Raw genomic sequence first — 246,044 nt, forward strand, 5'->3', positions numbered from 1 at the left:
GTCCATCTTTCCAGGCTTGAAGCTTTGTGCTTGTGCCCAGAACCACAGCGGTTCAGACCGATGGGAGGAGTGAGGAACTGTTCACAGCTCCAGGCGTGGTTTAGATGTGACGACTCATATTATACTCTACAAAAATAACATGTGGCAGGAATATTTCATTCACTGGACTTCCCCTCCAGAGACGGTTATGCAACATAAGTAAACGAGCTTATGAAAATGGCATCACTTGTGTGACTTTAGTTATTTAACCCCAAGTGTGATCTTTACCTAACCCTGACCAAACCACGACTGCTTTGAGCTAATAACAATCCAAAAGTCATAATCCTTCATACTTTGCGAGCTGCTTGTCAGCAAGATTCATTTTGAAAGATTAAACAGACTTGTCTATATCAAATAATGTTGCTAACTGGACCTCTGAGCCTTTATTTTGACAGTCTAACGTAAAATTGCGCATGTTCAGTGCTTACTTCACCGTGGAGACCAATGCTTTGTCCAATCACCAAGTATTTCTTGAAACAACTGTTCCTTTTCCAAATGGTTTTCAATGATGACCTCTCAGATGCATCCGGTGAGTCAGGTTAGAATTTAGTAGCATCTGGTGGTGAGGTCTGAGGTTTCGACCAACTGAATATCCCTCCGCTCACTTTCCCCTTCCCTTCTGAGGTAATGACAACACAAGGATTCTTATACTCGGGTGACTTTAGACTAAATCACATCTGGTCCACTTCTGAAAACAGATTTATATGGGTGTTGGATTTAATTTCTGCTCATTGATCCCCCTTATTCCTACACACTGGACCTTTTTAGTGCAAAGTTGCTTTTTGGTTTGATGGTGTGCCTTTTTACTGTATTTTTTTCTTGTAGACTTGGCAGAGAAAAGGGGGGGAAAAGAGAAAGTACACCGTGTTTGGTCTTGGATGGCCAGTGTAGTGCTTGTTCACTGAGTACAGGCCGATCTGGTGACAAAAGCACAGCCCTGTAGGGCAGAGTTTTTTTGTTTTTTTTTTTCTAGATAAGGAAACGGGAAGAATGAAACCGGCAGAGGAGAAATACTTGGAAAAATCTGGAGAACCTTCACCTGCAGAAAAGCGTCGACATCTCAAGAACTGAAAGCACTGCAGTGAAAGACTAAATCAACTGAAATCAACAGGCCAATCATACTTCAAGGAGATGTGTAATTAGCTGGGTAAAGATACAAGGACAAGAGGCTGGCATGAAGGTTTAGTCATGGCTGATTGGTTAGTGTACAGTATTAAGTGACCAGATGTAAAAAGGAGCACATGAATGAGGTTTTGAGGAAATTGCAGTAAGTATATGTAAGAAAGAAAGTAGTAATTAAGTGGCTGCGAAGGTCTTGAAGCAACAAGTTATTCATCTACTGGCATATTAACTTAAGGGACAATGCATGCTGATACAGTATGTTCCAGTGTGGAGAACATTAAGCAGCAATCAGCGACCATCAACTAAACCATGTAATAATGAAGAAATAAAGTCTTTTAAGCACACGTAGAACAAGGAATGCATTTAATGAATGAATGTTGACAACACGTGCAATTAGAGCAGCGGCAGAAACAGAAAGTGAAACACACAGATTGCACTGAGAACAGACAGGCCAGTGAGATACGATGAGCATGGACTGGAAAGATGGTAGATTAATTAAAACCCAGAGAACAGATTGGAGCCGCAAGGCAATTTAACAAGTAACAGCTCCAAGGACTGAGGGCAGTGTTGGTTTGATGTGATGGTGATTAAAAAAGGTTGATGCAACAGAAAGGAATCGAACCTCTGCCTCCCGATGGCCGGCAATAAATCTATAATTGTAATATATAAACCATATTTATATAAATATTTCATTTTTTTTCTTTGTGGTGCAGTGAAGCATGTTGGCTCTTTGAATCATTGATCAGATTCTATGTTTGGCCTACTTTGTGTTAGTGCCACCTGTATAGTAATATTGTGGCTGAACAGATGGTGCAATGCGCCCCCTAGAGGCCGGGAGGTCACAGTGCATTTGGACACTGCCCGATGAGTCACCTGTTGATTAGGAACAAATCTAACAAGGTCGTTGACATGGAGTGAACATTGGCAGGGCACCAAATCTGCCAGGTGTTCTGGGAGTCCCTGAACAGATGGGATAAACTTTAATAACTTTTTTTTTTTTTTGGATAATGTCTAATTGGATATTTTATTATGCTTTCTTCTGATTTCATCTCTCATTTCTGATCTGAATGGTGATGATTATTAGAGCAAGAGACGTTGACTCAACTATTTAACTACCACACACATTTTGAATCAACTTAATGGTAATTTAGCAATGTTATCATCCCTTGGAGGTTCCCCTGAGCTTGAAATAACTAAACTCCCATAATACCAGATCTGGATGTAACAATAATGGCAATTTGTTAAATTTAGGAATTACTCAGAAACAACTTCAGGCTAATTCCTGATTAACTGTGATTCAAGGCTATGAAGTAGATAATAGATGATATATAATGAACTATTAGGAACTCTTAACATCTGTCAATGGACATACTGACCAGTGTCTGATATGACTGAGCAATCGACCAGCTGCTGAGTGAGTAAAACCAGCAACAGCTTGGTAATTACTAATTATATAATCATCAGTTATTATTTTGTGCCCCATGAAGTTAAGAGACATCATACTGAGTAGTTACTGGGTAGTTACTAAGTAGTTACCGGGAAGTTACTGAGTAGTTACTAAGTAGTCCCTTGGCAATCCATGATCATGATGAATAGCTACTCTGTCTTTCCTTTATGTTATCTAACAAGCAGCGATGAAAGAGTAACTAATGATTAAGTAAGAAGTAATTAATGAGTCATCACTAGTTTGTGTCATTCAGCAGCTGGTTCATAATTTAATAAGGAATAACTCTTGAGAAAAGTCACAGACATTTATGAACTAATCATGCCTTAACTCATTAATTCATTAATAAACTGTAACATCCCTCCAGTCTGTCATCTAGTCTCTCAGCATTATCTGCTATATTGTCCATATATAGTTATATAGTCTATATAGTCCTTGAGCCGCAGCTATTTAGCAAATGTGAGTAGTTAGTAAGGAGTGAGTCATGATCATTAATACATTTTTAATCCCTAATGATTATTTTTTGGTGCTGTGCATTTTTTTCCTTTTATATTATATCCATATATTTGAGTGGGGATATTTGAGCATAATTAAATGTAATTACTACACTGAACTGTACTAACTGCAGCAATCCAGTGCATCGACAGCAATAGTAATTTCAGCCTAGACAAATGATCCATAAAGGTCACTCACAGAGATGAGATTCAGTGCAGCACTGTGTTATTGGGCTTCATTAGACTGTACATAGATTTGTCGCTCAATGTGGTGCCACAGATGTAACAAAATCGGTTAAAAATGATTTTACAACACATGTTCCTGTTGAGAATATGCAGTGCATCTAGTATAACATGATTTCTTCCCCCAGATTCATATGCCCATAGCAAAAATAATGGCTGTTTCCGACAAGCAAGGACACTGTAAATATAATGAATTTCAATTCAAGAAATTCCATGCAGCTATTTTGACCTGCAACATAACCTACAGACGGCAGCACGGCCAGTGAAATCTTTATCTCCCCTTTTACGTCAGAGTGATTGACGAGTGTGTGCTGAAGAGATTCTTACTGCTTTCCTTCAACAGCGACTGCGGAGCCGAGCGATGGGCTGCTGTCTAATGAGGACGGGGGTTTAGAAGCACAGAGACTTGACAACGGGTGCTAAAAAAAAAAAAAAAAAAAAGAGCTGCCTGCAGAGCAGCTGTTTGTGCATGTGCATACACGTGTGGATCTGTAAGTTCATGTTCAAGTTCACAAATGAAGCCACAACAGAGCACATGAAGTTCAGATTACGTCAACAATAATGCATGAACAGTGATGTGCTGATACTATTTTATGTTTTCTATGTTCAGGACGATAAGCTCCATCTTATCGCTGCTATCACGGCTGAACAAAGACTCTCTGAACAAAACAAGCTTCCCCTCCCCTGGGTCGCCACAGTGCGATGGCAGAGACTGGACCTGACTTTAACACACAGGGCACCACCTTCCCATCTCCCATGATGCACCTCGTTTCACGGATGGATTTCTTTCCTTTTACTATATCTGGATGTGTGGTTACAAATGGAAAAAAAAAAAAATATATATATATATATATATTTTTTTTTTTTTCAGCACAGGACTCTTTAAAGAGACAAACAGAATCCTCCAACATCTGCTGAGTCAAAGTGTCACATTTTTCACATCTGGAAGATTAAACTCGAGTGTAGAAATGGCCTCATCCAGGGACAGAAGCACTACTTCAGAACACTCGTTCAGATGTCTGCTAGATTGTTTTGCACTTTGAGGCAAACAAAAATATAATTTGGTTGCACACAGAATACAATCTGATATCTCTTTGTGAGATAAGGGGCGCCTGAGGACACAAGGTGCTATTTGCTTCCACTGAATTAGACCTTTTTATTATCCTGCATGAAATTGCTAGTTTATGGAAATTTTAATGATTGAGTGAGCCGTGTCCCGGCATCAAAATAAGATTAGAATAGGGTCTTATGAGGAAAATCCAACAACATAGAGTGTGATTGGCTGCAGCATGTCCCCGACTGTACCCATCTCTGCTCCTGTGTTCCCCGCCTCCCGGTCCCACTGGACTCTGCAGCGCATTCAGTCCGACTCAAATTCATACTCCTCCCAAACTCTCTGGATATGCCACATGGCCTAGTTTACTCCTTGAACTGACCTTATCCTTCTGAAAGTTTGTGTGCCCATATTTATAATACACACAGTAAATCCCTGGAGCCTGAAACAATTTGTATATACTGTACTTCACTCACCTTGATTGATTGATGGTCTCAAAGTGTTGTTCCATTTTATATATATATATATATGTATTGTGTTTATTTGCTTGAAATATCTGGAGAGTAGAGAGCCGAAACTGTGGAATCTTAATTTAATATCAGAAATCCAGCAGGAGCTCTGATGTGGAGTGAAATATTGCTCATAAAATGTTCCACTGAGATCAATAAAAATCGTGAACTTCAGTAAAGCTGCAGAAGAGTCTTTCATGAATGTTTCTTAGACTGTATTTGTTAAAGCGGCTACAATTAACATTTAATGTTGATTCTGGCGACCCCTGTGGACAAATGTGGCATGAGCACCCTGAGATCTGGACTTGTTTACCATGTGCTTTTGTTGTGGAGGGAAGTAAACATTCTCAAAACCATTTTTCTTTTTTGGTGCAATTTGGGCACATCACCTTTTTAATATCAGTAGTTTTTAATAAACACTTTACTCCAATCTGTTCAGCAGCAGCAGCAGGTGCACGGCTTCAGCGCTCTGGCTTCTTGGTTTTCTGCAGACTGTTGCTGATCCCTCTCACGTAATCTCATGGGGAAGCAGATGTAAACAAAGTGGAGATCAGTGTGGTGCAGCAACGTGCAGTAATAAAGCGTTGCAGTGAGGAAAATAAACAAAAGCAGAAGGTTAGTTGAGTTCGGATGAGTGGGGAGACGCGAGAACTGGAGGTGACATTAAAAAAGTTTGTCACTCGCTGTATGCTAGCCGAAGTTAGCCTCAAGGGCTAATGTGTTTACTGTAGCAGAGTGCTCCTGCATGCTTCTCATCGGTTGTTGTAGTCAACAAGTATTTACGTAATTATCCAGACTTTAAATGATGAATAAACTGGACATTTAAGCTCTCACATTACCAGACATGTTTTGAACAGGCACTGCACTAGTCGGTATCAATCTGAGACAACCAGTTGAAATCCCTTGTAGTACTTTTAACACAGTGTCTTCTTCTTGTCTGCAGTGTGGACTTAACAATCCAGTGACTCTTCTGTCTTTAAATACTTTGTCTCAGGGGGCTCGTCTTCAAAGATGTGTTCATTTACAGAACGTGGGTACACACCATGGTGTGACAGTGATTGAAAGTCAAGGCGAAGCCCCAAATGTCTCAGGTTCTACCTCAAGATTGTGCAGCTGGAAGAACAAAATTTAAGATCTTGTGAGGATTTTCTTCCCCACCTCTGCCGGCTTTCATCTTCCTCCCTGTTTCTTATCTCTTTGTGGCTGAGTGCATTTCTCTCACCTCGCTGGCTGTCTGTGTTCTCCTCACATGAATTGCCTTGCTTTTACTGAATGTCTGCTGGTTAGGTGTGGAGAAAGGCATTGTGAGCTGCTGTCAGTCAACTAGATTACAGCTCCAGAGGATCCTTATTACTCACCCTCCAAAAATAAGTAGATGGCTCCTAACTTCACCGGCCAGATATATCTGAAGATGTCTGTTTTTCTTCCCGTTTTGGGAGCTTGTGGTACAATAAAACTCAACATGAGAGACGGATTTGGAAGTCTAAATCTGAATTTGATTCAACAAAGCCGCTATCAATGCGTCCTCACACGCTCTGCAGCCCTGCGTGATCACCGTCATCTAAAAGGCAGAAGATAACGACACAGACACGCTACTCAAACACTCCATCCCTTTTTCATTTTATTTGTTTTTGCTGCCGTGCTCATATTGTTCTGTTTTGTTTTTTTCAACTCTGTTCACCTGTCAACACTCCCACTGAACTGTCAGCTCAGATAGACATGACATTTTATGGTTTACATTGTCTTCCCAGCAAAGAGAAACAAGCCCTATGGCAAAGAGACGGCTGTTACTGCTGGGAGAAGCCCGACGCTCACCACGTGGAAACTGACCCCAGCAGATGAAGACCTTTCTGCTCCTCATCTGTCCATAATCAACGCAAAGCTCGCAGTGAAATAGCAGCATGAGGTCCCTCGTAGGCCCCTTCCTCTTCTCGCTCCTAAAACTGCTGAGATCTTTAAAAGTCTGGACCTTCAACTTTGAGAATTAGAGATTCTTTGGAGCACAGCTTCGCTCGGTACACTCTGTCTATTATGATATGCTGCAAGTAAAAAAAAAAAGGGAAAAAAAGGGGGCAATGGTGTGTGTCCAATCTCAGTTGTGAGAGAGTAGAGGTGGGTTGGCGCATGGTCGCTCTCTTTCTGGCCTCCTGCTGCGTGTCGGGTTTTGAGATTCTGGAGATGTGACTGAGGTTCCCACTGCAGATGGGCAGGGAGAGCTAGCAGGGCTGACGTCGAGGCAGCGGCGGCGGTGGTGGGGAATTATTATTTTTTGTTGAAATTGGATTTTATTTTTGTCCACTCTGAGACCTCCATCTTATCCTGCAACCCAGTCCTCCCACTCAATTTCCATCTCCCCGTGCGAGAGAATTGGAGTGATATAAAGATGTGAGCTAGAGATGGAGAAGACAGTCACAGATGGTAAAAAAAAAAGGAGGGCAAGGGGAATGGGCAAAAAAGATGCAGACGGCAAGATATAGGGGGTGACGGAGGGCGGACAGGGTTGCAGCGCACAGATTTCGGCATTTCCAGCGCACAGCAGCAAAATGTCTTGACCAGATTTCTCATGATAGCTTTTTACTCACGCGGAGAAACAAACCATGTCACCCATCACACTCCAGTAAATTATTTACTTTCAACTGTTGCCATCTAGCAATCGAAAAATACACACTCCGGAAAAAAAATATCCACACATGAGAACACCAGCACTTTATAAAACCTGGTTGGCTGCTTGAGATGAAAAATATTTTTGCATCTTTTAAAAAAATCCCGTGTCTAATATTTCTTTTGGCCACTTAGTATTCAAAACGTGGGTGAAATGAAACAAAGCCGGCGCCCCTCGCTCTCCTCTCAGGTGGAAAAGACAGAGACACTCGTACATACATATAAATAGTGACAGGGACGTTGCTCATCTCGGATGCATTACACGTTGTGATTTGATAACCGGGCGGTCAAACAAAATCTCCGTACTTCAAATGCATTCCAAATCCTTTTTTTTTTTTTTTTTTAAGCCTACAATAGAAAGTGTTTAACAGATTCACCAGCGTGCATAAAGAGAGATGTGGAGGGGGAGGGAGGAAATCGTTAGATAAAAAAGTAAAGAGAGAAATCAATGAATAGAAAAAGGGGTCTAATAGCGATGGTGGAATGATTTGCGTTTGGTTGGTTTGCATTCATAATGTATAGGGTGACAGCCCATTAGACAGCGTTAAAAGGAAATCTGATTCTGGCCTCCCTCCAAAGCCATTAGCCGGCGGGGTCAGCCCGGAGACAAACTGGTAATCGACCAATAGATTCTGGTAAATTTCAGGTAAATTGTTGGTCTGTGAGGAAAGAACAATTATTTTGTTAATTGCATTTTGGGTGAAGGGATTTTTTTGGATTACAGGTTTGTAACACAGCAACAGGCAATCAGACAGCCGCTATCGCTTCCAGTTCTGTAAACACGTTGTCCTTCCCAGCCCAAATGCAAACATCACAGCCATGCAGAATCATTACGGCGCATACTAAAAAACGTTGCCCCGGGGGAAATCGAGAGTCTAAAAATATGCGAATAAAATACAGAGATGTGTGTTCGCAACGATTTGTAAGATAGACAGGGTGGGTGTAAGTTCTGCATGAGTGAAGGGTCAGAGTTTCCACTGAATACTAACAAAACCTCAGGGGCCAACTGTCAGTCACACTAATGGACACTAACAGTAGTAAGGTCACTGCTTTTGTAGGTATGTTTTTCTCCGTGTGTGTGTGAGGGAGCGTGAACAGTCAAGTGTATGTGTATATGTGTGTGTGTGTGTGTGTGTGTGTGTGCACATTTGGCAGTCAGGTCCACTGCGAGCCTGCTTAGTGTGAATTGATAAGCGTGTTTGACCATGATGCGGTTGATCAGGTGTCAAGTGCCTTTTAATCTGCTCACTGAGGCGCGTGGCTTAGTGATATTCATATTCTCAGTGTGGGTTTAAAGCTGCGATGTGTAAGAATGGGGCCACCTGTTGAATTCATACTCCAAACAGATGGGGGGGGGGGGCACAGTTGGAGGCAAGTATGAAGACAGGGAGTATAGTACAGAGGTGATTTACAGCAGGACTCTGGGTAAGACAAAGATACGGTGGGAGAGAAACAAGAGGGAGGACGGGTGTCAGTTAACTCCCACTTCAGGAGGTGAGTCCTGGGAATCCAGGCGCCAAACAAGGCAAGGAAACCACCTCAGTGTTGTAAGACTTCAGTAACTCAGCGTCACATATTGAGGTTCAGAGTGCTCGTACAAGAGAGGATTGGCCACCAGTAGTAGGTTAGCATGCTCGCTCCAGCAGATATATTGCAACACAGTACACAGTTGTCTTTTCTTTGTTCATGTTTGAATGTTTTAAACTGTAAACTGAAGCTTCTCTCTGAGTTCAGTGACTGTTTCGCCCTTTACTGACAGAAATAGAACATCTGAAATAATGCATCTAAGCAAGCGTATCAAGAATGTTCTACTGTGCCAGAGCTTCTATGGCAACAGATGTAAGGGTACCTCCTTCGCATACCTCGGAATAAAGTTCTTGTTATTGGTGACAAAAGACTTGCTCAGGCTCCATAGCAATCAGCGGCGATTGTGTCAGTTTTAATTGAAAACTGTAGCTTTCTTTCTTCTGTCTGTGAAGGACAGTTAGTATGCTGAACACATCCACTAACAGCTACAGTACAATGGCTGCTCACAACACGTGCCAGTCATGTTGCAAAGACTAAGTGAATTCCAGGCTCGGTGCCACAGGACTGAGTGGGAACTTGATCTCACAATAACGTGCAGGCTTGAATTTGATCAAGGCGAGAGAGGCCAGGCAGCGGCTAAATAATTACCGTGGGGAAATCTGATCTCCTTGTAAGCACCACGCTACACACAGCGTACCACCTCGCTGACCCTCTGTGGACGGACCCTCCCGGTCAAACATTGGGCCGGCAGCGTGGTTGATGGGGAGGAATAGGATGAGGAGGAGGCGTAGGCGGGGGATGTGGACGCGGACCCCTCGCCCTGCAGGTATGACTTTCGACAGTGGAAGAGACCTGCTGCTCAGTTACAGTGATGAATGACTTTGCCTACCCTCTGATAATTGCTCACTCAGGGGCAGAGAGAGGTCCATTAATCAAAATGAGCTGAGGTACTGCAGGACTCCTCCACCTATGGCAGACTCCAAGCATGCCTCAACAACCTCAGGGCAGACCGGGAGGCATCGGCTTCAAAGAATCTGGCCGGTCAGGATGCTGTCATTCTGCGATGACAGTCACAGCCTCCACCTGACGTCTGCAATCTAACCTGCTGAGTGGAGCAGACGCGGGTGGAAGAGGGGAGGGGTCTCCATCAACTGTCAAATGGAACAGCCTCTCAGCCTCAAGTTGAAGCGAGCTGCACTGTGCACCTATGGGATTGTCACACAGGAGAAAAGAAAAAAATACAGACAGGAGGAAGGAAAAAAAGGGGAGAGCAGCCTGCTATGACAAATTGAGGGAAATGCAGTGAGAGTAAAGGTCTGCGATTGATCCTCGCAGTAATGCAGCAGTATGGGCTTGTCTGTTCGGGGGTGGTGACAAAGCGTTTATGTTCTATACGAACAAAAAAGGAACAACAGATGCAGTCAGATCATATTGTCTCTAGAGCCAAATCCATTAGATCAAGGTAAAGTAATCTTGTTAAGGGACGATTGTGCTCCTTAAGCAAGAGTGACGGGAAATCACAATCAAGGTCACCGTCTCATCTGGTGCTTAAGTGCTGTGATTTAACTGTTTGTACAAGAGGAAAAACAATATGCACAGATGCACAGTCGAGCTTTATGTTCACGTCGCCGTCTGCTTGCAGTTAATGTGTATTTGCTTTGAGTGTCGGAGTGCATACTGTGCTTTAACATCCACTTTCATCTTCTGCTTTGACTGAACTTCTTGCTGTTTTAATGCCAAACATGTAATCCGAGTAATAGTTCCTGTTTCTGTAATACACTTCTTTGTAATGCTTAAGTCCCGACACGTTGACCGACGGCTGGCAGTTACGTTGCGTCTGGTATAAGGTCGTCGGATGTGCGAGCCTGTTTACAAATTTCCTGTGTTTTTTTTTTGTTTGTTTTTTTTTACATTTTTCATTCGTCTCAGAACACATCCTCTGGGAAACGTTTTTCACTTCTGACTCTGAGGCCGAATGTCTACTTAGAATATTGAAGATTGTCATGAGAGGCAACAGCTCAGAAAGTCTTTGTGCTCTGGCATATTTTATTATCTTATCAGCAGGTCGTGGCTCTGCAGGATTTTATTTATGCAATCCACAAAAAAAAAAAGAAAAAAAACAAAACACTATAACCCTCGACCTAGACCTTGAATTTCTATCACCAATACAACCATGATGCATCAGACAAAAAGATTCACATTTGTATTCAGTCTAGTGTAGGAACCATGTTAACTGTGAATTATATCACACAAGTTCAGTGGATTCAACAAAAAATAATACAACATCCTCTAGAAGGTCAAAATCATAATTACTGTCATTAAGCTGAATATGATGAAAGTAAAATGTGTTTTTAATGAAGAATCAGTTCATTGACTTCACTCAGAGTCGTTCTGACCCCGTCGACAGGAACTCTAGGGTGTTTGAGGTCACACAATAAGGTTAGAATAATTCATATTCAAAGAATAATTTAGAAGCAAATGAAGGAGCAAATAAAAAATGTGAAGCAGGGAACGAATCGTAGCACATTTGCACACACTGTCCTCACACTGTTTTCAGCTCATACACCGGTATTTAACATTTGCAAGATAAGTAAGTGAACGGTTTTACTTACCCAAGAAAACACTCAAAATTAAAGAAAATGCTGCTTCCTAACTGATGGATGTGTAACTGAGCAACTGTTTGCAAGCGTATATGTCGAGTTAACCACCAGAGAAGGGAACCACCCGGGAAGCTGTCACTGGAAAAGGGCAGGTAGCAGCTGATTGGACGAGCCGTCAGTCATCAAGTCGTTCTTGAGTGACAGCAAAGATGTCCTCTTAAAATATTACTTTGGTTAGAGTGAAAGTGTGATATGTAAACATTAGATTTAAATAAGAGAATGTAAATAAATGACAGGACAACGTTATTGTGTTGCAGAGAGATCTACTGATGTTAGCATGCTAACCTGCTAGCCCATCCCTTCTGATAACACCACTCTGAACTCCCAGTCCGGTCCAGTATTCCTGGTTCTGATCCTAGCTGAGCAGTTAGCAGTAAGTATGGTAAGATACCTCCCACCTATTTCATACAAAAAACACTTATGTATTAGTAAATACTCAACCCGGTCACCAGAATTAATGTTGGCAATGAATGTTTCTGCAAACCACAGAGAGGTTGAAATATTTCAGCTTTGTCTCGTCACCACACTGTGCTTGAGAGTGAATGAACAGTAATGAAAAAGCACTTTGTTGGGAAGAAAAGATCATGTTTTGGTTTGAAATACCTGTTTCGGTTGCCACAGTCGCGGCCGGAGGTGTCCCGACTCTCCTGTCAAAAACATCTGGTTTTTGTCGCCATGAACACGGTTATTGTTTTGTCTCCATGAAAACATACATTTATGTCACGCTTACAAATGTTGGAACGCAGTCTTGAACTGCAGTCACTGGCTGAGCAGCCTTCTCTCAAACTCTTACCATATCCAGCTGAGAGTTATCACTGTCGTTTTTTGCTCTTCTTTCGATGAAACATACTCTCCAGGTCTGATAGCATCACTAACGCTGTGGCAGCAGCTTATTTTGTTGTTTTTTCAAAATAAGAGTGACTTCGAGCGCTACGCTAGTTCTTTATTGGGATGTTGATCGGTTCAACCAGTGTGTGTTCGGTCATCTCAAGAATCCAGCTGCCTTGCGGGGTAAACGGTGACCGGTGGTGATCAACGCTGTGATCCAAACTTGTTTCTACTGCCCCCAAGAGGCCGACAGATCTCAGTGATTGCAAAGCTGATGAAACGTTGCGATGCTGAAATGACAAATAACAGCTCCTGTCTTTGAAAATGTAATGAGGGCTCTCACGCTCGCGGCGAGGTTGAGTGAAGGGAGGCAGATTTCAGACGCTCTATCATTGCAGTGACATCACTCCACCACCTCAAAGACTGCTCCCACCAATCTTCAGTGACAAAATCTTACCATTCATGTCAGTGGGAGCCAGATCTTATTATCCTTCCCAGCTGACTGGCGGGCACCCCCCACCCCCGCCCTCCTCAGTGTGTGAAAGCCAATGTTTTTAGATGGGTCTATATGAGTCCACATCACACAGCTGGTCATTAAATGAAAATCAGTTCCTCATATCTCATCCTCACTCAAAATAAACTACCTCCACCGTTCCTAGGCAATCTGCAGCCCCCCTCCGTCTATTTCACGGTCCAGTTTATGTACTGTGTGAGTGTGTGTGAGTGTGTGTGTGTGTGTGTGTGTGTGTGTGGTTGTGTAGCTCCTGTCCTGTCCTGTCCCTGTGTATACCGCACATCTGCTATAATGAGAGGCAGGAGAGGGAGCCTTGGCTTCAGGGACTCACATGGGAGCACACATTATTGTCCTCGCATTTTATCGCCTATAGTGGTTTATCTCTGCATTAGCACTGTCCGTCACATTAGATTGGACGTCTGCAGGGTGATTGAGACCCGCTGAGTAAATGAGCGGTAATGGGCGGCGCGTTGAGCGGTCAGAGATATGTATGGCGCTCGTGTCTCACTGCCATAGAGACAGATACATATTGTTTGTACCGGTTCTTTCACGAGGAGCGTTTACTCCCCAGCTGAGCTTTCAGTCCAGCCATTTGAGATGCAGCCGAAAAAGATGGAAATACTGTGTCCTTATACCGCAGCTCATCTTCCAGACAGTTGCAGGGATTAATGGCTCACAGTGCCCACAGTGCCTCCCCGCTCCGCGAGTACAGTTACTCCCACATGAAAAAAAAGGACTGACGTAAAACAGAACACAAGCTCATGAGAAACAAACTGATTCAAGGTGAAGGAGCAGCTGATTAATACATTACATTACCTGTTTGAGATTCTTTCATTTCAAATGAGTTGCCGCTATCAAACTGAAGGTGGGCTAATTGCTTTCAGTAAACACATATTTACAGCCCGACAGACGACTAGCAGGAGGTAAAATGCTGCCATTACCATAACTAGCTGCTGTTAGCACGTAGCTCAATTAGCTGTGTAGGACTCTCACCCAGGAGGATGGGATTAAAGCAACAAAAATGCTTGGCTGGGTTTAGGGAAATGTTTTTGGTTGAAATACACCCTTTCACTGCGTTAAATAATTGTTTGACAGGACAAACCTACGATGATGTTCCAGGAGCAAGTTGATATCAGATATGAATAACTTGAATTACTTGCCCACCCCGGCGTGGAGACACGTGCTGTGGAGCTGTCAGCGCTCCTGGTCGCAGCTGCCTCCTCCACCGACATCCAGCAGGACCAGTAACACCAGTCTGCAGCCTCTCCTGCGCTTTGAAGTCACCACATGAAGCGAGCAGCTGAGCTCTCAAAGACTCAAAGAGCAGGGAAATCAGTTCCTCATGAGAGAAGAATTACCTTTTTCACACTCCAGTTATCTTTTTTTATTTCTCTCCTGCCACACACACACACACACACACACACACACACACACACACACACACACACACAAGCAATGATAATTCCTAAAAACTCCACAGCGCTGTTGTTTGATGTTGGAATATAATTTACTGATTGATCTCTTTACTTGCATGCCATGTGCCTCCCTCTCTCTCTCTCTGTCTCTCTCTGCTTTGACCGCATGTTCCAGTCTGAACCTGAGAATTAGTCAAGAAGAGTGATGGTGTGTTCAAGGTGAAAACTAACACATTAGTGTACGCTCATCCGTCTTCCTTCCCTCATTCACTGGATCACGCCGCTCGCTTGGAAACCGTGTTCCGCACTCACAGCGCCTCGCCAAGGAGGAGAAAAAAAAAGAAAAAAAGTCGTGTTGTTTAAAACTAATGAAGACCCAGCTGGCTCAACTGTCCTCAAGCTGTAATAAAGTACTCAGCGAAACTTTCTGATAAGCCCCCTCTGAGCTGCACAAGGGCAAACGCTCGGGCTAACAAACGGCTCGTTATTCGGTGACGTACGGAGTCTGTTAGACAACACGGAGCTTTAACAGGTAGCTTTTTTTTTGTGATTGTTGGCAGTAGAAATTGCCTTTTTTGATAGCTTAAATTGGAAAAGTGAGAACCTGTAATTTCTCTGACTTGTGAAGAAGCAATCTGTGACAACGGTTAATTAAAAAAAAAAAAAAAAAAAAGATTTATTTATTTTTTATTTTTTTTGTCAGGTCTGAAGAAAAAAAAAAAAAACCTGCAGTGTGTAATAAAAATGGAGGACATGTGATGAAGAGCGCAGACAGCTTTCCTGTGTTCCAGCGATGACGGGAAGCGCTTATCATTACAGGCTCCTCTCATTCGCCACTGGCCCTGGATCTGTTCTCTGCAGCTGTGAGCACACACACACACACACACACACACACACACACACACACACAAGAAAAATTGATTACCACCTCTTCCTGATTGCAGCCCCTCTGTCTTCTAAATCTAAATTGCAACTCCAGACACAAAAGCAGCCCATGTAGCTGAAGCACACTAAATCAATCTCTCCCTGTCTGCCGCTCCTTCGCTGCCAAATAAAAAATAAAAAGTACAGCCCTTTAGCAGAGAGAGCGAAAGAGCCTCCGCGATGTAAGATGCGTCGCGTGAGACGACGACGTGCGACCTTGTGATTTGAAGGGCGTAACACCTTTATTTATTCCTGTTTTAGGCTAATGGATTTGCCCAGAAGAGCCGCACGTCGAGGCAGTAAACCAGACCAGACTTCAAGATGTGCCGGGAGATTAAAAAATTACAACTTTCGTCATCCTCCAGTAAAACGCTGCGGCATGCCCACATACAGTGTTTTTACCCCTTTCAAGCATGAATTATTAAAATCGCGTCGAAATATTTGGTTTTCGGTGTTGGCTTTTATTCCTGAACACGTAAAAAACACAAGAACGTTCCTTTCTAGTTTCATTTTGAAGCAGTAAATATCCATCAACACTATAAAAAGTGTTTAAAAATAACTTTCAAACCAGTTGCGGTTTCCAAAAACATTTTCGCTTCTCATTATAGCAGTGATGATCTCTAACCTGTGTCTTTCACTCCCGCTCAGTCAAACGGACCTCTGACTCACACACTCTGGTCCGAGGCCCTGAATGCAGCCTGTGGGCTCGTGAGTGTGCTGTTCAGGGCCCGCTTCCTCACCAGGCAGCAGAACCAAACAGTGTTATTTTCCAGTTGTCTTATTTATCTTCATGTTATTAATAGAGCCTCTTCATTTTGCTCTCAAAGTGCACCAGCTTGATGCATTTAACTTACAACATCTTCTTCCTCCCTGCAGGAGGTCAGAGGTCCGCCCACTGCCGTCTCACCAGAACCCGCGGGACTCTCTGGTGAAAAAAACAATGTTTGTTGAAAACTACATAAGAGATGTTGGAAATGGTTTCATCCAGATTTTGATAACATTCAGTTCAAAGTTAATCTTCTGCATCTGTCCACGCCAAGATTATTCATATTTAGTATTTCTATCAGCTTATTTAGATGAACATTTATTACTCCAGATCTCAAAACGACAGAGAGTTACAAGGACAACGATTACTGGCACTGATGATCAGGCTTTTCGGAGGTCGACCGCTTGGTGATCGGGACTTCCAAATATGTGTCCACTGCTGAGGGTTTCTGTCCCTCACTGGAGTTTCATGGCTTCCCTCAGCAGCTCTGTAAACAATTGGACATTATTCCACCACCATCTGACTAATTGCCCACTGATTTTACTCTCGGTTGATTTGCATTCTTGGCTATTCAAATAACACAATACGATGCATTTTTAATCACCGATGAAACTACTTAAAATTCAGTGTTTAAACTCGTAGAAGTATGTCAGCAGTTTTGCGAGGACGTGTTCGCCGCTCCCTCCATTCGTTTAGTTTTATTTGGCATCGACTCGGACTTCGCTCCTCGCTCTCTGGTTCCTTCCCTCCTCCTCCTGACGCTGTTTTGTCACATGTGTCACGACCCCGGTTATCTAATGCGTCCTCAGCAGTCACTCAGACCAGGCACTTAACATAAGAACAAATCTGAGACCTTGTCCTTAGCAGCGGGCCATTATGGTTAATGGTTTGTCAGCGGTTTGTAATGTATTAGCCATGTGCCACTGAAACACTATTATTTGTAACCCCCTCGTCTGGATTTCCATTCGAGTGCACACGCAAAGAGACGAGCGCTCCTTGTTTATTCAATCCTGGAAGAAGTTGTCTGACCTGCGGAGGGATCTCGATGTTTTCCTTCTCTTAAAAAAAAAAAAAAAAACATCTTTTGCATGAATTGAGCGAGGCTGAGAGGTGTCATTGACCGACGGAGAATGTGATTATCTGTGATAGCTCTCTCCAGTTGGCCTTGCATGCAGCTGGCTCGGTTCCTTCTTAGAGGAGGAGGAGGACTCATCCACAGCGTCAACAAGGACTCCGTCTCACAGTACTTTTCTCCATTTTGAGTGGCTGTTTTTTTTCTCCTTTCCCATTAGCACGGCTCTCTGCTTGAAACACCTTGAAAAGCTGTGGCTGAGAAAGTGCGCCCATACACCTCATCACACACGAGAGTCTCCTGAGTGCGGGGAAAGAATGATAGCAGTCAAAACGTGTGATTGTCGGCGTGGTACGAAGTTGCACGTGTTACAGTACGGTACAGAAACTCATGAGTTTGAGGAACTGTGTGTGATGAATTTCAGATCTCGCTCGCCTCACTTGATATGCAGCATCAGGCAGAGACACATCAGCTATGCAGCAGATAATTATTAACTTAAGCACATTACCGTCGCAAAAAATTCATAGCTGGGAGCGGATAATCTCTCTCTCTATGAAATGCTCTGTAGCATTGATAAGCAGCAGATGACCATCGGTTCATGGATAGCTTATGGTTTTGCGATGAGTGCGTCTGAGAGCAGCAGCGGCTTAAACTGTAGAACAGAAGCTCGTCGTTAAGATGAAATTATGATATGAGGAATTGTAAAGGGAGCTGTCATCTGTGGCTTTGAATTGAAATATTTTCGCTATATCAAAACGCTCGGCTGAAGATGAAGGTAAGAGAGTTAATTCAGACTGTCGGTCCTTAAAAACTGACATGAAGCCAGTGTAAAATATAAACTTCTACAAGAGACACGAGTTTGTTAAAATCCTCCTCAAACAGGAACATTCATATTCCGCTGATATATATAGAGGTTAACAATATAAAGGTAATATAGTGCAGCATGCCACAGAACAAGCATGTAAACTCAGCTACACTAGTTTCAGACGATACATCGATTCTTTGGACAACGATCATATATTTCCTGAGATTAGAACAAAAATTTAGGGGTCTGCGATCAATATGAGACAATACTGCAATACTGCTTTTGGCAATAAGAGAATAACATACGTAAAGAATTACAGATACTTGTGTAAAAAAGTAGATTCAACTTTTTTACTACAGCCATTTCTGCACAAAGCTAACTAAACTGCTTTTGGCTCTACACACCTTTTTGTCCCATTCCTGTCTGTTTATTATCGTTTATCATCTCAGTAAATAAACGGACATGTTGAAATCAGTCTGGAGACGTTTGGAAGTTGGCGTGTGATGGCGCAAAATAAAAATCAGCGATTGTTCCCAGAATAACGAGCCTGTTGTGAAAACTTAAGTGGTAGAAACGTACAGATATTTGTGTTCAGATGTCGGGAGGAAAAGTGAAAAGCTGGCAGAAGAATGAATACAGCACTCAAGTAAAAGTACAGCAATGAAGTATTTGTAGCATTACTGAAACAGAGAAGCTGCAGTGAGAGCGACACGTTAGCGGATGACCGAGTGAGAGTTTAACCATATACTCATTTTTATGTATTACATTTTTATAGACTTCTTCACATGTTCAAACTCAGAACCAAGCACTGCTACTTGAAAAAAATCATAAGCATTTATCTTAGATATTGCCATTATTATTATTACTGCAGCAGGATGCCCTCCTGAGTGTGGTTTGTCCAAGTGCCGTTCTTCAGCAGAAGCTTGATTGCTGTAGGTACGGCTAATCAATGTAAAACACTGTACTTTACCTCCATTTCATTACTTTCAGATGTATTAAGAAAGTGGGGAAAGTTGAATGTAATATGAGTGTTACTTACACTATAATTTCGTGAATGGCTAAGAGAGGAGAGCCGAGGAAACACAGAGGGGAAGAAATCACCGTATGGTAAAGAGCCGGGCAGAAGAGGCAGCGGGAGAGGAGAGCCGAGGAAATGACTCGGAGACGAGAGACTGGAAGACAAGAGGAGAGCCGAGGGAAAGTAGAAGAGCTGAGTGCAGAGCAGGGGAGATGAGTTGAGACCCGGAGAGGTGAGAAGAAGTCAGAGGAGAGGACAGGACGAGAGATGACTGGAGAGCAGAGGGGAAGGAAAACGATACCACTGGAGAGGAGAGGAGAGCAAACGCTCCCGCTGCCCACTCAAGTTCACTTTCATATATGTAAAGAAAAACAACAATTTGCTAATCGTTGGCCTCAGCTAACCCCTGATATCTCCAAGTCCATAAACTCGGTAGGCACTTGAGAGGCGTTAAGTGCTTTATAGACCGACAGCTGATGTGTTGGGCAGCCGAGCAGCAGCCGAGCAGCAGCAGGCGGCGGCTCTCCGTCAGACTAACACACAGTCAGACTGTCGATAGGTGAACCTGCTTGTGCAAAAGCTTGATGAGCAGCTCTCAGTACCACACAGACGCCGAAGAAGAACATCGAGCATCAGATACGAACTTCAACTTAAAGCTGTGAGGAACTTTGTATTTTGTGTTGATTCTGGCGGCTCCTGTGGACAGCAGCGGTAAGAGTAACACCACCTCCTGTCGTGAATCCAAATAAATGCCGAGTCTTATTTATTTTAAAAAAATCAAGGAAGAAGACGTGACCACTAACACTGCACGTTTTTCTTCTTCGCCTTTTTCACGTGTTGTACTTGCTTTCTGTCAGTCAGTATCACATTGATGATCTCCATGGGTCCAGTGCAGCAAAAAAATTAAAAGTATGACTTGAAATTCAAATTCTCTGTCGTAAAATATGCTGAGGAAAACTTGGGAGAAGCAGCCGCTAGATACTTCTCTGTCGACCCCAAGAGAGTGAGAGATTGGTGAAAATATAAAAGTGAGCTTCAGCGTCTGTCCGAGGAGGACAGCAACAGGGCCAGGCTGCCTGCTGGAGGCAGGAAGAAGGCTAGAGAGGAGCTTGAGATAAACATACGGGGATGAGTTACAGCAAACGGGCAGAGAGCGTCCCGCAAAATGATCAAGGCGATGGTGAAACAAATGAACGCCACCGTGAGTGACAGCAGAGATGAGGAGTTTGCCGCGAGTGCTGGTTGGGTAAATTGTTTCCTCCGCCGCAACAACTTCACTTGCAGAAGATTTACAACTATTGCCCAGAAGGATGCCAGAGAGTTCATAGAGAAGCTGGAGATGTTTGTGACATTTTCATCCCGGATAACTGAAACAATCAGGAATTAACCTGTTCCAGATTTCTAACTGGTCCCAGATAAACACCTGGTCTGTTAGTGATTGAAACAAATAAACACCCCGGCTATTATTTGGTATTTTACGGTATATTTACACTACGTTTGATTAATAATTGCAGTGTGACGATGGAGCAGCTTCTTTCCTCAGGCAGACTGACTCTTCACCACGAGAGATACGTTTACATTTTTGGATTTATTATACCTGGATGGGTCGGAATCAGACCCGATGAAAGACATTAAGAAATGACCATGATGACTAAAAATGAAAATGCAAAACTTCAGCTATTATTAAATCATTAAGACATATTGATAATAATGTTAATATGTTTTTTTTATAACCGCCCATTGGAAGCGCCATATAAAAGCCTCCAGAGTGACTCATCAAAAAGTGGGAACCATGAAGCTGTTTAGTTTCTGATTTATTCCTTACTTGTTATCTCTTCATCACCGGCAACCGCTCGTTATTTTATCAGCGTGCATTTTTATAGGCAAATAATTGTGTAGTATCCACATGTTGTATGTGACTGTGCAGTAAAATCTGTAGCCTGGTCCTTTTGATTAAATAAAAAAAAAAGAAGGAAAGCACAGTAATCCCTCACCTTTACAACACTCAGGGATTGAATTAAAGAACTGGGGGCGTCAGCAGGGACATTTTATTCACTAGCAGCCGATAAAAGCTAAAGCCTGTACTTTATCTTAATACTTCACTATTAGATCTTCACAAAGGCCAGATAAACAAACCAAATATTACTGCACACAAGGAGCACCCTCTCCATTTCTCCCCGTGCTTTGTTTGTTTCCACTCCACGGACCCACTAGATCAATACGACGCTGTTGCAATTATTACCATCAGCAGCCATTTGGAATGATTGGATTTGCTCCAAAGGCTGAAAAATAGACTTAGGCTGTATCATATGGTCGACTTTGCACTGCTGTAAATCTGTAATTGGATAAATTGCAGACTAAGAAAGCCATTTTCCTGCAAGGGGAATAAAAAAAAAAAAGAAAGAAAGAAAAAAAAAAAAGGACAAATGTGCCAATGTCAGTTTAGTTTTTTCTCCTCACAAAAATCATTACTGCATGAAACAGCCCTTATTGCGCCGGGCAACTGTATAAAATAATAGTATAATCATGACATCAAAGCTGCTGTCTCACATCGCCTCGGCGTCTGAGCTCCTCATTTTAAATGCCGAACCACAAACAGAGTTGAAAAAACCAGCAGAATGGAGTCGACAGCCAGCGTTGGTGCATCGGTGGGGTTTGGATCCCTGGGGGGTCTGAGTGCTTTGCACACTAAAGGTTTCATTTGAGCCCAAAGCATTTGCACGCCACAACAAGACTTTTAACCCGCCAAGAAAAAACAAAAAACACCAGCGAGGTTCAAGGTGCTTTTACTGACGGAATGAAATTGAAAAACCTTTATTAAGTGTATAGTTTGGGATGGAACAATAATAAAAATAAAAAAAAAAAAATGTGTACATGTTTCATCCTCACCTACTCTTGAGAACATGACTCCCTCGGAGGATTTTTGCAAAGCTGCTCCACGATTGAAGATTTTCCTTCCTCCCACTGTTTTTAATGTTCTGAGTGCTTTCACCGAGCTTCAGCGGAGCGCCTGCTTTGTTATCTTGTCACTGTTTGCAGCTAATAATCTGCCCAGGTTTATGTGCGTTTCTGCAAATCATGAATACGTTAAAACTTTACATTTCTTTTTGTTGCAGCTTCGGTTCCGTCTGGTTCAGTTTTTATTCCTTTGTTGTGACAATGCTGTGCTTACGTTCAGGTGAGGTTCAGGAACAACTTGGTTAGGGGTTTGGAAAACATGACTTTTAGGCTAAAAATACTTCATTTGGTTCCCACAAACACAGCTGGAGGTGTCAGGAGTTCTCCTTAAACAGATACAGTGGAACACATTTACGTTAAAACGCAGTCTTGAACAGTGGTCACTGGCATATCAAACTTTTTCCGGTATCCCAGCAGATTTCGTCCAATCAGAACTCCATAACGAGGCGGTCCTGTCTGCTCCAGGATCAGGCGGAGAGCAGGATCCTCCTGTTCGCTGCTAAGTCTGCGGATTACCACTACAAAACAAACATTTCCATTTTACACAAGCTAATGAGGTACAAAAGAATATATTGAAATACAAAGTCTGAATGATTCATCTGCAATACCACAGAGGACGACTGCAGAACTCACACAGGTCAGCAGGAAGTGATCATAAAGAGAACAAAATGCATAAATAACCTCAAAATATGAGTATAATATGAATCTTAGAAGAAAGTAGAAAAGATAGAAAACACATGCAGCTCATTGTGAGGCTCAGAGGAGCATCTACACGGTTATTGTGTCACCGCTTGCATCTAATAATCGCTGCAATTTTGCGAGCAATTGGGACAATAAAAGACATTCAGGAAGTCCTGAGGTGATACATTCAAATAAATAAAAGGAGGCTCCTCTTTAGTCAACAGAGGCTCCATTTAATCCACCATGCAGAGGCAGATTGTCCTGCATTTATTTGTTCAGTTTGAGGTCACGTTTTTTTTCCACCCCATCCAATCGTTGACAAAAAAATAAATTAAACGTGGTCGTCAGCGTTTCATTAATTTAGCCAGAGCAGTGTCTCCGACATGAAACATTACCTAAGCAGACAAATCCTCCTTGATCATAACACGCGGCTATAGCATCAGAGGGACTCTGGGTGTTTTCAAAGTGGCAATATCGCCGGGATTGCTGCATTGATATTACACTTTAATGCAATCTCAGGAGCCACTGAGCAGCCCAGTCTGATTGGATAATACCGCCACATCGAGGCTCTCGGGCGTAAATCTTCATTCATATGTATAAATCACTCAAAAATAGAGCAAGGGGGATTTGAGTCACAAATCCGAAAAAAAAGCAATAACCATGAAGTAGGAAAAGTCCACTACAACACATTTCCACATTCCACTGAGCAGGAACTGTTACAGGAAGTGTACGACACCAGGCTCTTCAAAACACCTTCAAATGAACCAATCATCCCGTGATTGTTACGGAAGGCGGTCAATCAGGAGGTAAATCCTGCGCTTGTTGAGGACTCTTGAGCCCATGATGAGGACGAGGCAACAACTGTATAACTAGAAGGGCTCCGAGGAATGTGTGGGTTTTTTTTTTTTTTTTTTATGCTGTGAATGTAGACGAGTCGTGTCTGGCTGCAGCGAGACACCTCATACATTTCTTATTCTACACAGCCGGTATCGTGGACGGCTTTATGAGGGAACAAAATATTAAAAAATCCGATTTAATTTCCAGTCGAGGTGTGTGACAGTATTCTCAAGGCGGCTCCAGGTGAAATGCGGCTGCCCACAGAAGTCAAGGTTGGACTCTCACCTGCTCCTAAAGGAATATTTCGCCCACGATTAGAAATTCAGCAGATTTTTTATTTTTTAACCTTCTGTGAGACATTAAAATAGAGTCGTTTGAATACCAGCTGACCTTGAGACTAGTCACCCGCCATAGTCATCCTCCACACTCCACTTTTTTTTTTTTGGGGGGGGGGGGGATTTACTGTGCGGTCTAAGTTCCTCAACTTCAAAGTCCTCTTTGATATGTATTTCCTGTATCGTCAGAGCCCAAATGGCTGACCCCAGAGACTCCTTCTGATGAAAGGCTCCAGAGAGCAATGGATCTATAAGCCACACTTCATTAAGATTAGATCTCACTTTATGGACAGTATTATGCACAAAGGAGCTTCGGTGCCGTGATGGGTTTTTGTTCTTCACAGATACACAACCAGAGGACACCAGCGTGACGTCCTCCGCTGTGCATTAAAGTGCTGCGCTGCCACCTAATGGTTCGGCTTCATTGTCGGTGTGTGGCATGAAAAGTGTTACACTGTAAAAAAATACATCTGTAATTTTGATTTTTTTTTTACAGATGTTTTTTTTTAAATAAATGAAAATAACGTTAAATAACGCAGTTTTACTGTGAATTTAAATGCCGAACAGCGAAGTACGTGAAAAATCTGTAAATGTGAATAAACGTAAAACTTTATTTTTTTGCACATTTTTTTCCAAACTTTCCACAAAGTTGTTTTTTTGAATAGAAAATGTTACACACAGGTTGACCACTGTAATTAAATGGCGTAAAATTAAAGACAGTTAACAGTTCTGTACTTTTACATAGATTTGCACATTGACAATTATCTTTTATAATTACAGGAAGTCTCTGAAGCCAAAACTTTGAACAATTTTCATTTGATCAGCTTTCTTTCTCACAAGCTGGTGAGCAGCTTCCTGTGAAGACACCACTTGACTTTAATGCGTGAGATAGAGCTGTGATTATCGGAGTCAAAGACTTCCCACTGTTCCCATCATGCATTCTGCTCAACAGCTTGTCGAGTTTGTTCAGAGAGTCGTGGTTTTCACAGGTGATTGTCAATTTGTGTTGGTTTGTAGTTCACCAAAAGTGAAGTAGGTGTCACATCAGCTGTAAATCAGTGTTGACAATTGTTCCACGGTTGAAAACTGTTCTCGGTGACAGCAGAGTGCATTAGTGGTGAGTTAAGGCGAATAGTTTGGTCAAGTGTTACAGCAACTTTGTTAATACACATCATTAACAGACATGCAGCAGTATTTTGGTGCTTTATACAAGAAAACCGGAAAACAGGACCTATGCATTGGCAGTTTGGGGTCTGGTGCCTTGCTCAAGGGCACACTGGCAGTATCCATCCTGCCCGCAAGCCAAGTCCCTGCAAACTAAGTTACTGTCGCCCCGTTATAACAGAACTCTTCCACAATTTGAGCTCAATTATTTGTTTTCGACTATATCTGAAGTTATTTTCATTGTTTTCTGTGTGTAAATATCATCAATCAAATATTAAGAGGCCGAAACATAAACAAGACCTCATGTAAAATTAAAGCTAAACACTGGATTTTAATTACGGTAAATTGCTGTTATCTTGCAATATTTCTTCGTCCCCCTGCTGCCAGAATATTTTGCACCATTTCAGAATCTGTGTTGGACAAAGTGCAACTGCAGACATTTATAGTAAATCCAGTGCAGGAACTAAACCCCAGCAGTGTTGTTACATTATTTTACACACTGCGTTACAAAGCTATGCTCACAAAGTTGAGTTTAATTAGACTCGGAACAAAAAAACACATTGGACTTTAGGGGTCTTTGTGGCCTGACTACCTACATCCTCGGGGGTTACAGACCACACCAGCATCAGTTTGATTTGTGGGTGTGACACGTTTTGTCGGCGCCGAGATAACAAGAATAAATGAGCGGCAGGCGAGGAGGCTCCAAGACACAAAGTCTTGAATTAAAGAGTTCGCAGACGGAGGTGTTTTTATTCACGTCGGTCCCGCTTCTTTCTTCTTCACATGGGTCGCCTCGGTTCAAACACCGGGAGTGATTGGCACCGCAATCACCGGAGAGTTTCCTGGCACCAAATCCAACTGTTTGTAAATGCAGAGCACAGTCAGAGATTCATATTCATACGCTGAATTTCAAGTGTCACCGACTCAGAGCGCACTCCTCTTTGGCACTCTGGCCATGGAGGTGCATCAAAGCATCCAAATAATTACACCAGTAGCCGTATGACATCAGGATGGTTAAGCTTTTTGCGACGAGCCGCTCTGTGCTCAGTGCGGATAAAAACAACTGTTCCTCAGGGTGAAACGCATATAAGTCGTGTTTTCATCTCCCCGTTTATCTGCCAGTGGAAGCTTTTCTGCCAAATGACTTTCATTTCATTTTATTTTGGTTTATTCCCCCCCAAGGCTTTTTCTATTTACATTACTGAGAGATGTATTGTAGCACTCTGTCCTGTCTGTGACTGTATGTTGAGTCTGCTATTTGGTCTCCGTTGTAAATAATATGTGGTTACACAAAAAGATAGGAAGCATTCCCAGATTTAATTCAGATAATAGTGTCAGCAGCTCGGGGAGGCATCCAACTTTTCTTTCTGTTTTTAAAACAAAAAAAACCCACTAAAACAGACTTTCGGGACATTACAGGAAATACGCTGTATGAGTCAGAGACAGATGTAACTTCATCCCACAGAGGCTGTGATTTCTCAGTTACAGTAGGCGACAGAACAACAAGACAAAACACAGACATTACGAATCAATACGGATGGGCACAATGGTGTTTTAACACCAGAGCCACTCAGAGAGAGAGAGAGCCGGCAAAATATTATCAAAACAACTCATCATCTGCACAGACGACTTATTCTAAAGAGACGCGTCCTCGCGACAAGCGACTTAATACGTCGATTCCCAAAACAACATGACGGTTTCGTGCTCCAGACTGCAGCAGGATGATCACACACATGATACCAGCACATCAGCGCTGGTGTCATCTTCCCCCCCTCGCTTCCCAGGAGTCCTCCCTTTTGCTCATCATACAGTATAAGTAACCCCACACTCACGCTGCTGATTGCACTCTCATGGCCGCGTGTCTCCAGATGTAAAAGCCTCAGTAACCAGAGCCAGTTACGCTCCAGCTCCTCTGCACTGTTCTGTGTGTTTGAAGAGCCTCCACAGCTCTGACCTGGATGCACCGCTGCACCGGTTCACACTGTCGTAATTACTTTTACTTGTGTGCCTCATCATGCCTTAAGAAAAAAAAAAAAGAAAAATTATTCAAGTGCCACACGTTCCTGCACTTATGGTAACAAATCATCACCATCAGGCTCCCTCAGCTGATTTCTTACCTTCAGACAATCATTTTTTTGTTTCAACAGTTTTCAGAAATTGTACTTTTAAATATAATTTGGAATCATCAAATAAAAAATGCTCTAACTTGTGTCCTGAATCTGAATCTGAGCACTGCTCGGTTCAGACACATTCATTTCCTTATAACTTTCTCATTACCAGCCAGACAAGAACAATTCATCATGTTTTAGGGACAATAAATAAAATAAACTCTGGCAGGTTTTGGTGACTGTCAGTGCTGCTAAAGTGGAAGTTTCTCGCTCATTCATGCATAACCCTTATTTATTGATCCGGAAGCGAACTCCAGGTGGTGGGTAATAAGCAGCCTACAGAGAGCCTCCGTTCACTTTCCTTCAGCTTTCTTTAATCAACACCAAAAAACAGCATGACAGTAAACAGCCATCACGCTCCTGCACCTGCTACACCTAAACCCGTCCCTCTGCAACACAGCAGGTAGGAACCAATCAAAAAAGAAAAGAAAAAAAAGAAAAGAAAAAAAATTGTTTTTGGGTCAAACTTATTCTCAGTGGGAGCGCTACGGGCACTTTTACGATAGCATCAAAATCTCTATTTTTAAAACACTAAAAAGACTTGACACAACATGAAACATGCTGGTAGTATCATCAGGGTCTCTACACATGAACACCAGCATTGAGAACATTGTTTGTGTAAAACGAAAATACAGTCATATTTATTTTTTAATATGAGGGTCTGACTCGGGTACATTCACAAAAAAAAGAGTGAGAGTTTTGCTTTAAGTGGAAAATAATTCAGTGTGAATAATTCCTGCCTAAAAAATAAGTATTTTGTTTACATATGCAAATTATGACATCTAATTAAATATGCACTCATTTGCATAATTATCCCAAACACAAATCTGAACTTAATTAATCACCTACATGTGTATGGTGGACAACTTCCTTCCACTAGTCTGAAGCAGACATGCTGTGGAAGCCACAGCTCAAAAGATGTTCACTCTCCCAAAAAGAAAAAAAAGCCCTGCACGTTTACTACAGTCAGTGCGGTAATTCTGATGCAGGTGTAAAGATTCCTCCTCCGCTGCAAGACGATAAAAAAGCTCCACGCTGTAAATAAAAAGCAGAAGCAAACATCCTGTAGCAGCATCTCATTACTGCGCTCATTACTGTTCACCTCAGTGCGCCTCATTGTCCACAAGAGGTCAGACATTAACAGCACAAGTCATAAATAGCGCACTAAATACCCCTGCGTCCTTACTCCACACACAGCAGCTGTGAGCAGAGGCCAGGCAGGGCGCACTCGATTTCTCCCGTTTTTCTCTCTTTATTTATTTATTTTTTAAAATGTGAATCAGTTTTTTTTTTTATCGTGGAGTAAACATTTACTGTTCCCTCGGAGTGAAACAGTCAGATTTGAAGAAGTGGGTCGAGGTCACGCACATCCAGGCTCTCATCTGCACGATCTCCCCCCGCGTCTGATCTGTGTAATCGCTCAGTTTTCCAGTTGAGTCCACACATTCTGCTCATAGTTTGTTTTCCCAGTGCGGCAGGTCGACTTGTCCTGGTGTAGTTCTCACAAGTCAGACTCCTCTGTGGCTCCACTTAACTGAGAAGTGGTTGTCACGCCTTCTCTGCTGGAGGAGGCAGGTTCATACCGACACACGGTCTCGCGTCTCGGATACAAACGCGTGGCCCGCACTCACAGAAGCTGTATGTTGTTGAGTAGTTGCGCAACCAAACAGTTCACACAGGCTTTGAGGTGCAATGGCAAAAGAGAACTTCCTCTTCTTCTGTGGTGATTTTAACCTCAACTGAACTCGCGCTGATTTATTGTTCTTCTTCTTTCTTTCTTTTTTTTTTTTTTTTTAAATTGTACTTTTCTCAAAACCTTGGAATATCTGAGTGCCAAGGGGGAAGCGCGCGGTCAGTGGCGCCGGCGGACTGACTTGACTTCTCCTCCACGCAGGAATGGCCACTGCAAGGCTTGATTACGTCGCTCCGTGGTGGACATACTGGCTGCACAATTTCCCCCACTTCAATTTCTTCTTCCAGCCGATCGACAACACTTTCAAGCCGGAGGAGGCGAGCTACCAGCAGGTCGGTAACTGCGTCCGTGCGTAAAGGCGCACGTAGTTTTCACAAGAATCTCAGCGGAGAGGGAGTGATTCTTGGGGGCCACTGGCTTTCAAAAGCAAAGGATTCAAAAGCAAAATTAAACTATAAGTATTTTTTTTTCAGTAGTGATAAAACCTGCATTGTGCTTTGGCTGGTTCTGAGGTGTATCCATCAGCGTCAGGAAGCAGGACCCTGCGTACTGCAGCGCTCACATGATAACACATGACCTGTATTAACTGAGCTATGAAATATTTCAGCTCCCAAACAAGTGTGTTACTCTCTGTATACAGCATGTCTGTGTGTGTGCACACTGCTTAGACACACACAGCACATCCTTTGTTTTCCTCCCATCAGCCTCATCATCACTCCAGCTCTACTTTGAATGCAGCCTTCAGTATTCATAACAGCAGTAAGTTTAAAAAAAGAAAAGAGAACAAAAAGAAAGGTAAAACAGGCTCCCTCTGGATGACTGCTCACTCTGACACTGTAAACAACACATTTCCTGCAGGAGACGACGGTGTGTGTTCTGTTCTCTTCTGTGGACGAGGAAACTTTTTTTTTTTTCTTGGTGCTCTTTTACCCAAATTGTGTGTTTTAGTTTCAGCGCATTTTTACGGTCAGCCGAGGCCGTGTTCTGCACAGGAAGTGTCCCAAACTGTCATGTTTATTGATGGAGGCTGACTGTCTGCAGCAGGACCAAAGTCATTATAGATAAAATAGACTGTGTGATGGGGGGAAAAAATATATATTGGAAGCTCATGCTCGCTTGTTGCCAGCGGTTTTTCAATCTGCACTCCATCACTCCATTATAACACCTTCATGTGATGGACTTCATTTTCTCCTCCTTAACGTCTGACTCTCCAATCTGGACTTGATTCATGATGATGATTTGTAATTTGTCTACAGAACAGCTGGAGTTTTTTTTCCCCCCCTCACGCAGGACATCACAGCACATTGAAACTCACATGATATCACAGCAACATGTTTTGACAGGCATAAACTGAACAAAAAAGTCTCTAATGAGGTTCATATGAGCAAATTAGCGACTCCGCTTTATTGAATCTACTCTGACGACACAGTTTTATGTGTTTGCAGGACAGAAAAAAAAAAACTGTTTCCAAATCCAATTCTTAAAAAAAAAAAAGGTTCACTGTAAAACTGCTAACTTAATATGCTGATTTTATTTTGGGCTTGGAGAGACTTCTGGGCCACCTGTCAGAATAAGACAACCACCTTCTCTCTGACCGTGTTCCTGTTTCCTGTGTCATTCATGTGGCGCCGAACGCTCCGGGACGTTTATGAACACAGAGGCTTTTTACCAGGGAGGCTCCCAGATGTGACCCGCGTCCTTCAGAGCTCCTCGGTGTATCGAGGTCCATCTGTGCCGTTGAGTCCCTTCAGCTGAGCCCCACTCAGAGTGCCATGCTGGCTTCACAGAGACTTTATGGCTGCTCCTGTTCTCCCTTTTGATTTCCAGAGGCTTGTTGTTTACCGTGTAATTAGATTAGGCAGGCACCATTCTTAAAGCCAACATCCTTTTTGTTTGTAAGACCAATGACCTTCCGCTCGCTGACCTCGGACAGCGTTACTTGTTTTGTGTCCCTCTGTCTTCCTCCCTTCTCTCTCACATCCCCCTTCGCCTTGTTATGGAGCTGCAGCCGGTGGGAAAATTGAAGTGCCTGCATGTCTAATTACAAAACAATGGAGTGGAAAATTAGGAGGAGAGAGTGGAACTAGCAGCGCTGAGTGTATGAAAGGCCTGAGCTGCGGTGACAGAGAATCTAACCCGGAAAACTCTGCACGCCGCCACTCTTGGCTCATCAACAGTCTCCTCAGAAACCAATGATTAGCAAATCATTGGATTAAGGTTTTGGCCTGGTTGACTGTTGAAGGAAGTGCAGCTCAGCGGGAGGTGTCACTGTGTTGACCTATATGTTGAAACTGGATAGAACGCTGGCTGTATGTTACGCTGAGCAGTCACGTTTAAAGGCACAGTTCACCCCCAAAATTAACAAATACAGATGTATCTTCTTACCTTTGATTATCGTCGATGTGAGCTTCTGAGTGCTGGAGACATCAGGTGCAGAGATAACTGCCGTGTCTTGGATATATTGGATCTAGGTGGCATAAAAAAAAAAACTCAACAGTGATGTCTCATTCCACAAGTCATGACCCGCTTACCTGGTGACCGGATTGCTCAGCAACTGGATCAAGGAAGCGTGCGTGTCCTAATGTGCTGGAGGAGAACAGAGGAAACTAACGTCTCGGCTGGACCGAGGAGGACGCCGTTAATCGTCACATCCGGCCGCGTCACGGGCACGAGCGTCTCGTTTGTGAGTCGATGCACACTATCTTCTGCGAGGCGATGCAGTTGGCAGGTGTAGTTTGGCACAAAGAAAATACTCAGTATATACTTCTGTCTTGGCCCTGGTCCTACATGAAGCTGCTCACAGCACAATCTGTGGATCATCTTCTGTAACCGGGTCATGATTTCTGAGACGTTGCTGTCGTTGTTTCAGATGTATTTCTTTCGGCACTTTGAGCAGCACAAGCCGAGAGCCATCTAGTTTCAATTATATATGAGAGGAGACAGACATCTCTACAGCTGATATCCTCCGATCTCTGCTGCTCACACGAGAAAACAATCTTGATTTTAGCACTGCAGGTGAAAAGATGCATATTTATTCTTCATTGCTGGATGAACTGTCTCTTTCCTGGTGTTCATTTGGACGTGATTGGTGTTTTTATGACACAACTGATTGTGTTTTATAAAGCAACAGACCTGTGATGTAGTGTTTTTAAAGGCATGCGTGTCAGTCCGCCTCAGCCTGACTGATGAACACACACAGAATATATACAGAAACATTTAACAGCTCGCTGATACAATAAACCTCTCTGGGAGTTGAAGACAGCGCTCCTATCAAACTTCATCAGCATCTATTCTGGCAAAATCACAAAAAATCCAGTTTAACAAGAGTCTTTTCCTGCATCATGTTCTGTAAAACTAGTTTTCTCTTGCACATATCAGAAGATATACTCTGATATTGATATCTGGGTGACTGATGTCCGGGTCGTCGGGCCTCTGAGGAACACCAAGAGTTAAACGGGAGACCCGACGTTGCATAACTTGAAACAAAGTTCGAACACTGTGTTAGAATATGCAAACGAATAAGATTTAAATTCAGCCACAGTGTCAATGTCGTCCAAATGGAATAATTAGTCACAGACACTGTAGTCGCTCTGCTTACTCAGCCAGACCCAGACTCTCTGAACTTCTGGGCATTAAAACTGAAGTGGAGATTATTTGCAAGTAAAATCGAGGTCATACGTTTTTTCTTTTCTTTTTGATTGTCTTTAAACTCCTTTAAACTGGGAACTCGATGTATTTCGTGGATGCGGATGTTTGTGCAGCAGTGTAAACGCTTCTAACCAGTCGGGGGTTGGTGCTTTTTTTTTTTTTTATGACACTGCCGAGAAGACAAACAGATCGATTGATATGTCTGCTGACAGCTTACGCAGTGCGAAAATAAGCTACACAAGACTGCGTTTGCTTGGTGAAACGGGCAGGCTGTAAGAAAATAAACAGGATTTTAAGCTGATTGTTGTTTAACGGAAGAAATGTCCCCCCAACTGTAATCTGATGTAAATAAACTAATTCCATATTTGTCTGCCTCGGAGCATGTAGGCCGCTGCCAGCTCTGTATTTCTTTACGATGCAGAGATAAGGGCTTGTGGGAGAATATGAAACATATTCTGAGGATTTCTGGTGAAACAGTCCACATGCAAGTGTTTTTCAGTCGTCACAAACAGGCTCGGCTTCAACACAGCGTTTTCTCTGTATCGCTGTTTCTTCTCTCTTCACCCTTCAGGCTTTAAATATTTCTCTACGCTCAGAAATCACAAGACTGAATGAAAGCCAGCGTGTCACATGATGCTCCCCTCCCACAGCTTCAGATCATTTCTGTTTTTTCCCCTCTGAGCCTCTTGCAGTCCTACTCCTGCAGAAACCAGGATTCTCTGCGGGGGGGCGCTCCTCGTCACCCAGAACCACCCACTGCTTTGTTTTCTGTCTCCTTTGCAGCAGGCAGCAGTCAGCGGTGATAATGCTGATCAATGGCCGGCTGCACATATCTTTACTCACGAGTGTGGTTTGATGCTGGTGGGTTGTTTTCACTCAGTGCTGTCAAGCTTTCGGGCGGCGGGGTCAGCCAGCCTGACAGCTTCAGACCACACAGCAGCAGCAGCAGCAGCCTCTTTGTAAAGATATCTGTGGATGTGATGTGCTGCAACGCTGATTCAAGTGAACTTCAAAATAAAATGGTTTCTTGACTTTAACTGCATTTTCTTTGCCTCCTTTTCTCTCTCCTGCCTCAGTCGCTGATCTTTCTGGCATGCGTCGGAGCCGTGGGTCTGGGTCTGAGCCTGCTGGTTCTGACCGTGTACCTGATCTGCCTGTGCTGCTGCTGCAAGGACATGGACGAAGACAGCAAAAGGCCCGAGACCTGCTGCGTCACCTGGGTCGCCATCATCACAGGTCTCATCATGTGGTGAGTCTGAAAGGTTCAACGGCCAAATGATGCCGCTGCGTGTTTCCTCTTGTGCCACAGAACACGTTGATTATTTTCTCACTTAATCGTTAAGAATTCAGAGATATTATCGGCTCAACAGTCCGAGATGTGATCCAAATATGATGTGAGAGCGACAGATTCTGTGTTTGAAGCGTATCCAACCCCCAGTATGGGACCAGTTCTGTGCAGCTAGAATCACGAGCTCATGCCATCCGAGATACTGTGGAAATGAGACAAAGATAAGATGTGTTTGGTGTCTTAGATGACGCGTATTGAGACACGACGCATCTCAACAGAACTCAGAATATGCAGCAGAAATGGTTCAATTATCCTGAGGAGCTTCAGAGGTAACCGATCAACACATTTCTGGATTCAGACCCTTTTCACACAGTGTTCTAATCGTTACAGTGTCTGAAAAATGGTGGAAGTGGCAATTAGTGTTTCCAAAAGCCTGAGATGAAATCCTCAAATGTCTTGTTTTGTCCGTAGTCCAAATATATTGCGTTTACTGTCACTGAAGAGGAGGGAAACCAGAACATTTAACACACTCAAATCAAAGAAATCAGACTTTTGTTTTTTTTATCAGTATCAGATGATGATACACGAGTGCATCATCTGTATATGTGCAGATGTTCGAGTGTGTCGTTCTTTATCTCCTCTTCTTAATCCCACTTTTTAATGAACATATCTGTTTTTTTTTCCCTGTAACACCACCAGAATACAGTTACTTTGTTTGGTATCATGCTTAGATAAGAGTTACTCCCCAGGCCTCACAAGAAAGTGACAAAATCTGCGTCCACGCCAGGCCCTCCTGGCTGATCGGGTGAAGTATTGACATTATTTTCTCTCAAATCAAACCTGATTAGTTCTAAGAAAACATGATTTGCGTTAAAACAAACTCTTGCGCAACGTCGACCACGTGTTTGACGGGATAACTTCTCCCATGTGTGTAATTTTCCGGTCTCGTCCCCTCGAGTCGCTGATTTATGACATAAAAAAAGTAATTTGTCAGCTTTTTTTTTACAGGAAATCTCGGCCTCCTTGAATAAAACACGGGGCTGCCAAATTAAATTATGCTTAAATTCTAAAATATGAGTCAAGTGACTTGGCTCTTAGCTGCTGGGTTTTCCTTTCAAAGATTCCTAAACAGGGTTGGATTTGTTTGTTTTTGTGCAGCTCTATAACCTGCTCTTTAAAACCAGGTTGGACTCTCCAGAGAACACAATTAAGGTTCGTTAAGCTGGCATGTTTTCTCTGACGGGCCACATCGTCTTCAGCGGGGCGTCGCTCAGCTGACCGGGACCCTCAGCTGACGGCGACCCGCCAAAACTTTGACCGCTGATTTCTCAGCTCGGTCCGTTTAAACACTGAGCCTCGCATTTTTGTCCTTGTGATTATTGTAGTTGGAGTCATATTTTTGGTGTAACTTGCTGATGTTTTCAGGGGCAGAGGAATGAGGCGTGGGCCGCAGGAACGCGTCTTTAACTTGTCATAATTCAGGTTGATGAATAATAACGCGTCACATGATCAGTGTGTTCCCAACAGGCACTGCACTAGACTTGACTTTCATCTAAGACTATGACATTCGGTGCAGGCTTCAGATTTTACAGTGTGTCTTTCTGTGACCGCAAACAAATATAATGTAATTTATATTGTCCTGAACAGAAACAATCCCAACAGAAACAAATAGTAACAAATAAATCTCCTAAAAAAAAAAAAAAAAAAAATAGAAAGAAAGGCGTGATTGAATTTGCCGACAAACTTGTGACATTTATCTAAGTGTTGGGCTTTAACCTGGTTAGCTCTCTGTGTCCAAACCGAGCCGCGGCCGCAGCACACTGGGCCTGTTGTAGAAGCTAAGTGACTGAGCATGATGCTGTTTAGCGGAGGAAGCTCTGCTCGCTGGACTCTGCCCAGAGCGCTCGTCTCTCTCTCTCTCTCTCTCTCTGTAGGAGCTTGTTCCAGCTGACGTTAATACTGTATGTTCAGCTCGACAAATAAACTCCCACGTACAGCATCCAATAATATAATCTAGCGTGACGCTGAGCGGATGGTCGTTACATCACAGGTTACGTTTAGAACATTTTCACTTGTGTTCAGTACTAACAGCAGAAGTTGTTCCTTTTGATGTTCAAAGCAACAGTATGTAACTTTTACCATGAAACAACAGCTTCAAAATCCCTTTGATGCTTCGGTGTCTTGGAATGCGTGATCAGTGTCTCAGTCACATGTTTCTGACTTCGGTGAAGGTCACGTCACAGCGTTACGTACATGTTTACTTCAACATAAGTCCTCAACACAAAATCGTTATAACGTAATGAGTTTGTTTGGAGTTAGCGCCGACATGAGGGCTGACAAACTGTTACAGACCTGGGATTTGTATTTACGACGGTGATGTTGCACTCAAAATTACAAAAAAACGACCAAACAGTGCTGACGATATGTCAAATATATCAACACCCTGTGTTGCAGGTCTGTCTCCTGAAGTTGGCATGCAGATAAACAGTGAGATGTGAAAATATTCTGGCTCTACATCTTCCTCTCGTTCCCACCTGCCATGTCCTGTCGTCCCTGAAGTCATAGTCCTGCTCAGAGCTGCTGTAAATCACCTCTGTACCTTGCGATCCAAATGATCTCAGGCTGCGTTCAGTCTCAGTTCGGTGTTCATCCGTGTTAACGCTCACCTCAGACTGCAACATCCAGTTGAGCTGGGCCTTGGTGCCAGTTGAGTCTCCTCTTGTGATCTGAGCTCCTGGTCCAGACAAACTGTAGCACCACTGGCTCCAGCTGTCTGAACTACGAGCTCACTAGCTAACAGTATCTAGCTACAGCCCAGGGTAGCTAGTCCCTACGTATTCGGACCTTTAGTCACCTTAAAGAATATTACATATCAGATACTTTCAGATTTTTACCACTGTCAGTATTTTAACATCATTACTTTTATGTAACTATGATGAAAAAATGTGCTTGTGACATAATTCAGATGTTGTTTACGCGAGGCTGGAACAAAGACCGGCTTGTGCACGAGCACAAAGAGACGCACATAACATGAAAACTCCCTTGAATAAAAGAGACGGTACATGGAGCTTTTATTGGCTAGAATGAGATGAGATGTACTTTCATCTCAATAGGAAAAAAAGAGAGATCTAATTATTTATCATGATCACCCCATTCACTTTATTTCCGGCTTTAATTCAGCTAGTTTTCGAAAAGAATTACATTACTCTGCAGAAACTCCAAAGAGAAAAGGAGGGATTTAAGAGCGGCTGCACCTCACCAAATGATTATTTCTGACCTCAGGAGAATGAGCGGCGTAAATTGAGGTTAAAGATAGAAAACAAATCTAATATTCTAAAAGTCCTTGCTGCCTGTGTCGCTCTCTATTAACCCTGACACAATTTATTAAAGCAGCTATGCACCGAATCTCCACAGAATCAAGGCATTTATCTGCTGTTACTTGTTCATCCTGGCCATTTATTCAGCTCATAACATGTTCTGAATACTAAGCTACATCCGCCCGGTGATGGAGGGAAAAGGAGACTAATTGTCCCGGTGTGCATATATGTTTGAGTCCTGTTTGTTTTGTTGGTTCTCACACCTCGGGCTGCCGCAAACGGCCTAATTCGCCGCCACAGCAACGCACTTAAAATGCTTCCCTGGAGGATAATAACGTCCTGTGTCATTACTGTTTCATTACTGTATCATTAGTGGGTCTTTTTCCTGTCGCTGACATATCGCCACGTTGGCCACAGGGTAATGAGGAGCTCATTATCCAAGGCCGCCACGTATGAACTGGAACACAAATATCTCGAGTAAGTGTCGAGTAAAATGGTTCACTTTTCTTCAAGCGGCCAGATCGAGACGTTTTTGTTTTTTTGTTTTTTTTTTTTTTTATGAAGGCTTCCGTGCTGTTTGGGTTGTCAGGTTGACTGTAATTGTGTATTTTTTTCAGAGCGCCCTCGGTGCCTTTCATCGTAACCAGGGGGAAGTAGTTCAGTGAAGGAGACACAGGCGGCGGTTTTCATTATGCTTACAAGGTTACAGTGAAAGGATGACAGCGGTCACAAAAAGAAACAGGCACGAGTGCTGTGACATGAAACACACACACACACACACACACACACACACACACTCTAACAGGCTGTATTAAAGGGTGATTACTGTGTTTTGTTATCCAGTAGTTCACCTCAGCTGGCAGCCTGACCGATGGCAGTGACGCAATCCTCTGGGCAACTTCAACCGTCTCAGGAGTTCCAGTAAAATATATAATTTTTTTGAAGTGTCTAACCACATTACAGAAAGGATCCCTGCGGAGACAGAACCGTTTTGTTTTACCAAAAAACAAAACAAAAAAAAACAGCTGCTTCTTCCTTCCTGCCAGATCCACATAACACATTAATTTTATCATCGAAAATTCAAAATCAAAAGAAATGAAATGAAAAAAGAAACCACATCAAAGCGGTCATGGTTTGGTCCAACAATCACTGGTCCAACAAATATTCTGTTTGCTAGACTTTCTGTCTTTCCTCTCCCTCCTCACTGCTTCCCCTTTTAATGATAAAACGAAGTCAAACTCCACATCCTGTCTTTGCACTTAACAAACTGTCCTCTCCCTCGTCTCGCTGTTGGAGGATGACAGTGTTTACCTGTGACTACCTGCTCGGCTGTGTGTGATTTCAGCAGCGCAGATGGTGTTAAAAGTCCTCTTCAGACGAGTTGCCGTGAGAGCAAACTAGGACTCAGTTTGCTTTTCCTGTGTGCAGACGCGGCGTCCCAGAAATCAGCAGTCCTGCTCCGACTCTCCGCTATCTGAGGAGTGATGGATGAGCTCCCTGCTCTGTCTCTGGAATCTGTCCCTAACCGGGGTTCAAAGTGTCACTAACCTGCCTCCTTCGTGCAGAGCGACCTTAATGCAATCAAGTCTGATGAGACGGCGTCGTTGCTCATGTCTCGCAGACTGTTAGCAGCGGCGGGATACAGACTCGGGGGGGGGTTAGGACACCAATCCTTCCTATTACAGAGGCTCAGACGCAGGTCTCAGGCTCCAGGCGGGGTTTTGGAAAGACGGATCCTGTGTATTCTGCTCGGATACATTTTCAGACGTCGGGCAGAATTCTGATGCGGTGTTAGCCGAGAATGGGATGAGAAATTCAAAGATACCGCTGGCGATGGAAGTGATGTGTGTAAACTCAGGAATCTGTGTGTCAAGGGAAAGGGTAACAAAACTGATGGAGGGAATAAATGGTGGAGGATCTTAAATGAAGAAATATGACAAATATGATAAAAACAAGTTTTGTCTTCTTGACGTATCAGCCTCATATCGTGTCACAGCAGCCCAGCCCATGTGGCAGCGAGGAGAAAGATATGAGCGGCACCGAGGATGATAATTATTATTATTATTGTTATTATTATTTTGACCAGACTTCATTGAGACGTCTGACACACACGATGAAAAGGATGAAAAGGATGAAAAGGATGAAAATGATGAAAATAACTCTGAACAGCCGTCATGTATTCATGAATTTATCAGAGATGTTTCAGCTGCCAGTCACATTATTTGCTCTATTAATTTCATAATTCTAAAAAAATTAGTCAGGGTTGATTTGCCAACACCTGCTGATTACCGGCTACTAACAGCAGGTGCAGCTTAACACTACAGGGTTTTTTCTTTTCTTTTTTTTTTTTTTTTGTCAGAGGTAAATCCAACATTAGGAGAGATGACTGACTTTTTTTTCAATCATTCTCGGAGCAACTGCGACGTGATTTCATGCTGCTCAGTCTGTGAACAGCAGGCCACAGTGAGAAAGGAGCTGGAGGTGTGAAGCCTGTTGATGCAGCTGCTTCCTCCTCCATCACAACCTGCAGCTCATCTGCTGGCAACAAATGCAGAAAAATCACCACTGTCCCGACAATAGTTGCAATGAGCGCTAACCAGATTGACTGAAGATGCTGCACTTCCTGTGACAGCTTCAAAATAAAAGTGAACTGACGCCGTCATGTGAAGCTGCAGCAGGAGGGAACAGTTTGACTTGCATGAAACGTGACGTAAAGGTCCGGCGTGTAATATTTGCAGAGTGCGACCAACTAAACATCCCTCTGTAGAGCCAGCGCTTGGTTTGTCCATTCTGGGCTACCGTAGAAACACGGCAGGAAGAGAACCCTCTGCCTCTGTTGATATAAACGACCCATTCGAAGGCAAACAAAGCACAATTTTTCTTCGTTTGAATGATCATATTATTATGATTATTATACTGCCACGGGCGCCCAGCTCCTAATACTGAAAATACATAAATACATGTTCTCATCAGTTTCATCAGTTCAGGGTTCCAGTAAAACAAGCAAACAAAGCAGGAGAACAATACAAATACAGTGAAGCGTTTTCTTTATCTGCTCGGTCCTCTAATAACACAAACTCACCATGTACAATAATTAAAGAAAAAAACAAACAGACAAACAAGGGAATTAATTATCATTTATTTATGTATTTCATTAATCTGATTTCTTCTCTCTCGCCCTCTTTTTTCCACAGTTCGGCCGTAGGAGTGGGTTTCTATGGAAACAGTGAGACCAACGACGGCGTGTACCAGCTGACCTACTCGCTCTACAACGCCAATCACACATTGGGCGGCATCAACAACCTGGTGAGAGAGAAGCAGCCGAGCTTCCTCTGGTTTTAATCTGCGCTCACATCGGCATTACGTGTATCGTGTCAGATTTTGGCAACCTGAGCTTCTTAGATTAAAAGTCCCAAACATTTTTTTTTCTATGATTCATGATGTCACAAAGCTTGGCTCTTAATGGTGCACCCCACTTGGAAACATGATTTGGAGCCCCCCACCTCCCGCCTCCACTAATGCATCTGTCTCAAAGCAGCACCTCCCCGCAGGGGGTCTGTATCCAGCTTTTGTCACAGTGAAGGAATTGAGGCGACTTCTGCCTCGGGATTTGTAAATCGGGGATCCTCTTCCGTGCGACTCCTGACCTGCATTCAGGAAGAGTTATTCGGGAGGCTTAGGAGGGAAGGGAGGAGGGAATAGGAAAAAGAGGAAGGAGAGGAAGGGAGTGAGAACAAGGCAAGAAGCAATAATCACAATGAGGAAGAAGAGGATTAACTCCCATCTGCGGTGCATTAATGGATGTTAAGCCTCTCCTCCTCTCTCCATCTCTCAGTCTCGCCATCTCTCGCCGCGTGTTTGTGTGCACGTCGCCCGTCACACACACACTTAAAGGCCTCACATTTACACACACACACACGTATTGTGTTAATGTGCGGACACACACAGATTTTGCAGGGGGGGCTCTCTGCTGAATACGACTGTGTGTGAGGAGGAGAGCAGATTTTTTTTGTGGTTTTAATCCGTTTGCAGCTCGCACACATCGATTTGGGTCACGATGGATAAAAGGATACTTATGAAATGTACACTTGCGATAAATCCGCCGATCACGAAGCTTATGATGTTCAGTTTTTTTGTTGAATGGGATTTTAGAAAAGGTGTTGATCCAACTTTATTTTTAACCAATGTGGTGGGCAAAACTTCAGAAACGTCTCTCACTGTAATGCAAAGTTCATCCTGCAGAGCGACCGGGAAGTTGAAGTAGAGGCCATCGTGTTGACGTTGTCGTCGTTTCATTACATTGTTGTCAAGGTTTTGCGACTCAGTTTTAGCTCAGTATCGTGGATGAAAAGGCAACACAAATCACAAATGGCAAGGTGTCTTTTCATTTATTTGCAACTGACTGGTGCGAGTTACAGTTTGTTCCACCTATGGTTCCGCCCGTGATGGCAGGTACAGCCTAGTAAATGCCATTTCCTTCAGAAAATGTCTTCGTATTCTGCCTGCTAGCAAATCTCGAAGCTGCTCAAAGGAGAAGTTGACTGTGATTGACACATCTGGGTCACGCTGTCTATCAGCGTTAGCATGTTCGCTGTGTTTCCACTCGTATATAACCACGGTGACACTGTGTCTTGTATGCAATCTGTCACTAGAACCCAAAGAAATCTTTCAAAACAGCGTTCGGTGTCATCTCTGCCCGTGTTTACGGTTACGAAAGAACGATAGTTTTGACGGGAGGTCAGGACAAAACCAAAACCGCGTGTTTTAAGGAGACATTGGCACATTTCCTATCCGAGTTAGTGGTGATGGGAAGTTGGGACACCTCCAGCCGTGTTCGTGCCAATAAAACTGGGTGTTTTTTAATGAGACCTCCAGATGTCTCCAGCTGTGTTTTGGCGACAAGAACAGGTGTTTAAAAGCCAAAACATGATGTTTTCCGAACCCTAAACAAGTGATTTTGGTTCCTAAACTTCACCAAATTGTGAACCAGGTGGTGTCACAACATTAAATTGACAATTGAACCCAAGCTGCAACACATCCGTGGGTTTGCACAAACATCCGGCCCACATTTGGATCTCAGCGGCACACCTGTAAAGTTTCCCTACTGCATCTTGCACGATGGTATCGACATGATCCGTCAGACAGACAGCCGGCTCTGTTGTAGTCACACATGTAAGCATTTATTTATGTCAGCACACAGAAGATAACAGCACACGGACACAAATATCGGAGGTGTTGTGGAATACATTCACAGCATCATCGACTGGTGGCACATTTCTTCACAGCACCAGACACACACTGCACACAGCTGACTCACAGGGTGAAAACAGCGCCGGGCCACACCGTCGCTGCTGGTAATCAACACCTTTTCCAAAGCAGTTTCAACTAAACAACTGAAGATTATAACCTTCATAAAGGCGGTGCACATCTCGGCGCTGTCGCACCGGACCGCATTAGTTTCAACTCAGTGTGTAACAAATAACCTGGAGGCCGGCTGCAGTCTGCAGTTCAGCAGTTTCTTTTTGTGCTGGAGGAAGTAAATGGATTCAACATTGATGATTTCACATCCTCGCTGCCGACTCTCTCTGCAGCATCTCGGTATTGATTTGATGCCGTGGCATGATGTATGCTGTTAGCTGCATGAGAAACATAGATGTTCCCCCGGGGGAGACTAAAAGGCTTTCTCACTTTCGCGATCATGGCTTGATGTAATGTACTCAACTTACAGAGCTGATGAGTTTGGCCGGCTGTCCGTCCCATAAAGGCTAAAGCTGCCTTAGCCTGGCTTTAGTCTGATTGAGAGAGTGATTTCTCTGCTGATCTTTATTAGTTTAGCAAATCCTTTTTCTCAGCCCCTTCATGTGTCTTTCTATTAACTTGCTCCAAAAGTAATCGCTTTGGTCGTTTGCTTTGCCTTAAATACTTTTTTCTTTGTTGTATTTCACACACTGGGTTCATTTGTCCGGTAAAGTAGGAACGAGAGCAGCCAAATATCTCCTGCGAGGGTTGGTGATTCACACCAGCAGCTGTTTGGCTCAGCTGATGGCCTGTTAGGGCTGTTTCCTCGTCCTCGCTCTGGCGAGGGATCGCCATGTGTCATCGAGGGAGAGGTTTGATGACGGGGCGGCGGCAGCGGCGGCGGCGGGGGGGTGGGAGGGGTCATTCTGTCCTGCTGCCGTTGAAGGATTTCGATTGTTCACGAGCGTTTCTTTACTTCAGCTTTATTTTCAGCGTTCAGCTCGCGATATTAAGAGCTCGTCGGCGCCGCCTGGATATAATGGATGAGAAAACATGGCAATCACACTTTATCAGAATGTCTGCTTCCAATTCACAACTGCGGCTACACTTTTATATATAGCTCTGCCTCTCTGGGAGAAGAAGCAGTCTTGTGATGCTCGGAACAAAATGATTACTACTTTCTGCGCCGTACATCAGTTCCCCTGAACGTCTCTCCTCAGTGTCCTATTTCTCAATGTACTTCCTCGCTCGGCTTTAAACCCCAGTCATCATATATATTGTTTTATCGCCACGGATAATACAGTAAATCTCAGAGATATAGAATCACTGAAGGCTTGCACACCGGAGCTGCGGGCCTCGAATCAGTCTCGTCTAACAGGCACGTCCAATATGGAGAAGCCTCCTTGTGACCCGCTTTCAGTAAAAAAAAAAAAAGAAGTGAGCTTAAATCCATTTTAAGGGAGGACGGGATGGTCCAGATTAGGGAAATGTGGATCACCCACAGCAGCCTGCTGATGGATCCCATTTCTCACACTCAGGCGTTACAGGCTCGCAGATAAGATTGGGGGCGTTTATGGAGGGAGCTGTGAGGGATGATGAACACAGAGGTGGGGAGTGAGAGCAGTTTACTGGCAATCGCATCCTCCCCCCCCGGGAGAGTCGGAGTGGAGGATGGGCCCATATCTTCAACCTCATCTCCACTTCATGGATACTCTTTCTTGGGGGTCTTGCTGGGAAACCATCCGAAGGATCCACTCAGTAGAATTTAATCAAGACTGTTTGAAATGTTACAGAGTGGAAGAGATAAGTTTGATTTTTTTCTGTCTTTATCGTGGTGAGTTTTCATGGCGTGGGACCAAACAGTCTCACTCAGAGCAGGTTCTGCTCGTTCGTCTTATAGAAAAGCGGAGCTGCTGCAAACTGCTTCTGATTGCAAATACAGACAGCTACGTCTGTTCACAGTTAGACTCCTACTCACTTTAATGGTGAATATACTGTTCCAGCAAAGTCATGGTGGTGCAGGTGTGTCGCTAAAGAGGTAACAGTTACATCAAAATTCTAGATTAAAAGAAAATCAAATTTAAAATTAAAAGAAAACTTCTGAAACTTCTCAACTTGCATGAAGGGACAGTTCACCCTCAAGTCAAGAGTTTTGATCTCATCTTAAAAACTCATCAACAAAGTCCTTTTTCTTTAAATCATGACCTGGTTAGTCAAGATAATCCACACATCTTTGTTTTGAGCGAGATGGGGTCTAGGTTGCCCATAGACAGGAGGCTGGCTAACGTAGCTAACTAACGTTGCTAAGGTCACAGCTCAGCAGAGGACAAAACCTCGTGAGTACACGACTTAGACGAGCAGGTCAACGACACTCATATATCTGTTTATCTGCAATTTTTTGAACTGTCCCTTTAAAAAGAGAGAAAACTGATTGTTTTGCTGACATGCTCGTGTTGCCATAATCGTTGAACTCGGTCAGAAAGCGAGGATACATTGTTCAGCATTGGTTCACGTGTTAAGAGACCTCAAGAGTCAATATGGCAGCAGGTTTCACAACGTTTACCATTTTGATGGCAGAGTTCCCCTTTTCCTCTGTGTTTTCAGAGTGGAATGCGCCTTTAATGCCTCATTTTTTTTTTCTAAATATCTGTTTAAGTGGGTCAAGCTATCGAGCATGTGATTCTCAATGAAATGTGGCTCCGGCAGGGAGAAACAATTTCCACCGCCGTCAGCGCTCGCCGGAGCCGGAATTGACCCGTCGGCGGCTCCGCTGATGCTGTAAAAGTGCAGCCGTTTACTGCACGCGTTGTTTCTCTTCAAGCAGAAAAAGTCAAATGTATTTACTCAGCTCCGCCGAGCCTCCTCCTACTCTGTTCTCTCTATCAAACACCCCTGTGATAGCAGGTCTCCCCGGTATTGTTATCAGTATTCTACACTAACACTGTTTACCTGAATATAACACATGGTTGAGGAGGAAAGTTAATCTTTTCTCGAGGGAGCGCTCCTTTGCTTCTTTCACCTCTCTCTGTATTTTCAATCTTCGTTTTATGAATATCTGTATTTTTATGAATTTATTAATGCTGCTGTTCCTCCTGACCCTGTTTTCTCATTGACTCCTCTTCACCCCCTCTTTCATCCTCAAACCTACTATTTCCTATATTTCTTTCCATCTCCAACATTATTCCAATCTTTATTTGACTTTTCTATTTTTTATTTTTTTGTTTACAGGTCGCTGGATCTCTGGGCGACACAGAAACTGGACTCAAGCAGCACCTGGAGCGTCTGGACGAAATCTTCTCCACGAGCGCCGACTACCTCAAAACTCTGCGCTTCATGCAGCTGATGGTCGGCAACATCATCCGCGAGCTGACGGCTCTGCCCGACATCAGCAAAGCCAACGTGGACCTGGCGGCCATCGCCGACCAAACAGCCTTCATCGAGTATTACAGGTGGGTGGAGTCTCAGTTACTCCCCCCGGGGGTTGATTGACGTTACTGCATCAGCGTGTGTGTGTGTGTGTGTGTGTGTGTGTGTGTGTGTGTGTGTGTGTGTGTGTTTGAAGTAAACATGGCGCTCAGAATGGGGCTATAAGTGATCCGGACCAGACGCACAGCAGATGGGATTTTATTGATCTCCCCTGCGGAACACCGACCGGAAAAGCCATTTTTCCTGATTGCTAAATAAATGAAAGCTGAAATTGAGCTTATTGCCCACTGTGCAGTTTGAGCCGTAATGGCCGCCGCTCACACAGAATGTTAAGCATGGCAGAGTGGCTATTAGACCATAAATGAGCCTTCATACCCTGCACACCACTGCTCACATTGATTGCAATAATTACTTTGATGCGGTTCTCTCTTCCAGAAGTGTGTTCTCTTTTCAAAACATAGGGGAAAAAAAGTATTGAAAGCTGGAATCCAATAAACAGAGAAGAAAAAAAAAAAGAATCGTATCCTATCGACAGAGAAAAACAGTCGGACTGAATAAAATATCCCGCATTAATTCAGAAGCAGGGTGCTAATTTATGAGGCTCCAGCGGCTGGCTGCTCCAAACTGTGAGTGTAATTTGATAGCTTCTGTAGTTTTTATTTTTATTTTCCAGGCACATAAAACTTCACAGTGCTGTTATGCGAATGTGAATTTCACGTTTGCAACCTGTTCACTTTTTTTTTTCCGTAAGAGTAAAGAGCAATTTGTGACTAAATTGGAAGGAGAGACTAACAGAAGATAGATTCAGGGTCGTCTGGTGCCTTTTTTTTTTTAAAAAAAAAGAAAGATTGGTTTTATATCCGTCATGGAAGTGAAGTTAAATCAGCGAGGCGAGGGGCTCGTCTGGATGTATGAAAATATTCTGTACATCTGAAGTCGATGTCGTCTCGTCACTCTGATCCCATAACTCCGCTCCGTCCCGGGAGCTGGCTGCTTAATTGCAGAGTGTAAAAACTCCTTCTGCAACATGTTAAATGCTCAAATTTGGTTAATTCCTCAGCCGCCCCTCGTTCTCGCGACACTTCTTGTCACCTTTCACTGCATGTGACGTGTGAGTTGTGACCCTCACATGGTTCAATTCATGGTTCAAAAGTTTAAAAATGACACACGCATGCCTGTTTAACACTTTGTTTACTCGTTCTGAGGCTCATCTCCCCCTGTGGGTCTGTGGAGAAGTTGTGTTAGTCACCCAACACGTTCTGAACACGACAGGCAGTCGAACAGATAACCTCCAGTCTGCTCGCCGTGTTCACGGAGGATTTTGGTTTTTCCTTTTAGAGAAATGATTCAAAACTTCTGCAGTAAAAGCGTTTAATAGATGTTCTGCAATATTCAAACTGTCCATGGTTGGTTTCTTATAAATCTTGCTCTCACAGTGTTATTTTTCTGTAATCTTCTTCCACATCTCCGTTTTAGACTAAATGAACCATAATTGCCCTCAGTAGAGCGCATACCTCTCCCCACCACCTCATTTGTACCAGCCACATAAATATGCCTGATTGTTTTCATCCATACCCATGAATTATTCTCCGAGAAATTAATGCAGAATGTTTTGTTTTTTTTGTTGTTTTTTTTTTTTACAAAAAACGCCCTATATATCCAGCAGCAGCGTCCCGGATCCCGTCCCTTTTTATCGGGATCCGTCCCAAAAGTTAATGGGGTCTCTTCCAGGCTGAGACACGTCCTCCATCCAAGTTTCATTGAAATTCATTGAGCAGTTATTCTGTGTAACCCCGCTGACAAACCAACAAACAGAAAACACAGCCAAAAAATATAACCTCCTTTCGCCGGAGGAAATGAATAAACTTATGTTTTGTCCTGCTCTGTTGATAATTGCCTCTCAGAGGAGAACGGAAAGCAAAGCGGTTGTTTCTTGTGACGGTGCAGCCGACAGTAAAACCTCTCTGGAACCCTGGAGGATAATAACGCTCATAACGCTGACATTTGTGACTCCTGCTCTTCCTTTATTAAGGGAACGTAACGGATTCCCAGTCATGTATATGTGAGCGCGGGAGTCGGTGTCAGGAGCCATCACGGTGTACGAGAGCAGAGGATTCATGATTTATGACCTCAGGTCTGATTGATTTCTACGTAAACCTGTCTGCAGTAGTGTGAGGCTGCACCGCTCACTAGTCAAGGTCTGAAACAGGTCCATGTGTCTGTAATATAGACTCTCAAACCCAACTGAAAGGACAAAATCAATATATAAACATGTTAAGTATCAATTATTTTACTAAATTCAGGCATATTGCATAATTTCCTCTGAACCTGCGTTTGAACGTGCCGTGCTGATAGCAAAGTGTCCCTGACTGCCGGCATGACAGAGCACAAACAGCCGCAGTCGTACCGCTGCCAGTGACTCACCGGCCTATTCCTATCTTTAATTTCATGCATATATTTTCCCCACATGGCGTGTTGTTCCTTCCCCGACACCAGATATTCTTCAGGAGTTGCCACTTTGTGCATTCTGACACTATTCTCCCGGGTGTTGATTGGATTTCATGCAGCCACTGGGCTATGACCGGGAGCCTCGTGTGGCAGGGCTTTATTGACGAGCAGCAAATGTTATGGCCAAAAACCCCGGCAGTGTTACTCGAACAAGAGGGAACCTTATATCTCCCCGCGCCTCATTCTGCTTCTGAATTCATCCCCGTGCCTGTGTTCACAGAGACGCATCTCTGCTTCTGTTTATGCAGATAAAGAGAAGTGAAGTCTCTTTTAGTGTTTCTCTCTCTCCATCCGTACGCCTTTTTTTTTTTTCTTCTTCTTCTTCCTGGCCAGCCTGCAGTCTATTTTCAAAGTCTATTAAGGTACCTTCAGACTTCTTCACACGGCGCAAGTGAATCATGTTCTCTGGTGACCTTGGTGTACAGATTTACTACAGCGCAGCGGCGAGTTCACAACAAGAACAAGACCGTCGCTTGTATACGGCGTCTTTAGAGAAATTCACCTGTTCGCGTGACATCCTGAATGTTTTTGTCAATGCTGAAAGATTTACAGCGCTACCAGGGCCTCTGGAGTTTAAAAAAAAAAGGAAAAAAATGAGTCATGAGCACTCCCACGTGTTTAGTTGGTCAGACACACACACACACACACACACACACACACACACACACACACAGCTCGACGAGAGGCTGACTGTAGGCCACTCCTGTGAAGGACATTTTCAGAGCTTGAAAAATTAATGTCTATGGATTTGTGGTGTTGAATTATTAAGCCAACAGGCTGGAAATTACCTGAAACAGATGGGCTCTAACTAGGAGACAAGGATGCTGATATACACAGACCTCACACATTCAGTCCCAGACATATGTCGGACCGGCGCTTCCCGAGGCGTGTACATGTCCAGGAAGTGTGCCGTCTGCAAGCGGGAAAAAAAAAATGTCATCAATCAGGGTTGTTATGAACTGACGCTTTCGTGCTCCTGTGTCTCGTAGATGGCTGAACTATCTGCTGCTGCTGATCCTGGATCTGGTCATCTGCTTGGCCATGTGCCTGGGGATGGCCAAGCAGTCTCGGTGGCTGCTCATCACGTAGGTAGCCCTCGAGTGAACTCGCAGGTGTTTGCTTTTCATGTCCAGCTGTGTTTTCACTGGCCGCCGACCAACAGGGCTGCGCTCCGCCTCCCTGGCACCAACAGGGTCACTGCATTAACATCAACATCGACCGCATTACATCTTCAAATAGCCCTGATGCTGACTCTGCCTTTATTCCTCCCCCCAGTGCCTTTCACTTCCACGTGCTATTAAAGGTCCAGTGTGGAAAATGATATTAATAACTCTGATTTGATTAGTGCGTAATCACCTGAAGCTAAGAATGTTTTCGTTGCGTTATGTACGTGAGGGAGCGAATCCTCCTTCACATGGTCTGCCGTGTTTCTACAGTTGCCCAGAGCAGACAAACCAAACAAACACTGTGCTTTTGTGCTTTCAGCCGCCCTGTATGGAGGAGGGTAAGGTTAACGGGTGATCGGATCAGGTCACCACAAGATGCCACTTAATCCTACACACTGGACCTGTAAAGTTCCCATGAAGTCAAATCAAAATCACAAACGTCCTGCTCTTTACCTCACAGATATGACATGACTCATCCTGCACTCTGGGGCCTTTCTAATGTTAATGACTCCGCCTCCCACATAGAACGCATCATAATTTATTGAGGAAGTGTTTCCTGGTTTTCCCCTTTGCTATCTCCTGGCTGCTCTGCAACAAGTAAAGCCATCCGTCCAGATTTGAGGCAAGGGTAACTGCTAATTACAGCTTAACCAGTAATTAACGAACACCTCCAGACCGGGGCTGTAGGCAGCCTCCGAGAACTACAGAGGCGAGTAACAGAACTGAGGTGATTTATGGTGTTTCCTGATGGATAGTTACTGCTAGCTTAGTTGCAGCTAAATGTTTGGCAAAGTTGATTAGCCTTTCATCTGGACTCAAATCCTGTAAGTAAACCATCTCAGCCCCGAGTCATTAAACTGGCCTTTGTCCTCTTGGAGTCCGTGTTGTCCCGTCCTTGCTGGTCAGGTTCACTGTGAGACACCAAATCTAGGGAGAGTCAGCAGACCACCAGCTCCGGGGCTGTAACGCACATTTAGCGCTATCGACTGCTGTAAATACCGATCAATATCCACAACAATCCCTCAGCCGTAGCAAATAGCGCTTTGCTAGCCATTTCATGGGAAACTTTATGATAACATACATGTATTCAGGCACACAGCACTGTAGCTTCATTGTCTTTTTAGTATTTCATTTAAACAGGATTGATAACTGTATACTTATGTGCAAGTAAACGACAGTGGAAAATGAGGAAACACAACGATTAAGATGAGGAACGTCTGACTTAGTAAATTATAACCAGTAATTTAAACCGACAGGCGATCCACAGTCCAGACTTCCTTTCCCATTTGCCCAATTTAGTGCAGCCTACGTGTCAGTGTGAGCAGCCGATGCTCCGGATCGCTCTCCACATCCCCCCTCTGATGGCTCTCACTAATGCCTATTGATCGCCCGAGCAGGATGAGTCCTCTCCCTTAACTAATTATTAAGTGCTCTCAGGCTACTTTATTGGTGCTTTCAAGAGGGTCCGATGAACGAGCGGAGGGCAGAAGCGCTCTGCAGCCATTTTTAAAACCATCAGGAGGGCTGTTCAGAACTCACAGCACTTTCTCTGGCTCCTGGCTGTGGTCACTAAGAAAATGCTGGTTGATAGTGGGGATTTTTTTTTTTTGGGGGGGGGAATGTCCGTACAGTCCACCTCCCCAATGTTAAGAGCCTGTTGAACTCCTCTCAGACGAAAAGGGGGGCTGATGAAACAAGAGGTCAACAAACTACAGCTGGTGTCAGCGTTTGATTGGCAGCGAACCTACTCTGTGATTGACAGCTAATACGTCCGTGAGTGACAGAAAGTGCAGCCAATTAAAATGTTGCCAGCGGAACCCAGCAGAGCAGAAAGGAGATGGAAAGTCCCCAGACTTCTTTAGTCGTGGTCTTGTGAGACTGAACCGCTTCGCTCAAACGTAATGCTGACTCCATCTGATTCTATAGACTATCTTTTCTATTCTTGAGCTAACAAGTGAATCCAGCAGGAGTTATTTTACCTTTACATCACTCCATGATAAATTGAATTTCTAATCTACGATTGCAGCGCTGCAGAGCTTGTCTTGACTCTGTCTTCGGGCAGAAGGAGGAGAATTCCCAGACAAATGCTGCAAAGATAAATCAAATTACCTGTGGGTGAAAAAAAAAAAAAGTACTGAAGATCATTGTTACAAACGGTTTCATCTGCCTCTCTCTACGTGTCTTTGTCTGCAACTCCCTGTCATCCCCTCCCTCCTTCCCTCCCTCCCTCTCTCAATCTCTCCCCCATTTGTTGTTCTTCCCATCAGGATCATGACTTTTGTGGCGCTGTCCCTGATCCTGAGCTGGGCCTCACTGGGAGCGAGCACCGCTACAGCTGTGGTGAGAGAAAAGATCTTAATTCAAAGATGCCTTCCATGCGTGTGTCGATTCACACAAAGTCATTCTCTGACATGGTTAAAGCCCTTAAAGGTGCATTATGTAAGAATTGGGTGCCTTGAATTCATACGACCAACAAAATAGTGGGAGTGTATCACAGGAGTTAGAAAACCTGGTCCAAACTGTAGATGAGTCTCGATGCGAGTCTCATTTAGCATCTTTTTAAAGACACATTAAGGTTTAACTCTAATTAAAAGGTTTTTAATATCTTATTTTTTGTTGTAGAACAACACTTGGAGTCACTGGTTCAAACATGTTAACTGATTCACAGATTTTAGGGCTCTTTTATCATTTTAAACTGCATTATAATGACTTTGTAAGTGACTTGAAATGGTAATTGGGTGCTTTACATAAAGTAATGATATTCTTGGGGTATATTAGGCAGATATGATCATCACAAGAGGGTTTTAAGTCACTACAAGTCGCTGTTGTTTGCTCTGTTTCTATGCAACACCAACACTCAAACATTCAGCTGTAGGAAGAAGGAGACGGACACGTCTGACTGGAGCTGGACTTCAAAGTCTTGTCACACTTGCATTATTATTTATGTATGTGTGTTTGTGTGTGATTGGACCCTCTGACGGTCTACGCTCTGACGCCACAGACCAGTTGGTGAGTTTTTTCTTTTAACCCTCAGCGTTGATCCCGTTGAAATGTCAGTGGACGCTGATGGTCTTTGTGTTTAGCCCCTCCAGGCTCATTCAATTACCTCCCGGGAGCATTACTGTCAATAAGCATGAGCTTGTGGACACGTCTCCCTGGTAAGACGTGTCTGCACATGTTTGTTTACGTTTGCAGCCGGTGCTTTTCTGCGGTCAGTCATGCAGTAAAGCTGATTACAGCTCCCCGGCCTCTGAGGTCAATCAACCCTCAGCCCCTCCGCTGCAAACGAAGCTGTTTTCTAGCATTAATTGCTAGATCCGCTTTCTTCGAAATCTCTTCTTAAGATGCGCTTCGGCTTTGTTCCTCTTCCTTATGTCCTCCGTGCTGATGACAGATTGTTGTCTCTGCCTGTCTGTACAACATGTGTTCAGAACATCTGGGCTTAATGGAGCTCACATTAGGGACGCTGCCTGGGGTGCAAAGAGTAACCCCTTGCTTCCAGCTTTCCTCCGTCCCTTATGTCCACTGTCTCCATCTCCTCGCATCCTGTAGATTAAAGCATCTGTGGATTATCTCACAGGATTTCACATCTGCACAGTTGTTGTAATTGAGACGGGGAGGGGGGCGATTTTAACTTGGAATTAACCGTCCGGGTGTGAAATGTAGACATCTCTTGTGGTTCTTGGAGAATGCTGAGCTTCTCCCGCAGTTTTAAAGCCAGATTATCTTCTGCCGATGAGCATAGCTCATTACAGCCGAGCACAAGACCTGCGTTACAACCTCTGACCTCTCCGGCCCACTTATCCAGAATAGTTGAGGACAGCGTGTCTTCGGCGTGCACGTATGTCTATAGACTATTACGTCACTTGTGAGCTGAGGTGAATTTGCTCAATAACATCAAACCTGCCTGGTTATTAATAACAGTGAGGCCGGTCCTGTGTGGAGGAGACGCGGTCTCCGGTGATAGAATATGAATGTGGGACAGTATGTGAAAGCAAGTGAAGACATTATTCAAAAAAAAAAAAAAACTGCAACATCCAAAACATGTTGCATCTTGAAAGGGAAGGTGGATGATGGTGGTGTCCTAGAAAAATGCTCATAAATTTATACATATTTGATGAGACGGAGCATAAACAAAAATGTCCCCGCTAGTATAATGAGATGGAGATGAAGGGTAACACCATAACAGAGCTTTGCAGTTTATTGCTGGAAAAAAAAAATGAAAAAGAAAATAAATAAAAAAGGAAATGTAATGAGGGAGAGTGTGTGTGAATCTAACTATAGAAAGTGGAGATGAAGCGTAGGTAGGCCCTTTGTGTGTCAGGTCGCGCTTTTGCAGCTCCGTTTCCGTGTGTTTTACTTTTCTTGCATCCTGTGTTGCGTCATGGTTTTCTTTTTTTGGTTTTTTTCACTGATGACTGTTTTGTTAGATGGCTCGCTGTGCTGCACTCCACAACGAGAGGCTGCAGAAAAACACACTGATTGGGGGGGCCGACCTCATACCAGCCTGTATGAGGAATAAACTTTGACTTCTCTGACCCTGCGTCACAACACGTCTTTGACGTCAGCGCGTTTCTTCCCCCCAGCTGTGAATTATTCTTTTAAAGCTTTTTTTTATTGTTGTTGTTGTTATTTTCCTCCTTTTCTCCAAGTTCTCAGTAGACGACGTGCACAGAGAGCGTGACCTTGACCCTCTAATTGTTTATGCATGCACATTAGCAGCTTTTCACGGACGAACTAAAGAGCACGAAAATATGAATCATGCCCGGTCAGCAAAGCACGACACGCTCCACAGTGTCGATGCAGCACTCTCCGGTTTGATGCTGCGTAACACATGTTTTGGTTTTTTCTTTTATCTGTGGGCTTGTTTATTGTGTGTGTCTATATGTGAGCGCATGTTTCTGTGTCGCACATGTTTGAGGGCATTCATGAAAGCTTTTACTTCACATGCTCAGTCGCTCTGGAGTTAAAAACGTTGTAACACGAGTAAGTTTGAGAGATTTTCTGATAACCGGCCGTCACAAAATCAGATTTACTCTGCGGCAGGGTGAGAAATTGGAGTCTGGTTCAAGTCTTTTTGGCCTCGAATACTCGCAGAATTAAAGCACGCTGTCTGTTTTCCCACAGGGCACCAGCGACTTCTGTGTGTCTCCTGACAAGTTTATTGTCAACCAGACCAAGGATTTCCTCAGCGCAGGTAATTCATCTCCACAAACACAATCTCACACATCTTCTCTGTTACCCTGCTAATCTCTCTCCTCCTCCTCCTCCTCCAGATGTTGCACACTATTATTTGTTCTGCAGTCCAAATCTACAGAACCCCTTCCAGCAGGTATTGACTTCAGCTATCTTCTCACTCACACACACATGTAGTTGTTGACTCTGAGTCACACGCTGGAAAATGTATTGCTATTTTTAAAACAAGGTTTTTCCTTGCAGGATGCCAGGCGGCCAGATCTTAATCGGGCCCTAATCGGCTGTTATGAAAAATGAGCCTCCAACAACTAATTCAATTACTTAAAGTGATAAAGTTTGATCAAAGAAGATTCCTTTTTTTTTCTTCCCATATTTGGGTCTCCAAAAATGAGGCATATCTTTTACCCCGAGTGTAATCTGTGCCACGGGGTGTTTCTCAAGAGCGATGTATTTGTAGTCATTTATTCAGTTTACTGTAAATCATGCAGAAAGGTAGCGACTGCACATGAGCTTGAATAACTGGAAATGACAGAGCTATCACACATCCTCAATAAATCCCATTTAAAAACACTTCCCGTCGAGCAGATTTAGACGTATAACTTCTATAATGAGCACAAAACTCACAACTGTTTTACGTCTGGATGTGGAGTGTAAATGAAGCACCGGAGCTGTAAAAAAAAAAAAAGCTCAGACATTTTGCTTCAAGCTGACAGTGGAAGTCGTCCTTGTGCACATGACCGGTCGAACCGTATGATAGTCTGAGTGGCAAACAGATTCGTGACGATGAAGTTTGCCTTCACGATCACTTAGCGGAGGGTCAAGTGTCGGCGCATGGAGTGTGAATTCGATGCCCACTTACTGACGAGGAGGAGTTTTATTTATTTTCTTGAGTGACACTTCACCTTCCCCCCACACACACTTCAACGCTCTCCTGGCATCGTGCAACTTTAAAATCTCAAGTGTATTATTTACTATCCACACTTAGCGAGGATCGTTTTAATCCCTGAATGGATCTGCTGACGGTAACTAAACATGGATTTTAATTATTACTGCTGTGGATTCCCTCAGAACACGCGGCAGGAATACATCCCAGCTCATCAAGAAAACACCTGACTATTGAAAATATTAAAATACATTAGACCAAGTGGGATTAAAGGGACAGTTCACCTCAAAATGAACAGTCTACTTCTTTCCTTCAACCTACTCCAGAGTAAAAATATGTGTTTATTTGATTTTTGGGTGAACTGCCCCTTTAAGCTCATGTGACCCCACTTCTCTGTACAGTGTCGGGCTCTTTTTTTTTTTTCCTTCTCGTGAGCTGCAACTGTATCTGCGTGACACGTATCGAGGGAATTGGTGGCGGATTAATCCGTGACCGGTAATAATTAAAACCCAAATGTTTAGTTACCGTCACCAGATCCATTTAGGGATTAAGACGATGCTTGTTAAGTGAGGATAATGTTTTTATCTGATGGCCTAGTTGATATAAATATTGCTCTTTTGTTTTGTGTGTGAGTGCGGGTGGTGTGAAGGGGGGAGGAGGGTGGAGGGTGACTGGTGGGCGAGACAGTTGGTGGTGGAGGATAATCTGGGCCCGCCAGTCTGGAAAAGAAGTGTGTCCTCTTGTTAAGCGCATTAGAAAACCTTCTTTAACACCAAATTACTTGTTGACGTGCCGCTCCCAAACAATGCTCTCCTTAATGGGATCCTCTGATTGTTTGTGTTGGGTGTGTGTGTGTGTGTGTGTGTGTGTGTGTGTGTGTGTGTGTGTGATGATGACGGCTGATTATGTCTTCACAGTCTTTGACAATCTGCCAGCGTTCCCTGACCACCATGCAGCTCCAGATCCAGGGCCTGCTGCAGTTCTCCGTGCCTTTCTTCCCCACCGCCGAGGTAAGTGACTGACCGACACACCATCACGGCGGGCTGTGGAAAAAGTGTGTATCATTCTCTCCTCTCGTTTATACCTTGTTATACAGAGAGACCTTTTGGGGATCCAGCGACTGTTGAACTCCACTGAGTTCAGTGTACACCAGCTAACAGCCTTGCTCGACTGCCGCGGGCTCCATAAGGTGAGGTCACTTTTTAATAGGGCTGCTTTTGGAGCGTAGCTCAGAGCCTCATAGAGGAGCGACTTGACTGATTCTCAACCTTTTCCCTTTTACTTTTTAGACTTCTGACATGTTTAGAGACACCACTGTGATTGTCAGTACACTGTATCTAGTAGACAGGCTCTGTTCACCTCCCCCACACATCCTCACTTTAAAGTCTGAGTTTACTTCTGCAGATTTCAGATTGTCAGAGTTTTATCTGTAAAGAGAAGACGTCCCCGCGCGGCGATGAGTCTTTGTCGTGCCGCAGATGTTTTGGATCAATAGAAGCTTCATACGTCGATTTTAATTGTGTTTGCTGCGTGTAGGTGTGTCAGACAAGGTGAGGTGGAGGGTGAGGAATCTATTCGCAGTGACGGCATGTTATTTACATTTAAAAGTGAGGAGTGCTGATGTCATTATAAAGGACAAACAGGAAGTTAGCATCCACCATCAGTCCTTTTTAGGCAAGTCTTTCCAAATGACAACAATAAAGTTTGCGAGAAAGCATTCAGGACGGAGCGTCTGCTTGAGCATCTGAAGTGGCATCATTTCCCCCCTCACAGCAGCTAGTCTGAGTTTAGAATAGTAATGTTGTTTATAGTCTGCCCTTTTAAACCAATCAAGTTTCAAACTTGAACAACACCTCATCACAAACTGATTATGATCATTTGAAAATCCTTTCAGACGTCTCCACTTTGTTTCTGTTGCAGTTGTTCGCCTCCAAGTTCTGAATGAAAGTCAGTTGAAAGTGCTGAATGTAGGAACTGGTCACCTCTTGAATTTACACTCCAATATCGTCTTACTGCTGTTAGCTAGTTAGCTCAGTTAGCCGTGCAGTTAGCGGTCCAGACAGGGAGCTCACAGGGGTTTCATTAGACAGTACGGGCCGTGGTTAGCATGCTAACTCCTGTACATTATATATAGACGTCTTCCACATCCTGTCAGAACTCCCTCTTGAGTGAATTCTTCCACATGGCACCTTTTAAATGTGCCGTAAACAAACGTGTTTTCATGATTGAACTCCATCAGTTCTACTTTAACATCAGCTAATGGATTGTATCTCAGTGGGCTGAGAGAAATACTGATTCAGTGACGTTCTCTTTGAAAAACGTATGAAAAGTAAAAACACGACTAGACAATGATGACAACCGACTGCACAATACATGCATTGTGTATGTGTGTCCATTCTTCTAGGACTACCTGGACTCACTAATGGGTGTGTGCTACGACGGGGTGGAAGGGCTCCTCTACCTCTCTTTGTTTTCTCTGCTGGCTGCCTGCGCGCTCTCCGCCATGCTGTGCGCCGTTTTCAGAGTGTGGACGCTAATGGCCAGCAGGTTAGCACCAAGCAGCATCTCCCTATCCCATTATCGTACTTCCTGCAAAGTGTTTACACGAGCACCTCTCTCCCGCGGGATCTTTCTCTGCTCGCGTGTCCCACTTTCACCCAGGGACAAAGAGTATGACGACATCGACGAGGAGGACCCGTTCAACCCGGACGCACGGCGGATGTCCTACAACCCCAGAAGGTCCAACGTCCACAGTTTCTGCAGCTACACGAGCAGCCTGGGCAGCGTGGCCAGCCTTCATCCACCTCCGAATCCTACCACAGCGCCTCCTGAATACATGTACGATCCACATGATTGACAGTATCGCAGCACATCTGGGTTATATCTCTCACCACCTTCCCTCTCTGTCACAGGAACCAGTCCATGCTGTTCGGAGGGAGTCCTCGATACGAGAACGTGCCGCTCATAGGGAGAGGCTCCCCACCTCCCTCGGTGCGTTGGCCCTGTGGGGCTCTGGTGTCCCTTGTGTGATGAGGATGAGGGCACCGGTGAACTCGACACTGCTGCTACACTCACAGACAGCATGCACAGAAGCTCCATGAGCATGACAACACATACACACCGCACACAGCCGCACACTGCCAACACACTTTGAAGGGGAGGGGGGGATGTTGCTTTGCATGTGATGGAAGACTGCCCTCTGCTGGCCACTGACTGAAGTGCATTCATCTCTGTATGCAAAGACACTCGCTGCTAAACCCCCCCGAGATGCCGTCCATCTCACCACCGCTTTGGATTTATATATTTCTCTGCAGTTTAGTTTAGGAGAAGAAATGCAGACTCAGAATTTTAATATCTACAGAATTAATGAGGTAATAATACAAACTTTTCTCCATGAGTGATCAAACAAGCTGTTCTCAGAGGAAAATAAGATGCCCAAGAACACTGTTTGAGGCTAGAAAGGTGGCGGGGTCCGCCACATGTAAACAAAGTAAAAACAGTATGAAGCTGTGTGTTCCTTTAAGGTCAGCTTGTTTATCCAGCCATGAGAAAGAAAGAAACAAAAAAAAATCAGTTTCTTAAAAATATCTTCCCACCAACCTTCACAGCGCAGCTTTTAGACTCGTGCACACATTCAAATATGGATGAAAATAACCATTCGATGGATAACACCCGTGCAGGCGTCTGGTTTTAGAGCTCATAGTGTGCGAGTGTGCGCTGTCTGCAGAGCTGCAGCCGGATAACAGATAGCACTTCTCACTTCTCACTCTCCACATTTAAGGTTTCTTCTTTTTCGGTGAAGTTTCTTTCCTTTTATTAAGTTTTCTGTTTGTGCTGCTGAGTCAGTGCTTCAGCTGCGCTCTTGAAACACTTTTTTTGAGGGAGATGGAGAATGTGGACCGCAGTTTAAATTTTTAGTTAGCCTCTGTGAGGAACCGGTGGCATTTTATTTTTTTTAATTTGCTAGTGTGACCGAGACGCTTTGGAAAAAGGCAGGGTGTTAACAATAGAGCAGTGGAGGGAAAGGTGTTTTTCTTCCTCTGCTGTTATTTTTTTGTGAATAAGCTCTGCAATGCATTTTCACTAATGCTTTTTTGTAAGCACTTTCTCAGTGAGGAGTCTCACCTTTCTGTTATTTTCATTTATTTTTTGTATTTTACTTTTAGAAGTCTTAAGTTTTGTTTTGTTTTTTTTTAACTAACTTCTTCCTCATATCTTTGATTTCATTCTCCTCCCGCTTCTTGAAAACGCGCTGTGGCTTACCGCCGTAAAGACGCATGCTATGCAGAAGGTTTTAACCTATAAGACCCCGTTAAAGCTCCATACAGCTGTGTGACCTGCTGACACTGACTTTCACATGTGAGTCTAACTGATTTTGTGACCCCTGACACTCTCGTGCCCCTCGCCACATTAAAGCTCCACCACCTCCTGATTCAACGATCCGCTCATCATCAACAGAAACACTCCCCAAAACCTCCTCATCACTCCTTATTTATTTTTAATTCTAAGAGGCTGTTGTTTGAATTTGGACGTGCTAACTTGTGTTTTTCCATCATTTCCTCCTGCAGTATTCACCCAGTATGAGGACCACCTATCTCTCTATGACTGACGCCCAGATCAGACACTTTGGGACAGACTTCCAGGTGTAGCCCGCCCACCTGCTGAATCCTTTTCAGAGAAGAAGCACCGACTGAGACTCTGAGTCCTTAACCGAGGAGGCTGCCTTCATGGAGTAATCCTGTTTACGGGGAGCCGCAGCCCGCCGTCCCAATCCGAGACATGAAAGCAGGCCATACGAGACAATTACCTCAGTCACACACCAGTGCGGCGCTCTGAAAGCCCTGCATGCAGATCCAAACAGAGGCGGTCTGAACGGGTTTCACCTCCAGACTGTTATTGATGTTGTGATGTGTGTAAGCATTCCTATGAGCTGAATCAAGAGCCTTTTGAATTGATTGGATCAAAAAATGTTGTTGTTTTTTTTTTTTTGCTATTTCCTCTGGTGGCCTGCATGTGTGATCATCCATTCGGTCAGTATTTTGATCTCGAGTGGGACGTCTGAGTACGACCCACAGTCCTTTCATCGTGGCATTTTGATTGTGTTTCAACCAAACAACAAAAGATGTTGACAGCAGCTGTAACGGATATTGCCGTTTTGTCGTGAGCAGCCAAAGATTTGATATTTGTGTTTCTCCTTTTGACTATGCAACTGCGCCACAGGTTTAAGCATCCCTCTGTTCTCGTTGTAAATAATTGCAAAGCGCATCCTGCTAATCAGGGATGAGTCTTTTGGTTTTATTGTTTTGGGTTTTTTTGCAACATTTTGGAACCGTATAGCAGTTGCATGCAGGAAAATTCCCCCCCTGAACTAAATAAGCACAAGAGGATGGGATTTAATTCGCCCTCCAGGCATGTGTGACTGCGCCACGGCACAGCTGGCAAACATGAAATGAATATGCAGAAATGTAAAGTCTGGTCTCGGATCCATCTGCCCGCAGTGTGTGTCCTGTGGAAGAGAAATTATTCTCTTCAGTGTCGGATCTGCTGTTTTGTTTTGTTTTTTCTTTCTTTATGGGATAATGTAAAAACTAATGTTTGAACATAAATGCTGTATTAAAAATGTGTGTTGTTCTTCTTCTGTCTTCATTTACTGATTGTTTGAAATCTTACTCACCTAGAATTATGGGAAAATATCCTCAATTAGCACCATCAGTCTGACAAAAATAATGCTAGAAAATGTGTCTATGCAGGATGATCAGGAAAGCAAAAAAAATGTGAGTGTCTCATTTAACACCTGGCTTAATAACACTTTCCTCTCTGGTAAAAAGCCCTGGTGCCCTCATTTTCGCAATAAACGCCACAAAAGTGCCCTCCTGGATGCCCCTGTGGTAGATAAAAACATGATTAAGTGCCCTTTACTGTTGCCCACCGTACAAGAAAACGTGATAAAGAGTCCTCTTGGGTGCTCTTCCTGTGGAGGGAATGTGATGCAGTGCCATATAGGCTGCACAACAAGCTCGAAAATGAGTTGCCCTCTTGGTAAATGGTTAAACAGTTAATAGGTCCCCGTGTGTTTTTTTTTATTACAGATGTGTGCAGTGGATTTTTTTTTTTTCAGACACCCTGAGCTCTCGGGTTTGTTTCTCTCTCTCTGTTGCACCTGACAGTGAAGCCACAGTGTCCACTAGTGGAAGAAATACTCAGAGCTACACAATTACTGTGCTCAAGTTCAGTTTTGAAGTATTTGTGTTTTGCTTGAGTTTTTCTATTTTGTGCTGTTTTTACTCCACTGCATGTATTTCATTACTTTAGTCACAACTTACTTCTCAGGTTGCAGCTGCATCAGAGCCAAAGTAGTGCAAATTTAAATGGATTTAATTACTTTGTTGGACAAAAATAAAATCAAAATAATAACAGAAAACAAATCTTATTACAATAACCACAAAAAATGTGTATATATATATACACATCTTATTATATATCAAATGTATTTTTGCTTGCACTTTTGATACTTAAGTACATTTACTATCAGTTTGTGAATTTTACTCAACTGCTATCCATGAAGGTGACTTTTTCCTTTACTGAAATAATATTTAACGTGATATCTTTAATTTCAAGTAGTAGCATTCTTATATATTAACAATGTAGTAGAGTAAAAACTACCACAAAGTTGAACTTGAACAAATGCACTTAGTTACATTCTCCCACTGACAGTGTCCAGGAGTAATGTACATCATTACAGCATTACAGTCCCTACCCAACAGCACACAATTATAAATATTTACAATTACTTTAAAGTGGGAACTTCACTAATGAAGACCAGTGTTGTGTTCGGCTTTGATAACTTTTGAATATACTCAGTAATTAAACCCACAGACTGTTGTATCCTCATCTCTACCCATTCAGCTCAGGTGAGTTAATTTCATGCGATTTTTGAATGGAGTGTCGTTAGCGCTGTCCATGGTGCTGACCCATGTTGTTATCCAGTCGCCGACAGCATGTCTCTAAATCAAACGTATATATCACGACAGTTGTGATTTGGATCATCGAACAAGATGCTGGCACCGAGACGGTCCTGTTTGTCGAAGTCAGAACGAGCCGACTGAATGTCCCGCCCCGCTTGCCGTAGGAAACACGGAAAAACTGTGGACATGGTGGTGTTCGGTTAGCTTGCTAGCCATCTCAGGCTGTTTACTAGCATGGCAAAATGTTCGGTAAACAGTGATATTTTGTCTGTTGACGAAGGGGGACGTGGAGGGGATGTGGCTAAATAATGGGCAACGTTTTTGGGAGAAAGAGCCGACCTTCGCGTGTAACGGAACAAGACAAAGCCATTTTGGTGAGCTGCTAGCGGCTGTAGCCGCAGATTAGTACCGTTACATTCACTGCACACAAGAGGAGGGTTAGCTAGCTAGCCGCTCTGTGCTGTGTGGATTATTGTTAGCCGATAACATTGTCTTCTCACTCGGTGTATTATGAAGTATATTGCAAATGAGTCAGCTCCATCTTTGTTAATTAATCTGTGTTTATGTGTTAATTTAAATGGTTTGTGAATGGTGTTTCGTGACTTGTTAAAAAAAAAAAATCTGTCTGTGTCGTTTGTCTCTCAGCAACTGAAGCAGCAGAGGGATAAACTGAAGCAATATCAGAAGAGAATCACCCTGCAGCTGGAGAAGGAAAGACATCTGGCAAAGCAGCTGCTAAAAGATGGCAGGAAAGAGTAAGTGCAGTTATAAACTAGTGTATAATAATATCAGTTACACATATTACCATGTAGTCACACAACAGTGAAGCAGACAATTATTATTAGCTACAGATGATTAAGCATTACAAACCTTTACTGTGACAGTGATCTACTTTAAATTCATGTGCTGCATCCTACAAATGAAGGGAAGAAGAAGAAGGGACACTTTCATGTAACTTCACACAAATATTAATTTTGACATTTGAGATGCAGACACCACAAAAGACTCAATCAGATCAACTGTGACGCATCCGTTTTATTCTGTATGAATATCTTAGACACTATGCAATATTATGCATACTGTTCACCCATTTCTGGGACTGAGCAACAAAATTAAATGGGCTTCCATATCTATAGCACTTTTCCAGACTACTGATTGCTTTAAGCGCTTCCAACTTGACATCAGGAGCAGTTTGGGGTTCAGTATACTTTGAAATGTAGCTGTGGCTTTGAACCAGCAACCCTCCCATTACTAGACAACTCGCTCTTCCTCCTGAACTACAGCCGCCCCAACATCACTATTTTTCTTTTTTTTTTGCAAATAACCAAGATAAGACGACAGTTATTCCATACAGCATCCTGATATAATGATGTCCAAAATCTAAGATCATACATCGTTTCACATCACAATCTAATATTATGATAATATTGATGTATCGCCCAGCCCTGCTTAGAAACAACATACTGTTCTGCTGTAATACATCTTGCCTTTTCATTTGTCATTGCAGAAAGGCGCTGCTGCTTCTCAAGAAGAAACGCTACCAGGATCAGCTTCTAGACAAGACTGAAAATCAGATTTCAAACCTAGAGCGCATGGTAAGTTTTCAAAGACTGCACGACTTCATCTCAAGTCTCCAAGACACAGCTCACGGGCTTCAATGTGATATGTAAAATAAGAAGTACTCTTGGAAAAAGAAAACATCTGAAAGCTACACTCTCAAACTGAAGAGAATCATGGCTGCTGTTTTTTTACAGTGTCTGGCTGTCTGAATTCAGTCTAGTTTTGTTACTGGAGTTGAATTTCCGTATACAACATGATAAACAACTTCAGTGTCGTATGAGAGAACTGAAGCAGCACAGCAGAGTGTTTTTCATCCTCCTGTTGTTTGTTTTCCAGTGTTTTTTTTTGACGTGCTAATATTTGTCAACAGGTTCAAGATATCGAATTCATGCAAATTGAGATGAAAGTCATCGAGGGGCTCAAAGTTGGCAACGACTGTCTGAAGAGCATGCACGAGGTCGGTTTGCTTTTATGTTTCATTTCCTGTCTTTTTGTGTGTAGAAATATTCCTCCCGCATTCATGTGATAATAATACCCAGTTAAGCTTTACATGTGTGAGTGTACACTTAGACAACGCCCGAGTTTCCACTGATAAGCACACTTTCTTTAATATGATCCTTGGGCGAGGATGGAGCGGCAGAGGAAGCTGGTGGTTTTGTGTTAGCGTAGCTGGTGCACATTGTTTGAAGATTAAAGGATTAAGAAGCAAAGCCTTGACTACAGCGGTGTGACTGCTGCACATCCTTGGATACAGTGCACAGATCTTACTCAGGGAAATTCACGAGGCAGCCAGAATGTGTGCAAAACACTTTTTCATCCCAGACACTTTTCCTCTTCTTGCTTTGACAGATCATGTCTATTGAAGATGTGGAGCGAATCCTGGATGAGACCCAGGAGTCAATTGAATATCAAAAGGTAAATGTCTGCTCGATGTCAGTCAAATCCACCTGCACAGTGTGCACAGTCTCCAATAATTGTTTATTAAAACCTGTTCTGTATGCATTTATAATAGGTACTTACTAGAGAATACTTAGCTGAGTGTTACATTAATATGTTACTTTATACTTCTGCTTCACTACATGTCAGATGCAAATAGTTTACTCTTTACACTTCATTTATTTCCATTTTCTTCTTTATTTGATAACTTTAATTACATGTTACTTTGCAGATTAAAGGCTAGAAAATGCTTTTACTTTTACTCAAGTGCTGTGTCAGTGACGTTCACTGTTACCAAAATAACATTTGAACACAGTTTCATTACTTTTACTTAAGAATGACACTTTAAACATGACGCATGAGTCATAATAATCTTCTACATTATGAGAACTTTTGCTTTCAGTACTTTAAGTTAGCTGATAACAATTCTGTAATTTCTGAATGCAGCACTGTATTATTTCTACTTTTAGTTAAAGACACCCCAAAATCAAAAAAATCTATTTTTCAAAGCACCGAAGGAACATATTTGGAAAAACTCGACAGTGACATCTCTTATCAGAAATCATGTTCCGGTCATTCAGGATAATCCACAGGCCTTGTTGTGAGCAGTTTCACGGAGGAACTATTTAGCTTCATTTCCGTATCACTTCGCAGAAAGAAGCACTGAGAGGCTCATGCTCATGACAGCCCAGGATGGAAACATTAATGGCGTCCTCTTCGGCTGAGCTAGCTTAGTTAACTACCTACTCGTCCATGAGTTGATGCCGGCTTCCTCTGTACGGTGACACGACAAGAAAATTGTCCCCACATCATATTGCTCATAACAAGTTCTGTGGATTATCTTGAGTCATGATTTCTGGGAAGAGACATTACTGTCGAGGTTTTCAAATATTTTTTCGGCATCTAGCTCTATTATATTTGAGAGAATGCAAACATCTCCACAGTTGATATCCAAAACTTCCTAACCCTCACACCAAAATATTAAAAGTGGATCAATAGCACTGTAAGAGGAAAAATATGTATTTTAGATTTTGGGTTGAACTGTCCCTTTATTTAAGAACCCGAATACTTCTCATTCCACCCCTGAGAACAAGTTTAACATCAGCTTAAATTGACAGTACTCACCGGTGATAGACGAGGTAGAAATGTCATTATTAAACCGTCACAGTGGCGTCAGCTCAGACAGTTTTTTGCTCTCACAGCAAATCGACGAGCTGCTGGCCGGAGCCCTGACGCAGGAGGACGAGGACGCTGTTTTAGCAGAGCTGGAAGCCATCACTCAGGTGGGTGTCGAGCTGCATGTGTGGTTTTTGTTGTAGTGCAGAGAACGGTCGCTGAGCGTGAATGCTCGTTTCTTTATTACACCCCACTTCACATTTATACGTCCACGCTGAGGCCTGGTGGAACGGCAGGCTGCAGCTGAGTCGAGTCACGATTTCACACCAAAAAAATTGCTTGTTTGTCTGTCGAGGAGAGGATTAATTCACGACAACTTAGAAGCATCTTGACGGAGGGAACGATATCATCATTCTTATCTAATCATAGGCTGCATAACTGAAACAATAATGCTAATTAAAATCCAAGCTGTTTTTTTTTCTTCTTCTTTTGTGATCCAATTATTATTCCGCCTGACGCACACGAGACCACACAAATTATTATGTTTCACGCTTGAACACAGACGCAGATTCTAATTTGTAATTCCCTCTCAATTTAACAAAAAAATAAGGGGGAGCGTGCAGTGCGATATTCTTTGTAAATGTTTATTTAAAAGGCCTGTACACTCTAAACACAAAATTAATAAATTACATTATTAGTGCCTGATGAGGTTGTGTAAAGATGCTGGGAACAGAGAGCTTTTAACTGGTTCTGAGTGGGATGATGGGTGGAAACGAATTTAAATCAATATATTTTCATGCGTAACTTAAGTGAGAATAATAAACAAAAGGTGCACAAATTAGATTCTGTTATTAATGCCTCCTCTGAGGATGTTAGGAGGGAATCTTTCCAGCCTTCATCAGGTTCAGGTTTCAAATTTATCTCACAGGTAAGTAAACTGAGTGGCTGCTTCCATACGATTCTGCCAGAGGCCCGGCCCACAGGTACGCAGGTGTCTTCTTAAAAAACAAGGCTTTTTCTATCTGCTTTAGTCTTTCGTACAAATGTAAGTGTTTAAGGTCACTGGTGGAAACATCTGTCCATGGTGAAGATACTCAGAAGCTGCGTAGGGAAACAGAAACACATGTTTGTTTCTTACTTGTCAGTGTTTGTAGCATCAGTGGCCAATGTGAACGCGGGGTATGTTTTAAGATCTGGAAATTTTAACACTGAAGAAATAAACGTTTTTGACACAAAAGGACATTTAAGAAACAGTGAAATACAAAATGATCTGTTGCCCTGGTTTCACCCCCTGGCACCTGTAACATATGCTAGAAACTCATCATCAAGGAAGTAAGAAAAGAGGAAGTAAAAGTTAAATAATTCATAGAGTTTTTGTGAATAAGCAACCAAACGCAGTTTTAAATCTGCCTCCTGTTAACACCGGCACACAATGCACACTGGATAGAAACTCTTTTTGTTTTTTTAATCCCTGTTTCCAAAAGTACCTGTGTACATGTGAACCATTCAGAGTCAGCACAGCAGAACAAGAAGTAACACTTCCAAAACACAAAACATCGTGTCGGATGTGGCAGCACCATGTGAGACTAAAGCGCTTGAACTGGACACACCCGGCCCTTACGTAACTCTCCGTTCTGTTAACTTCTTCCTTGTGTACTAACAGGTGAGTCACTCCAGCCACTCACCATCGAAAGCTCGAAATTCTTAGCTCTTAATTCTCTGTTCTTAGTTTCGTTTCGTGGTATCTTTAGCAACCTTTTTTCTGGCCCAGAACCAGGATCTGAACAGAGTCGCATACAGTCATACAGTTGGCTGAACCCCGGCCTACGTCACGGCCCACCTGTGCTCCGGCTGCAAGATCTGAACCACGTCTGTGGGCGGCTGTTTGGGCCCGTCGGTGACATGAGCCAACTTTTGCTTTCTCAGTGGTGGATAATTCCCTGAATCCTGAAGCTTGTGTCACAAGATGTGAACACGTTTGCAGCCTGCCAGCAAAATATTATTTGTGTATATTTTTCTCCCCATGATCAACACTTACTGTGACCCCGTGTCTTCTCCTGAAACAGGGAGACGATGTAGCACTGCCAGAGGTCCCCGCCGAGCCAATACCAGAGGTCCCAGAGGCAGCGAAAGCAGAACCAGGTACAGCTGATTTTTAATCTCGCACCACGAAGCATTCCTCACACACGTGATTCATTTGTACTTGATGCCAGACTGATCATATTTGCTTTTTACTTTTCTTTTTTTCTAGAGAGGAGAGAAGCAAAGAACAAGCCAGACAGAGAGATGTTGGCAGCCTGACACACTGAATTAAGAGTCTTTGTACTGATTCTGTTCATTTCAGCATTTCATTTTTAACTGTTAGTCAATGAAGGTGAGACCTGCAGACGTCAGAGCACCTTCACACATTTCACAGGATCGGCACTGCGTCTGTATCTACCGTGTCGGACTCGGTGTAACAGAACGAACGAGCTTTTTAGATGTTTTACACATGAACTTGGGTTGTTTTCCAGAGTAAACTGAGCTGTGGCAACAATATGTTTTTCTTGGCCTTTTTCTTTCATAAACCAGTTCCTGTGGCTCTGTTGTCATGGCATCACAATATTTGCGTTTGTGTGTCGTGCTTCCTCCAGGAGAGGGCGCTCTCTGCTAGCTCCTGTTAGCGACTCAACAGTCCAAAAAAAAAAAAAAAACCCAAAAAAACAGGTGTCTTCATTCACATCCCATCAGAGAAACCTGTGTGTTTGTGTTTTCTATGTGTGGTTACTGACAGGAAGAATTAAAGTTCATGTTGCTCGTGCGTGGGAAACATTTAGACAGGTTAGCTAATATAGTATTTTACAATCCCACACTAAAGTGGGCACTTGGGCTGTAATTAGCATGTTCAGTGAAGCGCACACAGAAACAAACACCTCTGGTATTAACAGTCAGAGTGTGACGAGCTGCCACTTTCACTCAGATTATATGTAAAATATCATCTTCTGTAGGCAGAAACTTCATGACATAACACACTTTACATGTCCATAATTGGATGCTGTGTCTTTGAACTCATCATGAGACGTCAGAGGTGTCAATAAAACCAGTCAGTCAGTCAACAGTCAGCAAACAGCGACAGTTTATTTTCACCTCAGGGCAAAAGCAGCATATAAATATCAGAATCAAACATGTCTCTGTGTATTAGAGGAATGCTGGACTTCAATTGGTACAGAAATAAAGTGGGCGGGCACTAAAAATCTGCGCTGTGAATAGATGGTGCTGCGTTAAAGTGCTGTAGGAAACGTTACGTTTGAGCGCATGTGGCGAACAAACGCTGTTAGGCCACCGACCAACATCATAATACAGCTTGTTTTAACACACCTGCTCCAGATCTCACATAAACTGTAGCATCAGGCACAACGATCACTGAAAAGTCGTTTGTTTTAAGAGTTAAATCAAGCCAATTATTGTTTTTTATCTCCTGGTAAATGACACAAAGTGTAGATGAACACATACAGTTGACACACCTTTTATACATAAATTGAAGCTCAAAGTGAAAACATAAAATAGAATAAAAGAAACTATGAAATATAATTATATATAATAATAATGGAGTAAAGGTACATGAAATATAACCAGAATATAAAATTATAATAAAATAGAGGAAAGTAAAATGAAAACACATGAACTACAATAAAATCATAATAAAATAGAAGACAGTAAAGTCAAAATTCATGGTTTGTAATAAAAGAAGTCCAAATACTTGAAATATGATATAATAAAATAATGATATGTAATAATGATAATGAAATAGAAAGAAAGACAAACACATGAAATATAATGAATATAGTTATAAAAATAAACGTCTAATAATATATATGATCAAAATAGAAATATGATTAATAAAACAAGTTGTTAATTGCAAAAAAAAAACAAAACAAAACAAAAAAACATTAAGGTAAAAGCACTAAATGTGACTATGAAGATTAATATCAAATAAAAACTGTTTCAAAAAATAAAGTTGTTAACAAAAAGTTAAAAATTGTGGTGGAGGTGTATATATATATATATATATATATATATATATATATATATATATATATATATATATATATATCTCGGGCGCGTCTGAGATCGCGAGAAATCCGATGTTCGGCTTCGTCCGTGAAGGCGGCAGCGGGCCGTCGGCTGTGTAGAGGGAAGGTGTGTTCAGTGTCAGAGCGGCTTCAGGAGCGCAGCATCGTCTCTCTCTCTCTCTCTCGCCTGAATTGTTTCACTAAACTCGCGCATTTGAACATTTTTATTATTTTTTATTTTTTTTTATTGTCCTTTCACGCGGATACACGTTTCACGGAAAAAAACCGTTTATGGTCCTGGCTGAAGATTTCACGATGTCTCGCACCGACGAGGTTCACCGCTTGACGGAAAATGTCTATAAGGTGAGGCTGAACTCATGAATAAAGTTTAGTGACACTGTGATTCCAGCTGTGGGGGATGTAAAGCACACTTTAGTGGGCACTGGTCAGGACGCGTTCAAAGACTTGTGGGCTTTAAAAAAAAAAAAAAAAAGTACTCGATAATCTGTGGAGGGAGAGGCGAGGCGACTCAGGTTCTGTTTTTAATCACTTGTTTATTGAGCAAAATGTTCACTTTTCCACCTACACGGTTATTTTCGATAATTTAGGTAACACCTCTCACATTAAAAAAAACCCTCCAGCGCTGACAGAAAAATCAAAGTCGCTCACTCAGTCTGTTCCTGCACGTAGGCCTAAATTACAGCCCACCTACACGCGCTGATAGTAGTGTGGAAATGTTTCTGCAGCCCGGTTTATTTGCTGAATTAGGGACATTCCTGAAGTGAGTGTGTGACGGGCCAGAGGAGGCTGAGCTTATCTGTTGCAACAGGTAAACATTTGCCCCAGAGGGATTTCAACATTCAAACCTGTTCTGCATAGAAAAAAAAACTGGGAGAACTTTGCAGGCAACTATTGAAGTCTGCAAAGAAAGAAAGAAAGAAAGAAAGAGATTCCTAGTAATGAAAGAGCTGCACCCAAGGGCTGTTCAACAGGCTGCATCTCTGGATTATAATGATTATTATTCTAATTTTATGCAAATGAGCTGATATTGGGTCGATGAAATGGCAGAACCAGAATTCCTGAAGAGAAGAGAAGCTGCTCAGGAGTCAGTGTTTAATGTTCACGCCCCCCCAAAAATTTGAATTCAGTTGTTAACTTCTCCCCCGGGTGCTGATGGGAAGTCGGTTGAAGTTTCCCAGTCGTGCAGAACAGAGAAATCACATGGCGGCGTTCTCCGTAACACCTGAAGAAGCTGCTTCTTGTTTTAAAATTTAAAAAACAACTGAAACAGAAGCATAAAATGGCCCCATACAGTCCCGAGATCCTAATTAGGTTTGAAAAGACGTTATTTTCTAGCTTGTATACTCGCGTATGACTAACATCTTTAGCTTAGCAGCTACAGCGACGATTTCATCTTAAAAAATGGTGTAAATATCATCTTTTCAGTTCAGTTTTTCATCGTGGGGCTCTCAGGATTAGGCTCTCTTGGATTACGCCAGATAAACTGTTTGAAGCCATTTTATGTTTCTTTATGGTCGTTTTATTAACTGCTGCAACACTGTTTAGCTGTGAAGCTCCAGAAATGTTTTGCGGACTATACGAAAGTTCCCCTGGAGGAGTGAACACAGATATTTGTGTGAACTTATCCTTTAACGTCCGGTGCTTGATGATTGATACGTGAACTGATGATGAAATGGTCTCTGGTTAACTTCCAGCGGAGCAACCAATCCATTAATCGACACGTCGTTCTGTGTAAATTGTTAAAACTCACTCTGGACTTTGGTTCAGGCTGCCAGCAGCACCGACTGAAGGAATGTTAACAACCCTCCATGTGATGAGGGCTCCACACCTGTCCTGAGGTAATCTCAGGTGTCTGTTTTGATTAGAGCTCACTGATACTCCAGGAGGTCTCTCGCAGTGTATTCCCCAAGTCATTATTTACACGTAATGACCCTTAAATGTTAACTTCTCCCTGAGCCAGTTGTAGTTTCCCCCCTGAACAGGAGTCTAAAAGCGGGCGGGGTGGTGGTGGGGGGGGTTTAGCTGCTGCTTCTCCTCCTGCAGGGAATAGACATCCATCAGAAAGGAGGTCAGATGAGCCGAGACTGACTGCTGCTTCTTTTAGAGCCAACAGGGGAAGAGCAAATGTTTCAGATGGGCTATTTCTGGGCCGGATTGGTCACACAGCCTACAGTGTATCCTGCTCATCGTGAATTGTGTTTTTGGGGGGGGGTGGCTTGTCCAAGTGTTTACACCTACTGATGTGGGTTAATCAACATAGACACACAGGAGGTGTCTGGATCCCGAACCCTTCTGGGAGGACTCTGGGTCCTGCTCATTCGAGTGCAGCGCTGCTCTGGGGGAGGTGGGGTGGTGGGTGGGGTTCTGTCTCCGGGGCTGAAGAGTCCTGACAGCCAGGAGGGCTGATGGGCGGTGGAGTGGAGAGCGAGAGTCGCACGTCCACGCTGTGGGAGCTGACCCCGTGGCAGAAGCGAGGGAAGGTCACAGAGAGTGTTTTTCTACAGTCGCTGCTTATTTTTCCACCCCTGCAGAGCGACAGCGAGTTTATCAGCGTGCTTTAATATTTAAAGAGATGGATTCAATTAGACTCACTGATGAAAGGCGTCAGTCGTTCGCAGCGCGCTGCTGCATGTTTTGAGGTGTTTATACCCTCAAAACCAGGGACTGTTTCTTTCAAGGCCGATATTAGAAATCAATGCGCAGATAACTGATGAAGAACTGAGCGCGTACCTCCGCCAAGGCCAAACAGACCCCTTCATTCAACCCAGCATCGAATAGAACGCATTTAAATCTGCTAGAACATCCACGCGTCATTCTCTGAGAGCTTGAAAAGTGGGTAAAAGTTTTTGGATCCGTCCTCTTTTATCAGCATCAGGACCAGAAGCTAACAGGGCCTGTTGTTCGTGGCCAAGACCCATCCTTCATCCAAGGTTTGTGAAAAATCTGTGCAGTAGTTTTTGTGTAATTCTGGATGCTGACGACAACATCAGCTCCTCGGCGGAGTTAACAAATAGAATAAATGACATTTTACTTGAGTGCTGTACAATTTTGTATTTCCATTTTCTGATTCTTCATACCTCCACTCAGCTACGAGTATTTGATCTGATCAGATAGTTTCGAGCTCAAGTTTCACATCTTAAAATCATCTAATTTTATCGCTGAATCGCAGATACGGATAATCTGGAAAAACATGCTGAATATCGGCTTAGATAAGTGGTCCCACTCAAGGATATCTCTACTCAGAACCGGACTCGGTTGTGCAGAATGAGTGCCTTCATATTACAGGGATCGGTCGTAACGAGCATGTTCGGTCACCGCAATCTGCCGCCATCACATCGGATACAAAATGACACATCGTCTGGGTTCGAATTGCAGACTGTCGGCTTTAATTTCCGTTAAAGCTGCGAGGCTCGTTGCATAAGTCATAAAATTAGATAAAAATTACATGACTTATGTAAGTAAGTGGGGTGTAAAGTGTAGCTGAAAATCCTGAAATAAACAGAAAACTGAACTGGAGTTCACCCCATCATTAGGAGCTCAGACTGCAGGGTGGAGAGATCAGCCCCCCCTTTTATTTTTTTAGACTGGATGTTGTTTTAAGGAAGATTCTCTGATTCCAGCTTCTTAAATATTCTACTTTCTCTCCTCCTCTGTGACAGTAAACTGAATATCTTCTGGCTGTTGACTGAACGAGACATTTGAGGACGTCATCTTGGTTTTTGGGGAAAATTAGTTGACGTGTGTCATCATTTTCTAAAGACCAAACCACTAATCGATCTACAGATTAATCGACAGTGACAATAGTTGTTAGTTGCAGCCCTGGTTTAATGAGTCCTGTAGCCTTTTCTGACTTTTTGCAGCTTCTCACCTTTTCATAAAGCAGCTGCTATTTGTTTGCACAGATGATTAAACATGCAGACACTTCATCCGACTGCGAGCGTTTGGAAAGCTCCAGCCTGACATTAACTTTGAGGGGGAAATGAATGAACTTTCGCGGCACCATCCCACCCCCCCTCCAATTTCTCTCATTTGAATGCCTCTGTAGACAGTAATTGTGTTTGTCTGCTGCTCTGTATGCAAGCAGAGGACGAGGAGATGTAACAAAAACATACGGCGGCTGCAGAGTCATTGCAGCCAGCAGTCGGGCAGATACTGAGTAATCGCAGGAGAGAAGGGGGGGTAACTGCGCCGCCGTGACTCATGTTAGCCCAGCTGAGTGTGTGTGTTTAACAGGGCTGGGACTGTCGGCACAGCGAGAGCGAGACCGGAGATTCGGCATCTCACTTTGAGGCTTGTTCCTCTGGTAAAAGGCCAGGCGCGCTCCTTAGTGTTCCTGACATGACTTTATCTTAACCAACAGGGGAGTCAACCCTGCAAACCCAGCAATCCCAGTGTGATCTGCCCGTGACTCACTTCCATTCTCCTCCTTCAGCTCCAGACGTGGTGATCTAGTCACTCCCGCGCTGACGAGGGTGAGGCGGAGGGGGGGTGAGACAGATACTTAAGACTGACACCCGGCGCTTTGCGTGTTCAGCGTGTGTCTCCACCAGCTGGCCTCCGTGTCGCTGGGTGTCTGTGCCCCGGGTCAAGCCTCTTAACATGGTGATGGATGAAGTCTGAACAGGCCGACCTGGCTCGCAAAACGAAGTGAGCAAACAGATTAATCAGATGGAGGAAGAAAGAGAAGGAGAAGAATGCACAATGAAACCTTTCAGCTGTGAAGTTCACGCTGCAGAGTGAAGGTGGTGGAAGGGTTTAAAACACACCCTTTTAGCAAGGCATGACTCTCGTGTTCTCGTGTTTATTCAGAGGCTTTGTCACAGGAAGTGCGTGTTTGTTGCCCAGTGCAGGTTTCTGAACACACCCTGGCAGGTAAGAGGAATAGAAGGGTGTGTCCCGTATCCACCAGCCCTCAGGTCTAAACACTCATTTTCCCATGCAGCACCACTCCCTGACTGTCAACACGACCTGGAAAACAGCAAGTGCCATTTTCTCAAATGGTCGTTATGAGGAAGGCGCAATAGTTGTTTGAGGTTAGCTGGATCAGGTGGTGATCGTCAGTGCTCTCCGGTTAGAGTGAGTGTGTCAGGATCCTGCTGCAGTCTGCTGTTAGATTTAAAAAAAAACACCTGAAAATGCAGTTTTTCTGCCTAAAAGAAAAAAGCTTGTTATATAATCACTTTCTCTCTCAGTTGCAGTATTGTCGTGACATTCACTACACTCAAATGAGTGATATTCTGATAATGCTAAGAGGACTACAGTTTCACCACAATCTCATGTGGGAGATCTGAACAGGTGGTCTCTTAGCAACAACGTGCCATTATTCTTATGTGTTTCTGTCATATCATTGTGCTAAAAAGACTCGCAGTCGGTGGAGGGGCTGGAGGAAGGCGAGCGGGAGGGAGGGAGAGAAGCGGCGGAGAGGGGAGGTAGTTTCAGACGGAGATGAAAGGAAGATGTTGAGCCCGTCGTAATTTGATGAAAAACGCTTTCTAACAGGCCCGTAAGGGGGTCCAGAGTGAACCGGCTCGGTCTGCTGTGTGTACAGCGGCAGTGTTTCGTCCCTGTGGTCCTGCATTACGAGGTGACTTTCAGCACGACGCCACCCTCTTTATTTACCCGTTCTCCGGCAGTACATCACATCAGGCGCCACTTGCCTTTCATAATATGCAATTTAATGGAGTTTAAAATGACTCCGGCTCTCGAACATCTGCCTCCAGAATATAGTGTTTCAACAAGTTTACGCCTGCCGGTGCCCAGGGCTTTGAAGAGATTGCATTATGCACTGCAGGAGATATCATAACATTCATTGCCTGTGGAACAGCAGATTTGTTCCCTGTGCCTTTGACTGCGATGCAGAGAGAAGGACTATTGCTCCACACACCCACCTTCTCTGCACGTCCGGGGGCGGATGGTTTAGAGACATTCTCTCTTTTCTTTTACTCATCACTGCTTTTTCAAGGACTGAGACTGGAGATGCTCGCTGCTAAATCCAAGGCTACACTGTATTGACTGCAAAGACAGATTCGTAGCCTTTGCCGACAGAAATAAAGGCTTTTTTTTTTTTCGAAGTCACCTTGCTCACGTGGATATCGTCCAAGGCGGTACTTATCTGTCACATTAAAAAAAAAAAAACTGCATACCCAGAAGGATGATCTTGGCTTTATAGAAAGCGTTTAAGAATGCTTTATTGTGGGGGTGGAAGAGAGAAGGAGATGAAGAAGAGAGGGAGAAGGAGATGAAGAAGAGAGGGAGAAGGAGATGAAGAAGAGAGGGAGAAGGAGATGAAGAAGAGAGGGAGAAGGAGATGAAGAAGAGAGGGAGAAGGAGATGGAGACATTCCACATCCTTGTTGAAATAGTCCCTAATTACTGTAGAGGGTGAAGCAGTAATTACACAGGCGCAGAGGCAGAGACAGAACATTTCAGTTAGTACTGTGGCAGTGGACAATGGCCTTACATTTATGGGTCACGGGCTACAGTTAACATGCCTGTGGCTTGTGTTACTGTACGTCGTTGTGGCAGATGCTGCTACTTTCAGCAGCGCCGGCCACACTACACCCACTGTAGGCGAGCTGAGCAGGCAACCACAGCGTCCCCGAGCCCCAGACCGGCCGAGTTATTGTACACAAAATAGGAAATTCGTCTTGCATTTACCCACAAGGTTCGGATGTTCCTTTTTTTTTTTTATTTCTATGTGGTGAACTTATTTTGCCACTGGGATATAAAGTGACTAATGCAGACACACACACACACTCCAGTGTTGTTATGGCACTCCGTGTACTTCCAGTTTATTTCATTAATTTTTTTCTCATATTCAAAGTGCATTTGCATCTCTCGTTTCCTGAATTAATGGACAGTGAAGCAGGATGAGCATTTTTTTTTTTTTTTTAAATAAAAGGCAGACAGACGGTGGAAAATAGTGCCTCCTCCACGTTGCATTCAAATTGACTGAGCACTCACAAAGACTGGCATTGTGGGAATTTGAAAGGCGATGTAGATGTATTTTGGTCAGGGATGGGCAGAGTGACTTCAAATTCATATCACGTTTTGAAAGGGATACTCCACTCGGACATGATTTCATCTCTTTTTTGCTCTGTTGGCAGCTTAAGGGAGCAAATATCAAGAAAGAAAAACAAAGGCAGCTTCAAACATACATAAAAAGTAGCCTGCTTGATGGAAGTGACAGGAGGGGGCCGAGCTCACAGCCCTGGGGGTCTCCGCTGTTGAGCACTAAAACCGGAGGAGGTGTAACTTCCAGTCTTTTGAAAGGAAGTCCGATAACTAATGGTAGTGTGCTGGTCGAGCCCAGGATGTTAAGCTGAGATAGCGACATTAGCTTAACGTGGCTAGGTTTGAGGATCCAACTAGCTTAATGTGGCTAGGGGCTAACACTAAGATCAACCTGCTAACCTGCAATATAAACTGTAACCTAGAAGCAAGTGGCAAAAGATACAGGTTCCAGATTTTAACTCAATAAACGTCATCCTTGAGATTGAAGTTTTGAAGCACATCCTGATGTTTATGTCGCTGCGCCTCATTCAGAAAGCAGCCCAAAGAAAAATCATTGGCACGCTCATGTAAGAGTCGTCCAGCTGGCGACACTTCCATCAGAAGTAAAGTAAATCCACCGGGATTTCACTTCCTGGGCTGGTGGAAGTAGATGACGATGTTTTTGTTGGTTCTGGTTTGTGTTACTGTGACGTTAGCAGTGACTGGATGGAACTTTATGTCTAGAAGCACATGTTTAGTCGTCACAGCCACAGTAAAGCACATTGATTTAAAGATAAAACATTAATGACGGTGTTGCAAAATCCATGTTGCAGCAGGACGTGACATGGTTACGGTGATGAAACCGATTAGTTAAGCATTAGATCTGTGGTTTTTGGGACTGTGCTGAGGTCAGCTGTGAGACCCTCGCACAAAACATCCATAATTCATAAACTTCCCGAAAGCTTCAACGCCGCCCTGCAAATTGTGAAACTGCTCTTCATCTTCATCTAACCCCGAGGCCTGAAGTGAAGTTCACTGCACAGTGTGTTGTTTTCTCACTCGACGGTCATTTTTTGGGAGAGTCTCTGTCTGCCGTCCGTTTTTATTACCTCCCGGCTTCCACAATTGATCCGAGTTAAAACAATATTTGGAGGGATTTTCAGAGCAATGCATTTTCTTCCCTCCACCGAAATGAAGAGGTCTTTCGCTGGTCAAAGAACCAAAGCTAGCAAATAAGTCTGGGTCTTGGTTGCTGTGGTAACCAGCGCCTGTGTTGGGTTAGTTGAGTGGCTGATGCCGGGCTGAGTGTGTGTGTGTGTGTGTGTGTGTGTGTGTGTGTGTGTGTGTGTGTGTGTATGGGGAGGGTGGTCACACTGGCTGCAGATGACAGCAAAGCAAACAAACACAGTAAATAGTTTGTCTCTGGCGAGGACATGATTTGTTGTGCTGTGTCAGTGGAGACTCTGCAGTTGGAAGCTGGGGGCCGGACAGAGATCCTGTTGGAGAGGTGGCTCCCTTTTTTTTTCTTAATCCACCTGGGACCTTGTGCAGACATCCAGGTGGGCAAACACTGACAAAACTGTGCCTTTTGGCTGTCTTTTTTTTTTTAATCGGCAAAGCTCGTAATAATATATCTGCTAGTGACAAACATTCAGTTAAGTGTAATGCTGTTCCTTGCACTGTGGGACAGTTGAATGATGGAGCATTTTTCACCTGCTGGGCATGGAATGACATGAAAATGTCTCAATAATCCCCAACATACGCTTGAAACACTTAAAGGTACAGTGTGTAGGGTTTGGGCGGGGTCGCCTTCCCATGGAGTCCTCCTTTTCTGTGCAGTAGAACAGACGAACCAAACACTGGATTTGAAAACGGCGCTCTGTGTTTTTCAGCAGCCACCGTAGGTTCTCCCACAGGGCTGCAGAGAAAGGGTGAGGGGTATTCAGTTGGTTGTAGTCTGGAACCTCACCACCAAATGTCACTTAATCCTACGAGTGGTCCTTTTTAAAATGGCATTAAAACAAACTAGAAAATGCTTTATCTTACGTTTTGCCAAGAAGAAAATGTTTTTTATTGCATCACAGACGGGATACAGATGTTTTCAATCTTAAATAAAGTTCTCCTACGTCATAAGGTCCCCTTGCATAAATAAATGATAAATACTGGGCACCCCATCTCTCTTTAGTTTGTAATCCATAGTAATTACCCACATCTGCTTTAACTGTGTTTGTGGGTATACATTGGGCAAGATGTTACAGAGACAGCACTTGAAAGATTATTACAAACGATGAGCAGTAGCTTGCAGGCCGATTCTCCTCTAAACAAAGCTGCGAGAGTCCCAGAAACAAAGTGCAATATCATGCATGTGTATGCTTGCAAGTGGACAAATCTTGGCAGGAGGTTTGATTCAGGATACACAGAGATAAAGATGCCTCCCTTTCGCAAGGCCTGAATCTCCTTGATTAGCATAGCTCTTGTCTGATAATGAGTCACGCTGGAACCATTACTGGACAAGCAGAATCATAATGAAAAATGATGAAATATAGCAGATATAAAACTCGCTGTCTTTTATGTTCACATTATGTAATCACAGAAGGTGCCGAAGCGCACAGTAGCTCGATGCACAGATTCACACTTCCACCGATGCTGACAGAGGAGTGCTGATGATCCTCTCACAGATTCTGCAGCGTCATGAGTTTTATTATGACACCTGTGGCTCCAGCCCATAATTGGATCCCTGCTGCTCGTTATAAGTCAGCTGTAATAACCAGCGTTTTAATGTTGCTTGCTCAAACTGGACGGAGAGATCACAAGAGGCCAAGTTTTTCTACTGTCAGTGTCTCTTGAGACTCCAGTAAACACGAAGCCAGAATCTGAAACTCGAACATGTTGTTTGAATCCGCAGCAAACGAGGCGACACAACATAGGAGACAGACTCGGAACACATACCAGCACATCCATATCTAGCTGGCATGTTGGCATCACCACTTTTATTCAGTTTGTGTTTGCATGATATAAGCAACAACCATGTGTGTATCATGAGAGCAAATGCTGAATCTGTCGGTTTTGCAGCGTCTTCAAACAAACCGCCGCCTGTCACTCTGTGAAGGTATAAGAACAATGTCTTTGATGCGCTCGCTACGGATCGCTGTCTGCGTTCGTCACGACTGATGCTCAGCAACACGCTCAGCACACTTCTGTAACAAAAGGGAACACGAGAGCTGCTCTCAAACCGTACAGCGTCTTCTCTCAGCTCACGATGTTTGAAAAGGTTCGACCTCCTCAGCACAACGTGGACAGGGCGCGCACACACACATTCACGTGGTGTTCTTGGATTGGACGCGCTCGCCTTGGCATTCGGAGCACACGCTGCATGTGCCTGCTGCAGAGCCAGCGAGGCTTAAAGTATGCACGCAGGACAAACTTCTTCATGGCGTCTGTTCAAAGAGTATACCTGAACTTTGCTCTGAAATAAGCATGTGACAGTCTGTGTGTTTTGGATATGTGTACTTTAGAAAGTTCTCTAAACCTTTCAGCTGTGTTGAGGTTGGCTGCGTTCCCTTCACTCGTACCGCATCTCTGCAGAGATCTTTTCAGATATCTCTTGCTGTTGTGTGGCCGCCTGGATGAATCATGAAATGGCACTAGTCTACATGGAACCGATGTTAATCTGAGTCGGATTTAACCAGAAATTTGGGAGAAGTCGAGACACTGACGAGTCTATTTTTGAGCGTGATGTTTAAATTGAATTGGCATTCTTCTGGTGAAATGAGATTAGTATGGAATGCGACCGCTCACAAGCAGCTGTTGTCTCTCCAACGGTCTGACATTCTCCGATATTACAGCAGCAGGAAAAGCTTCAGAATATAAAAATTTAGGGAGAGTTGTGAGCAGAGTTTGTATTAATTGTAGTCGGGATGACACAACTAAACTGAACATCTGTAAAGTCTGATCCAGACTGGCCTTTGACAGAACACCCACTCACACTCCGTCTGACACTTATTGTCTGTTTTGGCCTCATCCCATTTTTGTAAATATCACATCTCAAGAGCGCATCAAGTGAATTTCCTTCAAACTTGGCGCTCATGTCCTCTTGGACTCAAGGATGAACCGATAAGATTTTGATTGTGGTCGTTGTGTAGATGCGTAGAACCGGCTGTAATTCGAGTCTTATCGTGACATTCACGACGATGATGTAGTCCTGTTGTTTGGTTGGTCTTGTCTGCTATTGTCGGCTGAGAATGTGAATACAATGGCAGCAAACCAAAGTAAGAGTGGAAATGTTTGGACTTTAATTTATGACTCCAATCTAATGGAGTGCGCTGCAGACTCACCAGCGGAGACTCCTAACCTCCGTTTTCAAAGTAATGCAGCAATTACTTGAATAACTTCGTAGACTGTTCGGACTTCTTTACATAATTAGATTTCCTCAGATCCGGCCCTTTTTTTTTTTTTTGGGGGGAGTGTGTTTGTGTTTGTGTTGCGTTGAATCATTGCTAACGAGGACTGTGCACCCCTTCCTGTGGTGATGTCCTGTTTTGCAGAAACACAGTGCAGTAGATGAAGAGCAACAGATCTGCAGTCACATGCACACTCACAAGCTGAGGCAGCGTTGATCTTAATTTCATCTAATTGTAGCTAATGTTCTCGTGCATATGTTTACATATTGCAGAGTTTATTTTCAAACTGTGAACTGGACAAACATTAAGTGTCGGCTGAACTTTTGCCCCGGCTTGCTGCGCTTCCCTTCCTGTAAACACTCTACAACACAATTACTGCCACTGGCTCTGTCCTCCCGTATCACATGGCAGCAAAACCCGACACGACACAATCAGCAGTTTCTCTTCAGACGGTTCTGTTCGGGCCCGTCGTGGTGCAGTGACTTGGGTAACACGGAGTTTCTCCCCCAGGAAACCATCAAGCCGAGGTGCCGAGACACCCCGACGTGTCTCTTCTGGTCCGGCCTTGTTCTTCATCAGTCAGTCGAGTCAGGCAGACAGCAGATTACGCTGCAGTCTCATGTCACAGGAATTAGTTTATGCTGAAAGTCTGTCCTACAGCCAAATACAGACCCATCATAAACTGCACTGTTCCTTATTTCGAGAGGAAATACTCACTGTGGGATGTCCATCAAACTGCACATTATCCACATTCCTCTGAGAGATGGGCAATATATCGAGATGATGTCGTCGTCCTGACAAGATGTTTTGTTTTTCCCTCATTTTTAAGGCTGCTTTTCAGTAAAGTGATGTCATTTTCTGACTGTTTTACCATTCTAGTGCTCGTCTTAACTTACTTAGCTATTTTGTCCACATTACTGATGATTACTAACCAGAAATCTCATTGTGTTCATGTTTTGTGACGGTACCTTACGGGGATTTCGAAGTATTACAGTCAGGGCCGTCACGATATCAGATTTTATACTGCGGGATGATTGTGACCAAAAGAATCCACAACAATATTGTTATCGCAGTATCTACCGCCCCGCAGGTCGCGTGATGCTCTTGTTTGCTGTCTTGTTTTAGCAGCTGCAGGCTGAGAAAGATATTAACTGCTTTCTTCTTGTTGGGCTAGAAAGAGTGAAGAAGAACGGGGTTTGCATCCCGTTGACCGAGAGTTATTTGTTTTCAAGTTATATTTCATGATGTGTGTTAAGTCATTTGCACAATTTGCTTTACAACACTGAATGTAGTTACTTTTAACCCAAACTTTTCATCTTTTCGTAAACCCGACTGAGTAGATTTGGAGCCTAGACTCAACCGAACCGTGAACAAAACAGTCCGAATCTGTGGCAGTTTTATTCAGAAAGTCTAACCAGACGTTTTATATTATGTATTATTGCTCACTTGATCACAGAACCCTTCACATGTGTCATAGTCTGAAGCTTCCGGCTGCTGAACAAGTCGCTGTAATCAGGAGTAAGATCTTGAAGTGTGTTCCAACACAGCCTACAAATATCAGTTTTATTTTCAAGCTTTTCTCCGCCGAGTCCTTTTTTCCTCCTTGATTGTGTCATTAGGGCCTGGCTGCCTGTCATTACATGACATATTCTCACGGTCCTAAAAGAAAAAAAAGGCAGTAAATGGGGGCTTCAGGGCTCATCTTCAGGCCCGTGGCTGGTTGCTGTGTAGAAAAAGGAAATGAGGAGGAAGGAGCGAAGGGGAGAGCGAGAAAAGAACAGATGACGGCATCCTGGCTTCTGATTGCAGCGCGATTCCCCCCCCGGTTCTAATCAGCTGGTGTTACTTGGAAATTACCCTCTTTGCATGTCATTACTGTGTTTGGTGTGTGTGTGTGTGGTGAGGGAACAGAATGAGTGGAGAGGGATGAACATCCCATAGTTTGAATCAACAGTCTGTTTCATATCCGCTGACCTTGTTTCAATTGGCGAGGAGAAATTCATTTGGTTGGAGCGCAGGGAGAAATCATTTAAATCCACTTAATAATGTGTGTTTTTTTTTTGCTTATCTGCAGCCTGTGTGCTCCTCGACTTCTCCATATTCCTCCCGTCTCACCTCACAGCACAAATGGGCGGTTGGACAGATTTGATTCATTCTGGAGGAAGACGTTTCTCTGCCCTCATTTTTAATTGTCTGCATTAATTTTTTTTCATCCCCGAGTGCTGATAATGACTTCATTCAGTCCTCGTGGACGTGGCCACAAAAAACGGACAGCTCCGTCTCCAAAAGGGGAAAAAGATCACACTTCAGCCGTGACATGTTCCTCATTTTATTATTTCTTTAATTGAAAGATGATACGGAGCAGAGCCTGAACGGGGAGAGGGACACACAGCGTGTGATTATATTTCTTTGTCTGTAATTCACAAAATATTCCATCCTCGCAATTTTCTACTCAATCACTTGCTTAATCTCTCTCTCTCTCTCTCTCTCTTCCTCTCTCGCTCTCTCTTGTCACACTACTTGAAGTGCCTCCTGGCCCCATTTCCCAATTAGCTGCCACAATTAGGGTAACAATGTAGTACAAGAGAACTGGGATGGCAGATTTAGCAACAATGGGAAGAGATGAAGAAACTACCTCACTTCCACTTCCCTTTTAGCTGCATGTAATTGATGCCTCTTATATAATGTGGTACGTCTGCGGTGATTCTTTACGTACTCTTGTTCCTGTGTGTGTGTGTGTGTGTGTGTGTATTCGGTGGCAGTAGGTCAGCGTGTGTGTGTGCGCAGAAAGGCGGCCCGGCCCGGTGTCGGCTACCTTTTGGCCTCGTCAGTGGGAGAGTGTGTCGTAATGATGCTGCAGCGGGCTCCGTGCTGTTATGTAATCCTCCCACCAGTTTGAAACACCACCACTCTTTTATCATAAAGCCTTGTATTAATGTAGGCGTGTGCACGACGACTACACACACACACACACACACACACACAGCACACATGCATGAATGCGCGTGTGAACTCGTCCTCCTCAATGAGCTGCATCAGGATCAGGCAGAGCGGAGGAACATTAAGGAATAAACATTTCCTCAGCGAGGTCCTGGGGGAAGCGTTAGTCTTTTATCTTCCCCGAGGCAGAGCGAGGAGGGGGGATACCTTCTTATGCGAGCGCTGTGTGTGTGTGTGTGTGTGTGTGTGTGTGTGTGTGTGTGTGTGTTTGAAGATGGGATTCTCCCCCAATTATGCTCCGATCCTTGTCGTGCATTAGACTAACAGAGCAGGATGGTGAGCGAACGGGAGCTGATTTAAACACCAGTTGCAGCTGGAGTCGTTTACAGTGCTCATCACGCCGTCTCTCCCGGCTGAGTTGGCTTTTGGAATACGATTATGTAAAAGAATGAGCTGACACGATGACCTCTGTGGAGAAACAATCACTCTGTAGAGCATTAATGTGCTCTTCTTTACGTGAACTTCTTCTTCCTTCAGGACCAGCCGTTGTTTTTAGAGAGTGAGCTCTCTCTGCAGCAGCCTGATGTGATCTGAGCCTCACAATGTTTGAGTCCTTTCTTTTTTGCTCGAGGGGCCGAGCGAGTTAACGGCAGCAGGGGAATTTAACCGGGGGGATGGCGACCTCAGAGTTCAGCCAGCCAATCACCATGGGGACCTGAGTAACAGCTCACCTTTTTCTTTTGTGCTTGCTGCTGTTACTCATTTACATTTTTCTGCCACAACAGCAGAGGCCGATTAAGGTGAAGTTAAAATATGTTGCACTCAGTTTATACAGGTATTATCCTTCCTGGAGTTAAAAAGATTAGAAGATTAAGATAAAACATTTTTTTGTGGTATCGAGGCGAGCTCCGTCATCTTCTGGTGGACAATGGATCATTGTTTGATCCTGTTTGAAAGTCACAATCGTAACAAAACTGTTGACTTTTAAGATACATAATCGGAAAGATTACTCATCCAGCAGCCCTCGTGTGTGACTCATTTATCACTCTGAAAACCACAACTGAAACCTTTAGCCGGTCCCAGGCAGAACAATCCTTTAACGTAACAGCATCTGTCACCATGTCCAGACTTATTGTCATCATCTTTTTATTAGAAACTTTCTCTTGGCCAAGGTGGCGGCCATGATGGTGTCAGTAACGTACGTTCTGCAGATCGTGACGACTCAAACGGGGTCAAAGCATGAATCATCTCTTGCCGTTAACCACCGTACATATTTTTTTCTAAAATGTGGTGAAGGAAACCAGAAGGAGAGAGACTTCACCTCTCTATGTCCACACTTAATAGACAATGCAAGGTAACTGACAGTAGGAGTAGCTGCACATCTTAATGATTATTTTGGGTTGCGATCAACCTAGAAGGCATCCGAAATCTCCTTCTCCAGGTGAGCAGTAGGGTTTGTGATATTTAATGTCCTTGTACTTCATATTCCAAATTTAAGATAATCAACCCAACCTCAATGTACCAAGAAAGTATCTGTAGGTTTGCGCTGATTGGACGAAATGCTTCATGTGACTCTTCCTTTGGGTGGCATGTTGTAAAAAGTGAGTACCAAATTATTGTAATTTAGATGCTTTAGCACTTAAATAGATTAATTTATGGATTTAGAAATCTACAACAAGTCGAGCTGCAGTCTTTACAGCTGTAACTGATGGTGACTGACTCCACCTTCATTTCTACTGTCCGGGCCTTCAGTTGAAAGCACGCTCGCGGAGAGGCGTAGTAAAATAGTTACTGTCGGTAATGAGAGCATCAGTGGTTCGTGTCTGACTCATTGGTGTTTCTGCTGTAGGTGGGTTATGCTGTACTCGAGCCACTTGAACTCCGACTCATGACAGGATACACGCCACGGCAAGCACAACGCCGCCCCATCCAAATCCTGACTCTCATTAAACTGAACGACAGGCAGCGAGATGAAGGCAAAAAAAGGAAAGAAAAAAAAAAAAAAAAAACGCTGACACAAGACCGAAGATGAGGCGCACACGATATTCAGGTGGAGCTGCCGGGTTCGTCTCAGGCCGACACCGGTGGCACCTTGCCATGATATCCTGCCACGGTGTGGATCCAGGCAAGAAGTAGATTATTAAGTGCTCTCCTGCAGTATTGATGGCTTGTGTTTGGGAGTGCTGCTGCAGCAGTGTTGTGGTTGTCTCTCTGTCCCCTGGCTGTTCCTGACTCGCTGACTGGGGACCGGCTAATTGGAGGAAGCCCTGGAGGAGCACAGGAGGAGGAAGGAGGAGGAGGAGAGGGCGCAGAGAGCTAGAGGAAACGATGATGGTGGAGGATGTCAGGCAATCGTGCATTCTCCTGCATTTACACCGACTCCTCCTGCGGTGTAGTTGGACTCTGTACCTCCACAGTAACCCAGTGTACTGCTGATATAATTAAAATGAAATGTCACGGCGGTAATTTTAAGTCTCCCATCTGATGAATTGTGGCCAACAGCATCATATATCACGTCTATATGTTGAATATAAACTGCCCTGTCCTCCAGCAGCCTTAATTAGTCCTCCCTGTCCATCATCTAACACTCTCAGGCTATAGAGCGTACGCATCCCCTGCCAATGCAAATTTCACTTTGTCCGTGAGCTTGTTTTTAGTCCACGAGTACCTCTCCCACTCCCCCGCCGCCATCATCCACCCCCATCCTCTCCCGCAACCTCCCACCTGGACTACAGTATATTTCTCCCAGTGAGAGATGGGGTGGGGGGGCAGGAACGTAGGTGGAGGGAAACCGTTCCTGCCCTCATTAACATTCGACACAACCTCCAGTGTGTCCAGAGATGTCTGTCGATGGCTATTTACTCCACGCGAGAGAGAGAGAGACAGATTATGTGCAGCTGAAGGAGTGCATGTGTGCGTCACAGAGAGAGAAGGGGAAGAAGAAAGTGAATAGAGAGAATGAATAGAGCGACGGCCAAGTCTTTTCTCCTCTGTGGCCTTGACCCCCCCCCTCACCCGCTCTGTTGATAAGCAAAAAAAAAAAACCACAACCTCCCATCCTTCTCTTGTTTTCTCTTTCAGACCATCATGGAGCAGTTCAACCCCTGCTTACGGAACTTTGTTGCCATGGGGAAGAACTATGAGAAGGCCCTCGCCAGTAAGTCCTCTTTTCTCTCATTTATTTTCTCTGTGCTTTTTTTTTTCCTGCTGCAGGTTTAGGCACTCGGCCAAGCCGCCCCCCCGACTCCCTCCATCTCTCTCTCTTTCTTTCTCCTCGGCCATGTATAGATCTATCTACTTATCTTTCGTTTATGTCTTAGGATATTTATCTCCTTGCCCAAAGGGCCAGGCCTTATCATGTAATGCACAGCCTTTCTGGCTTGGCTTGTAAATTGTAGGGGTGTTGGGGGGATGTGTGTTCTAGAGAAAACACAAAGGGCCTCTAATCAGATGCAGAGGTGATGATGGCTCCCCGTCAACAGTCTAACTCACAAATGAAAACCTGCAGATATACAGTTTGTCGTCACCTTCACCGGTTGCTTCCTCTTAGGTGTTGTTATCTCCAGAATCCATCATGGTTGGCTACAAGCTGTGCACAGATGTCTGATCCACACTGACACGAGGAAACAGGAGTGTCGAGATTTCAATTCAGTCGAAATTCAATCAGAATCGGGCATTTTAGATTCGGTTGTTGAAGTCAAAAGCAGGATTTGGTGATTCTCTCAGTGGTTTGTTTCCCCCCCCATCCACCTCCCGCCTACTTTTACTCACCCGAAAGAGAAGAAAAAAAATCCACTTTAAACAATTCAAAGGCGACAGAGCTGACTTACCACCAGCCTGCAGCTCGAGCAGACATTTATTCTGACTCCAACAGTATCGGTGATGTTGGGTTTATTGTTTTCTTTCGAGGAGCGGGTTTACTTGTTGGGGGAGAACTGAACAGAATTGATAACAGTACCATAAATCCTTGGTAGATTTATTTGGGAGCAGAGTTCAGATTTAAGAAACTGATCTTTGTAACAAACTGAATTTCTATCTTTTGGTGAATGTTCTTCTTTCTCCCCAAGGATAAAGTCAAACTGCTGCTGTGAAATACCTTTTTTAAAGAAGTTGTCAGGACATAAAACCAGTGAATCGATCCGAGGGGGAGGGGAGTGTGCAGGCTTTTAAACTCTGCAATCTGTTGATACGATTGGTTCAAGTTTACGGTTATCGACAGATGGTTCATCCAATCACATGCCGAGTATTACTTGGAAAGTACCTGGCCCTTTCCAAACTGGTTTGGCAGACAATTTCCCAGAAACTTCACTGTAACAAACAATAGCCCGTCAAGTTATGGCAACAATGTGCCAAAACTTTCCCCCAAAACGCCCGTCCCCCCTCAACACAAGGCAGGAACCCCTTAATCCAGCTAATCCAGAAACGAGAGGGGCTTCTTCCCCCCTCCCCCTCCCCAAGCATGTGCGTATTTCCCCTGACACACACTGTAACTAATCCCAGCCTTGGTGTAGGTAGGAGACAGACTGGTGGGGCCTTGTTGAGCCATTAAAGACCCACTTTGCAGGATTGGCTCAACCGAAGGGACTAAGAAGCTCTGATGTGCAGGGGGGCAGAGGTTGGGATGAGAATACTTCCTCCCATATGGCTGAAATCACTGAAATTATTCAACACCAGCCACCATGAAAATGGCAAAAAATGTCTTCCTGGGTAGATCTGCTAGATCTGGATGAAGGGGCATGTTCCAGGTTCGCCAACACAGCAGTCAGTCGCTAAATCTCACAGCGTTCGGTAGGTGTCAAAGCAACAGATGCAGACAAGTGAGTGACTCCGACTGCCCACCAAACACGGCCCGGAGCTCGTTACACAAGCCCCCTGTCAGCACCACGAGGACGGTGTAGGTGCAGGAAATGATCGTCGTCCTGATTAAGAGATGTGTTGTTCTTCCTCCACTCCTCCGGAGCGAAGGATGAGTGATGGATCAGTAGCTCCGAGATGAGCCCCTCCCCCTGCCGACTGTCTGCCCGCCTCGCAATCAGAGATCCGGTAATCCTCTCCGTCTGTCTGTGTGAGCCCCTCGCCACACATTTCATTAGGCAGAAGTAAAGTATCCATACAGATCCAGCTTATCTACTCAGCCGCCCTTCAGCTGCACACACACATGAACACACACACACACATGCTACAGAAGCAGCAGCATCGGCAAGAAGAAAGTGTCCGTTGCTTAGAGATCACTTTGAAATATCTGGCTGTTGCCACCACAGTCGTACTCACGCAGCCCCCCCCCCACCACACATTCACACACTCACATCAAGGCAGGCGGGAGGTCTGCTCGGCTTAATGAAGAAGAAATCAGGCGTGATGCTCTGGAGGTTCTCTGTTCTCAGGTGTTCCCCCAGCAATAGAGGAAGGAGGAAACGCATGCCATCCTCTGCCTTTGACTCAGCTGTAATTGGGATTAGCATTAGCATATGTCGCTCATCCTCGGAGCGGAGCTGCGAGGGCTTCCAGCCCGGGAGACTCCCTCTATCGCCGCGCTGCATCTGTCTGCTGGAATTAGCCTGCCCCTGTCAGGCTATTGTTGTAAATGTGTCTCTCACCTGGCAGCTGTCTGCAGGCACAGGGCCCATCTGTCACCTGGGCCGCTGTCGGGTTCACCTCCAAAAGGCAGCGGCCATTATTCAGCGGAGATGGGCTGGACTGGCAGGCTGTGTGGCAGAAATCACCGGGAGACGACTCTGCCCTGCGTGACCGCTGTTGGCCGGCGCAGCTGCAGCTGGAATAATACGGTCTGAGGTGGATATTGATCTGGACAAACCATCCTTGGGAGAGAAGAGGAGATATGGCCGCTGATCAGGATTAACCTCGCTTGTTGTTTTTTTTGCGTGCACTCGATATGTAGAGCAGAGGTCGGGCGCTGTGTGTGTGTGTGTGACATCCTGTTTTAGTGACCCTGTGAACTCTCTTGTATTCAGCGAATTAAACAGGAGTTAGGCGACCTCGTTGGATCATGAAGGCAATTAGAGCTTAACTATTCATCAATGCTACAGAGAAGTCGAGTCGAGCGCTTCCCGCTGAAAAGCCACAATCTATACGTCACACCTGAAACTGTCGGACATCCATTGTTGCAAGAGGACCAACCCCAGCAGGGTGAAGTGATATCTGTACAAGAGTATGAGCTGTAATCCATCTTCCAATCAACGGGTGCCCCCCCGGGTCACTGTGTCACCCTGCTGTCTGGTGTTCAGACATATTGACAAAAGAGATTAAATGGAATGGAAGAAGGAAAAGGCCAGTGGTGTTTAACAGCATGCGGTTAACAGCGTGACATTGTTGTTTCTCTGGCAGGCAAATATTGAATTCCAGTGGTCCACCCGGTCGCAGATAAAAAAGAGTTTAGGAATGAAAAGTGGGTGGAAATTGACTCCAAACACCAAACAATTTTGACTCAAACACGCACAAGCACAAAGTCTGGTGGGCTCGCTGCAATGTCTGGAGCTGCAGCTAAATGTGGTTTAAAATGATCGATTAATTGTTAAAAATGATCATTTCCCTGAGCTCAAAGTTTCTAATTGCTCCTTTCATCCAACCAGCAGTCCAAAATCTGATACTTTAAAGTAGCTATCACAAAATACAAAGAAAGGCAGCAAATCCTCACGTTTTAAGAAGCTGGAAGCAGCAAATTGTTGGCGTAGTTACTTAAAAACAGTTGAAAAGCTTTCGATTTCATCTCTTTCATCCACTAATGAGTTAACAAAAACATGGCACTAAGTTTGGTGCAGGATTCACTGAATGACAGGAAATTTCAACTTAATTCCTTCTAAATATTAAACCTTGCTGCTCACATGAACCTCGGGGTGGTAATAAACCGACTGTCTTTCTCATTACAACACAAAGCATAATGGAAAACACCTTTACTGTGCATGTGTGGCTCTCCCATCAAGCACAAATTATCTGTCAGGAAATAATTTCCTCTTCTGCAATCAAGCACGCAGAAACTCCAGCAAGATGACGGCGACATCAGCGGAGCCGGTATTCTCTGCTGCGAGAAGCTGTGATTCACTACTTGAAAAGCATCTGAGAGAAAAAACAGACCGCAGTGGAAGGAAAGACTGCGAGTGTTTCAGCGTCGCCGGCCCGACTGCTGTTTACATGAAGCGACGATGAACGATGTGAAGGGTTCGTCTTTTTCCAAATGTGTTAAGACGGCGCATCGTAACCTCTGCCGGAATGTAAATAAATACATTTATTCCAGGACTACACTTGGAATATTAGTACAAAGCTGCATTAAATGAAAAACACTCTACATGTAAACAACAGATATTGTGGTTTCAGTTCACTACATCTGGCTGAGAACTCTGAATCTCCAGATGTGACGATGACTGTTCGTGATGAACTGAATGATGAAGCGTTTCCTTTAGACTTTGAGAAAATTCTCCCACTTCTTTCGATATATAAACTATTTAAAAATCCTCTTGGATTTGCCGGAAAATACAACTTCAAAGCTGCAAAACAGGCCTTTTTTCTTTGACTTTTGAAAGATGATTGCTGCAGATATAAATACCTCGCAGGGTTCCAAGTTAGCTTTTCCTCTGGTAGCACAGGTCCGATCAACTTTTTTCAAAACTTGGCTGCACCATTTTTTGAATGTATGCATGCGGCATCAGGTTTCGACCAGTTTTATTGAGCAGTTCCCTCCAAACAATCCATCTGTATCATCGTGATCTTTATGAACTAACAGATTTTGGCTCGCTAATTTCCGGCTAAAATGCTGCTAACATGATTGACGTTGTGAGTAGAGCTTCTCTGAGCTTAATAACATTAAGTTGGCTACCGTGTAGGGATATCGAGTCGTTAAAATTAACACTGAAATGAGCTGACGCCTTGTTAGGGTTAACCACCAAGTCTGAATGTGTTGTTGTGGAGCTGCTGGTGCTTCAGGCTCTGCAGGGCGAGGTTCCTTTTCCGATCAGATTGTCTGCAAAACCCACAACAATTTGAACTCCTTTCTAAAAATGGCCGCGTGTGTGACCTTTTTAGCCACTGCCGCTGTCTTAAAGTAGTGACAGAATGAGTTCAAACTTAAACATCAGCAGAAAAAAAACATCTAAAAACATCACACATGAGAGTTAAAAACGACTACTTTTACTGAAACTGAGCACTTCCTCCACCGCTGACTGTGACGTTTCATGTAATAACCTTTTTGTTCTTGCTTCTCTTTTATTTCCAGATGTGACATTTGCAGCCAAAGGCTACTTTGATGCTCTGGTCAGAATGGGTGAACTGGCCAGTGAGAGTCAAGGATCCAAAGATTTGGGTAAGTGACTGATCTCACCTGATGATCTCACCTGTTTTCTGTCCCTCTCTCTCTGTCTGTCTGTCTCTTCGTGTGGTGGCGTTTGGCCTCGGTCACATCGGTCTTTTTAACAAGCAGCATCGGTTCGTCATACATCGACGTCATCCAACATCAGCTTCCTGTGCAGGGGAAGCTTTCAGAGGGACACGTGTGGGTTGATGCAGGAGGTGTTTTTTTTAATTAGAACTCTTGACTGAATCATTTTCGTTCCTGAAGCATTTTTTTTTCTTTTTTAGATTGTGTCCTGGAGGAAATAAGAGATGTCATCAGAGATAGAAATAGGTAACAATAATGAATGCAGCTCAGCGAGGTGAGAGCTGATCATCATTTATTTACAGCAGTGCAGAAGATGGAAGATTGATTTTTTTGGAGGAGCCTCGTTTTTTTTTTTTTTTTTTTTTTATGTGACTTGTAGGAGTTTTACCAAGCTGATGCATTTCCATAGTCATGTTGAATCCGTGTTGAAAAATGTAGCCAGAAGTGTTAAAGTCATGTCAATTAGATGCGTCTGCCGGCCCGTGTGTGCGCTCAGGTTACAGCCACAGAGGTCAATTGGAGGACCAACACCTGGTCCTCTCATAACGAGTGGTTTCCTTGGTGATCGGTGTGTATTTGCTGTCACCTGCTCCTGGGAAATCAGCTCCTGTTTGAAGAGACTTTCGACGGCTTGATCTGCGTGGAAGTAGCTGTTGATTTGACGGGGCCTTTGTTGCTTGCGAAGCTGAGAATCCAGTTTGGGTTTCCTCCAGCCCAGCCAACAGGGACCGACATGAAAGTACTCCGCAGGATGTTTTATTCAGTACGCGGCCCTCGCTCCATCTCTGTCTCTCTCTCTCTCCCCTCGATCTCTCTATCTCACAAGCCTCAGCGAGGTTTTCTCCCATTGATTCAGAAGTTTACAGCGGTGTCTCCATGTTGAACTGAGCCTCACTTATAGTAGTAGGATCTTCCCAAGGCAAAGGCAACCTCAGCTGAACTGTCACGAACAGAAAGCAGCGCGTTTGTGATCCGACTGATGGCTTGAAGATCGCGTCACGGTGGCAGGGGGAGTTCCCACGAAGTGAAAATCCATGCTTATGTGTGGCTCTACATCGCACCTACACACCGCTATCAAAATGTTGTGTATCTGGGGACCGGGCCTCACAGATTAGTGTACGAAAACCCAACTCAGTTAACTTTATTCTGGTGAAACTGGATCACAGTTTATCAAGTGTTTTATGAAATCTTCTGGTTGCTAAGCCCTTAACTCTGGACGGATGGCTTGACTTGTTGCTAAGGTAACTGCTAATTGCTGCTAACCTGCCAATCAACGCCATCGGATCAGGGCTGTCTGCAGCCTCTGAGACTGACGGAGGCCTGTTACAGATCGATGGAGTTCCCTGATGGACGGATATTTGTAGCTTTGTTCCTCGAGTGCTAATGCAGCTGGTTGTTAGGTTGTTAGCTTGTAGCCGTGCAGCTAGCAGCCCTATTTGCCGACCCAGTAGAAACAAATTCCACGTCAAATCCCTGCTGTCGAACCTCCGTCTTCTCGCAGACTAAGTTCTTCAGCATCGATGTGGACTGTCAAGTGTTGGTGAACTGCTAGCTCCATGGCAGGGTGCATATTTGTGCTGCTGGCTACTGTAAAGGCTAATCAAACAGTACTCTACTAGCTGTTTAATGCCAACCAAACACTTACTGTCACACACTGTTAGATGTGTGTTTTGGTTTGTGTGTGTGCTGGTAGGTGAGTCGGCTCCACCTTGTTGCTGCATGTTTTCACTCAGGACAAAAAAATGCCAATTCTGGAAGTTGTGTGTGTGTGCGTGTGTGTGTGTATCAGTTTCTCCACCTCTTTTGTCACAAGTGTGTGTGACGGAACTGAAAACCGGATCCTTCTTGAAAACAGCCCTGCCTGCAGGAGGATCTGCGAGGGGACTGGATGTTTGCAGTGACTCATCCTCCTGGTCATCTTCTCTCTTTTATATGTGCTGTAGCTTGATGAACACAGACAAAAGCAAGACAAAGACTGAATCACTCTGTGCAGCAGTGAGGTTGCGATGTAGCTAAAGATATTCGCTGTATCACTGCTTGTCTCCAGTACAATGCAGCAGCTACACCCGACACTCCCCCCCGCATGCCACTGCGCCTCCCAGGGGGGAGGATCGGGGTTTGTTTTTCCAGCCACCTGCTCCGGGGTCCCCACCCATGAGGTCGGTGCCGGTGCCCTGACCTCCTGTCAGACCGCGCTCAGGGGTTAGCGCCGAGTTTCCTGTTTATCTGGTCGCAGAGCTCAGAAATATCCACAGATTCAGAGGAAAACTGGAGGTTAGCAGAACGGATCACCACTTGCGTGGTTGGCGACACAGAGAACATGGGTGGGAGATTTAAATCTGAACTCAATCAAGATCTTTTAAATCTCCCTTTTTTGTGATTAATCTTGAGATCTTAAAGAGATGTTTGCAATGTGAATAGTGACAGGAAGTGTGTTTTTTTCCCACACTGACTGTGTCTCAATAGATGTTTTCACCCACCCTCTAATCTGTGTGTGGAGATCTTAAGAATTAAAACCCCTCCGAGGTTTTATTTGGGGTGTCTCAAGTTTCTCATGCCATCACACTCAGTCGTGATGATTAAGGAACGAAGCCTCCAGGTCTGACAAGTGAAGCCATTTCAGAAAAAGTATTAGTTGTAATGATCAGGAGGAGGAGGAAGAAGGGGCTGTAATGGTTGTGGAAAGAAGCCCTTTGAGAAAATTACCCAATATCTCACTTGATTTATTACCTTTTTATCAAGTTGCACGAGTTGAAAATGTTCAACTCAAGCGAAATTGTTTTCATGACGCTGATGTGACGTTAACGCTGCTGATGTCCGGACAGTCATGAACAAGAATGGAGGAGAGGATAGTAATAGTTTATCATCTTCTTTCAGACTACTGAGCCTTTAACTATAACTTTATTATCTTCATCATCTCTTATAGAAGCAACGTACAACCCTCAGCTATGGAATTTATGAACACAAAAAGAGTTGATGACCCTAAAGAATCGTCCATGGTCTCTTTTTTTTTTTTTTTTTTTTATCGCGCATGCTCGCTCTCTTCCCTCGTACGTTCATGAGTTTGAGCTCTCGTTGCTGCTCTTTAAATCCTGTTAATTCCATCGAGGCTCGGTGAGAGACGGGCTGCAAATGGTCCCACCTACACACCTAAGAGTCGGCAGCTGCTCTCCATCTCTTTCCTCCTCCCTTCTCTCTCTCTTTTTTCTGTTTTTTTTTAAATTTTTCTCCTGTCTTTTACACACACACACACACACACACAAACAATATGCTTAAAACAGGGATTGCATTTACCTTGTGAAATAATGCCGTCTGTTGCTGTTTTTTGTTTTTCTTATTTATTTATTACCAACGAATCAGTGTGCTCTACGCCCCTCAGATCACACCGTGTTCCCACAGCGATGCCTCTTCTACTTATACGGTTGTGTGCAGGGTTTTTTTCATTTTTTTTATTTGTTCCATGCATAAATCTCCCGTCATCGCTGTGTGTTTATACAGTACGAGTGCTCTTTTAATCCACTTGTGTATATCTCCGCCTAAAGAGACAGAATCTCTCTCTCTCTCTCTTTCTCTTTCTCTCTCTCGTTCACTCGCCAGCCCCACTACTCCCACACACTCCCTCCCACAGATCCTCCTCTGGTTGGGCTAATCATCGCCTGTCACTTTGCCACCCACACACACACATGCATGCACACACACACACACACACACACACTAACGCACACACCTGCCCTCCCTGCCTCCCTCTGTTTTCTCCCATCCTCCTCTTCTTTTATCCCTCTCCATGAAGAAGGAGTGAGCCCTTATTACCTCAGTGACATCTGCGGCTTTTCCAACCCATCTAGGGAAATACAGGGAATGTGGAGTTTTCTGCGGTCGGGTGTATTTACGACGATCTTTAGCTGACCGGCTCGGCTCCGTCGTGTTTATGCTCGTCTGAACTTGGGAGGCTTGTTATTCACGACCCGACCCCGAAGCCAAATGGGCAATTTACAGGTTTTAACTCCCCCTGTAATTCCTAGTGTTTTGATTTGTCATCATTCTAAGAGCTCCTTTTAACTCAGTCCCAACCAATCAAATCTAGAAGTTTTATATTGCAGGGAGCACACATCATCTGTTTGATTTAATTCAAGCACAGCTCATGCAGCCGGCCCTAAACTACTTTGCAGACCAGTGTGTCGTGTCGTTTCTGCCACTCTGGATCTCTCAGTCGAAACAGAAGGATCCTGGAGTGATGGGAGCTGTTGTCTTCACCCATAAACAACCGCCAATCAGAAGTTTGTGCAACGTGACTCAGGTGGAAATGTTTACAGATCGACTTCCTTCCTCGCTCTCTTCCTGACTCTCTCCTCGCAACTTCTAGCACCAGGCGACCAGAATGAAATGTTGACTGTGTTTAAATCCACCCAGCATGAGATCAATAAAGCGCTGATACAATATTGGGTTAGAAAAGCGGGTCAGAAATCCCCCGTGGGTGTAAAATTTGCCCCAGTACTGTGTTCGTGCTAATTTGACCCAACACGAGTTAACTTTGACCCAGTGTGGGGTCTTTTAGCCTGACAGTTCCTGACGGAGCTTCTCAACTGGTTTGGTTTCATGATTATCGTTTGACCATAAGCTCAACAAGTTCCTCATTTCTGTGTAAGCAGAGAGAAGAACAGTATCTCAGTTAAAGGGCAACTTCACCACCTTTAAACAACTGCTACTGAAAAAAAGAAGTATAAAGCCTTTTGTGCCATGCAATCTGATCAATTCCCCTCCAGTGATATCAGCAAGTGGCTAAGTTGCATTGTGGGTAATGCAGGTGCTAGCTTTTGAAACCGAAGAAGAAGAACATGTGGATTGAAAGAGGTGAAATCTGCTTCTGCTGTATCAATCATGATCATTTGATCTATACAAAATGTGTCCAACAGTGTTATCGGAGTGGAGGATTAGAGGACTGCTTTTCAAAACACATGCTGACTACATTACCCACAATGCAACTTGGCTATCCCTGGATTTCATGCAGCTTCATCTGGAGCCACAAAAGTCTTTATACTTATTTTATTTTACACTTTACAGGCACAATATGTACGTTCTTACAATCAAAAACTACCAAACATGATCACCAAAGAGTGACGAAGTAACAGTTTTGACATTGTGACATCTGTGTATTTTCACTGCAGAGATATCTGCTGAGGTTAGCATGCTAGCCAGCTAGCTCTGGTTTATCCTGGTCCAAAGCTCCTGTGCTAGCAGTGTAAACGTCAACACATCCCCTGCGCGCCAATCTCACAGGCTGGACTGCTAGCTGCACGGCTAACTGAGCTAACTTGTTTCTTGATGTGTGGCCAGTTCTTACGTACTGCACCTTTTTCAGCTGTGTGGCATGTAATGGATCAGATGGACGGTGCATTTTAGGAACAATGTCCACTGCAGTCTGAGGCCAGGCTGGTTTGCTTCCTGTGCTTTTGAATTTGAATGCATTAATTTCCCCCGAAAGGATCATTTGCATAGAAAACAAGACCAGCAGACCTAAAGTTAGTTTATAAGACCCAATTTTATGCATAATTTACTTTCTGTCCCAGTTGAATCTAATGCAGTGACTGAACAGTAGAGAGGTTACGTGTTGGCAGAAGGGAAGAAGGTTTCTGGCAGCGGGCCTGTTACAACTCGCCGCTGTGGTCAGCCTGTGCTCTTCGTGTCCTCAGGTGAAGTGGAGTTGAGAGCTGCTGAGTGCTCGGCCGGGCGTGTTCCACTCTGCTGTCCTACATGGATAGTGTTTCACTCTTGGACATTTTTTAAAGGATTAGTGTGAAAGTCGGGCTACAAACTGAGAACTAGCCTGATTCCCGTGCCTGCATGTAATCTCTGCCGCGGCTCTCTCCTTTCGTCCTCAACAATTAAAAAAAAAAAAAAAAAAAAAAAAAAACAGGCTCCCTCTCGAGGCCTTTTGGCTGATTAGTCTGTTTTTCAAGCAACCTGAACGTGGAATGTAAAGTGCTTACAGTTCAGCCAGAGGAAATCAAATATCTTTCTCCCCTTTTATCGACTTCTGTAACCTCGCTAATTGCTACATTTTAATAACACACACGTATGATTCAGCACAAGGACGTATCCTTTGGGAAATTACATGCATTAGAGGTAAAAAGGGGGGCTTGTATTAAAGTCTAGTCAACCACTGATTTGCTTATGTTGCTGCAGGGTGGAGGGGCTGCAGGGGGGTGGAGAATAAAAAAAAAAAAAAACATAGCCCACTGAGTAATTACCTGAGGAGGAAAAAAAAAAAGGTTCACACACACAAATGAGGCTGAAAACTGATGTTGCATAATTGTCTTTTTTAGGTTAATGGATCGGGGACGTGAGCTTTAAATTTTCTGCCAGTAAATGAACGCCGTCAAAGGTTAAATGACACGAATGTTGACGGGACTCACCGACACGCCGTGTTTGAATGATCACCCACGAGAACACATGCTGTATACACACATCTCTCTGTCTTTACTCTGGCCTACCTCTCTCCTCTTCCTCCTCCTCCTCCTCCTCCTCCTCCTCCTCCAGCACCTGTCCCTGTTTAAATGAGAGCAGAGGAGCTCTTTTCTTAGCTCCGTGCCACCATCCCAGGGGTCCCTGCCTTCTCCTGCTCTATTTCTGAGGCGCGCACTGCATGATGGGAAGCCAGTGGCCCCCTACACTCTCCACCATCCCCACTCACTCACGGTGCCCTTCATCTGTTTCGTGGCGGTGACATGTAGCTGAAGGTGAGCTCGGATGCAGCTCAGGTGGACGCCGGAGGAAAACCGCACACACACACACCCAAAAAAACCCCTCTGTGCGTTTCCTTCCATCACACACTCGCCAGAATAATCGATGTATTTACAGTCTTCTCTCGCATGCGACGATGCAAAACACCAGAGCGCCGTCAGACCTGTACGTCCACCTTTCTACTGATACGTCGGTGTGATGTGTGTGCATCAACATTTCTCAGGTGTGTGTGTGTGTGTGTGTGTTTTAGATTGTTATCTGTCAGGATTACACAAGAAGCAGCGGACCTGAACTCAAACTGAACTCACGTGTGCTAGCATAGCTGCTAACAGCAGCAATATGTTTCAGTTTCAGTCCTGCACTCTCAGCGTCCTTGTTCCCAGTTTGAGCACAGCTGCAACTAACGATGTTTCATTATCGATTAATCCGCCGATGTCAAGGATGGACACAACATCACCCAATATATCGCACTGCTTCCTCTTGCGGTGCGATTATCTATACCCTGGTTTTAAATATAGATATTCCTAATTCAACATGCAGGTGCTCGAAGTAAAACTGACACGATGTGATTCACATGATGGATGAATGAATGAACAGGGACACGTTACAGTCAGTGTGTGTGATAAAGAGGCACTAAGCTGAATCAAACTGACATCACACAGTGAATAAAAACATAATTTGCCTTTTAGGGGTATTTCATGACGTATCTTTATTCTTGAAATACATTGATTGTTGAATAATCACTGACTCTGTGACTCCGAACGCCAGGGAAGTCTATAAACTGTCAAAGAAAAGGATGAAAAATGCTCATCATGATTCCCAGGAGCCCAAAGTGACGTCTTCGAGTCGATTCTTTTGTACAAGCAGCATTCGAAAAAACCCAAAGACTCTCCTTTCACTGTCATCAGTGACAAAGAAGAGCAGCAGATCCTCCCGTTTAAGAAGCTGGAAAAAGAAATCAATCATCAAAATAGTTGGAGATTAAAAAAATCTGTCAGTGTTCACGACCCGCTCCTCGTCTAGAAAGGACGATGGATGTTTGACGTTTTTGCTTGAAAAACAACTGAAATAATTGAGCCTTTGCTTTTTCCAGCTTCTTACTTGAAAGTATTTCCTGCTTTTCTTCTTTATTTATGATAGTAAATAAATAATCTTTGGGTTTTTACATCTGAGAAGTTGAGAACCAGTGAATATTTGACATTTTGCTTTGCACAAAAGGAAACGTTGAATCGATTATCAAAATAGTTTCATTAGTTTTATTTCTCCTCTGACTGATTAATCAGCTGACTGTTGCAGCTGTTGGAACTGCAACAATTGGGATTAATTGATCAAAAGAAAAATGATCTGACAACTATTTTATCAAGCAAAAATGTCAGAAGTTTCCAGGTCTTTTTTTTTGTCTTTGAGTTTGGGACAGTTTGTTGGACAAAAGAAGCAATTTTAACAGCTTTAAAAAAAATGTAATAATCATCAGATGAATCATTAGCTGCAGCCCAACTTCAGATGTGAATACCGTGTTTGACAACCTGTACTGACCCTGGTTTTCTTTGGGCGGGATCAAATAACACGCTGAAAGCCGAAGAGCTGAGCAGTTTGTTTTGTCGCCCCTCCTTGAGCCTCCATACCTCAACAGGTAGCTGCTTGACTTAATGCCTCCACTCGAGTGCAGAAGGCTCAGAGCGCCGAGCTGCACAGAAAACAGAGAAGGGCACGTCTTCTTCTCTGAAACACTGAGGTGTCGCTGGTTATGACCACACTCTCAAGGGACTTTATCCCGTCACTCCAGTTTTTGCTTCCCTCGCTGTCGCTTTCTCCGCCTAATTTGCCCCTAGAAAAAAACTCCTGTTCCCTTTCATGTTTCTTTACTTTGCACTTCAGTTAAAGACTTGGTTGCTAAAGAGCAGAGCGACAAAAACACCCAACGTCTCTAAAGGATTCCACACCCGGCTTGTCACCAACATGCACACCATAATCTGCGTGAAGCAGCCGGATAACTGCTCTTAGTCCTGACATCTTTTAAATGTTGTTTTTTTTTACTTGTCTTGCCATTATTTCGCTTTCTTCCTCTCTTCTGTGTTTCTCAAATCAATTGAAATACTTGGAATTCATCACTTAGTACTTTCAGCCACAAAGGAAAGCAGTGCCGCACAGAGGAGTTTTTGTGCTGCAGTAATCAAAAAAAAAAAACGTCCCCTGAGAAAACTTGAAGTCGTTTCCTGCTGCCGATTTTGCAGCGTTGTGCAGGTTTCTGTTAAATTGTCCTCCACTGTACCCTAAAATCTTCCCTCAGTCATGTATGACAAGTTTGTGTTTCTTCGTGCCAGCTATCACACCAATCAGGTTTTAGTTTAGTTTCGTCATGGAGGTATTTTTACAGGGTGATCGCCCCTCTAGACTCGTCTATCAGCTCCTCCGCGGATGACATGCAGCAGGTTAAGACACATCAGCTATGCAGCGCTGCATCATCAGCTTATGCAAAATAAGGGAGCAGGAATTCATGGATTGGAGAGCTGACATGTGCCAAAGTCCTGCTCCGCCTCTGAATCAGCTTCTTTTTTTAGGAGAACTCATAGACTAGAATATGGTAACGGATTGCATCCACCGAGAGGAAGTGTTCAAATTGAGTGTCAAGGTTTATTCGACAATAAGAGTTAAATGTGAGAGTTAACTCTCTGTGTTGCTTCTACTTCTGTTAGACTTTTTGCTGCCAGATGTGGTTGGGTGACACCGTCAGGGCAGCGCTACGCCTTCATCCTCTCACTCGGACTGAGGACAGACTAGATGCTTCACTGCCTCTTGTGGTACAAAGTGGTATGGATGTAGATCCTTCAGCTAAACAGGATTATTACATCTTTTTTTTGTCGTTGTTACACCTAAAACTTAAACACTGCAGCTCCCACGAGGCTCTGACAGCCATTCTGTGGCTCTGGGATATGTACTTTTTTAAGACTGCAGCAAACTATTTTAACTATAGTAATTATGATATCTATGTAAAATAGTTAAATATTAGATGTGTGAAAAAAATACTCATATCCAAGACAGGAGACAGCATTGTTACGCTCCAGCTTCTTGCTGTTATAAAACGTGTTGTGTGATTGAGGCGAGCGGAGCAGCGGCTTAAAACGAGAGGCCAGGATTTTGGCTTGTTGATGCCAGATGGTTTGGATTTGCTGCGTTACAGTCTTATCCAGCAGACAATGTACGACAGCCCTACCTGAGACCTCGTTAGAGTAAACATCCAGATTATTTTGCAACTGCGCCGTGGCCCACTTCTCCTCCGTTTCCCTCCCCGTCGAGCCTTCGTTATGGCCTCAATGCATGACACCATTGCTGGACAAACTTATACTAGGCTAGTAGGTTGAACAGCTGTGATGGCTCGAGCTTCCGATTTTAGCAGCGTGTCATGTAAGTATCAATAGTTTTCCTCCCACTGTGAGAGGTTTTCATCCGGTTTCAGTGTGCGATGGATGAACTGTGAGCGTGAGCTGCCCTCACTTCCAGATTAACCGTGTTGTGGTTTCACAGGGAGTGTACTCACACATGTGTACACAAACCTACACGCTCCCGCAGCCACACAGACTCTCAGTTATTATCTGCGTCTCGCACATTTATCCCGCTGCCCCATTATACTTGCCCACTTTGTTTGTTTCCCTTGTGACTTAGCGAGCAAAAGGTAGGTAGTTATTAACATCGCCGCACTATTCAGTCGCACACACACACTCCCCAGGTGGGACTCACTCCACTTTCCTCCCCAGGCGTGTGTACATGCTGTTGTAATGATGGCTGATAGTAAAGGGCGGAAGTCTTCTGAGCTGGGTTTTTTTATTTTTTAAACAACACTTTGCAGCCGCTGCAGCGACCCCGGCATTATCCTGCTTCCATGACAACCCGTAGTGAATCCAGCTTGACCTTCAGCAGTGATTCAGTGTCTCTCCATCCACCTCCATTCCTCTCTCCTCCCTCCCTCCATCGCTGTCTCTCTTGTTCTCTCTGTTCAACTTCCACTTTTTATATATATAAATATATATATATATATATATATTTTTAATTTTTTTTTGCCGTAGCCCACATTCTGTTTTTCTGTTTTTCTTTTTCTCTACCTGTGTGGGCGTATCATTGCTTCTGTTACACAAGCAGTCAATACAGCTACACAAGCTGATGTCATCCTTCAGGGGGGGACAGTCTGTTCGTATGCAATTTGAAAGTCCTGCGTCCGTGCTTCCTTCTCTGACTCAGTGGTTTTTAAGCTAGCAGGCATGTGTCTGCTTGTTGCAGAGCTGCAGGTGCAGATCAACCTGAGCTCACCTCCTCACAAAGGGACTATTGTTTTTTTTTCCTCTCAGGCGAGGTTGAGCCCAGCCTGGAAATCTTGATACATACACTCACTCAAGTCTTTCAGGGTTTATTTACCGTGCGTGTGCGTGTGGTTGTGTACGTTTCTGTCAGAGTGTGCACAGCTCATGAAGCCTGTCACTGTGAAGATCGACCAGTCTGTCATGTCCCTCTTAGCTGGTATGCGGATATCCTCGTCAGGCTGGCATCTCTTCCACTAAGTCTCACAGGTTGTGTCGCGCCTGCCAGATATTTTCTGTAGAAACAATAATGTTACACAACAGATTTGGATTTTCCACCTTCTGCCCCCTTTCATTGATTCTTGATTGAATTCTCTCCCGATAACGGCCCCTGAAGGTTGCAGTCCAATTTTCTGTTTCTGTTGTTGTGCGATATGATATCGGAAGTTGCCATGGCAACTATTTGCATCTCCGAAGTGTGAATATTTCCTCTCTCTCTCTCTCTCTCTCTCTCTCTCTCCTCCCTATGCTTTGGCACCGTACATTGTGCAGTAATAAAACTGCAGATGACAAGACGAGATCTCGCGCAGATTTCATTCATTCTTTACCTTTCTGGCTCCTCGTAAACACCCTGTCCTACTGCCAGTTCACTTGGTGTGTGTGTGTGTGTGTGTGTGTGGCACAGTGATGGCTGCTCATTTGTTAATTGATCCAGCTAGTTGAAGCCGCCAACAGAATGCCAGGGCTCCTAAGCCTTGAAGGGCTGTGATCGGGGATGAGTATCTATAAGCAGCTTAGCGGGCCTGCTGGGAAGTGACAGGATGCTTTGGCTCCGGTGAGGCTGAAGATCAGCGGGGCAGGTTGCACCACGGGGCCCCGCGTCACCTGGGCTGACTTGGGTGCAGCAACAAGAGTTAATGGAGCAGCGATTTAACCCTAAATTTAGCATTCAATGAAACGAACGTAACAACAATCGTTAATCTTCACTTAGTTTCCCTATTTAGCAGCATAGTAACAATTAATACATGTTCATGATATACTGTAATGTATTTGTTAGCAGTTTTAAAGGTGTACAATCAAAACATGGACAAACAGCGTAGTGAGATGGAGTGTGGGATCATGGGAGTTGTTGACCTTCAACGTCTTTGCCAGTGATAATTGGAAAATTATGGCTAGCTAGTTGGTTAGCCACTCTGTTGTTTACTGCTAGCTTTCACACTTCCTGATCTGTTACCAGGTGTTTCCCCAGAGTCATGTGCCTGCAGTCTGAACTCAGCCTATCAGATTTGTTTCTCCGATCAGATCTGAAAGACGGAGCGTCCGCACTGTAGATTTATAAGCAATCAGATCGGTCGTCGTCCGTGACGCAGCTTTCCAAAAAAAGCCTTCAATCTCACGACGATCACGCCGTGAAGTCGCGGAGCAGATAGTTTGAGATCTGATTTGCAAGTATTTCATGTGGTTGTTCTCCGGACGTCCTGGATGTGCAAAAAAAAAAAAAAACCTGTCCATCGTAAGCAGACAGTGACAGACATCCATCTGAAACACACTGTTACCGTGAATGAAATGATGGATTTCTCTGGTCTCTGGTTATTTTTAGATGTATTATATTTGTCTCGTCTTGTGGGCGGCCATAACGTAAGTGGAGGCTGTTGACAAACACTAAATATTTTGTTCTTTTAGCGACATAATGAAGCATTAACTCAGTGTTTATATGGAGCGTATAAATGTCCCAATGTCAAAAATGTCCCTTAAGTGAAAACATCTGTCAGCTCTAAACACCTTTTTGCTTGATATTAAAAACATTCTGTGCTTAATTATTTATTCATTTGATTTTTGGAGCTGTTGAAGTCAACTCTGTCACTTCTGTGTCGTCTGTCTGCAGCATATTGCTTTGTGTTGAGGTGGAGAACAGCTCCAAAGCCCTTTGGTGACGATAAAAGTTTGTTCTTTCAGTTACAGAAGCATGTCGAGATGCTTACCGTCCTGTGGACTGGTTCACGAATGCTGTTTCAATTTAAATTACCCCGATATGACCTGTCACAACATTACTGATGCTTTCATCAGTGGCCACTTATTAAAACTTCTTCACACTTAAATCAGTATTACAGTTATTAAAGTTTAATGAAAGTTCCCGAATGACTGAACGAAGTCTCCAAACCCGTCATTAAGACCAGCTAAGGGGCTTTGGACCTTCAGCGAAATGTGTGTGTGTGTGTGTGTGTGTGTGTGTGTGTGTCTCGTTTCTCTGTACATGCAGATCTCACCCTGTCTTTCCACCAGGTCTCTATATGTATATGTGTCCTTCGCTCAATGTCGCTCTTTGTGTTCCTTTTTCTCGACAATGCACTGCACATTCAGAAGAGGCAGCCTGTAGGTATATATGACGATGAAACACTCACTAGATGCATGAGCCTCCTTATCTCGTCCCCCCTTTTATTTGGGTCATTTTGCGTTTCTAAATCCCTTTTTTTTTTTTTTTCCCTTGTGTAATCTTTCTTTGAGGTGTTGATTTTGTTTCTACGAGTGGCGTTTGCCTGACGTTAAAACGTAATCAAAGAAAGAAAAAAAACAAAGGCAACATGTCTGATCTCCACGAGACTTCGGCTCTTACGCAGGATTTGATTTTGAAGCATTTTGTCCCCTCATTCTTCGTGCTTGTCATCACTTGTTACTGTCTCATTCGCTCTGTCTTATGTTACCTCGTACCAACTCTCATCATGTTCTTCGTTGTCCCCGGTTACAAATCACTCGTCCCGTATGTTTTTATGTGTTCTTGTGTTACTTGCATGAGCTTGCACGCCGGGGTGTCTTCTCAGTTTTTTTCTACCTCTCCTCCTCTCTGTTTTGTTTTTTTCAGCTCCCTGGGATTACTTGTGCTGTTGAGTGTTCTTCATGTGTTTTTCCTCCCTGTCTTCCTCTCTTCTCTCTCTTGTGCAGGGGATGTGCTGTTCCAGATGGCTGAGGTCCACAGACAGATCCAAGTGCAGCTCGAGGAGATGGTTGGTATTCTGAGCTCAAAGGGTTCTTAGCTGTGCGGCACAGCACTCTCTGTAAAAACTCTGCTGGAAGGTCTCCTAACCGTATTTTGGCATATTTTAGCTTGAGTTTTTTCCACAAGTAAAACAAGTTATTGCTGCAGTTTCTGCATTACGGTTTGTCGACGTTGATGCTCCGGCCGTGACACAGATTCGTCCCTGTGGGCAGCGCGAGGAGTACATGATAATTAAATGAACATGAGTTCATATTGAATGAACAGACATGCTGAGCTCATTTAAATCTGCGAACACAGGAGGAGGGTGGCTGGGGAAGTGGAGTGAGTTGTTGGTAATATGTGTGCTTGTATGGCGAGTAATCCACACCTGGTATCAAGTTCATTAGTGTGTGTCGGGTACAGATGAGGGCCCGGCCCAGGTGCTCATCACGGAGAAGTCCTGCAGCTGAGGAAACCAAATTCACTTTGGCAGCCCACGAGTCAGCTGCCCCTTAAAGGGACAGGCGCATATTTTATACCACATTTATCTGCGTCTGTGTTCAATATATAGAACCATTAGCGGTGCCAAACAACGCTATATTACTTTAACAAAAATGGTGCCAGATAGCACCCGAGAGCGTTTGCTTTGGCTTGTAGAACTAGGCTAACCTCCTTTTTTGTATATGTGCGACTTGAGACCACTTTAAGAACGAGGGAACAAAATTCCCAGGCATCACTTTGCATAAACTCTCAGCTACTTTGAGCTGAAATCAAAAGACCAGTTTCCCCCGGATACCATCTCTGAGGCTTTAAGTACTCTGTTGAAGCTTTCTGAGATTCTGGGCGTCAAACAGGATCGTATAAATGTAGAATAATTAGTCATCTGTTGCACGTCTATTAACCTGTGTGCATGTAATGTATTTCAAAGACTTCTATGAGTTAAGAACATTCTCCTACCCAAGAGGCAGAAAAATCATATCATCGTTAAATAATGTCATTTTAGATGATATCAGTATAGAGAGAGGGATGTCAGCAGATCTGAGATTGGACTTTATTTTCCTGATTTGGAAGCTGCTTCTTCAGGCAGGTCAGTTTACAGTCTTGTGACTAAATATTGTGTCAGATGACACTGAATCTGTGACAGTGATTTGCAAGCTGAGAGAGGCTTCACAGGTCTGGACCGCGCCGATTAAACATTATTCAGTAACTGAGTAGATGAAGATAACACGTCTTTTTAATAACTCGTCCATCTTTTGTGGTATGTTATGATGCCATAGAAGATACCTTATTGTGTCCAGTGGGAAATTTGTCTTGGACTCAAATGCTGCACGCAGACGGCTGCAAAACACAACTCCAAAGTATTCATATCTCCTGCTGCACATATTCTGCATATTACACAACCAGTGTTAAAGGGTACCTCCACAAATATCACACATCAAGTGTATTTACAGGTCTGGCAGCGTACTACAGCTGAGTGAAACAAGTAATATTTGAATCCAGTTTATTCCTCCTTTTCAATAACCGATGCCTACATTACCCACAATGCAACCAAGCTACTTCATCAGCTTCACATGTGCAGTAGTTCCCCTCAAGACCTGTGGACACACTTTAATGTGAAAACGTGGTGGAGTTGCCCTTTAAGAGCACTGTGGAGCTGTGGCACAATCTCTGCAGCCTCAAGAAACATTTAGAAAACATCCTCGTTTGATTGTTTGACCTCCGTCTCCACATGCGGCATCCATTAATGATTCAGTCACAGGAACAACAATCATTAGCATTTCATTGAACTGTTTGTTTTTTTTTTTCTGCTTCCTCTCCAGTTGAAGTCGTTCCACAACGAGCTGCTCTCCGAGCTGGAGAAGAAGGTGGAGCTGGATGCTCGTTATCTGACTGTGAGTATCCGATCCGTCCCCTTTCTCTCCAGATCCAATGAGCGCAGATTTCTTTTTCATCTGCGCGTAGTGTTTTTTACGATGTTACATCAGATCTGCGGAGGCCCCTAATTTGACTGAAGCAATAACACAGATGGAGGTGAAGTTGTTTTTAAACATCTGGATCAAAGCCTGTCTCTGAGACAATTAGAGGAACGCGTCTGCAAGAAGAGGAGCTTTGCAATAACATTTCACGTCTACTCACCCGTCAAGGGTAGACTAATTATAATAAACCCATCCCGGAGTGTGTGTGTGTGTGTGTGTGTGTGTGTGTGTGTGTGTGTGAGTGCTGTGGAGCTGGTCTACATGTGATATCTTTAGAATGAGTGGGTTGCAGCCTGAGTGTAGTGCAGCACTGCTGTGCGTTGTGTTTGGGGGGGATGGGATAATGTTGCCGTTATTGTGTTGTATTGTCGGAAGGACCATGTTACACACACACACACACACACACACACACACACACACACACACACACACACACAGTTAATGTTATATTGCTCTTAACACTGAATGATAAAAAGGTTTGTTTGAGTCATTTAGGTTCTCGTCCTCTTCGACTTAACACAGGAAAAGAAATCTGATGTTGTCACGTCAAAACCTGCTCTGATTTAAAAAAAAAAAAAAAAAAAAACGCCTCTGACTAATCTTTGACTGCGCACACATCTGCCGAAACGTCTGTTTGTTATCTGCATTGAAATGGAAAAATATGGAAATGCTCCACTTTTTTTCGTACATTAGTTCAGATGCATCCACCGTCTCAGGCGTTCGCCATCCTGGCGTATCCCTGAAGGTTTTAACATCCATTACTTTTAATGAATTTCCCACAGATCCGCCGCAGTGATAATAGCAGTCATTTTGCCTCAGACTTTGTGAATTAATCATCTGAATTTTTTTGACTGAGCTCAAGAAGACTCAAAGGAGAAGTCGCTGTTTTCTGAGACTGAAGTGTGTGTGCTGTTCCCAGCGGTGCATCTTCCTCTCTCTGTTCTTTCTGTCTGTCTCTTGTCTCACATAATGGCTTACCGGGGGGTTTTACAACACTCTTCAGTCATTACACAGAGGTCAGGATTTGGGCATGAACATAAAAATCCAAAATAAAAGAGTCTGTCGATTACCAAAGGAAGAGCAGAGGAGCATTTCTGGCAGAGAGGCTTTAAAAGACACTCTCCCACGTTTCAAAGTTCATCTGCTGTCCGCTCTGTTTCTAATCTGATCCAATCAAACTCAGCGGTTCAGAGATTTGAGAGTCAACAAGCTCTGTCTTCGTTAATTAGGAGGAGCATTTCCAGATCAATGAGCAGATGTTAGGGGCGTTATCTTATTTGACCCCTGCAACCTAAAAAACAAACTTTGTCACAAAACCCAGTTGTGTCATCCCTAAACACCACCACCACTCTATGATCCGTGTGTTGGGGATTTTCCACTGGGGAGCCTCGTCAGTATCTGGGAGTTAAATCATAGATATGAATAGCAGAGCGACCCATATTGGCTGTTCTGCTTTATCCCTCAGGAGGGAATGAAAGCATGAGTCATTCATTGTTTTTTTTGGGTGAAGTCGACGCCTGTTCAAATCAACATCACACAAAAAATCAAATGCAGTTTGGAGGTTTCCAGTCCAGGTCAGACCAGCAGAACTAACACCACCCCACCGCTGTGCCTAAAACACTGACTTGAGGTATTTTAAGTTGGGGATGATAATGATAATAATGCCTGACGAGTTGTCGATTATCCGGACTTAAGCGGCGACGTGGAGGCCAGAATGAACCTCCGCAGAGTCCACTGGTTCCTGATTATCGACGCCTCGTAGAGCATTATCCCGCTTATACCGTGGTCACTTGCCAAATAAATAAAAATAAGACCAATTTATTAATATTTTCTTGCGCAACAGCTGTGGGTTTGACTAGCTGGAAAAGTCATCACAATCCCAACTAGTGACCCTGAGAGGAGCAGCAGCCCACCAGGAGGAGCTGAAGAGGTCGGTGTGTTTACCTGGGAAACTACAGCTCCTAAAAAAATAAGACCCACAACCAGAGCGAATAGGAAATAACTGATGATGCACTGCACATTTACTCTCATGTATAATACTTGAATAATAGTCATATGTAGCAATGAACAAACACATAACATTCACGTCAACGGACTCCATTTCTAACCTGTTGCACTTGAGAATATCAGTCGAGTCACATCCTTTTGCACGCCTAAAACCTGACCGGAGTCGTCCACAGTCCTGCAGAAGCTAAACAGCTTCAATATATCGGCCGCAGGATTATACAGCCGACCAAGAGAGAGACCGGGAAGTTCTTGTTTTTTCATGTCACGTTCAATCCGCTCACATCGTCAATTAAAAGGGGTTTGGGAAATGTAAATGTAATCAGACTAAGGTATTTAATCTAATCATATTGACTCAACATGAGAGCAAAACTTTGGATTAAATGTGACGTGTTGCATCCAAGTCATGTAATAGAATCAGACAGGGGTGTAAAAAGTCAACGTTTCAGGCACGTAATTGTGTTTTTATTTGTCCTGCTGCCGATCCTGCAGCGACAGCAGCAGCTCACAGTACCTGCCGAGGGAAACCTCCACCCTCGTTGTCTTACAGTATGCAAATGTGGGTGTTGAACCCTCGCGCTCGAGCTCGGCTGCGCCAATTTTTGCCTCGTAGAGAAACCACATGAGCTTTGTCACACCAGACACAGTTACTATAGCAACAGAGCCGGTACAGCCCGGACACAAAGTTGTTATTGTCAATAATTAAATAATTAAATCCGCAAATTAAATGAATTAAATAAATAAACTGGCTGTAAAATGACACATTAGTCTTTTTACTTTGCAGACTGCGACGTGATTTGTGTTGCGTCGCAAAGGAAAAACCCACTTGAGGTTCTGCTGGAGACGGATGATCAATTACAGTGAATGTTTTTTAAAGAGACGCAATCACAAGCTGTGTTGTTGCCAAATCAAATAAGGAAGACGAATAATAAGCAAAGATTGGAATGAGAATCATGTAAATTGGTTTGTTTCTTTAATTAGAGAGATTGCTTTCAGATGTCAGAGTCTTTTGTGTGCACAACAACCAGTTTTTTTCCAAAATGATCCAAACGAAGCGCGACACGAAAATAACGTTAAGAGATGACAATGACCTGAAGCAAGTTTCAAGGCTCCGCAAGATGTTTATCATGCTGCAGGGAAATGATTTGCACCCAGCAGCTCTCAGGTTGACGGTCGTGTTTACTCATCTACACGACACCTTCTTTTTTTTTTTTAATTTGGGGGTCCTAATTTAACGTCTGTGCTCTTTGCCTGTCGCCCCACGTAGGCTGCCCTGAAGAAATACCAGCTGGAACACAAGAGCAAAGGCGAGAGTCTGGAGAAGTGCCAGGCCGAACTGAAGAAGCTGCGCAGGAAGAGCCAGGGCAGCAAGAACCCCTCCAAGTACGGCGAGAAGGAGATGCAGGTGAGGCCTTTTGCTGATCGGTTGTTGGAATGAGAATTAGAAAAAAATGCCTCGTGTAGCGATGAAAACGGACCTCCGCTGGGAACTGGAAAGGGATGAAAAAATAGCCAGAAATGACATAAACAAAACTGAGAAAATTAGAATATAAGCTGTCAAGACAGTTCGTAGCACTGTTGTTTAGTTTTTAGCAGACTTTGCGCTGCATGTGGGTGACTGTTGGATTGAAATAATGACTTTATTCCTCATAAAGTAAAAGCACAAAACAGCAAGGATGGGGGTGGAGGCAGTGGCGACGAGGTGCCCTGAGTGGGAAGGCAAATAGTGGAGGTTTGATTATGAAGTGTGTGCCCTTGCCAATCGTTCGTACATCTAAACACACACACGCAGAGAAGTCAGCAGCAGCGATCGATGCACTGGAGAGGAGAGTACGTCTTTACTTCAGCCGATGTGTTCGGACTCTTGGCTCTGATGGTTTTAACAGAACAGAGTGAAACTCGTACGTACGCTGCGAAATAGCTGACTCAATTATCCGAAGAGGAGCAGATGAGACGGCAAATTTGGACGATGCGCCTCGAACATGGACGAAAATGAAAGCTTTCAGCAGAACTACGGCAATATGTTGTTATTATGTGGTGTTTTTCCTCTCGTGTTTTTAAAAGCTGATGTCATTTTCACCTCATCCAGCCTGTTCTACTTGTTCTGATACTCACCTTTAACACCTGAGTCATTATAATAAGATCTGAGAGTCATTTAATGAGAGATTTCTAGTTAATGTTGTGGATAATTTTGTTTGTTCTTTGATGTTATTATTTGGTCAGATGAAAGTATTTTGCTTTTAATTTTTATGTCGAGGTTTCTGTGTTTTGGTCTGAAACCTCAGGTTTTAAGAAGTGGACACTGAAGTCCCACAAACGGTCAAAACACAGCAACATTTCACAAACATGCAGGGTAACTATAATCGTTTTCTTCCTCTCAACAGGAGCAGGAACAACGAACATCGTCTCTGTATTGAAGAAGAATGAACTTGGTAGAGCTGCTGCTTACTCTTATTTCAGATCACTGTCTTATTACCAACTATCGAACTTTAACTTCTCTGTGGGACCCTGAAAACACGCTTGACATAATAAGTGCTGAGGCCGACAGAATTACACAATAAAACAGGAAATGACACAGAACTGTCGCTATGGACTCAGGGCCGCTATGGAACAGCAATGTGAAATATATTATGCTGTTGGACTCTGTTGCATGATTTGTCCATCAACGGAAATATAATGAAAAATGTCTTTTATTTTGGTGAAGGTGTCAGATGACATGGCACACAAAGGCGCTGCCTGTTTAACTGTGATGTAGATGATGTTCTGTCTTCTTCCTCAGTTTCAGTCTGAGCGAATCAGACTGCAGACAGTGTCAAGATTATTTTATGTCACATCGCACCGAGGCAGTCATGTGATTCGCTGAGAGGGAACAAAACAGAGAGTTCACTTCGGTTGAAATCATCCATGTGATTATTTCCACCGCAGAGCAGCTCAGGTGAAGCGCTTTTTAATTCAGCCGTAAGAAAGCGTCAGTGTTCAGACATAAACATAATCATCATATTTCACATTATTTTTCCTGTCATTCAGCCGCCTGCTTGACGGGGGGGAAGTCGTGACATTGTTCTTTCTCCACATCAACACACAAACACCTGCAAAGATGCAGCATCTGTGTATTAAACCCCCTTCACTGTTGCATTGTTCACAAGTTATTAACTGGTTCAGTCCTGCTGCCATTATTGCTGTCAAACTGAGAAAAAAAACAAAACAAAACGACGCAGCAGAAAATGGCGACAGTGTGACAGCTGTTCAATCACGAGGATTTCGACTGGAAGCTGGAAGTCAGACCGCCTGGAGGGGATGGAAGGGAAAAAAAGCCTCAGACTAACAGGTCGAGGCTTGCAGGGTAATTGCTGAGCTCCTGTTGGTGCTGCTGCGAAGTGTTCAGAGCTGGACCAGAAACATGATTCTACCAACACTTCTGGATGAGAACATTTTGTGGAGTTCATCGGGTCTGAAAACTTTCCTGCTGAACAGATTGTAGAAGAGGCGCCTCCTCTGTCCAGGGATACAGTCACACACACACACACACACAGATCTGCTCTCTCCTGTCGACGATGGTACCGTGGTGCTGGATTGATGTGACTGCAGTGTCACATGGAGTTTGTTCCGCCGTGTCAGGGATGAGCTGTTGTATTTATGGGTTATATTTATAGTTTTGCATGGAGCAGGGCTCGGGATCGGAGGCGTGTCTGAGGGTAATAAAACCAGCGAATCTCAGCCGAGGATGGCAAGTTGTTGCATGTTCTTACCTGACTGGCTGATCATAAGACTTCTGTTGGGTTTCCAGTGTGACATCAAGCACAACTTGATCAACAGAATCAGAAATGCAGAGTTTACAGACGTTTGAATAGCTCTAATTTTTAACAGCAGTCACTGGTATATCTATGATTATGGTGGAGGGCTCTGCAGGGTGGCTCGGGTGGCTTTTAGTATCTTTGGGCTCTGTGCAGACACCTCACTTCACCGATATCACGATATATCGCCTGCTGCAGAGACTTCCTCTCCTGGACTGAGCACCATCCATGCAAGTTTGTGTTGTTTGCAGCCATGATGCTTTCTGTCGCTCCTCTCTAAAAGTTGTCAAGAACTTTGGCACCAGAATTCAGTCTTTTGCAGGGTTACAGTGTGTGATGAACCTGAATGTGCTCCACCAATACAAGCCTACGTCTGTAAGAAGGACCCGAATTTGTTGGACTTACTTACTGACAGCTTTGCAGCTTTTAGAGCTTCATGAGCAGCTTCTATCGAGGGGTTACAGAAGCCCACATGGGCGCTAAAAGTCCCTGAGGAATGTGAATTTTCTCAGCTATTACAAAATATCCTGCATGCAATGTTGGCGTTGTATCCCAATGGTAGTTCGAGAAGAAAGGAAACGATCATATTCGCATTATGTCTTTGCCATCTGCCAAATAGACTTCCATATTCAATCGGCTCTAATTGAAAGTTTGGCCAGATGGTGACCGCAGACGAACATAGGATGGGGCGTAGCGTCTGAGCGATTATTTAGACAATATACAAAATAGAGTTTGGTGCCAGACAGGAGAGTAATCACAGTCCTCAACCTGTCTCTTTATATAAACAAGTTGGAGGGATGTCCTGGACCCTCGCTACAGAAACGCAAGAGATAGAAAGAAAACAACCCGTTCATTCAGTTTCCCCAGTTGTTGGAGTCCAACCAAATAACAATCAAAACAAACGGGTGTGATTAATAATCACAAATGCCTGTTAAATCGTCTGAGTCCTGGAGGTTTCACAGAAAGCTGAAGTATTATACAGTATTATAACGCATTTGGCTGTGGATCGAAGTGGAAGTGGCAACAGATGGACTTCAGCCAAACGACCAGCACAGCACAAAGGCCCAACAATTAAAACTTATTGCACATTGGACATGGAGAGCAGCAGCATCACTCCGCACTCTCACTGAGTCCGTATGACTGATCAGTTGGGCCCAGCGAGCTCATCTGGCCCCAGACTCATAAAAGTACAGTCGGTTCACAGGGAAAAGGGAAAATCAATCTCCCTTTTCTCATTTTCGGCCCCGCTCACTTTCCCTGATCATATCGCCTCTGTGGGCGTGTGAGAGAAAAGTCAAGTCGTTTGTGCCGGAGTGCCGCAGGGAGGACGAAGTTCCCTCAAGACCTGCTGCGCTTCACAATGACAACCGTCCACCCAGCAGGGCTGAGACGGTGTCCAACTACCAACCCCGAGACTGGTTTGGTTTGATGGTTTCTTTCAGGCGGTAAATGAAGCAGTCGAGAAAGAACAAGTAAAGCTGCGAAGGCGAGCTCGAGTCATCCTCTCCCTCGTCCTCCTCCACCACATCTGTGTTATTTTAGCAGATGAGAAGTTTTTCTTTTTATCTTTCTCTCTTTTCATTAAAAAGTAAAGTGTGTCTGAGCGCAGGCTGGCAGTGGACGCAGATGGCGGCCCAGCGTTTCATTGATCATCGTCTCCATCGCTCTCTTTCTCTGCTATCTGTTCCCACTTTTCTGTCTGTCTCTTTGTCTGTTTTTCCTCCTCACCCTGTTCTCTTTCCTGCCCTCGGACACTGAGCCACCTCATCAATGGGTAGCGCTCGAGCCAAAATGATAATCAGCTCATTATGTGGTTCAGTGGAGTGGACCAAGGTATCGTCGAAAGGGGGTTTCATCTAGATAAACTCCTTTGCTCTGTGCAGGCTGTTAATAAGAGCCCAGACGGAGATAGAGAGAGTTCGGGACTCAGAATTAATATCTCGAGATGTTTGATAAGCTCAGGGTTGTTCTCCTCAGCGCGGAGTCATGAAATGGAATCTGACGAGGAATTATGGATTCATATATGAGCAGAAGAAAAGGGGGTTGTTGATATGCAAGTGCAGGAACAGTAGATAAGCGAAGCGACGAAGAGGCAATTCAAGCAGGTACCGTAGGTGGAGGTGCTTCTCTGTTGTGCCCCGGAGCGTTCTGGTACAATTCCTCTGATTTCAAAGAGTGCTGATGATGAAAGAACAGAAGAGCGGACCTAAGCAGCTCTTAACTGTGCAGGGAAAATGCTTTTTGAATCCCTACAGGACTGAAACGGAGCGTAAACAGGTTTGTTTGGTGTGAATCTGCTACACTCTTCACTTCCCATCACTGGAAACTGTACAGCGTTGCATGCCGGTGTATGAGGATTTTGTCCTGAATGTGTCAGAGTCAGAGGAAGCGTGGAGCCGATACAGGAGCAGAACTGCATCGATGTGCAGCAGCATTCATTTATATTCATCAGCTTTTTTTTTTTGCAAAACAAGTCATTCCAGCTGTGATGTAACCTGAGGTCGCTCAGATATGATAGCAGCTGGTGTCTGCCGGGGCTTTTCCCACTGCACTCGTTGTCTTGGGTTACTCTGGTGACCTTTTGAATGCTCGGAGAATTGGGCCATTTGGATTTGACAAGAGGAGGGGGGGGGGCGTCGTCACCTTCTCGAGGCCACGCTCAGGCCTGTAACTGAGCTCTGTGCCTGTCAAGACCTACAGCTCTGAGCTAACTGAGCCCGTTTCGAGGCACTTAGCTGAGTTTAAGGTGCACAGAAACTTGGCTCTGTGGATCTGTGTGGATGTTCTTCCAAAAGCAATTCCTCAGAATCTTTGTGTTCAGTAACTTCAGTATCATTTAGCCCAAAGTCTCCTCGTCACTTTAAATTGCAATGAGCTGAGCTGGTGGCTGTTGGCAGTGGGGAAGTAGTGTGCTCTGGTGGTTACTAAATGAAATACATCTGCGCTGTGTGGTGTGGCACCACAGGAACTTCCATTTGGCTGCGGGGAGGAACTCCAACTTAACAAACTTCATTAGTCTTTTCAGCAGACTTCGTGGAATTTAAAGTGAAACTTTCCTAAATGAACTCTAATGATGTGAGAACTCGAGGAAATATTAATCACTCTGCAGCACCAACAACAACGACGACAACGTGGATCATGATTATTCCTCCTCACCTGCGGCTGAGACCGAAATGACTCGAGTAACAGAATCAACGTCAGACTTGATGCAGTGCTCGTCTTTCTCATTTCCTGATAGGGAAAGGTATTGGAGTCATGTGTCAGCAAACAAGGATGACAGTTGTATCATTGTAAGCACTTGGAATAAAATGCATTATTCATGACGAGCCATTGCGATCACACAGTGGGGTGCAAAAGTCTGAGACCAGGTGTAAAATCCGGAGGGATGACACCTAAACATGGAAATAATCAGAAAGATTCAGAATGTAAATTAAAAAGTTCGCTGTGAGACCAGAGGTTTCAGGAGACAGGAGATTTTACTCTTACACACTTCGCAAAAAACTGGATCAGTTGTATCCAAACAGCAGTCGGGCAGAAGATCAATACATCAAGCCCGGTTCACCAAAAGATAGAAAATGACTTCTTCACAGATGCAGAGTTTGGTAGATAAACAACACAAGACTCCAATCAGCAGAAGTACTGTCAACAGAAGGCGGTCTTGTGGTGTCTCAGAGGACTAGTAGCAGTTTCTAAACGACTTCTCAGGAGGGGAAACAAGGACAAACGCTTCAGGCGGGCGAAGAGATACCAGAGTTTCACAGTGGATGACTGGAAAGAATCCAAGATTTATGGCAGTAATATAAAGGTGTATATAAGTCGGACACCTGCACACAGCTGACTCCAACCTGACCGAGAGGTGACACCCCATTCGTCAGAACCATGCGCCACCCTCTCGTTTGCATCTTTGAGCCCAAACACATCTCACGGGTTTGAAGGCCGAAGAGTTCGGACTGTGTGCTTTTGTGGCACAGAGTCAAATCATGCTGGGACAAAATGAGTCAGCAGGTTTTTTTTGCACACACTTGTGGAGGCCATGCCAGCTTGAATGCATGCTACCATTACGTATCGAGTTATCTTAATGTGTTGACTTTTGGGCTCCCTTGTATATGAGAATCATTCCCTCGTGAAAAACTTCAAACCAGCCATTACCGCAAAGAAAAGTTAATTCTAGGTCACATCGCTGCAGGTAAATATACCGGTCTCATTCTGGGTCAGTATTTATCAGCAGACGTTACAGTGTTCAGGCCATGAAACTGGTCACAGTCGACCTACTTTCAGGTTACAGAATTATAGACTTCCAGCCACCGTCAGGCAAACCCTGCCATTTGTAAAATACAGTGCCTGATACACTCACAAAAACTCACACTAAATGCCACTTCCCTTTCAAAATAAGACTCCCCATAGTGTTCCCACCAGTCACCGACCATTTTGTGTGTGTGTTGTCAGTGAACTTTGTGGGACATTTCCTTCTGACATTTCCCATTTTTGGAGCGCTCATGCAAAGACAAACACACACACAACCGCACACACTCTTTCTGTTGCTATTACTCACCCATTCCACATGCCTCTTATTTATTATTGTCCGACATATAAAATGGATTAGTGGGTCTTTGTGAGCACTTCCTCCTCCACACCGTGGGATCTTCAGTTATAATTGCCTCGCCTCGGTAGCGCTCGGCGGAGAAAATCTGACCAGAGAAAGTTCCTGAGTAAGGCTATTCCCTCGCACGACTATTACCGCCGAGGTGCACTTAGACCCTAATTGGTCCAGTGGAGCTGTGCGGTGATTGGCAGTGCAGGACTGGTTCAGCACTGAGCAGCGCCTAAGTGTGAATGTGTGTAATTGTGTGAATATGAAGCAGGTTGTTATTTAAAAGAAGTACTACCATGTTTGCTTTGGACACTTTCCTTGTCAGACCTTCCGTCCATCTTAACAACTAAATGTGAAAAGTAGGTTTGGACACGTTTTTCTAAGCTATGAAGGATCTGCAGTGCACCAGTAACCAAACCTTGTTCTCGTTGTCTCTTAAACCTGTAATGGAAATAATCAGGAACATGAAACAAATGTAAGATTCAGTGCACAGATCACTGACATGTTGGGATTCTGTTGTACAAATCTGTGGATATTAACCAAACTGCACAATTTGGTAAACGTCCATATGTTGTTGTGTGTTTCCCATCAGTTTGTGGAGACCATCAGCAGTAAGCAGACCGAGTTGGACACCTTCATCGCTGAGGGATACAAGACAGCCTTGTCCGAGGAGCGCCGCAGGTACTGCTTCCTGGTGGACCGCCAATGTGCCGTGGCCAAGAACAGCAGCGCCTACCACGGCAAGGTGAGTCCAAGTGATAAAAATGTTTTAAATATTAAGAAAGGGTCAAGAAACACCATACAATCGGAACAGACAAGTAAAGATTTGGTGTCAAGAGTTGAACTTTGTTGCAGGAAGTCACGGTTTACGTTCTCAAAATGACATCTAACGCTTTGGTCACACTACACGACTTTCAAAGTTGTCAGATCGTTGTACACTGTGTAATTAGACCGTGTAATTAGGTAGATGGAAGTCATTGCGGTTTTGCACACCGCATGGCTGATCAACAAGAGGGTGGATACACATTACAGCAGCTCTCACCACGAGGAAACCCTGACAAAATCTCCAAAACCACACGCTCCATTTTGCTCCACAACATGAAAAAGGACTAACAAGTGAAGTGAAAAGCATCTCGTTACAACGCGATGTTCTGCTGGGAAACCTTGGGTGCTGACATTTATGTTGATGCCAAGTTTAAAACACACCACCTGGCTAAACACCATCGCAGACCAAGAACACCCCCTCATGGCAGCGGGGCCTGGCACACTGCAAACACTAGTCAAGGAATGGCACCAGAACACACTTGACAAAGAGTTCAAGGCATCGACTGCACCTCCAAACTCCTCAGATCCTGATCAGAATGAGCATCTGTGGGAGGCGCTGGAACAGGTCCAATCAATGAAGGGGGCCTTACCTTGCAACCAACAGGATTCGAAATATAAACCACTGATGTCCCGATGCTGGACACCAAAGTACTCCCTGTGAGACGGGTCAGAACCTATTGCGATCCACTGTGGGGCCTTCACAGACCGGACTGGGAAGAATTAGCTTGTTCTGCAACAGTTTGTTGGAGGATGGTGCATGCCAGGACCCGAGGTTTGTCCCAGCAGAACATTGAAACGTGATCCGATGATCAATGCTTTTCACTTCACTTGCCAGTGATTTTAACGGTCTTAGTGATCGGTGTGTATCCTTGAGTTCTCTTCTCAAAAACTCAGCCAATTAAGACCGTGTGGGTGTAGTTTGATTAGATTTGATTGACGATAATGGAAAACACAAGCAAACAGAACGAAAACTGACATTTTAATTGGTGCACAGAAATGCATTACATCATGTTCTTCAATCTGAGTCCTGCCTACTTAATCAGAGAGAGAAAGGACAACAGTAAAACAAACATCTCTCATTGGAAACAAAGCAAACCTGTTAAAATCTTTGGCACAACACAGTGTGTTTTCTCACAGTCCCGAGTATAATGTCGGCATTAATTTGCCGGATCATCAGATAATTGAGTGAGTAATGGAGCTCAGCATTTTATCTGTTATTTTGATCTTTCAGCTCATCATTATGTCCAGTAAGGGAGGTCAAATCTCCTGCCTTATTTCCTTTGTACCAAGGTGTTGACCAAAGGCATCTACTCCCTGTCTGTCATGCCTGTTTTACTTGAATCACAGCTGCCGTGCACGTTGTTCAGCGAGTAGAGCATTCGAGGAGATGTATAATTCAAAGTCGCATTAGCTTTGACCGCTCATAGGGGCCTCTTCATTTTTAAAAATTCATTAAGACTGTAGACAATGCCCAGCTGACAGGCACATCTGAAGCTGCAATCCATCATCGCACCTTCGCAGCGTCTGGCCACCTTTTTTGTGTCTAGAGAAAATGTGCTTCCCTTGTTCGCTTCGGGAAGTGCTTTAATAGGAAAAGGCATCGAAACGCCGAAACAAAAGAGGAAGATGGATTGGAATCAAAAAGCTCAGTGCTGCGAGCGGGGACAAAAGTTGCAAACTGTTTCTCACCCATATTGTTTACAGCAGTCACCAGAGGATTTTATAATGGCTGCTCGCTTGTTATTTCCACACTGCTGTTGACATTTCGAAGCAAAGAGCGTTCAAATCCAAACAGACTCCCCCCTATATCACACCGTCAGAGGTAATGGAGCGTCATTAACCAGAATGTAGTTGTTTTTTTTGGTGCTTGTTGTTGTGTGTGTGCAGCAAATGTATGCCTATCCATTACCCAAGAATTTGATATTCTTGGGTAATGGAGTACATCAGTCTCCTGGGTTTACTGGTGGGCGTGAACTGCCAGCCTGTAGATGTGGCTGCAGGAGGACAGAGTGTGTATATATATATGTGTGTGTGTGTGTGTGTGAGTGTGTGCTTCTGTTTTCAACATGGAGTCTAGTCATTAATCAGGATGGGGGTGTGCGTGGGAAGAGTTCACCTTCAGCAAACTGAAGAACCCTCTCCCAGAGGGTTCCTAGTGTGTGTTTGTCTGAGTGTGTGTGTGTGTGTGTGAGAGAAAGTGATGGAGAGAGCTGCGATTCAGCCGAGACAAAGGGACAGAGCGGTTTAGCATCGATGTGCCTGGACTGTACGTACGTATACGGATGTGTACATTTCAGTCGGTGCTTTTAAACCCTGTGTGTGTGTGTGTGTGTGTGAGTGTGTGTGCGGCTGTACAAAGAACAGATGTGTCCACAGGCTGAGCGATTGCTGGAGTGGGCAGCTTGTGTTGTGTGTTATTCCATCCCACATCCTCACGCCCACGCAGCACATTATCATAGCTGAGCAAAGGGCAGCGGTCAAGGATACAGAGTGAGGGGTAACCTTTGAGAACTGAGCGTGTTTTTTTTTTTTTTTTGAAGAAGGAAATCGGATGTTTAGCTGAAGAAAATGCTGAAGTCAAACACATCTGTCATCTTGTTTCCTACGGTTTGGAAGCCAGTCGTGGCGATGTGGAAACTTGAAGACTCAAAGGGAAAATAATGATTTGTATTCAGATTTCTGAGTTTAAAATTGGCACTTTAATGCACCATGAAGTTCCTTTTGGCATCCCTGCACTTTGCAATATAGGTGTCAGAGTTTACAAGGTGCACCTGAATGCATCATGAGGTCCTTGTCCCTGTGCTGCACAGACGGGGCAGATGTGATACTGATTTGAATTCAGTCCTAGAAATGACACATAACTGCATCGTCATAGATTCTTTTAATTAGGAGGTATTGTAATAATGAGTACATGTAATTTTTTTACAGATTTTTACAAGATAAAAGAACATTTTTGTGGAAAACAAACATGTGAGAAAGAGGTTAATATTCACAGCACAGTGTTTTATACACATCTGAAAACATGCCTGGAGGGGATCTTTAACTGAGCTTTATTCTTCTCTCACACTGGAGCCAAAATCGATTTCTCTCTTCTCTGATCGCTCCTTCCTCCTACCAGGGTAAAGACCTTCTGACCCAGAAGATCCCGGTGTGGCAACAGGCCTGCTCAGATCCCAACAAGCTGCCGGAGCGGGCCATGCTCCTGGCCCAGCAGATGGGTTCTGCCGCCCTCGGGGGCACGAGCCCCCTGCACTCCTCCAAATCCAACCTGGTCATCTCAGACCCGATCCCCGGGGCCCAGCCTCTCCCTGTGCCCCCAGAGCTGGCTGTCTTCATGGGCAGTGGCCTCGGACACCCAGCGGTGAGTTTAAGAAGCAACCTCTGTTTCTAAACTGTGATGAATATGATTCACAAATCAGTTACCTATAAAATTCAAAGGAGACAGCAATCAGCTGATGGTGGACATTCCCACTTTACAATCTGAAATAGCTGACAGAAATCTACGGAAGCCCTGAGGAGCAAGAGAAGAATTTTTGAAATGTTACTAAAAAAGAAATATATTCTCCAAAAAAAAATGTTTTTCACACATCTGCAAAAGAAAATTAGGACCTTACAAAGATTATCCTGTCAAAACTCTTCCCCTACCATTTCTCACATCATAAACAGGAGATCAGACTTAGAAAATGGGTCACCGGAAATAAAAAATAAATATTACTTGCTCCTCAGGGCTTCTGTAGAATCTGCTGATTTCAAACCAAAATGTTGGCAGGTACAATGTGAGCTCGTTCACCTTTGGTCCTCTTTGAAGATGCAAATCAGAGAAACATCTCTCTCATCTCTAGCACTCATGTTAATGAGCAGTTAAGCGTATACAATTCATGCTGCAGGCTGGAATGAATTCTCACAAGAATTCACAAGTCATAATGTGTCGTATTTTATCAAGATGAATTAAAATGAACACTACAGATGTTAATCAGAACACATCAGCACTTTGAGTCAATCCAAACATTTGATGAAGTGAAATCAACTGGAGCCAGTTTTGGTTTATTACAATCTGTATATCTGCTTGTTTATTTCAGAGGCTGATGGGCCCTGATGGTATGTCCATGGTCAACGGGACAACAGGAGTCCACGGGGAGGAGTACTGGACGGATGGAGGGACCATGTCCGTGTCCCAGGTCAGGCCTTCGTCCCCTCAGACCCAGGCACAGGGCCCAGCCCAGGCTCAGCCCCAGAGACAGGTCAGCGATGTCTACTCCAACACCCTCCCTGTCCGCAGGCCTGCTCCCGCCAAGAACAAGAACCCCGTGGGTGAGATATCCCAACGCTGCTGGAAATTTAATGAGCCACAGGAGCGCTGCAGCGAGGACGCACTCGAGCAGAATATCTGATTGAGCCTCAGACTGATTTCTATCATTTTAGCTGGAAGTGTCTGTGGAACATTATGACATCACGTAAAGATTATTATTTAGATTTAGTTGCCTCCTAGAAGTGAGAAGAACCTTTAATGACCTTTTCGTATCACCGTCTTTCTAATTCCTCAGGAGAGACACGGACCCTGCCCCGGTCCAGCTCCATGGCGGCGGGCCTGGAGAAGAACGGCCGCGCCCGTGTCCAGGCCATCTTCTCCCACGCCGCGGGCGACAACAGCACCCTGCTCAGCTTCTCCGAGGGCGACGTCATCACCCTGCTAGTGCCCGAGGCCCGCGACGGCTGGCACTATGGAGAGAACGAGAAGAACAAGATGTGAGTAAACCCGCTCGTGTTAGTCTGTTTCTGCCTGAATCCACCCTGATGTAGGGACAGTGAATGTGGCGGATATATTAATAAAGGTCTTGTTTTGTCTTCTCAGGCGTGGCTGGTTCCCGTTCTCCTACACACGTGTTCTGCCTGAGAGCGACAACGAGAAGCTCAAAGTGAAGTAAGTAGCACTCTCCTGAGCTGCAGTGATTGATGGATTAATGGATCAATCAATCAGTCAGAGGTGGAACCAGCAAATATTTGGCATTTTGCTTGCACGAAAGGACTGAGATGATTAATCGATAATCAAGATATTTTCCATAATTTCTCCACTGACTGATTAATCGACTGACTGTTGCATTAGTTGGACCTGCAACAATTTGGATTCATTGATTAGCCAGCTATTTTGACAGTTTGCTCATCGTTTCAATCAATTTTCAAGTGAGAATGTCAAACATTTTCTGGTTCCGGCCTCTTAAATATGAGGATTTGCTCCTTTCTTTGTCATTTATATGTAAATGAAAATGAAGATTATTTAACCATTTATGGAACAAAATAAGCGATTTGAAGATGTTACTTGGGGTTCTGGGAAATTTTAGAGAGCCTTTTTCGCCCTTTTTAGGCTATACAATCAATCAATTAATCCTTAAATAATGAAAGCAATCGTTAGCTGCAGACTTAATAAACTATGTCAACTTTCTGAGCCCAAGTCTGAGGCCGTTGTTTCCCTCCCCTCCCAGCCTGCACCACGGTAAGAGCAGCAGCACAGGGAACTTGTTGGAGAACGACGGCTCGCTGCCCACACCTGACTACGGCCTGACCGCCCGGCTGCTGGCGCAGAGCCTAGCGCAGACCCGCCCACGCCCCTACAGCATGGCAGGCTTTGGCACACAGGTAGGTACAACTTCAACATGTGTAGCATCCACGAGCTGCACACGCTGAACACTTGTTACTCCTGCTCTGTTAATGTGCGGACCCCCATCTGGTTCAGCCTTGTGTTGCATAATTGGATGTGAGTAATCCTGCAGCAACTGACGAGGAGACTTTTAATCCAGCGTCTGCTGCCACCTAGTGTTCGTGTGAGAGCACAGCACACACAGTAACACACGTTTCTCTTGTCGCCTCAGCCTGCCATCGAGGATTACGACGGCCGCTTTGCCACGAGGTAAGTGCCTCCATTGCCTCTGAGTAATGACTGTTATGACTGCTGCTGCCATCCGAACCGTTTGACTTCTATAGTTTTGGAAGTAGTGACCTGTCAGGGAAAAAAAAAAGAAAAAAGATAGGAATCCAAATCTCCTTTTAGATGGAAGGCACTTCATCCGAGTTACGACACGCCCGACACTCAAGAGGCCGCAAGGCGACCGCCTAACATCCACAGAGCCCCAATTAAATACGACATAAACTATTTTCTCCTCAAAAAAAAGTTTAGCAGGTGTCGTGTTTTCTCCAAGAAGTCAGTGTAGATCTGAAAGTGTGCTTGATTTTTAAGTGTGCTGTCGATGAACAGCATTGTCTCATAATGCAGTCGTTTCTCCAAATCCATGATTTAATTAGGTTGAAACCGTTTTTAAGCGCTGACAGCTGTGCCATTAATAGAGTCTGAGTCTTTGAAACTGTCATTTGTGTGTGTTACCGCAGCTATAATCTTTCTGAGGCCATGCAGCAGTAATATTATTCATCTTTAACCAGTCGAATGAGAAACAAACAGAAGAGTCATCAGATGGCAGGAAGGTGTTTTACAGCAGCAGTTTAAGTTTCCTGACCTGCAGAAACCAACCAGAGTTTCTACTGTTTATGAAGAAGTGGGAGAATCACTAACTCTGAATTTGATTTGGATAATTCAAGACATGACGCCCCTGTAACACAGTGAACAGAGGAGAGACGATCATAGCTGCAATACCTTGAAACAAATGTTGACACGGCTCGAGGAAAAACTTTTTTTTTTAAATTTTCTTTCCTTTTCATTTTGACGGATGCCCGTCTGCACATGTTGCATCATGTTGTGTTCGTGCGTGACGGTGAAGTGCGCTCAGATCTGTGGACTCAAGTCGCCGTGACGTGGACGTGACAGAAAATAAATGATCTGAGAAGCAACTCCTGACTTGACTCGAGACATGATGACACAAATGACTTGATTGAGAAGAAATTAAATCATTTTTATTTGAACAGGTTAGTTAAATTCAGCCAATAATGTCATTATTAGACGGTTTCTTGTACCGGGACTTGATTTGCCTCAACTATGGATTTCACTTAACTTGACTCGCCCAATAAAAATCACTTTGGTCTTGCTTGAGACCAAATGACTTGAGTCACATGTCTGAGACACAAAATGTGTCAAAATGTAGTTTTCTGTTCAGTTTATTCAGTCATAATTTCTTAGAGCCGTTATTTAAGTCAGCTGTTTTGCAGTTTATGGTAAAACATCCCTGTTGAGAATCTAGAATGTGGCTTTTTTTTTTTGCTTTGCCAGTCGATTCCACAGTATTTTCATCGTTGGGATTATTTTCCTGATTGATCGATTCACCGTTAAGTCTAAGAAAGAAGAAAAACACTTTCCCAGAGTCTTAAAGTCCAACCAACAGTCTAAAACACAAAGACTCTTTATTCACCGTCACATTTAAGAAGATAATCGATCATCAGAATAGTCGGCAGCTCATTTTTGTGCGTCTTCTCGTCTCAGCTTTAGAAGGACAAACAGACAGAGACAGATCGTTAACTCAAACGGTAATTTAATCCCTCTGTAGAGATAAAATCCGTCTCATGAGATGTTGTTTCTTTTACTGTGTCTTTTTTTTTGTCCTTGCCTCTTTGCTCTTGCTTTACTTTTGTTAATAGCTCCTTAAAATAATGAGTGCAGCGCAGCGGGGGGGTCAGCGCCTCCCTTTATCCGTCAGAGTGCTGCCGGTATATTTTGCACCGTAATCCTATCAAGTCCCTCGCTGACTCACCAGTAGGTTCTGTGAGGTCAGGGCTAAGAATGATGCTGTGCCCGTTTCTGTCCAATCAGGGAGCACATCCTCGTGTACATGTATATAAATGTGTGTGAGAGACGGAGTGTGTGTGTGTGTGTGTGTGTGTGTGTGTGTGTGTGTGTGTGTGAGGGGAAAGTGACGGCGGGTGTGTGCGCTCGTATCGGTGTCTGGTGGTGTTGTGACGGTAGACATCACGCTGACTTCATCTCAGTCATCACTTGCTTGTCAGCCCCGGGGGGCTCCGGGCATCAGAGTCGAGCTGTTTTTTTACACACTCTCGTCTCCTGCTCTGAACGTGTGTTGTTGTTGTTGTTGTTGTTGTTGTTGTTGTGTTTCTTTTTGTTTTCCTGTATCAGTATTTCTGAGACAACTCAACTGTCCCCTGCAGGGTGTACTCACCCCCAACAGACTAATCTAACATCCCTCCAGCTGAAGGAGATGACTTGATTTTCTCATCAACAGAAAAAACTTCTCGGCAAACAAACGTCAACCAAAAGCTGCCAAAAGTCAACGTGAAAATCCTAAATGTGAAACGAATTTTTGAAAAAAAACAAACAAACAAAAAAAAGTGTTGATGAGAGAATTGGAAGTCCAATCTTCCTGATCACGGCAGGTGTGTTTGGAGTTGCAGCTGTAGGTGGGGGCGCGATGTAGATTTCCCTGACCTCCACCTACACCTCTCCTAAACTCCACCGTGCCTCCTTGTGCCTGTCTTGTCTTTCTCCATTTCTCTCTGAGTGTGTCCGACCTGGCAAGCTTCCTTCTCTCTTTGTTCCACAGTGACAGTCCTGATGGCAAATTGATTTCGACTGTGTGAGAACAGACATACAGACAGACACAGACAGCTCCGGATAGCACAGGGGCCTCTTCCTCCCCCACCCATCTCCCCCCCTCACCCCCCCTACCCTTCCTCCTCTTAGCCTCCCTCCTGTCCACTTACCTCCTCCTCCTCCTCCTCCTCCTCCTCTGCCTCCACACACACCCCTTCTCCAAGTGGAAGAGGCCAGTTTCATCCCTCCTTTCTGTCCTCTTCTTCCTCCCCGGGTCCCTCCTTTTCCTCCTTCCGTCCATCCTGGGTGCTGCTGCTGGTGGTGTCGGTGTGGACAGTAGCGGTTGGTGGGTGGAGGATTGCGTTGAGCGAGAGAGCGTGAGCGGGGCCTACCTGCTCGGCATGCAGCGATATGGACTCTGAATAATCTCTGATCACAGTCCACCATCACGGACTGTTTTCTCTCTCTCAAGAGACTGCCTTTGCTACTGCTTGTCTTTTCATGCATGTACATGGTTGTGTCATTTTGTCGAACTGAAGGACATGTTCATGTACTGTACAAGTGCCAAAAGACTTCAATGTCATTGTACTAAAAGCCACCGGCTGAATGGCCTTTTATAAGCACACGTGGGGCCCAGTATTCTCCCACCCAGCACACACACACACACACACACACACACACGCTCGAAAAAAAACCCAACAAAAAACAAGCTTTGTTCAAAGTAAGGCTGTGCAGCAGATTACTATGTTCCTGTTCTGAGAGATCCCGTGTAGGTCGCGCTGTGCTTCCTTGTGTCAGTGCTAGACTTGATTTTTTCCGTCCAGAGGGTGTGTGTCATATCTGCCTTACTTTGCTTCTTTTATTTTCTATTTTCAAACACATATTTTAATGTGCAATGAAGCAAATCTTCAAAATTGAGCTTCAAGAATATACAGTATATATATCTACATAAATATATAAATATATATATATATATATATATATATATATATATATATATATATATATATATATATATATATATATATATATATATATATATATATATATATATATATATATATATATATATATATATATATATATATATATGAATTGTTTTCCGTCAGTCCAACAAATTGCACTGTATTATGATCATTGCAAAAACATGTTTTCATATAAATTCTCAAATTTAAAATTTTCCCCTTCAAACCGACCACAGGAAGAAATGTTGGTCCTGGACGCTTCTGCAAACCACGATTATCTTAAAAATAAAAATGTCTTTTGTTTCTATATGTTAAATCTTCAGTTTGTTGTTGTGACTCTGAGCGTTTAGAAAAGATCATGTTTTGACTTAAAATAAGTGGTTTGGTCGCCACAGACACGACTGATTATTTGGGCCAATATTCAGCATGTTTTCTTGTTGATCAGTATTAGTGCTGTGGGAGAGAAATCGAGTGGCGACTACAGACGAGGCAGAGGATGCGGCATCCGATTTATTTTAATCGGACCCAAAAAACCTTGACATCAGATCGGTAACACGTCACAAGTATTCAACAGTGAATTAAAGGAATCTGCAAAGTTACAGAAGTAATCAAATAAATCTAGTGGAGTGGAAGAATAAAGAAGAAAACATTTAAATACTCAAGAGATGTAGCTCATAATTTTATGTAAACTTAATGCTAAAGTAAATTGTTCTTATATTCCGTCACTGGGTGATTATATAAGTTTGACACTGTGACTTTCTTTCTTTTAATGTACACTGCAAATCTAAATCAGCTGTCAGTCTCCTTGATTTGAAATAATCGGTACAGATATCGACCCTGAAATCACCATATCTGTCGATCCTTCGTCTCGACTTCTCCTCGAAAGTTTCAAACAAAAAAAATAGTGAAAATAATCCTGAGGTCTCATTAAAAATATCGAGTAGTTTCACGCTTACCAGTGTCAAAAACGTCGGCTCGAACTGTTTGTTAAAGTCCAGCACCACCTCCTCGACCTCCTGATATCGTGGACATGAACTGTGAAACGTTACGTACAGATGTGTGTCGGTGGTTTGCAGAAATGTTCACCACCAACATTTTACTCTGGCGACTGGACTGCAGTCTTTCCCCCGGGCTGAACTTCCTGTCCCAATTCCAGTCAAAATAAATAAAACGCCTCACTCCAGTCTGACCTCATTTTGGTCTTTTTTTATTTATTTTTTTCTTCTGAAGCTTCGGTGAGTTTGGAGGTTTGATCTTCGTTTAAATTTTCCTCGATGACAGCTGTGAATTAGTTTTTAGGTTAAATGACAAACCACGGCTTTTGCAGCTCTCAGTGTTATTTATGATTGTATTCCCTGAGTGGCTATGTAGTTTTTTGGTCTTTTTTCTTTTGAAAAAAAAAAAAAAATTATTGTCCTTGTAAAAAAAAAAAAAGAAGAACATATTTCCAGAAACAGTGAGAAACTACTGATTAGTTGAAGTGTTTATCTTATGCATGCTGTGGAGGGAAACCAGAAAAAATGTGATACTGAAAATTGACCTTGAATGTATGGTGACTTTTTACAAAGGTATTCTAAATAAAACATATCTCTATATATTAATAAACAGTCTGGTCTGGAGAGAAATCTGTTCTGTCAGTGACAATGACATTTTCAGTTTTGTTGAACATTTTCCTTGTTTCAAAGTTACGGCTCACAAATAATAATAATACATTTTTTTGTCTTCCAAAATGTTAAAATAAAGTGTAATTCTGCCAATTTCACACATGAAGGTGTATTTACAGGTACAGGGGGGAGTACAACTACATATGTGGGGAAACAAAAAGACTTTAAATCCTTTTCTGGCTTCAAAAAGGAAGTTTCATGCAAGTGCATTGTGGGTAATGTAGGCGCCAGATTTTAAAACGCAGTGGTGGAGAGCGGACTCTCTTATAACACTGTTTTGACTCATTGTGGACAGTTTATAAGCAAATGATCAAACTCAAAAACTGGCACCTACATTACCCACAATGCAACTGACCGCAGCCACAAAAGGCTTTATGCTGCTCACGTGTTCAGTTAGATTTCCCCCGAGACCTTGAATCACACTTTTTAATGTGTAGAATTGGCGGAGCTGCCCTTTAATTCCTTATCTCGAAATGTTCCACCCTTGTTTGAATCATTTCCAGCAGCATGCACACTTCTCACCCCCCCCAATAATAACACCCACAGCATCTGTGTCGCTCTCTGTGTCACTGTCTTAAAGAAAATAGACTGTGTGTGTGTGTGCGTGTGTGTGTGTGTGTGTGTGTGTGTGTGTGTGTGTGTGTGTGGATCTGAACTCTGCCTGCCCGTCTTTATTTTATTGGTTGTATTTTGAGTTGCGGCTTGTGTTTTGAGTTGTACTCCGGTGACTGTTTTGATATCGGACACGTTTTTAGCCGACAGACCTGCCTGTTGATTGTGTTGCATTAACACACACACACACACACACGCACACACACACACACACACATTCAAAGGATTCGAACAGGACAGTTTTTTTTTTTCCAGCATGTCGAGCATGAAGTGTTTTACTTTCTCCATCCCATCATCTCGGTTACAGTTTCTATAAATCGACCTTACAGTATGTGTCATCTTGCACCAGACTAACCAGCAGTGTTTGTAACAAAAACAATGTGAGCCATGCATGATCTGAGAGATTCAAACCCAAAGGTTCTCTTTACCTTCCAGTTTGGGTCCAGAATTGTCCCGGTTCTGAGGGAACAGGACCTCCGTAAGTCACCCCCCCCCCCAACATTGCCTTTCAGCCAAGCCAATCTCTTTTTCTTTTTTCTTTTCTTTTTACTTTTCTCTCTATTTCTGCCTGGTTCGCTCTGCTGTCATCGGCTGTCTGTGCTGCAGTGGGATGCTGGGAATCAGTCGCTGGTCTTTTCTGTCCTCTGGCCGCCGCGGACGTGGCAAACATTTGTCAGTCCAGCGGGCCGCAGGGGTTGTAAAAACAATTTAAATGTTTTCTTTCTTTTACAATACCATACAGAGAAGACACTAACCCTGCATGTGTTGCCTCTTGCGAGCTGCTTTTTGTTTCTTCATCCTGAAAGTTTTTTTCACTACACGCTTGCTACGACTCACACTAGAACCCTCGCAGCTGTTTGCTCAGCTTCAATGCAAGAAAGAAAACTTGAAAAGGAAGGATGATTTCTTTCGGGTGTGGTCACATTAAGTTCACCTCCTTTTTTTATGTGTGTCAACGTGTTCAACCTAACTGTCGCTGTTCCCTGTCTCACCCCTCCTTCTCCCCGCAGTGACCGTTCCTTGGAGGTCTACCTCCGGCCCACCTTCATTGACGACCGATCTGCACCCATCTTCTACTAGCGGCCTGCTGCCCCCCCCCCCGACTTTTGTCCACTAATGGGCCCTCTTGACAGGAAGAAAAGAAAATGGCTAACATTGTCACGTTTGTACCGGTGTTGTGTTGTCACAAGAGGGCCCAGAAGTGCGACTAGCGGGGGAATTAAAAAAAAAAAAAAAAAAAAAATCACCTCAAGGAACATGTTGTTACACTACTAAGAGTTTTAGTTTCTTTGCCGCGGGGAATTCGCTCAGAGAGAATTCTCCGGTTTGATGTTTTTCTTCGCAAACGCTTCCACAGTCGCCGGACGCCTCACAGCCCGAGCGCTCGAGTGTGACAGATAGATTTTTATTAGTTATTTAGATCCCGCACAGTTGTGGATAAGGTATGGCTAATAGGTTTTTACTAGTGATGCCGTCACATTATTATTTATCTGCACTTCTACTATGGGACTCTTCTTTTCTTAAAAAAACAAAACAAAAAACAACACTGTAAATTTCCTTTGAGGATTATTTAATTATTAAGTGAGTCTTGAGGGTGAATAGAAGACAGCTGACGTCTTCAGTGTGTGATGTACTGAAGACGACGTGTAGATCGGATCCTGCCACAGGTAGCTAGAGCCGGACAGTCGCTGAGTGAACTGTAATTCTGCTTCTGTTAAGTGATATATAGTACCTATATTTACTAGTGGTGATACAGTATACCCATGTTGTCAATGTGGGAACTGTGCCTTCTACTTTTCTTGTTTTTTTTTGTTTTTTTTAAACCTAGCATGGTCTGATGTCGCCGTGTTGTTCCTACAGCATCAGAATTATTGTTGCTCCGGGATTATCGCTGCAACCGACCGACCAATCATGTTTTGTAATTTTGTAGCTTTGCAACATGCAGATGGAAAAAGAACGGACAGAAAGTTTTCCTCTCCAACACATTGTTGACCCTCAAAGACCGGGAACTATTCCAGGGAGGGCGCCCGACTCTCATTGTGTTTATTTTGTGTTTCCTGCCCTGCTGTAGCATCATGTGATTCAGGATGTACAATATGTTTCAGTGTAGCTCATTTATAATTTACCACAATCTGTTTTGAACACAGACTGAACCTCAGGAAGTTTTGAGTTTTTTTCAAAGGATGTATTTGGATGTTTTAGACTTCCATGTTAATTATTTTTTTGCGTCTGAGCAAGTTTCAGCCAATATTTATAATATTATCCTAAGTTTTTGAGTTTTGAAATCAGGTTATCCTGTATTTGATTTAACAAGTGAAGAGAACTTTTTTTGACTTTTTGTGACGTTGGCCCAGAGGAAGAAACTACGTAGGTTTCTTTTTATGAATTGTGCTGCAGAACATGTTTACTATTGATTTCCTGAATCCATTAACACATCGAGAAACTCCACTTTACTTTTTAGAGCATATGGATAAGATGAGTGGTTCAAAAGTTACAAATCATTTTACAACAATACATTTTGTAGCCGACTGTCGCTGTTTGGGTCTTTGAGTGTTATTAAATGTGAAAGGATCTCTTTTTAACCCAAAGCATCTTTTACTTAAACCTATGAATAACAATATGTTCTCTCCTGGACTCCTGAGCGAGAGTTTTTGTTGAAACGATGATCCTGGTGCAACAACAGTGATGTTCTAGGAAAACAGCAACGAGATCAGATCCACCTTAAACACGCTTCACGCAGCATCGAACTAATCATGTTGTAAACTGGTTTGAGGGCATATGTGTCACAATTCAACTTGTATTTTTGATATTCCTGAAAATATGTTTTTTTGTTGTTTTTTTTTGTTTTTTTTGTTTTTTGTTTTTGCTTAGCAAGCTCCAAGTACACTGCAACTGAAATAACAGGAGAATATTTTGAACTGCTTCTCTTTCCTGCTCTCTAAATGTCAGTAAATATCTAAGCTGCCAGATAGCCAAGAAGTGCATACATAATGGGGCTTTTTTTATATATAAATATATATATATATATTCAGCTTTGAGGGAGTGGTAGCTTATCAGATAAGGTACAGTATTATCACAGCTTATGATCATTTCTCAGTATTACACACTCATCTGGGAGGACGGCTTGCAGCAGAGGCATTTATCTGAAGTCTGGATAGTCGCTGAAACTGTGTGTGATGGAAGCAACAATGTGTGTGACTGTGTCAATGAGTTAAAAATGCCTCTTAGACTGCAGGAAATCAAGAGTTACATCGCGATGAGTCCTTTTACACTGAGTGACATGATCAGGCTTTTACTACACGGCGCATTTTTTACTTTTATATAGCTTTCCATCTCATGTTTGTCCCTGTTTGTATTATATCTGTACTGTACAGAAAGTGCATATAAATTATCATGTCCGAAATAAATCGAAAAATGGGCACAAACATCATCCTTTTTATGTGTTTTGTTTCATGTCTGTGTGTTTTTGTTTTTTTCCTTTTCTTTTCCTTTCCGTCGACATGGACGCAGATAAATACATCACAGACACAAGAAGGGAAAAAAGTATTTGGATTTATTTGTTTGGGATAGTACAATAGCAATGAGTGAGGGGAGGAGGAGGAGGAGGAGGAGGTGGAAACAGCAATGTTTGTTACTACCGGTGCACGGAACAGCCCACCTCACCTTCTCATTAAGGTGTCTGCCATTTTCTTTAGCCAATAAGGCTCTGAAATATCTCTTTGGCAAATTTGAGTAGAGCGAGAGAGAGAGACTGTCATCCTGGATTGCATCTATAGTTTTTTTTTTTTTTTCCTTTTTCAAATCGTACAAAAATACTAGCGACGTTTTCTCTTCTTGCAAGAACTTAAAAGGCAAGGTGAGAGGAAACAGAATTGGCACTTTGAGCTACAGAGGGACAGAGAGGGGGAGGGAGCTGTCGATACAGCAGTAGTAATTCAAGTCAAGCTACCTGCTACATGTTGAGAAAACATTCATACAATATGTGAGATCTTTTAAATGTCTTATTTTTTTTGTTGTTGTGTTTTTTTGTACACCTCAGACCTGGCATTATACATTATGTATGCGAACATGGACGATACCTAGACGTAGAAAAAGATGCACTGGAGATGACGCGGACATTCAACATTTATGACTGAATTAGTGTGGAAACACCTCTCTATCCCCTTTGGTGTCATTCTATTGCTGATGAAATGTAATAAAAGAGAAAAAAAAAAATGATGCCACAACGAGAGTGAACCTGTAGCCGGCACTGTGGACATGAATGAGGAACCTCACATGTTTTTAATTGTTTCATTCCAGGATGGGGGAGATGTAGCGCGTCTACAAAAAAAAAAAAAAAAAAAGAAAAAAAAAAAAGACCAAGTTTGGCTATACAAAGTGCTTCAGATGGATTTGGGAAGGTTCATCGTTAACCAGAGTGAGCGGTGGTGATAGTTCAGGGAGTGACAACATCGATATGACTGGATTAAGTTTCAGCACCACCCACAGCTGTTAAATACGAGATGAAATAAATTCAGATTGTTTGGGAATCAACTTCAGCTTCTTATGTGACAATCAACCGGACATCATTGTTCTCTGGCTCCACCAATCGGACCTCTAAAAGTCTTTCTTTTTTTTTTTTTTTTTCCTAAATATGCCGGATCGATGGTAAGCAGATGAACCAAGGCAGCCAATGAGAGGAGCAGCTGTGAAGCCTGTCGTTTCACCATGTTTTTCTACTTTTCATCATTTATTTTCACCAACTCTTTGAAACAAGGAACATAAATAAAACTTTTTAACATGCATATTAGTAGCATACCTCTCCTAAACATGTACAGGCCGAAACTATGGAAATGAATAATAAATAAATTGCTCAATTAATAAGTATAAAATAAAACTTTCTTCTTTATTTATTTAATCTGTAATAATTCAACTATTTATTTAGTTTCACATTTTTGTGCCATTTTATTCATAAATGTATTAATTTTTGAATGTATGTATGTATTATTTTATTTATTCATGTAGGGCTACTGTTTTGCAAAATGCAAAGGGAAATAACACAGAAATAAATATGTAAAAAATGAATAAACAATAGAAAATGAAGTTGTAACATAAATAAATTGGGGGAATCAATACAAAAGTAAATAAATCCAGAAGCAAATTAAAACAGAAATATCAATTTATGTCACATATTTTATAGTTTAATCATTTCCTACATTTAGTTTTAATATGATTTATGGTGTATTTAATAGCATGCAATGTATTTATTCAGATATTTAATTCTTACTCTTAATTCTTTATTCTTCTTTTTAATTTGCTAGTTTGATTTTCAACTCTCAGTACATCCTGTTCATCCTTGCGTGACTGAACAAACGTCTACAGATGTTTTTAGAAAAACTCTAAACGGAGTCAGAATTTGTTCTGCATTCTTAAGCGAGGTCTTGCTCATAACTAATTCACTGGCAGCTTGACACACAGTCTGAACCCACAGAGGTTCAACTGGTGAATTAATTATGAGCAAGACCTCACTTAAGGATGTGGAACAACACTTGAAATGTTATAAAGGGAGAATTTCTTTCGGTATTCCCGACTTATAAAGGCCCATACCGAGCAAAATACATTAAGTTTATAATTCATGTACAACAATTTCCTTATTGCCTAGCAGCTTTACAATATGGTCATGCAGAATAAGGGCCCAAAAAGTGTCTTTATAACTGCTACTAATATGCATGCTCATAAGCATAGCAGTAAATATGTGTTTCCTTGTCTAAAGAGTTACCTTATTTTCTTTTAAATTCACAAACTAGGTCACCAACTGTGGAAGCCCTGAAAGGCAAGGGAGACATTTCTTTTTTTTTCTGGTGCTCCATTCTCTAAGTTTGTGTGAAAACAGAGTGAAAAAAATCAATTTTCACAATGAAACATTTTTTTTTTCACGTGTTGAGACAATAAAAAAAAAAAAACAATTTTCACAAGTGATTTTTTTTTTTTTTTCCAAGAGTTAACTAAGTGTTGATAAGATGAAAGGCTTCCATGTTCGTCCAGGGAAGTTTTCATCCCTCTCCAAACCCAACAAGCACCAATAATATGTTAGCAGGTTTTGTAACATGAAAATGAAAAAAAAAAAAAGCACCACTACTCATATGCTAATTAAGATAAGATTGTTTTTTCATTTGTCAAGATTTTTTATTTTTTTTACTCGCCTCGACAAAAAATGAAAAATCTGAAAAAAAAAAAAAAATGTAGTCGGCTCAACACATGAAAAAAAAATGCTATCGAAAAAATGGTTTACTCTGAGAACCTTATTTTTATGTACTTGTGAAAAAAAATCTTCACTCAAGATCTTAGAATAGCAGCACCAGAATTAAAACAAAATATTCCTCGCTCCTCAGGGCTTCCATCACCAACAGAAATTGCTGTTGCACTGAGCAAATCAGTTATATTGTCATATAGTGTTAATAAAACTAAAATACCAATGGTTTCTATCCCTGCGAACAAATTCATTAGATTTTGACTCCACTCTCCTGGTTGTCTCGATCAGGCTGCCGCTCCAACATCCTAAAAACATCTTTCATAAAATAAAATAAAAAGAAAGTGTGCAAATCATTGAGGGTCTTCCACTACAGTATGAGGCACTGTCTCATAAAGGGTCACCAGGGTCAGATGCCCCAAATGTCGATAAAAATAAAACTCTGTAAAACATCTAGATATAATAATGCTGCTTTTCTGTGTTGAGAAGGACCAGGACTCATCCTCCTCCGGTCAGGGCCGAGGGGGCGCTCAATCTTTTGGACTATCTTCACTGTTCTCTGTTGGGAAGAATCAATCGGAAATAAGTTCTCAGCTGACAGCAGCTAACAACAGAATTTGACTGATGCAAAGACCATGAAAAAACACTCTGCGTGTGACAGACAGGTGGTTAATACAGACCTGTTGCTGAGCCCGTGTGGGGGTCGGAGACGTGTGTGATAGAGAACCGTGAGACCATAAAACGGTTAAGTGCTACAGCTGCAGGTTTGGGAACCTCCGGACTGTTGGAGGTGGATGAAGGTGAGGATGGCGGCTCAGGGTTGGTGTCAGGTGAGGACGGGCGGTGCTCAAATGAGAGGTCATCTTTCCACTCACAACCCCCACCTGAAGTCACACATGCAATTACATTTACTCTGAGATTAAACCAACTTTGATTATTCTCCGTGGCATTTAATTTCCTTGGCAACACTCACCCTCTACTGAGTTGCCCCCATCTGCGTCTTCAGAAACACAGAACGTTTCACAGGATTGAGCCTCGAGCTCAGCTTCTAGTTCAGGGTCAGGCTGCAGCTGCTGGTCGGAGATTTTTTCCTCGGAGGATTCCTGTTCATTGGCCTCAGCTTCTACGGAGAAGGTGTAGTCAACCAGCTCTCCTGTGGGGCTCTCCTGGAAGTCACAAACAGAAACATATTAACGCTGAAGAAATCAAATAATCTCACTGACAAAACGAACAACAAAATAACGTGCCATACCTGGTCAAAAAGGAACACCGTAACATCGTCAAAAAAGGACACAGCTTTTTTCTTCCTCTCCAACTCGTCACAGAAGGACTCCGTGATCAGGGTTGGCATCTTCAGGAGGCTGCGGAGGTGTCTCGCCCTGCTGCAGTCGCTCACCACCACCGGCACCGCGGTGAAATCCTCCTCACTCTCCTCGCTGTCTTCATCTTGGATGTTGTAGGTCCTCAGCTCTTCATCTGACTCGCTGTCATCTGAGTCATCTTCATCCTCCGCCTCCTCCAGCGGAGCTCTCACTTCCTCGCCGCACAGCTCCAGCAGTGACGAGGAAGCTGACAGGTCAGTGGGGCCGTTGGATTCTTCACACAGACTGTCCTGTGAGTCACATTCCTCTGCGTCTATGTCCTCGAAATCTTCCTCATTTATTCTCACCGCCTCCCTTCTGTCCTCCGTCTCTTCCTGGACGTGATTGAACTCGGGCAGCTCTTCCTCCTCTGTTGATCCATCTCCATTCTCATTTTCTTTGGGGGCCTCGTCTCTGTAGTCAGTTATGGTGGAGTCAGAATTCAAAGACTGGACAGGGGAGTAATCTTCTGCCCTTCTGTTCCCCTCCTCATGGTTTCCTGAGGCCTCCTGGACGGCGGATGAGGGTTCAGACCCGATGGAGGAGCTGAGCTCCGAGGAAGGTTCCTCTCCTGAGTGCTCGTTCTCCAACCCGAGATCATCATCTGCTGGGGCGGACTCTTTGGTCAGGCAGCCACCCATCTGCGGAGGAAAGGGTGAGAGCATAGACAAGCCAGGGGTGGGGAGGGGATGGGGTGAACTAGGGTCAGCCTCTGAGAGATTCACCAAAACACAACTTTTGATGAGTCTCAGATTTGTTAGATGGTCGTCGCTGTTGAACTGCCTTTTGACAGAGTCATCACCTCTGATAGAGCTCAGATTCTCAGCAGTGAAATCACTCGGATAGAATTTACCGCCTTCTTCTTGAGGGCTCCTCTCATTTTCAGGATCATAGTCTGAGAAATAGGCTGAGTCCCTGTAAGGATTCTTATCAGTCAGACCCTTTAACTGAAGCTCTGAGTTGTTTGTGGAAGTGCAGATCCCTTGGCCTAAACCCACCTGCACAACTAGTTCAGGTTCTCCACCCAACCTCGGGCTCCTCTCACCACCCAGGGCATCTCCAAGCTCTTTGAAGAGAAACTCTGGAGATTCGTTGTTCTCTGTGTCGTAGCCGCTGTCCAGGGATTTGGGTAGGAGGGGGGTATTGAAGGGATCAGGGCTGAAGGCCTGATCACAGGTGCTTGCCATCGACGAGGACAGGTTCAGGGTGTCTACAGAGTCAGGAGTTCTCTCTTGATTCTTCACCGGACTCAGTTCTTCCTCCTCTACCTCAGCGTAGTCCAGGTTGAAATCAGCAAAGATCCCCGATGTGATGTCTGTGATGTCGTCATCATCGTCCTCGCTGTAGTCACCAAGCTCAACCAGGCTCACGCTGGAGTTCCTGACCCCGACTCCACTGTCCAACGATCTGCTGCTTTCTGACGTCTCTGGGTAGCTTCGCCTTTTTTCTCCGAGACCAACAGTGATTCCTGTTGAAACCCCCTCCCAGATGTTACCCCTCTGCTTGACTGTCTGAGGATCCTTGAAAGAAGACGGGGACTTTATATAGTTCGCCTCGGGTATCATCTTAGGCTCAGAGTACAGCCTATCCCCATGAAGCAATAATTGATTTTCATATTTCCCCTCTAGTTTTCCACCCTCTGTCCCTCTGGCATTGATACTTGAGCTGGTGAGCGAATCAAAACTTCTTAGATTTTCTGCAGATAAGTTCCTTTCCACTTGAGTGGCAGATTCCTCTCTTTCTTTGTGATGCAAGTGAATGTGTGAACCCAATTCAGTGGGCTTGCTAGCAGCGTTATGACCAGAGTCTCCTCCCTCTGCTTCCATGGTGCCACAAGACCTGGAGCTTTGGAAGGTTCTGGTGGTGGCCTTGGTTAAAGACCATAATTCTGTTGTGTTAGAGTGATCAGCATATTGAAGGTCCAGATAGCAGTCATGCCCACTGCCTGCCTGCCTGCTGTCAAAGCTAAGGCTATTGTTGTTGGCTGAATGGTTTGAGGTCCAGTTAGTGGCCTCTGCTTCAGAGAAAAGGTCATCCTCGATGTCTTCTCCTCTCCGCTGGCCCACCAGCAGGCCGTCGTCTGTCCCTACATCGATGCTAATGTGGTTAACAATGGGTATTGTCTTTCTGAGGGGATCCATTATATTATGATAGCTCTCATTAACTGTGCTGCGACCTGTGCTCGCTTCCAGGTAGGGATCGCAGAACCCTAAGCTGGGGCTGCTCACTGCCTGTGACGAACTGCGTGGGTTTTCTAAAAGTCCTACTGGATGCACAAGGTTTGATCTGGACTCTGGTGTTGTATCCAGCTCAGACAGACAGGAGTGGCGTCGAGTCTTGTATGCCGACTGTTCACAGTAGACCGTGTCATCCTGACTGGATGAGAAGCAGTTGTGGGAATGGCCTAACTTTACAGGACTGGTGCTGGATGTGTGTCTCAGCAGTGGCTCCATGGTTAGCTGGACAGTGGGGCTTGAGTCCGAGTCATAGGCGGGGGACTTGATGTTGTCAGCAGTTGCCCAGTAAGTACTGGGCTGTGCCATGGATGACCCAGTCCGACTCTCGGAGGACAACCTGCTGCTGCCGGCCTCCACTCCTGGACTGTAGTCCACCACACTGTCATCCAGGTTTATGTTACACTCTACTGGCTCCTCTATACGAATGTAGTACTCACTGCTGACTGAGGGGCTGTGGGCGCTCAACACTGGGACCACACCTGGGTGTTCGGGTTCATAGTAGGATGGGGATATGCCTGAGGTCAGGCTGTTAGCCTTGCAGCCCCCTGAGCTGCTTCCTTTACTGGAATAGTAGATATCCTGGTAATGTGGGTTCCCCTGGCCCAGCGGCCCACTGGTGGAGGAGGAGCAGTAGGGCTGCTCGGCTCGGGCCTGCTCCCACTTGTACTCAAAGTTGAGCCCATGGCTGGTCTCTGTGACAGTGAGGAGGTCGTCCCCTGTGTCGGAGTGGAAGCTGTCGGAGAAGTGCTCCAGGAGAGGGAAGGAGGACGAGGCAGAGGAGGCCAGCTCCACCGCCTGAGTTTGCTCTGCACCATTGTTGTCGGCTGAGGCAGGTGTAGGGGTCAGGAGGAGGGTGGTGGATGTCGCTGTGTGGGAGGTGCTACCCAGCAGGTTGGGTCTCAAGGCGTTCCAACGTTGTTCAAAGTCTTCCTCGGCCTCGCTGGAGCCTTTGGCACACAAGTACGTGACCAGAAGGTGGACTTCCTCACTGCTGGGTCTCAGCTCTGGCTGCAGCCAACAGAACTGCATCACTTCATACCTGGACAGAAGTGACAGAAAGGAAGAAAGAAAGAAAGGATCAGAGTCAAAGTGAAGTCCAAAAAGTTATAATTAGGTTACTCTGCGAGTGTTTGCATCAGTTAGCTCAGAAGGACTTAATGATGTCTTTAGGGAACAAAAATACACAGTGTTCTTCTTGGAAATATCAACCGAACAGATGTCTGCTTTCTCTCAAATGTAATGGAACTAGGTGGCGCTTCAGTGTGCTCGGAGTGCCTGAAAAACACATTTGAAAAAGTGAGTATGATTTCCGGAGACAGAAATTGCAGCTGAGTGCTTTCAAATGTACTTTTTAGGCACTCAGAGCACCACAAGACACGTGGCACCTTGTTCCAGGCGCACATCTCCTAAACTCTGCAACTCACACCAAAAACATCATCGATGGATAAATAGTTTTAAAGGAAATGAGGAAAAATCCGTGTTTTTGATTTGGGGAGGAACTGTACCTTTAAGAATATGTTTTGTTTTGTTTTGTTTTGTTTAATAAGCAGAGAAAAGGGCAGAAGCTAAAGAATCAATTCTAGACTAACAACAAGGCAATATAGAAGAAACCCTTGAAGTCAGCACTTTCTACCAACAGTCCTGCTCCGTGCACCAGCCAAAGATGGATAGAGTGTATGAAAGGGGTGCAGTGCAGATAGTTAGACGATGTTTACATTCCTGTGTGTGTGTGTGTGTGTGTGTGCTACTGTTACCAAGTTTAATTTAATTTAGCGATGAACAATTTTGAAGAATAAAAAAATAAAAGCCACATTTGGCAGGCTTCCCGGGTAAAGATGAATGAGGCGATTCAACTCTGGTCGATGCCAAGGGGATCATAAAGAAGAGGGAGAGTATTGATCATCTGCCCTCGCTAGCAAAGAGAATTATTGCTACGGTGGACTGGTGCACCGTCACGGGCAGAAACCCCATTTCAAACACACGGCACGTGGAAATTAATTGGTCAAGGAGAGCTGAAGTCTTAGCAACGTCTCAAATGTCTCGTATGTGGTATCAAGATATATGACATTTTGAGTATCAACCTGCCCATGTGTATGTACAGCATGTCGGGCTGAGTGTGTGGTGTGCAGGTCTCACCAGCGCTCAGCCAGAGGGAACTGCAGCTGGGGTTTGGGTAGTTTGAGCTGCTGCTCTTTCACAGCATATGTCAGCACCTGTCTGTCAGAGTAGTGTCGGTACGGCTGGTTTCCCAGCTCGAACAGCTCCCACACAGTCACCCCCAACGACCTGGAGCAGGAAAATAAATCATTAAGTGTGTTTACCCCTCATATCTGACACGCGTTATGTCGCAAGTATCTTTGTGCTGTTTCCTGAAAATAACAAAAGCAGAGGAGATCCCAGGAAAACATAACATGAAAATAATCAAAACCTGTACATTGAATTAAAGTAAGTAGAGTATTTTGATCCCTTTAAGACATTTTCTTTTTTTCTTAAAGTATTTCCTGTTTCTCTCTCTGGAATCATCTCACCAGATGTTGCTGGATTTGGTTTGGTCCACGACCAGCAGGTTACCGTGGACCTCGTCTATGAGCTCAGGTGCAATCCAGCGCAGGGGAACCCAGATCTGGTCTTGTGTTATGTAGTAGTCATCCTACAGAAAGTCAACAACAACAACAACAAAACCCATTTGAGCACTGACTGGGCGGTACGGTAAAAGTTAGTAAAATAGTAAAATGGTCGTATGACAGTCTGACCTTGTATCGGCTGTGAGAGAGGCCGTAGTCTCCGATCTTCACTGACATTTCTGAAGTCAGCAGGCAGTTTCGCAAAGCCAGGTCACTGTGAAAACAGGAACGTGTGATCAGCACAACTGAGCTGCACAAACACACCCATAATGTTTGTGTTCTCGATCAGCTTCTTCTTATTTTTCTATAGTTTGTGTTTCGTCTCTGCTCTTCACAGTGGTTTAAAGTTGGTTCGGCTCGGTTAATTTGATCATAACACAACTGCACTGGAGCCTGACAGATGCTGGATTTTTGGGGCTGATCTGATGCTGTTGATGAGTAAAAACACTCTTAAATTGATGTATCGATCAATATTCTCATAAACCCAGATTATTTGAATAAATACAACATTTTTTGGCGATTATCCCTCAAATATGATCATTAAACACTGGTGACAAAGATAAGTACACAATGAACGCTGGAAATTTTACCATTTAAGACCAAACTTTATCGTTCAGAATGACATGAATGAAATTGTAAACTAATAATAAATTACCACAAGTGGGTTTAAACATTTTATGACCGCTGTATAAATATTACATAATGTATATCATAGTATAGTATAGTAACTTCAGTATACTTCATACATAAAATGCTGTCCATGAATAGATGTCACTGTTTAGTGATTTTCCTCTTCTCTCTCTTCTCATCTGACCATGTAAAGAGGAGCTGGAGCTGCAATTAATGATTATTTTCTTTATCAGTCAATCTGAGTGTTTTCACAATTAATAGATTAATTGTATAATCAATAGAAAAAAGTTAAAGGTCTCCAAATTGCTTCCTTTGTCCAACCAACTGTATAAAAACCCAAAGAATCTTCATTGCAATCATCAAATTTAAGGAGGTAAAAATCAAATGATCAAAAAAATGTTGACAACTTACATCTTTCGATCAAATAATCGATCAATCCACTAATAATTGCAGCTTTAAAACACACTGGTTCAGTCACACTAGGTCAGTCTCACCTCCTCCATAAACAGGAAGCTTTCTCTCCTTTGCAGCCACCACATGACTGCGTAACAGCGAGAGGGGTTCAACCCCCGCAACAAAATCACTGATGCTGGAGTTTCTGACAACTACTCAGGCAGCACCAGGATGTTGTTGCAGGGAGAGACCAGCAGGGGGCGCAAAGAGCATTCAAGTGGATCCATCCTCCCTAGAACATCAATATCAATGGAGGTAAATAGAGCTGAACTGACTGACATGCTGTACCTGTGTATGAAGTTGTATTTGTGGAGGTGCAGAAGCCCTGAGGCAATGTCACACGCCATTCTCTGGAGGATCAGAGGGTCCGGAGTCTCGGAGTCAGCCACCCGACAACTGCGCAGGTAGCTCTTCAGATCACCCTGAGGAGAAGGCAAATAAGGTCGCTCTGACTTATGAATAGCAAAACAAAAACGGTGCACAAAGACAAGACGTGAGGAGGTATGAGGGAAGAGCTCAATGAGCAAGAGTTTGATTATTAAAGTGTGACCCACCAGAGGGCAGAACTCCATGACCAGCAGATAAGGAGTGACCTCTGAGCATTGTGCCAGGCACTGCAGCAGGGCAGGGTGCTGGAGGGTTCTGGCAGAGGAAACAGCGGGAATGAACACACAAAGACGGAACATACAACAAATAATACGATCATTTGTTTATGTTGACTTGTACTGTGCGCTGGGCTACAGAGCTGTGCTGTGTAGTCTCAGGTGTCTTCCAGAACTGACCGGTATGGCTGCACCTCCTCCAGGAACTGCATCTGATCCTGGACACTGGCGCTGGCCTTCAGCTCCTTTACCACCACCTGGGTGGTGCTGAGGCCCGCATTGACTTCGCCCAGCAGAACCTGAGACGTGTACAGAGGACGAACATCAAACTCGAGGGATGCAGAGAAGCCCAGTCGCCAGAATAAAATACGGATATTTTTCTACAAACCATGAATATGTTCAAATGTATATGTCATAAACGCATCATATCTACAAAACGTGTCATATCACATTCATATTACATGTATGCGAGCTGACTGTAATATATGAAGGTTGTGGTATCATAGCTCATCAAGCAAGAGACTACCTTTAGAGACAGCGTTTCACAACACAGTCACAAGAATAAATGTTAATAACGTATGTTGAAACTTTACATTTCTTTATGTTGCAACTCTGTGTCCTTCGATTAACTTTTCTGTTTGTATCTTGTGGTTAAGGCACAAAAAAACACCTGGTTAGGGTTTTAAAAAGGTCATGTTTTGGCTTAATATACTTGTTTTGGTCGCCACAAACACAACGGGAAATGTCCCAACTATTTGTGATAAAGTACTTTTTTTGTCGCCATGAATACAGCTGGAAATTATCCCGAGGTCTCCCTAAAAATATCCAGTGATCTCACACTTTCAAATGTTAAAACACAGTCTCAAACGGTGGTCACTGGCTTCACAGCCTTCTCAACTCAAACAGCATCGCCTCCCCTGCCAGGTACGACAGACTACAACAGGATATGACACGTTTTGTAGCGATGTCGATATCGTACGTAGCCTGTGACATGTACAAATGTCTGCGGTTTGCAAAAGTGTGTTTTAAGCCAAAACGTGTCCTTTTGCTTTGTTTTTTAGTGCCTTAAACTAAGCAGATAATAACACAACATACACATTATAAATGTACCTAAAGAAGCGTAAAGTTTCAAGATATCCCTGGTTTCTGACTGGGCTGTGTAGACAGCAACAAACAGCAACAACATGCAGATACAAACTAAGAATATATCATTGGTACTGGTGTGTGGGCATATCAAGAAGTGTTATAGCATTCATGTACTGTACGGTAAAATTGTGTGGAATTTACTGTGACTGTGAATTTCAACTCCTCTCCCATGATTTTCAGCACCCTGACACAAGTGCCAAAGATTAGCCTTGCCAGAATGAGATCATCATCACATTACGCTCGCATTCCTCACAGCAGAAAGCACATCGGAGTACAGTAAGTACAGTAAGGACGGATGCAGTAGAATTGGTATTAAACAGTACAAATAAAGCATCTCTGGACTAAAAAACTGTGTGATTGTGTGTTTTTCGTAAGAAACACAAAGGCTTGTCTTACCTTGCCGAACCAGCCATGTCCAATCTCCTTTAGATACAGCAGACTATGGCGGCCGAGGTCTGATGATTTCAGCAGCTGGACTGGAGAGGAGTGGTGAGAAAGACATGAGTCTACTTCAAGACATGTGGAAAAGAGACTGTTGTGGTTAGAAAGGATTGATTAAGAGAAACAAAATGACACATTTCTATAAAAAAGAAAGGCTTTCAACATAATGAGCAGAGTAAATGGAGTAAAAATGGTCGGGATTTGAACAGAAATGGAGCCCAAGAGGGCAGAGAAACATCACAGATGGAGTTAAGACAAGGATTAAAGTGGAGTCTCCTCTCAGCCAAACACAAAAAAGTACATTTTCCTAAATCAAAAGCCTCATTAACTAAAGAGCAGAGACTGTCTGAAAGCAAACAAACCCAACTTGTAACTCGCTACAAGGACGCTCATCACCACCACACACAGTTCAAATACCTCCATGGATCCTCATGTTTCAGGACTGGACGTGATGAAGGTGAGCAGAGAGAGGATGATGCTGACGGAGCAGTGGAGCGGCCAGCCACTCTGAGCACCGTGACAGGGACTGAGTCCGAGCCCCAGGCGGGGACCAAGTGCTGGTTCAGAGTGTGAGAACCGAAAACCCGTGGCCCCAGCCGCGACCCCAGGCGTCTTCGCCTCATTGTGTGTATATGAGCGGGAGCCCACAGTCTCAGTGTGTGTGTGTGTGTGAGAGAGAGCCTCGGCAGGATTTAACCCTCCGAGCCCTCGCGCAGCTGAACAAGCTCGCCACGCCGCCTCTCCCCGTCTGCACCGGGCTCATCCTCCAACTGGGAGACACACAAACACACATACTGTCCTCTTCTGAAGCTCTCCAGCTGTCGCGCAAACACCGAAATCCATCTAGTTCCTATACGGGCGACTTTTAAATCTACAGAGATGGAAAACTTCTCACGGTTGCGACTCAACCGATCAATCTGCCGCCGGTCCTGCGCGGGACGACTTCTGCCCTGGCCGCTGAGATTCTCTGGTCATGTAATCACGCCTGATGTGACCGTCACGCATGTCGGTAGTGTGCCGTTTGACGCGCCAGCTCTATGTGCAGCTTCAAGACACCCAGTAGTGACATAAGGCCCACATAATGCCCCCCTGTCACCCCTGGACAGCAGCATTCCTCGGCCAAACAGGACACAAACAGTGCTCTGTCAGATGCAGAAAAGACCTCTGTCATACACACTCACCACCCCTATCTCCAGCCTCCCCTCCCCACTCTTAAGGTCCTGGTGCATGCCACCACCCTTCCCCTGTCTCTCCTCATCCCGTCACAGACCCCTCACTGTATTCGGACCATAATGCCAGTCCTCCACTGGTGCGTTCCACGGACGTTTCAGCCCGGCCTCACGCTCACCCACTGCCCAGCCGGCCTAAATCAGGGCCATTGTTCGGCCTCGCTCACTCGCACACTCACGCTGCGTCTCCTGGTACCCAGTGCACCAAACACACACACACACACACACACACACACACACTTACACAAGCGCGCAAACACTCATGCAGACACACACAAGGCCCATTCTCCACTGGAACGCTGGGCAGAGGTTGTCACGGTGATAACAGACCCACACTTCACCATCCCATCCCCCTCCGACTCAGAGAGAGAGAGAAATCAAGAAGTGGTATTATTCCAAATGTGGAATGTGTGAGTGTGCATTCCCGTCCCACTCATGGCATTCCCGGAGACGATAGTGGAATGAAGCGTGCACAATCGCTCAACACACACACACACACACACACACACACACACACACACACACACACACACATAACATACTTTTGATGCGTTCAGCTCCTGCGGTGGGTTTGAAAGATTTACATGACCTCTTGAATAAAAGATTAGAGCAACAAGTGAAAGGCGGGACTGTCAGATCAGTGACAAACGTTGTCCTGTATGTTCACACAGATGTGTAAGTGATGCTTGGCTCATGTATAAAACACCATTCATGGTTTGACTATCAGCTACATAACTGGTGTTTCTGTTCAACATGCAATTACTGGGCTCAGTTTCATTGTGTGTACGTCAGCGTGGGGGAGGATAATAGAAGACGTACGCCTGATGTCGAAGCTACGGTTGGTGTGGTTTTAAAGATGATTTTTGTTATATTTCTGAGAAATCTCTAAACACTCCAACAGCAATCAATAAATCGAATGCTCTGACAAACACAGTAACTGTTGGTGTTGCAGACCTACGTACCGGCCTGCCTGCACGCACTGGGGTTTCCAACAAGCTGCGACGGAGGTATTGCTAAAGCTATTAGCGAGCTAGCTGCAGAAGAATGGCAGAGAAAGTGCAGGTACAATTTCCAAATGTTAACATGCTAGCTTGAGGGTGGTGAGTGCTAGTAATATCCATGTTTGTTGTTTCCGTTAATTATACTAATGTTAGCCCTTAGCCTGTTGATCAGCAGCTAACCTAGTTAGCACAAAGCACACAGCCCCGAAACTGAAGAACAAGTGTGCTGCAGCGGCAGAGAAGGACCGTCGTTCAGCAGCTAAATCAGTAGCACAAAGCACAAAGTCCCTGAGCCGAGAGCAGAGCCGCTGCAGCAGGAACAGCCTTGTCCAGCAGCTAACTTAGTTAGCACAAAGCACACACCCACAATAACTGCAGGGCAGGGCAGCTATTTTGCTTTTCTTTATGATAAATACATGATAAATATGTTTTTCATGTATTTAATTGACTAAAAAAGCCGAGTCGGTGTAGTCAGGTTGTGGACTGGCCCGATGGGAGGAGGGTGGGGTTCTTTCGGTTGGAAACTTTCAACATTTAGCTTGTGCTGGTTTCTCCCAGCTTAAATATGCTGCCCTGTCCATGCAGTTCCTGACCTGCAACTTATCAAATCATCCATTAATTCCTGTCATTTCCTGTCCTCTCAATCTGCCAATTAGTCTGATATTAGCAAAGCAATGAAAAGGCTGCCACAGTTACACATTCCCAACACTTCCAATGGTCAAGTGTGCACAATATATACATGTTAAGAGCTTTATATACTGAGACAACATGTGTACATGAGGACGGGGGAATGACTAGGAGACCATTCTCTCTCCGACTCAGTGAAAGGAGACCATTTATCCATTCCTCGCCCTGCAACACCTGGACCAATCATACAGCCGTAGCTATGGAAGACAGAGCGGAGGCCGGTGATTGGCTGCGAGCCTGAGGCTGCCTTGTCCAATCATTGCCGGAGCTCACATCCTAGGATGCTGAGCCCCAACTCACCTCCCTTCTGGCTGCGCATAGTGCAGCGCAGACAGCCAGTGTGAGTCATGCAGGGAGAGGCATTTTGAGCACCCAGGATCTGGTTTACACTGAGATTCACACACACACACACACACACACACACACACACTACATACATGAACATACACATTCTGACAGGCTGGCGGCGAGGCAGTGTGACCTGAAGAAAAACAAACAGCTTGTGACACTGATGAAGGGAGGATCACGGATATGGAATACAAATTAAACACACACAGTATATTTTGGACGTGTGCTGATGTTGGATTATGTAAGATTCACAAGCATCAAATGTGTTTTTAGATTCATGATGATGTAACTTAGCATTACAAACACACACACCAGGAATAATGTACACTGCGGTCAGGTCAGATTCCCATACAGTGTGCACGGCAGCACTGCAGTAGGTTGGTGTTTAAAATGGATTACACAATGGACAGATGTCCGTCGCTTTAACGAGAGAGACGGCAAGAAAGAAGAGACACATACTGCAAGATAACAAATGAAAGAGGCTGCGTCTGTTCCAACTACGGCTGGCAGAATGTGCTCAGTTTTATCTCTTCCAAATCAACAAAGCGAGTAATGTCCGCCATGTGCTCCAGAGGAGTCACGACCTTTCCTTATGATGCGTTAGTGTGGCAGAAATACACTCTTTTGGTTGTGGAGATATCATGTAGAAGAATATAGAGGAAATGGAAGCAAGAATCCCGGTTTAGGATAATGTTTGAGATTTCTCTGTTTTTGATTTAGCATTTTTTCTAACTCTTTCCGGGATCCTAATCCTATTTTGGGATATTCTTCAGTTTGCATGGTTTTGCAAGAGCAGAACTCGAATCCTAAGTTAAGCATCCTGATGTTTGGATGGCTTAGGGCCTGGACCCTGTCTGAAATTCAAAACAGAGCACCAGTGTTAGCCCGTTACAGAAGCTAGCACTGATGCTAGCCTGTTAGCTTTATATTCATTTTCACGGACCATGTTCAAAAGAGTGTATATTATATATTTATATATATATATATATATATATATATTTATATATATATATATATATATATATATATATATATATATATATATATCTATATATATATATATATATATATATATATATATATCATCAGCCCTCCTCCACCAACACGCATCAGACACTAAAATGAATGCCTGTATTTTCTTGTTCATTATTATATTATATATATAGCAAGCTGTTGTCATGGATACAGGCATGCCAGGAAGAGATGCTGACTGAATAATTGAGTTTAAAGTTGTAGTTTTTGTTTCTGTGTAGGAAAAAGAAGTTTTTTTTTTCCACTGTCATGAGGCCACTGCATGGTCATCAAGTCCAAGCAGCTCTAACAGTGCTGAGAGGTGTTTGCGGTGTCGTGCAGTCAGTTTCTTACTGGATCGGCCCGGCTGTTTGGAGACAGGCAGGGAGACCTCCGTGAGGGGAAGGATGTAGACCTCGGGGCCGTTCTGGGAGGAAGGCGAGGCCAGGGCGGACAGATCTGCCTGGTACTCCTCTCCCTCGGTGTTTTCAAACTCCTGGTGCAAAGACACACGCTGGGATTAGTCATCCACTCGCAGCCATCCGAACACTGAGATGGTGGGAGACAATGGCTCAACTGTGAAGGCATTCAGATGCACCGAGGCACGCCCACCTAGCCATATACATAAGTCATGTACATTGTGGGACTGCACTGTGTGAGTCACTGTGCAGACGCTGTAGGGGGAGGCACACTAATGTGCAAGTTCAAACTGTAAACACAAAGGCTTTCTCTCTTCCTCACATACACAAACAAAGGTTCATTAGACAGCACTTTACATACATGATATGCTCCAGTATAGTAAAAGTCCTTTTCTTTATACTTGGATCGAGTAAGAAACGTAGTTTGGTGTTTTCTTTAACCCGCGAGGACTTCTTGTTCTCGCAGGACGAGATTCAAAACAACATCACAACTTGCATCATGTCATGAATATCTGAGAGGAGCAGCGGCGAGCAGCATGATTTTAAATTGTGCCGGTACATCTGTCAGTGTTTTCCTCATCTTCACGGTCCTGAAAAATTACTTATTACCTGCTCTGTACTGTGATGAACGATAATTACAGGATCAGAACTGTTTGTTTAACGTTCACAGTACAGTGTGTACACGTGAGTCCTTTTTTATTCCGCCCTATTTCTCCGACAGCTTCAGTTGCCAGTTTCTTTTCAGATTTCAAACGCTTCACACCATTTCTGCCAATAAAGTATCACCAGATGTGCTGAATGTTTGTGATGAAGTCTGGAAAATGGAAAAGCTGAACACATACTCTTTGGTACATTTTCAAAGATGGTGGTGTTGGTTTTAGTAGCAGTGGGGGAAGAAGCCTTGAGATCCCTGAGGTAAAACTACTAAGATGGGTGAGGATGAGAGGGAGTGGAAAACAGTGACCCTCTCTATTTCCATCCCTGCACAGCATATCTCACCTCCTCTGATATGTTTGTCTGCTTCATCCCTTCTGCCCTTCTTTCCGCCCCATCCATTATTGCTCCCTGGTCCACCGCAGTGTCCTTGCTCTCCCTAACTGTTGAAGTTTGTCGCTAAAACGCACTGTCTCTCTACAAACCTCCGTACATACGGCCTCAAATGTACTTCAACTTCAATGTAGACAGATTAGACACTTTGCAGATTCAAGAGAGAAATATTGCATTGTCCTTCATGCAGCCTCAAAAGAATTGGATCTGTCGTCATTCATCTGAGTAGCTGTTATCTAGCGCTCGAAAAAAACAAAGACGTGGCTCAGCCCTCGGGCTATAAATGCCAGGAAATAAGAGCAAAGTAGTGGAAGTTACACAGCCAGAGGAAACAGTACATTAACATTAAACTAGACAAATTGCATCATCTGCAGCATGAGGCAGATCACAGGGTAGATTAGCGGAGTATCGTCAGCGTGAGTCAAAGATTTAAGAGAGTAAACAACTCCAGCAGCTGATAGGAGCTCCCACATGTTCAGTTAGAATTGGATTATTCTTACATATTTATATCCTCTGGTTATGCGTCTTAAATTATTTGTCTGTGTTGCTTTTGAAAATCGGCCTTCATTTCTGGTCAGTCGTGAGTCAGTGTTTTATCTTAAACTGCTAACAGACACATTTTTGCTTTAACCTGTTTCTCTACAGTAAAGACTGACTGCACAGCGTCATGGCTGTAGCGGAATAAAGCCATCTGTGTATACAACGATTCGTTTTTACAATGCCTGCATTCGGCCTGCGACCGGGCTGGATTTTCAACCCGTGTAACCGATACAGGAAGAGGCATTGTTTGAACCGGTCGCTGTCCAGGAGGCGGCGGAACAACTAGGAATAACGGTGGAAACTCCACACTGCATCAGAAAAAAGAAACCCCGCTGATAGAGGAGGAAAGTGAGTGATAGAAACCGAAGCATTCACTCACGGTTGAGCGACGGTGTTGTGTCAGAGTCGGTGCCCCTGCTGATACGTGCCCTCCCCCAGCACCAGGACTTGAGACGACTCAGAGGCAGCATTCTTTCTACAAGATCAGTACGTAGAAAACCTGCCTACTTATTAACACAACCTGGTGTTTTACTCTTACTTTTCATACTGACATCAGAGTTCATGTGTCAAGCAGGGATTCCTACGGTTGTCTGTCGCTTTGGACAGCAGTCAGGCTGCTAACGGAAGCTAAGAGGGGGGAGAGAAAGTGGAAAATGAGTCTGTTTCCGCCTTAAATAAATCTTCTTTATTCAACACGAACACTGCGAGAGAGTGAACACGCCTGACTTCACTCTCACACTCTGTAATAACATTAAAAAACTTATTACTTATTCATTCAGATTATATAAGAACTCAATCAACTCCATGACATTTAGCAGGTCCTTAAAGGGGCAGTATGTGGAGAAACATAGTTGACTGTCTCGCTGGTATTCGTTGACGTGGAAATGAGACTAAACAATCGACTATTTTTCTCCAGAATCAGCACCTTTGAGTCCGAGTCCCTCCCGGCGCCGTCCCACTGCAGGAAGCAACAACCCCACACCAACTCAATTCAGTCTTGTTAGCATTTTCTAAGACTGTTGGGACGCCGGGCTGGCAGTAGAGCTCAGCTCACACACACACACACACACACACGCATCCATCCATCAGCTAATGAACTGTTACCTCTAACAAGACTATCTTCCACCTGCAGCCACCACGGAAGTAAAGAAAAGGAGCAGAAGTGAGGAGAAACGAGGAGGAAATCAGGAGGCAGGAGGGCAGGAGGGAGGGTTAACATGAGATATCTGAATGGCTCATTGTGTGTGTGTGTGTGTGTGTGTGTGTGTGTGTGGTTGTGTATTTACGTGTGTGTGTGTGTATAGGAATGTGTGCACGTGTGTTTTCTCATTCAGGAGAACCATCTGCCACTCTCCTCAGAGCGAAGTGTGAAAAGCGAGCACCTGGCTGTGAGTCAGCGTTGCATAGCTCCCCGGAGAGCCTTCGGTTTAGAAAGCACTTAATACCCGGCCTCACACTACGCGCTCCAGTAAGAGCTCGCCGATGGAGAGGAATAATGAAGCTTTTTTTTTTTTATTATTTGGACGGAGCAGCGGTGTGAATTTGCAGTCCCACACCAATGCTCACCTTAACAAGTGAGCTGCTGAGCGATGAGCCACTGCCAAACAGAGGAAAACAGAGTGTGTGTGTGTGTGTGTGTGTGTGTGAGGGGGCTTTAAACCATTACGTGATGTTTGCTGCCAAACTAAGAGAGAAATCTCGACGCACACAGATTAAAATATATCAAACGTTGCAGCGGCGGGTCTTGTCTGGAATGACAGCGAGCTGCGATCAAGACGACGAGCTCGCTGTGTTTTCACTAAAGTCTCAGTTTGTTGTTTTGTTTTAAATTGAAGTTGCCTCAGTGCTGAAAAAGGTTTTCCTCCGTTTATTACTGAGGAATCTTCTCTGACTCATATATGACAAAGACCAGGTGTGAATACCTGAATCGATTCTGATATCAGTGGTATTGATCGTACTAATACCTGCTGTCAGGTACAGACATCAGTACAGTATCAGTCTGTCGTGTCAGATCGTATGTAGATTCCAGCACCATTTCTTCCTTTTTCTTTCCAATATCAGTTGCATAAGCCCGGTTTAAAGAATGGTCAGGTTGGACCGACCTATATTAAGCCTGCCACTGTTACATAAATATTTTGGGGGTTGAGGTGAGAGCTGTGTTGCTATGGTAACAAGGGTAAAAAGGAAAGAGAGAGGAGTGGATCCTTCCATCGGTGAGAGCGAAACTTCCCCAGGAAAAAAAACGCTCAGTTTTTGGAAGGAGCCAAAAGAGACCTTTCATTCAATAAGACTGATATATATATAAAGTAATAATGTTTAATATCAGCCTATTTTTTTACAACTCAGGTGACACGAGGAAACATTTGGGATGCAGCAGGGTTTTTATAATGGAAACTCGTTGTCTACTGCTCTTCAGAGTCTCGAAAATGATTTGGGTAAATCATCTAGCCTCTAAAACGTAAAGAAGAATTGTGGAATATGCTCATCAGAATTTCCCAGAGCCCAAAGGAACGTCTTCAAATTGCTTCTTTTGTCCAACAAACAGTGCAAAAGCCAAAGACTCGTTTACGTCGTTATTCATGCATCATCACAATAGTTAACTTTCTTTCGACTAATCGATTCGCTGCAGCTCTGAGCAGCTGTGTCCTCTCTGATCCTGCACCTTTACTCTCTGAAGACAGGCCGCTGAAGGACAATATATCTGCAGGAATCAATAGTGTCGTGTTTGTTCGTCGACCTCGGCGTCAGGTGACACGACAGAAACAATCAGCTGTTGTCTGATGCTGTTTTAACAGTCGGAGGCTTCGTTCTGTCACGTCATGGCTAAAACCAGACGATACAGGCGAGACTCCTGCTGCTCCTGCAGGTTATTAGAATACATTTTTTGGCCCCTTAATGAGGCGATCCGGTGTGAGACAGACGTAGACACACACACACAGAAAAAGTTGTTAATGATGCCTCTCTGTGCTGAGCTCATTAGTGACACCGTTGTCCCTGCAGCATCTACCGACCACAGGCTGCTCCCGCCGCTCAGCTCCAGCACTGAAGCAAAAGACCTGCGAGTCTAATCAACAACAAAAACATCCAAAAGGTCGTTTTCTCTCCCTGCTTTAACCGCGATATTCCAATGACCTATAGGGGCGAGAAACATTGTGTATTCAAACTGCAAAGTGATCTGCATAAGTAATCCTAACAGACGTCTCTGCAGCTTAATTTATCCGTTCTGCAGCTGAAAGAGTTAGGCACATGAAAATGCATGACCAAAAAATGAGCAGAACGTTAATGGGAGACTTTTAACGATGAGGAGCAGCCGACACAGCGACTGTGCAGCTTCTCCTCCCACTCCTCCTCTCCATATGCATCCCCGCCGCCAGCCTGTGTCAGCCTCCGTTAGCCCTCATCAGACGCTCAGCTCGGCGCCGATGTTTGACACAGCGCGGCTGAGTCATGCCGGCAGCTGAAGGCGACACGGAGACAATGTGTGCCGGCCCCGGGACGAGTGAAGGGGGGTATCGGTCGCATCACTTCCCACAGTGAGGCAGTGAGTCAGTGCTGGAGTATGAATACAATCACCGTCCTGAAATATTTACACGCTGGTGTTTTCACTAACAAGTCAGACGGAAGAATTTAATTCAGAGTCTATTTTGGTGACACGATGATCACGTCAGTCGTTTATTGACGCGAAAATATATGAAGATTATTCCTTGTTTTAAATATTTTATAGACAAACCAAAAAGAAAAAACAAAAACAGATGAATCCATAATGGAAAGCAACAGCTCAGTGATCGCATCAGTCAGCCATTTGTTTCCCAGGGTTTTTGCAGTGCGGCCAAGAGATCTGGGAATCAGTTTTGATTTGCAATATCAACAAAATCATCCGTCCCAGCAGGATTGCTGCCAGGCCTTGGCGATCCGTCCTTTCATTCAGCACAAACTCTCATTCATGCTTTTGTCTCCGGCCATCAAGATTACCAGCACGAAGAGAACAACGAGCACCTGACTGATCGTTCTGATTCAGGAGAGCCTCAAGTTTCAGTCTGACTCATTTAAACATGCAGTTTTACATCGAGATATCTGATCTACTCCAGAGAAATATATATATGTGTAGATGCTGTGGAAGATGAGTCACTACGGAGGCCTTGAATGTCCAAACAGGACACGCGTGACTCCACTGAACAAGACGAGAGATTCGTCTTTACATGTGTTTTCAAGGTTCAGAAGATAATTAAACTAGAAACTGACTTTTAGTTTTGGTTTTCTTTTGTTTATGCTCATTAATCTATTTCTTCTTTTATTCATGCTTTTGACTGAATTTAAGTTGTGTAATTGCTCCGGGTATTTTCTTTTTTGAACTTATTTTTGGACATTTCTATGTAAATAAAGTTAATTCGTATTTTTATCATCATTATTAATCATTAGCTGCAGTCCTTAAAGTCATTTCTTTATAAATAAATAAAAATTCACTGTGCATCTCATGTTTTGGTTGATTGAAGGAAAAACAACAGGTAACAAATAACTCATTTACATGTACTTTAACAAAACATTGTTCTCTGTTAATAATTGTGATTTTCAGAACTTTTGATGGGTATTTTTTCCTTTAGATGACACAATCAATTGAAGAAAATAAGAAAATAAGACTAATAAGATATTAAATATGGTCATAAAAAGTTCTCCTAATGTATTTCAGCTGCTGATTCAGAATTTATTTTGTGGCATGCTAAAAAAAATAGCTGAATATCAGTTTATTAGGTGTGTTTTGCTGTACAATACACCTATAAATAATAAATAAGTAGTATTTTTATAAGTTAACTCCACAACCAATCCCCTCTTTCCTTCCTCATGCACACACAGTTTGTTTCTCCCCGCCACTTCCAGCAGGCGGCAGCAGTGAGCTCACCTTGAAGCCGATGTCGCCCTTCTTGCAGCAGAGACAGGCCAGCATGAGGAAGACGAAGGTGAAGAGGCCGGAGAAGGAGACGGCCACCACCGCCAGGGACGAAGGCCACGACAGCTCGCTCAGCGGAGCCCCATCTGCAAGCAAAACGCCACAGGATGATCGTGTTAAGAGGGGCGGGGACTGAACGGAGATCAGTGGGCAAACTGCCGGGTCATACAGGAAATTAAAGACAAAATAGAGATAAAAGTGATTTGTACACACACACACACACACACACAGATGATGTGTGAGAGCTTTATTGGCAGCTGCATGAGAGAAACGTGACTCATTATCATTCTCCTATTGCTTCTCTTCATCGCTTCAATCTGTGAGTCTGAATGGGAAACAGGCCTCTGTTTGCTTAATCACAGTGGTGCTGCAGCTACGGGGGTTAAAAGTTCTGTACCACCCGTGAACACAGTAACTGGCGCTCAGTAGTAACCGAACGTAGAAGAGGTGTAGTCCTCCGCCCTGCTCACCTGCCCTCACAGCCATTCAACACACAACAACAACAACAACAACAACAACAACAACAACAACAACAACAAATGTATTTCATTAAAGATTAAACTGCTTCCTGGAACAATGAACGCCAGGCAATTAAAGCCTCGCACACAAAGAGTGTAGTTTTTTTAAAAAAAGGCTGCGTATTAAAGTTTGGAGTGGGTCTGTGACCAATAAACAGACAGCACGCACATGCTTAATGGCGATCTTTTGTGATTATTTCTGCTTTTCCCGCGACCTCTCGTCATCTTCATGCAGCACACGTGTCGGTTAGTCTTTGTGTCTGCGGGACGGACCGGAGAGCCGGGTGTCACCTCCATATTATCTTAAAACCAGATGAAAGAGGAGCGAGGAAGAGACTGAAGAGATACCAGTGAAGGAATGTAAAAATACTGGATGCACTGTTTAACTTACCTGTACTTTAAGTACGTTTACTGCCAGGAAAGTACTTTGGATATTTGAGTATTAACTGCCGTCTGCTGGGAGCGATGATGAGATCTCTACTGTCGAGGACGTATCCGACTCTCAGTCATATTTAATGCTTTTAAGTGAGATAATGGAGAATTGATTTTCTCATTTTGCCAGTGTGTTTTATTTTGGGTCACATTCTGTTTACTAATCGTCCCCTCGCACTTTTCTTTATTACTCAGTAAATTCTTCTTTAACGAGCACACGACGGTTGTGTTCATTAAGCAGCAGGGATCGCCCATCGTTACAGATATTTACATTTCAAGGGGGATTCCAGAACGAGGGGCTGCGAGCGGCAAAAAACTACTATGTCCTTCAATTCCCATGATGCACCTCAAACACATCTTTCATGAGATTCTCCTGTGGCTCAACAAAACCAGTTTGAGACGCAGGCTTTATCGAATATATGTCTAAAACTTCTTCCTCACGAGCCACAGAGGAAGAAGAGTAAACTGCTCTTCATTTACTACATCGATTGTGTCGTTATTAAAGGTGCAGTACGTGAAGCGAAGGAAAACACTGGATATATATCAAATAAATAACTTTGTGTTTGTATTTTCATCTTATTAAAATCGTAAATATAAACTGAACTTGTTTTCCAAAACAAAGTGCACAGTCATTAAAGTTATTTTTGTTTTTCTTTTCTGTTTGTTGTGGCAGAATTTAGAGATCAGCGATGACAAAATGAACTAAAATCAAAAGTATTAATTTATAAAGACTCATTAAATGTTGAAAAAGTATAATAATAAAAACCCATTTCACCTAGACTGAGGGAACAGTCCAACAGACAAGAAGGAAGTTCGGTTTGAGGGGGAATCTGGGTTTTCTACGCAGGTTTCTGAATCGTTGCACCACAATTAATTTTTTCAAAATGTCACATTTGCATACTTTGTGGTTTGTTCCTAAAAAAATGAGTCAATGTTTTGGTGGTTGGAAATAATCCTGGCTAGAAGCTTTTCCCTTTTTATGGACAGCACGTCCATTATTTTTTCATTTTCTCATGTCGTTTAAAAGGGAACTTATTCAAGCAGACAGCTTTTCTCACAACGTGTATTCTTGTAGAAATCGAACCCTCCCTCAGAGAAAAACCCACTAAAGTCTGCAGCTAAACTTAACTGGCCAACCACAGCAATCTGGCAGAACTCCCCCATCTGTCAACACATCTCGTTATATACCAACGTGTCTGAAATGTCCCGGTCCTGCAGTGACCCTGTGGATGGCCTGAGTGCTCCCTGATTATATGAGCTGTGATTCTATTGATTACAGTCGAATGAAGACGAGAGGAAACAACATTATTTGCACAGGCGCTCCGGTCGGGTCCATCAGGACTCGTGGTCTTGTGTGACACTTGTGTGTGTTTGAGTACTCTTCCAGCTCACTGACTGGGCCGAGACGCAGCGGTCCTGACCCATTTGGCTGTGGGGAACGCGCTGTTGCAGACCCGACAGCTCCTGCAGACCCGGCAGGGACGCTGCAACCGGAGCTCGACCCTGAAGTCACGACCACGAAGCCGACACTCACACTCAGGCGCACACAATGAATACAGACGGGGGAGAATGCATCCGGGGTTCCTACTTGAAGTGTGTGTGTGTGTGTGTGTGTGTGTGTGGGCACTGACCTGCCAACACATCACCATGGCAACAACCTTGCCGGCCAAGACATATTAATTGATTGGCATTTACGGTGCAGTAAACCGTCTACTTTTGGAAGAAAGACACTTTTGTGACCATGTGTGTGCTCGTGTGTGTGTGTGTGTGTGTGTGTGTGTGTGTGCGTGCGTGTGTGTGTGTGTGTGTGTGAAGTGGAAAACAAGGAGATTACAAAGCTAAACCAAGCCGTGCCCTTTTCTGGATCCACCAACATACCACAACACGCAGCCTGAGTGGGCGGTGATGGGACACATTGTGTCGAGGCTGATGATGCTTTCTTTAAAATGTGAATATCCACAGAGTCTTTGGTATCCTGGTCTGGTATACTGCACATCACAGGCCACACGGATGTGAGGCGGGAGGATGGAGCACATTGTGCAGATGGTGCCAGAAAACAGCGATGACACATGCTGAATCAGAGGGCACGGTGACTCACACCACACACACATGTTGTCATTTCTGGAGGAGACTATTAAGTCCACTGCGGTGATGTGACGATCCCCGGGGCTCCTCAGCTGCTCTGGTGTCTGTTTCTTTTTGCCGCTGTTACACATCGCCCTCCAGGTTTTAGCCGCGAGCGTCCCCTTTAAAATGACAGTCGTCTCTTCAGGTTAACGGGCTGTCCCGCTCTGATTACAGGGCACCAACTGCTGTTTGTTTATATGGATTTCATGATATGCAGAAGTCTACAACAGCCGGACATGCAGGCTGCAGGATGCTTTTAAACAGATGTCCCAAGGAGCCATTTTTACCCCACACATACTTTTTCAAATTTGGTAGAAATGTCAATAATACAGCAACATCAGAGTACAGTTGTATGTTTGAGTTTACAGTAGGGCTGCAATTAACCATTATTGTCATTGCCGATTGATTCAGACAATGGTGAAAAACGTCGAACGTCCTAAATTGTCTTGTTTTATCTACAACCCAAACTCAGTTTCAAACAAATCTCCAGAGATGAGCGACGGTGTGCAGAACCTCCTTAAAGTTCAAAGTAACAGTACGCAGCTCTTCACCTCGAAGCAGGAAGCGTACGCTCTCCTCCACTTCCTCCTGACTTGGTCACATTCCCGCCAATAAAAAAAAAACATCATCCATCTCGATAAGCCACCTGCCTTGAAATGTTTTCTCGCCCGAGGCTGATGTAACTGGCAACCGTCTCGCCTCTACAGGCCCCGATGAAGCAGATGGTGAACACATGCATGCAGTGGACCACTTTCACAGAAGAGCGGAGGAATCAAGGAAATCCATTCTAAGTCTGTTCTCTATGTCTGGCAAATGACTGTGTTTCCTGTAAAGTAGTAAAAGGAGGGATATCGTCCTTAACATTTGGAGCGAGAGCTGAGTTTGGGATCCACAGGGACGCTTCTTCTATTTCTGACTCTGACGGATGAGACATCCAAAGTAAAGCTGAGCTCTGGAGCGCAACAGGTTTGCAGATGATGTTGTGTCATTCTGGAAAAATTACTCAATCCAGAGAAGGAGCGAGCGTCTACCTGAAGAGGAGTTCAGAAGTTTAAACACCATTTTAACACACATTCAAAGCTCGACCCTCCGTCCCAGTTTGACTAAGAGACAAAGGACAGCATCTCGACTCATCTGGTCAACTTTCTTCTTAATCCTCACCAACAACCAAAGACACAGGCAGCTGTCATTATCAGTTAAGACAGTTGAGATCAGGTTTTCCTCTTAATACTAATCTCAAGTCACAGCTACTTTGAACTGAGGGTTATCAGGACCAGTGCAGAGGTTAGAGAGTCAAATTTCAGCTCATCCTTTCACCAACATAACTCTACCAAAGACAAAGAGATGAGTAATCCTGCCCCCCGTTTAGCTTCACACTTCTCTTGTTTCTTGTGTAATTGTTGGTTAACCTATGATTTCCCTGTTCTGTGGCAGCCTGACTCATACAATTGGCTTGTTCCAGCAGCTGGATAAACCTTTATTAAAACTTCAACCAACGCCTCAGAGTCTCGTAAATTCACCCGGAGAAGAGACAGAATCAGTGGCAATATTTTCATAAGCATGACATTTGGAGGATCCGTCTCTCTCTCTTTCTCTTTCTTTCTCTCTCTCTCAGGAGCAGTGAAAGCCTGGCGACCCGGGGTCCTCCATAAATATTTGAGAAGCACACACATTACTTCGGCAGCTGCACGGCGAAATGAAAATAAGGCACTTAAAGCCGGGCTCATACCCGCTTTATTAAAAAGCTGTCTTTGGGACAGCAGGGAGACGAGCGGTGTCATGACAGACGGGAGGAGAGAGAGTGATGGAGACGACGAGCCACCTCCACAATTCAGGCTGACAATGAGGAGGACGCGGTGGGATGAAGAGAAGGAGGGGGGAGATGATGTGTCGGTGTGAGGAGGCAGAATGGATGAGGTGGCTCATGATCTGTCTTTCCTTGAAAGGGAGACTTATCAATAAAAGTCTTTCTTAAAGATTCAAAAAGATTTAATTTTACCTTTCCTCGGTAAAAAGGACACACAGGAATCAAACTGAGGTAATGGTGCATTTCATTTGGTCGCCTGTTGCCATGACTTCTAGGGTAGAATGTGGGAGGAAGGAGGAAAAGAAAGAAAACTATCGCCTCGTCCTTGAACGTTTGTGCCTGAATCACACCGGATAGATTTTCATCAACAAAGGTGTTTATTCAATCGTGTTTATTCGCCTCAAGTCGTAAGAGATCGAGCAACAGCAGCAAGTGTGTCCGAGTGGTGAGTGCTGAGAGAGTGCAGATCACAGCTACTGTCAGGTTGATAAAGTGAAGACAGATTCCACGTTTCAATCCCAAGAGTTACACTGTCATTTCTGAGGTTTCCTTATGTCGGTAATTGAGAGCAGAATCTGACGTGACTCCGGGTGTTTATTCCTCCTGGAGGTCTGGCTCTGCACCCGAGTGGCACATGTCCTCTGTTTTCTTTTTTTTGATCAAGAGACCTCTAGTGCCAGAAATCACATAATGTGCATTTAAGCCTGACTCACTTCTCCAGCTGTGGATTTGGTTTCCACCTCAACTAACCTGCAACTCCTTCGGTCTGGAGAGAAATAAAGACGGTGTAGGGAGAGGACGGGCGGAGGAGGGAGCAGGAAAGCGAGGGAATGCTGTGTGCATGCGTGTACGTACGAGGTTGAGAATGTCACGTTTTAAGAGCAGCCATGGTAGATCATAAATAAAGCATGCAGCAGTGAGGCAGCTGCAGCGGCTGAACACCGGGTCTACAGCTGCTGGGATATTTACTACATGTAAGCACCCGCTATACACGGCAGACCTCATCGTGCATTCAACAAATCTGTTCCCGAATAGACACGTGTGGGAGAGGGAGAGAGGACAAACAGGACAAGGAAGGCTTTAGAGAGGAAAATAGACATTTTCATGCCACGCAGAGTGATGCAGATTACAATGCCTCCTACACTCGTATCAAGGCCAGGGACTGAACCATGTGCATTGAACACGCACCCACACAGAAAGCCAAGGCAAGGGTGTCACACTGGGCTGCTTAAGATAACTTTGGATTTTCCGTAGCAACCGAGAGCAGTGGGCTGTGTTTGTTTGTGCTGCTGATAGTCCACGAGGAGCAGCTCCAAACGCGCCACGGAAATACATTTCCTATGCTTTGATACAGACCCACAAAACTGAAGTGAACGTCTCTGTCCCTGTGAGATACCGTCCGCGGTCTGTCCCTTTTCACTTCAGTCTTTTCATGCTGGTGCAGTTTCTTTGCATGCACAAATGCACACACACACACACACACACACACACACACACACACACACACACACACACACACACACAGCCTCTTGTTTTTGACCAAGAGACCACATAATGACAGTGCTGCAGGGCGGGCACTCTGCCAGACTACACACCACTAGAATCAAATGGTCTCGAGGAAAGAGTGAGGGGGGAGAAAAGAGATACAGCATCGATTGTAATTAGTATTCGATAGATTGGGTACAAACACAGAAACACGTTTGAAAACTAATGAGTTCAGACCAACACGTCGTCATGCGTTAATGAAGGAATAGACTGGAGGGTAGCAGAGACGGGTGAACCGGACCTCCGTCATCGTGTGGTCAATGTTGTGAGACGGTTGCGGTACATTTATCCTTGTTATGTGCATAAAAAGCTGGCAACAGACAACTGATCTTATCATCTTAGTATTCTGAAGTAAATACTGTAGAAAAATGACACCATCTATGTACAGATAGCTCCCCCATAAACCTCACTTTCCCCTTGCTATTCAGTCTGCCACTGGGCAAACGAAGGACCAATTATGGCACGAACGAAGCACTTCTACCATAGTACAACCAAAACAGGAAGAGGCACTGTTACACCCGGTCGATACCCTCAGGAGGAAGGAGGACGGCAAAGAAGGTCAAAAGGGAGAGTGACAGAAACCGAGGTAAAACAAGAGTCAACGGGGGGATGCTCGCTCGATGGAGGGCGCTCTGGTGTTTCGTCAAAGTCTGTTCCCCCTTGATATAACTGAGATTCATTGTGCATTATTTCTACAAGATCAATAAGTTACAAACTGTACCGAGAACCAAGTTTCTTGCAGCAGCCATGTTGCTAATGCTGTCTTTGTGTATGGAGAGACAATTGTGTTGTGAGGATGTTAAAAAAGGGGTCAGAAAAATGGTCTATTACCCTTTTCAGTTACATTATACAAGTTAAAATAAGTCAACAGTAATGTTTGTCCTGCGTTCGACCCATCCATCCAGCCCAACCTCCTCTTCACTGACTTCCTCCTTTGCTCTCGTCGTTATTACTACAGCCACTGTAACGACAGAACAATACAGGCAACCTGGGTTCTGATGAGCTGCTGCGTAAATCCAGGCGGCACTAATGAGCAGACCGCATGGAATAAACTGCAACAAGACTCCAAAGTTTTATTTTTGCGAGTCTCTGTGTGCAACTGGAGACCTGGTGCTGCCATTATTTAGCCGCTTAAGTGCCCTTCCCTTAACTTAACTCCCCTCAATGCTTCCAAGTGGGTAAACAAGTACATTTGTGTCGACGTGAGGAGGAAAGAAACACAGACGGAGAGCAGAGAGAGGCCCCAAATCTCTCTGAGCATGCGTTAACATTCAGGACAGTGCTGCAGGGGCAAAACAAGCTCCTCCATCTGCCCCGCCTGGGCTGCACCGAGAGGCTTCCAGCAACAACACACAAACACATGAACACACACACACACACAATGCAATGGTGATATGAGGACATACAGGAGAGAAGTCTGACCTTAAGGTTTTGTTTTACAGGTCAGCCGGGTGGCAGGAGTGGAGGAGCAGGAGGACCGACGGCCTGGTGTGTAACTGATCACACACACACAGCTTCATCGATATTTGACAGGAAGTTGCTGGATGAGCGGCGAGGCCTACAACCTCACAACAATCATAACAACACTTAGAGTAGAGAGCTCGCTTCCTGTACATAAGCCAAGACAAATATTGATTCTCCGACGCTTTTGTGCATGTGTAAATTAAATGCATGAGGCGGATCGTTCAGGATCAATCGCTGGCTCAAGTGGTTAGCTCATCTTTGGTGTCGAGATGTAATCTGAGCGCCTGTTTTTAAAAGACTTGTTATGTGTGTATCGGTGTCTTGGGACGTAGAGCAGCTAGTTGTGGTCCTCCACTTTTTTCGTTTGGAGAGCCGGTGGGCAGCACAGCCGTCCTCTGACACCACCTGGCTTCCCAAGAGAGGACGGCCAACAGCAGCCCTCTGCCACGGGGCTGCAGCGAGGGAAAGGAGAGCTGAAGTTGAAAAAGACAGGAGGGAAGTGCCGAGCGCAGGAGCATGAAACTATGATGAAGGAGGGCTGAACGTCGAGGCCTGCAGAGGAGGAGGCGCTCTGCAAACACACGCGATATGTCAATCTCAGGAACAGTTTGACAGCAGAGAGAACAGCAAGGCGTGATTAACGGGAGGGCGCAGAATCCACCACCGTTTTACATCCTCTTTGCTGTTCGCCAGTCACACTGTCTGAGAATGACTGCAGATGGCAGAGGGGTGCGCTCGCCTGCAGAGAGCCATGATAACTGTCATTAACTCGGAGTGAGAGCCCGGGAGGACCACCATGGATCAGTATTACAGGCCTGTCATGTCCGTCCCCTGACAGGGGGGGCAAGGGCACGCTGCTGGAGAGAAAGAGCCGGAATATCAACTCTGTCTTTGACGTCTTTAAAGCTAATTTGGCTACCGTCATCTGCAGGGCGCTGCATGTGTTGTGAAGGTCCTCGATGTAGCATTTAACATCAAAACTCCATTAACTGGAGACGGGCAGCTTGTGCTGGACTCGATGTGGGCTGTGTGGGTCAGATTCTGAAGGAAATCTGCTGAATTGGGAGATTTATTATGCAGCACAAAAAGAATCAGAGCTACTGTCTCTTCTGCACAAACGGAACAAAAGCTGTTCACAGTTTCTGACACTGGCAAACATGCAGTTGGAATGAATGAACGGAATGAAAATATGTTTATCCTCTCGAGTCAAGAAGAGGAGGAAACTCGACTGAGGCCTCGAGGATCTGTTTTGCAGCAGGAGGCAGCACAGTTTATATACCAAGGCTCACTCATATTTCATACTTTCACCCCCTATCCCTATCAGTATGGTGTTTAAAGCGGTAGTGGTTGAAATCTCCCCCTGAAGTGGGACAACCCTTCAAGACCCTCATTTTTTTTCATTTCTTCCTTCTGCCATCAGATACATAAACAGGACGTGTAGCGTCACCCAGAATCTGTACAGCCTACCCATCGATGTGGACGCGCAAAATGCAGAATTACAGAATCAAACAATATCCCAGAGCTCAAAGCAAGTCTGCAAAATATCTTCTTTTATCGAACGAACAGTGCAAAACCCAAAGACTCTTCATCACCTTTCATAAGTGATGAAGAAAAACACCAAATCCTCACAATTAAGAAGCCGGAACAACAAATGTTTGACGTGTTTGTCCAAAAAATAACAGAAAACAATTTAGCGATTTTCAAAATAGATGGAGACTCATTTTTATTCGATTCGCGACTAATCTTCACAGCTCTAATCATCCATAACTGGAGCATTTGCATGCAGACCAGACAGCTCTGAACACACACACACACACACACACACACACACACACACACTCCAGGATGTGTAGGCCCTCGTGAGTTTAAGCGTTCGGGCTGATAGCACAAATTAGGTGCATGTGCAAACCATATGCAGACACAGAAATATGCAGTTGAGACAAAATGTCAGGCCGAGTCTCATGATGCAGACAAAGGCAGCGTGTGTGTGTGTGTGTGTGTGTGTGTGTGTGTGTGTGTGTGTGTGTGTGTGTGTGTGTGTGTGTGTGTGTGTGTGTGAGTGAAGTGAATACAAACATCCCTGAACTAAACAAGTTAGTGTGAGTTACGCTGGCTCCCGTGCATTTAATATTCCTCCCATATGTTTCTGGGTTTTCCTGTGGCTACTGCTAAGCACACACACTCCCACTCCTCCACCCAAATGTCTGCTTCCTGTCGGACCATTTTGAGGAACGTGGACGCGCTCCATCGGCCTGCATGAAACATCCCTTAAAATCAGCCCACCACACCTGACCCTCGCTCCCTGACGAGCATACGTCCTCTTACATCCACGCGTTGCTAAAAGGCTCTCATGGTGGTTTAACATTCAAATTCACGGAGACATGATCCTCGCCGATGACATGAATACTGCATGGGACCCTCCTTAAAAAATTAAGTGTGCAATTGTGTACACACACATACACCGTCCTTCGACGAGTGTGACACCAAGAAAACCCACATCGGCCACATCATCGCTTGGAGAGAACATAGAGGAGACGTAGACGGTTCCCCTTGACTGCTCAAATCCACTTCATTCTTATTCTAGTTCCCCCCGGGGGCAGTCTTATGTAACTAAAGTGCTCGCTGTTACACATGAAGAGATGAATAATCAAACAGTCAGCCGTGGCTGGCTGGCGCTGACCGAGTCAGTGGGAGGAGCTCAGAGGACGACCATTTTTAACATCTTCCCTCTCCAGTATCGGAGCCACCGAGGTTCTAGCCTGCAGCGGTGCGTCCATGTGTGTGTGAGGGGCACGTGGATGCTTCCCTGCATTATGAACAACGCCGTAGCGCGTCTGAGTGACAGAAAACGTGTGCGTGTGTGTTGATTAGCGTCCGTGGCGTGCACACTAGCTGCTGCTGCCACCTCCAGGCCTCAGAGGAGACTGCTGAAAGACGAGTCCCCCCCCACAGTGCTGCGCAGTCAGCTTGTTGGTGTATCAGGTCAAACTGTCTTCTGTTTGCCCGGACTGTAAAGAGATGCATATTAATACTGCTGGTGGGGACGCAGCCAGGTTTGCAAATAGATACCCTGCACACACACACACACACACACACACACACATCTGCTCCCTGTCCTGATGGGAGAGCTGTCCGTGGTGCTGAAGCAGTAGTCAGCCAGGTGCAGGCTGCAGTTGTCGCTGGTGCAGGATGCCACACATCCTGGGCCGCTCCCCCTCTTCCCCTCGGGGCTGCACACAAACCGAGCCCCGGCCCGGGCACGTGAAGGGGATCAAAACTCCTGCTCCGGAGCTTCCACCCACTGCTGACGTCTTATATAACGCCATGCAATGTGACGATTGACCTGGCTCCGTCGTTGCTTTCCTCTGTCTGTGTGTGCAGAGGTAGAACACACTCTACGTATCCCCGGGGGGGGAGGAAGTGCAGCTACGGAGGGGTGCTGCACCTCAAACTAGTCCTTCATGGTCACAGAGAGATCAGATCAGATTCAGATTGCGCTTCACGATTAGCGGCGGATGATCATTTCTGCATCACAGCTTTTTATTCGCTGATAAAATCTATTAAAGTCTCGCTGATGTGACATTTGCTCGGGTTTTCTTACAGCCGCAGCAGCCTAAAACTCATTTAAACATTTTACATTCATCAGGACAATGCAGCCTGTCTTTCCTCTTTCAAACGCTGTTTTCACAGAGTAAGAGTGCTTCATTAATCTTCTCCTCAGCCCTGCAGACAGTAGCGACTACAGCTGATTGAACGCAGCGTGTCCCTCCCCTTTAAGGGACTCTAGCGTCTCTGTGTCCTTAGCGCTGGCCATGAAAATGATTGGTTCCTCCTCACACACCCCCCTCTCATCGCCTAGACAACATTGATCCCCAGTCCAATTACCGGGAAGGCATAGAAACGGGCTGGTGAGCTGCTGCTATGATGCAAAATGTAGATCATTATGACAGAACAGTGAGCGTCCAGATACGGGCCTCGCTACATACAAGCTACATGTGCACGCCAACTCACGCCCCGCCCTCCATCTGAAGCTAGGCAATCCCGGTGTACATCCTGAGCTGTCACCGAGGCTGTTCACCCAGCCGCCGTGCGGCTCGGAGAAAGACAACATGGATGTTTTTGCACATTCCTGAGGGGAATCTTCTCAAAAGCTGTGAAGAAAAGATCAAATTAAATTAGACTCCCCAGAAGAGCCACAGTTAGCAGGCTTTTTCTTACCCATAATTCAGCAGGGAAGCATTTGTCTGGCTTCAGATTAAACGAGTACACTCCTCTGGTAGGTTTGCATCATATTTCACCCCACAGAACCGGGGACAGCCAGCTCAGCATCCAACCACACACTCCACACCAAGAACCGCCTTTGTCATCTTCCTCCACACACAAACACTATAAACCAGGACAGAATATATCAGCTGGAGCAGGTCGAGCGTCATTTAAGGAGAAATCAAATGTATTATCAGGGATTTGAGATTTTTTTTCATCTAAATGTTTTATGTGATGGTGAAATCTGGTTCTAGATATGAAGATAGTCTCACAGGGTGCAATCTGTCTGCTGCCTCTTTATGTACATCTCTTTAAATTATCTTATGAAATCAGGGGTAGATCGATGATCGGGGGGTGACATTCAGCATTTTTGGATAATTGGTAAAATGTGTAATATCCTCTCACACTGTCCTGCCCGCAACGTCACAATTAACCACCGATAAACACTGAATAATCTCGATCTGCAAAGTAACCAGTAGGGCAGGAATAAAGTAGCAAGAAAATGGAAATACTCAAGTAAAGTAGGTTAAAAATTGTCCCTAAGAAGTATCTGAGTAAACTGTACTTCATTTCACTCCGGATGTTTCAAGAAAAAGAGTTTGAATTTTACAGCAAATCAGTTTTCAGTCTCCCTTGATTTCTATCAGTATCGCCCTGAAAAAGCCACATCAGTCGACCTTAGATGAGAAAGTAAAAGGTTCGTCTGGAGCCTTGTCTCCTCTCTCCCAAACTCCCCCAAATGCACAGAAACCTCCAAAATAAGCTCCTTGACTGAAATGGAGCCCCCCTCCTCTTAGAGAAGCAAAGCATAAGAAGTGATGAGGGTGGAGAATAATCTGACAGAGAGGGACGAGAGCTCACAGAGTGTGGAGGACAGACAGGAGCCTGAAACTTGAGAGCTGCTGGTCGTCGTCATTTGTATGCTCAGCACACTGCGCTCGGTGCAGGGACCCTCTCGCTCCTGTTTACACTCTCGCAAACACAGTTATTTATTCCGCTCTGATTCGAGCCTTTCACACAGGCCGGGGCCGACGGGCATGACTTCCTGCTCGGGGGTCCCCGTAGCACTGCAGCAGCACCCGGGTTCCCCTTCTCTCCCCCCTCCGACACCGAGGGGGGGGGGGGGTGATTAAACACTGCATTCGAATGGGCACCAAGAACCAGAAGAGCCGTGCACGTCTGTCAGCAGCAGGTCACCTCTGTAAACACACACCCTGATCACAGCACACACACACACACACACACACACACACACACACACACACACACACACACACACACTGGGCTGCAGGGATGGATGTGCAGGACTATGCAGAATCTGTGGAGGAACATTTAACCCTCCTGTCACCGAGCTGTGAGGCCTGAATGTGAAAAACTCACACATGAGTTCATCTTCAGACGTTTAGGCTCACTGTGGTAATAGTGAGGATGATGATGATGATGATGATGATGATGATGATGCAGCTGGTGCCAAAGACAAAATGATGCACAGCACCAACACACAGCATGCCGGCCTTCTTGCATCACACACACACACACACACACCCACACACACACACACACACACAGCAGCTTGACCACGATGATACGTGAGAATCCCAGCAGGTCTGCAGCAGCGTCGCGCTCTTACCTGTGTCAAAGTGGGAGCTGAAGGCAAAGCTGGGATTGAAAAACGCCGACGACATGACAATCACATGTAGGGCAAAGAGCATCCTCCTCGCTGCGGTGTGAGAAGACAGGAAAGAGCCCGCGAACACGAGGAGGACAAGAATTTTTAAAAAAAGAAAAGAAAAGAAAAAAGAAAAAAAATTCCCAGACTCAGGTGCGTCTCACATGCATGTAACCTGCGGCCGGAGCGGAGATGCGCAGCATTTTATTCCACCTCGCAGAGAGAGAGAGACTCCCGAAGATCCTGCTCCACCTTCAGCTCGAGCAGATCCGGAGACAGATGTTGACATTTCACCACATCTGTTTGTCCGACAGCAACAATCCCGTGTCGCTCTGCTCTTCACGCCAAACCTGCACACTGAAAAATCTTGACCGCTCCAAACATGTGATGAGCTCCCATTTGTGTTCCCCTATTTTTTCAGAATAAAAGCACCTGGCAGCTCTTTGTGCCGTGTGACACCGTGTGTTCAGGTGAAGAGGAGCCGGTCCGCTTTTTGTTTTGCTTTGATTTTTTTTTTTTTTTAGAAAGATGCGTCGGTCAGCGATGCGCATTTGGGTTTCAGCTTCGTTACAGAGAGAATGAGCGACATCTTGCACCAGAGTCAAGGACACGATCAGCATTGAGGCACTTCCTTGTCACGGCTTTTCAAAATACAACTTGTGTGGCCGCAGATTTCGTGGTGTGCTCTTACTTTGAAGAGCACATCGCGGCGCGCTTCGGCTTCCAATGGCGCACTTTACGCACCCACGACCCCCCTCCAAAAAAATTGTGTGTGTGTGTGCGTGTGTGTGTGTGTGTGTGTGTGTGTGTGATGTTTGGGAGGTTTTAGAGATGACATTTAACTGAAATGCTCAATATGCTTCAGCTTCAACTCAGCTGGGGGCACATGAGTGTAGCTCATACCTTCTGTCCTGACACCCCATCAGATGTGTCCGGCTGGGGGCGAAGATGGACCACCGGGTTCCGAAGACAGCCGAACTACAGGGCAACAGCGTGCTGGGCTGCTGAGGACATCAGATCAGATTGTTCTGTCACTGTTCAACACCACACCAGCTCATTTCGAAATTCATTATTTCTGCGTGCTGTGGAGAGACGTGCAGCTCGACGTCTGTGCAGGGAGGTTCTGGTCAGGTGACTGGCAAACCGCGGGAAAACTCAACTGGGAGACTAGTGGACAGGTGAGGAATGACAGGCACCAGCACCGTGACAGGAGGGGGCTGATGGGAAGTGTGTCATTACTATGAAAGAAAGTGAGAAAGAAAGATAGATAGACGCCATGATTGTGCCAGTAGTGCCCAGTTTAAAGGAGAAGCACACCCAAAAATAAAAACATCCAGTCGGCACCGTCATGCTGATGGAAGGTCGACTGAAGTGTTGCAGCATCCTCCTGAACAGCTGAAGAAGACGGAGACATGAACTAGAAAATACGTATAATGTCGTCTTCACTGTATCTGCTGAGCTTAAAGCATCAACACACACGGCAGGTCTGAAGTGTGTGAGGGCTCCCTGGTTATACTTCTGTTGTTGTGAAGCTCATCATGGTCTTGCTTGTGTTTTGGAGCTGGTCTATTCTGATCTTTCCAGCAGGGCTGTGATTGACATGATGCCTGCTGGGTCATCCTTAACCACTCTGTAAGAGTGAAATTTAAAAAACTCCCCTCCAGTTAGTTGAAACTGAAGAAGCCTCTTGGATGAGACGTGAAACATCTTCCAGGAACTGAAATGAGTCCAGCTGCCGACGATGCAGCGCCTGGTGTTCCTGTGAGACGTGTATCAACCTGATTGGCCAGATCTACACCTGCTGGAATCTGATTGGTCGGTGTGGATGATTTAAATCCATAAATTGATCGTATGTGCACACGAAATGGGCAGGTTTGAGCTCAGACACTGCTGATTTTAACACATGAATCACTTTTGCTAGTATACAATATTCAAGTTTCACCACCAGCTGCGCGCACACACACACACACACACACACACACACACACACACACACACACACACACACACACACACACACTGATGTCTGCTGCCATCTGCCCTCTGCTGGTCGCCTGCAGTAAAGCAGACGGTCACTTTATCACACTGAAACTAATTACCAACATATTATCTCAAGTTAAAAGTAAAATTTTTCGCATTTTTGTGTTGTATTGTATACATTTTGCATTTTTAGTGAATGACTGAAGAGTCAATTGCACTAAAATTAACGTTAAAAATTAAAGTGGCCTTTAATATGTCTTGTAATATGTTATTTGCATGCATTTCTTTTAATGATGACACAATTATTACGTTGTGTAGCACAATGTGATGACGATAAAGAAGGGAACACACACGTTATACTGCAGTGTGTTGTTATTCTGTTCTGTGCACACTAGAGAGCAGCACTGGAACACTATTAGAGAAGACATGTTTCCTCCTGGGGGCCTGCCGTGTCTCCCCGTGCGTTTCAGGATTGATTTTAAGGTTCTTTTACTAGTTTTTAAATGTCTTAACGGTCTTGGGCCTTCTTATTTATCTGACCTGCTTTTAGTCTGTCAGCCCCCGCGGACCCTGAGGTCCTCCGGCACCGGCCTTTTAACCACCACAGGTTAGTTCAAAAAAGCACGGGGAGGCGGCTTTCAGTTGTTATGGGCCCCGAGTGTGGAACAGCCTGCCGGAGAGCCTCAGGGTCACAGAGACTGTAGAGGTTTTTAAAAAGAGGCTCAAGACCCACCTTTTTAACCAGGCTTTTAATTGAAATTTAAATTCTTCTTAATTCCTTTATGCCGTGCTAATCAGAGCACTTTTATTTATTTATCTACTTATTTATTCTTTTATTTATTTATTCATTTAAATCCTTTTTATTTGATTTGATTTGATTTTATTTATCTATTTATTTATTTTTTCTTTTACTGTTTTAATCTCTCATATTTTACCCTTTAGTCCCTTGTGCTTTTAGCCTTTATACTTTTATGTTTTAGTCCCTCGTGTTTTCAGCTTCTATGCTTTTTGCTTTATTTTACTGTTTTAGTCTGTCAGTTCTTAATCTCCAGTGTTTCCTCATGGGGGCCTGCCGGGCTGGGGGTGGTCTCTGGTCTGGCCGCGGGTGGTGCTGTCTCATGGACGGCTCCGGCCCGGGTGACCAGAGGGCTCTGCACCTTGGTGTGGGGCCTCCTGTCTGTCCGGGTTGGGGTGGTCTCTGTGGCGGTGCTCCCTGCGGCCTTGGCCCGACATCTCTCCCAGTGTGGCTGGCTCCTGAAAGGTAGCTTTCTCCATGCACCAGGTCTCGCTGCCCAGCCATGTCTCTTTAGTGACAGCTGCTGTATGGGTGTGTATTAGTGTGTGTGTCCGCGTGCATATGTGTGAGTGTGTGTATGACTGTGTATGTCTCTGTCCATGTCTGAAGGGGTGGGAGGGTTTGGGTTCTTTTAACTATCTTCTCCTTTTTTTATTTTGCTGTTTCTATTTTTCTGCTGTTGTTTGTTTATTTCTGTGAGGCACTTTGAGGTACTTTTTTTCTGTATGAAAAGCGCCATATAAATAAAAGAAAGAAAGAAAGAAAGACATGCACACAGATTTCAGACTCATTTCTCAACTCTGATGTACAGGATGCACCTGCAGGCTTCAAGTCTTTATTCAGCTCCACGTAAATTATGAGTTTCAGTATCAGTTCTCTATGAAACTGTCTCTTGACAGGAAACACACTGAAGTTTGAATAAATTGTGCGCGTTAGTCAGTCGGCATATTTGCAGCATGTTCTTGAAAAAACTAAGACTGAGGACTAAGTAAGAACATTTCAGAGACTGTTCACTCAAGTCTTTCAGTCCAAAGTGTTTCAATATGTGCACATGTTACAGGCAGCTGGGGACTGAGTCATAAAAATAGACTCTCCATAATCAAACATGTCCAGTGAATTAATTTGTAAAGTGCAGAAACAGCTGGATGAACATATAAAACACTGGCGAAACAAAAGGCCCAACAAATTGTGCACAAACCTGCTCATCCCCTTTTTAAACAATTCAGCCCTCAAGCTTTTTTTTCAAGATTTGACTTGTTTACAAATGCTGATGTCATGAATCTGAATCATTAGAAAGTTTTCAGATGTTTTCAAACCTTCACATTAATTTATATTGTTTTGGGGCGTTGAAATAGAAAGAAAAATGATTATGAAGAGACAAATGTGCCAAAGCCTGCAGACTGAAGCAGAGCTCCTCCTCCTGTCAGTCACTCTCAGTTTCAGTGCTGTATTAAATTGCTCCTCCAGCACCTCCTCTCCTCATCCTCCAAAGCCTCTAATCTGTCAGCAGTGAGCTCACTTTCCAAGTTACAAGGCCATTCTCAGCACACACTGACAACATGCTGGGGACCCTCTGCACTCTCATCACTGCTCTAACATGTAAGGAGGCTGACTTACTGCAGCTTTCACCTCATGTTGGATTCATCAGTCTGTGTGTTTCTCTTGACTCCATGTCATCTTGTTGTTTCCAGGTGTGAGTGGTGTGACGGTGGTGACACAGAAGCCTCCTGTTGTAACAGTGACCAAAGGAGAGACAGCCGCCATGGACTGTAACCTGGGGACTGTTGTTAATACTGTTTACTGGTACAAACAGGTTCCAGGAGGAGTTCCTCAGTTTGTTTTATATTTTTATCACAGCTATAGCTCTCCAACCTATGGCTCTGGTTTCTCCTCTCCAAAGTTCACATCTACTCATCAGTCACAAACAGATTATCGTTTGATCATCAACACTGTGGAGGAGGGAGACTCAGCAGTTTATTACTGTAACACATGGGACGACTCTGTTAAAGAGTGGGTATCACAGTGATTTACACTGTGACAAAAACCTCCTCACTGATACTTCCTCTTTTTGAGACTCTGACAGTTGTCAACTGATCATCGAACCATCAGCCATTATTCTGTGTAACAACATACACTTTATTGTCTTTCTAGATAATTCTTTAATTGTTTAAACCCAATTTCAATTAATGGAATCCATCAATCAGTGTACCCGTAATATGCACCACCTTCATGCATAATATCTGAGATTATTCTATAAAACAGACTTCAAATGTTTCCATGTCTTAAACTCTTCACATATTTTTGTCACAGAAATTTTACAGAGGCTGTTCTGACTGAAAAAAACAACAACATACGACAGACATTTCTGAGACATACAGGTAGTGAAGACTGTTACACTGTATCTACATGAAAGAGAGGGTATGAAGGAATATTAATAGATGAAGTTTATGTGATGTCAACAAGTGGTGCAGTAGGATCAGAGAAACACAACTGAAGACTGGACTTAAATACAGACGACACTAATGAGGATGAGGAGGTGCAGCTGGAGAGAGGAGGAGAAACACAGGTGAGAGTAATGAGTGGAAAAACATGAGGAGAAGTGAAGGAGGTGATGAGACAGATGCAAGACAGGTGGAGGAAATCAGACTGGAGAGAAACACAAAGGAACAGGATGGAAACAGAGAAAAGACGCCACAAAAACACAGAAAACACATGAAACAGAAATGAAAGATTACATAAATGACAGGAGCGTGACAGGAAGTCTCTGTTATTGGAGCCGAGAGAGACACTGAGACGAGACACTCCAGAACCTGCATGGAGACACGTCCTTTGGACGGTCCTGGAAAATCTGACCCGAGTCCTGAACAAAGAAATCCACAGTCCAGCAGCAGTAAACAACTTTAACACCACAAAGAGACGGAAAGATCTCATCATTCATGTCACGTTAGAATCTGCTCACATATGGTCGATAGAAAAGTGATTAATACATGTGAACTGCTACAGATTGTTATATTAAGCCCCTTTAATGTAAACTGTGCATGATGAAGGTGGTTAATACATGTTAACAGAGCTGAGTGTTGAAACTCCTCCTCCTCCTCTTCTCCTCTCCTCAGTGTCTTTATAAGCTTCAGTCTCTCTTCTCCTCACACTCCAACCCTGCTCACCTCTCAGCTGGACAGTAAGGGACGTTTACACCACACACTGACAACATGCTGGGGACCCTCTGCACTCTCATCACTGCTCTAACATGTAAGATATTCTTCTCACTCCTTTTACAGCCCACATTTTCACACACAAACCTTTCACTCATGTCTTTTTCTGTGTATGTTGACAGATGTTGATGCAGCCAAAGTGGTGACCCAGACGCCTGCTGTCCACACAGTTTCTACAGGACAACAGGTCATTCTCAACTGCAACGTTGAGAGATACGATGAAGATTCTTATGTCTACTGGTATAAACAGGTTCCTGGTGAAGCTCCTCAGTTTGTTCTGTACTTTTACCATGAACACAGTTCACCCAGCTTTGGAACAGGATTCTCCTCAGACCGATTTGACTCTAAAGCCTCATCAAACATAAATTATCAGTTCATCATTAAGAGAACAGAGACAGGAGACTCTGCTGTGTATTACTGTGAGACATGGGACGACACTGCTGATGAGGACGTATCACAGTGATTTACACTGTGACAAAAACCTCCTCACTGATACTTCTGCTTTTTGACTCACTGACACTGTGTAGATTAAGTCTAAAGTCATGAACCACAGCTCTCTGTAACGTTTCTATATAAACAGTGAAAGGTATATCACTTCCCAAATCCCAAATCTTCTCAATGGGTTCTCACAATTTCTTGCAGTAGATAAAAAAGCAATGTAACTTTTATTTCCACCTCCTGAGAAAGACCCCAAAGCAAACTGATACACAGCTGTTAAAGAAACAAACAACAGAGTTATTCAAAAAAACAAGGTAAATATCAAAAAAGTATATATACACTACCGTTCAAAAGTTTGGGGTCACCCAAACAATTTTGTGTTTTCCATGAAAAGTCACACTTATTCACCACCATACGTTGTGAAATGAATAGAAAATAGAGTCAAGACATTGACAAGGTTAGAAATAATGATTTGTATTTGAAATAAGATTTTACATCAAACTTTGCTTTCGTCAAAGAATCCTCCATTTGCAGCAATTACAGCATTGCAGGCCTTTGGCATTCTAGCTGTTAATTTGTTGAGGTAATCTGGAGAAATTGCACCCCACGCTTCCAGAAGCAGCTCCCACAAGTTGGATTGGTTGGATGGGCACTTCTTGCGTACCATACGGTCAAGCTGCTCCCACAACAGCTCAATGGGGTTCAGATCTGGTGACTGCGCTGGCCACTCCATCACCGATAGAATACGAGCTTCCTGCTTCTGCTCTAAATAGTTCTTGCACAATTTGGAGGTGTGTTTAGGGTCATTGTCCTGTTGTAGGATGAAATTGGCTCCAATCAAGCGCTGTCCACTGGGTATGGCATGGCGTTGCAAAATGGAGTGATAGCCTTCCTTATTCAGAATCCCTTTTACCCTGTACAAATCTCCCACCTTACCAGCACCAAAGCAACCCCAGACCATCACATTACCTCCACCATGCTTAACAGATGGCGTCAGGCATTCTTCCAGCATCTTTTCATTTGTTCTGCGTCTCACAAACATTCTTCTTTGTGATCCAAACACCTCAAACTTAGATTCGTCCGTCCACAACACTTTTTTCCAGTCTTCCTCTGTCCAATGTCTGTGTTCTTTTGCCCATCTTAATCTTTTTCTTTTATTGGCCAGTCTCAGATATGGCTTTTTCTTTGCCACTCTGCCCTGAAGCCCAGAATCCCGCAGCCGCCTCTTCACTGTAGATGTTGACACTGGTGTTTTGCGGGTACTATTTAATGAAGATGCCAGTTGGGGACCTGTGAGGCGTCTGTTTCTCAAACTAGAGACTCTTATGAACTTATCTTCTTGCACAGTTGTGCAACGCGGCCTCCCACTTCTTTTTCTACTCTGGTTAGAGCCTGTTTGTGCTGTCCTCTGAAGGGAGTAGTACACACCGTTGTAGGAAATCTTCAATTTCTTAGCAATTTCTCGCATGGAATAGCCTTCTTTTCGAAGAACAAGAATAGACTGTCGAGTTTCAGATGAAAGTTCTCTTTTTCTGGCCATTTTGAGCGTTTAATTGACCCCACAAATGTAATGCTCCAGAAACTCAATCTGCTCAAAGGAAGATCAGTTTTGTAGCTTCTGTAACGAGCTAAACTGTTTTCAGATGTGTGAACATGATTGCACAAGGGTTTTCTAATCATCAATTAGCCTTCTGAGCCAATGAGCAGACACATTTCACCATTAGAACACTGGAGTGATAGTGGCTGGAACTAGGCCTCTGTAGATACTGCACCAAAAACCAGACATTTGCAGCTAGAATAGTCATTTACCACATTAGCAATGTATAGAGTGTATTTCTTTAAAGTTAAGACTAGTTTAAAGTTATCTTCATTGAAAAGTACAGTGCTTTTCCTTCAAAAATAAGGACATTTCAATGTGACCCCAAACTTTTGAACGGTAGTGTATATGAGACAGACATATTTTTCAGAACTGATGTTCAAGTGGGAGTGATCCGTCTGCAGTGTGTAACAGTGTTTGCTTAGATAATAAATAAAAAAGACTTTGTTGATCAGAGCCCATCACCATGCTGCCTCATCTCTTCAGATGAACTGTACTCACTGCTGGCATGACCCACATTCTCCAACTGAAAGTATGGGGATCATGATGTGGGAAAAAACAAGGTTTGCATTTCCAGAAAGAATTTCCATAATGAAAAGTATAACAAATCATAATGGAGTACAGATTTGTCAGTTAGGTTAGGGTTAGTTTATACGCACACTTTGTTGGGTTTTTGCAACTGGTTTCTGTCTAGTGACAATGGTTGGTTAAATGGTTAAAGAATATATGGTTAAAGGCTGTAATGCTTAGTTTATGTTTAACCTAATTTAGATGTGGAGAACAGAATCAGAAACAGAATCAGAAATCCTTTAATGTCCCGTAGACGGAAACATTTGTTTGTCCCAGCAGCTAAACGACAGAATATTACAAAGACAAAACCAATAGCAAAAATAAACAATATAATCAGAAAGGTAAGAAATAGCATAGAAAATATACATATAAACATGATATAGTACAGAATTTACAGCATTTATTTATTCACAAATATAAATTATAAATATGGGTGGTAAGAAAACTTGACCAGATGCAGTGACCAGTGCAAAAACTTTAAACTACTATAGGGACCAGTGCTGGTTGTACAGTCTGACAGCAGCAGGTAGGAAGAACCTGCCATACCTCTCATTCTCACACTCAGGGTGTATCAGTCTGTTGCTGAAGGAGCTGCCCAGTGCTGAGATAGTGTCCTACAGGTGGTGGGACTCCTGCACCAGCAGCGATGACAGCTTGTCCATCATCCTGCTCTCTCCCACCACCTACACTGAATCAACAGGGCATCCCAGGATGGAGCTGGCCTTCTTGATAAGTTTATCAATTCTCCTCCTGCTGAGATGCTGCTGCTCCAGTAGACTACTCCATAGAAATTGGCTGATGCCACCACAGAGTCATAGAGAGAGGTCAGGAGTGCCCCCTGCACTCCAAAGGACCTGAGCTTCCTCAGCAGATACAGTCTGCTCTGACCTTTCTTATATGAACCTGCACTGTGATCAGTCCAGTCCAGTTTATTGTTCAGGTGGACTCCCAGGTACTTGTAAGATGTCACCATCTCAGTTCCCTGGATGTTAACCTGTGTGCCTGCAGAAATACACCACCAGCTCTTTGGTGGTCCCGCCATTGAGTTGGAGGTGGTTCTACTGGCGCCAGTCCACAAAGTCCTGAATAAGTTCTCTGTAGGCTCCATCGTCCCCGTCCCTGATGAGGCCGACGATAGCAGAGTTATCAGAGAACGTTTGTAGGTGGCAGTGAGGTTATTGGTGGTAGAAGTCTGCGATGCACAGGGTGAACAGGAAAGGGGCCAAGACTGTTCCCTGTGGGGCCCCTGTACTGCAGATTATTGTGTCCGACATGTAGTCCCGAGTCCTCACATAATGTAGCCAGTTGGTGCGGTCGTCAAGGATCCATGATGTGAGGTGTTGGTTCACCCCTGCGAGCTCCAGCTTGTCCCCCAAAAGTGCAGGCTGAATGGACTTAAAAGCACTGGAGAGATCAAAGAACATGATCCTCACCGTGCTTCCAGGCTTCTCCAGGTGAGACAGTGATCTGTCCAGGAGGAAGATGATGGTGTCGTCCACTCTGATGCCAGGTTGATATGCAAACTGGAGTTGGTCCATAAAAGGACCCACCACAGAGCGGAGATGGACGAGGACCAGCTGCTTCAGGGTCTTTATCAGGTGTGAAGTGAGAGCAGCTGGTCTGTAGCTGCTGAAGTGTTCTGGGTGAAGGAACTTTGGAGCCGGTACCACACAGGAGGTTTTCCACAGCAGTGGCACTTTTCCCAGCTTCAGGCTGATGTTGAAGATGTGCTCAACAATCCTGCACTGCTGGTCTGCACAGGACCAGGATGAGACTTGTGTCTGTGGACCTCCTGCAGGTTCCTGTCTAATAACAGTTACATGTTTATAGAACATAAATTCTGTGAAAAATAATCTGAATAGGAACTCTGTTAAGAAGTTCATCCTGAAGGTGTAACCTCTTCTGTTATATCTGTTCTGACGATCACACGTAAACTATAGCATGTCTGTGGATGTTGAGTTAATGTGCAGTGTTACTTTAAGTGAGTTCACATGTCACCTTGTGACTGCTGCAGTTGTGTGTATTGGTTTCTACTATTATAAAGGATGAGGAGAGACTTCCTCTCTTCAGTCATCATCTATATGCTGATGATGTGTGACTCTTACTTTCAAGCCATAAAAGAACTTCTGAAAATTAAATATTGTGTCAAACTCAGTATTTTGACCAACTCTCATCTGACTTTGAGGATATTGGAGTGAGAGAATCACAACAAAGATGCAGGTGAGAGGAAAAACATCTTCCTTGTTGAACTTTTATAAAAGCTTCATTAAAACTGTTTTGTTTTATGGAAGTTGATTTAATGTGAAACCATGAACATGAAAGTGTTGATGAATGAATGTTAACAGTGGATGATTGTTGAAACTCCTCCTCCTCCTCTTCTCCTCTCCTCAGTGTCTTTATAAGCTTCAGTCTCTCTTCTCCTCACACTCCAACCCTGCTCACCTCTCAGCTGGACAGTAAGGGACGTTTACACCACACACTGACAACATGCTGGGGACCCTCTGCACTCTCATCACTGCTCTAACATGTAAGATATTCTTCTCACTCCTTTTACAGCCCACATTTTCACACACAAACCTTTCACTCATGTCTTTTTCTGTGTATGTTGACAGATGTTGATGCAGCCAAAGTGCTGACCCAGACGCCTGCTGTCCACACAGTTTCTCCAGGACAACAGGTCGTTCTCACCTGTAACATTGAGAGGGACCATGGAAATTATGTCTTTTGGTATAAACAGGTTCCTGGTGAAGCTCCTCAGTATGTTCTGGACTTTTACCACAGTAACAGTTCACCCAGCTTTGGAACAGGATTCTCCTCAGACCGATTCGACTCTAAAGCCTCATCAAACATAAATTATCAGTTCATCATTAAGAGAACAGAGACAGGAGACTCTGCTGTGTATTACTGTGCAACATGGGACAACACTGCCAGTGAGAGCGTATCACAGTGATTTACACTGTGACAAAAACCTCACTGAGACACTCATGACAGCTTCTATCAACTCTGAACACAATCAAACACTTCAAATCATAAAAAAAACTGGAACAAAACATTGAAGCACATGAAATAAAGTCCTCTAAAGAGACCAGAGTGTCTGAATAAAGTCCAGCAGTGTCTGTGAATATAAGCAGACTGATGAAGTGAATGAGACGTGGACAGTGAAAGTTGGTCTCAACAGGATGTTTCAGTTCCACTCCCCTCATTAGTGAGAGTCAGGAGGTTTTTGTACGGCCATGTGTACAAACTGAATCACTGTGGTATTCGGACAAGGCACCAAGCTGACTGTGACAAGTAAGTACTTTGAACTCATCATCAAACAGGACAGATTTGATTCTTTCTCTTCTATATTGAAGTGTTTCATGTTCTTGTTCATTCTTGTTTAAAGTGTGAAACATTTTTAGTGCAGATGAATTGTTTGTAGTTTGAACAGCAGCTTTGAAACAGCAGCAAGCTGCTTTAAAAGACAATGGACAGGTGAACAGCTGATTACAAGGTTTTGTCCACAAGTTGTTTTAATTCTTGTTGGATTTAAAGACTGAAGATTATTCTCACTTCTTAGATTTCACTTTGACTGAATATATTTTATGTTTCTTACTATTTCATCATTGAGAAATTCAGATGACTACAACGGCTGATTGTTTATCTTGTGAAGGTGAAAATAAAATGAGAATATTTTCTATGTATCTTCAGTCAGCAGGGCAGAGTAAACATTGATTATTGTGCCTGTTTGAAAACAGAGATTATTTAGTGAGACAGTCGTCTTTGAATCTGAAGTGATATCTGCTGTAACTGAACACAGTGACTGATAATCACAGATGATATTTAATTACTGTGGTTGAAGAGAATTTCTGTGGTTGAATTCTAATGTTTCATTAGTAATCCTTATATATCTGAGGTCAGGGAGAAACTGGTCGTCTTGGAAAATGTTAAAAATCAACTCTGCTCATGATGTCAATGATTATTTTCACACTCAGTCTGAAAGTGTTTGTTAGTTTTGTCTTTTCTCACACTTAATTTCTAGCGATGTGATGAATGTCCTGGATGTATTTTCAGGCTCCAGCCTCCCTCCTCCTGTCCTGACAGTCTTCCCTCCGTCCAGAGCTGAGCTCCAGTCCAACAAAGCCTCTCTGGTCTGTCTGTCCAGTCAGTCTGTGCCTTTTGCAGATGTGAGCTGGTTGGCTGCTGGGAGTCCAGTGAGCAGCGGGATCTCTACCAGCACCGCCGTTCAGCAAGCGGACCACACTTTCCAAATCAGCAGCTATCTGGCCATCCAGACGTCAGACTGGAACATGGAGAAGGTTTACACATGTAAAGTGTCTTTGGGCTCCCAGACTGCAGAGCAACACATCAGCAAGTCACACTGTCTCACTGAAGGATAGTAGAGGAGCACAACCACCATTTCAAACCTGCTTCTTTACTGTTTGTGCTGTTTGCTCATTACAAGGTTCACATGTTAGAAAAGATGTGTCTGCATGCTTGTAATAAATGTTGTGACAGTTAGGTGGAGGTGTTGTATCAGCTTTGCAACTGCTGCATTTTTCAAAACTCATTCAATAAAAAAACTCAACAAGAACGAGTTTGTAATTTTTTGTTTTCCTGGAAACATCATTTAAAACAGTAATATTCCTTGTGTATTGTGACTTTGACAAGATTTTATTTTTCTTCTCACAGATTTCTGCTCAAGTCTTCCTCGTATGTGTTTCTCTAAATTCAGAAATCTACATTGTTTTTAAGTGATAATCTTAAATAAAAGCACAACAGACAGATTAATATCACTCTGCCTGGTTTTAGTCGCTTGCAGACGTTAGAAAAATCAGATAAAATGAGCAAATGAAACTGAGTTTTCATCCTCCGTCAGTGAAGCGTCACCTCTCTTCCTTTCCCAGGATGCACCTGCAGGCCTCCTCTCCTTATTTATAGCTCCATGTAAATGAAGAGGTCAAGTGTCAGCTCTCTGTAGAGTCAGAGGGAACTGAATTAAATTATATTCATCAGCAAGCGAGCAAAGAAACAAATGTATGACAATAAAAGTCTTTTTCAGATGGTGATGTTGTAATATTTGGGGCTCAGGGGGGAGACGTCGCCTACGTTGACAATAACGGAGACAGAAGAGACTTTTCCCTTCACACAAGATAAGAGAGCAACAAATGTGCCAAAGCCTGCAGACTGAAGCAGAGCTCCTCCTCCTGTCAGTCACTCTCAGTTTCAGTCTTGTATTAAATTGCTCCTCCAGCACCTCCTCTCCTCATCCTCCAAAGCCTCTAATCTGTCAGCAGTGAGCTCACTTTCCAAGTTACAAGGCCATTCTCAGCACACACTGACAACATGCTGGGGACCCTCTGCACTCTCATCACTGCTCTAACATGTAAGGAGGCTGACTTACTGCAGCTTTCACCTCATGTTGGATTCATCAGTCTGTGTGTTTCTCTTGACTCCATGTCATCTTGTTGTTTCCAGGTGTGAGTGGTGTGACGGTGGTGACACAGAAGCCTCCTGTTGTAACAGTGACCAAAGGAGAGACAGCCACCATGGACTGTAACCTGGGGACTGTTACTGACAGGTCTGCTCGCTGGTACAAACAGGTTCCAGGAGGAGTTCCTCAGCTTGTTTTATATTTTCATCACAGCTATAGCTCTCCAACCTATGGCTCTGGTTTCTCCTCTCCAAAGTTCACATCTACTCATCAGTCACAGACAGATTATCGTTTGATCATCAACAATGTGGAGGACGGAGACTCAGCAGTTTATTACTGTAAAACATGGGACAACTCTGCCAAGGAGTGGGTATCACAGTGATTTACACTGTGACAAAAACCTCCTCACTGATACTTCCTCTTTTTGACCTGCTGATACACACTGATGGCAGTGAAACCATCAGTGAATGCTTTATTTTACTTCCCTACTTATATTGTTTAACATCTAAACTCTTCAACTGGATTCTCACACAAATCTCCAGATCTTTGTTATCGGTATTAAAAAAGCAGATGTGTTTCACTTGTTCATACTAACATTACAATCTATTACTCTTCATGACTTCATTACTTCATGAACACTGACACTCATCATGAAAGAATCACGTTAGTAGAAATTTGTTGCAGATTTTCATTTGCTGATTGAAATTCAGATAATGTGAAAAATCTTAATTAATATCAATCTGGTGCACATGTATCGATGACTGTTACACAGACACTTGGATTAAACTGTAATCTGGTAACAATCATCCTTCTTCACAAATGAGTTCAAAGATCATCGGACTTCACAAAGTTTCCGACTCTTAAAGTTTTTTCATGTGAAGATAAAACTGAACCACATGAAAATGTTTCTCTCACCTGACGTCGTGTCGTAGATTCAGTGATTCATGATGTGTTTCTAACAAATGAAACACTGGAGTCTCAGTTAATAAGGAGCTCCTTCAGTCATAAACTGAAGATGAGAGATAAACAGTTAAGAAAATTCTACATGCTGTGTATTATAAAACACTCTATACTGTGATTTGGCTTGTGACAATATCTCAGGTTTACAGTAACACTGATGAAAAGAACATCAGCATCAAAAGGAAGAAACAAGCTTTTATTTCACAAACTATAAACCCATGAAGGAGCATTTTTATTGCCATCATTGGTTAAAGAAAACAAAAAGGAAAATTAATGTGATAACACAACTGGAAGTAAGACTCACTGAACACCTGAAGACTTCCAAAAGAAACATTAAGACGTGTTTGTGAGCAGACAAGTTATTAATTAATTGAGTATAAAGAGTGGTGAGTGTTGAAACTCCTCCTCCTCCTCTTCTCCTCTCCTCAGTGTCTTTATAAGCTTCAGTCTCTCTTCTCCTCACACTCCAACCCTGCTCACCTCTCAGCTGGACAGTAAGGGACGTTTACACCACACACTGACAACATGCTGGGGACCCTCTGCACTCTCATCACTGCTCTAACATGTAAGATATTCTTCTCACTCCTTTTACAGCCCACATTTTCACACACAAACCTTTCACTCATTTGTTTTTCTGTGTATGTTGACAGATGTTGATGCAGCCAAAGTGGTGACCCAGACGCCTGCTGTCCACACAGTTTCTACAGGACAACAGGTCGTTCTCACCTGCAACATTGAGAGACCTGAAAGTTATGTTGTCAGTTGGTATAAACAGGTTCCTGGTGAAGCTCCTCAGTTTGTTTTGAGATTTTACCATGAACACAGTTCACCTGACAGCTTTGGAACAGGATTCTCCTCAGACCGATTCGACTCTAAAGCCTCATCAAACATAAATTATCAGTTCATCATTAAGAGAACAGAGACAGGAGACTCTGCTGTGTATTACTGTAACACATGGGACAACACTGCCAAGGAGTACGTATCACAGTGATTTACACTGTGACAAAAACCTCCTCACTGATACTTCTGCTTTTTGAGTCTCTGACATCTCGACTTCCAGTCAACAACAAGCAGCTGCTTTGTGTAACTTCCCCACATACATGAATTATCATGAAAGCTTCTCAACACTTTTTTTGGATTCTCATATAAATCCTTGTAACTCTCAGAGCAGCATTTCTATTACAAATACACAACATTCACATCCATTCAATGATCTATTACACTGCTACTAAACATAAAAATGAACAGAAGGTTTACAACACTTGTTAATTTGTGTACTTACATTTGCTGTGAGTAAAATTCAAACTGCATCATTTTAAATTCCTTAATCGGCCCAAAGTTTCAGATAAATTAATCAGATAAAGATGATTTTTGTACCTCAAGAAAGATTTGGCTTGTTTTCAAAGTCTCATGTCATGAATCATTAGAAACTTTTCAGATCTTAACATTAATTTATAACGATTTTGAGGGTTGAAATAATTTAAAGCGAAATGATTCCATCAAGACAAATGTGCCAAAGCCTGCAGACTGAAGCAGAGCTCCTCCTCCTGTCAGTCACTCTCAGTTTCAGTCTTGTATTAAATTGCTCCTCCAGCACCTCCTCTCCTCATCCTCCAAAGCCTCTAATCTGTCAGCAGTGAGCTCACTTTCCAAGTTACAAGGCCATTCTCAGCACACACTGACAACATGCTGGGGACCCTCTGCACTCTCATCACTGCTCTAACATGTAAGGAGGCTGACTTACTGCAGCTTTCACCTCATGTTGGATTCATCAGTCTGTGTGTTTCTCTTGACTCCATGTCATCTTGTTGTTTCCAGGTGTGAGTGGTGTGACGGTGGTGACACAGAAGCCTCCTGTTGTAACAGTGACCAAAGGAGAGACAGCCACCATGGACTGTAACCTGGGGACTGTTACTGACAGGTCTGCCCGCTGGTACAAACAGGTTCCAGGAGGAGTTCCTCAGCATGTACTGAGGTTTTATCACAGCTGGAGCTCTCCAAGATATGGCTCTGGTTTCTCCTCTCCAAAGTTCACATCTACTCATCAGTCACAATCAGATTATCGTTTGATCATCAACAATGTGGAGGAGGGAGACTCAGCAGTTTATTACTGTCACACATGGGACGACTCTGCTAGTCAGCACGTATCACAGTGATTTACACTGTGACAAAAACCTCCTCACTGATACTTCTGCTTTTTGACCTGCTGATACACACTGATGGCAGTGAAACCATCAGTGAATGCTTCATTTTATTTCCCCACTTATATTGTTTAAGATTCAAGATTCAAGATTCAAGAGTTTTTATTATCATTGGACATTCACATGTCAATCAATGAAATTGTCTTTGCAACCCCCGTGCATAAGGTAATAAAATAGTAAAAATATAGAAGAGCATGCAATAAAAATAGAAATACACTCCATACACTCCTGCCCGGTGCCTCAGGTCAGCTGATCAGCTGCTCCTGGAGTTACCAAGGGCCAAACGGAAGCTCAGAGGGGATAGAGCCTTCTCTGTTGCTGGTCCTAAATTGTGGAATGACCTCCCGTTATGTATTAGACAAGCCCCTTCACTGTCCGTTTTTAAAAAACGTCTTAAGACCCATTTTTATTCCTTGGCTTTTAATCCAGCATGAGACTCTGTTTCTGTTTTTGTTTTAATATTATTTTAACATTGTTTTATCGTTTATTATTGTTTTTATATTGTTCTTTGTTTTATATGTCTTATTTTATGTACAGCACTTTGTGTCAGCTGCAGCTGTTTTTAAAGGGCTTTATAAATAAAATTGAGTTGAGTTGAGTTGAGAAATATTTATAAATATAATAAGAAAAGAGGAAGAGAGTATGTACATCAGAACTGTAGTATATACATATGTTATGTATACGATTGGTGCGGTTGGGTGGTAATATATACATTAACAGTAAGGTACCGTTAATTAGTCCGTTGGACATAAAAAAAAAAGTGCAGTGTGCGTTCAGCAGCTTAGTCTATTGTCCTGCAGTGCAGGGGGTGATAGCTTTGACAGCTCTTGGAAAGAAGCTGTCCCTCAGTCTGTTGGTGGTGGTGCGGATATTCCTGTACCGCTTTCCTGATGGAAGCGGTACGAACAGTCTGTGGCCCGGGTGGCTGGGGTCCGTGGCGATGGCTCTTGCTCTCCTCTTGACTCGGTCTCCGTATATAGAGTCCAAGTCAGGGAGGGGGCAGCCCACGATGCCCTGTGCAGTTTTAACATCTAAACTCTTCAAATGGATTCTCACACAAATCTCCAGATCTTTGTTATTGGTATTAAAAAAAGCAGATGTGTTTCACTTGTTCATACTAACATTACAATCTATTACTCTTTTCTCAGAATCATCATTTACACACAAATAAGAGATTCCTGACACTCATCAGGAAAGAATCACGTTAGTAGAAATTTTGCTGCAGACTTTCATTTGCTGATTGAAATTCAGATAATGTGAAAAATCTTAATTAATATCAATCTGGTGCACATGTATCAATGACTGTTACACAGACACTTGGATTAAACTGTAATCTGATAACAATCATCCTTCTTCACAAATGAGTTCAAAGATCATCAGACTTCACAAAGTTTCCGACTCTTAAAGTTTTTTCATGTGAAGATAAAACTGAACCACATGAAAATGTTTCTCTCACCTGACGTCGTGTCGTAGATTCAGTGATTCATGATGTGTTTCTAACAAATGAAACACTGGAGTTTCAGTTAATAAGGAGCTCCTTCAGTCATAAACTGAAGATGAGAGATAAACATTTAAGAAAATTCTACATGCTGTGTATTATAAAACACTCTATACTGTGATTTGGCTCGTGACAATATCTCAGGTTTACAGTAACACTGATGAAAAGAACATCAGCATCAAAAGGAAGAAACAAGCTTTTATTTCACAAACTATAAACCCATGGAGGAGCATTTTTATTGCCATCATTGGTTAAAGAAAACAAAAAGGAAAATTAATGTGATAACACAACTGGAATTAAGACTCACTGAACACCTGAAGACTTCCAAAAGAAACATTAAGACGTGTTTGTGAGCAGACAAGTTATTAATTAATTGAGTATAAAGAGTGGTGAGTGTTGAAACTCCTCCTCCTCCTCTTCTCCTCTCCTCAGTGTCTTTATAAGCTTCAGTCTCTCTTCTCCTCACACTCCAACCCTGCTCACCTCTCAGCTGGACAGTAAGGGACGTTTACACCACACACTGACAACATGCTGGGGACCCTCTGCACTCTCATCACTGCTCTAACATGTAAGATATTCTTCTCACTCCTTTTACAGCCCACATTTTCACACACAAACCTTTCACTCATGTCTTTTTCTGTGTATGTTGACAGATGTTGATGCAGCCAAAGTGGTGACTCAGACGCCTGCTGTCCACACAGTTTCTACAGGACAACAGGTCGTTCTCAACTGTAACGTTGCGAGACATGAAAATTATGTCTCTTGGTATAAACAGGTTCCTGGTGAAGCTCCTCAGTTTGTTCTGTACTTTTACCATGGTCACAGTTCACCCACCTTTGGAACAGGATTCTCCTCAGACAGATTCGACTCTAAAACCTCATCAAACATTAATTATCAGTTCATCATTAAGAGAACAGAGACAGGAGACTCTGCTGTGTATTACTGTGCAACATGGGACAGCACTGCCAGTGAGGGCGTATCACAGTGATTTACACTGTGACAAAAACCTCACTGAGACACTCATGACAGCTTCTATCAACTCTGAACACAATCAAACACTTCAAATCATAAAAAACTGGAACAAAACATTGATGCACATGAAATAAAGTCCTCTAAAGAGACCAGAGTGTCTGAATAAAGTCCAGCAGTGTCTGTGAATATAAGCAGACTGATGAAGTGAATGAGACGTGGACAGTGAAAGTTGGTCTCAACAGGATGTTTCAGTTCCACTCCCCTCATTAGTGAGAGTCAGGAGGTTTTTGTACGGCCATGTGTACAAACTGAATCACTGTGGTATTCGGACAAGGCACCAAGCTGACTGTGACAAGTAAGTACTTTGAACTCATCATCAAACAGGACAGATTTGATTCTTTCTCTTCTATATTGAAGTGTTTCATGTTCTTGTTCATTCTTGTTTAAAGTGTGAAACAGTTTTAGTGCAGATGAATTGTTTGTAGTTTGAACATCAGCTTTGAAACAGCAGCAAGCTGCTTTAAAAGACAATGGACAGGTGAACAGCTGATTACAAGGTTTTGTCCAGAAGTTGTTTTAATTCTTGTTGGATTTAAAGACTGAAGATTATTCTCACTTCTTAGATTTCACTTTGACTGAATATATTTTATGTTTCTTAGTATTTCATCATTGAGAAATTCAGATGACTACAACGGCTGATTGTTTATCTTGTGAAGGTGAAAATAAAATGAGAATATTTTCTATGTATCTTCAGTCAGCAGGGCAGAGTAAACATTGATTATTGTGCCTGTTTGAAAATAGAGATTATTTAGTGAGACAGTCGTCTTTGAATCTGAAGTGATATCTGCTGTAACTGAACACAATGACTGATAATCACAGATGATATTTAATTACTGTGGTTGAAGAGAATTTCTATGGTTGAATTCTAATGTTTCATTAGTAATCCTTATATATCTGAGGTCAGGGAGAAACTGGTCGTCTTTGAAAATGTTAAAAATCAACTCTGCTCATGATGTCGATGATTATTTTCACACTCAGTCTGAAAGTGTTTGTTAGTTTTGTCTTTTCTCAGACTTAATTTCTAGCGATGTGATGAATGTCCTGGATGTATTTTCAGGCTCCAGCCTCCCTCCTCCTGTCCTGACAGTCTTCCCTCCGTCCAGAGCTGAGCTCCAGTCCAACAAAGCCTCTCTGGTCTGTCTGTCCAGTCAGTCTGTGCCTTTTGCAGATGTGAGCTGGTTGGCTGCTGGGAGTCCAGTGAGCAGCGGGATCTCTACCAGCACCGCCGTTCAGCAAGCGGACCACACTTTCCAAATCAGCAGCTATCTGGCCATCCAGACGTCAGACTGGAACATGGAGAAGGTTTACACATGTAAAGTGTCTTTGGGCTCCCAGACTGCAGAGCAACACATCAGCAAGTCACACTGTCTCACTGAAGGATAGTAGAGGAGCACAACCACCATTTCAAACCTGCTTCTTTACTGTTTGTGCTGTTTGCTCATTACAAGGTTCACATGTTAGAAAAGATGTGTCTGCATGCTTGTAATAAATGTTGTGACAGTTAGGTGGAGGTGTTGTATCAGCTTTGCAACTGCTGCATTTTTCAAAACTCATTCAATAAAAAAACTCAACAAGAACAAGTTTGTGATTGTTTGTTTTCCTGGAAACATCATTTAAAACAGTAATATTCCTTGTGTATTGTGACTTTGACAAGATTTTATTTTTCTTCTCACAGATTTCTGCTCAAGTCTTCCTCGTATGTGTTTATCTAAATTCAGAAAGCTACATTGTTTTTAAGTGATAATCTTAAATAAAAGCACAACGGACAGATTAATATCACTCTGCCTGGTTTTAGTAGCTTGCAGACGTTAGAAAAATCAGATAAAATGAGCAAATGAAACTGAGTTTTCATCCTCCGTCAGTGAAGCGTCACCTCTCCTCCTTCCCAGGATGCACCTGCAGGCCTCCTCTCCTTATTTATAGCTCCATGTAAATGAAGAGGTCAAGTGTCAGCTCTCTGTAGAGTCAGAGGGAACTGAATTAAATCACATTCATCAGCAAGTGAGCAAAGAAACAAATGTATGACAATAAAAGTCTTTTTCAGACGGTGATGTTGTAATATTTGGGGCTCAGGGGGGAGACGTCGCCTACGTTGACAATAACGGAGACAGAAGAGACTTTTCCCTTCACACAAGATAGGAGAGCAACAAATGTGACAAAGCCTGCAGACTGAAGCAGAGCTCCTCCTCCTGTCAGTCACTCTCAGTTTCAGTGTTGTATTAAATTGCTCCTCCAGCACCTCCTCTCCTCATCCTCCAAAGCCTCTAATCTGTCAGCAGTGAGCTCACTTTCCAAGTTACAAGGCCATTCTCAGCACACACTGACAACATGCTGGGGACCCTCTGCACTCTCATCACTGCTCTAACATGTAAGGAGGCTGACTTACTGCAGCTTTCACCTCATGTTGGATTCATCAGTCTGTGTGTTTCTCTTGACTCCATGTCATCTTGTTGTTTCCAGGTGTGAGTGGTGTGACGGTGGTGACACAGAAGCCTCCTGTTGTAACAGTGACCAAAGGAGAGACAGCCACCATGGACTGTAACCTGGGGACTGTTACTGACAATTATTGTTTCTGGTACAAACAGGTTCCAGGAGGAGTTCCTCAGCTTGTTTTATATTTTTATCACAGCTGGAGAACTCCAAACTATGGCTCTGGTTTCTCCTCTCCAAAGTTCACATCTACTCATCAGTCAACAGCAGAAGATCGTTTGATCATCAGCAATGTGCAGGAGGGAGACTCAGCAGTTTATTACTGTAACACATGGGACGACTCTGTTAAAGAGGTCGTATCACAGTGATTTACACTGTGACAAAAACCTCCTCACTGATACTTCTGCTTTTTGACTCACTCACACTTTGTAGAGATGCTCTCACTGGATTGACTGTAAAGTCACGAACCACAGCTCTCTAAAACTTCTCCACATGAATAACTGATGTCTATGATTTCATCAGATCTTCTTCATGGACTCTCACTTTTTTTTGTAAATGTGAAAATAATAATAGAATTTGTTTTCCACCTCCTGAAAAAGACCCCAAAGTCAACTGCTTCACAGCTGTTACATAAACACACAATATAGGAATCAAAAAACAAGGTAAATACCAAAAAACACATTTACAGTAGAAAGAAATATTTTTCTTAACTGAAGTCCAAGTAGGAGTGATACGTCTGAAGTGTATAAAAGTGTTGGCTTAGATTGATAAATAGAGAAAAATGTTGCTGATCAGAGCCCATCGACATGCTGCCTCATCTCTACAGGTGAACTGTACCTGCTGCTGGCATGAACTGTATGTTCCAACTGAAACTATGCAGATTATGATGTGGGAAAAAACAAGGTTTGCATTCCCAAAAAAATGTACAACAACAAAACACAGTGCAGTACAGATATGTCAGTTACATACGCACACTTAGTTCCTACAACTCAGCGCTGAACAACCCAAGACCTGGTATCAGTCCACGGCCATGTGGTTTAGAACCCCCTGCACTACAGGACTATCACCTCCAGATATACAAAGTGGTATCAGGACACAGGACCAGAGATGTCTACTGGTTAGCATGCTGGCCAAATTGGGGCCCTAAGGAGAATTTTAGTTTGTGGGCCCCCCCATTACAAAATTACTGTATCACGAAATGCCATTTAGGTTTACAACCATTATTAGTAGGAACACATCAAATGAACAGCCTCTTTCAACAATGGAAGTGAAGTCTGACACAACCTTTAAAGGCTCTCGGCGCACAAATTCAACACGATCAACGTCTGATAGGTGTGCTGGCCACAGAGCAGGATCAACTGGTTATGCATCTGGAGTAGTGATAGTAGCATCTGCAGCTGAAGATGTTGCGTGATGGCCCTGGTGACACACTAGATGCTGGCTCCACGTCACCCTAAGTAACAAACTTTAGCACTGACGCTGTTATGACAAGAAATCCAACATACAAGCAGATTATTCAGATTTGTTTTGATCTTAACGGTCAATTACACAATGAAATTAATGTAAATACTAGCCTCACAAAGATAGAAATGCAATTAATGCAAACACGACTACAACTAACAATAATATTCATTATGATTTGATTTGATGATATTTCTGTATTTAAATATTTTTAAATACTTACTTTTTACATTTGTACTTGGGGTCCATATTCCTACACTGCTGTTTGCTGTGCTTTAAATTTCTCCATTCTGTGTCAAATAAAGGATTATCTTAATTTATCTTATTTCTATCAAATATTATGGATTAATTTCACCAAGAGATGGCAACATTTTACCTCCATAAAAATTGCCCAAAACTTCTAGTGATAGCATAGATTCATCTTTTTTTTAACTGTCTCTCTTTCCTCAGGCTGACGTGGTGCTCTATGCACGCCTCACGGCAGTGATGCACATCCTCTGCACATTTGCAGAGATTGCGTTCCCTTGCACAAAATGGGGGCCCCCATGCATCGTGGGGCCCTTCAAACATCACATGTTCTGAGTGTAAGGAGGGGTGGCGCTGATGCTAATTACTGTGAGGGAAATTCTCTTTATGATTTGACCCATGACCCTAATTTAACAAACATAGATATGATTAGAGTGAAACTTGTGTCTGTGGGCCTCCTGAATGGTTTCTGTCTAATAACAGTTACATGGTTAGAGAACATAAATGGTATAAGTCTGTGAAAACTAACTTCAATGGGAACTCTGTTCAGGAGTTCATCCTGAAGGGTGACTATGGAATGTATGTGTGTGTGTAAAGTTTATGTTTAACCTAATTTGTGGAGATGGTGCAGTGTTATTTAAAGTGAGTTCACATGTCACCTTGTGACTGCTGCAGTTGTGTGTATTGGTTTCTACTATTATAAAGGATGAGGAGAGACTTCCTCTCTTCAGTCATCATCTATACGCTGATGATGTGTGACTCTTGCTTTCAAGCAATAAAAGAACTTCTTGAAATAAAAATTGTGTCGAACTCTCGACTCTCATCTCACAGTGAGGATTTTGGAGTGGGAGAATCACAACAAAGATAAAGATGAGAGGGAAAAAAATCTTCCTTGTTGAACTTTTGCCAAAGATTCATTAAAACGGGTTGAGATGGAAGAGTTGATGAATGAATGTTAACAGTGGTGAGTGTTGAAACTCCTCCTCCTCCTCTTCTCCTCTCCTCAGTGTCTTTATAAGCTTCAGTCTCTCTTCTCCTCACACTCCAACCCTGCTCACCTCTCAGCTGGACAGTAAGGGACGTTTACACCACACACTGACAACATGCTGGGGACCCTCTGCACTCTCATCACTGCTCTAACATGTAAGATATTCTTCTCACTCCTTTTACAGCCCACATTTTCACACACAAACCTTTCACTCATGTCTTTTTCTGTGTATGTTGACAGATGTTGATGCAGCCAAAGTGGTGACCCAGACGCCTGCTGTCCACACAGTTTCTACAGGACAACAGGTCGTTCTCACCTGCAACATTGAGAGAGATGATAACTATTATGTCTATTGGTATAAACAGGTTCCTGGTGAAGCTCCTCAGTTTGTTCTGGACTTTCACCATAGTGACAGTTCACCTGACAGCTTTGGAACAGGATTCTCCTCAGACCGATTCGACTCTAAAGCCTCATCAGACATAAATTATCAGTTCATCATTAAGAGAACAGAGACAGGAGACTCTGCTGTGTATTACTGTAACACATGGGACGACACTGCCAAGGAGTACGTATCACAGTGATTTACACTGTGACAAAAACCTCCTCACTGATACTTCTGCTTTTTCAGTCTAACACATCACCCAATGCTCTCTACTACTCTGTCTTCAAGACTGTAAAAGATCCATTTTTAATACTTTCAGAATATTTAACAAAGAGGACTTCAATAATCTTATATATTAAATTCGCTGAGTGAATCTCCAGAATCTAAATTAATCCAGATTAAGATTAATTCAGTGTTGGACTCCCTGGCCTCTTCATCAGCTCAGAGGACATCAAACTAACTTGATCAGAATTGGTGATAAACAGGATTTTGAACTACTGAGTCATTTCAGAAGTTCTCTCCAGAAGATGATGAATCTCTGCTTTTTGAACCTCTGACAATTGTCAACTGATCAGAGAGGTATCAACCATTAACTAGAAAAATGTGTATTTCCTATGAAAATACAGTGTGAATGCTGAAGGCTGAAGTGAAATCTGCTGAACGTACTGCTGAAAAGATGAAAAAGCTGAAGAGCTGAAAAAGTTGAAAAGTTAAAGGCCGCAGGAGCTTAAAAAGTTGAACATATCGATATCTGAACATCAAGCTGAATGTATGAAGAAGATGAAAAGGCTGAAAGAGGAATATGTTTAAACGATGAAAAGGCAGAAAAGCTGAGGAGGGCTGAAAGAGTTTAAAAAGTTGAACATTTTCATAGCTGAACAGGAAGCGGAATGTTTGAAGGAGTTGAAAAGGCAGAAAGATGAATATTTCAAGAAGATGGAGAGACAGAAAAGTTGAAGAGGGCTGAAAGAGTTTAAAAAGTTGAACATTTTCATAGCTGAACATGAAGTTGAATGTTTGAAGGAGCTGAAAAGGCAGGAAGATGAATACCTGAAAAGGTTGAAAAGCTGTAGCTTAAGAGGGCTGAATGAGCTTAAAAATGTGAAAATAGACTGAAAAGGCCAAAAAGTTGTAGAGTAAGAGGGCAGAAAGGGCTTAAAAAGGTCAGAAAATGCTGAAAACGTGAAAGGATAAAGGCAGAAAGAGCTTAAAATGGCTGCACACATGCTGTAGCAGGAGCCACAGATGAAAATGTCCCCATAAGGATGAATGGGAAAATGCCTGACAAACCCCTGCGGTTTTTGAAAAAAACTGTAATGATTATGGTCAAAATATGTATATGTTATAAAGTTGGACTGGTGTCTCTAGCTCAAAGTATGAGGGACAGGAAGAGGTGTAAAGTCGATGAGTTTGGAAGAGGATTTTCAGATTTTCCCACTTACTTCAGTGTTAAATTTTGTTTAGAAAAAGCCGAATTTCAAAAGAAGTTGAAAAGTTAAAAAGCTAAAAGGTACAAGGTTGAAATAGCTTAAAAAGTTGAACATTTTAATTGTTGAATGGTTTCTATAGCTTAAAGAAAAAAGCCTCCCAAAGTCCTTCAATTTTCGAAAAACAGTAATGGTTGTTGCCGAAATATCTATATGGTGAGTGAGAAGAGGAGTTGCTGAACGAGATCATGTTGTTTTTATTTCTGGAAATTGAGAAATGAGGGCACAGGAGTGAGAGAGAGAACAGGTACCGTCTGCTCTTCAGCAGAAATTTCCGCTCAAAATTAACATTGCGGCTTATGGGAGAGCTGCCTGACTTCTTGTTGCTCTCGGGCTTCTAAATCCAAAACCGTAAGTCCCACATCTGAAATAAGGCCATCAGCTGAAAGCCAATAAGATTTCCTACATTTCTCTGAATATATTGTCTATGTGAAGCAAAAGATGTGGGATCCAAATTGAGCTGAAGAGAATTTTTCTCCCGTTTTTTCCAGCTGCTCTACACTCTAGCTAGCTGACGCAATACACACCCATTATAAACTCAGAAGAGGAGCTAAAACTCCTCAAAACTAAAACTGCGATGATTTCAAAACTGTACAAGATTTTAAAAACTGAATACAGTGCAGTTCAAGGGCAAGGTCTGTTGAATCTTTTAAAGTTTGAATGGTGTCTCTAGCTCACGGAATGAGGGAGAAGAAGAGGTTGAAAGTCGAGGAGTTTTGAAGAGGATTTGAAGCTTTTCCCATTTGCGGCAATGTTAAAATTGTTTTAGAAAAAGCTGAATATTTGAAAAAGTTGAAAGGTGGATCAGTGGACACTAAAGATCATTTTCATCACTTTTTGTGTGTGTTGGTTTTTACAGCTGTGTCTCCTTGTAACATGTGAAAGACATGTGAATCAGATAAAGATGATTTTTGTATCTCAAGAAAGATTTGGCTTGTTTTCAAAGTTCGATGTCATGAATTTGAATCATTAGAAACTTTTCAGATCTTAAAATTAATTTGTATCATTTTGGGGGGTTGAAATAATTTACAGTAAAATGATTCCATACGAGACAAATGTGACAAAGCCTGCAGACTGAAGCAGAGCTCCTCCTCCTGTCAGTCACTCTCAGTTTCAGTGTTGTATTAAATTGCTCCTCCAGCACCTCCTCTCCTCATCCTCCAAAGCCTCTAATCTGTCAGCAGTGAGCTCACTTTCCAAGTTACAAGGCCATTCTCAGCACACACTGACAACATGCTGGGGACCCTCTGCACTCTCATCACTGCTCTAACATGTAAGGAGGCTGACTTACTGCAGCTTTCACCTCATGTTGGATTCATCAGTCTGTGTGTTTCTCTTGACTCCATGTCATCTTGTTGTTTCCAGGTGTGAGTGGTGTGACGGTGGTGACACAGAAGCCTCCTGTTGTAACAGTGACCAAAGGAGAGACAGCCGCCATGGACTGTAACCTGGGGACTGTTGTTAATACTGTTTACTGGTACAAACAGGTTCCAGGAGGAGTTCCTCAGTTTGTTTTATATTTTTATCACAGCGACAGCTCTCCAACCTATGGCTCTGGTTTCTCCTCTCCAAAGTTCACATCTACTCATCAGTCACAGACAGATTATCGTTTGATCATCAACAATGTGGAGGACGGAGACTCAGCAGTTTATTACTGTAACACATGGGACAACTCTGTTGATGAGGGCGTATCACAGTGATTTACACTGTGACAAAAACCTCCTCACTGATACTTCCTCTTTTTGACCTGCTGATACACACTGATGGCAGTTAAACCATCAGTGAATGCTTCATTTTATTTCCCCACTTATATTGTTTAACATCTAAACTCTTCAACTGGATTCTCACACAAATCTCCAGATCTTTGTTATTGGTATTAAAAAAGTACATGTGTTTCACTTGTTCATACTAACATTACAATCTATTACTCTTTTCTCAGAATCATCATTTACACACAAATAAGAGATTCCTTACACTCATCATGAAAGAATCACGTTAGTAGAAATTTTGCTGCAGATTTTTATTTGCTGATTGAAATTAAGATAATGTGAAAAATCTTAATTAATATCAATCTGGTGCACATGTATCGATGACTGTTACACAGACACTTGGATTAAACTGTAATCTGGTAACAATCATCCTTCTTCACAAATGAGTTCAAAGATCATCAGACTTCACAAAGTTTCCGACTCTTAAAGTTTTTTCATGTGAAGATAAAACTGAACCACATGAAAATGTTTCTCTCACCTGACGTCGTGTCGTAGATTCAGTGATTCATGATGTGTTTCTAACAAATGAAACACTGGAGTCTCAGTTAATAAGGAGCTCCTTCAGTCATAAACTGAAGATGAGAGATAAACAGTTAAGAAAATTCTACATGCTGTGTATTATAAAACACTTTATACTGTGATTTGGCTCGTGACAATATCTCAGGTTTACAGTAACACTGATGAAAAGAACATCAGCATCAAAAGGAAGAAACAAGCTTTTATTTCACAAACTATAAACCCATGAAGGAGCATTTTTATTGCCATCATTGTTTAAAGAAAACAAAAAGGAAAGTTAATGTGATAACACAACTGGAATTAAGACTCACTGAACACCTGAAGACTTCCAAAAGAAACATTAAGACGTGTTTGAGAGCAGACAAGTTATTAATTAATTGAGTATAAAGAGTGGTGAGTGTTGAAACTCCTCCTCCTCCTCTTCTCCTCTCCTCAGTGTCTTTATAAGCTTCAGTCTCTCTTCTCCTCACACTCCAACCCTGCTCACCTCTCAGCTGGACAGTAAGGGACGTTTACACCACACACTGACAACATGCTGGGGACCCTCTGCACTCTCATCACTGCTCTAACATGTAAGATATTCTTCTCACTCCTTTTACAGCCCACATTTTCACACACAAACCTTTCACTCATGTCTTTTTCTGTGTATGTTGACAGATGTTGATGCAGCCAAAGTGGTGACCCAGACGCCTGCTGTCCACACAGTTTCTACAGGACAACAGGTCGTTCTCAGCTGCAACATTGAGAGAGATTACACTTATGTATCTTGGTATAAACAGGTTCCTGGTGAAGCTCCTCAGTTTGTTCTGAGATTTTACCACAGTCACAGTTCACCTGACAGGTTTGGAACAGGATTCTCCTCAGACCGATTCGACTCTAAAACCTCATCAAACATAAATTATCAGTTCATCATTAAGAGAACAGAGACAGGAGACTCTGCTGTGTATTACTGTGAGACATGGGACAACACTGCCAAGGAGAGCGTATCACAGTGATTTACACTGTGACAAAAACCTCCTCACTGATACTTCTGCTTTTTTAGACTCTGACATATAAACTGCAGGTCAACAAAAAGCAAACTCACTGTGTAACTTCACATATAAACTGAAACGACATTTGCAAACTTTTAACTTTTCATCTATTCACATAAATCCTCACAACAATCATATTCACACCATGAAGTCAATTTATGAAGCATTAAACAAAAATGAATTGGAGTAAAATTGCAGCAACTCCTCATTTGTTAAATTTCCTTAATAGAATCAAACTCTGAGAGACATCCTCTGATGCACACAGTGATAATTACTTAAACTTATTATATTTACTATTCCAGCTGCATTATTTTAAGGTTATTTAATAGGCCCATAATTTAACTAGTACATGCAAAAGTTTGCAGTTAAATCACTAGAAGCCACAATGACCAGTTGAAATATAAACTAGATGTAAAGAATAATCGTGTGTATTCTAAATGCTAATAAGTCGTTATTAATATGGAGCCTGTTGTGTTATGAGACTGAGATAAGAAACATATATGTTTTTTCTTCATGCTGCTTAATATTGTCCAAAAAACCCCAATGAGAAAACAGGAAGATCTTCTATCAACTCTGAACACAATCAAACACTTCAAATCATGAAAAAACTGGAACAAAACATTGATGCACATGAAATAAAGTCTTCTAAAGAGACCAGAGTGTCTGAATAAAGTCCAGCAGTGTCTGTGAATATAAGCAGACTGATGAAGTGAATGAGACGTGGACAGTGAAAGTTGGTCTCAACAGGATGTTTCAGTTCCACTCCCCTCATTAGTGAGAGTCAGGAGGTTTTTGTACGGCCATGTGTACAAACTGAATCACTGTGGTATTCGGACAAGGCACCAAGCTGACTGTGACAAGTAAGTACTTTGAACTCATCATCAAACAGGACAGATTTGATTCTTTCTCTTCTATATTGAAGTGTTTCATGTTCTTGTTCATTCATGTTTAAAGTGTGAAACAGTTTTAGTGCAGATGAATTGTTTGTAGTTTGAACAGCAGCTTTGAAACAGCAGCAAGCTGCTTTAAAAGACAATGGACAGGTGAACAGCTGATTACAAGGTTTTGTCCAGAAGTGGTTTTAATTCTTGTTGGATTTAAAGACTGAAGATTATTCTCACTTCTTAGATTTCACTTTGACTGAATATATTTTATGTTTCTTAGTATTTCATCATTGAGAAATTCAGATGACTACAACGGCTGATTGTTTATCTTGTGAAGGTGAAAATAAAATGAGAATATTTTCTATGTATCTTCAGTCAGCAGGGCAGAGTAAACATTGATTATTGTGCCTGTTTGAAAATAGAGATTATTTAGTGAGACAGTCGTCTTTGAATCTGAAGTGATATCTGCTGTAACTGAACACAATGACTGATAATCACAGATGATATTTAATTATTGTGGTTGAAGAGAATTTCTATGGTTGAATTCTAATGTTTCATTAGTAATCCTTATATATCTGAGGTCAGGGAGAAACTGGTTGTCTTTGAAAAGGTTAAAATCAACTCTGCTCATGATGTCAATGATTATTTTCACACTCAGTCTGAAAGTGTTTGTTAGTTTTGTCTTTTCTCAGACTTAATTTCTAGCGATGTGATGAATGTCCTGGATGTATTTTCAGGCTCCAGCCTCCCTCCTCCTGTCCTGACAGTCTTCCCTCCGTCCAGAGCTGAGCTCCAGTCCAACAAAGCCTCTCTGGTCTGTCTGTCCAGTCAGTCTGTGCCTTTTGCAGATGTGAGCTGGTTGGCTGCTGGGAGTCCAGTGAGCAGCGGGATCTCTACCAGCACCGCCGTTCAGCAAGCGGACCACACTTTCCAAATCAGCAGCTATCTGGCCATCCAGACGTCAGACTGGAACATGGAGAAGGTTTACACATGTAAAGTGTCTTTGGGCTCCCAGACTGCAGAGCAACACATCAGCAAGTCACACTGTCTCACTGAAGGATAGTAGAGGAGCACAACCACCATTTCAAACCTGCTTCTTTACTGTTTGTGCTGTTTGCTCATTACAAGGTTCACATGTTAGAAAAGATGTGTCTGCATGCTTGTAATAAATGTTGTGACAGTTAGGTGGAGGTGTTGTATCAGCTTTGCAACTGCTGCATTTTTCAAAACTCATTCAATAAAAAAAAAACTCAACAAGAACAAGTTTGTAATTGTTTGTTTTCCTGGAAACATCATTTAAAACAGTAATATTCCTTGTGTATTGTGACTTTGACGAGATTTTATTTTTCTTCTCACAGATTTCTGCTCAAGTCTTCCTCGTATGTGTTTCTCTAAATTCAGAAAGCTACATTGTTTTTAAGTGATAATCTTAAATAAAAGCACAACAGACAGATTAATATCACTCTGCCTGGTTTTAGTCACTTGCAGACGTTAGAAAAATCAGATAAAATGAGCAAATGAAACTGAGTTTTCATCCTCCGTCAGTGAAGCGTCACCTCTCCTCCTTCCCAGGATGCACCTGCAGGCCTCCTCTCCTTATTTATAGCTCCATGTAAATGAAGAGGTCAAGTGTCAGCTCTCTGTAGAGTCAGAGGGAACTGTCTCTGACCGCAGATCAACTGAAGTTTCAATTAGTGATGTTTGATCAATCATTGACAGTGTGCAGTGTATTTTTTGTGTTTTGTATTTGTGTGCAGATTAGATTAGATTGTATTAGATGAGATTCAACTTTGTTGTCACAGTGCACAGTACAAGTACAATGAAATGCAGTTGGTATCGTGAAGTGCAAAGTATGTGCTAGTATGTATGTCAATCCAACGCTTATAATCTTTTAATAGACATTCCTTGTTAAATTCCAAACCTAAATAAATAAAGACTATAGTGTGAAGGAAACATTAGACACAGTTTGTGAATCCCATTGATTCAGAGTTGAGCAAGGAAACAAAGCTTTCACGATGAAACTGAACACATGTGATGTAGCAGGAGAGAGGAAGAGTGCCGATCATGCAAAACTGTTTTTTAATCAAACTTAAGTTTCCATCCATCGAGGCCTTCTGTGCTGGTCTTTGCTCCTCTATCAGTGAGGAAACAGACTGAAGTTCTGACTCAGCTGATCTCCGTTCGGCTGCTGCTCTCTAGCTGACAGATTTAGGTAGTGCTCATTTTATTCTTAAGTTCTGCTTCAGTCTTCCATTTTGTTTCTATTTGAACAAAGAGCAGTCTACAGTGGACATCCAAAACAATGTTCTCCAGCCTTGGAGTAGATAAGTCTGTATATCAAGTGTTTTCATAAGAGCACAATGCTGAGGTGTATGATTCATATAGATAGTGATAGTTGATAGTTATCTGCCATGTTGCCTGTAAAGAGAAGTTTAAGCAGTAAGTTTTACATTAAGTTAACGAGCATTTAAATAACTCATATTTCAGGGATCCTCTGCAGACAGCTGGTTTATCAACCTCACATTTGCAATATTTCATTACTTCTTTCTGTTCTAATGTTTCCCATCGTGATCTTTGTGAAAGGACCAAACAGTTCCTGTTGTGAGAACTGAAAAAAAAGCTCCACACATGAGTCATCGTCATTATCAGCTTGTTGTCAGTTACGCCACATAGAGCTGCAGTTTGCATATGACAGGCGGAAGAAATTCTTCCTTTCATCCGGGTATTATTTGAACTAGATCCTGGTGATAGTGTGGTTACTTTCTGCTACTTCCTGTTGATGATAAAGCACACTGTATCCCAAAATGTTAAATATCAATCTGAAAATCTGAAAATCAACCCTAAAAAAGAAACATTTGGGATAGAACATATCCAGTTTTCCGTATCCTGACACTGGCAATTACTTCTCAACTAGTTAAGCTACGACTGGCTGACAGAAAGCAGCACAATGGTGCACTGAATTCGAGCCCGTTCCCACACTCAGTCACTCCCTCCTGCTTTATAATTGCCCCTTTCCCACCGGTCACGTGACTTTTTCCCTGCTTCTCTCGCCTTCGCCAGCTCCGTCTAACCAGTTCGACAACTCACTTATAGATCATATGCTTTTCCATGCCATTGCTTTCAAGCCTGTTGTTACTTGCCCGTCTCACCTTTCCGCAGGATGAGTTTGATTTTGGATTCTTATCTGCTCTTTCCTGGATGTATTTGACAGTTTTGAACAGCCTCTCTGGTTTTGGACCGTTTCCTGCCTCATGGCCTCGTAAGCAAGTCTTTGAATTGAATCTGAGGGGTGTAGAACAAAGCACGTTCGACGCAGCCAGGCTATGTGTCCTTCGCGGTACATTGTTTACCTATTTCTAGACTTAGCTGACACTTTTTTTTTTCCAGTTACTGTCTCTGTCTGGTTAGGTTTAGGAAAAGATCATGATTTCAGTCAAAAGGTCAAGGTCAAGGTAACCTTTATTATCCCACAAGTGGGAAATTCATGTGGTCACCACTGCCTAAGTAGTGCATTGAGGTCTGACTGTCACATTAAGAAGAATGATACATGAAAATCACATGACAATAACAAAATTATACATAAACAATAATAAATACACCAGAATCTTTTTCCCATTCTGACTCAAAAAAATATCTGTAATTGGCACATTTTCCTTCTGTTTTCCTGATTCCTGTCATTTGCACAGTGCTACTGTAACGATTGTCTGGTTTGAAAAGGATTGCAGGCTACTGAGGGCTTCAAATGTTCTTTCAACCTCCAAATGCCACCAAAAGGAACCTGCAGACAGACAAATAAATACTGGTAAACCCCAACAGGACATGAAAGCGGTTTGAGATGATAGATGTCTGCTCAAGTTGATGCAGCTGAACCGTTTTTTTTCAGTTATACAACATCTGTAAAATTCATACAATAGAAGTCCTATTTATAGCCCTACACACATCTTTAAGGAACATGAACGGAGCTCAAAGTGGCAAATGTTTTTGAATGTATGCATGACTTTTTCCTGCTTTAATTAATTTTGCTAGCTGCACAACAGCAGCTCAGTGGATCTTTTTTATTGGTTTGATGAGATTGATCCACACACAATGTTGTGTTTTCTTACAGAAAGGAGCTGCAGGCGGCTTTGTGCCGCTACACCACAGAAACCCTTAACCACATCAAAACAGTGAGAAGATTCTGTAAGAGGATCTCTGAATGGATGCTCAGGATGGAGATCGAAACGATCCATCTGCTGGACATTAAAGACAGAGCTGATAAAATTAATATGATCTTCAGCCACGTCTCAAATGTAAAGAGAAACGTTGAGGTTTTGTGGGCGTACATGAAGAGCACGGTGACAAACAGCCGTGCAGATCTGGAGACGGAGCTGGCTGCGGTGCTTGCAGACACTCTGGGAGGTTTGGTGGAGCTGCACCACTTCCTGGAGGCAGTGGAGAAGCTGGCGGTCACCTCACGTCATGTGTTCATGGACGAGAACCAGGTGTTACACCTGCCTCAGGGGATCAGCCTTGGACATGTTCAGGTGGTCATAACTGCTGCACGACTAATCTGCCCTCTCCTCCTCGAGTTTAAAAGAGATGCAAGTGTCTTCTTCCTCCCCAAACTTCAGAATGTGGAAGTGCTCTCATACCAACTGGACAAATACATAAAGACCGCCCACAAAATCTGTGAGAAGTTTAAGAGAAGGTAAAGTAAAATTTCTTCAAAATGGTAACCACAAATCCTTAAATAGAAAATAAACGTAACTCTCTTTAACAGCTGTATCAGGGACCTCCGTCTGAGGATGAATAACAAACCTCTGGTGGACCTCGATGTGGATTTGTCCAGAGATGAAATACAAAGTATGCTTCGTCACATTAATCAGCTCGATAAAATCAGGTGAGTATAACACATGTATGTTTTGTTAACATAATAACATCTTGGAAACAGTTGAGAGGCAGAAACAATATCTTTCCCTGCAGATTCCATTTTGCAAGGACACCGATACATCCCAGGTTAGGGTTAGTATTTCATGAAGATTTCCTCTGTTTTTTTTCACCAGGATGGACCAGAACTACAGGCTGGTGTTCTTGTTCCAGGAAGTATCCTGTTCTGGCTTCATCAGTGAGTTCAACAAGCGACAGTCCAGGATGCTGCAGTTCCTAACAGAGCTGGAGGAGGTCGCTGTTCAGCTAGACAAGATAAACAAAGAGGCAAAGATCTCCAGTGTGGCAGGCAGCTCAGTGGGGGCAGTTGGAGGAGTACTTTCCACTGCTGGTTTGGCATTAATTCCTGTCACAGCAGGAGTGTCTCTAGGTCTGATAATAGGTGGGACAGTGCTGGGAGTTTCCAATGGAGTCTACAGGATGTTCAGCACCGTCACAGAGATGAGAGGAAACCACGCACAACAGCAGAAAGCCAACGGGGTCTTCCAGAGTTTCATGGAGGATGTGCAGAGTCTCCAGTGTTGTCTGGAGGAGGTGAGCAGTCAACCACTGACCAAAATAGAAGCCAGTAAGATAGGCGTGGCAATGGGAGTCGGCCGGGTGCTCAATAAAGTACGTACCGTTGCAAAAGGTGTTGAGTCACTCGTTGATGCTGCTTCTGCTGCTCAGGTACTGGAAAGTGAAGAGCTGATTGCAATTGTTGGCGGAGTCTTAGTGCCAGAATGTAAGGCGTTACGTGACGTGCCCAAGGTGGCGTCAGATATCCCGGATATCGTTCAGGCAGCCAAAAGCCCTCTTTCCCTTTGTGAGGCAGGCGTAGTACGTCTCATGAGGCTAAATGCTCTTTTTCTGGGCATGGATGTCTTCTTCATCTGTAAGGATAGTTACAGTCTGGCCAAAGGCAGCCAAGATTACTTTTCACAGTTCATCAGAGCCAGAGCTGCACTTTGGAGCTCAGAGATGGACTCATGGAAGAAGATCCATGACTCCCTGTGGAGAGGTCTGTTGACATCAGAGAAACAGGACGCTCTCCTGGACAAGCAGTTTTATCCAAGGAGGCAGATCAAGAAGCTTCAATGTGAAATCACAAACCGAGAAAGAGACCCGCCGGTTCACCGTGCCACGGTCACGCTCGGCCTCACCACTCATGAAAACAACACGGTCCGTCGTCACGTTAGCAAAAACAAACATGCAACTTTCACACTACACTACAGTACACTTTCAAAATAAAGGCCCAACAAATACTTGATTGGCTGCTTGCTTCATAGACGTCTCAAACCCTGCTGCCCTTGGTAAAGGTCCTATAAGTGAACCTCCCAAGGGGTTGGATGCTGCAGCAGACTTTCTGGATATTAATATTACATTTGTCCCTTGTCCTCATTATTATCACCCCTGCTGGTACTGCACCTTTATACACTTGTGCACCTTTCATGCCAAGGCAGGGTGAGCCACTACACTCACATGCTGTCCTTAGAGTTTTGACATGCTTTGGCACGACACTGGGCTGGAAGCATGGAGAAAGACAATCAATATCTGATCAATTCGATGAAAAACAAAATAAAAGTAGGGCTGTGTAGGTCTGTGTCTGCTGGCACTGCGTGCCAAGAAGTATGAGAGAAACATCACAATCTCTGATCATCCTCAATCATTCAATTGTATATTTTGGAGATACTTTTATTAGCTTTGATTCGTACGAAGTAACGATTTCACTGTCATATTTTAAATGATTATATCACCAGAATGTCTCTATATATAATGTAACTTTCTTCAGTTAAGATTACTTTAGTGTGTGCACATGACATTTAGTAATAAATGCTTTAACTGATTAACATTTTATGTGAAAATAAATGTTTATATGTTTGCTGTAGGTCTAAGAGCTTCCATTTGTAGTCACTTGCCATAAATAATTTGATTACTGATCTGAAGATATACATGACGTCAATTCATACCAGCAACTGGGTTAAATGTTCATTTTTTTATTTTAAAGAACTATACATTGTATAATAGGGAACAGTGTACCTGTTAAGATTTATCTTTGAAGTGTTCTATTGTTGCAGTGCTTTGAATGTATAATGTAATCTTGCCTCATTGTCTGTATCACCCATGTGGTAAATGGTGCTGACATCATTCTGTAATGTGTATCTGAACACTGGAGCTGAATATGAAGTCTCCAATCAACCATGATCAAACTTTATTGTCATTATACAACACAGGATTGAACAATGAAGTACAGTCATGGCTCTTTATACAAACAGAAATGGTGTAAATTATTTCTGTCCTGTTCTATGGGATTACTATCTTAAAGTATTCAGACAGAGGAAAAGATCCAAACAGGAAATTCTGGGCAATCTTTGGTTATTCAGAGAGTTTTTGTAGCCATCAACAAGCATTAATGGTGGGACATGGTTGCAGCTAAAAATATACAGTGCTTATTAAAAGTGTTCACCCCCTTGAATGTTTTCCTCCTTTATTGCTTTTATATATGGAATCATGGTCTATATACAAAAAAAACACTTGTGAAAGTTGTTCATTGGCCTCCAAACTACCTTTGAAATAAGAGAAAAATGAAGCTTGAACGTGCACACTTTGAACCCAGACTGAAAATACAGGTAAAACTTGCTTCAGCAGGTGTGAGTGAAAGCAGCTCTGCACATACGTCATCCTGATCAGTGACGCTCAAACACTCACGTTTCCATTTTGAGATCTCACTTTTAACCATGAGGGGGCTCCAGAGTCTGGATCAGCTTTAACACTGCAGCCCTGATCCAATATTTCCTGTGGCAACAAACATTTCCTGTAAAGGGCTGTAAAGGTCTCCTGTACACTTAAGAGACTGTCTGCTTTTAGTTTAGATTTCTGGTTTTAAACATAGAAATTTTAAAGATAGGAAACATCTGGGGAATGAAGTGGGTGACTTAGTTTTCACCAGCTTATTTTTACAAAACTAAAACTGAGTACAAAGCTGATTTATGTCTTTTTGTAGGAGAGCTTTAAGCTGGCAGACACTCTAACTGGGCTGGTCTCTCTTGCTTTCCTCCCATCATCTGCACCTTTTCCTGTTTTCCTCCACCTACACCACACCATCTCTCACCACATCCACATTTACACTGATGCCACCGACATACAAACCTTTTTAACTGTTTGTTTATTTTCTTATTTTAACTGTAATGAATTACGTGTGTTCATGTCACACTCTGCATCTTTTCCCATGTTCCCCAGGTTATGACAACAACAGCTGAGTTAAGTTCTCACATGAATTAATGATGCTGATACCAAAAATAACTAAATGCCTTTCTTGGTCCACCCTGTGCGCAGTGTGATCTCAAATAAGATTAGGTTTTACACATTTGACTCACAGGCATCAGGTTGTATATTTAGATACAGTTTGCTTCGTTACAACAAAGATCAGTCTGTCTTACTATCTTATTTTAGGGGAAGTCAAAAGACATAACGTGTGTTGATGTTACAGGATGAAAAACTGAATTATTTTCCTTTTGCCGCCACAGCTATCAGCCTACAGTAGAGCCAGAAGGAGTTTGTAGACGGAAGCCAAGTGAAGACAAACACATGTCGGGGAAAAGGTGAAGAATATTTATGTTGTCGCTTTCCAGACTGAAGAGTTCATTCACAGCAAAGCCTTAAATATGAGAACGGACAAATAAGATAAAGTTAGGTGAAAGGTCTAATGCTTTAAGGAAGTCAAGATTCATTTTCTATGTATCATTTTGAAATCTACTTTAACTGAGGTTAATTCTAAAACAGATTTCTACTTATGAACGCACATGATTGAAAAGAAGTTCATATAAAGCTAAATTGTTGGTAGATGATAGGTAAAGAGTTCTGTGGCTGCCAAGATCTGCCTCCCTTGTTATTTCAGCCAGGAAGACAGGAAGTCACATTTAATAAATGCTGTCAAGACCAAAACATGTGCTGGCAACATGATGTGACTTTAAAGTGTCTCTAGAGGAATATAACAGATGGGATGCATGATGGGATGCAAATCCTTCTCATAACTGACCAGGAGTCTTCCCACTGTCCTTGAAAACTTGACACATAAAACTGATAGTACAGTAATGATGAGTGGACAAAAGTCAAGGTAGGTTGCAGAGTTTCATTATTTTTTAGATTTTTTTGCAAAACAGTATGAAATTTTAAATTGAATCAAGAATCATTTTAGAGGTTGTAGTTTGTGGTGCTGTTGAATAAACAAGAACAAGAGATGTTCATCTCCGAAGCAAAAACAGAACATTTTGACCTTTATGAAGGAAGGATTTATTGAAGAACTGTTGTAATGCATTAGTGTGCGGCAGCTCCATGTAATAGTTTTAGCTGGGTGTATCTGACAAACTGGCAACTGAGTGCATAAAGATATCATCTTTATTTTCACTGAGTTAAATACATGTAACCATCATGCAGTAGCTGATGTGTACACTGAAATATTTTGAGCTTCATCTCTCTAATCATTTATGGTGTGAGCGCAGATTAGCCGAGTGTCCATTCAATTGTTCAACAATGTAAAATAGTGAGGTTGGGGCATGATCTGACAAAATAAGCCCGGGTTTTGAATATTGCCTCCAGATCAGCTACAGATTGTCAACATGTGTCTTCTCTTCGGTGTCATCCCCCAAAACTTAAAGTAAATTTTAAGTAAAATCATTGAAAATGCTGTTTTAAACAGCTGAACAATTACCTAATAATAAATGGCTGTTTTCATCAATTAAACAATGATAAGACTATTAAGACCTTTGGAGCCAAGGAGGAACGACTAACAGTCTCTGCTGAGACAATCACAAAGTCAGCCTACTATCACCTTAGGAATATATCCAGGATGAGAGGATTTATGTCTTGGCGGGTTTTGGAAAAACTTGTACATGCATTTATCCTCAGCAGACTCTACTACTGTAACAGTATCTTTATAGGACTCTAAAAAATCCATCAGACATTTTTAGCAGATTCAGAACGCTGGCCTTCTGATTGTCAAAGAATAAAATCCTGCTGTTGGTTCATAAAGCACTGAATGGTTTATGATTAAAAGGTCTGCTCCAATTCTCTCCTATTTTAAATCTAGACAGAAGATCTTTCTGTTTGCCTCTGCCTTTCACTGAAGCCATTTTAAGGCTTTGAACTGCACTGAGTCAAAGGGCCTCTTGCTCTTGGTAAGTCAGCCAGAGCAGGGTTCATTGCACTCAATGCTCTTTTCCTTGGCATGGATGTCTTCTTTATGTATAAGGATGGCAGCAGTCTACGCAAAGGCAGCGAGACTGAAGTCTCGAAGTTCATCAGAGCCAGAGCTGCACTTTGGAGCTCAGAGATGGACGCATGGAAGAAGATCCATGACTCCCTGTGTGAAGGTCAGAAGACATCAGAGGAACACCGAGCCGTCCTGGACAAGACATTTTATCCAGAGAGAGTGATCAAGAATTAATGTCTTACCTCGATGGACAATAAAATAGGTCTGTGTGGTGTGATTTAAGTCAGTGAATTTGTGGCAGCTAAACTTTTCTCCAACTCTGATTAATGTGAATAAATCACATCTGAATATGTTGCTCAGCTGTCAATCACTGACTGCCATCAAACATCATTCAAGCCTATCTTTGCTGGATTCATGGCTTAGCTGTATTTCTTATGACAATTTATATTTATTGAGTCCATATTGAAAAAAATCACATGGGCACTATGTTTTTATTTTTTTTCTTGATTCAAATTATATATATTTTTCCAGTATAGAGCTTGTCTGAAGTGTATAGGAAGTGAGGCTCATGTGGAGATCATTGGGACTTTGTTTTGAGTTTGATCATATGTAAATTTATGACTATGTTACAATTTTGAGTATTGTTTTCTGCTATTATAAAGGATGAGCAGAGACGGCCTCGCTTCAGCCATCATCTGCACTAGACAAGCAGCTGATTTTCAGTTGCCACGACAACAGTGTGTGAAGAATTTTGTTCAGGTGTGTTATACATGGATAACAATAATGGGTGTTTTGATTTAGCAATATGTTGCTACATTTATCATGCATATTTATACACTCAAGGGCCACCACAATATATATCTGACCTCTAAGTGGTATTTAGTAATTCTGCATAATAATTTTACAAAAGACATGCCATCATGTCATATAATTACAGGAAAAACTTGTTCTCAGCATTGGGTAAATGGTGTTTTCAAAACGACTGAGTTGTCATGTTGGTACCATGCAGGGTTTCAGTAGAAATCCAGCTAAGCTAGTGAATTTTTAATGCCCCGGAGTATGTGCTGAGACCCTATTTGTACTGTGGCTTAAGTTTGGTGCTGTTCTGAGCATTATTTGTGGCTTTTTGATGGCGGTTTCTAAATTAGCAGTCTGCTAACTTGATCTCTCGAGAGGGAGTCTAACACAGTTTCACGGTGTGTTTGATCATGAATTAAACTTACACCGGAATATCCCTTTAATGATGTTGGTCTAAGAAGTTAGGGGGCTGCTGAATACTCCTTGTCATATTCAAAATAATTAATTAATAGATTGTTTTCAATAAGAAGTATTTATTGGTGGATTTATTTGGTCCTTTATTGTCTAATTTTCATCAGGATGGGAGAGCACTTCCTAACAGTGTTGTTGTTCAAAGACGAGCCCCGTTTGGACTTCAGCAATAAGTTCAGTGAATGTGAACCCAGATGGTGAAGTTTTTAAAAGACCTGGAGGGTGCTGCTGATAAACTAGACTAGACTGTCTGACTACAGTAGCAAAGACCTTCACTGTGTTCGGCAGCTGGCTGGGGATAATTGGATTGTTGGTTTGACATTGATTCCTGCAATAAAGGGAGTGACTATGACAAAATGTGGGGCAGCACTGGGAATTGTTTGCCCAGTAATCATTGTTCTGGCATTTTTCATAGATTGTTGTGGCAACCAAAAAATACCAAAGCCAATAAACACTTCAAAAGCTTCATGGCGGACATTGGTCACCCACCAACCCAAATACAAGAAAGTCAAATAGATGTGGCTGTGGGAGTAGGCATGGTGTTTGACAAAGTTCGTGCTTTATTTAAATTTATTGACTCGCTTGCTGACATTGTAGGCACTTCAGATGTCCCAGAAATGTGTCAGTCAGCAGTCAAAGGACCTCTTGCCAGACTAACCAAATGTTCTTTCCTTTGTCATGGATGCCTTTTACCTCTGTAAGCAAGTCTACAGTCTGGTCAAATGCAGAGAGACTAAAGTCTCAATGTTCATCAAAGCCAGAGCTGCATTTTGGATATCATAGACAGCCTTATGGAAGAAGATCCATGACTCCCTGTGCAAAGGTCAGAAGACATCAGAGGAACACCAAGCTGTCCCGGATTAGCTATTTAACCAGGGAGGGCAACAGAGAGCAGAGATTCAACAAATGAAATATCAGTCTGATCAAGAGGATGAAAAAATTAAATATAGGCTGGTCTCTGTGGTAAATTTGTGGCAACTGAATTTTTTTTGTATCTCGTTTTATTTTATTTTTGTAACTCTGAGTAATACAAATAAATCATGTCTGAAATGGAATCTAACTAATATGTAAATATTCAATATATCTCTGACTGTATAAAAATGTTTTTTTGTCTCACGATAAATAGAACTCAGTTTGTAGATTAAAGTGTAGAAGAGTAATGCTACATGCCCTTTGTGCTTCATTTCCTGTGGTTCTGGATTTGCTTTAAACAATGCAGGAATTGTGTTTTCCAAAGTTGTGGTGTCACTGAGGTACCAATCTTACCTTCATCTTAAAAATCTTGCAAAGTTGTATTTTTGTAAAGTTTTGATTTTACAATGAAACTGTAACACTCTTCTTTCTGTTCTCCTTACAAGGAATGAGTGCAGGTTATCTAAACAGCACATGGCTTTCTTATTAGCCTTATTAGCCAATTAGCCAATTCATGGACTAGAATTATGTACTCTAAGGGGTTCTACCTCCAGTTTTTAGAGTTATTTTTATCTGAACAGCAAGGCTGGTTTGCCTGTGGAAGATCAGAAGCAAACAGTTTATCAACTGACCTGTGAATGTGGTCTGCACATCTCTTAAAGTTGACTCGTGCTGAGATACGTGTTTCACAGGGCTGGTAGCATGCAGTGACTTGCATCAGACAGTTGCAGCTGATTCAGAACGCTGCTGCTCGAGTCCTGACAGGAACCAAAAAAGTAGATCACATCACTCCAGTTCTTAGATCTTTACACTGGCTTCCTGTCTATCAAAGAATAGATTTCAAAATCCTGTTGTTGGTTTATAAAGCATTGAATGGTTTCAGGCCAAAATACATTTCTGATCTGCTGCCGCGTTATGAACCATCTGGACCTCTGAGATCGTCAGGTACCGGTCTGCTTTCAGTCCCCAGGGTCAGAACTAAACATGGAGCAGCAGCATTCAGTTACTATGGACCTCATATTTGGAATAAACTCCCTGAAAATTGCAGGTCTGCTCCCACACTCACCTCTTTTAAATGAAGACTTAAAACATGTCTTTTCTAAAGCTTTTCTAAAACTTTTCTATTCTAGCCTACTTGTTTTGATGTTTGTTTCTTAATGTTTTTACTGGTTTTAAAATGCTATTTTTAATGTTTTTTATGCAATTTTTAATATCCTTTAAATGAAATTTTTATGTCTTCTAATGAAATTTATGTGTGCCTGTAAAGCACTTTGAGTTGCCTTGTGCCTGAATTGTGCTATACAAATAAATTCGCCTTGCCTTTTCTGAAGTGTAAAGGAAGTCTTATGTTTATCTTGAGACACATGTGGAGATGACTGGAAATTTTGTTTTGAGTTAGATCATATGTAATCTTGTGACTTTGTTATTACTGAGTATTGTTTTCTGCTATCATAAAAGATGAGGAGAGACTGCCTCTCTTCAACCATCATCTGCACTAGACAAGCAGCTGATTTTCAGTTGCCACGAAAACAGTGTGTGAAGAATTTTGTTTCAGAGGCCCGACAGTTTTCAAAAGCTATAGTATCAATGGAGTTAGAGGCAAGAGGCTTTACCCATCTTTGCAATATCTTATTTTTGTAATATTTTAATTTCACAATGAAACTTCAAATATCATGACCAGGGAAACCAAAACAATAGTTTGGACTCAAATGCACGACACGACTCAGAGTCAGAATCAGGCAGAAACAAGACTGAAGGAAACACGGCTGAGGTCGAAAACCAGCAAACACTCAAAAACGATCGGAACAAGGGCTGAGATGTTTTTGCACGGGGACAAGAAGACGAACTGGCAATGGACAGGGGAAACACAGGAACTATAAATGCACACACACAAGCACCAGGTGACACAGATCAGGGCGGAGACAGACAATCAGGTAAGAGGACGAAACCGCACAAGCAAGGAAGGGGAATCTGGAACGAGAGGAGAGGTAAATACACAAGACAAAAACAGGGACATAACTGTAACATGGACCGAGTCATAACAGCAACACTGCAGCAACAAATTATACTATCTTAATTACTGAGATTGTGTCTTCTAATGGCTGTTATTCTCATGAAGAAAGAGCAGTATTCAATTAATGACTCTAAATCTAAGTTTTTAGTTTTGTGAGTTGTATAAAAAAGTGGAATGATTTTTATAGTGTGTAGGTAATGTATAACTTCTGTATAACTTCTCTCTACTCTTTATATTTTAGTGAGTTTTTTTTATATTTCTGCTTTTAACCTGTAAAATGTCTTTGAGTACCTTGAAAAGTGCTATATGAAATAAATATATTATTATGATGATGATGATGATTTTTACAGTTAAAAAGATAAAACTCAAATGTCGTCCAAAATGAGGTCTGTTCATTTATTTAGGAATGTATCAAATAAAGAGAAGACTTTCATCACTTCTGACACAAAAGTTGTGTCTACAAGTTTGAAATACATATTTTACATCAATAAACATGGATATAAACACAAAGACTCTTTACCTGGAGTTAAAGGAATGTTATCAAAAGGAAGCAAGAAGATTTAGAAATTCTGATCTCATTAAAAATGTCAAAAATCCCTCCAGACATGTTAAAGACATAGAAATAGTCTGCTTGTAATAACTCTGTGTCTGAAAAAGTTTGAGTGAACTAGCTAAAAATACTTGATGACATCTCCTCCTTCTCCATTACTGAATTCACGTTAATATAGAATTGATACAAATAAATTGAATAATAAAGGGTAAATCAGAGGAAAATCATGAAAAAAGGATCCTATATAAACCAATGGCAACGTCAGCTTGTAAGTCGAGCCCCATTCAGTGCGGGAATCATGTCGATACCTCGTCTTGCCTCTGTGTTAAAGTTACATGTGCGGAGGGAAAAAAAAGGCCCAAATGTTAAAAGGAATATACGGATGTCACCATCATGATGTGTACCATCACACCACTTTTGGAGTTGGGAGTTTATGGCTGATTTACTACTAGTGTCAGAGAGTACAGCACATTTATTGAGGTCGTTATCCTTTCTGATGGATCTATCAGATTGAACTACAACCTCTATAAATCTAGTTAATATGTATATTTCCTACTGCAATTAAAGGAAGCAACAGGATATCTGCATTGACTAAATTAAGGTGTGCAGCTGTTCTTATATGACATTGAACACTTTTGTTAACACTACCACACATAGGTTCAGCCAAAACAAATATATACCCCTCGTTGATATACCTCTGGAGGTAGTATAGGAGCCGCAGCAGAGGTGAGACAGTATCTGTGTGAATAACAAAGCCAGCAGCACAGGATAGGGGTGTGTCCATCTGATGTTGTTCAAGGTCTGACAGCTGACAGATCCTTCACTCATCAAATAAAAGATAAATGTTGAACACCTTGAGGAAAAACATGGATCACCATCATGATGTGTACCGTCACACCACTTTTGGAGTTGGGAGAGTTCATGGATGATGTTGCTGTTCTGTCATTGCCTAAGGAATGTTTCAGATGGCAAGAAAATGCATTGTGTATTCCAGTGAAACAGTGCATGGAGTGTGCAAGAGAGCAGCCTTGCAGGCTGCATGAAATAAATGCTGTGATGAAAGATGCTTCAGTTAATGTTTCAAACATTAGGTTTGATTCACTGTGATCAAAAACTCTGTTTACATATAAGAATGTATTCATGCCCTTCCTGTGAGCTGCATGAATTTCACTACAGAGGTTTATTAATTAAAGTAAAGACGCTCGTTCTGTCTGAGAAGAAGTAACTCAGAATGGACCACTGCCTTTGAAAAAAATATTAAGTAGGGTAGCTCATTCTTTCAGGAAATATCTATCAGAATGGACTGCAACCTAAATAAATGTAATGGAAAAATATGCTTATCCATTTTTGCATCCATATTCGCATTACATGAGGTTATAATCCATTCTGATGGATCTTTCAGATAGATTATGACCTCTATAAATCTAGTAGATATGTAGATTTCCGACTGCCTTTAAAGGCAGCGTCAGGATACCAGCTTTGTAACGTGGTCAGTAAATTAAGGTTTGCCGGGGTGAAGGTGTCCTTGTATGACTTTGATCACTTTCGATATGACTACTACAGGTTCAGCCAAACCAAATATATATGAGTGTCACCTGGTGATGTTTTGTCCACAACCCAGCTATCTTTCAGATAGACTATGACCGCTATAAATCTAGTAGATATGTAGATTTCCGACTGCCTTTAAAGGCAGCATCAAGATGCACGTTCACAGCATAAAACTTTCGTTATGCCTGCCACTAACAGGTTCAGCCTGAAATCCAAATATATCTGAGTATCACCTGGTGATGTTTTGTCCACAAACCAATTTGTGATTTTGTTCTTTCAATAGATTCAGTCTAATGAGCTGTTGATCTCGGGCACTACAACGGATCTGATTTCCAATTTTGATCTATTTCTCTTTTAACTACACTTTTAACTACACAGGTAATAAAATGATAGACTACAACCTCCATTAATGTAATGGAAAAACAGGCTTATCATTTTTTCCATTACAATTTATAGATCTATCTGATTAGACTACTGCCTCTATAAATCTAGTAGATATGATCCCTTTCACTTTCACTTCACCTGGTGATGTTTTGTCCACAACCCAGCTATCTTTCAGATAGACTATGACCGCTATAAATCTAGTAGATATGTAGATTTCCGACTGCCTTTAAAGGCAGCATCAAGATGCACGTTCACAGCATAAAACTTTCGTTATGCCTGCCACTAACAGGTTCAGCCTGAAATCCAAATATATCTGAGTATCACCTGGTGATGTTTTGTCCACAAACCAATTTGTGATTTTGTTCTTTCAATAGATTCAGTCTAATGAGCTGTTGATCTCGGGCACTACAACGGATCTGATTTCCAATTTTGATCTATTTCTCTTTTAACTACACTTTTAACTACACAGGTAATAAAATGATAGACTACAACCTCCATTAATGTAATGGAAAAACAGGCTTATCATTTTTTCCATTACAATTTATAGATCTATCTGATTAGACTACTGCCTCTATAAATCTAGTAGATATGATCCCTTTCACTTTCACTTCACCTGGTGATGTTTTGTCCACAACCCAGCTATCTTTCAGATAGACTATGACCTCTATAAATCTAGAAGATATGTAGTTTTCCGACTGCCTTTAAAGGCAGCATCAGGATACCAGCTTTGTAACGTGGTCAGTAAATTAAGGTTTGCCGGGGTGAAGGTGTCCTTATATGACTTTGATCACTTTCGATATGACTACTACAGGTTCAGCCAAACCGAATATATATGAGTGTCAGCTGGTGATGTTTTGTCCACAACCCAGTTGGGGATTTTGTTCATTCAGCAGATTCAGTCTAATGAGCTGTTGATCTCAGGCACTACAACAGATCAGATTTCCAATTTTGATCTATTTCTCTGTTATTGACACAGGAAAAACAAGAAGAATCCAACAAATCTGAGGAGAGCATACCAAGTGGAGAAACATGTCTGCAGCAAGGTAAGGAGTTTTAATCTTTAAACTACTGTTGCACAGAAAATGAGAGAAAAGAATATTGGAACAGCAAAGTGTCGAATAAACGACGAAAGCAAGGGAAGCATCTGTATTAACTAAAAGATTCATCTCTGAATGACCCCAGTAAGGAACACAATAACTTGTCAAAAAAAATGTTGTTATCAATCTGATGTCTTAGTTTTGTTTTTAAATCTCAGTGCACATTCACATACCTCATACATATAAGTTCATTTGTTGTTAAATTAATGTAGAAATAAATGGTTTATCTTGAAGACAAATGCAACAACTTCTTAGCTCTGGTTCTATCAATCAGAACTGGTTATAGCCTGCTATGTTAGAGTCAGCTGTATAAAGGACTCAGGTAACAAAAACAGGACTCTTGGTTTCAGATGATAATACACACACGAAAACATGATTATTTTATAATAATTTAATTTTATAATCCATTTCTGCCAATAGACGCTGCTAATTTATACAGACTGAACCTGTAATTAGTTTGACTAAATCTCTAATAAATGTTCAGTTCTTTTTAATTTGTTTGAACATGTCAAAATTAATACAATATCTACAATGTCAATGTTTTTTGCATGGGTGTGTGTTTTTTTTTTTTCAGAAGGAAACTACAGGAGGCTTTGTGCCAATACAGCACAGATACTCTTGCCAACATTAACACAGTGAGTGGATTCTGTAAGGGGATCTCGTCATGGATGAATGCAAGGGAGAATGAGTTGCGCCAGCTAAAGGAAATCAAAGACAAACTTGACCAGATCTTAAACCCTGATACCAAGAGCAAACGTAAGGCTCTGAAGACATTTTTGAAGGGCATGGTGGCTGCAGACAATAGTTCTGAAGAGCTGGAGACAGAGCTGGCTGCTGTGCTTGCAGACACTCTGGAAGGTCTGAAGAAGCTCGACCGCTTCCTGGAGGCAGTGGAGAAGCTGGCGGTCACATCACTTCATGTGTTCATGGAGGGGAACCAGGTGTTACACCTGCCCAAAGGAATCAGCCTTGAACGTGTTCAGGTTGTCATCATTGCTGCACAAATAATCTGCCCTCTCCTCCTCAAGTTCAAAAGAGATGCAAGTGTCTTCTTCCTCCCCAAACTTCACAATGTGGAAGTGCTGTTATACCAACTGGACAAATACACGGAGACCACCCAAAAAATCTGTGAGATATTGGAGAAAAGGTAAACTGCCATGTCTTCAAAATTATAGACATAAAAACAAAAAACAAATCTATAATTGTTAATATGTGTTTAACAGTATAAGTGATCCTTACTGGCTGAAGGGCAACAAACCTCTGATAAACGTCGATGTTGATTTGTCTGAAGATGAAATACAAGGGATGCTGTGTCACATTAATCAACTTAATGCAATCAGGTAAGTTTTACACTTTATATGCAATATTTTACAATATGAAATAATAATGTATTATCACATCAACACAGCTGAGTGGCAGAGACAATATCCTGGTTCCTCTGGATAATCCACCGAAGTCACTGTTAGTTTTCACTGGAACTGTAATTTCTACAGAAGTGTGTACAATCTACAATGTGTAAAGGAGAAAGAAAGTTATGGAGGCTGACAAATAGTCCACTACAATGTGCAATCAGATACAATACCATTAATAAACACCATCAAATACAATTAATCTTAAACATCAGGCACACAAGCTGATACCAAGACAAATAACTGGAGTGTGTGGAGGACATTTTAAAAACACTTTGGATCCCACAGAGTGCGCCAAAGAAGCCCAAATTTTAAAGTATGAACGTTTTTTTGCAGTTTAGGGGATATATGATGTTAAAACAAACTGGAAATGAACAGGAGAAGTCAGAAACATTTGTGGCTGTACTGGCAAGAAAAGGCCTGAAAACCAGCCCAAACCACATAAAAATGTAAACCAGAAATATAACAATTAGCTTGCTGAATGCTCACAATTTCCCTCAACTCAAAAAGTAAAGAGGAGCAAAGAAATCTTGACTAAGGTAAGCAGTGTGTCAAGGACAGAGTCAGAGTGAAAATAACCCAAATGCCATTCTCATAAGCTTTCACAAGAGGGCGTCGTCACACTCTGACTGGCTGAGAGGGGAATGCCCCAAGTTGCTCTCAGTCATTGATTAGGACATGAATTCACTGCAAACAATCAGATGGATTTTGACATTCAGATAATTAAAAATCAGTACCAAATAATGGAACAGCTACACATTTATTGAAGCTTGAGCGAGAGAATCAGTAGAAGCATTGCAAATGAGAAAATTGCAGTGCCAGACTACTTCTGACGATCACTTCCTGAAAGGGGAGAATTTACCCCTCAACAAATCCCAGAGACTTACTAAGTGCCCAAATGAGGTTACTCTACATTCACCCAGTGCCATGGCACTGTTTCATTATTTATCTGAAGATTTCTTTTGAAAGAGCTTTGCTGCCAATATGACACCAAAATATTACAAAAAGAAATCTCTACAATCTGCATTATATCATGAATTTTTAGATTTTCTAAAATTTTCCCAGAAAAGCTCATTTAAAGCATATGACATCATCCTGCTCTAAAGTCTCTGGGCCATGATTAGTTGAGCATTCATCTTTGTCTTTTTTCTTCATCAGGATGGACCAGAACTTCAGACTGGTGTTCTTGTTCCAGGATGTGCCATGCTCTGACTTCATCAGTAACTTCAAAGAGAGAAACCCCAGAATGCTAGAGTTTCTAACAGACCTGGAGGAGGTCGCTGTTCAACTAGACAGCATGAATAAGGGGGCAAAGATCTCCAGTGTGGCAGGCAGCTCAGTGGGGGCAATTGGAGGTATTCTTTCCATTGTTGGTTTGGCATTAATTCCTGTAACAGCAGGAGTGTCTGTAGGTCTGATAGCAGGTGGGGCAGCACTGGGAGTGACCAGTGGAGTCAACAGTGTTGTCACCACCGCCACAGAGATTGGAGTAAACCGTACACAACAAAATAAAGCTAGTGAAGTCTTTCAGAGTTTCATGGAGGATGTTCAGAGTCTCCAGGAATGTCTGGAGGAGGTCATGGATAAAAAAGGCCCTAACTTAGAGGAACGTGCCACAAATTTGGTAGTTGGAGTTGGCAAGGTGCTCGGTAAAGTTGGTCGTGTTGGAAAAGGTATTGATGCGCTTGTTGACGCTGCCTCTGCCTTGATGAAGAATGAGAAGGTGACTGTAAATACTGGCAAGGTGGTCGCTCAGGAAGGCAAAGCATTGTGCAATGTGCCCAGGGCGGCCTCAGATATCCCAGATGTCGCTCAGGCAGCAGCCAAAGGGCCTCTTGCTCTTGGTAAGTCAGCCAGAGCAGGGTTCATTGCACTCAATGCTCTTTTCGTTGGCGTGGATGTCTTCTTCATCTGTAAGGATGGCTACAGTCTAGCCAAAGGCAGCGAGACTGAAGTTTCAAAGTTCATCAGAGCCAGAGCTGCACTTTGGAGCTCAGAGATCGACTCATGGAAGAAGATCCATGACTCCCTGTGCAAAGGTCAGAAGACATCAGAGGAACACCGAGCCGTCCTGGACAAGACATTTTATCCAGAGAGAGCGATCAAGAAGAATTAATTCCTGTGCAAAGTTCTGCCGACATCAAAGGAAAAACAAGCTGTTCTGGACAATCCATCTGATCCAGAGAAGGTGATCCTGAAGAATGAAGACAAAAACGATGATGATGATGTGAAAACAATATAAAAAACATAAGGTTGTGTAGTGCAGTAATGCTGATTGAGAGTCCTGTATTTGTGGCAACGCTCACAATGTGCCTTTTCGAAAATCTAACAGTCTTTAGATCCATTTTATATAAATCCCTGATCATCTTCAATCATTCAAGTGTATATATTGGAGATACTTTATTAGCTTTGATTCTTATGAAGGAAACAATTTCACTGTAATTTTTCAAATGATTATATCACCAGAATGTCTGTTTTTAGTTATGTTTACTTTAGTATGTACACATGACATTTACTTATAGCTTTAACTGATTAACATTGTATGTGAAACTAATATCATTTGCTGTTTCTTTGCTGTTAAGATACGAGCTGCCATTTGTAGCCATACATAATTTGATTACTGATCTGAAGATATACATGACGTCAATTCATCAATACATACCAGCAACAAGGTTGAATTTTAATTTTTTGTTTTACATAACTTTACATTTTATAGGAGGGAACTGTGTACCTGTTAAGATTTATCTTTGAAGTCTTCTATTGTTGCAGTGCTTTAAATGTATAATGTAATCTTGCCTCATTTTCTGTATCACCCATTTAAACATGTAACTTACTGTGTTCTGTATCACTGTCGGGATTAAAAAGATGTATTAACGTAAATAAATCATGAATGAATTTAAACTCTGAGCACACATTTAACGCATTCAACGTAATAAACAGGTTTCAAAAGCAACAGTAAAATGTCTTGTGTTTGTGATTCTTTTTTTGTTTTAAGGCCTCTATCTTTAGATGAGGAGCTTCATACATTAAGAGGATAATAGTGACCTTCATACACATTTATTAAATGGTGCAGACATCATTTTGTAATGTGTATCTGAACACTGGAGCTGAATATGAAGTCTCCAATCAACCACGACCAAACTTTATTGTCATCATAGAACACAGGATTGAAGTGCAGTCATGGCTCTTTATACAAACAGAAATGGTGTAAATTATTTCTGTCCTGTTCTATGGGATTACTATCTTAAAGTATTCAGACAGAGGAAAAGATCCAAACAGGAAATTCTGGGCAATCTTTGGTTATTCAGAGAGTTTTTGTAGCCATCAACAAGCATTAATGGTGGGACATGGTTGCAGCTAAAAATATACAGTGCTTATTAAAAGTGTTCACCCCCTTGAATGTTTTCCTCCTTTATTGCTTTTATATATGGAATCATGGTCTATATACAAAAAAAACACTTGTGAAAGTTGTTCATTGGCCTCCAAACTACCTCTGAAATAAGAGAAATGAAGCTTGAACGTGCACACTTTGAACCCAGACTGAAAATACAGGTCAAACTTGCTTCAGCAGGTGTGAGTGAAAGCAGCTCTGCACATACGTCATCCTGATCAGTGACGCCCAAACACTCACGTTTCCATTTTGAGATCTCACTTTTAACCATGAGGGGGCTCCAGAGTCTGGATCAGCTTTAACACTGCAGCCCTGATCCAATATTTCCTGTGGCAACAAACATTTCTTGTAAAGGGCTGTAAAGGTCTCCTGTACACTTAAGAGACTGTGTGCTTTTAGTTTAGATTTCTGGTTTTAAACATAGAAATTTTAAAGATAGGAAACAGAGGTAAAAACATCTGGGGAATGAAGTGGGTGACTTAGTTTTCACCAGCTTATTTTTACAAAACTAAAACTGAGTACAAAGCTGATTTATGTCTTTTTGTAGGAGAGCTTTAAGCTGGCAGACACTCTAACTGGGCTGGTCTCTCTTGCTTTCCTCCCATCATCTGCACCTTTTCCTGTTTTCCTCCACCTACACCACACCATCTCTCACCACATCCACATTTACACTGATGCCACCGACATACAAACCTTTTTAACTGTTTGTCTATTTTCTTATTTTACTGTAATGAATTACGTGTGTTCATGTCACACTCTGCATCTTTTCCCATGTTCCCCAGGTTATGACAACAACAGCTGAGTTAAGTTCTCACATGAATTAATGATGCTGATACCAAAAATAACTAAATGCCTTTCTTGGTCCACCCTGTGCGCAGTGTGATCTCAAATAAGATTAGGTTTTACACATTTGACTCACAGGCATCAGGTTGTATATTTAGATACAGTTTGCTTCGTTACAACAAAGATCAGTCTGTCTTACTATCTTATTTTAGGGGAAGTCAAAAGACATAACGTGTGTTGATGTTACAGGATGAAAAACTGAATTATTTTCCTTTTGCCGCCACAGCTATCAGCCTACAGTAGAGCCAGAAGGAGTTTGTAGACAGAAGCCAAGTGAAGACGTACACATGTCAGGGAAAAGGTAAAGAATATTTATGTTGTCGCTTTCCAGACTGAAGAGTTCATTCACAGCAAAGCCTTAAATATGAGAACGGACAAATAAGATAAAGTTAGGTGAAAGGTCTAATGCTTTAAGGAAGTCAAGATTCATTTTCTATGTATCATTTTGAAATCTACTTTAACTGAGGTTAATTCTAAAACAGATTTCTACTTATGAACGCACATGATTGAAAAGAAGTTCATATAAAGCTAAATTGTTGGTAGATGATAGGTAAAGAGTTCTGTGGCTGCCAAGATCTGCCTCCCTTGTTATTTCAGCCAGGAAGACAGGAAGTCACATTTAATAAATGCTGTCAAGACCAAAACATGTGCTGGCAACATGATGTGACTTTAAAGTGTCTCTAGAGGAATATAACAGATGGGATGCATTGTTAACCGTGGCTAATTTTGGAGTTTAAGAGATTAAAACCTCAATGACATCAAATGTTCAGAAACTAGACTTCAGATCACTTACAGTTACTGATGAACTCAACAAAGAACATTATATTGTATTGTAGGGACATGAAGCTGTCTGTGAGAAGGCAGGCCACAAACCACTTCCTGAAACAAAGACTGGTAAAGATGATCACATTACTGATTGGCTTCCATACTGGGCAGGTCTAGGCACAACACAGAGCACTTCCTGAGAAAAAGGGTTGTTGTTTATCATACCTTCTGAAATCCTTCTCATAACCTACCAAGAGTCTTTCCACTGTCCTTGAAAACTTGACACATAAAACTGATGGTACAGCAATGATGAGTGGACAAAAGTCATGGTAGGTTACAGAGTTTCATTATTTTTAAGATTTGTTTTGCAAAACAGTATGAAAATTTAAAGTGAAGCAAGGATCATTTTGCAGGTTGCAGTTTGTGGTGCTGTTGAATAAACAAGAGACCTTTATGAAGGAAAGATTTACTGAAGAACTGTTGTAATGCATTAGTTTTAGCTGGGTGTATCTGACAAACTGGCAACTGAGTGCATAAAGATATCATCTTTATTTTGACCAAATTAAACGTTATGTAACCATCATGCACGAGCTGATGTGTACACTGAAATATTTTGAGCTTCCTCTGTACACCAACACTGTTTAACCATGTAGTGAAATGTTTGTTGTGTCTGCTCCAAATACCAATGCTTGTACTGTATTTTGTAAATGCAAGCAGTCAACTTGTGAGACATAGACTACTCCAGTAAGTGAAAGTAAAAGCTGATCTAGACTGAGCTTCAGCAGCAGAGTTAAATAAAGTGGAAACCTTTAAAATCTAGTCTTTTTTAGCGTGAAACTTTCTTTAAAAAGCTGTTACTTTGGTGTACTGATTTCATAGACAGTTTAAAACTCTCATTAGTAGAAGCTACATTTTGGAAAGTACTGTTGAGGAATATGGATCTTTCCACCATTTCTCACATTGAAGGTTCAGTTGGAGGGAATGAGCAGTATGTATAGGAGGAACAACTACAGCAAGTAAACAGTCATTATAATTATAAAATGTGGCAGTGCATTGCATTCAACAAAGAAAACAGCCAACTGGGAGAACAATTTCAAAATCGTGACTTCCTTATCTCATAATTACAATAAAAACTCTCTCAACTACATGATTACTGGTGTTACACTGTAAACACACAGATTCTGTAACCTGATTATGATTTTCAGCTACATAAAGTGGTGTAGGGATGATGTATTTTCGTGGGCTAACCCAGAAGTTAGCATCACTCTGGTTCCCTCAACAAAAAGCCTGTGGGAATTTTTAAAATGAATTTTGGATCATTGCCAAATATAATCTCTATGGCAAACACAAGTTTATGATATTTACCTAATCTTCACAGATGAAGACCACTTTTGAGATTTTCAAAGCGTAAATGAAATAGCTTTAAGTAAAAAGCTAATGTCAGGCTATAGATCAAATACAATGCAGTTGCATGACTTAAACGTCACAAAAGTCACAAACTTTTTCACTCTCAGCCCCCTAAATACGGTGGTGGTGGTGGTGGAGGGTGGTGCAGTAGCAGCCTGATGTTGAGCGCCTGGTCTCGAGGCTCTGGGGGATATAAAAGTCCGGTCTCTCTTTAAATACAGTTTGCTTCTTTACTACAAAGACCATTCTGTCTTACTATCTTATTTTATGTAAAGTCAAAACACATAAGGTGTTAATGTTACAGCATGAAAAACTTTGAATCCTGACTTATTTTCCTTTTGCCACCACAGCTATGAGCTTACAATAGAGTTACAAGGACACGCAGACAGCGTACCAAGTGAAGAGGAACCGATGTTGGTGAAAAGGTAAAGAATACAATACGTGAAACTGATGCAGTGTTCCTCCAAAATGTTTATTTTAAATTGTAAAACATTTTTAAACTTAAACATCCTGGCCCAGTGGAGCTGAAGGCGGCCATGCTGCTTCCTGGTCCGGTGGCGCTGAAGGCGGCCGTGCTGCTTCCTGGTCCGGTGGCGCTGAAGGCGGCCGTGCTGCTTCCTGGTCCGGTGGCGCTGAAGGCGGCCGTGCTGCTTCCTGGTCAGTGGCTCCAAAATCTTTAAGAATTGCTCCTGCAAGGACAAAACTCCTCAGGTTACCAAGGAAAATAGATCCTAAGCATACTATATAATCGAGTTATGTTGCACTACTGCAGAACATAACCTGTTATCATATCAAACATTGCAATATACAGTACAGTGTGTCTTTAAGGCATGCACCCAATTTCAAAGTTGTCACTTTTAAGCAGCTTTTGACACATTATACTTGTTGGAGTTATAAAACAAAGGTAATGAGCACTATGTGATATTGAATATGTCTTAACCGGTCATTTATAGTATAGTTCACTTTAAATTGACTTTAATTTGTGTTATTATGATTCTATGACTAAAACAAAGTAATACATCAAAAATATAACTAAACTGTAGGAATGTACAGATTTGTTCAAATTATACTGTCACAATAAATATTCTAACAAATGTTAACAGTAATCCACTCAGAGCAATAATCCACTGCCACAATAGTCCATAATAATCAGTAGGCCTAATATGTGTTAGTGTTGTTTAGCACACTTCACATTAGAGACCTATAAACTGAGGACACACTAAAATAATCCTAAAGTAATGTCACGTGGCAAATATTAAACAGCAGAGGAGGTCTATGAGGGACCAGCAGCTCCCACTGGACAAGGATACAGCAGACATGACAGATAACAACACACCCTCCCTCTCAAACGTAACGCCAACGAACTGGACCTGCTATAATTCACCAAAACAGGTGTCACATCAGTCTTATGTTATTCACATGTAACATATACATTTTATTTGAGCCTTTTCCTAAAGCAAACACTTAACCTAGCTAAAGATACGGCATTAGCTCCTCCTCCACCCACATCATGAAAACAAAGTGTTTTTCCTCACCTAGTTTCTCTTTTCTTGTTTCTGAACCAGATGAATGGTTCGTGTTGACGCCATGCCGTGAATGACCGGTACCGGCAGCTCAGTGCATCTCGCCTCGCCTCTCCTCGCTTAGGAGTACTGGTCATCATAGCAACGCAGCGTGGTAGAAAGCAGGTCTGATCAATCAGTGGGCCAGGTGTCATGTACTTTTCACACCTTTTCCATCGGGAAACTCCTCATATACTGAGACTGGACTTGCAACTTGAGGGGGCCCTATGCACCCACATAATCCACCTATAGCAAGAAACAGCCCTGCCTGGCAGTCACACTGATCAAACATAAGTCCCTTAATTTAACATTTTTCCATTTTGCCTGTTTCAATCAATTGCCTGTTTACTAATTGCTGTATAACTCCTGGCTAATTAAAATGGACAAAGAGGTGGATTCTGGGTTAAGTTGAGACGAGCGAGCCTAGTTAGTCAAACAAAACCACTTGCTGGAATGCTACCAGGCTGGCTCAGGCTAACGAGCTACTGAACATGTTTACAAGATCCAAGCAAATTAATAATCTACCCAAATACACACAACAGTTTATAAACCTGCATACCTTTCAACACAAATAAAGAAATGCAGTTACAATTCTATGTCAGTTACACACTAAAAGATTTATTCTGATGGGTAAAAGTCTGTGGCCGAGTCAGATAATGTTGCCAACCTCTAAGAATTGTTTTTCCTGCAATGTCACCCAGTGGTGGAGATGAAGTTGGTAGATGGCACAAGTGTGAAAAGGAAACAGACACACAAACATGACACCAGATAAAAAGGGTTCAGTTAATAAGGAACAAAATGTAATTTAACTCCCTCGTTTTATCAGTTCTGATCATTTTTTTTTTTTTGAAAGATGTAGAATTGAATCATCAAAATAGGTAACAGTAAACTTGGTGACAAAATTGACAATAAAAAACGTTTATTATTTATTGTTAATAACCAAGTCCAGATGTAGTACCTTTATGGCCCACCACTCCACACTTTGGGAATCACTAATTTATGCCTCTGCTGCCCAGACTATTAAGTTTTTTTCACACGAAATATGAGCAGGGGACAGGGTGAAATAAGATAAAGTTATTTTTACCAGTTTCATATTCAAGATTTTCTGAGCTTACTGAAATCTTTTTCAAGATAAAACCCAGGTTTTTATGTTCGTATGAGGTTTATAGCATTCTCACTCTCTGCAAGATGTGTCTTTATAGATGCCGACCACTAATAGGCAACAAATATCTTCTCTCAGCAATCTTTGTTATCTAATTGGCTTAAGCCGTGATAATGAGTGCATTCAGCTCATTTATTTATTTATTTTTTTATAAAGTATTAACACTCAGCACTACCTGGTCATTTGTACCACAAGGTAATTGTACTTCTACTTAGGTAAAGGAGCTGAGGACTTCCTCCACCAATGGACATTACATTCAGGAGTGGAACCAAACACAGAGATGAAATTTGAGTGATTAACCTGATTGTCATCATGGCTTTAGGACATGTTTTAACTGAGTGAATAATGAAAATGTGCCCACTGTTTTAATAACATATTTCAAGATCAAGCCAGATTGTATAATATTTCCTCCTTCATTCAACATTTGGTAATTCATTTTGAAATGCATGCATTCATTTATCCTAATTGAATCAGTTTTACTAGATAAAACTATAATAAATCAGTGGATAATTTTAATTTGACACAGACAATTTTGTCTTGCCTTACAGTGAGGAACAACAGGAGGATTTGTGCCAATACACCACAGATACCCTCACCTATATTGAGACAGTGAAAGGATTCTGTGAGGGGTTCTATACATGGATGGATGCAAGGGAGGAAGAGTTGTCCCAAATGGGGGGCATCAAAGGCAGAGCTGTCAAAGCTGACCTGAGCCTTAGCCATGTTATGTGGCTAGTGGTGAGAGCTCTGTGGGTATGTATGATGACTCCGTTTGAATGTCTGAAGGCTCCAAGGGAATATAGGTCAGCTCTGAGGAAATGTAAGTCAGCTCTGTGCGAATGTGTGAAGGCTCTGTGCGAATGTGTGAAGCCTCTATGTGAATGTATGAAGGCTCTGTGGGAATGTGTGAAGCCTCTATGTGAATGTATGAAGGCTCTGTGCGAATGTGTGAAGCCTCTATGTGAATGTATGAAGGCTCTGTGCGAATGTGTGAAGCCTCTATGTGAATGTATGAAGGCTCTGTGCGAATGTGTGAAGCCTCTATGTGAATGTATGAAGGCTCTGTGCGAATGTGTGAAGCCTCTATGTGAATGTATGAAGGCTCTGTGCGAATGTGTGAAGCCTCTATGTGAATGTGTGAAGGCTCTGTGGGAATGTGTGAAGCCTCTATGTGAATGTATGAAGGCTCTGTGGGAAGAAAAACATGAGAACACGCACACCCAAGAGAGTATAACAAAAGAGCATGAAACACCAGAGACAAAGCTGGCTGATGAGTTGAAGAAAACTCTGGGAGGTCTGAAGGAGCTCGACCGCTTCCTGGAGGCAGTTGAGAAGTTGGCGGTCACCTCACTTCATGTGTTCATGGAGGAGAACCAGGTGTTACATCCGCCAGAGAGGTTTAGCCCTAAATGTGTTCAGGCTGTCATCATCGCTGCACGACAAATCTGTCCTCTCCTCCTCGAGTTCAAAAGAGATGCAGGTGACTTCTTCCTCCCCAAACTTCACAATGTGGAAGTGCTGTCATACCAATTGGAAAAATACATAAAGACCACTTGGAAGATCTGTGTGAAGTTGGAGAAAAGGTATTAAGGTCTTAATGTTATTTGCTGACAATGGTCTTGAGCTTAATAGTAATTACTCTATAACAGAAACATTAAATGGAAATTATTGATTTAATGCAAAACATCTGGTAGACATTGATGTGGATTTGTATATATATATATATATATATATATATATATATATATATATATATATATATATATATATATATATACACACATACACACACACACACACACACACACACACACACACACACACACACACACACACACATACACCACACAATACGCTTCGGTGCATAACATGAGACATGAGTGATTTTTCCTTTTTCAGTCTATATGTCCAGATTCCGACTACAGAAACTGTTGTGAACCTCCATGTGTCTGAAGAAGGTGTTCAAGAGAGGCTTTGTGACATTAAACTGCTAAATGAAATCAGGTAAGTGTTATACATGGATAACATTAATGGATGTTTTGATCGGGGCAATATGTTACTACATATACGCTGAATGGCCGCAAGAGTATATATCTGACCTCTAAACAGTGGTTACTAATTCTGCATCATAATATTACAAAAGACATGCCATCATACCATATATTATATTTATATATTTAGGAAAAACATTTTCTCAACATTGGGGAAATGGCATTTCATTTCCCTTGACGATCAATCAATGGGGCCTATCACACACATACGTATCAATTCTCATGATGTGTTTGAAGACTTAAAGCATGAAACCTGTGGAAAAAATCCTTCAGCAGCTGAGAGACGTAGAATACAATAAAATATACTTTATTGTTCCCTCTGTGGACTCCTTTCTTTGGTTCACTGTTGCTACATTTGACAGTTTGTTAACCTGCAATTGACATTTGATGATTACATACATACCTTGTATATATATTCAAGTGGCAATAAATGACAAAAACACACAAACAAAAGCAACATACTGAACATCTTTACAACACAAGTAGTATCGCTCAAAACAACATATTGAACTGTACAATAGCATCACAAAGAAAATCAAGTTTTGCATTATAAAAAACAGCAAATCATTGACATAGTTGGTGTCAGGCTCAGGCTATGCCTTACTGTTAAGACTGTTAATGGATGAAGGCACAGATGTGTTTTTAAAACGACTGAGTCGACGTGTTGGTACTACACAGGGTCAGCCAGTATTCTCTGATCAATCAGGCAGCTGACATGAACTCAAAATCAAGAGTCTCAAGAGTGAAGATCCATGGGAACAGAGAGGGATTCTAGAATTTCTTTTTTTGTCTTGTCAGATGTTTGAGGGTGTTAGTGTTTTGTTTTTGGGTTTTTTTGAGAGAGAGAGTTAATGATGTTGGTCAAAGAAGTGAGGGGGCTGCTGAGACGCTTTTTCATATTCAATATAATAATTTAATAGATTGTTTGTATAAGAAGTATTTATCAGTGGATTAATTTTGTCTTTTTTGTCTAATTTTCATCAGGATGGGCGAGCACTTCCGAACGGTGCTCTTGTTCAAAGACGAGTCCTGTTCGGACTTCATAAATAAGTTCAATAGCTGTGAACCCAGGATGCTGGAGTCTCTAAAACACCTGGACGATGCTGCTGACAATCTGAACTATCTGAACCAAGTGGTAAAGACCTTCGGTGTGATAGGCAGCTTGGTGGGGATAGGTGGAGGTTTTCTTTCCATTTGCGGTTTGGTATTGAGTCCTGCAACAGAAAGAGTACCTCGGACAAAATCGGGGGCATATCTGGGAATTTTCTGCACAGTCATCATTGTTCTTGCATTCATCATAGAGTTGAATTGGGAATACAAACAAAAAAAGGCCAGTGAACTCTTCCAGAGCTTCATGAAGGACATGCAGAGTCTCCAACTTTGTCCGAAGGAGAAGACCAATCACCAACTGGCCCAAATACAAGAAAGTTGTGTTGTGGAAGAAAGCATGGTGTTTAGCAAAGTTCGCACTTTAGTTAAATCTATTGACTTTGTTGCTGACATTGAAGGTACTTCAGATATCCCATATATTTGTCAGACAGCAGTCAAAGGACATTTTAACAATCTATTTTTGGTTGGAGCAAATGTTCTTTCCCTTGCAACGGATGTCGTCTTCATCATTAGGCATTGCTGCAGTCTGATCAAATGCAGCGAGACTGAAGCCTCAGAGATCATCACAGCCAGAGCTGCACTTTGGAGATCACAGATGGACTCATGGAGGAAGATCCATGACTCTCTATGCAAAGGTCAGAGAACATCGGATGAACACCAAGCTGTCCTGGATAAGCTATTTAACCAGGGAGGGCAATAGAGAGCAATGACTCCACAAATGAAATATCAGTCTGATCAAGTGGATGACAAATGAAATAAGAGTGGCAACTGAAGGTTTTTTGTATCTAATTATATTTTTATTTTTTGTAACTCTGAGTAATATGAATAAATCATGTTGGAAAAGCGAATCTAACTAATATGTAGATTAATGATCATCAGCATAGAAAATCATTTAAATCCATCTATGCTTAATCAGCTGTATTTCTAATGACAAACATGATTCATTGCGTCTCTGTATATTAACTTCATCACATGGTCAGTATGAGTGTTGTCACTATGAAGCTTGTCTCAAAACATAATGCTCGTGTATCATTCAAAAACAGATTCTTTGTTGAGTAAGTGAACATCTTTTACTATAAAGCTGCAATGTGTTGCATTTTGTAATTATTCTATAGATATCTGGCTATATTAAAAACATTTTCTGTCTCATAACAAACAGACACATAGTGACAGATGTATATTAGTACTTGGATGGTTGTTGATTTGTTTCAAACAATGTGGCATTGTGTTTTCCAAAGCTGTAGTGTCATTAGAGGTGTCTGCTTTACCTTCATATTTGCAAAGTCTAATTTTTGTAATTTTTTTAATTATGTTGCGGTATCAATGTTTTCAATCATTTTACAACCTGAATATTTCACTGGTTATTTTTCTGTAGGTTGTTATTTTCACAAGGAAAGACCGTTTGACTTCATTTATATGATATCCAAAAAAAGTACAAAAACAATGCTTGTACTAAACTTTACAATCAATAAAGAGGATTCTTCCATCTCTTGTAAAATGTGGTTCACCAATTTAGGAAAGTTCCTCTGTAAAAACATAGGTGTTACCTGTGGCCAGGTCAGTGCCCTGTGGGTGTGTCCTCTGTCTCCGCCCTGCTCTGCCTTCCTGAGCTCAGGTGTGGGCAATCACCTGAGCAGGTGAAAGGAGGCAGTATCAGGGCGGCTCTCTCTCTCTCTCGCTCTCTCTCTGATTACAGGTGTGTTGCAGGAGGAGGGAGGCTGCGCTGGCCTCACAGTCTTTTGCTGTTTCCCACTTTGTTGTTGATTTGAGTTTGGGTTCAGTTCCCTGGCCTATTAGAGTGCCAGGGCTTTGTTGTTTTAATTTGGGTTTGAGTTCCTGGTAGTCCTGTTTTCGTATCTTTTTGTTTTCTTTCTCTACGTAGGTTAGTAGTTTTGATTAGGCAGCTTCAGTTGGGAGGATTCCCCAGATGCGACGGTCATGGCTGGTCTGGGGTCTCTTCTCTCTTTTTTTTTCACTTTGGCCAGGAACTCTTGCCCTTTTCTTTTGTTAAATAAAAACATTTAAAATTGACTTTGAGTCGGCATCCTTTATATGTTACTGGCCTCTTTTTGTTCGAGTCTCTTCAATTTGGGGCCGTAACAATGGGTAAGAACTCTGTCCTGTAAGGAGTTCATCCTGAGGATGTTTTGTAACCTCCACTGCATGACCTCGCCTGGGGATATGTGTTCTGACAATTGTCTATGTATACGACATTACCTATGGAAATGTACGTATGTTGGTGCCGGTGCCTGGAGTGTACGCTGCGCTCTCATTGTTCCAGCGGAGCCAAGCTCTGTCCTTTCGTCCGTTTCCTTGAACTCTGGTCGCCCCTCCGTAGGTCGTCGAGGGTGCTCGCTGCAGGTCATTCACTAGGTCCCCCCGTGTTACACAGGTAATGAGTGGAGGACCGAGGAGCCTCTTTAAGAAGAAGTTACAGGTCTGTGAGAGCCAGAAATCTTGCTTGTTTGCAGGTGACCAAATACTTATTCTACCGAGGAATTTACCAATTAATTCATTAAAAATCCTACAATGTGATTTCCTGGATTCTTTCCCCCAATTCTGTCTCTCATAGTTGAAGTGTACCGATGATGAAAATTACAGGCCTCTCTCATCTTAAGTGGGAGAACTTGCACAATTGGTGGCTGACTATATACTATTTTGCCCCACTGCATAAGATTAGATGTCTTAATGTCAACCATAATCAAACAGTCACATGATCCCTGGATTACATTTGCTGTTTGAACTTGCTATAAAACAACTGACACAAAGAGCAAAATAGATTTAATTTCACAGCAAACATCTTCTTTACAGCCGATACCTTCTCATATGAAAAAGTAATCAATTAGATAAGATTATATAGACTTTATTTATCCCACAACAGCTCAAGATGCAGCAAGTACATGAAAAAGAGTCAGACTGACACCAGCTATAAATAAATGCTTTTCTCGGTCTATGCTGACTTCCATTTTTAGTTTTAACTTTACGTGCTTAAACAACAGAATCCTCTGCGTTGCTTTCATTTTCATATCAGTGTGGTCTTACATAAAAAGCCATCTGCTACACAGTGTACAGGAGAAGGAAGACTGCTGTGTGCAGAGCACACTAACAGTAAGTTTTGGTTTTACATATTTGACTCACAAAGAACATTTTGTCTCACTCTCTTAAACAAAAACTGTTACAGGATGAAAAACTTACTGACTTATTTTCCTTTTGCCACCACAGCTATCAACCTATAATAAAGCTACAAGGAGTCATAGATAGTGTGCCAATTATTTATTTTCTTTTATTTTTTTTTTATTTTTATTTTTTTTATTAATAATGTGTAAAACAGGCTCTGACATTAGATAGGATAAATGGAAAATTAATCCATAATATAAAGAGTAACATCATCTTCCCCTAATCTGAATTTATTATAACAGGACAGGACCAAGCCAGGGAAACAAAAAAATACTGGAGACTCAAAAACTTTTTTAAAAAAAAACAAAAAAACAAACACAATGTATGAGTACATTGACGTTCACAAAATGTTGCTTACTTAATGCAACAAACATAAATTTGTATTTAAAGTCTGAAAACATTTTAAAATCTTGACCTTCATTCTTTTTTTCCCCCCAGCTGGTAACAAGGAAACCAGCAAGGAGTCGTAGACAGTGAAGACAAATAGATGTCGGGGAAAAGGTAAAAAATATTCAAGTTGTTGCTTTTCAGACTTCATTCACAGCAAAGCCAAAAATATGAGCACGGCCTAATACGTTTTCTGTTTTAGAAGTTAAAACATTGATGACTCCAAATATTCAGAAAGTAGCCTTCAGATCACCTGCAGTTATTGATGAACTCAACAAAGAAAGATCGTATTGTATTGTTGGGACATGCATGCAGCAGTCTGTGAGAAGACAGGCCTAGAAAAAACTCTTAAACCACTTCCTGGAAACAAGTTCGGTTAAAGATGATGACCTTATAAGAGCGTACTCTTAACTTACCAAGAGTCTTTCCACTGTCCGTGAAAACGTGATGCATTGAACTGCTGTTATTAGCAGACGTGTACGGTGGCCCTGAGAGCTCACAGCACTGCAGCTTAAGAAAACACATGCAAGTAGACAAAACACAAGCAAATTAAGAAAATATTCATCAGTTTGAAAAAACACATGCGCAGCATTTAGAAAACATGCTGCTAAGACCACAACGCAACATAAGTGTTTCCGGAGCCCTGCTGGAAAAAACAACATAGACCAGCATATGTTGTGTTTTGATGCTGGTTTGCAATAATAAGTTGTTGACACATCCCATGTTGGGATGCTGGTCCATCAGCTGTCTGTGAGAAGGCCTTTGCACAGCACTGCAAACACAAACCACTTCCTGAAACAAAGGCTGATAAAGATGATCACATTATTGATTGGCTTCTATACTGGGTAGTTGAGGGTTGTTGTTTATCATACCTTCTGAAATCCTTCTCATAATCGACCAAGAGTCTTTCCACTGTCCTTGAAAACTTGACACTTGACACTTGAAACTGATGGTACAGCAATGATGAGTGGACAAAAGTCAAGGTAGGTTGCAGAGTTTTATCATTTTTTAGATTTTTTTGCAAAACAGTTTGAAATTTTAAATTGAATCAAGAATCATTTTAGAGGTTGTAGTTTGTGGTGCTGTTGAATAAACAAGAACGAGAGATGTTCATCTCCGAAGCAAAAACAGAACATTTTGACCTTTATGAAGGAAGGATTTATTGAAGAACGTTTGTAATGCATTAGTTTTAGCTGGGTGTATCTGACAAACTGGCAACTGAGTGCATAAAGATATCATCTTTATTTTCACTGAGTTAAATACATGTAACCATCATGCAGTAGCTGATGTGTACACTGAAATATTTTGAGCTTCATCTCTCTAATCATTTATGGTGTAAGCGCAGATTAGCCGAGTGTCCATTCAATTGCTCAACAATGTAAAATAGTGAGGTTGGGGCATGATCTGACAAAATAAGCCCGGTTTTTGAATATTGCCTCCAGATCAGCTACAGATTGTCAAAATGTGTCTTCTCTTCGGTGTCATCCCCCAAAACTTAAAGTAAATTTTAAATAAAATCATTGAAAATGCTGTTTTAAACAGCTGAACAATTACCTAATAATAAATGGCTGTTTTCATCAATTAAACAATGATAAGACTATTAAGACCTTTGGAGCCAAGGAGGAACGACTAACAGTCTCTGCTGAGACAATCACAAAGTCAGCCTACTATCACCTTAGGAATATATCCAGGATGAGAGGATTTATGTCTTGGCGGGTTTTGGAAACACTTGTACATGCATTTATCCTCAGCAGACTCTACTACTGTAACAGTATCTTTACAGGACTCTAAAAAATCCATCAGATCCATTTTTAGCAGATTCAGAACGCTGGCCTTCTGACTGTCAAAGAATAAAATCCTGCTGTTGGTTCATAAAGCACTGAATGGTTTATGATTAAAAGGTCTGCTCCAATTCTCTCCTATTTTAAATCTAGACTGAAGACCTTTCTGTTTGCCTCTGCCTTTCACTGAAGCCATTTTAAGGCTTTGAACTGCACTGAGTCTTTTATTTTCAAGTCTGTCTCTTTTTAAATCTCTATTTTCGCTTACTGACCTATTTCTTAACTTGTTTTGATGTTTTGTTTCTTCATATCTTCCTGCTTGTTATTAATGTACTTAAAATTCAAGGTTTAACGTTTTTTAATGTCATTTTTGTGCCTCTGTAAAGCACTTTGAATTGCCTTGTGTCTGAATTGTAACTTACTTTATAGTAATTGTTCAGTAGATCATTTATTTGTGTTCTCATGTGAAAACATGACAAAGATCAATCTACAGATAATGTTGTGTTTCCTGACAGACAACAGCTACAGGAAGCTTTGTGCCGCTACACCACAGATACCCTCACTTACTTTGACACAGTGAGAGGATTCTGTCAGCGGATCTCGTCATGGATGGATGCAAGGAAGACAGAGTTGATCCACATGAGGGACATAAAGGACAGAGCTGACAAAATTAACCTGAGCTTTAGCCATGTTACCCAGTCAGAGAGCAAAGGTAAGGCTCTGGGAGAATATATTAAGAACAAGGTAACTTCTGCAGACAGCAGCCGTGCAAAGCTGCAGAAAGAGTTGGCGGATGTGTTAAAGTCCACTCTGGGAGGTCTGAAGAAGCTCGACCACTTCCTGGAGGCAGTGGAGAAGTTGGCGGTCACCTCACTTCATGTGTTCATGGACGAGAACCAGATGTTAGACCTGCCCAAAGGAATCAGCCTTGAACATGTTCAGGTTGTCATCATCGCTGCACAACAAATCTGCCCTCTCCTCCTCGAGTTCAAAAGAGATGCAAGTGTCTTCTTCCTCCCCAAACTTCACAATGTGGAAGTGCTTTTATACCAGCTGCACAAATACACAGAGACCACCTGGATAATCTGTGAGAAGTTGGAGAAAAGGTATCTCTTATTATTATATTTATATTGCACATCATGTTCTTTAGCTTTTAAATATGAATCTAAAATGACAATTACTTAAAAACAGAAACACCAGTGAATGTTTCAATTAAAAGAATATATTTAGAATTATATATATGAAAAAAACCAAAATGCTTTACATACAAGATATTATAATTGTCTGTTTCTATTTTAGTCAACGTCTCCTGATAATGACGACGACAACTCTGGCAGACCTCGGTGTAAATTTGTCTGAAGATGACGCACAAAGAATTCTTTGTCACATTAATCAGCAAGTTGAACTGGGGTAAGTATTCCATCTGTATTGTTCATTTGGGACCAAAAACAAGAAAGATACTAAATTAATTGTTCCTTTTCAGACTACTATTTCAGAGAGCGACCACAAAACTTGTTGTGGACCTTGATGTGGATTTGTCTGAAGATGAAACACAGAGGATGCTTGGTCACATTAATCAGCTTGATGAAATCAGGTGTGTATTATAAAAAAGTTTATTATCCATGTACATTTTTTACATATATATACATATATCCATATATACATCCATATATATATATATATATATATATATATATATATATATATATATATATATATATATATATATATATATATATATATATATATATATATATATATATTTTGCAGGGTTAAGAAACACATATTGGCAATCAAGCACAGAGCTGTAGTTCTTCATGCAACATTAATGGGAGTTTTGGGTTAAATTTTTGATATCAATGATAAATAATGATTACATTAGATCACCTCAGGACACCACCCTTGAAGATAAAGATAAAAAAAGGAGATAGCTAATTCACCAAATCAATCTCAGAAAATATACTAAACTGTCAGTTTGTGACTTTAATAATTAACTTAAATCTTGATTTGTGGATAATTTTATCTTTTCTCTCAATCAGGATGGACCAGAACTTCAGACTGGTGTTCTTGTTCCAGGATGTTTCATGTTCTGGCTTCATCAGTAAGTTCAATGAACAACAACCCAGGATGCTGCAGTTTCTAACAGACCTGGAGGAGGGGGCTGTTCAGCTAGACAAGATGAATAAGGGGGCAAAGATCTCCAGTGTGGCAGGCAGCTCAGTGGGGGCAGTTGGAGGTATACTTTCCATTGTTGGTTTGGCATTAATTCCTGTAACAGCAGGAGTGTCTGTAGGTCTGATAGCAGGTGGGGTGGCACTGGGAGTGACCAGTGGAGTCAACAGTGCTGTCACCACCATCACAGAGATTGGAGTAAACCGTACACAACAAAAGAAAGCTAGTGAAGTCTTTCAGAGATTCATGGAGGATGTTCAGAGTCTCCAGGAATGTCTGGAGGAGGTCATGGGTCAAATAGGCACCAACTTAGAGGCAAATGACATAGAATTAGTTGTTGGAGTTGGCAAGGTGCTCAGTAAAGTTGGTACTGTTGGAAAAGGTATTGATTCGCTTGTTGACGCTGCCTCTGCCTTGAAGTTGTTGAACAGTGAGAAGGTGATTGTAAGTGCTGGCAAGGTGTTGGCTCAGGAAGGCAAAGCATTGCGCAACGTGCCCAGGGCGGCCTCAGATATCCCAGATATCGCTCAGGCAGCAGTCAGAGGGCCTCTTGCTCTTGGTAAGTCAGCCAGAGCAGGGTTCATTGCACTCAATGCTCTTTTCCTTGGCATGGATGTCTTCTTCATCTGTAAGGATGGCTACAGTCTGTCTAAAGGTATTGAGACTGAAGTCTCGAAGTTCATCAGAGCCAGAGCTGCACTTTGGAGCTCAGAGATGGACGCATGGAAGAAGATCCATGACTCCCTGTGCGAAGGTCAGAAGACATCAGAGGAACACCGAGCCGTCCTGGGCCAGACATTTTATCCAGAGAGAGCGATCAAGAAGAATTAATTCCTGTGCAAAGTTCTGCCAACATCAAAGGAAAAACAAGCTGTTCTGGACAATCCATCTGATCCAGAGAAGGTGATCCTAAAGAATTAAGACAAAAACGATGATGATGATGTGAAAACAATATAAAAAACATAAGGTTGTGTAGTGCAGTAATGCTGAGTGAGAGTCCTGTATTTGTGGCAACACTCACAATGTGTCTTTTCAAAAATCTAACAGTCTTTAGATCCATTTTATATAAATCCCTGATCATGTTCAATCATTCAAGTGTATATTAGCTTTGATTCTTATGAAGTAACAATTTCACTGTCATTTTTCGATGATTATATCGCCAGAATGTCTGTTTATATATGTAGCTTTCTTCAATTAAGATTACTTTAGTGTGTGCACATGACATTTAGTAATAAATGCTTTAACTGATTAACATTGTATGTGAAAATAAATATTAATTGTTTGCTTTTGAGCTCAGAGCTTCCACTTGGAGCCACTTGTCCTAAATAATTTGATTACTGATCTGAAGATATACATGACGTCAATTCGTCCATTCATACCAGCTACCGGGTTCAATGTTCATTTTTTGTTTTACATAACTTTACATTTTATAGGAGGGAACTGTGTACCTGTTAAGATTTATCTTTGAAGTGTTCTATTGTTGCAGTGCTTTAAATGTATAATGTAATCTTGCCTCATTTTCTGTATCACCCATTTAAACATGTAACTTACTGTGTTCTGTATCGCTGTCGAGATTAAAAAGATGTATTAACGTAAATAAATCATGAATGAATTTAAACTCTGAGCACACATTTAACGCATTTAACGTAATAAACAGGTTTCAAAAGCAACAGTTAAAGGTTTTGTGTTTGTGATTCTTTTTTTGTTTTAAGGCCTCTATCTTTAGATGAGGAGCTTCATACATTAAGAGGATAATAGTGACCTTCATACACATTTATTAAATGGTGTTGACATCATTCTGTAATGTGTATCTGAACACTGGAGCTGAATATGAAATCTCCAATCAACCACGATCAAACTTTATTGTCATTATACAACACAAGATTTAGCAATGAAGTGCAGTCATGGCTGTATCAGCATCAGGATGTCAGCTTTGAGTAAACTAAGGTTTGCCAATGTTAGTTAGTTAGTTAGTTAGTTAGTTTAGATAGATAGATAGACTTTATTGACCCCAAGCTGGGAAATTATACGATTACTTTCATTTTTAGTTTGTTTGCCTAAACAAAAATTGTTAAAAAAATAAAAATAAAAATTCCATGCACCTTGCACTGCTTTCACTTTCAGTGCAGTGTCATCTTACAGTGACAAGCCAAGGAGAAGCAGGAGGAAGACTGCTGTGTGCAGTGTGCTCTGAAAATAAGATTTAGTTTTACATATTTGACTCACAGGAATCAGGTTGTGTGTTTAGATACAGTTTGCTTCTTTACAGCAAAGAGCAGTCTGTCTAACTATCTTAATTTAGGGAAAGTCAAAAGACATAACGTGTATCTGCCAAGATCTGCCTCCCTTGTTATTTCAGCCAGGAAGTCACATTTACTAAATGTATGCTGTGAAAACCAAAACATGTGCTGGCAACATGATTTGACTTTAAAGTGTCTCTAGAGGAATATAACAGATGGGATGCATAATGGGATGCATTGTTTGCTGTGGCTAATTTTGGAGTTTAAGAGATTAATATCTTGATGACTTCAAATGTTCAGAAACTAGACTTCAGATCACTTACAGTTACTGATGAACTCAAGAAAGACCATTATATTGTATTGTAGAGACATGTAGCTGTCTGTGAGAAGGCAGGCCACAAACCACTTCCTGAAACAAAGACTGGTAAAGATGATCACATTATGAAATCCTTCTCATAACCTACCAGGAGTCTTTCCACTGTCCTTGAAAACTTGACACATAAAACTGATGTTACAGTAATGATGAGTGAACAAAAGTCATGGTAGGTTATAGAGTTTCATTACTTTTAAGATTTGTTTTGCAAAACAGGATGAAAATATTAAGTTGTGGTGCTGTTGAATAAACAAGAGAGAGAGATGTTCATCTCTGAAGCAAAAACAGAACATTTTGACCTTTATGAAGGAAGGATTTATTGAAGAACTGTTGTAATGCATTAGTTTTAGCTGGGTGTATCTGACAAACTGGCAACTGAGTGCATAAAGATATCATCTTTATTCTCACTGAGTTAAATACATGTAACCACCATGCAGTAGCTGATGTGTACACTGAAATATTTTGAGCTTCCTCTGTCCACCAACACTGTTCATCGAGATGCACGACTTGTGTCTGCCTTAAATACCAACACTTGAAGTAAATGTAAGTAGTCAACTTGTGAGACACAGACTACTCTAGTAACTGCCAATTTACTGTCTTAAAACAATACGTGGTTTCCCATTATGAAAGTTAAAAAATGTATGTATGTATAGGAGGTGGAAAGAAGGAAGTGCATTGTATTCAACAAAGAAAACCACCAACTGGGAGACCAATTTCAAAATCATGACTTCCTTATTTCATAACCACAATAAACCATGATTA

General features: G+C 42.8%; 11 protein-coding genes and 2 long non-coding RNA genes across 38 annotated transcripts in view; 12 read left to right on the top strand and 1 right to left on the bottom strand.

Annotated features, from left to right (window-relative positions):
* LOC119013311 overlaps nt 1–1,509 on the top strand; it is a 5,494-nt gene extending 3,985 nt beyond the window's left edge. Inside the window, exon 4 of one of the 2 annotated variants that reach the window (XR_005072723.1) lies at nt 975–1,509. This is a non-coding gene — a long non-coding RNA (uncharacterized LOC119013311). The remainder of the gene's footprint in view (nt 1–974) is intronic. The other variant, XR_005072724.1, reaches the window with a different exon arrangement.
* Nucleotides 1,510–28,152: 26,643 nt separating this feature from the next.
* ttyh2l (tweety homolog 2, like) lies at nt 28,153–61,235 on the top strand. Of its 3 annotated transcripts, XM_037089027.1 has the most exons (15): nt 28,153–28,669; nt 29,133–29,263; nt 33,656–33,828; nt 40,379–40,490; nt 45,651–45,871; nt 49,346–49,441; nt 51,790–51,862; nt 54,650–54,719; nt 54,799–54,854; nt 56,519–56,611; nt 56,698–56,790; nt 58,006–58,148; nt 58,263–58,439; nt 58,514–58,592; nt 60,170–61,235. In XM_037089027.1, the coding sequence occupies exons 2-15, from the start codon at nt 29,135–29,137 to the stop codon at nt 60,248–60,250; spliced, it is 1,596 nt and encodes a 531-aa protein (XP_036944922.1). In that variant the 5' UTR covers nt 28,153–28,669; nt 29,133–29,134; the 3' UTR covers nt 60,251–61,235. The 3 variants fall into 3 exon arrangements, with proteins under 3 accessions (XP_036944922.1, XP_036944921.1, XP_036944923.1); XM_037089026.1 differs by having other exon boundaries at nt 28,153–29,263; XM_037089028.1 differs by lacking the exons at nt 28,153–28,669; nt 29,133–29,263; nt 33,656–33,828; ... (1 more) ...; nt 45,651–45,871; nt 49,346–49,441 and adding an exon at nt 51,457–51,633.
* A 1,461-nt stretch (nt 61,236–62,696) lies between these two features.
* On the top strand, nt 62,697–68,716 carry LOC119013965 (charged multivesicular body protein 6-like). The gene is made up of 8 exons (XM_037088900.1): nt 62,697–62,940; nt 63,212–63,321; nt 64,074–64,161; nt 64,497–64,583; nt 64,976–65,041; nt 66,265–66,345; nt 68,245–68,320; nt 68,430–68,716. The coding sequence occupies exons 1-8, from the start codon at nt 62,875–62,877 to the stop codon at nt 68,477–68,479; spliced, it is 624 nt and encodes a 207-aa protein (XP_036944795.1). The 5' UTR covers nt 62,697–62,874; the 3' UTR covers nt 68,480–68,716.
* Nucleotides 68,717–70,355: 1,639 nt separating this feature from the next.
* baiap2a (BAR/IMD domain containing adaptor protein 2a) lies at nt 70,356–138,003 on the top strand. 6 transcript variants are annotated; one of them, XM_037088966.1, is made up of 15 exons: nt 70,356–70,593; nt 87,665–87,740; nt 92,811–92,897; nt 106,946–107,007; nt 108,800–108,871; nt 112,227–112,364; nt 119,937–120,089; nt 123,288–123,530; nt 124,249–124,480; nt 124,714–124,915; nt 125,022–125,090; nt 125,650–125,803; nt 126,037–126,074; nt 132,331–132,373; nt 132,906–134,001. In XM_037088966.1, exons 1-14 carry the CDS (start codon nt 70,522–70,524, stop codon nt 132,356–132,358), a joined length of 1,626 nt encoding a protein of 541 aa, XP_036944861.1. In that variant the 5' UTR covers nt 70,356–70,521; the 3' UTR covers nt 132,359–132,373; nt 132,906–134,001. The 6 variants fall into 6 exon arrangements, with proteins under 6 accessions (XP_036944861.1, XP_036944862.1, XP_036944859.1 ...); XM_037088967.1 differs by lacking the exons at nt 132,331–132,373; nt 132,906–134,001 and adding an exon at nt 136,551–138,003; XM_037088964.1 differs by lacking the exon at nt 132,331–132,373.
* aatka (apoptosis-associated tyrosine kinase a) lies at nt 136,038–173,923 on the bottom strand. Of its 3 annotated transcripts, XM_037088959.1 has the most exons (15): nt 172,835–172,872; nt 172,632–172,721; nt 158,798–158,931; nt 152,249–152,390; nt 147,574–147,653; nt 146,212–146,330; nt 145,984–146,071; nt 145,718–145,851; nt 144,476–144,560; nt 144,251–144,372; nt 143,859–144,008; nt 139,377–142,761; nt 139,098–139,290; nt 138,805–139,008; nt 136,038–138,683 (listed from the first exon to the last, which is right to left on the bottom strand). In XM_037088959.1, the coding sequence occupies exons 2-15, from the start codon at nt 172,711–172,713 to the stop codon at nt 138,655–138,657; spliced, it is 4,947 nt and encodes a 1,648-aa protein (XP_036944854.1). In that variant the 5' UTR covers nt 172,714–172,721; nt 172,835–172,872; the 3' UTR covers nt 136,038–138,654. The 3 variants fall into 3 exon arrangements, with proteins under 3 accessions (XP_036944854.1, XP_036944855.1, XP_036944856.1); XM_037088960.1 differs by lacking the exons at nt 172,632–172,721; nt 172,835–172,872 and adding an exon at nt 173,574–173,923; XM_037088961.1 differs by lacking the exons at nt 152,249–152,390; nt 158,798–158,931; nt 172,632–172,721; nt 172,835–172,872 and adding an exon at nt 148,036–148,621.
* Nucleotides 173,924–176,907: 2,984 nt separating this feature from the next.
* On the top strand, nt 176,908–185,836 carry LOC119014209 (immunoglobulin lambda-1 light chain-like). 4 transcript variants are annotated; one of them, XM_037089187.1, is made up of 5 exons: nt 176,908–177,045; nt 177,138–177,456; nt 177,927–177,930; nt 184,521–184,554; nt 185,317–185,836. In XM_037089187.1, the coding sequence occupies exons 1-5, from the start codon at nt 177,006–177,008 to the stop codon at nt 185,640–185,642; spliced, it is 723 nt and encodes a 240-aa protein (XP_036945082.1). In that variant the 5' UTR covers nt 176,908–177,005; the 3' UTR covers nt 185,643–185,836. The 4 variants fall into 4 exon arrangements, with proteins under 4 accessions (XP_036945082.1, XP_036945081.1, XP_036945078.1 ...); XM_037089186.1 differs by lacking the exon at nt 177,927–177,930 and having other exon boundaries at nt 177,138–177,460; XM_037089183.1 differs by lacking the exons at nt 176,908–177,045; nt 177,138–177,456; nt 177,927–177,930 and adding exons at nt 178,552–178,695; nt 178,781–179,109.
* A 636-nt stretch (nt 185,837–186,472) lies between these two features.
* LOC119014206 (immunoglobulin lambda-1 light chain-like) lies at nt 186,473–193,944 on the top strand. 5 transcript variants are annotated; one of them, XM_037089174.1, is made up of 5 exons: nt 188,073–188,201; nt 188,287–188,611; nt 189,512–189,515; nt 192,629–192,662; nt 193,425–193,944. In XM_037089174.1, the coding sequence occupies exons 1-5, from the start codon at nt 188,162–188,164 to the stop codon at nt 193,748–193,750; spliced, it is 729 nt and encodes a 242-aa protein (XP_036945069.1). In that variant the 5' UTR covers nt 188,073–188,161; the 3' UTR covers nt 193,751–193,944. The 5 variants fall into 5 exon arrangements, with proteins under 5 accessions (XP_036945071.1, XP_036945069.1, XP_036945068.1 ...); XM_037089176.1 differs by lacking the exons at nt 188,073–188,201; nt 188,287–188,611; nt 189,512–189,515 and adding exons at nt 186,473–186,628; nt 186,721–187,046; XM_037089173.1 differs by lacking the exon at nt 189,512–189,515 and having other exon boundaries at nt 188,287–188,615.
* Nucleotides 193,945–194,579: 635 nt separating this feature from the next.
* Nucleotides 194,580–204,824, top strand: LOC119014207 (immunoglobulin lambda-1 light chain-like). 5 transcript variants are annotated; one of them, XM_037089179.1, is made up of 5 exons: nt 197,502–197,647; nt 197,733–198,057; nt 200,784–200,787; nt 203,504–203,537; nt 204,299–204,824. In XM_037089179.1, the coding sequence occupies exons 1-5, from the start codon at nt 197,608–197,610 to the stop codon at nt 204,622–204,624; spliced, it is 729 nt and encodes a 242-aa protein (XP_036945074.1). In that variant the 5' UTR covers nt 197,502–197,607; the 3' UTR covers nt 204,625–204,824. The 5 variants fall into 5 exon arrangements, with proteins under 5 accessions (XP_036945076.1, XP_036945074.1, XP_036945073.1 ...); XM_037089181.1 differs by lacking the exons at nt 197,502–197,647; nt 197,733–198,057; nt 200,784–200,787 and adding exons at nt 194,580–194,735; nt 194,828–195,153; XM_037089178.1 differs by lacking the exon at nt 200,784–200,787 and having other exon boundaries at nt 197,733–198,061.
* LOC119014210 lies at nt 200,412–200,768 on the top strand. Its single transcript, XR_005072900.1, has 2 exons — nt 200,412–200,634; nt 200,727–200,768. It is a non-coding gene; the product is annotated as an uncharacterized LOC119014210 (long non-coding RNA).
* A 1,936-nt stretch (nt 204,825–206,760) lies between the features above and the next one.
* LOC119014229 lies at nt 206,761–210,920 on the top strand. Its single transcript, XM_037089222.1, has 4 exons — nt 206,761–206,820; nt 207,667–208,248; nt 208,321–208,440; nt 208,604–210,920. The coding sequence occupies exons 1-4, from the start codon at nt 206,813–206,815 to the stop codon at nt 209,715–209,717; spliced, it is 1,824 nt and encodes a 607-aa protein (XP_036945117.1). The 5' UTR covers nt 206,761–206,812; the 3' UTR covers nt 209,718–210,920.
* A 10,464-nt stretch (nt 210,921–221,384) lies between these two features.
* On the top strand, nt 221,385–225,214 carry LOC119014561. The gene is made up of 4 exons (XM_037089857.1): nt 221,385–221,398; nt 222,027–222,599; nt 222,676–222,792; nt 224,020–225,214. Exons 1-4 carry the CDS (start codon nt 221,385–221,387, stop codon nt 224,975–224,977), a joined length of 1,662 nt encoding a protein of 553 aa, XP_036945752.1. The 3' UTR covers nt 224,978–225,214.
* Nucleotides 225,215–228,036: 2,822 nt separating this feature from the next.
* Nucleotides 228,037–236,848, top strand: LOC119013298. Of its 5 annotated transcripts, none has more exons than XM_037087684.1 (6): nt 228,037–228,189; nt 229,618–229,692; nt 229,787–229,924; nt 232,540–233,574; nt 233,891–233,995; nt 235,027–236,848. In XM_037087684.1, the coding sequence occupies exons 1-6, from the start codon at nt 228,167–228,169 to the stop codon at nt 235,850–235,852; spliced, it is 2,202 nt and encodes a 733-aa protein (XP_036943579.1). In that variant the 5' UTR covers nt 228,037–228,166; the 3' UTR covers nt 235,853–236,848. The 5 variants fall into 5 exon arrangements, with proteins under 5 accessions (XP_036943579.1, XP_036943580.1, XP_036943581.1 ...); XM_037087685.1 differs by having other exon boundaries at nt 229,787–229,888; XM_037087686.1 differs by having other exon boundaries at nt 229,787–229,852.
* A 2,747-nt stretch (nt 236,849–239,595) lies between these two features.
* LOC119014201 lies at nt 239,596–244,321 on the top strand. The gene is made up of 5 exons (XM_037089160.1): nt 239,596–239,699; nt 241,013–241,603; nt 241,797–241,907; nt 241,981–242,091; nt 242,537–244,321. Exons 1-5 carry the CDS (start codon nt 239,677–239,679, stop codon nt 243,498–243,500), a joined length of 1,800 nt encoding a protein of 599 aa, XP_036945055.1. The 5' UTR covers nt 239,596–239,676; the 3' UTR covers nt 243,501–244,321.
* The last annotated feature ends 1,723 nt before the right edge of the window (nt 244,322–246,044 follow it).

This window comes from Acanthopagrus latus, chromosome 23, assembly GCF_904848185.1.
Source record: "Acanthopagrus latus isolate v.2019 chromosome 23, fAcaLat1.1, whole genome shotgun sequence".
NCBI lineage: Eukaryota > Metazoa > Chordata > Actinopteri > Spariformes > Sparidae > Acanthopagrus > Acanthopagrus latus.

Coding starts and splice junctions, on each gene's coding strand:
- ttyh2l (XM_037089026.1), top strand. CDS start 29,135: ATGGCCACTGCAAGGCTTGATTACGTCGCTCCGTGGTGGACATACTGG. Junction 29,264..33,655: donor AGGAGGCGAGCTACCAGCAG/GTCGGTAACTGC, acceptor CTCCTGCCTCAG/TCGCTGATCTTTCTGGCATG. Junction 54,855..56,518: donor TACAGAACCCCTTCCAGCAG/GTATTGACTTCA, acceptor ATGTCTTCACAG/TCTTTGACAATCTGCCAGCG.
- LOC119013965 (XM_037088900.1), top strand. CDS start 62,875: ATGGGCAACGTTTTTGGGAGAAAGAGCCGACCTTCGCGTGTAACGGAA. Junction 65,042..66,264: donor AGTCAATTGAATATCAAAAG/GTAAATGTCTGC, acceptor TTGCTCTCACAG/CAAATCGACGAGCTGCTGGC. Junction 66,346..68,244: donor AGCTGGAAGCCATCACTCAG/GTGGGTGTCGAG, acceptor CTCCTGAAACAG/GGAGACGATGTAGCACTGCC.
- baiap2a (XM_037088962.1), top strand. CDS start 70,522: ATGGTCCTGGCTGAAGATTTCACGATGTCTCGCACCGACGAGGTTCAC. Junction 123,531..124,248: donor GTGGCCTCGGACACCCAGCG/GTGAGTTTAAGA, acceptor TGTTTATTTCAG/AGGCTGATGGGCCCTGATGG. Junction 124,916..125,021: donor GAGAACGAGAAGAACAAGAT/GTGAGTAAACCC, acceptor TTGTCTTCTCAG/GCGTGGCTGGTTCCCGTTCT.
- aatka (XM_037088959.1), bottom strand. CDS start 172,713: ATGCTCTTTGCCCTACATGTGATTGTCATGTCGTCGGCGTTTTTCAAT. Junction 144,373..144,475: donor TCTCTCACAGCCGATACAAG/GTCAGACTGTCA, acceptor GACTTTCTGTAG/GATGACTACTACATAACACA. Junction 142,762..143,858: donor TTCCCTCTGGCTGAGCGCTG/GTGAGACCTGCA, acceptor ACTTCTGTCCAG/GTATGAAGTGATGCAGTTCT.
- LOC119014209 (XM_037089183.1), top strand. CDS start 178,656: ATGCTGGGGACCCTCTGCACTCTCATCACTGCTCTAACAT. Junction 178,696..178,780: donor TCTCATCACTGCTCTAACAT/GTAAGATATTCT, acceptor GTATGTTGACAG/ATGTTGATGCAGCCAAAGTG. Junction 179,110..184,520: donor ACGACACTGCTGATGAGGAC/GTATCACAGTGA, acceptor TGAATCACTGTG/GTATTCGGACAAGGCACCAA.
- LOC119014206 (XM_037089173.1), top strand. CDS start 188,162: ATGCTGGGGACCCTCTGCACTCTCATCACTGCTCTAACAT. Junction 188,202..188,286: donor TCTCATCACTGCTCTAACAT/GTAAGATATTCT, acceptor GTATGTTGACAG/ATGTTGATGCAGCCAAAGTG. Junction 188,616..192,628: donor ACAACACTGCCAAGGAGTAC/GTATCACAGTGA, acceptor TGAATCACTGTG/GTATTCGGACAAGGCACCAA.
- LOC119014207 (XM_037089178.1), top strand. CDS start 197,608: ATGCTGGGGACCCTCTGCACTCTCATCACTGCTCTAACAT. Junction 198,062..203,503: donor ACGACACTGCCAAGGAGTAC/GTATCACAGTGA, acceptor TGAATCACTGTG/GTATTCGGACAAGGCACCAA. Junction 203,538..204,298: donor CACCAAGCTGACTGTGACAA/GTAAGTACTTTG, acceptor ATGTATTTTCAG/GCTCCAGCCTCCCTCCTCCT.
- LOC119014229 (XM_037089222.1), top strand. Junction 208,249..208,320: donor TGTGAGAAGTTTAAGAGAAG/GTAAAGTAAAAT, acceptor TCTCTTTAACAG/CTGTATCAGGGACCTCCGTC. Junction 208,441..208,603: donor AATCAGCTCGATAAAATCAG/GTGAGTATAACA, acceptor TTTTTTCACCAG/GATGGACCAGAACTACAGGC.
- LOC119014561 (XM_037089857.1), top strand. Junction 222,600..222,675: donor TGTGAGATATTGGAGAAAAG/GTAAACTGCCAT, acceptor TGTGTTTAACAG/TATAAGTGATCCTTACTGGC. Junction 222,793..224,019: donor AATCAACTTAATGCAATCAG/GTAAGTTTTACA, acceptor TTTCTTCATCAG/GATGGACCAGAACTTCAGAC.
- LOC119013298 (XM_037087684.1), top strand. CDS start 228,167: ATGATGAGTGGACAAAAGTCATG. Junction 229,925..232,539: donor GGCGGCCGTGCTGCTTCCTG/GTCAGTGGCTCC, acceptor CTTGCCTTACAG/TGAGGAACAACAGGAGGATT. Junction 233,996..235,026: donor AAACTGCTAAATGAAATCAG/GTAAGTGTTATA, acceptor AATTTTCATCAG/GATGGGCGAGCACTTCCGAA.
- LOC119014201 (XM_037089160.1), top strand. CDS start 239,677: ATGATGAGTGGACAAAAGTCAAG. Junction 239,700..241,012: donor ATGAGTGGACAAAAGTCAAG/GTAGGTTGCAGA, acceptor GTTTCCTGACAG/ACAACAGCTACAGGAAGCTT. Junction 241,908..241,980: donor AATCAGCAAGTTGAACTGGG/GTAAGTATTCCA, acceptor GTTCCTTTTCAG/ACTACTATTTCAGAGAGCGA.